Source organism: Pristiophorus japonicus, unplaced genomic scaffold (genome assembly GCF_044704955.1).
Source record: "Pristiophorus japonicus isolate sPriJap1 unplaced genomic scaffold, sPriJap1.hap1 HAP1_SCAFFOLD_33, whole genome shotgun sequence".
NCBI classification, from domain to species: Eukaryota; Metazoa; Chordata; class Chondrichthyes; family Pristiophoridae; genus Pristiophorus; species Pristiophorus japonicus.
Window position 1 is genome coordinate 8,876,981 of NW_027253106.1, and position 288,358 is coordinate 9,165,338.

The 288,358-nt window shown below is 44.8% G+C and overlaps 1 protein-coding gene, 5 non-coding genes and 3 pseudogenes across 6 annotated transcripts; 1 reads left to right on the forward strand and 8 right to left on the reverse strand.

The window, feature by feature from the left end:
* Positions 1 to 80,249: 80,249 nt before the first annotated feature.
* On the reverse strand, positions 80,250 to 80,648 carry LOC139249597 (histone H2B 1.2-like). The gene has a single exon (XM_070872531.1). It carries the CDS (start codon positions 80,646 to 80,648, stop codon positions 80,250 to 80,252), a length of 399 nt encoding a protein of 132 aa, XP_070728632.1.
* Positions 80,649 to 91,506: 10,858 nt separating this feature from the next.
* Positions 91,507 to 98,539, reverse strand: LOC139249598 (histone H2B 1.2-like; annotated as a pseudogene).
* Positions 96,607 to 96,695, reverse strand: trnar-ucg (transfer RNA arginine (anticodon UCG)). Its single transcript is given in 2 exon segments — positions 96,607 to 96,642; positions 96,659 to 96,695. It is a non-coding gene; the product is annotated as a tRNA-Arg (tRNA).
* Positions 98,540 to 99,355: 816 nt separating the features above from the next.
* On the reverse strand, positions 99,356 to 99,437 carry trnas-gcu (transfer RNA serine (anticodon GCU)). The gene has a single exon. It is a non-coding gene; the product is annotated as a tRNA-Ser (tRNA).
* A 111-nt stretch (positions 99,438 to 99,548) lies between these two features.
* On the forward strand, positions 99,549 to 211,571 carry LOC139249599 (zinc finger protein 70-like; annotated as a pseudogene).
* trnas-gcu (transfer RNA serine (anticodon GCU)) lies at positions 102,431 to 102,512 on the reverse strand. Its single transcript has one exon. It is a non-coding gene; the product is annotated as a tRNA-Ser (tRNA).
* On the reverse strand, positions 119,754 to 119,836 carry trnas-cga (transfer RNA serine (anticodon CGA)). Its single transcript has one exon. It is a non-coding gene; the product is annotated as a tRNA-Ser (tRNA).
* On the reverse strand, positions 159,713 to 159,947 carry LOC139249604 (U2 spliceosomal RNA; annotated as a pseudogene).
* Positions 211,572 to 237,517: 25,946 nt separating the features above from the next.
* Positions 237,518 to 237,590, reverse strand: trnak-cuu (transfer RNA lysine (anticodon CUU)). The gene has a single exon. It is a non-coding gene; the product is annotated as a tRNA-Lys (tRNA).
* Positions 237,591 to 288,358: the final 50,768 nt, after the last annotated feature.

The window sequence follows — 288,358 nt, forward strand, 5'->3', positions numbered from 1 at the left end:
CAGGTGAGTGTTGGATAGATACTGCCTCTCTCATTCTCTGACACGATGTTGTAGGTGAGTGTTGGATAGATACTGCCTCTCTCATTCTCTGAGACTATGTGACAGGTGAGTGTTGGATAGATACTGCCTCTCTCATTCTCTGACACGAAGTGACAGGTAAGTTTTGGATAGATACTGCCTCTCTCATTCTCTGACACGAAGTGACAGGTGATTGTTGGATAGTAACTGCCTCCCTCATTCTCTGACACTATGTAACAGGTGAGTGTTGGATAGATACTGTCTCTCTCATTCTCTGACACTATGTAACAGGTGAGTGTTGGATAGATACTGCCTCTTTCATTCTCTGAAACTTTGTGACAGGTGAGTGTTGGACAGTTACTGCCTCCCTCATTCTCCGATACTGTGACACGTGTGTGTTGGATAGATACTGCCTCTTTCATTCTCTGATATTATGAGACAGGTGAGTGTTGGATAGATACTGCCTCTCTCATTCTCTGATATTATGAGACAGGTGAGTGTAGGATAGATACTGCTTCTCTCATTCTCACACTATGTGACAGGTGAGTGTTGGATAGATACTGCCTCTCTCATTCTCTGTGACTATGTGACAGGTGAGTGTTGAATAGATACTGTCTCTCTCATTCTCTGACACTATGTGACAGGTGAGTGTTGGATAGATTAGTGCATCGCTCATTCTCTGACTCTATCTCAAAGGCAAGTGTTGGATGGATACTGCCTCTCACATTCTCTGACACGATTTGACAGGTGAGTGATGGATAGATACTGCCTCTCTCATTCTCTGACACTATGTGACAGGTAAATGTTGGATAGTAACTGCCTCCCTCATTCTCTGATACTGTGACACGTGTGTGTTGGATAGATACTGCCTCTCACGTTCTCTGACACTGTGTGACAGGTGAGTGTTGGATAGATACTGTCTCTCTCATTCTCTGACACTATGTAACAGGTGAGTGTTGGATAGATACTGTCTCTTTCATTCTCTGAAACTTTGTGACAGGTGAGTGTTGGACAGTTACTGCCTCCCTCATTCTCTGATACTGTGACACGTGTGTGTTGGATAGATACTGCCTCTTTCATTCTCTGAAACTATGTGACAGGTGAGTGTTGGATAGATACTGCCTCTCTCATTCTCTGATACAATGTGACAAGTGAGTGTTGGATAGATACTGCCTCACTCATTCTCTGATACTATGTGACAGGTAAGTGTTGGATAGATACTGCTTCTCTCATTCTCTGATACTATGTGACAGGTGAGTGTTGGATAGATACTGCCTCTCTCATTCTCTGACAATATGTGACAGGTGAGTGTTGGATATATACTGCCTTTCTCATTCTCTGACACTTTGTGACAGGTGAGTGTTGGATAGATACTGTCTCTCTCATTCTCTGACACTATGTGACAGGTGACTGTAGGATAGCTACTGACTCTCCCATTCTCTGACATTATGTGACAGGTGAGTGTTGGATAGATACTGTCTCTCTCATTCTCTGACACTATGTGACAGGTGAGTTTTGCATAGATACTGTCTCTGTCATTCTTTCACACTATGTGACAGGTGAGTGTTGGATAGATTAGTGCATCTCTCATTCACTGACACCATCCCACAGGTCAGTGTTGGATAGATACTGCCTCTGTCATTCTTTCACACAATGTGACATGTGAGTGTTGGATAGATTAGTGCATCACTCTTTCTCTGACAATATGTGACAGGTAAGTGTTGGAGAGGTACTGCCTCTCTCATTCTGTTGCACGAAGTGACAGGTGAGTGTTGTATCGATTCTGCCTCTCTCATTTTCTGACACTATGAGACATGTGAGTGTTGGATAGATACTGTCTCTGTCATTCTTTCACACTATGTGACAGGTGAGTGTTGGATAGATTAGTGCATCTCTCATTCTCTGACATCATCGCACAGGTAAGTGTTGGATAGATACTGCCTCTCTCATTCTCTGATACTATGTGACAGGTAAGTGTTGGATAGATACTGCCTCTCTCATTCTCTGATACTATGTGACAGGTGAGTTTTGGATAGATTCTGCCTCTCTCATTCTCTGACACTGTGTGATAGGTGAGTGTTGGATAGATACTGCCTCTCTCATTCTCTGACACTATGTGACAGGTGACTGTAGAATAGATACTGCCTCTCTCATTCTTTCACACTTTGTGACAGCTAAGTTTTGGATAGATACTGCCTCTCTCATTCTCTGAGACAGTGTGACAGGTGAGTGTTGGATAGATACTGCCTCTCTCATTCTCTGATACTATGTGACAGCTGAGTGTTGGATAGATACTGCCTCTCTCATTCTCTGTGACTATGTGACAGGTGAGTGTTGGATAGATACTGTCTCTCTCATTCTCTGAAACTATGTGACAGGTGAGTGTTGGACAGATACTGCCTCTCTCATTCTCTGACACTATGTGACAGGTGAGTGTTGGATAGATACTGCCTCTCTCATTCTCTGACACTATGTGACAGGTGAGTGTTGGAGAGATACTGTCTCTCTCATTCTCTGAAACTATGTGACAGATGAGTGATGGATAGATACTGCCTCTCTCATTCTTTGATACTATGTAACAGGTAAGTGTTGGATAGATACTGCCTCTCTCATTCTCTGTGACTATGTGACAGGTGAGTGTTGGATAGATACTGTCTCTCTCATTCTCTGAAACTATGTGACAGGTGAGTGTTGGCTAGATTAGTGCATCTCTCATTCTCTGACATCATCGCACAGTTAAGTGTTGGATAGATACTGCCTCTCTCAGTCTCTGATACTATGTAATAGGTGAGTGTTGGATAGATACTGCCTCTCTCATTCTCTGACACTATGTGACAGGTGACTGTAGGATAGATACTGCCTCTCTCATTCTCTGATACCATGTGACAGGTGAGTGTTGGATAGATACTGCCTCTCTCATTCTCTGAGACTATGTGACAGGTGAGTGCTGGATAGATACTGCCTCTTTCATTCTCTGACACTATGTGACAGGTGATTGTTGGATAGATACTGCCTCTCTCATTCTCTGATACTATGTAACAGGTAAGTTTTGGATAGATACTGCCTCTCTCATTCTCTGATACTATGTGACAGGTGAGTGTTGGATAGATACTGCCTCTGTGATTCTCTGCCACTTTGTGACAGGTGAGTGTTGGAGAGATACAGCCTCTCTCATTCTCTGACACTCTGTGACAGGTAAGTGTTGGATAGATACTGCTTCTCTCATTCTCTGTGACTATGTGACAAGTGAGTGTTGGATAGATACTGTCTCTCTCATTCTCTGACACTATGTGACAGGTGAGTGTTGGATAGATTAGTGCATCGCTCATTCTCTGACACTATCTCACAGGTATTTTTTGGATAGATACTGCCTCTCTCATTCTCTGATACCATGTGACAGATGAGCGATGGATAGATACTGCCTCTCTCATTCTCTGACAATATGTGACAGGTGAGTGTTGGATATATATTGCCTTTCACATTCTCTGACACTTTGTGACAGGTGAGTGTTGGATAGATACAGCCTCTCTCATTCTCTGACACTATGTGACAGGTGAGTGTTTGACAGATTAGTGCATCGCTCATTCTCTGACACTGTCTCACAGGTAAGTGTTGGATGGATACTGTCTATTTCATTCTCTGACACGAAATGACAGTTCAGTGTGATATAGATACTGTCTTTCTCAATCTCTGACACTATTTGACAGGTGAGTGTTGGATAGATACTATCTCTCTCATTCTCTGACACTATGTGACAGGTGACTGTAGGATAGCTACTGACTATCCCATTCTCTGACACTATGTGACAGGTGAGTGTTGGAGAGATACTGTCTCTCTCATTCTCTGACACTATGTGACAGGTGAGTTTTGCATAGATACTGTCTCTGTCATTCTTTCACACTATGTGACAGGTGAGTGTTGGATAGATTAGTGCATCTCTCATTCACTGACACCAACCCACAGGTCAGTATTGGATAGATACTGCCTCAGTCATTCTTTCACACAATGTGACATGTGAGTGTTGGATAGATTAGTGCATCACTCTTTCTCTGACAATATGTGACAGGTAAGTGTTGGAGAGGTGCTGCCTCTCTCATTCTCTTGCACGAAGTGACAGGTGAGTGTTGTATAGATTCTGCCTCTCTCATTCTCTGACACTATGAGACATGTGAATGTTAGATAGATACTGTCTCTGTCATTCTTTCACACTATGTGACAGGTGAGTGTTGGATAGATTAGTGCATCTCTCATTCACTGACACCATCCCACAGGTCAGTGTTGGATAGATACTGCCTCTGTCATTCTTTCACACAATGTGACATGTGAGTGTTGGATAGATTAGTGCATCACTCATTCTCTGACACTATCTCACAGGTAAGTGTTGGATGGATACTGCCTCTCACATTCTCTGACACTATGTGACAGGTGAGTGATGGATAGATACTGCCTCTCTCATTCTCTGAGACTATGTGACAGGTGAGTGTTCGATAGATACTGCCTCTCTCATTCTCTGACACGAAGTGACAGGTAAGTGTTGGATAGATAGTGCCTCTCTCATTCTCTGAGACTATGTGACAGGTGAGTGCCGAATAGATACTGCCTCTTTCATTCTCTGACACTATGTGACAGGTGAGTGTTGGATAGATACTGCCTCTCTCAATCTCTGATACTCTGTAACAGGTAAGTTTTGGATAGATACTGCCTCTCTCATTCTCTGATACTATGTGACAGGTGAATGTTGGATAGATACTGCCTCTGTCATTCTCTGACACTTTGTGACAGGTGAGTGTTGGATAGATACAGCCTCTCTCATTCTCTGACACTCTGTGACAGGTAAGTGTTGGATAGATACTGCCTCTGTCATTCTCTGATACTATGTGACAGGTGAGTGTTGGATAGATACTGCCTCTCTCATTCTCTGTGACTATGTGACAGGTGAGTGTTGGATAGATACTGTCTCTGTCATTCTTTCACACTATGTGACAGGTGAGTGTTGGATAGATTAGTGCATCTCTCATTCTCTGACATCATCGCACAGGTAAGTGTTGGATAGATACTGCCTCTCTCATTCTCTGATACTATGTGACAGGTAAGTGTTGGATAGATACTGCCTCTCTCATTCTCTGATACTATGTGACAGGTGAGTTTTGGATAGATTCTGCCTCTCTCATTCTCTGACACTGTGTGATAGGTGAGTGTTGGATAGATACTGCCTCTCTCATTCTCTGACACTATGTGACAGGTGACTGTAGAATAGATACTGCCTCTCTCATTCTTTCACACTTTGTGACAGCTAAGTTTTGGATAGATACTGCCTCTCTCATTCTCTGACACAGTGTGACAGGTGAGTGTTGGATAGATACTGCCTCTCTCATTCTCTGATACTATGTGACAGCTGAGTGTTGGATAGATACTGCCTCTCTCATTCTCTGTGACTATGTGACAGGTGAGTGTTGGATAGATACTGTCTCTCTCATTCTCTGAAACTATGTGACAGGTGAGTGTTGGACAGATACTGCCTCTCTCATTCTCTGACACTATGTGACAGGTGAGTTTTGGATAGATACTGCCTCTCTAATTCTCTGACACTATGTGACAGGTGAGTGTTGGAGAGATACTGTCTCTCTCATTCTCTGAAACTATGTGACAGATGAGTGATGGATAGATACTGCCTCTCTCATTCTTTGATACAATGTAACAGGTAAGTGTTGGATAGATACTGCCTCTCTCATTCTCTGTGACTATGTGACAGGTGAGTGTTGGATAGATACTGTCTCTCTCATTCTCTGAAACTATGTGACAGGTGAGTTTTGGCTAGATTAGTGCATCTCTCATTCTCTGACATCATCGCACAGTTAAGTGTTGGATAGATACTGCCTCTCTCAGTCTCTGATACTATGTAATAGGTGAGTGTTGGATAGATACTGCCTCTCTCATTCTCTGACACTATGTGACAGGTGACTGTAGGATAGATACTGCCTCTCTCATTCTCTGATACCATGTGACAGGTGAGTGTTGGATAGATACTGCCTCTCTCATTCTCTGAGACTATGTGACAGGTGAGTGCTGGATAGATACTGCCTCTTTCATTCTCTGACACTATGTGACAGGTGATTGTTGGATAGATACTGCCTCTCTCATTCTCTGATACTATGTAACAGGTAAGTTTTGGATAGATACTGCCTCTCTCATTCTCTGATACTATGTGACAGGTGAGTGTTGGATAGATACTGCCTCTGTGATTCTCTGCCACTTTGTGACAGGTGAGTGTTGGAGAGATACAGCCTCTCTCATTCTCTGACACTCTGTGACAGGTAAGTGTTGGATAGATACTGCTTCTCTCATTCTCTGTGACTATGTGACAGGTGAGTGTTGGATAGATACTGTCTCTCTCATTCTCTGACACTATGTGACAGGTGAGTGTTGGATAGATTAGTGCATCGCTCATTCTCTGACACTATCTCACAGGTATTTTTTGGATAGATACTGCCTCTCTCATTCTCTGATACCATGTGACAGATGAGCGATGGATAGATACTGCCTCTCTCATTCTCTGACAATATGTGACAGGTGAGTGTTGGATATATATTGCCTTTCACATTCTCTGACACTTTGTGACAGGTGAGTGTTTGATAGATACAGCCTCTCTCATTCTCTGACACTATGTGACAGGTGAGTGTTTGACAGATTAGTGCATCGCTCATTCTCTGACACTGTCTCGCAGGTAAGTGTTGGATGGATACTGTCTATTTCATTCTCTGACACGAAATGACAGTTCAGTGTGATATAGATACTGTCTTTCTCAATCTTTGACACTATTTGACAGGTGAGTGTTGGATAGATACTATCTCTCTCATTCTCTGACACTATGTGACAGGTGACTGTAGGATAGCTACTGACTATCCCATTCTCTGACACTATGTGACAGGTGAGTGTTGGAGAGATACTGTCTCTCTCATTCTCTGACACTATGTGACAGGTGAGTTTTGCATCGATACTGTCTCTGTCATTCTTTCACACTATGTGACAGGTGAGTGTTGGATAGATTAGTGCATCTCTCATTCACTGACACCAACCCACAGGTCAGTATTGGATAGATACTGCCTCAGTCATTCTTTCACACAATGTGACATGTGAGTGTTGGATAGATTAGTGCATCACTCTTTCTCTGACAATATGTGACAGGTAAGTGTTGGAGAGGTACTGCCTCTCTCATTCTCTTGCACGAAGTGACAGGTGAGTGTTGTATAGATTCTGCCTCTCTCATTCTCTGACACTATGAGACATGTGAGTGTTGGATAGATACTGTCTCTGTCATTCTTTCACACTATGTGACAGGTGAGTGTTGGATAGATTAGTGCATCTCTCATTCTCTGACTTCATCGCACAGGTAAGTGTTGGATAGATACTGCCTCTCTCATTCTTTGATACTATGTGACAGGTAAGTGTTGGATAGATACTGCCTCTCTCATTCTCTGATACTATGTGACAGGTGAGTGTTGGATAGATTCTGCCTTTCTCATTCTCTGACACGATGTGATAGGTGAGTGTTGGATAGATACTGCCTCTCTCATTGTCTGACACTATGTGACAGGTGACTGTAGGGTAGATACTGCCTCTCTCATTCTTTCACACTTTGTGACAGCTAAGTTTTGGATAGATTCTGCCTATCTCATTCTCTGACACTATGTGATAGGTGAGTGTTGGATAGATACTGCCTCTCTCATTCTCTGATAGAGTGTGACAGGTGAGTGGAGGGTAGATACTGTCTCTCTCATTCTCTGAGACGATGTGACAGGTGAGTGCTGGATAGATACTGCCTCTCTCATTCTCTGACACTATGTGACAGGTGAGTGTTGGAGAGATACTGCCTCTCTCATTTTCTGACACTATGTGACAGGTGACTGTAGGATAGCTACTGCCTCTCCCATTCTCTGACACGATGTGACAGGTTGAATGTTGGATAGATACTGTCTCTCTCATTCTCTGACACTATGTGACAGGTGACTGTAGGATAGCTACTGCCTCTCCCATTCTCTGACACTATGTGACAGGTGAGTGTTGGATAGATATTGTCTCTCTCATTCTCTGACACTATGTGATAGGTGAGTGTTGGATAGATACTGCCTCTCTCATTCTCTGACACTATGAGACATGTGAGTGTTGGATAGATTAGTGCATCACTCTTTTTCTGACAATATGTGACAGGTGAGTGTTGGATAGCTACTGCCTCTCCCATTCTCTGACACTATGTGACAGGTGAGTGTTGGATAGATATTGTCTCTCTCATTCTCTGACACTATGAGACATGTGAGTGTTGTAGATACGGTCTCTGTCATTCTTTCACACTCTGTGACAGGTGAGTGTTGGATAGATTAGTGCATCTCTCATTCTCTGACATCATCGCACAGGTGAGTGTTGGATAGATTCTGCCTCTCTCATTCTCTGACACTATGTGATAGGTGAGTGTTGGATAGATACTGCCTCTCTCATTCTCTGACACTATGTGACAGGTGACTGTCGGATAGATACTGCCTCTCTCATTCTTTCACACTTTGTGACAGCTAAGTTTTGGATAGATACTGCCTCTCTCATTCTCTGATACCATGTGACAGATGAGTGAATGATAGATACTGCCTCTCTCATTCTCTGATACAGTGTGACAGGTGAGTGGAGGGTAGATACTGCCTCTCACATTCTCTGACACTGTGTGACAGGTGAGTGTTGGATAGATACTGCCTCTCTCATTCTCTGAGACTATGTGACAGGTGAGTGCTGGATAGATACTGCCTCTTTCATGCTCTGACACTATGTGACAGGTGAGTGTTGGATAGATACTGCTTCTCTTATTCTCTGATACTACGTAACAGGTAAGTTTTGGATAGATACTGCCTCTCTCATTCTCTGATACTATGTGACAGGTGAGTGTTGGATAGATACTGCCTCTGTCATTCTCTGACATTTTGTGACAGGTGAGTGTTGGATAGATACAGCCTCTCTCATTCTCTGACACTCTGTGACAGGTAAGTGTTGGATAGATACTGCCTCTGTCATTCTCTGATACGATGTGACAGGTGAGTTTTGGATAGATACTGCCTCTCTCATTCTCTGTGACTATGTGACAGGTGAGTGTTGGATAGATACTGTCTCTCTCATTCTCTGACACTATGTGACAGGTGAGTGTTGGATAGATTAGTGCATCTTTCATTCTCTGACACTATCTCACAGGTAAGTGTTGGATGGATACTGCCGCTCACATTCTCTGACACTATGTGACAGGTGAGTGATGGATAGCTACTGCCTCTCTCATTCTCTGACACTATGTGACAGGTGAGTTTTGGATAGATACTGCCTCTCTCATTCTCTGACACTATGTGGTAGGTGAGTGTTGGATAGATACTGCCTCTATCATTCTCTGAGACTATGTGACAGGTGAGTGTTGGATAGATACTGCCTCTCTCATTCTCTGACACGAAGTGACAGGTAAGTGTTGGATAGATACTGCCTCTCTCAATCTCTGACACGAAGTGACAGGTAAGTGTTGGATAGTAACTGCCTTCCTCATTCTCTGATACTGTGACACGTGTGTGTTGAATAAATACTGCCTCTTTCATTCTCTGATACTGTGACACGTGTGTGTTGGATAGATACTGCCTCTTTCATTCTCTGACATTATGAGACAGGTGAGTGTTGGATAGATACTGCCTCTCTCATTCTCTGATATTATGAGACAGGTGAGTGTAGGATAGATACTGCTTCTCTCATTCTCACACTATGTGACAGGTGAGTGTTAGATAGATACTGCCTCCCTCATTCTCTGAGACTATGTGACAGGTGACTGTAGGATAGCTACTGCCTCTCCCATTCTCTGACACTATGTGACAGGTGAGTGTTGGATAGATACTGCCTCTCTCCTTCTCTGACACTATGTGACAGGTGAGTGTTGGATAGATACTGTCTCTCTCATTCTCTGACACTATGTGACAGGTGAGTGTTGGATAGATTAGTGCATCTCTCATTCACTGACACCATCCCACAGGTCAGAGTTGGATAGATACTGCCTCTGTCATTCTTTCACACAATGTGACATGTGAGTGTTGGATAGATTAGTGCATCACTCTTTCTCTGACAATATGTGACAGGTAAGTGTTGGAGAGGTACTGCCTCTCATTCTTTTGCACGAAGGTACAGGTGAGTGTTGTATAGATTCTGCCTCTCTCATTCTCTGACACTATGAGACATGTGTGTGTTGGATAGATACTGTCTCTGTCATTCTTTCACACTATGTGACAGGTGAGTGTTGGATAGATTAGTGCATCTCTCATTCTCTGTCATCATCGCACAGGTAAGTGTTGGATCGATACTGCCTCTCTCATTCTCTGATACTATGTGACAGGTAAGTGTTGGATAGATACTGCCTCTCTCATTCTCTGATACTCTGTGACAGGTGAGTGTTGGATAGATTCTGCCTCTCTCATTCTCTGACACTATGTGATAGGTGAGTGTTGGATAGATACTGCCTCTCTCATTCTCTGACACGATGTGACAGGTGACTGTAGGATAGATACTGCCTCTCTCATTCTTTCACACTTTGTGACAGCTAAGTTTTGGATAGATACGGCCTCTCTCATTCTCTGATACCATGTGACAGATGAGTGATGGATAGATACTGCCCATCTCATTCTCTGATACAGTGTGACAGGTGAGTGGAGGGTAGATACTGCCTCTCACATTCTCTGACACTGTGTGACAGGTGAGTGTTGGATAGATACTGCCTCTCTCAGTCTCTGAGACTATGTGACAGGTGAGTGCTGGATAGATACTGCCTCTTTCATTCTCTGACACTATGTGACAGGTGAGTGTTGGATAGATACTGCCTCTCTCATTCTCTGACACTATGTGACAGGTGAGTTTTGCATCGATACGGCCTCTGTCATTCTTTCACACAATGTGACATGTGAGTGTTGGATAGATTAGTGCATCACTCTTTCTCTGACAATATGTGACAGGTAAGTGTTGGAGAGGTACTGCCTCTCTCATTCTCTTGCACGAAGTGACAGGTGAGTGTTGTATAGATTCTGCCTCTCTCATTCTCTGACACTATGAGACATGTGAGTGTTAGATAGATACTGTCTCTGTCATTCTTTCACACTATGTGACAGGTGAGTGTTGGATAGATTAGTGCATCTCTCATTCACTGACACCATCCCACAGGTCAGTGTTGGATAGATACTGCCTCTGTCATTCTTTCACACAATGTGACATGTGAGTGTTGGATAGATTAGTGCATCACTCATTCTCTGACACTATCTCACAGGTAAGTGTGGGATGGATACTGCCTCTCACATTCTCTGACTCTATGTGACAGGTGAGTGATGGATAGATACTGCCTCTCTCATTCTCTGACACTATGTGACAGGTGAGTGTTCGATAGATACTGCCTCTCTCATTCTCTGACACGAAGTGACAGGTAAGTGTTGGATAGATAGTGCCTCTCTCATTCTCTGAGACTATGTGACAGGTGAGTGTTGGATAGATACTGCCTCTGTGATTCTCTGACACTTTGTGACAGGTGAGTGTTGGATAGATACAGCCTCTCTCATTCTCTGACACTCTGTGACAGGTAAGTGTTGGATAGATAGTGCTTCTCTCATTCTCTGTGACTATGTGACAGGTGAGTGTTGGATAGATACTGTCTCTCTCTTTCTCTGACACTATGTGACAGGTGAGTGTTGGATAGATTAGTGCATCGCTCATTCTCTGAAACTATCTCACAGGTAAGTTTTGGATAGATACTGCCTCTCTCATTCTCTGATACCATGTGACAGATGAGCGATGGATAGATACTGCCTCTCATTCTCTGACAATATGTGACAGGTGAGTGTTGGATATATATTGCCTTTCTCATTCTCTGACACTTTGTGACAGGTGAGTGTTGGATAGATACAGCCTCTCTCATTCTCTAACACTATGTGACAGGTGAGTGTTTGATTGATTAGTGCATCGCTCATTCTCTGACACTATCTCACAGGTAAGTGTTGGATGGATACTGTCTATTTCATTCTCTGACACGAAATGACAGTTCAGTGTGATATAGATACTGTCTTTCTCAATCTCTGACACTATTTGACAGGTGAGTGTTGGATAGATACTGTCTCTCTTATTCTCTGACACTATGTGACAGGTGACTGTAGGATAGCTACTGACTCTCCCATTCTCTGACACTATGTGACAGGTGAGTGTTGGATAGATACTGTCTCTCTCATTCTCTGACACTATGTGACAGGTGAGTGTTGGATAGATACTGCCTCTCTCATTCTCTAAAAATATGTGACAGGTGAGTGTTGGATAGATACTGCCTCTCTCATTCTCTGATACAGTGTGACAGGTGAGTGGAGGGTAGATACTGCCTCTCACATTCTCTGACACTGTGTGACAGGTGAGTGTTGGATAGATACTGCCTCTCTCATTCTCTGATACTATGTGACAGGTGAGTGTTGGATAGATACTGCCTCTCTCATTCTCTAAAAATATGTGACAGGTGAGTGTTGGATAGACTAGTGCATCGCTCATTCTCTGACACTATCTCACAGGTAAGTGTTGGATGGATACTGCCTCTCACATTCTCTGACACTATGTGACAGGTGAGTGATGGATAGATACTGCCTCTCTCATTCTCTGACACTTTGTGACAGGTGAGTGTTGGATAGATACTGCCTCTCTCATTCTCTGACACGATGTTGTAGGTGAGTGTTGGATAGATACTGCCTCTCTCTTTCTCTGAGACTATGTGACAGGTGAGTGTTGGATAGATACTGCCTCTCTCATTCTCTGACACGAAGTGACAGGTAAGTGTTGGATAGATACTGCCTCTCTCATTCTCTGACACGAAGTGACAGGTGAGTGTTGGATAGTAACTGCTTCGCTCATTCTCTGATACTGTGACACGTGTGAGTTGGATAGATACTGCCTCTCACATTCTCTGACACTGTGTGACAGGTGAGTGTTGGATAGATACTGTCTCTCATTCTCTGACACTATGTAACAGGTGAGTGTTGGATAGATACTGTCTCTCTCATTCTCTGACACTATGTAACAGGTGAGTGTTGGATAGATACTGCCTCTTTCATTCTCTGAAACTTTGTGACAGGTGAGTGTTGGACAGTTACTGCCTCCCTCATTCTCCGATACTGTGACACGTGTGTGTTGGATAGATACTGCCTCTTTCATTCTCTGATATTATGAGACAGGTGAGTGTTGGATAGATACTGCCTCTCTCATTCTCTGATATTATGAGACAGGTGAGTGTAGGATAGATACTGCTTCTCTCATTCTCACACTATGTGACAGGTGAGTGTTGGATAGATACTGCCTCTCTCATTCTCTGTGACTATGTGACAGGTGAATGTTGAATAGATACTGCCTCTCACATTCTCTGACACTATGTGACAGGTGAGTGATGGATAGATACTGCCTCTCTCATTCTCTGACACTATGTGACAGGTAAGTGTTGGATAGTAACTGCCTCCCTCATTCTCTGATACTGTGACACATGTGTGTTGGATAGATACTGCCTCTCACATTCTCTGACACTGTGTGACAGGTGAGTGTTGGATAGATACTGTCTCTCTCATTCTCTGACACTATGTAACAGGTGAGTGTTGAATAGATACTGCCTCTTTCATTCTCTGAAACTTTGTGACAGGTGAGTGTTGGACAGTTACTGCCTCCCTCATTCTCTGATACTGTGACACGTGTGTGTTGGATAGATACTGCCTCTTTCATTCTCTGAAACTATGTGACAGGTGAGTGTTGGATAGATACTGCCTCTCTCATTCTCTGAAACTATGTGACAGGTGAGTGTTGGATAGATACTGCCTCTCTCATTCTCTGACAATATGTGACAGGTGAGTGTTGGATATATACTGCCTTTCTCATTCTCTGACACTTTGTGACAGGTGAGTTTTGGATAGATACAGCCTCTCTCATTCTCTGACACTATGTGACAGGTGAGTGTTTGATAGATTAGTGCATCGCTCATTCTCTGACACTATCTCACAGGTAAGTTTTGGATGGATACTGTCTATTTCATTCTCTGACACGAAATGACAGTTCAGTGTGATATAGATGCTGTCTTTGTCAATCTCTGACACTATTTGACAGGTGAGTGTTGGATAGATACTGTCTCTCTCATTCTCTGACACTATGTGACAGGTGACTGTAGGATAGCTACTGACTCTCCCATTCTCTGACACTATGTGACAGGTGAGTGTTGGATAGATACTGTCTCTCTCATTCTCTGACACTATGTGACAGGTGAGTTTTGCATAGATACTGTCTCTGTCATTCTTTCACACTATGTGACAGGTGAGTGTTGGATAGATTAGTGCATCTCTCATTCACTGACACCATCCCACAGGTCAGTGTTGGATAGATACTGCCTCTGACATTCTTTCACACAATGTGACATGTGAGTGTTGGATAGATTAGTGCATCACTCTTTCTCTGACAATATGTGACAGGTAAGTGTTGGAGAGGTACTGCCTCTCTCATTCTCATGCACGAAGTGACAGGTGAGTGTTGTATCGATTCTGCCTCTCTCATTTTCTGACACTATGAGACATGTGAGTGTTGGATAGATACTGTCTCTGTCATTCTTTCACACTATGTGACAGGTGAGTGTTGGATAGATTAGTGCATCTCTCATTCTCTGACACCATCGCACAGGTAAGTGTTGGATAGATACTGCCTCTCTCATTCTCTGATACTATGTGACAGGTAAGTGTTGGATAGATAATGCCTCTCTCATTCTCTGATACTATGTGACAGGTGAGTGTTGGATAGATTCTGCCTCTCTCATTCTCTGAAACTATGTGATAGGTGAGTGTTGGATAGATACTGCCTCTCTCATTCTCTGACACTATGTGACAGGTGACTGTAGAATAGATACTGCCTCTCTCATTCTTTCACACTTTCTGACAGCTAAGTTTTGGATAGATTCTGCCTCTCTCATTCTCTGAAACTATGTGGTAGGTGGGTGTTGGATAGATACTGCCTCTATCATTCTCTGAGACTATGTGACAGGTGAGTGTTGGATAGATACTGCCTCTCTCATTCTCTGACACGAAGTGACAGGTGAGTGTTGGATAGATACTGTCTCTCTCATTCTCTGACACTATGTGACAGGTGAGTGTTGGATAGATTAGTGCATCTCTCATTCACTGACACCATCCCACAGGTCAGAGTTGGATAGATACTGCTTCTGTCATTCTTTCACACAATGTGACATGTGAGTGTTGGATAGATTAGTGCATCACTCTTTCTCTGACAATATGTGACAGGTAAGTGTTGGAGAGGTACTGCCTCTCATTCTCTTGCACGAAGATACAGGTGAGTGTTGTATAGATTCTGCCTCTCTCATTCTCTGACACTATGAGACATGTGAGTGTTGGATAGATACTGTCTCTGTCATTCTTTCACACTATGTGACAGGTGAGTGTTGGATAGATTAGTGCATCTCTCATTCTCTGTCATCATCGCACAGGTAAGTGTTGGATAGATACTGCCTCTCTCATTCTCTGATACTATGTGACAGGTAAGTGTTGGATAGATACTGCCTCTCTCATTCTCTGATACTCTGTGACAGGTGAGTGTTGGATAGATTCTGCCTCTCTCATTCTCTGACACTATGTGATAGGTGAGTGTTGGATAGATACTGCCTCTCTCATTCTCTGACACTATGTGACAGGTGACTGTAGGATAGATACTGCCTCTCTCATTCTTTCACACTTTGTGACAGCTAAGTTTTGGATAGATACTGCCTCTCTCATTCTCTGATACCATGTGACAGATGAGTGATGGATAGATACTGCCTCTCTCATTCTCTGATACAGTGTGACAGGTGAGTGGAGGGTAGATACTGCCTCTCACATTCTCTGACACTGTGTGACAGGTGAGTGTTGGATAGATACTGCCTCTCTCATTCTCTGATACTATGTGACAGGTGAGTGTTGGATAGATACTGCCTCTCTCATTCTCTAAAAATATGTGACAGGTGAGTGTTGGATAGACTAGTGCATCGCTCATTCTCTGACACTATCTCACAGGTAAGTGTTGGATGGATACTGCCTCTCACACTCTCTGACACTATGTGACAGGTGAGTGATGGATAGATACTGCCTCTCTCATTCTCTGACACTTTGTGACAGGTGAGTGTTGGATAGATACTGCCTCTCTCATTCTCTGATATTATGAGACAGGTGAGTGTAGGATAGATACTGCTTCTCTCATTCTCACACTATGTGACAGGTGAGTGTTGGATAGATACTGCCTCCCTCATTCTCTGAGACTATGTGACAGGTGACTGTAGGATAGCTACTGCCTCTCCCATTCTCTGACACTATGTGACAGGTGAGTGTTGGATAGATACTGCCTCTCTCCTTCTCTGACACTATGTGACAGGTGAGTGTTGGATAGATACTGTCTCTCTCATTCTCTGACACTATGTGACAGGTGAGTGTTGGATAGATTAGTGCATCTCTCATTCACTGACACCATCCCACAGGTCAGAGTTGGATAGATACTGCCTCTGTCATTCTTTCACACAATGTGACATGTGAGTGTTGGATAGATTAGTGCATCACTCTTTCTCTGACAATATGTGACAGGTAAGTGTTGGAGAGGTACTGCCTCTCATTCTTTTGCACGAAGGTACAGGTGAGTGTTGTATAGATTCTGCCTCTCTCATTCTCTGAGACTATGAGACATGTGTGTGTTGGATAGATACTGTCTCTGTCATTCTTTCACACTATGTGACAGGTGAGTGTTGGATAGATTAGTGCATCTCTCATTCTCTGTCATCATCGCACAGGTAAGTGTTGGATCGATACTGCCTCTCTCATTCTCTGATACTATGTGACAGGTAAGTGTTGGATAGATAATGCCTCTCTCATTCTCTGATACTATGTGACAGGTGAGTGTTGGATAGATTCTGCCTCTCTCATTCTCTGAAACTATGTGATAGGTGAGTGTTGGATAGATACTGCCTCTCTCATTCTCTGACACTATGTGACAGGTGACTGTAGAATAGATACTGCCTCTCTCATTCTTTCACACTTTGTGACAGCTAAGTTTTGGATAGATACTGCCTCTCTCATTCTCTGAGACAGTGTGACAGGTGAGTGTTGGATAGATACTGCCTCTCTCATTCTCTGATACTATGTGACAGGTGAGTGTTGGATAGATACTGCCTCTCTCATTCTCTGTGACTATGTGACAGGTGAGTGTTGGATAGATACTGTCTCTCTCATTCTCTGAAACTATGTGACAGGTGAGTGTTGGACAGATACTGCCTCTCTCATTCTCTGACACTATGTGACAGGTGAGTGTTGGATAGATACTGCCTCTCTCATTTTCTGACACTATGTGACAGGTGAGTGTTGGAGAGATACTGTCTCTCTCATTCTCTGAAACTATGTGACAGATGAGTGATGGATAGATACTGCCTCTCTCATTCTCTGACACTATGTGACAGGTGAGTGTTGGATAGATACTGCCTCTCTCATTCTCTGACACTATGTGACAGGTGAGTGTTGGAGAGATACTGTCTCTCTCATTCTCTGAAACTATGTGACAGATGAGTGATGGATAGATACTGCCTCTCTCATTCTTTGATACTATGTAACAGGTAAGTGTTGGATAGATACTGCCTCTCTCATTCTCTGTCACTATGTGACAGGTGAGTGTTGGATAGATACTGTCTCTCTCATTCTCTGAAACTATGTGACAGTTGAGTGTTGGATAGATTAGTGCAGCTCTCATTCTCTGACATCATCGCACAGTTAAGTGTTGGATAGATACTGCCTCTCTCATTCTCTGATACTATGTGACAGGTAAGTGTTGGATAGATACTGCCTCTCTCATTCTCTGACACTATGTAATAGGTGAGTGTTGGATAGATACTGCCTCTCTAATTCTCTGACACTATGTGACAGGTGACTGTAGGATAGATACTGCCTCTCTCATTCTCTGATACCATGTGACAGGTGAGTGTTGGATAGATACTGCCTCTCTCATTCTCTGAGACTATGTGACAGGTGAGTGCTGGATAGATACTGCCTCTTTCATTCTCTGACACTATGTGACACGTGTGAGTTGGATAGATACTGCCTCTCACAATCTCTGACACTGTGTGACAGGTGAGTGTTGGATAGATACTGTCTCTCTCATTCTCTGACACTATGTAACAGGTGAGTGTTGGATAGATACTGTCTCTCTCATTCTCTGACACTATGTAACAGGTGAGTGTTGGATAGATACTGCCTCTTTCATTCTCTGAAACTTTGTGACAGGTGAGTGTTGGACAGTTACTGCCTCCCTCATTCTCCGATACTGTGACACGTGTGTGTTGGATAGATACTGCCTCTTTCATTCTCTGATATTATGAGACAGGTGAGTGTTGGATAGATACTGCCTCTCTCATTCTCTGATATTATGAGACAGGTGAGTGTAGGATAGATACTGCTTCTCTCATTCTCACACTATGTGACAGGTGAGTGTTGGATAGATACTGCCTCTCTCATTCTCTGTGACTATGTGACAGGTGAATGTTGAATAGATACTGTCTCTCTCATTCTCTGACACTATGTGACAGGTGAGTGTTGGATAGATTAGTGCATCGCTCATTCTCTGACACTATCTCAAAGGCAAGTGTTGGATGGATACTGCCTCTCACATTCTCTGACACTATGTGACAGGTGAGTGATGGATAGATACTGCCTCTCTCATTCTCTGACACTATGTGACAGGTAAGTGTTGGATAGTAACTGCCTCCCTCATTCTCTGATACTGTGACACGTGTTTTGGATAGATACTGCCTCTCACATTCTCTGACACTGTGTGACAGGTGAGTGTTGGATAGATACTGTCTCTCTCATTCTCTGACACTGTAACAGGTGAGTGTTGAATAGATACTGCCTCTTTCATTCTCTGAAACTTTGTGACAGGTGAGTGTTGGACAGTTACTGCCTCCCTCATTCTCTGATACTGTGACACGTGTGTGTTGGATAGATACTGCCTCTTTCATTCTCTGAAACTATGTGACAGGTGAGTGTTGGATAGATACTGCCTCTCTCATTCTCTGATACAATGTGACAAGTGAGTGTTGGATAGATACTGCCTCTCTCATTCTCTGATACTATGTGACAGATAAGTGTTGGATAGATACTGCTTCTCTCATTCTCTGATACTATGTGACAGGTGAGTGTTGGATAGATACTGCCTCTCTCATTCTCTGACAATATGTGACAGGTGAGTGTTGGATATATACTGCCTTTCTCATTCTCTGACACTTTGTGACAGGTGAGTGTTGGATAGATACAGCCTCTCTCATTCTCTGACACTATGTGACAGGTGAGTGTTTGATAGATTAGTGCATCGCTCATTCTCTGACACTATCTCACAGGTAAGTGTTGGATGGATACTGTCTATTTCATTCTCTGACACGAAATGACAGTTCAGTGTGATATAGATACTGTCTTTGTCAATCTCTGACACTATTTGACAGGTGAGTGTTGGATAGATACTGTCTCTCTCATTCTCTGACACTATGTGACAGGTGACTGTAGGATAGCTACTGACTCTCCCATTCTCTGACACTATGTGACAGGTGAGTGTTGGATAGATACTGTCTCTCTCATTCTCTGACACTATGTGACAGGTGAGTTTTGCATAGATACTGTCTCTGTCATTCTTTCACACTATGTGACAGGTGAGTGTTGGATAGATTAGTGCATCTCTCATTCACTGACACCATCCCACAGGTCAGTGTTGGATAGATACTGCCTCTGACATTCTTTCACACAATGTGACATGTGAGTGTTGGATAGATTAGTGCATCACTCTTTCTCTGACAATATGTGACAGGTAAGTGTTGGAGAGGTACTGCCTCTCTCATTCTCATGCACGAAGTGACAGGTGAGTGTTGTATCGATTCTGCCTCTCTCATTTTCTGACACTATGAGACATGTGAGTGTTGGATAGATACTGTCTCTGTCATTCTTTCACACTATGTGACAGGTGAGTGTTGGATAGATTAGTGCATCTCTCATTCTCTGACACCATCGCACAGGTAAGTGTTGGATAGATACTGCCTCTCTCATTCTCTGATACTATGTGACAGGTAAGTGTTGGATAGATAATGCCTCTCTCATTCTCTGATACTATGTGACAGGTGAGTGTTGGATAGATTCTGCCTCTCTCAATCTCTGAAACTATGTGATAGGTGAGTGTTGGATAGATACTGCCTCTCTCATTCTCTGACACTATGTGACAGGTGACTGTAGAATAGATACTGCCTCTCTCATTCTTTCACACTTTGTGACAGCTAAGTTTTGGATAGATACTGCCTCTCTCATTCTCTGAGACAGTGTGACAGGTGAGTGTTGGATAGATACTGCCTCTCTCATTCTCTGATACTATGTGACAGGTGAGTGTTGGATAGATACTGCCTCTCTCATTCTCTGTGACTATGTGACAGGTGAGTGTTGGATAGATACTGTCTCTCTCATTCTCTGAAACTATGTGACAGGTGAGTGTTGGACAGATACTGCCTCTCTCATTCTCTGACACTATGAGACAGGTGAGTGTTGGATAGATACTGCCTCTCTCATTCTCTGATACTATGTGACAGGTAAGTGTTGGATAGATACTGCCTCTCTCATTCTCTGATCCTATGTGACAGGTGAGTGTTGGATAGATTCTGCCTCTCTCATTCTCTGACACGATGTGATAGGTGAGTGTTGGATAGATACTGCCTCTCTCATTCTTTCACACTTTGTGACAGCTAAGTTTTGGATAGATACTGCCTCTCTCATTCTCTGATACCATGTGACAGATGAGTGATGGATAGATACTGCCTCTCTCATTCTCTGATACTATGTAACAGGTAAGTTTTGGATAGATACTGCCTCTCTCATTCTCTGACACGTTGTGACAGGTGAGTGTTGGATAGATACTGTCTCCCTCATTCTCTGACACGTTGTGACAGGTGAGTGTTGGATAGATAATGCCTCTCTCATTCTCTGACACGTTGTGCGGTGAGTGCTGGATAGATACTGTCTCTCTCATTCTCTGACACGTTGTGACAGGTGAGTGTTGGATAGATACTGCCTCCCTCATTCTCTGAGAATATGTGACAGGTAAGTGTTGGATAGTTACTGCCTCTCATTCTCTGACACTATGTGAAGGTGAGTGTTGGATAGATACTGCCTCTCTCATTCTCAGAAACGATGTGACAGGTAAGTGTGGATAGATACTGCCTCTCTCATTCTCTGACACTATGTGACAGGTGAGTGTTGAATAGATACTGTCTCTCTCATTCTCTGACACTATGTGACAGGTGAGTGATGGATAGATACTGCCTCTCTCATTCTCTGATACTGTGTGACCGGTGAGTGTTGGACAGATACTGCCTCTCTCATTCTCTGACTCGATGTGACAGGTAAGTGTTCGACAGATACTGCCTCTCTCAGTCTCTGACACGATGTGAATGGTGAGTGTTGAATAGATACTGCATCTCTCATTCTCTGCCACGATGTGACAGGTGAGTGTTGAATAGATACTGCATCTCGCATTCTCTGATACTATGTGACAGGTAATTGTTGGATAGATACTGCCTCTCTCATTCTCTGACACTATGTGACAGGTGAGTGATGGAGTGATACTGCCTCTCTCATTCTCTGACACTATGTGACAGGTGAGTGTTGGATAGATACTGCCTCTCTCTTTTTCTGACACGATGTGACAGGTGAGTGTTGGATAGAAACTGTCTCTCTCATTCTCTGATTCTATGTGACAGGTGAGTGTTGGATAGATACTGCCTCTCTCATTCTCTGACAATATGTGACAGGTGAGTGTTGGATAGATACTACCTCTCTCATTCTCTGACACTATGTGACAGGTGAGTGTTGGATAGATACTGCCCCTCTCATTCTCTGACAATATGTGACAGGTGAGTGTTGGAAAGATACTGCCTCTTTCATTCTCTGACACTAGATACTATCTCTGTCATTATTTCACACTATTTGACAGGTGAGTGTTGGTAGATGCTGCCTCTGTCATTCTCTGACATTATGTGACAGGTGAGTTTTGGATAGATACTGCCTTTCTCATTCTCTGACACTATGTGACAGGTGAGTGTTGGATAGATACTGCCTCTCTCATTCTTTGACACGATGTGACAGGTGAGCGTTGGATCGAAACTGCCTCTCTCATTCTCTGACACTATGTGACAGGTGAGCGTTGGATAGATACTACCTCTCACATTGTCTGACACAGTGTGACAAGTGAGTTTTGGATAGATACTGCCTCTCTCATTCTCTGAGACTATGTGACATGTGAGTGTGGGATAGATACTGCCTCACTCATTCTCTGACACTATGTGACAGGTGAGTGTTGGATAGATACTGTCTCTCTCATTCTCTAACACTATGTAACAGGAGAGTGTTGGATAGATACTGCTTCTCATTCTCTGAGATTATGTGACATTTGAGTGTGGGATAGATACTGCCTCACTCATTCTCTGACACTATGTAACAGGAGAGTGTTGGATAGATACTGCCTCTCTCATTCCCTGACAATATGTGACAGGTGAGTGTTGGATAGATACTGCCTCTCTCATTCTCTGATACAATGTGACAAGTGAGTGTTGGATAGATACTGCCTCTATCATTCTCTGACACGAAGTGACAGGTGAGTGTTGGAAAGATACTGCCTCTCTCATTCTCTTAGATTATGTGACATGTGAGTGTGGGATAGATACTGCCTCACTCATTCTCTGACATTATCTAACAGGAGAGTTTTGGATAGATACTGCCTCTCTCGTTCTCTGATACAATGTGACAAGTGAGTGTTGGATAGATACTGCCTCTCTCATTCTCTGGTACTATGTGACAGGTAAGTGTTGGATAGATACTGCCTATCTCATTCTCTGATACTATGTGACAGGTGAGTGTTGGATAGATACTGCCTCTCTCATTCTCTGACAATATGTTGTAGGTGAGTGTTGGATAGATACTGCCTCTCTCATTCTCTGACACTGTGTGACAGGTGAGTGTTGGATAGATACTGTCTCTCTCATTCTCTGACACAATGTAACAGGTGAGTGTTGGATAGATACTGTCTCTCTCATTCTCTGACACTATGTAACAGGTGAGTGTTGGATAGATACTGCCTCTTTCATTCTCTGAATCTTTGTGACATGTGAGTGTTGGACAGTTACTGCCTCCCTCATTCTCCGATACTGTGACACGTGTGTGTTGGATAGATACTGCCTCTTTCATTCTCTGATATTATGAGACAGGTGAGTGTTGGATAGATACTGCCTCTCTCATTCTCTGACACTATGTGACAGTTAAGTGTTGGATAGTAACTGCCTCCCTCATTCTCTGATACTGTGACACGTGTGTGTTGGATAGATACTGTCTCTCCCATTCTCTGAAACTATGTAACAGGTGAGTGTTGGATAGATACTGCCTCTTTCATTCTCTGAAACTTTGTGACAGGTGAGTGTTGGACAGTTACTGCCTCCCTCATTCTCTGATACTGTGACACGTGTGTGTTGGATAGATACTGCCTCTTTCATTCTCTGAAACTATGTGACAGGTGAGTGTTGGATAGATACTGCCTCTCTCATTCTCTGATACAATGTGACAAGTGAGTGTTGGATAGATACTGCCTCTCTCATTCTCTGATACTATGTGACAGGTAAGTGTTGGATAGATACTGCTTCTCTCATTCTCTGATACTATGTGACAGGTGAGTGTTGGATAGATACTGCCTCTCTCATTCTCTGACAATATGTGACAGGTGAGTGTTGGATATATACTGCCTTTCTCATTCTCTGACACTTTGTGACAGGTGAGTGTTGGATAGATACAGCCTCTCTCATTCTCCGACACTATGTGACAGTGAGTGTTTGATAGATTAGTGCATCGCTCATTCTCTGACACTATCTCACAGGTAAGTGTTGGATGGATACTGTCTATTTCATTCTCTGACACGAAATGACAGTTCAGTGTGATATAGATACTGTCTTTGTCAATCTCTGACACTATTTGACAGGTGAGTGTTGGATAGTAACTGCCTCCCTCATTCTCTGATACTGTGACACGTGTTTTGGATAGATACTGCCTCTCACATTCTCTGACACTGTGTGACAGGTGAGTGTTGGATAGATACTGTCTCTCTCATTCTCTGACACTGTGTAACAGGTGAGTGTTGAATAGATACTGCCTCTTTCATTCTCTGAAACTTTGTGACAGGTGAGTGTTGGACAGTTACTGCCTCCCTCATTCTCTGATACTGTGACACGTGTGTGTTGGATAGATACTGCCTCTTTCATTCTCTGAAACTATGTGACAGGTGAGTGTTGGATAGATACTGCCTCTCTCATTCTCTGATACAATGTGACAAGTGAGTGTTGGATAGATACTGCCTCTCTCATTCTCTGATACTATGTGACAGATAAGTGTTGGATAGATACTGCTTCTCTCATTCTCTGATACTATGTGACAGGTGAGTGTTGGATAGATACTGCCTCTCTCATTCTCTGACAATATGTGACAGGTGAGTGTTGGATATATACTGCCTTTCTCATTCTCTGACACTTTGTGACAGGTGAGTGTTGGATAGATACAGCCTCTCTCATTCTCTGACACTATGTGACAGGTGAGTGTTTGATAGATTAGTGCATCGCTCATTCTCTGACACTATCTCACAGGTAAGTGTTGGATGGATACTGTCTATTTCATTCTCTGACACGAAATGACAGTTCAGTGTGATATAGATACTGTCTTTGTCAATCTCTGACACTATTTGACAGGTGAGTGTTGGATAGATACTGTCTCTCTCATTCTCTGACACTATGTGACAGGTGACTGTAGGATAGCTACTGACTCTCCCATTCTCTGACACTATGTGACAGGTGAGTGTTGGATAGATACTGTCTCTCTCATTCTCTGACACTATGTGACAGGTGAGTTTTGCATAGATACTGACTCTGTCATTCTTTCACACTATGTGACAGGTGAGTGTTGGATAGATTAGTGCATCTCTCATTCACTGACACCATCCCACAGGTCAGTGTTGGATAGATACTGCCTCTGACATTCTTTCACACAATGTGACATGTGAGTGTTGGATAGATTAGTGCATCACTCTTTCTCTGACAATATGTGACAGGTAAGTGTTGGAGAGGTACTGCCTCTCTCATTCTCATGCACGAAGTGACAGGTGAGTGTTGTATCGATTCTGCCTCTCTCATTTTCTGACACTATGAGACATGTGAGTGTTGGATAGATACTGTCTCTGTCATTCTTTCACACTATGTGACAGGTGAGTGTTGGATAGATTAGTGCATCTCTCATTCTCTGACACCATCGCACAGGTAAGTGTTGGATAGATACTGCCTCTCTTATTCTCTGATACTATGTGACAGGTAAGTGTTGGATAGATAATGCCTCTCTCATTCTCTGATACTATGTGACAGGTGAGTGTTGGATAGATTCTGCCTCTCTCATTCTCTGAAACTATGTGATAGGTGAGTGTTGGATAGATACTGCCTCTCTCATTCTCTGACACTATGTGACAGGTGACTGTAGAATAGATACTGCCTCTCTCATTCTTTCACACTTTGTGACAGCTAAGTTTTGGATAGATACTGCCTCTCTCATTCTCTGAGACAGTGTGACAGGTGAGTGTTGGATAGATACTGCCTCTCTCATTCTCTGATACTATGTGACAGGTGAGTGTTGGATAGATACTGCCTCTCTCATTCTCTGTGACTATGTGACAGGTGAGTGTTGGATAGATACTGTCTCTCTCATTCTCTGAAACTATGTGACAGGTGAGTGTTGGACAGATACTGCCTCTCTCATTCTCTGACACTATGTGACAGGTGAGTGTTGGATAGATACTGCCTCTCTCATTTTCTGACACTAAGTGACAGGTGAGTGTTGGAGAGATACTGTCTCTCTCATTCTCTGAAACTATGTGACAGATGAGTGATGGATAGATACTGCCTCTCTCATTCTCTGACACTATGTGACAGGTGAGTGTTGGATAGATACTGCCTCTCTCATTCTCTGACACTATGTGACAGGTGAGTGTTGGAGAGATACTGTCTCTCTCATTCTCTGAAACTATGTGACAGATGAGTGATGGATAGATACTGCCTCTCTCATTCTTTGATACTATGTAACAGGTAAGTGTTGGATAGATACTGCCTCTCTCATTCTCTGTCACTATGTGACAGGTGAGTGTTGGATAGATACTGTCTCTCTCATTCTCTGAAACTATGTGACAGTTGAGTGTTGGATAGATTAGTGCATCTCTCATTCTCTGACATCATCGCACAGTTAAGTGTTGGATAGATACTGCCTCTCCCGTTCTCTGATACTATGTGACAGGTAAGTGTTGGATAGATACTGCCTCTCTCATTCTCTGACACTATGTAATAGGTGAGTGTTGGATAGATACTGCCTCTCTAATTCTCTGACACTATGTGACAGGTGACTGTAGGATAGATACTGCCTCTCTCATTCTCTGATACCATGTGACAGGTGAGTGTTGGATAGATACTGCCTCTCTCATTCTCTGAGACTATGTGACAGGTGAGTGCTGGATAGATACTGCCTCTTTCATTCTCTGACACTATGTGACACGGGTGATTTGGATAGATACTGCCTCTCACATTCTCTGACACTGTGTGACAGGTGAGTGTTGGATAGATACTGTCTCTCTCATTCTCTGACACTATGTAACAGGTGAGTGTTGGATAGATACTGTCTCTCTCATTCTCTGACACTATGTAACAGGTGAGTGTTGGATAGATACTGCCTCTTTCATTCTCTGAAACTTTGTGACAGGTGAGTGTTGGACAGTTACTGCCTCCCTCATTCTCCGATACTGTGACACGTGTGTGTTGGATAGATACTGCCTCTTTCATTCTCTGATATTATGAGACAGGTGAGTGTTGGATAGATACTGCCTCTCTCATTCTCTGATATTATGAGACAGGTGAGTGTAGGATAGATACTGCTTCTCTCATTCTCACACTATGTGACAGGTGAGTGTTGGATAGATACTGCCTCTCTCATTCTCTGTGACTATGTGACAGGTGAATGTTGAATAGATACTGTCTCTCTCATTCTCTGACACTATGTGACAGGTGAGTGTTGGATAGATTAGTGCATCGCTCATTCTCTGACACTATCTCAAAGGCAAGTGTTGGATGGATACTGCCTCTACCATTCTCTGACACTATGTGACAGGTGAGTGATGGATAGATACTGCCTCTCTCATTCTCTGACACTATGTGACAGGTAAGTGTTGGATAGTAACTGCCTCCCTCATTCTCTGATACTGTGACACGTGTTTTGGATAGATACTGCCTCTCACATTCTCTGACACTGTGTGACAGGTGAGTGTTGGATAGATACTGTCTCTCTCATTCTCTGACACTGTGTAACAGGTGAGTGTTGAATAGATACTGCCTCTTTCATTCTCTGAAACTTTGTGACAGGTGAGTGTTGGACAGCTACTGCCTCCCTCATTCTCTGATACTGTGACACGTGTGTGTTGGATAGATACTGCCTCTTTCATTCTCTGAAACTATGTGACAGGTGAGTGTTGGATAGATACTGCCTCTCTCATTCTCTGATACAATGTGACAAGTGAGTGTTGGATAGATACTGCCTCTCTCATTCTCTGATACTATGTGACAGATAAGTGTTGGATAGATACTGCTTCTCTCATTCTCTGATACTATGTGACAGGTGAGTGTTGGATAGATACTGCCTCTCTCATTCTCTGACAATATGTGACAGGTGAGTGTTGGATATATACTGCCTTTCTCATTCTCTGACACTTTGTGACAGGTGAGTGTTGGATAGATACAGCCTCTCTCATTCTCTGACACTATGTGACAGGTGAGTGTTTGATAGATTAGTGCATCGCTCATTCTCTGACACTATCTCACAGGTAAGTGTTGGATGGATACTGTCTATTTCATTCTCTGACACGAAATGACAGTTCAGTGTGATATAGATACTGTCTTTGTCAATCTCTGACACTATTTGACAGGTGAGTGTTGGATAGATACTGTCTCTCTCATTCTCTGACACTATGTGACAGGTGACTGTAGGATAGCTACTGACTCTCCCATTCTCTGACACTATGTGACAGGTGAGTGTTGGATAGATACTGTCTCTCTCATTCTCTGACACTATGTGACAGGTGAGTTTTGCATAGATACTGTCTCTGTCATTCTTTCACACTATGTGACAGGTGAGTGTTGGATAGATTAGTGCATCTCTCATTCACTGACACCATCCCACAGGTCAGTGTTGGATAGATACTGCCTCTGACATTCTTTCACACAATGTGACATGTGAGTGTTGGATAGATTAGTGCATCACTCTTTCTCTGACAATATGTGACAGGTAAGTGTTGGAGAGGTACTGCCTCTCTCATTCTCATGCACGAAGTGACAGGTGAGTGTTGTATCGATTCTGCCTCTCTCATTTTCTGACACTATGAGACATGTGAGTGTTGGATAGATACTGTCTCTGTCATTCTTTCACACTATGTGACAGGTGAGTGTTGGATAGATTCTGCCTCTCTCATTCTCTGAAACTATGTGATAGGTGAGTGTTGGAGAGGTACTGCCTCTCTCATTCTCTGACACTATGTGACAGGTGACTGTAGAATAGATACTGCCTCTCTCATTCTTTCACACTTTGTGACAGCTAAGTTTTGGATAGATACTGCCTCTCTCATTCTCTGAGACAGTGTGACAGGTGAGTGTTGGATAGATACTGCCTCTCTCATTCTCTGATACTATGTGACAGGTGAGTGTTGGATAGATACTGCCTCTCTCATTCTCTGTGACTATGTGACAGGTGAGTGTTGGATAGATACTGTCTCTCTCATTCTCTGAAACTATGTGACAGGTGAGTGTTGGACAGATACTGCCTCTCTCATTCTCTGACACTATGAGACAGGTAAGTGTTGGATAGATACTGCCTCTCTCATTCTCTGATCCTATGTGACAGGTGAGTGTTGGATAGATTCTGCCTCTCTCATTCTCTGACACGATGTGATAGGTGAGTGTTGGATAGATACTGCCTCTCTCATTCTTTCACACTTTGTGACAGCTAAGTTTTGGATAGATACTGCCTCTCTCATTCTCTGATACCATGTGACAGATGAGTGATGGATAGATACTGCCTCTCTCATTCTCTGATACTATGTAACAGGTAAGTTTTGGATAGATACTGCCTCTATCATTCTCTGACACGTTGTGACAGGTGAGTGTTGGATAGATACTGTCTCCCTCATTCTCTGACACGTTGTGACAGGTGAGTGTTGGATAGATAATGCCTCTCTCATTCTCTGACACGTTGTGCGGTGAGTGCTGGATAGATACTGTCTCTCTCATTCTCTGACACGTTGTGACAGGTTAGTGTTGGATAGATACTGCCTCCCTCATTCTCTGAGAATATGTGACAGGTAAGTGTTGGATAGTTACTGCCTCTCATTCTCTGACACTATGTGAAGGTGAGTGTTGGATAGATACTGCCTCTCTCATTCTCAGAAACGATGTGACAGGTAAGTGTGGATAGATACTGCCTCTCTCATTCTCTGACACTATGTGACAGGTGAGTGTTGAATAGATACTGTCTCTCTCATTCTCTGACACTATGTGACAGGTGAGTGATGGATAGATACTGCCTCTCTCATTCTCTGATACTGTGTGACCGGTGAGTGTTGGACAGATACTGCCTCTCTCATTCTCTGACTCGATGTGACAGGTAAGTGTTCGACAGATACTGCCTCTCTCAGTCTCTGACACGATGTGAATGGTGAGTGTTGAATAGATACTGCATCTCTCATTCTCTGACACGATGTGACAGGTGAGTGTTGAATAGATACTGCATCTCGCATTCTCTGATACTATGTGACAGGTAATTGTTGGATAGATACTGCCTCTCTCATTCTCTGACACTATGTGACAGGTGAGTGATGGAGTGATACTGCCTCTCTCATTCTCTGACACTATTTGACAGGTGAGTGTTGGATAGATACTGTCTCTCTCATTCTCTGACACTATGTGACAGGTGACTGTAGGATAGCTATTGACTCTCCCATTCTCTGACACTATGTGACAGGTGAGTGTTGGATAGATACTGCCTCTCTCATTCTCTGACAATATGTGACAGGTGAGTGTTGGATAGATACTACCTCTCTCATTCTCTGACACTATGTGACAGGTGAGTGTTGGATAGATACTGCCCCTCTCATTCTCTGACAATATGTGACAGGTGAGTGTTGGAAAGATACTGCCTCTTTCATTCTCTGACACTAGATACTATCTCTGTCATTATTTCACACTATTTGACAGGTGAGTGTTGGTAGATGCTGCCTCTGTCATTCTCTGACATTATGTGACAGGTGAGTTTTGGATAGATACTGCCTTTCTCATTCTCTGACACTATGTGACAGGTGAGTGGATGGTAGATACTGCCTCTCTCATTCTCTGACACTCCGAGACAGGTGAGTGTTGGATAGATACTGCCTCTCTCATTCTTTGACACGATGTGACAGGTGAGCGTTGGATCGAAACTGCCTCTCTCATTCTCTGACACTATGTGACAGGTGAGCGTTGGATAGATACTACCTCTCACATTGTCTGACACTGTGTGACAAGCGAGTTTTGGATAGATACTGCCTCTCTCATTCTCTGAGACTATGTGACATGTGAGTGTGGGATAGATACTGCCTCACTCATTCTCTGACACTATGTGACAGGTGAGTGTTGGATAGATACTGTCTCTCTCATTCTCTAACATTATGTAACAGGAGAGTGTTGGATAGATACTGCGGTTCATTCTCTGAGATTATGTGACATGTGAGTGTGGGATAGATACTGCCTCACTCATTCTCTGACATTATGTAACAGGAGAGTGTTGGATAGATACTGCCTCTCTCATTCTCTGATACAATGTGACAAGTGAGTGTTGGATAGATACTGCCTCTATCATTCTCTGACACGAAGTGACAGGTGATTGTTGGATAGATACTGCCTCTCTCATTCTCTGAGATTATGTGACATGTGAGTGTGGGATAGATACTGCCTCACTCATTCTCTGACATTATCTAACAGGAGAGTGTTGGATAGATATTGCCTCTCTCGTTCTCTGATACAATGTGACAAGTGAGTGTTGGATAGATACTGCCTCTCTCATTCTCTGGTACTATGTGACAGGTAAGTGTTGGATAGATACTGCCTATCTCATTCTCTGATACTATGTGACAGGTGAGTGTTGGATAGATACTGCCTCTCTCATTCTCTGACAATATGTTGTAGGTGAGTGTTGGATAGATACTGCCTCTCTCATTCTCTGAGACTATGTGACAGGTGAGTGTTGGATAGATACTGCCTCTCTCATTCTCTGACACGAAGTGACAGGTAAGTGTTGGATAGATACTGCCTCTCTCATTCTCTGACACGAAGTGACAGGTGAGTGTTGGATCGTAACTGCCTCCCTCATTCTCTGATACTGTGACACGTGTGAGTTGGATAGATACTGCCTCTCACATTCTCTGACACTGTGTGACAGGTGAGTGTTGGATAGATACTGTCTCTCTCATTCTCTGACACAATGTAACAGGTGAGTGTTGGATAGATACTGTCTCTCTCATTCTCTGACACTATGTAACAGGTGAGTGTTGGATAGATACTGCCTCTTTCATTCTCTGAAACTTTGTGACAGGTGAGTGTTGGACAGTTACTGCCTCCCTCATTCTCCGATACTGTGACACGTGTGTGTTGGATAGATACTGCCTCTTTCATTCTCTGATATTATGAGACAGGTGAGTGTTGGATAGATACTGCCTCTCTCATTCTCTGATATTATGAGACAGGTGAGTGTAGGATAGATACTGCTTCTCTCATTCTCACACTATGTGACAGGTGAGTGTTGGATAGATACTGCCTCTCTCATTCTCTGTGACTATGTGACAGGTGAATGTTGAATATATACTGTCTCTCTCATTCTCTGACACTATGTGACAGGTGAGTGTTGGATAGATTAGTGCATCGCTCATTCTCTAACACTATCTCAAAGGCAAGTGTTGGATGGATACTGCCTCTCACATTCTCTGACACGATGTGACAGGTGAGTGATGGATAGATACTGCCTCTCTCATTCTCTGACACTATGTGACAGTTAAGTGTTGGATAGTAACTGCCTCCCTCATTCTCTGATACTGTGACACGTGTGTGTTGGATAGATACTGCCTCTCACATTCTCTGACACTGTGTGACAGGTGAGTGTTGGATAGATACTGTCTCTCTCATTCTCTGACACTATGTAACAGGTGAGTGTTGGATAGATACTGCCTCTTTCATTCTCTGAAACTTTGTGACAGGTGAGTGTTGGACAGTTACTGCCTCCCTCATTCTCTGATACTGTGACACGTGTGTGTTGGATAGATACTGCCTCTTTCATTCTCTGAAACTATTTGACAGGTGAGTGTTGGATAGATACTGCCTCTCTCATTCTCTGATACAATGTGACAAGTGAGTGTTGGATAGATACTGCATCTCTCATTCTCTGATAATATGTGACAGGTAAGTGTTGGATAGTAACTGCCTCCCTCATTCTCTGATACTGTGACACGTGTGTGTTGGATAGATACTGCCTCTCACATTCTCAGACACTGTGTGACAGGTGAGTGTTGGATAGATACTGTCTCTCTCATTCTCTGACACTATGTAACAGGTGAGTGTTGGATAGATACTGCCTCTTTCATTCTCTGAAACTTTGTGGCAGGTGAGTGTTGGACAGTTACTGCCTCCCTCATTCTCTGATACTGTGACACGTGTGTGTTGGATAGATACTGCCTCTCTCATTCTCTGAAACTATGTGACAGGTAAGTGTTGGATAGATACTGCCTCTCTCATTCTCTGATACAATGTGACAGGTGAGTGTTGGATATATACTGCCTTTCTCATTCTCTGACACTTTGTGACAGGTGAGTGTTGGATAGATACAGCCTCTCTCATTCTCTGACACTATGTGACAGGTGAGTGTTTGATAGATTAGTGCATCGCTCATTCTCTGACACTATCTCACAGGTAAGTGTTGGATGGATACTGTCTATTTCATTCTCTTACACGAAATGACAGTTCAGTGTGATATAGATACTGTCTTTGTCAATCTCTGACACTATTTGACAGGTGAGTGTTGGATAGATACTGTCTCTCTCATTCTCTGACACTATGTGACAGGTGACTGTAGGATAGCTACTGACTCTCCCATTCTCTGACACTATGTGACAGGTGAGTGTTGGATAGATACTTTCTCTCTCATTCTCTGACACTATGTGACAGGTGAGTTTTGCATAGATACTGTCTCTGTCATTCTTTCACATTATGTGACAGGTGAGTGTTGGATAGATTAGTGCATCTCTCATTCACTGACACCATCCCACAGGTCAGTGTTGGATAGATACTGCCTCTGTCATTCTTTCACACAATGTGACATGTGAGTGTTGGATAGATTAATGCATCACTCTTTCTCTGACAATATGTGACAGGTAAGTGTTGGAGAGGTACTGCCTCTCTCATTCTCTTGCACGAAGTGACAGGTGAGTGTTGTATCTATTCTGCCTCTCTCATTTTCTGACACTATGTGACAGGTGAGTGTTGGATAGATACTGTCTCTCTCATTCTCTAACACTATGTAACAGGAGAGTGTTGGATAGATACTGCCTCTCATTATTGAGATTATGTGACATTTGAGTGTGGGATAGATACTGCCTCACTCATTCTCTGACACTATGTAACAGGAGAGTGTTGGATAGATACTGCCTCTCTCATTCCCTGACAATATGTGACAGGTGAGTGTTGGATAGATACTGCCTCTCTCATTCTCTGACACGAAGTGACAGGTGAGTGTTGGATAGATACTGCCTCTCTCATTCTCTGAGATTATGTGACATGTGAGTGTGGGATAGATACTGCCTCACTCATTCTCTGACATTATGCAACAGGAGAGTGTTGGATAGATACTGCCTCTCTCATTCTCTGATACAATGTGACAAGTGAGTGTTGGATAGATACTGCCTCTCTCATTCTCTGACACGAAGTGACAGGTGAGTGTTGGATAGATACTGCCTCTCTCATTCTCTGAGATTATGTGACATGTGAGTGTGGGATAGATACTGCCTCACTCATTCTCTGACATTATGTAACAGGAGAGTGTTGGATAGATACTGCCTCTCTCATTCTCTGATACAATGTGACAAGTGAGTGTTGGATAGATACTGCCTCTCTCATTCTCTGGTACTATGTGACAGGTAAGTGTTGGATAGATACTGCCTATCTCATTCTCTGATACTATGTGACAGGTGAGTGTTGGATAGATACTGCCTCTCTCATTCTCTGACAATATGTGACAGGTGAGTGTTGGATAGATACTGCCTCTCTCATTCTCTGACACTTTGTGACAGGTAAGTGTTGGATAGATACTGCCTCTCTCATTCTCTGACACGATGTTGTAGGTGAGTGTTGGATAGATACTGCCTCTCTCATTCTCTGAGACTATGTGACAGGTGAGTGTTGGATAGATACTGCCTCTCTCATTCTCTGACACGAAGTGACAGGTAAGTGTTGGATAGATACTGCCTCTCTCATTCTCTGACACGAAGTGACAGGTGAGTGTTGGATAGTAACTGCCTCCCTCATTCTCTGATACTGTGACACGTGTGAGTTGGATAGATACTGCCTCTCACATTCTCTGACACTGCGTGAAAGGTGAGTGTTGGATAGATACTGTCTCTCTCATTCTCTGACACTATGTAACAGGTGAGTGTTGGATAGATACTGTCTCTCTCATTCTCTGACACTATGTAACAGGTGAGTGTTGGATAGATACTGCCTCTTTCATTCTCTGAAACTTTGTGACAGGTGAGTGTTGGACAGTTACTGCCTCCCTCATTCTCCGATACTGTGACACGTGTGTGTTGGATAGATACTGCTTCTTTCATTCTCTGATATTATGAGACAGGTGAGTGTTGGATAGATACTGCCTCTCTCATTCTCTGATATTATGAGACAGGTGAGTGTAGGATAGATACTGCTTCTCTCATTCTCACACTATGTGACAGGTGAGTGTTGGATAGATACTGCCTCTCTCATTCTCTGTGACTATGTGACAGGTGAGTGTTGAATAGATACTGTCTCTCTCATTCTCTGACACTATGTGACAGGTGAGTGTTGGATAGATTAGTGCATCGCTCAATCTCTGACACTATCTCAAAGGCAAGTGTTGGATGGATACTGCCTCTCACATTCTCTGACACTATGATAGGTGAGTGATGGATAGATACTGCCTCTCTCATTCTCTGACACTATGTGACAGGTAAGTGTTGGATAGTAACTGCCTCCCTCATTCTCTGATACTGTGACACGTGTGTGTTGGATAGATACTGCCTCTCACATTCTCAGACACTGTGTGACAGGTGAGTGTTGGATAGATACTGTCTCTCTCATTCTCTGACACTATGTAACAGGTGAGTGTTGGATAGATACTGCCTCTTTCATTCTCTGACACTTTGTGGCAGGTGAGTGTTGGACAGTTACTGCCTCCCTCATTCTCTGATACTGTGACACGTGTGTGTTGGATAGATACTGCCTCTCTCATTCTCTGATACTATGTGACAGGTAAGTGTTGGATCGATACTGCCTCTCTCATTCTCTGATACAATGTGACAAGTGAGTGTTGGATAGATACTGCCTCTCTCATTCTCTGACAATATGTGACAGGTGAGTGTTGGATATATACTGCCTTTCTCATTCTCTGACACTTTGTGACAGGTGAGTGTTGGATAGATACAGCCTCTCTCATTCTCTGACACTATGTGACAGGTGAGTGTTTGATAGATTAGTGCATCGCTCATTCTCTGACACTATCTCACAGGTAAGTGTTGGATGGATACTGTCTATTTCATTCTCTTACACGAAATGACAGTTCAGTGTGATATAGATACTGTCTTTGTCAATCTCTGACACTATTTAACAGGTGAGTGTTGGATAGATAATGTCTCTCTCATTCTCTGACACTATGTGACAGGTGACTGTAGGATAGCTACTGACTCTCCCATTCTCTGACACTATGTGACAGGTGAGTGTTGGATAGATACTGTCTCTCTCATTCTCTGACACTATGTGACAGGTGAGTTTTGCATAGATACTGTCTCTGTCATTCTTTCACACAATGTGACATGTGAGTGTTGGATAGATTAGTGCATCACTCTTTCTCTGACAATATGTGACAGGTAAGTGTTGGAGAGGTACTGCCTCTCTCATTCTCTTGCACGAAGTGACAGGTGAGTGTTGTATCGATTCTGCCTCTCTCATTTTCTGACACGATGAGACATGTGAGTGTTGGATAGATACTGTCTCTGTCATTCTTTCACACTATGTGACAGGTGAGTGTTGGATAGATTAGTGCATCTCTCATTCTCTGACATCATCGCACAGGTAAGTGTTGGATAGATACTGCCTCTCTCATTCTCTGATACTATGTGACAGGTAAGTGTTGGATAGATACTGCCTCTCTCATTCTCTGATACTATCTGACAGGTGAGTGTTGGATAGATTCTGCCTCTCTCATTCTCTGACACTATGTGATAGGTGAGTGTTGGATAGATACTGCCTCTCTCATTCTCTGACACTATGTGACAGGTGACTGTAGAATAGATACTGCCTCTCTCATTCTTTCACACTTTGTGACAGCTAAGGTTTGGATAGATACTGCCTCTCTCATTCTCTGAGACAGTGTGACAGGTGAGTGTTGAATAGATACTGCCTCTCTCATTCTCTGATACTATGTGACAGGTGAGTGTTGGATAGATACTGCCTCTCTCATTCTCTGTGACTATGTGACAGGTGAGTGTTGGATAGATACTGTCTCTCTCATTCTCTGAAACTATGTGACAGGCGAGTGTTGGACAGATACTGCCTCTCTCATTCTCTGACACTATGTGACAGGTGAGTGTTGGATAGATACTGCCTCTCTCATTCTCTGACACTATGTGACAGGTGAGTGTTGGAGAGATACTGTCTCTCTCATTCTCTGAAACTATGTGACAGATGAGTGATGGATAGATACTGCCTCTCTCATTCTTTGATACTATGTAACAGGTAAGTGTTGGATAGATACTGCCTCTCTCATTCTCTGTGACTATGTGACAGGTGAGTGTTGGATAGATACTGTCTCTCTCATTCTCTGAAACTATGTGACAGGTGAGTGTTGGATAGATTAGTGCATCTCTCATTCTCTGACATCATCGCACAGTTAAGTGTTGGATAGATACTGCCTCTCTCATTCTCTGATACAATGTGACAGGTAAGTGTTGGATAGATACTGCCTCTCTCATTCTCTGACACTATGTAATAGGTGAGTGTTGGATAGATACTGCCTCTCTCATTCTCTGACACTATGTGACAGGTGACTGTAGGATAGATACTGCCTCTCTCATTCTCTGATACCATGTGACAGGTGAGTGTTGGATAGATACTGCCTCTCTCATTCTCTGAGACTATGTGACAGGTGAGTGCTGGATAGATACTGCCTCTTTCATTCTCTGATACTGTGACACGTGTGTGTTGGATAGATACTGCCTCTCACATTCTCAGACACTGTGTGACAGGTGAGTGTTGGATAGATACTGTCTCTCTCATTCTCTGACACTATGTAACAGGTGAGTGTTGGATAGATACTGCCTCTTTCATTCTCTGACACTTTGTGGCAGGTGAGTGTTGGACAGTTACTGCCTCCCTCATTCTCTGATACTGTGACACGTGTGTGTTGGATAGATACTGCCTCTCTCATTCTCTGAGACTATGTGACAGGTGAGTGTTGGATAGATACTGCCTCTCTCATTCTCTGACACGAAGTGACAGGTAAGTGTTGGATAGATACTGCCTCTCTCATTCTCTGACACGAAGTGACAGGTGAGTGTTGGATAGTAACTGCCTCCCTCATTCTCTGATACTGTGACACGTGTGAGTTGGATAGATACTGCCTCTCACATTCTCTGACACTGCGTGAAAGGTGAGTGTTGGATAGATACTGTCTCTCTCATTCTCTGACACTATGTAACAGGTGAGTGTTGGATAGATACTGTCTCTCTCATTCTCTGACACTATGTAACAGGTGAGTGTTGGATAGATACTGCCTCTTTCATTCTCTGAAACTTTGTGACAGGTGAGTGTTGGACAGTTACTGCCTCCCTCATTCTCCGATACTGTGACACGTGTGTGTTGGATAGATACTGCTTCTTTCATTCTCTGATATTATGAGACAGGTGAGTGTTGGATAGATACTGCCTCTCTCATTCTCTGATATTATGAGACAGGTGAGTGTAGGATAGATACTGCTTCTCTCATTCTCACACTATGTGACAGGTGAGTGTTGGATAGATACTGCCTCTCTCATTCTCTGTGACTATGTGACAGGTGAGTGTTGAATAGATACTGTCTCTCTCATTCTCTGACACTATGTGACAGGTGAGTGTTGGATAGATTAGTGCATCGCTCAATCTCTGACACTATCTCAAAGGCAAGTGTTGGATGGATACTGCCTCTCACATTCTCTGACACTATGATAGGTGAGTGATGGATAGATACTGCCTCTCTCATTCTCTGACACTATGTGACAGGTAAGTGTTGGATAGTAACTGCCTCCCTCATTCTCTGATACTGTGACACGTGTGTGTTGGATAGATACTGCCTCTCACATTCTCAGACACTGTGTGACAGGTGAGTGTTGGATAGATACTGTCTCTCTCATTCTCTGACACTATGTAACAGGTGAGTGTTGGATAGATACTGCCTCTTTCATTCTCTGACACTTTGTGGCAGGTGAGTGTTGGACAGTTACTGCCTCCCTCATTCTCTGATACTGTGACACGTGTGTGTTGGATAGATACTGCCTCTCTCATTCTCTGATACTATGTGACAGGTAAGTGTTGGATCGATACTGCCTCTCTCATTCTCTGATACAATGTGACAAGTGAGTGTTGGATAGATACTGCCTCTCTCATTCTCTGACAATATGTGACAGGTGAGTGTTGGATATATACTGCCTTTCTCATTCTCTGACACTTTGTGACAGGTGAGTGTTGGATAGATACAGCCTCTCTCATTCTCTGACACTATGTGACAGGTGAGTGTTTGATAGATTAGTGCATCGCTCATTCTCTGACACTATCTCACAGGTAAGTGTTGGATGGATACTGTCTATTTCATTCTCTTACACGAAATGACAGTTCAGTGTGATATAGATACTGTCTTTGTCAATCTCTGACACTATTTAACAGGTGAGTGTTGGATAGATAATGTCTCTCTCATTCTCTGACACTATGTGACAGGTGACTGTAGGATAGCTACTGACTCTCCCATTCTCTGACACTATGTGACAGGTGAGTGTTGGATAGATACTGTCTCTCTCATTCTCTGACACTATGTGACAGGTGAGTTTTGCATAGATACTGTCTCTGTCATTCTTTCACACAATGTGACATGTGAGTGTTGGATAGATTAGTGCATCACTCTTTCTCTGACAATATGTGACAGGTAAGTGTTGGAGAGGTACTGCCTCTCTCATTCTCTTGCACGAAGTGACAGGTGAGTGTTGTATCGATTCTGCCTCTCTCATTTTCTGACACGATGAGACATGTGAGTGTTGGATAGATACTGTCTCTGTCATTCTTTCACACTATGTGACAGGTGAGTGTTGGATAGATTAGTGCATCTCTCATTCTCTGACATCATCGCACAGGTAAGTGTTGGATAGATACTGCCTCTCTCATTCTCTGATACTATGTGACAGGTAAGTGTTGGATAGATACTGCCTCTCTCATTCTCTGATACTATCTGACAGGTGAGTGTTGGATAGATTCTGCCTCTCTCATTCTCTGACACTATGTGATAGGTGAGTGTTGGATAGATACTGCCTCTCTCATTCTCTGACACTATGTGACAGGTGACTGTAGAATAGATACTGCCTCTCTCATTCTTTCACACTTTGTGACAGCTAAGGTTTGGATAGATACTGCCTCTCTCATTCTCTGAGACAGTGTGACAGGTGAGTGTTGAATAGATACTGCCTCTCTCATTCTCTGATACTATGTGACAGGTGAGTGTTGGATAGATACTGCCTCTCTCATTCTCTGTGACTATGTGACAGGTGAGTGTTGGATAGATACTGTCTCTCTCATTCTCTGAAACTATGTGACAGGCGAGTGTTGGACAGATACTGCCTCTCTCATTCTCTGACACTATGTGACAGGTGAGTGTTGGATAGATACTGCCTCTCTCATTCTCTGACACTATGTGACAGGTGAGTGTTGGAGAGATACTGTCTCTCTCATTCTCTGAAACTATGTGACAGATGAGTGATGGATAGATACTGCCTCTCTCATTCTTTGATACTATGTAACAGGTAAGTGTTGGATAGATACTGCCTCTCTCATTCTCTGTGACTATGTGACAGGTGAGTGTTGGATAGATACTGTCTCTCTCATTCTCTGAAACTATGTGACAGGTGAGTGTTGGATAGATTAGTGCATCTCTCATTCTCTGACATCATCGCACAGTTAAGTGTTGGATAGATACTGCCTCTCTCATTCTCTGATACAATGTGACAGGTAAGTGTTGGATAGATACTGCCTCTCTCATTCTCTGACACTATGTAATAGGTGAGTGTTGGATAGATACTGCCTCTCTCATTCTCTGACACTATGTGACAGGTGACTGTAGGATAGATACTGCCTCTCTCATTCTCTGATACCATGTGACAGGTGAGTGTTGGATAGATACTGCCTCTCTCATTCTCTGAGACTATGTGACAGGTGAGTGCTTGATAGATACTGCCTCTTTCATTCTCTGATACTGTGACACGTGTGTGTTGGATAGATACTGCCTCTCACATTCTCAGACACTGTGTGACAGGTGAGTGTTGGATAGATACTGTCTCTCTCATTCTCTGACACTATGTAACAGGTGAGTGTTGGATAGATACTGCCTCTTTCATTCTCTGACACTTTGTGGCAGGTGAGTGTTGGACAGTTACTGCCTCCCTCATTCTCTGATACTGTGACACGTGTGTGTTGGATAGATACTGCCTCTCTCATTCTCTGATACTATGTGACAGGTAAGTGTTGGATCGATACTGCCTCTCTCATTCTCTGATACAATGTGACAAGTGAGTGTTGGATAGATACTGCCTCTCTCATTCTCTGACAATATGTGACAGGTGAGTGTTGGATATATACTGCCTTTCTCATTCTCTGACACTTTGTGACAGGTGAGTGTTGGATAGATACAGCCTCTCTCATTCTCTGACACTATGTGACAGGTGAGTGTTTGATAGATTAGTGCATCGCTCATTCTCTGACACTATCTCACAGGTAAGTGTTGGATGGATACTGTCTATTTCATTCTCTTACACGAAATGACAGTTCAGTGTGATATAGATACTGTCTTTGTCAATCTCTGACACTATTTAACAGGTGAGTGTTGGATAGATAAATTCTCTCTCATTCTCTGACACTATGTGACAGGTGACTGTAGGATAGCTACTGACTCTCCCATTCTCTGACACTATGTGACAGGTGAGTGTTGGATAGATACTGTCTCTCTCATTCTCTGACACTATGTGACAGGTGAGTTTTGCATAGATACTGTCTCTGTCATTCTTTCACACAATGTGACATGTGAGTGTTGGATAGATTAGTGCATCACTCTTTCTCTGACAATATGTGACAGGTAAGTGTTGGAGAGGTACTGCCTCTCTCATTCTCTTGCACGAAGTGACAGGTGAGTGTTGTATCGATTCTGCCTCTCTCATTTTCTGACACGATGAGACATGTGAGTGTTGGATAGATACTGTCTCTGTCATTCTTTCACACTATGTGACAGGTGAGTGTTGGATAGATTAGTGCATCTCTCATTCTCTGACATCATCGCACAGGTAAGTGTTGGATAGATACTGCCTCTCTCATTCTCTGATACTATGTGACAGGTAAGTGTTGGATAGATACTGCCTCTCTCATTCTCTGATACTATCTGACAGGTGAGTGTTGGATAGATTCTGCCTCTCTCATTCTCTGACACTATGTGATAGGTGAGTGTTGGATAGATACTGCCTCTCTCATTCTCTGACACTATGTGACAGGTGACTGTAGAATAGATACTGCCTCTCTCATTCTTTCACACTTTGTGACAGCTAAGGTTTGGATAGATACTGCCTCTCTCATTCTCTGAGACAGTGTGACAGGTGAGTGTTGAATAGATACTGCCTCTCTCATTCTCTGATACTATGTGACAGGTGAGTGTTGGATAGATACTGCCTCTCTCATTCTCTGTGACTATGTGACAGGTGAGTGTTGGATAGATACTGTCTCTCTCATTCTCTGAAACTATGTGACAGGCGAGTGTTGGACAGATACTGCCTCTCTCATTCTCTGACACTATGTGACAGGTGAGTGTTGGATAGATACTGCCTCTCTCATTCTCTGACACTATGTGACAGGTGAGTGTTGGAGAGATACTGTCTCTCTCATTCTCTGAAACTATGTGACAGATGAGTGATGGATAGATACTGCCTCTCTCATTCTTTGATACTATGTAACAGGTAAGTGTTGGATAGATACTGCCTCTCTCATTCTCTGTGACTATGTGACAGGTGAGTGTTGGATAGATACTGTCTCTCTCATTCTCTGAAACTATGTGACAGGTGAGTGTTGGATAGATTAGTGCATCTCTCATTCTCTGACATCATCGCACAGTTAAGTGTTGGATAGATACTGCCTCTCTCATTCTCTGATACAATGTGACAGGTAAGTGTTGGATAGATACTGCCTCTCTCATTCTCTGACACTATGTAATAGGTGAGTGTTGGATAGATACTGCCTCTCTCATTCTCTGACACTATGTGACAGGTGACTGTAGGATAGATACTGCCTCTCTCATTCTCTGATACCATGTGACAGGTGAGTGTTGGATAGATACTGCCTCTCTCATTCTCTGAGACTATGTGACAGGTGAGTGCTGGATAGATACTGCCTCTTTCATTCTCTGACACTATGTGACAGGTGATTGTTGGATAGATACTGCCTCTCTCATTCTCTGATACTATGTAACAGGTAAGTTTTGGAGAGATACTGCCTCTCTCATTCTCTGATACTATGTGACAGGTGAGTGATGGATAGATACTGCCTCTCTCATTCTCTGACACTATGTGACAGTTAAGTGTTGGATAGTAACTGCCTCCCTCATTCTCTGATACTGTGACACGTGTGTGTTGGATAGATACTGCCTCTCACATTCTCTGACACTGTGTGACAGGTGAGTGTTGGATAGATACTGTCTCTCTCATTCTCTGACACTATGTAACAGGTGAGTGTTGGATAGATACTGCCTCTTTCATTCTCTGAAACTTTGTGACAGGTGAGTGTTGGACAGTTACTGCCTCCCTCATTCTCTGATACTGTGACACGTGTGTGTTGGATAGATACTGCCTCTTTCATTCTCTGAAACTATTTGACAGGTGAGTGTTGGATAGATACTGCCTCTCTCATTCTCTGATACAATGTGACAAGTGAGTGTTGGATAGATACTGCCTCTCTCATTCTCTGATAATATGTGACAGGTAAGTGTTGGATAGTAACTGCCTCCCTCATTCTCTGATACTGTGACACGTGTGTGTTGGATAGATACTGCCTCTCACATTCTCAGACATTGTGTGACAGGTGAGTGTTGGATAGATACTGTCTCTCTCATTCTCTGACACTATGTAACAGGTGAGTGTTGGATAGATACTGCCTCTTTCATTCTCTGAAACTTTGTGGCAGGTGAGTGTTGGACAGTTACTGCCTCCCTCATTCTCTGATACTGTGACACGTGTGTGCTGGATAGATACTGCCTCTCTCATTCTCTGAAACTATGTGACAGGTAAGTGTTGGATAGATACTGCCTCTCTCATTCTCTGATACAATGTGACAGGTGAGTGTTGGATATATACTGCCTTTCTCATTCTCTGACACTTTGTGACAGGTGAGTGTTGGATAGATACAGCCTCTCTCATTCTCTGACACTATGTGACAGGTGAGTGTTTGATAGATTAGTGCATCGCTCATTCTCTGACACTATCTCACAGGTAAGTGTTGGATGGATACTGTCTATTTCATTCTCTTACACGAAATGACAGTTCAGTGTGATATAGATACTGTCTTTGTCAATCTCTGACACTATTTGACAGGTGAGTGTTGGATAGATACTGTCTCTCTCATTCTCTGACACTATGTGACAGGTGACTGTAGGATAGCTACTGACTCTCCCATTCTCTGACACTATGTGACAGGTGAGTGTTGGATAGATACTTTCTCTCTCATTCTCTGACACTATGTTACAGGTGAGTTTTGCATAGATACTGTCTTTGTCATTCTTTCACATTATGTGACAGGTGAGTGTTGGATAGATTAGTGCATCTCTCATTCACTGACACCATCCCACAGGTCAGTGTTGGATAGATACTGCCTCTGTCATTCTTTCACACAATGTGACATGTGAGTGTTGGATAGATTAATGCATCACTCTTTCTCTGACAATATGTGACAGGTAAGTGTTGGAGAGGTACTGCCTCTCTCATTCTCTTGCACGAAGTGACAGGTGATTGTTGTATCTATTCTGCCTCTCTCATTTTCTGACACTATGTGACAGGTGAGTGTTGGATAGATACTGTCTCTCTCATTCTCTAACACTATGTAACAGGAGAGTGTTGGATAGATACTGCCTCTCATTATTGAGATTATGTGACATTTGAGTGTGGGATAGATACTGCCTCACTCATTCTCTGACACTATGTAACAGGAGAGTGTTGGATAGATACTGCCTCTCTCATTCCCTGACAATATGTGACAGGTGAGTGTTGGATAGATACTGCCTCTCTCATTCTCTGACACGAAGTGACAGGTGAGTGTTGGATAGATACTGCCTCTCTCATTCTCTGAGATTATGTGACATGTGAGTGTGGGATAGATACTGCCTCACTCATTCTCTGACATTATGCAACAGGAGAGTGTTGGATAAATACTGCCTCTCTCATTCTCTGATACAATGTGACAAGTGAGTGTTGGATAGATACTGCCTCTCTCATTCTCTGACACGAAGTGACAGGTGAGTGTTGGATAGATACTGCCTCTCTCATTCTCTGAGATTATGTGACATGTGAGTGTGGGATAGATACTGCCTCACTCATTCTCTGACATTATGTAACAGGAGAGTGTTGGATAGATACTGCCTCTCTCATTCTCTGATACAAAGTGACAAGTGAGTGTTGGATAGATACTGCCTCTCTCATTCTCTGGTACTATGTGACAGGTAAGTGTTGGATAGATACTGCCTATCTCATTCTCTGATACTATGTGACAGGTGAGTGTTGGATAGATACTGCCTCTCTCATTCTCTGACAATATGTGACAGGTGAGTGTTGGATAGATACTGCCTCTCTCATTCTCTGACACTTTGTGACAGGTAAGTGTTGGATAGATACTGCCTCTCTCATTCTCTGACACGATGTTGTAGGTGAGTGTTGGATAGATACTGCCTCTCTCATTCTCTGAGACTATGTGACATGTGAGTGTTGGATAGATACTGCCTCTCTCATTCTCTGACACGAAGTGACAGGTAAGTGTTGGATAGATACTGCCTCTCTCATTCTCTGACACGAAGTGACAGGTGAGTGTTGGATAGTAACTGCCTCCCTCATTCTCTGATACTGTGACACGTGTGAGTTGGATAGATACTGCCTCTCACATTCTCTGACACTGCGTGACAGGTGAGTGTTGGATAGATACTGTCTCTCTCATTCTCTGACACTATGTAACAGGTGAGTGTTGGATAGATACTGTCTCTCTCATTCTCTGACACTATGTAACAGGTGAGTGTTGGATAGATACTGCCTCTTTCATTCTCTGAAACTTTGTGACAGGTGAGTGTTGGACAGTTACTGCCTCCCTCATTCTCCGATACTGTGACACGTGTGTGTTGGATAGATACTGCTTCTTTCATTCTCTGATATTATGAGACAGGTGAGTGTTGGATAGATACTGCCTCTCTCATTCTCTGATATTATGAGACAGGTGAGTGTAGGATAGATACTGCTTCTCTCATTCTCACACTATGTGACAGGTGAGTGTTGGATAGATACTGCCTCTCTCATTCTCTGTGACTATGTGACAGGTGAGTGTTGAATAGATACTGTCTCTCTCATTCTCTGACACTATGTGACAGGTGAGTGTTGGATAGATTAGTGCATCGCTCAATCTCTGACACTATCTCAAAGGCAAGTGTTGGATGGATACTGCCTCTCACATTCTCTGACACTATGATAGGTGAGTGATGGATAGATACTGCCTCTCTCATTCTCTGACACTATGTGACAGGTAAGTGTTGGATAGTAACTGCCTCCCTCATTCTCTGATACTGTGACACGTGTGTGTTGGATAGATACTGCCTCTCACATTCGCAGACACTGTGTGACAGGTGAGTGTTGGATAGATACTGTCTCTCTCATTCTCTGACACTATGTAACAGGTGAGTGTTGGATAGATACTGCCTCTTTCATTCTCTGACACTTTGTGGCAGGTGAGTGTTGGACAGTTACTGCCTCCCTCATTCTCTGATACTGTGACACGTGTGTGTTGGATAGATACTGCCTCTCTCATTCTCTGATACTATGTGACAGGTAAGTGTTGGATCGATACTGCCTCTCTCATTCTCTGATACAATGTGACAAGTGAGTGTTGGATAGATACTGCCACTCTCATTCTCTGACACTTTGTGACAGGTGAGTGTTGGATAGATACAGCCTCTTTCATTCTCTGACACTATGTGACAGGTGAGTGTTTGATAGATTAGTGCATCGCTCATTATCTGACACTATCTCACAGGTAAGTGTTGGATGGATACTGTCTATTTCATTCTCTTACACGAAATGACAGTTCAGTGTGATATAGATACTGTCTTTGTCAATCTCTGACACTATTTAACAGGTGAGTGTTGGATAGATAATGTCTATATCATTCTCTGACACTATGTGACAGGTGACTGTAGGATAGCTACTGACTCTCCCATTCTCTGACACTATGTGACAGGTGAGTGTTGGATAGATACTGTCTCTCTCATTCTCTGACACTATGTGACAGGTGAGTTTTGCATAGATACTGTCTCTGTCATTCTTTCACACTATGTGACAGGTGAGTGTTGGATAGATTAGTGCATCTCTCATTCACTGACACCATCCCACAGGTCAGTTTTGGATAGATACTGCCTCTGTCATTCTTTCACACAATGTGACATGTGAGTGTTGGATAGATTAGTGCATCACTCTTTCTCTGACAATATGTGACAGGTAAGTGTTGGAGAGGTACTGCCTCTCTCATTCTCTTGCACGAAGTGACAGGTGAGTGTTGTATCGATTCTGCCTCTCTCATTTTCTGACACTATGAGACATGTGAGTGTTGGATAGATACTGTCTCTGTCATTCTTTCAAACTATGTGACAGGTGAGTGTTGGATAGATTAGTGCATCTCTCATTCTCTGACATCATCGCACAGGTAAGTGTTGGATAGATACTGCCTCTCTCATTCTCTGATACTATGTGACAGGTAAGTGTTGGATAGATACTGCCTCTCTCATTCTCTCATACTATCTGACAGGTGAGTGTTGGATAGATTCTGCCTCTCTCATTCTCTGACACTATGTGATAGGTGAGTGTTGGATAGATACTGCCTCTCTCATTCTCTGACACTATGTGACTGGTGACTGTAGAATAGATACTGCCTCTCTCATTCTTTCACACTTTGTGACAGCTAAGCTTTGGATAGATACTGCCTCTCTCATTCTCTGAGACAGTGTGATAGGTGAGTGTTGAATAGATACTGCCTCTCTCATTCTCTGATACTATGTGACAGGTGAGTGTTGGATAGATACTGCCTCTCTCATTCTCTGTGACTATGTGACAGGTGAGTGTTGGATAGATACTGTCTCTCTCATTCTCTGAAACTATGTGACAGGTGAGTGTTGGACAGATACTGCCTCTCTCATTCTCTGACACTATGTGACAGGTGAGTGTTGGATAGATACTGCCTCTCTCATTCTCTGACACTATGTGACAGGTGAGTGTTGGAGAGATACTGTCTCTCTCATTCTCTGAAACTATGTGACAGGTGAGTGTTGGATAGATTAGTGCATCTCTCATTCTCTGACATCATCGCACAGTTAAGTGTTGGATAGATACTGCCTCTCTCATTCTCTGATACTATGTGACAGGTAAGTGTTGGATAGATACTGCCTCTCTCATTCTCTGACACTATGTGACAGGTGACTGTAGGATAGATACTGCCTCTCTCATTCTCTGATACCATGTGACAGGTGAGTGTTGGATAGATACTGCCTCTCTCATTCTCTGAGACTATGTGACAGGTGAGTGCTGGATAGATACTGCCTCTTTCATTCTCTGACACTATGTGACAGGTGATTGCTGGATAGATACTGCCTCTCTCATTCTCTGATACTATGTAACAGGTAAGTTTTGGAGAGATACTGCCTCTCTCATTCTCTGATACTATGTGACAGGTGAGTGTTGGATAGATACTGCCTCTGTGATTCTCTGACACTTTGTGACAGGTGAGTGTTGGATAGATACAGCCTCTCTCATTCTCTGACACTCTGTGACAGGTAAGTGTTGGATAGATACTGCTTCTCTCATTCTCTGTGACTATGTGACAGGTGAGTGTTGGATAGATACTGTCTCTCTCATTCTCTGACACTATGTGACAGGTGAGTGTTGGATAGATTAGTGCATCGCTCATTCTCTGACACTATCTCACAGGTAAGTTTTGGATAGATACTGCCTCTCTCATTCTCTGATACCATGTGACAGATGAGCGATGGATAGATACTGCCTCTCTCATTCTCTGACAATATGTGACAGGTGAGTGTTGGATATATATTGCCTTTCTCATTCTCTGACACTTTGTGACAGGTGAGTGTTGGATAGATACAGCCTCTCTCATTCTCTGACACTATGTGACAGGTGAGTGTTTGATAGATTAGTGCATCGCTCATTCTCTGACACTATCTCACAGGTAAGTGTTGGATGGATACTGTCTATTTCATTCTCTGACACGAAATGACAGTTCAGTGTGATATAGATACTGTCGTTGTCAATCTCTGACACTATTTGACAGGTGAGTGTTGGATAGATACTGTCTCTCTCCTTCTCTGACACTATGTGACAGGTGAGTTTTGCATAGATACTGTCTCTGTCATTCTTTCACACTATGTGACAGGTGAGTGTTGGATAGATTAGTGCATCTCTCATTCACTGACACCATCCCACAGGTCAGTGTTGGATAGATACTGCCTCTGTCATTCTTTCACACAATGTGACATGTGAGTGTTGGATAGATTAGTGCATCACTCATTCTCTGACACTATCTCACAGGTAAGTGTGGGATGGATACTGCCTCTCACATTCTCTGACACTATGTGACAGGTGAGTGATGGATAGATACTGCCTCTCTCATTCTCTGACACTATGTGACAGGTGAGTGTTCGATAGATACTGCCTCTCTCATTCTCTGACACGAAGTGACAGGTAAGTGTTGGATAGATAGTGCCTCTCTCATTCTCTGAGACTATGTGACAGGTGAGTGCTGGATAGATACTGCCTCTTTCATTCTCTGACACTATGTGACAGGTGAGTGTTGGATAGATACTGCCTCTCTCAATCTCTGATACTATGTAACAGGTAAGTTTTGGATAGATACTGCCTCTCTCATTCTCTGATACTATGTGACAGGTGAGTGTTGGATAGATACTGCCTCTGTCATTCTCTGACACTTTGTGACAGGTGAGTGTTGGATAGATACAGCCTCTCTCATTCTCTGACACTCTGTGACAGGTAAGTGTTGGATAGATACTGCCTCTGTCATTCTCTGATACTATGTGACAGGTGAGTGTTGGATAGATACTGCCTCTCTCATTCTCTGTGACTATGTGACAGGTGAGTGTTGGATAGATACTGTCTCTCTCATTCTCTGACACTATGTGACAGGTGAGTGTTGGATAGATTAGTGCATCGCTCATTCTCTGACACTCTCTCACAGGTAAGTGTTGGATGGATACTGCCTCTCACATTCTCTGACACTATGTGACAGGTGAGTGATGGATAGATACTGCCTCTCTCATTCTCTGAGACTATGTGACAGGTGATTGTTGGATAGATACTGCCTCTCTCATTCTCTGAGACTATGTAACTGGTGAGTGTTGGATAGATACTGTCTCTTTCATTCTCTGAAACTTTGTGACAGGTGAGTGATGGACAGTTACTGCCTCCCTCATTCTCTGATACTGTGACACGTGTGTGTTGGATAGATACTGCCTCTTTCATTCTCTGATATTATGAGACAGGTGAGTGTTGGATAGATACTGCCTCTCTCATTCTCTGAGACTATGTGACAGGTGAGTGCTGGATAGATACTGCCTCTCTCATTCTCTGATACTATGTGACAGGTAAGTGTTGGATAGATACTGCCTCTCTCATTCTCTGATACTATGTGACAGGTGAGTGTTGGATAGATTCTGCCTCTCTCATTCTCTGACACTATGTGACAGGTGACTGTAGAATATATACTGCCTCTCTCATTCTTTCACACTTTGTGACAGCTAAGTTTTGGATAGATACTGCCTCTCTCATTCTCTGATACCATGTGACAGATGAGTGATGGATAGATACTGCCTCTCTCATTCTCTGATACTATGTAACTGGTAAGTTTTGGATAGATACTGCCTCTCTCATTCTCTGACACGTTGTGACAGGTGAGTGTTGGATAGATACTGTCTCTCTCATTCTCTGACACGTTGTGACAGGTGAGTGTTGGATAGATACTGCCTCTCTCATTCTCTGACACGTTGTGACAGGTGAGTGTTGGATAGATACTGTCTCTCTCATTCTCTGACACGTTGTGACAGGTGAGTGTTGGATAGATACTGCCTCCCTCATTCTCTGAGAATATGTGACAGGTGAGTGTTGGATAGATACTGCCTCTCTCACTATGTGACAGGTAAGTGTTGGATAGTTACTGCCTCTCATTCTCTGACACTATGTGAAGGTGAGTGTTGGATAGATACTGCCTCTCTCATTCTCAGAAACGAAGTGACAGGTAAGTGTTGGATAGATACTGCCTCTCTCATTCTCTGACACTATGTGACAGGTGAGTGTTGAATAGATACTGTCTCTCTCATTCTCTGACACTATGTGACAGGTGAGTGATGGATAGATACTGCCTCTCTCATTCTCTGATACAGTGTGACCGGTGAGTGTTGGACAGATACTGCCTCTCTCATTCTCTGACTCGATGTGACAGGTAAGTGTTCGATAGATACGGCCTCTCTCAGTCTCTGACACGATGTGAATTGTGAGTGTTGAATAGATACTGCATCTCTCATTCTCTGACACGATGTGACAGGTTAGTGTTGAATAGATACTGCATCTCGCATTCTCTGATACTATGTGACAGGTAATTGTTGGATAGATACTGCCTCTCTCATTCTCTGACACTATGTGACAGGTGAGTGATGGAGAGATACTGCCTCTCTCATTCTCATTCTCTGACACTATGTGACAGGTGAGTGTTGGATAGATACTGCCTCTCTCTTTTTCTGACACGATGTGACAGGTGAGTGTTGGATAGAAACTGTCTCTCTCATTCTCTGATACTATGTGACAGGTGAGTGTTGGATAGATACTGCCTCTCTCATTCTCTGACAATATGTGACAGGGGAGTGTTGGATAGATACTACCTCTCTCATTCTCTGACACTATGTGACAGGTGAGTTTTGGATAGATACTGCCCCTCTCATTCTCTGACAATATGTGACAGGTGAGTGTTGGATAGATACTGCCTCTTTCATTCTCTGACACTAGATACTATCTCTGTCATTATTTCACACTATTTGACAGGTGAGTGTTGGTAGATGCTGCCTCTGTCATTCTCTGACATTATGTGACAGGTGAGTTTTGGATAGATACTGCCTTTCTCATTCTCTGACACTATGTGACAGGTGAGTGGAGGGTAGATACTGCCTCTCTCATTCTCTGACACTCCGAGACAGGTGAGTGTTGGATAGAGACTGCCTCTCTCATTCTCTGACACTATGTGACAGGTGAGCGTTGGATAGATACTACCTCTCACATTGTCTGACACTGTGTGACAAGTGAGTTTTGGATAGATACTGCCTCTCTCCTTCTCTGAGACTATGTGACATGTGAGTGTGGGATTGATACTGCCTCACTCATTCTCTGACACTATGTGACAGGAGAGTGTTGGATAGATACTGCCTCTCTCATTCCCTGACAATATGTGACAGGTGAGTGTTGGATAGATACTGCCTCTCTCATTCTCTGACACGAAGTGACAGGTGAGTGTTGGATAGATACTGCCTCTCTCATTCTCTGAGATTATGTGACATGTGTGTGTGGGATAGATACTGCCTCACTCATTCTCTGACATTATGTGACAGGAGAGTGTTGGATAGATACTGTCTCTCTCATTCTCTAACACTATGTAACAGGAGAGTGTTGGATAGATACTGCCTCTCATTCTCTGAGATTATGTGACATTTGAGTGTGGGATAGATACTGCCTCACTCATTCTCTGACACTATGTAACAGGAGAGTGTTGGATAGATACTGCCTCTCTCATTCCCTGACAATATGTGACAGGTGAGTGTTGGATAGATACTGCCTCTCTCGTTCTCTGACACGAAGTGACAGGTGAGTGTTGGATAGATACTGCCTCTCTCATTCTCTGAGATTATGTGACATGTGAGTGTGGGATAGATACTGCCTCAATCATTCTCTGACATTATGTAACAGGAGAGTGTTGGATAGGTACTGCCTCTCTCATTCTCTGATACAATGTGACAAGTGAGTGTTGGATAGATACTGCCTCTCTCATTCTCTGACATGAAGTGACAGGTGAGTGTTGGATAGATACTGCCTCTCTCATTCTCTGAGATTATGTGACATGTGAGTTTGGGATAGATACTGCCTCACTCATTCTCTGACATTATGTAACAGGAGAGTGTTGGATAGATACTGCCTCTCTCATTCTCTGATACAATGTGACAAGTGAGTGTTGGATAGATACTGCCTCTCTCATTCTCTGGTACTATGTGACAGGTAAGTGTTGGATAGATACTGCCTATCTCATTCTCTGATACTATGTGACAGGTGAGTGTTGGATAGATACTGCCTCTCTCATTCTCTGACAATATGTGACAGGTGAGTGTTGGATAGATACTGCCTCTCTCATTCTCTGACACTTTGTGACAGGTAAGTGTTGGATAGATACTGCCTCTCTCATTCTTTGACACTATGTGACAGGTGAGTGTTGGATAGATACTGCCTCTCTCATTCTCAGACACGATGTGACAGGTAAGTGTTGAATAGATACTGCATCTCTCTTTTTCTGACACTATGTGACAGTTGAGTTTTGGATAGATACTGCCTCTCGCATTCTCTGATACTATGTGACAGGTGAGTGTTGGATAGATACTGCCTCTCTCATTCTCTGACATGATGTGACAGGTGAGTGTTGGACAGATATTGTCTCTCTCATTCTCTGACACTATGTGACAGGTGAGTATTGGATAGATACTGCCACTCTCATTCACTGACACTCCGAGACAGGTGAGTGTTGGATAGATACTGTCTCTCTCATTCTCAGAGACTATGTGACAGGTGAGTGTTGGATAGATACTGCCTCTCTCATTCTCTGAGATTATGTGACAGGTGAGTGTTGGATAGACACTGCCTCTCTCATTCTCTGACACGAAGTGACAGGTAAGTGTGATATAGATACTGTCAATCTCACTCTCTGACACGATGTGACAGGTAAGTGTTGGATAGATACTGCCTCTCTCATTCTCTGACAATATGCGACAGGTGAGCTTTGCATCGATACAGCCTCTCTCTTTGTCTGACATTGTGTGACAAGTGAGTTTTGGATAGATAATGCCTCTCTCATTCTCTGACACTATGTGACAGGTGAGTGGAGGATAGATACTGTCTCTGTCAATCATTCACACAATGTGACAGGTGAGTGTTGGATTGGTACTGTCTCTCTCATTCTCTAACACTATGTAACAGGACAGTGTTGGATAGATACTGCCTCTCTCATTCTCTGACACTTTGTGACAAGTGAGTTTTGGATAGATACTGCCTCTCTCATTCTCTGAGATTATGTGACATGTGAGTAAGGATAGATACTGCCTCACTCTTTCTCTGACACTATGTGACAGGTGAATGTTGGATAGATACTGCCTCTCTCATTCTCTGAGACTATGTGACAGGTAAGTGTTGGATAGATACTGCCTCTCTCTTTCTCTGACACTATGTGACAGGTGAGTGTTGGATCAATACTGCCTCTCTCATTCCCTGACAATATGCGACAGGTGAGTGTTGGATAGATACTGCCTCTCTCATTCTCTGACACGAAGTGACAGGTGAGTGTTGGATAGATACTACCTCTCTCATTCTCTGAGACTATGTGACAGGTGAGTGTTGGACAGTTACTGCCTCTCTCATTCTCTGATACTGTGACACGTGTGTGTTGGATAGATACTGCCTCTCACATTCTCTGACACTGTGTGGCAGGTGAGTGTTGGATAGATACTGCCTCTCTCATTCTCTGACACTATGTGACAGGTGAGTGTTGGACAGATACTGGCTCTCTCTTTCTCTGACACTATGTAACAGGTGAGTGTTGGATAGATACTGCCTCTCTCATTCTCTGACACTATGTGACAGGTGAATGTTGGATAGATACTGCCTCTGTCATTCTCTGACACTATGTGACAGGTGAGTGGAGGATAGATACTGTCTCTCACAATCTCTGACACTGTGTGACAGGTGAGTGTTGGACAGATACTGGTTCTCTCTTTCTCTGACACTATGTAACAGGTGAGTGTTGGATAGATACTGCCACTCTCATTCTCTGACACTATGTGACAGGTGAGTGTTGGATAGATACTGCCTCTGTAATTCTCTGACACTATGTGACAGGTGAGTGTTGGATAGATTAGTGCATCTCTCATTCTCTGACAGTATCTCACAGGTAAGTGTTGGATGGATACTAAACATAGAAACATAGAAAATAGGTGCAGGAGCAGGCCATTCAGCCCTTCTAGCCTGCACCGCCATTCAATGAGTTCATGGCTGAAGATGAAACTTCCGTACCCCCTTCCTGCTTTCACGCCATACCCCTTGATCCCCCGTGTAGTAAGGACTTCATCTAACTCCCTTTTGAATATATTTAGTGAATTGGCCTCAACTACTTTCTGTGGTAGAGAATTCCACAGGTTCACCACTCGCTGGGTGAAGAAGTTTCTCCTTATCTCGGTTCTAAATGGCTTACCCCTTATCCTTAGACTGTTCCCCCTGGTTCTGGACTGTCCCAACATTGGGAACATTCTTCCTGCATCCAACCTGTCCAAACCCGTCAGAATTTTAAACGTTACTGCCTCTCTTTCTCTGACACGATGTGACAGGTAAGTGTTGGATAGATACTGCCTCTCTTTTTCTCTGACACTATGTGACAGGTGAGTGTTGGATAGATACTGCCTCTCTCATTCTCTGACACTATGTGACAGGTGAGTGTTGGATAGATTCTGCCTTTCTCATTCTCTGAGACAGTGTGACAGGTGAGTGGGGAATAGATACTGCCTCTCGCATTCTCTGACACGATGTGACAGGTGAGTGTTGGAGAGATACTGTCTCTGTCATTTTTTCACACGATGTGACTGGTGAGTGTTGGATAGATACTGTCTCTCTCATTCTCTGAGACTATGTGACAGGTGAGTGTTGGATAGATACTGCCTCTCTCATTCTCTGACACGATGTGACAGGTGAGTGCTGGATAGATACTGCCTCTCACATTGTCTGACAATGTGTGACAAGTGAGTTTTGGATAGATACTGCCTCTCTCATTCTCTGACACTATGTGACAGGTGAGTGTTGAATAGATACTGTCTCTCTCATTCTCTGACACTATGTGACAGGTGAGTGATGGATAGATACTGCCTCCCTCATTCTCTGACACTATGTGACAGGTGAGTGCTGGATAGATACTGCCTCTCTCATTCTCTGACACTATGTGACAGGTGAGTGGAGGATAGATACTGTCTCTATCATTCTTTCAAACAATGTGACAGGTGAGTGTTGGATAGATACTGCCTCTCTCATTCTCTGACACAATCTCACAGGTAAGTGTTGGATGGATACTGCCTCTCATTCTCTGACACTATGTGACAGGTGAGTGTTGGATAGATACTGTCTCTCTCATTCCCTGACACTATGAGACAGATAAGTGTTGGATAGATACTGCCTCTGTCATTCTCTAACATTATGTGACAGATGAGTTTTGGATAGGTACTGCCTCTGTCATTCTCTGACATTATGTGACAGGTGAGTTTTGGATAGGTACTGCATCTCTCTTTCTCTGGCATTATGTGACAGGTGAGTGTTGGAAAGATACTGCCTCTCTCATTCTCTGACACTATGTGACAGGTGACTGGTGAGTGTTGGAAAGTTACTCCCTCCTTCATTCTCTGATACTGTGACACGTGTGTGTTGGATAGATATTGCCTCACTCATTCTCTGACACTATGTGACAGTTGAGTGTTGGATAGATACTGCCTTTCTCATTCTCTGAGACAGTGTGACAGGTGAGTGTTGGAGAGATACTGTCTGTCATTTTTTCACACGATGTGACTGGTGAGTGTTAGTTAGCTACAGCCTCTCTCAATCTCTGACACTATGTGACAGTTGCGAGTTGCATAGATACTGCCTCTCTCATTCACTGAGTCTCCGAGACAGGTGAGTGTTGGATAGATACTGTCTCTCTCATTCTCTGAGACTATGTGACAGGTGAGTGTTGGATAGATACTGCCTCTCTCATTCTCTGAGATTATGTGACAGGTGAGTGTTGGATAGATACTGCCTCTCTCATTCTCTGACACTTTGTGGCAGGTGAGTGTTTGACAGATACTGCCTCCCTCATTCTCTGAAACTATGTGACAGGTGAGTGCTGGATAGATACTGCCTCTCTCATTCTCTGACACTATGTGACAGGTGAGTGGAGGATAGATAATGTCTCTATCATTCTTTCAAACAATGTGACAGGTGAGTGTTGGATAGATACTGCCTCTCTCATTCTCTGACACAATCTCACAGGTAAGTGTTGGATGGATACTGCCTCTCATTCTCTGACACTATGTGACAGGTGAGTGTTGGATAGATAATGTCTCTCTCATTCTCTGACACTATGAGACAGATAAGTGTTGGATGAATACTGCCTCTGTCATTCTCTGACATTATGTGACAGATGAGTTTTGGATAGGTACTGCCTCTGTCATTCTCTGACATTATGTGACAGGTGAGTTTTGGATAGGTACTGGATCTCTCCTTCTCTGGCATTATGTGACAGGTGAGTGTTGGAAAGATACTGCCTCTCTCATTCTCTGACACTATGTGACAGGTGACTGGTGAGTGTTGGAAAGTTACTGCCTCCTTCATTCTCTGATACTGTGACACGTGTGTGTTGGATAGATACTGCCTCTCACATTCTCTGACACTGTGTGACAGGTGAGTGTTGGTACGATACTGTCTCTCTTATTCTCTGACACGATGTGACAGGTGAGTGTTGGATAGATACTGCCTCTTTCATTCTCTGACACTATGTGACAGGTGAGTGTTGGATAGATACTGCCTCTCTCATTCTCTGACACTATGTGACAGGTGAGTGTTGGATAGATACTGCCTCTCATTCTCTGACACTGTGAGACAGGTGAGTGTTGGATAGATACTGCCTCTTTCATTCTCTGACACTATGTGACAGGAGAGTTTTGGATAGATACTGCCTCTCCCATTCTCTGACACTATGTGACAGGTGAGTGTTGGATAGATATTGCCTCTCCCATTCTCTGACACTATGTGACAGGTGAGTGTTGGATAGATATTGCCTCTCTCATTCTCTGACACTGTGTGACAGGTGAGTGTTGGATAGATACTGCCCCTCCCATTCTCTGACACTATGTGACAGGTGAGTGTTGGATAGATACTGCCTCTCTCATTCTCTGACACTATGTGACAGATTCTGATTGACAGATGAGTGTAAGCTGGACACTGCAACTTTCAATCTCCGGTGCAGTGTCAGTGTGGGACTGACCGGTGATTATAGGATAGATACTGACACTTTCACTCTCTGATCCATTGACAGGTAAATACAGAATTAATATTTTGGGTGTCTGCTATGGTGGATTTGAATCTGTATCTGCCCATCTCTGCTATGTGAATGAGTGTTTTACTCTGTATGTCAGTTTCTGATACAAGAGCGTGGGTTTTATCTTGTACCTGTCAATTTCTGGTCATTGACTGTGGGTTTCATTCTGTACCTTTCCATTCCTGGTGAATGAGTGTGTGGTTTGTGCTGTACCTGTCGATCTCTGTTATCTGAATGTGAGCTCGACTCCACACCCATCATTCTCCAGTGTGTTAGTATTATTTTACTGTGTACCACCAATTCCTGATAGAGTATTCATTTTACTTTTTCAATGTCAATTTTTGTTGTGGAGGTGAGTGTTTATGCTGAATCTGTCAGTCTCTGGTAAATGAGTCTGAGTTTTACTCTGTCTCAGGTATGTGAGTGTGGGCCTTTCTCAGTATCTCCATTTCTGTTATGGGAGTCTCGGTTTTATTCTGTACCTGTCAAGTTCTGAGAGGTGATTATGGGCCTTCCTCTATTGCTGCCTTTTTCTGCTTAATTGAGAGTGGGCTTTCATTTGTACCTGTCAGTTTCTGGTATGGAAGAGAGGTCTTTAACCTGTACTGATTACTGGTGAGTGAGTATGGGCATGTCACTGTATCTGTCAATTTATGTTGTGGGATTATGGATTTTAATATGTCAGTCTCTGATATGTGAGTGTGGGTTTTATACTGTATCTCTCAGTCTCTGATATACAAGTGTGTGTATTTTTCAGTAACTGTCAGGTTTTGGTGTATGTTGAGGTTTAATCTGTGCCTCTCAGTTTCTGCTATGTTAGTCTGAGTCTAATCTGTATTTGCCAGTCTCTGGTATGTGACCGTGAGAATCAATTTTACATTTTACCTGTATTTCTCTGATATGTGAGTGAAGATGTTGCCTTCTACCTGTCATTTTTTCTGATGTAGGTGTGGGTTTTACTCTGCCCCTATCAGTTTCTGCGATGCAAGTAACAATTTTACTTACTGCCTTTCAGTTTTCCGATATGTGGCCATGGGATTTACACTTTACCTATCACTCTCTGGTATGCAAGTGGGGATTTTATTCTGTTACTGTCACTTTCATATATGTGGGTGTGTGTTGTATACTGTATCTGTCAGTCTGTGATATGGGAATGTGGGTTTTATTCTGCACCTGTCATCTTCTGCTATGTTCGGGGGTTTAAATACTGAATCTGTCAGATTCTGAAACATGAATATGGCTTTTGCTCTGTACCCATCAGCTTCTGATATGCGAGTGTGGTTTATACTTTCTGTTTGACATGTTTTCCAATAGGCGATTGTGTTTTTTATTCTCTACCTGCCAATTTCTGGCAAGTGAGTGTGGGTGTTTAATGTATCTGTCAGTGTGATCTGTTTCAATGGTGAAACAGCATCTGATTCTACTGCTCCATGTGGCTGTAAGATTCACAATGTAACTCTGTCACTTCGGATCACTGTGGGAGTGACAGCTTCTGCTGTCTGTGACAATAGGATTGAGGCCAGTTCTGTGTCACTGCGCTCTGTGAGTGATAATCGACTTACTGTGTGTGAGAAGGAGCTGCCTGCACTGTTCCTTGTGTTCCGGGTGGAGGAAAGCTCACATTTGTTCAGACTGGATAAAGAATTTTGTTCTGAGAATAATAATACGAGAACATTATTAGTTCTAAGATATGGATGAGGGGAGAATATGATGTATCTGAGGGAGTGACAATGTATCTCTCGATCATCAGCAACATAGTTCTGGAGAACACAGCTCACCGAAACAATATAACCCGTCTTTAAAATACCTTCCCCCACACTCCTCTCCTGGTGCCTGCAATAGATGCACTTTGTGAAACTCCCCACATCCTCACTGTCAGGCTGTGTTTCCACTGCTCACTGCCCAAGAACAACAGACACGGTGAGATTGGAACTGAATCAGGAACATTCACTACTGATTTGGGGAAAGAAAGCAGCAATGATTTGAAAGAGCGACTGGTTTACTTTCTCTGTTACCTTACACTGTCCACACACAGCCCGAGAATGGCCTCTCCCTTCCCCCACTCACATCATGTTCCAGAACTAGTTCCTGCTCCACTCTGCCTCTTAAACACAGCCCCCGAGGGAACTAAACCAGGAATATTCACTATTGGTTTGTAGAGAGAAAGCAACAGATTATAAATAGCGGATTCTGACCATTCTGTCTCCCTTACCCTGGACACTCACTGCCCACACCCAGCACGAGAATGGCCACTCCGTTCCCCCACTCACACCACGCATTGAGATTGGTTCCTGCTCCATTCTGCCCCTTACACACAGCCACCGACTCCCCCTGAACTTTCTCCGGACTCAATGCCGATCTCTGAGCCCATCTGCGGACACACTCCCAAAGCGCTGCGCTGCTGTTAGGAGGCTGCTGCTTGCTGTTTTACCCCGGGGTCACGGTGTCTCCATTCCCGGCTGTTTTAAACCATCTTCTGCTCACTGAGTGAATGGTGATTACAGGCAGTGCTGGGGGAGGGGAGGGCGCATGTGCTATTCTGCTCACTGGGAATCGTCACACGGGGTGGGGCTGAACCGCGAATGCGCAGCTCCCTGCAATAATTCAGCCTGTAAAAATCAAAGTTCACTTTTCCCAATTTACTTTTATCAGAATCTGAGCAAATGAACTGGGCCTGGGGGGAAAGGACAGAGAATGATTAAAGCTGGGAACCTTGTCCCTTGGAGATGCTAAATTTGGGATCATTCCGTGCAGGGTGTTTCTCTCCATGAGCCTGTCTTCACAAAGCAATTCTGCAGAAACATCAGAGGGATTTAGGGAGTGGGAGTTTTTGCTGGGACCGTGCCGGAGTTAATATCTGACAGAAACAATCTGAGATCAGTTTAATTACAGTAAAACACTAGGTCACTGAGAGTAATACCGAAGTGGATAATCAAGGGGCTATAGTGAGGGAGGAACTTAATACAATCACTATTCGTAATAGTACTCAGAAAAATAATGGAAGTAAAGGCAGACAAGTCACCTTGCCCTGATGGCTTACATCGTAGGGTCTTAAGAGAAGTGGCTGCAGAGATAGTGAACACATTGGTTGTAATCTACCAAAATTCCCTGGATTCTGGGGCGGTCCCAACAGATTCGAAAACCTAAAATGTAACGCCTCTATTTAAAAAAGCAGGCAGACAAAAAGCAGGTAAGTATAGACCAGTTAGCCTAACATCTGTCATTGGGAAAGTGCTGGAGACCATTATTAAGGAAGCAGTAGCGGGACATTTTGAAAAGCATGGTTCAATCAAGCAGAGTCAGTATGGCTTCATGAAAGGGAAATCATGTTTGACAAATTTGCTGGAGTTCTTTGAGGATATAATGAGTAGGATGGATCAGGCAGAACCAGTGTATTTGGATTACCAGAAGGCATTTAATAAGGTGGCACATAAGAGGTTACTGCACAAGATAAAAGCTCACTGGGTTGGGGGCAATATATTAGCATGGATAGAGGATAGATTAACGAACAGAAAACAGAGAGTCGGGATGAATGGGTCTTTTTCTGGTTGGCAAATGGTGACTAGTGGGGTGCCGCAGGAATCGGTGCTGGGTCCTCAACTATTTACAATCTATATTGATGACTTGGATAAAAGGACCGAGTGTAATATAGTCAAGTTTGCTGATGATACAAAGATGGTTGGGAAAGCAAATTGAGGACACAAAAAATATGCAAAGGGATATAGACAGCCTCAATGAGTGGGCAAAAATTTGGCAGATGTAGTATAATATGGGAAAATGTGAGGTTATCCACTTTGGCAGAAATAATAGAAAAGAAAATTATAATTCAAGTGGAGAAAAATTGCAAAGTGCTACAGGACAGAGAGACCTGAGGGTGTTTGTGCATAAAACACAAAAAGTTAGCATGCAGGTACAGCAAGTAATCAGGAAGGCAAATGGAATGTTGGCCTTTATTGCAAGGGGGAGAGAGTATAAAAGCAGAGAAGTCCTGCTACAACTGTAAAGGGTATTGGTGAGACCACACCTGGAATACTGCATGCACTTTTGGTCTGTGTATTTAAGGAAGGATATGCTTGCATTGGAGGCTGTTCAGAGGTTGATTCCGGCGATGAGAGGGTTGTCCGATGAGGATATGTTGACAAGGTTGGGCTGATTCTTTTGAACTCCAAAGTGTATGAGAGGTGATCTTATTGAAACATATGATAACGAGGAGACTCGACAACGTGGATCCAGAGAGGATACTGCCACTTATAGGTTAAACTAAAACTAGGGGGCATTGTCTCAGAATAAGGGGTCACCCATTTAAAACTGAGATGAGGAGGAATTTCTTCGCTCAGAGGGTTGTAAATCTGTGGAATTATCTGCCCGAGAGCTGTGGAGGCTGGGTCATTGAATATATTTAAGGCAGAGCGAGACAGATATTTGAGCGATAAGGGATTAAAGGGTTATGGGGAGCGGGCAGAGAAGTGGATCAGATTACATGATCTTATTGAATGGCAGAGCAGGATCCAAGGGCCAAATGACCCACTCCTGCTCCTATTTCTTATGTTATTATGTTCTTATGAGATAATAACCCTGGAACTGCACATGGGGACTCTAACACTGGGACTGTACATGGGGACTCTAACCCTGGGACTGTACATGGGGACTCTAACCCTGGGACTGTACATGGGGACTCTAACCCTGGGACTGTACATGGGAAATCTAACCCTGGGACTGTACATGGGGACTCTAACCCTGGGACTGTGCATGGGGACTCTAACCCTGGGACTGTACATGGGGACTCTAACCCTGGGACTGTACATGGGGACTCTAACCCTGGGACTGTACATGGGGACTCTAACCCTGGGACTGTACATGGGGACTCTAACCCTGGGACTGTACATGGGGACTCTAAACCTGGGACTGTACATGGGGACTATAACCCTGGGACTGTACATGGGGACTCTAACCCTGGGATTGTACATGGGGACTATAACCCTGGGACTGTACATGGGGACTCTAACCCTGGGACTGTACATGGGGACTCTAACCCTGGGACTGTATATGGGGACTCTAACCCTGGGACTGTACATGGGGATTCTAACCCTGGGACTGTACATGGGGACTCTAACCCTGGGACTGTACATGGGGACTCTAACCCTGGGACTGTACATGGGGACTCTAACCCTGGGACTGTACATGGGGACTCTAACCCTGGGACTGTACATGGGGACTCTAACCCTGGGACTGTACATGGGGACTCTAACCCTGGGATTGTACATGGGGACTCTAACCCTGGGACTGTACATGGGGACTATAACCCTGGGACTGTACATGGGGACTCTATCCCTGGGATTGTACATGGGGACTCTAACCCTGGGACTGTACATGGGGACTCTAACCCTGGGAGTGAACATGGGGACTCTAACCCTGGGAGTGAACAGCTCTGGGGCTTTCCTGTTACAATTGTCTGGGATGTAACCAGAAGCTGAGCACTGAACAGCGCCTTTAGGAGATGGTGAGAAATCCGAGGTGTCGAAAATAAGTGAGCTGTTACTTTACCAAGATGGCCGCGCATGCGCTTTGCTGCTCACTGAACCAAGATGGCGGAGGACTGACCCTGCCTTCCTGTACAAAGATGGCCGCCGTTACCCTGGGCCTGTGACCGGGAGAAAGCCTCGAGGCTGCAGCCGCCGATATTCCGGTTGTTATTCCGGGCTTCCGGCGGGCACCGGTTGTTTATGAAGCCTCCCCGGCTCCCCGCTGGTCCTTTACTCCCCTCCGCCCCGCGGACAATGGACTGTTTTGCGGAACAGATGTTCACCATGTCCTTTCCGCCATTACACGCACCGCGCATGCTCCAAACACAGCTCGGTCTCGCACCTGCGCACTGGGCCCCTGTCGTCTGGGCTCGGCACGTCCTCCGTCGCGGGGAATGCTGGGTAAATAGGAATGGAACGTCATGACTGGGACAGGATTTACTGGGCCCCCATTGGACACTGAACATGTTCATTCTGGCCCTCAGTCATTGTTCCTGCTGCTCTGTATAACCCTGTCACTGAGCTGGACAGTAATGTTCTGTCTCAGGATTGTTTCAAACACCCTGTGTCCAATATGGGATTTCTCCATAAAAATAGACTAATTAATGTTCCCGTCCCTTCCATTTTGGGACTTTTCTTACTCTAGATTATTTCACTTCTCACGTAATTCATCTTTTCCCACATCAAATCCCAAACTTGTTTCATTTGAGTATCCGGCTTGTGGATGTCTCAGACTGAACCGGCGTGTCTCACTTTACACTAATTTAACGTTCCTTTCAACCAACCCTTGATAGAACTATCTTTCGTAAGACGGTAAATCTGTTATTTTCTGTATTTAACGATTGTTGAATGCGGTTAATAGATCTTCACACAAACTGCATGTGATCAACTTTGAAATGTTCTGATCTTTGTAATTGCCTTTGCTAATTTTGATGGGTTAGTTGATTACAATTACTTATTACTAACATACCTTGCAGTACTTCTTGCATCAAAATAATTGTTCAAATACTTCCTTTATCAGGTCTTTAGTTTCCCCACTGATCTCTGTTTCTTCTTGTGGGGGAATCGAGAACTAGGTGGCGAAGTCTGAGCATAAGGGGGCGCCCAATTAAAATGGAAATGAAGAGGAATTTCTTCTCTCAGAGGGTCGTGAATCTTTGAAATTCTCTACCACAAAGAACAGTGGAGTCTGGGTCATTGAAAATATTTAAGTTGCAGATAGCGTGCTTGTTAAAGAGAATGGAGTCAAGGTTTATGGGGAGAGGGCAGGGAAGCGGAATTGAGGCCAAGATCAGATCAGCCAAGATCGTATTGAATGGCGGGGTGGGCTGAAGGGGCCTGATGGCTGCTGCTGCCCCTGTTTCTTATGTTTTTAGCGTTGGTTAGGGGCTGGGTTTAGATGTAGGTTTAGTGGTTGTGTTTTGTGGTTATTTGTTAGGATTGGGATTAGTGATTCGAATAGTCAACAGGATATTCGGCTTTGGATATAATGATTAATTAGAAAGCACTATTGGCAATATAAGTGTTACTGGACATGCCCTTTTCCATTTCATGTTTTTAACCTCTCACAGATGCGAGTCACAAAACAGCCTCACAATGTGTTCATTCAAAGAACCTTCTTTCCTGCGCAAGCCTCATTTCTTTCTGTCAAAAACACATCGGAATCTCTACATTTCTCATGGAAAAATAAATTAGTGACATTAGATTTGGTTATTTTGGAACAATATCAAATGGATACAGTTGTTGCACTGGTTACATCTAATCATCAACCTGCCTGAAAAGGACTTCTGACATTAATCTGTCACCAGGCCTCACCAGTCACTGTCTGATTCCTCCATCGTCTCTTCATTCATTATCCACCATTCCCCCTAACTGGAGCTGCTTTCACCGGCATGACCATTCTCCATACTGAGGCTATCTCATTAACAAGCAGACCATGATCACCGGCACGGACTGGTTAGTCCGAGTGGCTCATTTCTGAGTAATCCTGTAATTTTGTAGTCTCATTGTAAGTGGTCCCTGGATTTGATGATTCATTGTAACTGGTCCCTGGATTTGGTGCCTCAGTGTAAGGGGTGCCTGAATTTGATGCCTCAATGTAAGGGGTCCCTGGATTTGGTGCCTCAGTGTAAGGGGTTCCATGGATTTGGTGCCTCAGTGTAAGGGGTCCCTGGATTTGGTGCCTCAGTGTAAGGGGTGCCTGGATTTGATGTCTCAGTGTAAGGGGTCCCCGGATTTGGTGCCTCAATGTAAGGGGTCCCTCGATTTGATGCCTCAGTGTAAGGGGTCCCTGGATTTGATGTCTCAGTGTCAGGGGTTCCTGGATTTGATGCCTCAGTGTAAGGGGTCCCTGGATTTGGTGCCTCAGTGTAAGGGGTTCCTGGATTTGGTTTCTCAGTGTAAGGGGTTCCTGGATTTGATGCCTCAGTGTAAGGGGTCCGTGGATTTGGTGCCTCAGTGTAAGGGGTCCCTGGATTTGATGCCTCAGTGTAAGGAGTCCCTGGATTTGATGTCTCAGTGTAAGGGGTCCCTGGATTTGATGCCTCATTGTAAGTGGTCCATGGATTTGATGCCTCAGTGTAAGGGGTCCCTGGATTTGGTGCCTCAGTGTAAGTGGTCCCTGGATTTGATGCCTCTGTGTAAGGGGTCCCTGGATTTGGTGCCCAATTGTAAGGGGTCCCTGGATTTGGTGCCCCATTGTAAGTGATCCCTGGATATGATGCCTCAGTGTAAATGGTCCCTGCATTTGATGCCTCAGTGTAAGGGGTCCCTGGATTTGGTGCCCCATTGTAAGTGGTCCCTGGATTTGATGCCCTAGGGCAAGTGGTCCCTGGATTTGATGCCCCAGTGCAAGTGGTCCCTGGATTTGGAGTTACCATGCAAGTGGTCCCCGGATTTTGTCATGCATTCAACTGTCATTGTAACCCATGTATAAGCTGACCTAAGTTGTACACCTTGAGGACATTGACCATAAGTGGGTGAACTTGTGGCAGACACTCCTAACCTGGACTTTCAGGTATAAAAGGGGAAGCTCCACCCAACTTCATCGCTTGAGATCTTGGTACTAAATGCAACTGGTCACAGAGTGACCTTCTCTCAAGTATGGGCCTCGTGTCCATTTATACTGGATAGTAAGGACATATCATTGGCGACGAGAAACTGGGATTTAAACCAACCAAGCATGGCCACTAGCAGCACAGAAGAGAGATACTGTGTTGGTGATGATTGGGCCGACTTTATTGAGAGACTACAGCAAAGTTTTGTCACTAAGGAAAGTTTGGGACAGGATTCGGCCGACAAACGCAGGGCTCATCTCGGCGGTTTGTGGATCCAGAATGTAGTTCCTGATGAAGGCCCTTCACCCCCAGAGAAGCCGGGGACAAGACGTTCAAAGAGCTCAGTTTATTGACCGGGGAACACCTTAAACCTGCGAGCAGCATGCACATAGCGAGACACCAGTTTTACATGAACTAGCTGTGAGAAGGGCAAAGCGTTCCTGAGTTCGTGGCAGATCTCCGGCGACTGGCGAGCCGATGTAAGTTCACAGATGCAGGCAGAGCATTGATGATGCGAGACGTTTTTATTGAGGGCATCGGGCATGCTGGGGTTTTCAGGAAACTGATTGAGACCAAAGACTTGACCTTGGAAGTGGCAGCTCTGATAGCCCAGACATTTATCTCGGGGGAGGAAGAGACCAGAATGATGCATGACAAAAATCTTGGCTCAAATGCGGCAAATGACCAGGGAGTCAACATTGTTAACGCGGCACACAGTTCTCTCGGCAGACAAGGGCAATCGGACATGTCCCAGCATGCAGTTGAACCCAAAAGGGGAATTCAACAGAGACAATGGCTAGCTGAACGGTGAATCATGCCATTGCAATGGACAATGCGGCCAGTAATGGGGCAATCAACACCTGTTAATGGCGCATTTAAGGAGAGTTACCGAGACAGTCAGAGACGATCGGCTGGGAATGGAACTTTTGTTTCCAACAACGGGTCCTCCAGCTCATGCTGGAGTTGTGAAGTCAAACACCCAGACAGAGCCTGCAGCTATCAGCAATATACCTGCAGAAACTGCAACATCAGCGGTCATTTTCCAACATTCCATTGACTCTGGATCAGTTCCTATGGAGTGGAGGGTAGCCAATGTAACCCCACTTTTTAAAAAAGGAGGGAGAGAGAAAACAGGGAATTATAGACCGGTCAGCCTGACCTCAGTAGTGGGTAAAATGATGGAATCAATTATTAAGGATGTCATAGCAGTGCATCTGGAAAATGGTGACATGATAGGTCCAAGTCAGCATGGATTTGTGAAAGGGAAATCATGCTTGACAAATCTTCTGGAATTTTTTGAGGATGTTTCCAGTAAAGTGGACAAAGGAGAACCAGTTGATGTGGTATATTTGGACTTTCAGAAGGCTTTCGACAAGATCCCACACAAGAGATTAATGTGCAAAGTTAAAGCACATGGGATTGGGTGTAGTGTGCTGACGTGGATTGAGAATTGGTTGTCAGACAGGAAGCAAAGAGCAGGAGTAAACGGTCCTTTTCAGAATGGCAGGCAGTGACTAGTGGGGTGCCGCAAGGCTCTGTGCTGGGGCCCCAGCTGTTTACATTGTACATTAATGATTTAGACGAGGAGATTAAATGTAGTATCTCCAAATTTGCGGATGACACTAAGTTGGGTGGCAGTGTGAGCTGCGAGGAGGATGCTATTAGGCTGCAGAGTGACTTGGATAGGTTAGGTGAGTGGGCACATGCATGGCAGATGACGTATAATTTGGATAAATGTGAGGTTATCCACTTTGGTGGTAAAAAGAGAGAGACAGACTATTATCTGAATGGTGACAGATTAGGAAAAGGGAAGGTGCAACGAGACCTGGGTGTCATGGTACATCAGTCATTGAAGGTTAGCATGCAGGTACAGCAGGCGGTTAAGAAAGCAAATGGCATGTTGGCCTTCATAGCGAGGGGATTTGAATACAGGGGCAGGGAGGTGTTGCTACAGTTGTACAGGGCCTTGGTGAGGCCACACCTGTAGTATTGTGTACAGTTTTGGTCTCCAAACTTGAGGAAGGACATTCTTGCTATTGAGGGAGTGCAGCGAAGGTTCACCAGACTGATTCGCGGGATGGCGGGACTGACCTATCAAGAAAGATTGGATCAACTGGGCTTGTATTCACTGGAGTTCAGAAGAATGAGAGGGGACCTCATAGAAACGTTTAAAATTCTGACGGGTTTAGACAGGTTAGATGCAGGAAGAATGTTCCCAATGTTGGGGAAGTCCAGAACCAGGGGTCATAGTCTGAGGATAAGGGGTAAGCCATTTAGGACCGAGATGAGGAGAAACTTCTTCACCCAGAGAGTGGTGAACCTGTGGAATTCTCTACCACAGAAAGTAGTTGAGGCCAACTCACTAAATATATTCAAAAGGGAGTTAGATGATGTCCTTACTACTCGGTGGATCAAGGGTTATGGCGAGAAAGCAGGAAGGGGGTACTGAAGTTTCATGTTCAGCCATGAACTCATTGAATGGCGGTGCAGGCTAGAAGGGCTGAATGGCCTGATGCTGCACCTATTTTCTATGTTTCTATGTTTCTATGAAGCCTGCAGCCAGGTTGATGTACGAGGAGGACAGGCCCGACGTAAACCCTACGAGGCCAAATGAATACTGGGGAAAATCACGCGAAACTGAAGTTCAGCGAGTTCATATGGAGCTCATGTCCAGTTCATATACCAGGACGCCACCAATAATGATGAAAGTGCTCCTCAATGGCAGCCCAGTATTAATGGAGCAAGACACGGTGGCCAGCCAGTCCTTGATTAGTATCAATCAGTTTGAAAGGTTGTGGGTGTCCAAGGCCAGGAGGCCAAAATTATTGCCAATTGATGCACAGCTACGGACATATACAAAGGAGATTATTCCGCTGCTAGATTCGGAGAACAGGTTGCCACTCTGGATTGTCCTGTGGGACGGTCCCACACTCCTGGGGAGGAGTTGGCTTGCTGTCATGAACTGGAAATGGGGCGATGTCAATGCATTTCTTTTGTGGAGCGAGTATCATGCTCACAGGTCCGAGACAAATTTGATTCATTATTTCAACCCGGCATCGGCACTTTCATGGGGGCTAATGTAGTGATTCACATAAACCTGGACGCCAGGCCAGTACACCACAAGGCCAGAGCGGTGCCATACGTGATGCGGGAAAAAATACAATGCGAATTCAACCGCCTGCTGAGGGAAGGCTTCATCTTGACAGTTGAATTCAGTGACTGGGCGAGCCCGATCGTGCCGGTTCACAAGGCGGATGGGTCGGTCAGGATATGAGGCGCTTACAAGGCCACCATCAATCAGGTCAAACTCCAAGACCAGTACCTGCTACCGAGAGTGGAGGACCTCTTTTCGACACTATCCGCTGGCAAACTTTTTTCAAAATTGGACCTGACCTCAGCTCCCATGACCCAGGAGTTGGCGAGTGATTCAAAAAGGCTGACCACCATCACGACACACAAGGGGTTGTTTGAGTATAACAGATGTCCGTTCGGGATTCGTACAGCCGCCGTGATCTTTCAGCAAAATACGGAAAGCCTCCTCAAGTCGATTCCAAGGACGGTGGTTTTTCAGGACAACATCATCATCACGGGTCGCGATGCTGAAGAACATCTCCATGACCTGGATGAGGTGCTACGCAGATTGGACCGGGTAGGGCTGCGACTGAAAAAGGCAAAGTGCATCTTCTTAGCTCCAGAGGTCGAATTCCTGGGGAGGAGGGTAGCAGCAGACGGGATCAGACCTACTGTGTCCAAAATGGAAGCGATCCGGAGAGCACCCAGACCCGTAACACGACGGAGCTACATTCATTCCTGAACTTTTTTGGTAACATTCTTCCCAAATTGAGCATGCTGTTAGGGCCGCTACACGTGCTGCCACGCAAAGGTCGCGATTGGGTCTGAGGGAACATCCAGGAAAGGGCTTTTAATAGAGCACGCAACTTGTTATGCTCCAACAAACTGTTAACATTACATGACCCAAGTTCTACCTGCTTCTCTCTGGAAAGAGAGAAGACTGCCTGAAAGGATCCCAGACTAAGGAAATTCAGAATCACGGTCACCTTCACAGCTAGTAGCAGCGCTCTCCTTATCATGGAGTGAGGCTGCAGGTTTGGTTACAAGAGGTGGCAGAGTTTGTGAGCACCTCCTTTGTAAAGAGCAGAAACCTCCCACACTGCTTCTAGCGCAGGCTGAGTTAAAATAATTGCTATTGGAAGGCCCTAGTTTGGCAGGAAATTTGAGTTGGAGACAGATCACAAATCCCTTACGTCCCTTTTGGCCGACAACAAGGCCATGAATGCGAATGTGTCGGCCCGCATACAGAGGTGGGCACTTACGTTAGCCGCCTATGACTACACAATTCAGCACAGATCGGGCACTAAACACTGTGCCGATGAACTCAGCAGGCTCCCACTTGCCACCACTGAGGGGGCAACTGAGCACGATACTGAGATGGTCATGGCTGTTGAAGCTTTCGAAAGCGAAGGTTCACCTGTGACAGCCCGTCAGCTTAAAGTCTGGACAAATAAAGACCCGCTACTGTCTTTAGTAAATAAATGTGTCCTGAATGGGGAGTGGGCAGCCATGTACAGGGCATGCCCTGAGAAAATTAAACCGTTTCATAGGCGCAAGGATGAACTCTCCATTCAGGCCGATTGCCTACTATGGGGAAATCGAGTAGTCATGTCCCAGAGGGACAGAGAGGTGTTTATCAGAGAACTTCACAATGAGCACCTGGGCATTGTCATGATGAAGGCAATTGCCAGGTCACACATTTGGTGGACAGGGATAGATGCAGACCTGGAACTTTGTGGTCGCAGGTGCAACACGTGTGCTCATCTGATCAACGCACCCAGGGAAGACGCCCTTAGCCCTTGGTCCTGGCCCGCCAAGCCATCCATGTGGACTACGCAGGTCCTTTCATGGGAAAACTGTTTTTGGTTGTAGTAGACGCCTACTGAAAATGGATTGACTGTGCCATTTTAAATTCAAGCACATCCTCTGCCACGGTCGAAAGTCTACGGGCAATGTTCACCGCCCATGGTTTACCGGATGTCATGGTCAGCTGCAATGGTCCGAGCTTCACAAGCATTGATTTCCAAGAATTCATGGCAGGCAATGAAATCAACCATGTCAGAACGGCACTGTTCAAGCCGGCCTCAAACGGCCAGGCGGAATGAGCAGTGCAGATAATCAAACAGGGGATGCTCAGAATCGAAGGGGGTTCCCTTTAAAGCTGCTTTATCACGCCTCCTGTAGGCCAATAGATACCGACCACACTCGCTCACACAGATTCCACCCGCAGAGCTTCTAATGAAAAGGACGCTCAAAACCAGGTTATCCATTGTACAACCTGCTATGAAAGAAATTGTTGAGAGCAGGCGCCAGTCACAATGTGACTACCATGACAGGAATGCGAGGGCGCCATTATTGATGTCAATACACTGTTTTTGTCCTTAATTACACTGCAGGGCCCAAATACTTCCAGGCACTCTGATTGCCAAAGAGGGAAATTAGGGTTTTGGTAGTACAACTTACCAATGGACAAATCTGCCTCAAACATATGGATCAAACTAAAAGGAGGTTCAGCAACCCCATAGAAAAAGCAGAGGAAGAACACGACGTAGAGTTTACTCCACCACAGATGACTGAACACCGGAACCAAGTGGAGGAGAGCCCAGTCACTGTGGGCAGTCCAGACAGGCCTGAGGCACCGCAAACAGCAGGCACTCAGGCCAGCGCCCAACAACCGGAGCCCCAACTCAGGCGCTCTACAAGGGGGTGTAAACCACCAGAGAGACTTAGCCTGTGATCTCAATAAGACTTTGCGGGGAATTGATGTCATGTATTAAACTATCATTGTAATCCATGTATAAGCTGACCGAAGTTGTACACCGTGAGAACGTTGAACACAAGGGGGTGAACTTGTGGGAGACACTCGTAACCTGGACTTTCAAGTATAAAAGGGGAAGCTCCACCCACCTTCATCACTTGACGTCTTGGTAATAAAGGTAACTGGTCACAGAGTGACCTTCTCTCAAGTAAGGGCCTCGTGTGCATTTATACGGTGTAGTAAGGACATATCAGATTTGGTGTCACAATGTTTGTGGTCCCTGGATTTGGTGTCACAATGTAAGGGAATCCTGGATTTGTTGTCAGCAGCACCTCGTCATTGGGACTGTGGACAACCCCGCAGCCCAGCAATGCATTCAGCACAGAATGATCCCACTAAAATCTATTCCCAATTAACACTACCCACATTAATTCACCAGAAAAGCCCAGTGCCTGCAAGTAACTGCAGCCCCATGTCTACCTTCGGGGGAACACACAATACAAAATATTTTAAAGGAAAAATAAACCCAACAAAGGCAATTAATGGGCAGTAAATACCCCTCACTCATACACCTCCTTCACCTCTACTCTCCAATTACCCCTCCCCATCTACTCTTTCGCCCCGACCCTCCAAACCCCTCACCCCAACTCCTCTATCACCCCATTTCTTTCAAACCCTCACCCCAACTCCTCTTTCACCCTTCTCTCCAAACCCCTCCCCCAACTCCTCTTTCACCCCGACAATTTCATTTTCAACATCACTTACATAAGTGATCCACACTGGAGGTAAATCTGAGGAGCTTCTGTGTGATGGTGAGGTGATCACTGGACAATAAAGTGCAGAGACTGATGGGAGGCTGCTCATTACCCTCGGTGAGAATTAATCCCCTTACCACTGAATACTGCACACAGATGGTCACCTTGGTAACGGAATGGTCATTGTGACATCACTTTCTAAACAAGGGCACACAGGACAATGGGTCATCAATAAATGGTAAGGGATTAAACACTCTGCAATTACATTGTAAATAATAGGAAATAAATGCTGAAAAATAACTGGCGAAGATAATAGCTTATCTCTGTGGAATTCACGAGCTAACAATAAGAATGATGTGTTTACTTTACACACACACACACTTACACATATATATGTAGCAAAGTCTTTGTGTACACACTTTTCAGTTGTTGTACTTAAGCTGATGCAATATGTTTTATTAGGTCTTGCTGCGTCAGGATATAAAGATACCGCACGCTATTGCTCCTCCCGCTGCCTGGAGGAATGGAGCAGATATTTAAAGGGACAGGGACTCCCTTTTCTCTGCCTAGTTATACTTAAAAGAACAGTCCAGTTTATCTCGCAGTGTCGGAGGACTTCACAAGCCGAGCTCCCATTAACAGTCGCTCCCTTCTGTACTGTGCAGTGATTGTAAAGCTGTTTATTTTCAGTGACTTGAGCCTTTCTATAATGTCTCAATTGTTTTTGATATATTTGATTTGCTTTTCTAATTTGAAAGGATTTCAGAATTGTGCATTGTGACGAAGGTTTTGTATAAAGGTAGATTAAATTTTGTTTGAAAATATTTTTCCTAACACTCCCCCAACCCCACAAATTTTAGAACACTCTTTAATACTGACTGGGAAGTTCCCAAGTTCGGTCCTTGATCTGGGCTGTTAGTTGTTCTCAGTCAAGGCAGCAATTCAGGGGTTCTAATTGTCCTCACTATCACTGGGCTAAATATGAGTAAAAATTATCCAGTGCCCTTGCTCTTGATACCGATCCAGTGACATCAACTGGGAAGTGTGTGGATGTCACTTGAGGGCAGGATTGAACTCGGCTCTGATGCCTATCACAGTGGAAATTTATATCCTTAACTTAAAGTAACAACTTTTGTAACCTCCATTTGCAGGGTATTAGAAGGGGAGGATCTGCAGCTTGGAAACGCAAATCAACCATCACGTCAAGATTTGAGGGAATCAGCGGATTCATCAGGATCACCTTATCATCAGCCTTTGGAAAAACACCAATCACAGCGGGGAGAAACAGGACACATGTTCTGTGTGTGGATGTAGCTTCAACCAGTCGTCTAGCCTGTGAGACTCGTGTGCCCAGCTGACTCAACACTGTAAATGTGGGGACAGTGGGAATGGATGCAGATGCGCCTTGGGTGAAAACACATCAGGGAGAGGCCGTTTACCAGCTGAATGTGGAAAGAGATGCAGTCGCTTATCTCAACAACTGCTGTAGGCACATGCTAAAGTCCTGTCACTGAAAATGATTAACAGACTGGATTTTGTGTTCAGTGATCTCGGGCGTGTTAGCTATCCCTAACCTAGACACCAAGGCAAAGAGAGGCACTCTGGAAGGTGTGGAGAACTGGGACTTGTCCCTGAGAGTAACCAAAGGCATGAGAACTGAAACAATCGAGAGTTAGAAGGAGAAAAGGCCCCAAATGGAGCAGTCGCTAACAGGACATCATAAGTCTCCTCTTATCATAGAGATATCATATATTGACACATTGTGTAATTTGAAATATCAAAATATTAAACTCCAGCCCAGTTTTCAAAATGATTAACATCAGCAGAAACAAATCCCAACTGACAGAACGAACACGATTCAGTCAGAATGTGATTAACAGAAGTAATAACAGTAGAACCCAACCCCTGCAGTCACTTGTGAACTCGCAATTCAGATAACTGAATGAATCTCTTCCCACACTTCCCCAGTGTGAACTCGCTGGAGTTTAGCAGATGATGGAGTGAAACCCTACTCACACACAGAGCAGGTGAACGGCCTCTTCCCGGTGTGACAGTGACAATGAATTTCTAGATCAGACGGGGAGTGAATCCTTCCCCACAGTCTCCACATTCCCACGGTTTCTCCATGATGTGGGTGTCCTTGTGTCTCTCCAGGTTGGACGATCAGTTGAAGATTCGTCCACACACTCTGTCCCTCTTCTCTTTTCACCGAAGGACTCCCAGTTCTGGACTCACTGCCGCCTCTGCGGGTGATCGATCGATAATCAATGAAATCCAACTTTTACAAAATATGAGCTGGAATGTGTTCCGATACAGAATCAGTGGAGATTGATTCCACTCATTGCAGATAGTTTGAAACGGATATCCGAATTTAATCCTGATTGTAACAGCCTGGGATTTACATCTGAAATATGGATTCAGACAAAAGGAAACAAAAAGTGTTTGGAAATATTTGGCTAATGGTGAAGTTACCAACATAATCCGCAATTTTAACAATTTTTGGCGGGATTTTTGAATTTCTAAATCATTAGAGGACCGACTGTTGAAAGTCATTTCCGCCTCGGTTTCATTGGCGGACTAAACAGGCTGCGATTGGTCATCAGAAAAGACCAATGAAATTCACCACAGAGCGACCAATCACAAGTTCGCTCCCTGCATTTATCCTGAAGGTATAAGAAGGGCAGATGCGGGAGGAATTTCTCATTCTTTCTCTGAACGTGTGCATTGTGGAAACGTGTAGAAGATGAAAAACCGGCTGTAAAGCTCGGCCCAAGGCCAAGTCTCGCTCCTCCCGGGCCGGACTGCAGTTCCCTGTGGGCCGTGTTCACAGGCTCCTGCGGAAGAGTAACTACGCTGAGCGTGTGGGTGCCGGAGCCCCGAACTACATGGCTGCTGTGCTCGAGTATCTGACCGCTGGTCGGCCACGCGGCCCGCGACTACAAGAAGACCCGCCTCATCCCCAGACACCTGCATCTGGCCATCCGCAACGACCAGGAGCTCAACAAGCTGCTGGGAAAGGTGACCATCGCTCAGGGCGGCGTGCTGCCTAATATCCAGGCTGTGCTGCTGTCATGAACTGGAAATGGGGCAATGCCAATGCAATTTCTTCTTTGGAGCGAAGATCATGCTCACAGGCCCTGGACAAATTTGACTCATTATTTCAACCAGGATTGGCACTTTCATGTGGACCAAGGTAGTGATTCACATCAACCCGGACGCCAGTCCAGTAGACCACAAGGCCAAAGCGGTGCCGTACGTGATGCAGGAAAAGATAGAAGGCGAACTGGAATGCTTGCTGAGGGAAGATATCATCTCGCCAGTTGAATTCAGTTACTGGGTGAGCCTGATTGTGCCTGTACTCAAGGCGGATGGGTCGGTCATGAGATGTGGTGATCACAAGGCCACCATCAATCGGGTGTCACTCCAAGAGCAGTACCCGCTACCGAGAGCGGAGGACCTCTTTGCGACGCTATCCGGTAGCAATTTCTTTTCAGAATTGGACCTGACCTCAGAATTGGACATGACCCAGGAGCTGGCGAGTGAGTCAAAGAAGCTGACCATCATCACGACACACAAAAGGTTGTTTGAGTACAACATAGCTCCATTTGGAATTTGCTCGGCCGCCGCGATCTTTCAACAAAATATGGAACGCCTCCTCAATTCCAAGGACAGTGGTTTTTCAAGACGACATCCTCATCACGGGTTGTGATACTGAAGAATACCTCCGCAACCTGGAGGAGGTGCTATGCAGTCTGGACCGGGTAGGTCTGCGACTGAAAAAGGCGAAGTGCATCTTCCTAGCTCCAGAGATAGAATTCCTGAAGATGAAGGTAGAAGCAGACGGGAATGGACGTACTGTGTCCAAAACGGAAGTGATCCAGAGAGCACCCAGACCCCGTAACACGACGAAGCTGCATTCATTCCTCGGGCTCCTGAATTATTTTGGTAACTTTCTTCCCAAATTCAGCAGGCTGTTAGAGCCGCTACACATGCTCCTGCGCAAAGGTCGTGAATGGGTCTGGGGGGACAGCCAGGAAAGGGCTTCTGATAGAGCACAAAATTTGTTATGTTCCAACAATCTGTTAATGCTACATGACCCATGTAAGACATTTGTTTTAACGTGCGATGCATCTTCCTTTGGGGTCAGGTGTGTGTTGCAGCATGTTAATGCCAAGGGTCAGTTACAGCCGGTAGCTTATGCCTCCAGAATCTGTCCCAGGCAGAACAGGGCTACGGGATGGTAGAAAAGTAAGCGCTTGCATGGATATATGCTGTAAAAAAATGCACCAGTACCTGTTTGACAGGAACTTTGAGCTGGAGACGTATCACAAACCCCTAATGTCCCTTTCGGCCGACAACAAGGCCATAAATGCAAATGCATTGGCCCGCATACAGAGGTGGGCACTCACGTTAGCCGCCTATGACTATACAATTCAGCACAGACCGGGCACTGAAAACTGCGCCGATACACTCAGCAGGCTCCCACTAGCCACCACCGAGGGGGCAACCGAGCATGCTGCTGAGATGGTCATGGCTGTTGAAGTTTTCGAAAGCGAAGGCTCACCTGTGACAGCCCGTCAGACAAAAATCTATACAAATAGAGATGCGCTACTGTCTTTAGTCAGGAAATATGTCCTGAATGGGGACTGGGCAGCAACGTATGGGGCATTCCCTGAAGAATTCAAACCATTTCACAGGCGCAAGGATGAACTCTCGATTCAGGCCAATTGCCTACTATGGGGAAACCGTGTAGTCATACCCCAGATGGGCAGAGAGATGTTCATCAGAGAACTCCACAATGAGCACCTGGGCATTGTCATGATGAAGGCAATTGCCAGCTCCCACGTTTGGTGGCCAGGGATAGATGCAAACCTGGAACTTTGTGTTCACCGATGCAACACGTGTGCCCAGCTGGGCAATTCACCCAGGAAAGTCCCCCCTTAGCCCCAGATCCTGGCCCGCCAAACCATGGTCATGTATCCATGTGGACTACGCAGGTTCTTTCATGAGAAAAATGTTTTTGGTTGTAGTAGACGCCTACTCCAAATGGATCGAGTGCGACATTCTCAATTGAAGCACATTCTCTGCCACGGTAGAAAGTCTACGGGCAATGTTCGCCGCCCATGGTCTAACAGACGTCTTGCTCAGCGACAATGGCCCGTGCTTTACAAGCATTGAATTCCAGGACTTCATGGCAGGAAACGGTATCAACCATGTCAGAACGGCAACGTTCAAGCCGGCCTCAAATGGTCAGGTGGAACGAGCAGTGCAGATAATCAAACAGGGGATGCTCAGAATCCAAGGGGGTTACCTACAAAGCCACTTATCATGTCTCTTGTTGGCCAATAGATCCCGACCACACTCGCTCACAGGGGTTCCACCAGCAGAGCTGCTGATGAAAAGGACGCTCAAAACCAGATTATCCCTTATACACCCCACCATGAAAGAAATTGTTGAGAGCAGGCGCCAGTCACAATGTAACTACCATGACGGTAATGCGACGGCATGATGTATTGATGTAAATGACCCTGTCTTTGTCCTCAACTACGCTGCAGGGCCCAAATGGCTCGCAGGCACTGTGATTGCCAAAGAGGGGAATAGGATTCTGATAGTTAAACTTACCAATGGACAAATCTGCCGCAAACACGTGGATCAAATAAAAAGGAGGTTCAGCAACCCCATAGAAGAAGCAGAGGAAGAACACGATGTAGAGTTCACTCCACCACAGGTGACCGAACACAAGAACCAAGCGGAGGAGAGCCCAGTCACTGTGGGCAGTCCGGACAGGCCTGAGGCACCGCAAACAGCAGACACTCAGCCAACGCCCAACAACTGGAGCCCCAACTCAGGCGCTCTACAAGGAAGCGTAAACCACCAGAGAGACTTAACCTGTGATCCCAATAAGACTTTGGGGAGAGTTGATGTCATGTATTCAACTGTCATTGTAACCCATGTAAAACTGACCTAAGTTGTACACCGTAAGAACATTGACCACAAGGGGGTGAACTTGTGGGAGACACTCCTAACCTGGACTTTCAGGTATAAAAGGGGAAGCTCCACCCACCTTCATCACTTCAGTGCTGGCTAATAAATGTTACTGGTCACAGTGACTTTCTCTCAAGTATGGGCCTCGTGTGCATTTATACTGTATAGTAAGGACATATTAGACAGAGTGATCAAACTGCCCCGGTTCTGGTCTATGTAAGAACTCCCATTCTGGATTGTTATATTGCGGGGAGTGTCGGGTTAATAAACGGACTGACGCAACAGGAATTCAAAAATAAACTTGATAAGTACTTGCGAGAGAGAATGTGTGACTGAAATCTGAGTCTCAGCCCCTAAACATGCTCTTAATTCGGCAGGCGGTGTAAATGAACAGGTCTGAGAGTGAAGCTGCTTATCAGAGAATTCAAAACTAAATCTACAGCTGGAACTCCAAAGGTCCCCACACAACTGTTCAGGAAATAATTAGTGATTTAAGTTTAAAGGGAGATGCGTTTGTGCAGCTGTTTCAGAGAGGTTGTGGGTGGCTCTTAAAAGAGCCGTTGTGTTTGGGTTTGATCTCTCAGGACAGCGTGCAGTTTTACTTGGAGCTGGTGTACTTGGTCACCACCTTTGTCCCTTCCGACAAGGCGTGCTTGGCCAGCTCCCCGGGCAGCAGCAGGAGTACGGCGGTCTGGATCTCCCGGGAGCTGATGGTGCGGCGCTTGTTGTAATGGGCCAGGCGGGAAGCCTCACCAGCGATACGCTCCAAAATATCGTTCACAACCGAGTTCATGATGTCCATGGCCTTGGAGGAGATGCCGGTGTCGGGGTGAACCTGCTTCATCACTTTGTAGATGTAAATTGAGTAACTCTCCTTCCTCGACTTTCTGCGCTTCTTGCCGCCCTTCGGTGGTGCTTTAGTGAACGTTTTCTTAGCGCCTTTCTTGGCAGTAACTGTTTTCCCCGGTGGTGGAAGCGTGCTCAGCGGCCGCCACATTGGTCAGGGCGGTCTCACGGCGCATGCACGGCCCTTTGTGCAGGGACAAAGGGTGTGCGGGGCTTCAGGATGTCTGTCAGTTTGATTGGCCACATGTTTATGTCCAGCTCAGTGGCCCCTGAAAGGGAGCCTTGTTGTTCTGATAGTTGTCTGTTGACCCTGGGCCAGCACGCCTCACCCTATTGGGCCAGCCGAGCCCAAGCTAACCATATTGGAACAGCCCAGGTTCACCCTATTTGGCCAGCACAGTCTCACCCCATTGGGTCAGCCCGGGCTCACACTATTGGGCCAGACCGGGCTCACCCTATTGGGCCAGCCAGGCTCATCCTATTGGGCCAGCCCTGGTTCACCCTATTGGGCCAGCCCGGGTTGACCCTATTGGGCCAGCACAAAAGACCCAGTGACCAGCAGAGAAAATCAGCAGCTCATTGATTTTATTCTCACTTTGCGTACTTACCCAACCATGTGAGCAAGAAATGATGAATACCATCGGCCTTTGAATGTGGCAGGAGAAACATTTTTCTGTTCTGTCTGTGGGAAAATATTTCAAACATCAATGTGACTGTAAAAGCACCGAGACACACATACCCTATCCGAGTGAGACTTTCCAGTGTACTGACTGTGGAAAGAGCTTCAACCAGTTTCACAGCCTGAAAAACATCGCACCATTCACAGCGGGGATAAACTACACGTGTTCTGTGTGTGGACGAAACTTCAACTGATCCAAGCTGGAGAGACACAAGGACACCTGCTCCATGGAGAAATCATGGAAATGTGGGGACTGTGGGAAGGGATTCAGTTCCCCGTCTGATCTAGAAATCCATCATCGCAGTCACACTGGGGAGAGACCATTCACCTGCTCTGTGTGTGGCCAAGGTTTCACTCAGTCATCTGATCTGCTGAAACTCCAGCGAGTTCACACTGGGGAAGTGTGGGAAGGGATTTACTCAGTCATTTGAATTGCGAGTTCGCAAGTGACTGCAGGGTTTGGGTTCTACTGTTATTACTGCTGTTAATCGCATCCTGACTGAATCGTGTTCATTCTGTGAGTTGGGATTTGTTTCTGCTGATGTTAATCACCCATAAAACTGGGCTGGAGTTTATTTTTTGATATTTCAAATAACACAGTGTGTCGATACTTGAGGTCTCCATGATAAGAGGAGACAAATTGATGTCTTGTTATCGACTGCTACATTTTGCGCCTTTACTGCTTTCTAACTGTAGATTGTTTCAGTTCTCAGATCTTTGGTTACTCTCAGGACAAGTCACAGTTCCCCATACCGTCCAGAGTGCCTTGATGTCCAGGGTAGGGATAGCTAACACGCCCGGGATCACTAAACACAAAATCCAGTTTGTTAATCACTTACACATACTGGAATTTTCGTGTGTCCACAGCATCTCTCTCACCTTCAATGTGTGAGTAGAGTATCACACCTGCAAAGCTGGTTTCAATTTAAATTTGAATCCACTCAGTAAATGTATTTTTTTAAATATCTACAAGTAAACCGATCAATCAACTAATTGGCAAAGGTTTACAGTCAACTAGATGAACAAATAAAAACATCGCGGCCCAATAACACAGCTCTATATTCACAGGAGAAAGTCTGTTAGCTAAGTCCTCGAATGTCAGTTGGTGAGATGAGAGACTGAATCTCTTTCCACACTCAGCTGGTAAATGGCCTCTCCCTGACGTGTTTCCACTGAACGCACATCTGCATCCATTCCCACTGTCCCCACATTTACAGTGTTTGTCAGCTGGGCACACGAGTCTCACAGGTTGATGAATGGTTGAAGTTCTATCCACACACAGATCATGTGTACTGTATGTCACCGCTGTGATTGGTGTTTTTCCAAAGGCTGATGATAAGGTGATCCTGATGAATCCAGTGAATCTCTCAAATCTTGACGTTATGTTTGGTTTGAGTTAACAAGCTGCAGATCTTCCCATTCTAATATCTTGCAAATGTAGATTACAAAAGTTGTTACTTTAAGTACAGGATAGAAATTCAGAACAGACAAGTCTAGTTTCTATCGGACATTCTGTCCCCTCCTGTCCCTCCAAAGCTGTAAAAGCCTTATTCTAGACACTCTCCCTCCATCCTTATTGTCCTAAATCAACTGCGAATTACTTTCTCCAGGAAGTGCTGAATCCGGCTGGGTGCAATTCCACAGAAATGTGTTAACCTCTGGTGCTTCACCATCAGTCGACTCAGTGAGTGTCAGCAGGATTTCCACTGTGGTAGTCATCAGAGCCGAGTCCAATCCTACTCCCAAATGACATCCATACACTTCCCAATTGATGTCACTGGATTAGTATCAAGAGCAAGGGCAGTGGCTAATTTTTACTTATATTTAGCCCAGTGATACTGAGGACAATTATAACCCCTGAACTGCTGCCTTGGCTGAGATCAACTAACAGCCCAGACCAAGGACCGAACTTGGGAACTTCCCAGTCAGTGTTGCAGAGTGTTCTAAAATTTGGGGGATTGAGGGAGGGGTAGAAAGAATATTTTGAAACAAATTGTATTCCACCTTTAAACAAAAAATTCGTCACACTGCACAATTCGGAAATGTTTCCAAATTGGACAAGCAAGTCAAATGGATTATAAAAACAATGTGTCATTTTAGAAAGGCTCAAGTAACTGAAATAGACAGCTTCACAATCACAGCACAGTACAGAAGGGAGCGAATGTTAATGGGAGCTCGGTTCGTGAAGTCCGCCGACAATCTGAGATAAACTGGACTGTTCCTAAAGTATTAATAGGCAGAGAAAAGAGAGTCCCTGTCCCTTTAAATAGCTGCCCCATTCCCCCGGGCAGTGGGAGCAGCAACGGAGCGCTATATCTTGAGATCCTGACACAGCAAACACCGCCGGATGGGTTCCCGCAGGTTCCTAAAGTCCTAAGAAATAAATTGCATCAGGTTAAGTCGAACAACTGAAAAGAATGCACACTGAGTCGTTGCTATGTGTGCGTGTGTGTGTAAACAAAACACATCATTCTTGATCTTTGTAGAGATAAGCTATTAACTGCACCAGTTATTACCCAGCATTTTATTTCCTATTATTTACAATGTAATTACAGAGTGTTTAATTCATTTACCATTTATTGATGACCCATTGCCTTGTGTGCTATTGTTTAGAAAGTGATGACAGAATGACCATTCCGTTACCAAGGTGACCATGTCTGTCCGCAGTATTCAGTGGGAAGGCGATTAAATCTTTGCTCTTGGATTTGGACGCAGTGGGAACATCGGCGCAAAATCACACGTTTTAATGTGAAATATGTCTGTTTCCTCACATGTCGACCGCTGTGAGAAATGGAACTTTGAGTAAAAAATTGCGAGGCTCGTCCGCGATTTGGACTCGGGACCTCTCGCATATCAAATGTGATCATCCCTAAGTGAGAATCATACCCCCGGACCAACGAGCCACCGACAGTGAAAAGCGCAGCTCTCAGATTCTGACAGTAGTGAGAAAAGGTATTCGGCCCATCGTGCTTGTGTTGTCCCTCAGAGACCTATCTAATTAGTCCCCCTCGCCATAGTCCTACAAATGTTATTCATTTGACGAATATATTATTAATTTGAGACATGGTATGAGCAAGCTCCCTTGTCAGTTAAAGGGAAATTTGGCGATGAGGTTAAATGTGAATGACAAAACATCCAGGGAGCTCAAAGCTGTAAGACAATAAGGGCGTGGATGGGATTCGAATCCATGCATGCAGAGAGCAATGAATTAGCAGACTAGCGCTTTAACCTCTCGACCACCTCGTCTCTTATTTAGCTCAGCGTCAGCCCTTCAATTTCCTGCTTTTTATATCCAAATAGAAATAATGTGCTCGAAAATCCACTTCAAAGCTTGCTCTGTCCGTGCAACCAGATGGCAAAACGTGACATTACATTCTTAAAGCAAACTGCCTTTCTTTACTTCAGGTGACTGACTCGAAGAGATGGTTGGTTTTTCGGCAGAATCCCAATAAAAAATATAACATTTCAGGTAGCGAATTAATTGATCGCAGAAGGACTCGAACTTGTAATCTTGGGATAAAGTCGCGGTTAAAATCGAATTCAAACGCCTTAACCATTATGCCAGGCCGTTCCTGCCGACAATGTAAAATTTTTTATTGTGAAAATTGGGAGCAGATTGCTCGATCAAGGAGTGGATTTAAGAAAAGCTGAGCATATTTCGAGTAATTGAACAGATGTACTGCGATCTGTGTGCGCACCGGAGCAGGCAGCCCCAATGTAATTTGGAACACAGCTGTTTAACAATTCGGTCATTGCAGCTGGAATCACACTTCTTCTCAAGCTGCACAACGTGAGGCGAGATTATGAGAAAGTCCGTCTTAAATGGACAGATAATGAATCGAAACTGACCACCATCAGCTTAAACAGACACAGAATGATCCGGGTCTTCAAGCACATCCCTTTTACACAGATGCAGAATGACCCTTGACTGACAGCAGTTCCCTTTTAAAAGAATAAAGTGAGATTTCGATCATCCCTGAAGGCAATTGTGCAGTGGGGCTCAGGACCACGCGGGGCAGAGACGGTTATTGAAGCCACAGGTGATAGACAGGCAGGAAGGAAGGAGGGAGGGACGTAAAACCAGCCCAGACTGAAATATATATATATTTAACATTTTAAGAAAATAAATACATTTAAATTTTACTTAAAAAAAATTGAATTTGATTTGTTTTAAATAAATAAATAATTGATTCATAATCTATATATTTTTTGATTGAACGAAGGCTGTGTGACTGGAAGAATTCCATTAGAAATGAGTGGGTGCAGTCAATAAATTCCCAAAAGCAGTAAGCCCATGGTGGAGGACAAGCCACGAGGGAAGATGTGGGCTACAAAGGCGATCTTTTAAAGTCGCGTGTGTCTTTCTGCTGGATCTGACAGCAGCTGCTTGTGCTGTGAAAGAGGTCAAATGTAATAGAGGCCAGAGCAGGCAGAACAGAAAAAAGCACGTTTTTTTTGGAAGTTACAAAGTTGGGATTGTATATAAATATACATATATATATATATACATGTATAAACAAAGTCAGTCAGTCATATCTTGTCTTGTCTTGATTTGATTTGATTGGAATTTGAAAATAAGGGTGGAGGATGTAATCATGTCACTCAGCCCACACGCAAGCCCTCGATAAATAGCTATATTTCTAACTTGTGTATTTTCCCTTCTTTCAGTTGTGGAATAGAAAAATCCCACAGCAGATTCTTCTACTTTCAGAAAGTCCACGAAGGAGTGTTCAATCAAATCAGCATGGTTTCAGGTTGCATGTAATGCATTTTTCTCACATGACAGTAAGATCGCACAGCACGTTTGCACACACACTGGCTTACACAAACACACAAACAAACTAAAATTCCTGCACCCTCTAAGGCAGTTTTTGAAATTTGAAATGTGAACTCCGGGACAGACAGCACATCGCTTTTAAACAGACACAGAATGATGCGGGTCTGATAGCACACCATTTTAAACAGGCAGAGAATGATCCCGGACAGACGAACACCTACCCTGAAAAGGGCCACGGAAAGAGAATGAATAAAAACAGATAAATAAGTAAAACTCAGCAGGTCGTGCAGATTCTGTGGATGAAGAATCCGGTTTCACGTTCTGTCGGATAATCATTCCGATATTTTAGGAAAACGTTCAAGATTACAGATTATTTCAAAATATATAGCGCCTGGAAAAAATACGCAGCGAGAAAAGTCAAATGGGAACGTCTGTGATACAGTGGAACGCAGGAGTGATTAAATAATAAACAGCACAATGGAGAAAGGCAAAGTGGGTGGTAATCGGGCAATAACGTAACAAAGGATGGTCCCTGGAGGTGTTAGTGGGAACAGCAGAACCATTACCAGGCAATGGGAGCGGTGCTTGTCACCCGATACGTTGAACCTAATGTTGAGGCCAGAAGACGAGAACATGCCTACAATATAGGGTGTCTACGCCTTTTAATCAGACCAGGCAGCTTTGCCAGCCCGGATTGATGTCCTGTCCGCTTTGAATTCGGCAGCCAAGGGACTAATTCAAAAGCCAGCTTCTCTCATCTACTCAGCTCGAGAGAAACAGGACGCAATCATATTCAGGTCAGAGGTGGACATTGACGCTGAATGTTTGCTTATCCCCATTGAGGTGAGCTTATGCGGACAGACAGGAAGATATACTGATCAAGTATTGGCCGGAACCAAACACGGGTTTCGGTTATCCAACGAGTCACAGAGCCGAGTACCTCTGAGATACTTTAACTTTACTCACATTGGCGGGTTTCACTTTGCTCTGGGATCTGGACGCTGTGGGAACATCGGCACAAAATCACACGTTTTAACGTGAAATATATCTGTTTTCCCACATGTCGAGCGGCTGTGAGAAGCGGGACTTTGAGTAAAAAATGGCGGGGCTCGTCCGGGATTTGGCCCGCGACCTCTCGCATTTCAAATGTGATCATCCTTCTCAGCGAGATTCGGACCCCTGGACCAACGAAGCGCCGACAGTGAAGAGTGTAGCTCTCAGATTCTGCCGGGAGTGAGAAAAGGTATTCGGCCCATTGTGCTTGTGTTGTCCCTCAGAGACCTAGCGAATCAGTTCCCCTCTCCATAGTCCTGCAAATGTTATCCTTTTGACGAATATATTATTAATTTGAGACATGACATGAGCAAAGTACAGCATCCTTGTAAGTAAAAGGGGAATTTGGCGATGAGGTTAAATGTGATTGACAATACGACCAGCGGTGTCAATGCTATAAGGCAACGCCGAGAAGGATGGGATTTGAACCCATGCGTGCAGAGTACAATGGATTAGCAGTCCATCGCCTTAACCTCTCTCGCATTCAGCATAGCATCAGCCATTCAACCTCCTGCTTTTTTTTTATCCAAACAGAAATAACGTGCAACAAAGTCCACTTCACAGCTTGCTCTGTCCGTGGATGCAGATCGACAATGATGAAAACGTGCCATTAGATTCTTGAAGCAAACAGCCTTCCTTAACTTCATGTAAGTGACTGGAAGAGATGGTTGGTTTTTCGGCAGAATCACAACAAAGAAAATAAAATTTCAGGTAGCGAGCTAGTTGACCGCCGCAGGGCTCAAACCTGCAATCTTCTGTAACTTCTCAGTTATAATCGAAGTCAGACGCTTTATCCATTAGGCTACGCGGCCACTGCCATCAGTGCCTAATGTGTTGTTGAATATATTGGGAGCAAATTCGGGGCTACTGCAATATCAAGGAGTGGATTTCGGAAAAGATGAGCATTTTTCGAGTAAATGAACAGATGCATTGCGATCTGGGTGCGCACCGGCGCAGGCAACCCCAATATAAATTGGAACACAACAGTTTAACAATTCGGTCATTGCAGCTGAAGTCAAACTCCTCAAACTATACAGGACGACCCAGCTTTAGGAGACAATCCATTTTAAAGGGAAAGTTTATGAACCGGAACTGACAACCAGCCCATTTAACAGACACAGAATGATCCGGAACTGCAAGGACATCCCTTTTACCCAGATGCAGAATGACCCCTGACTGACAGCAGTTCCCTTTTAAAAGAATAAAGTGAGATTGCTATCATCCCAGAAGGCAATTGCGCAGTGGGGCTCAGGACCACGCGGGGCAGAGACGGTTATTGACGCCACAGGTGATACACAGGCAGGAAGGAAGGAGGGACGTAAAACCAGCCCAGACCAAAAGCTAATTGACAAATATATATATATATATTTAACCTTTTAAGAAAATAAATATATTTAAATTTTATTTGATAAAAATTGACCTTGATTTGTTTTAAATAAATAAATAATTGATTCATAATCTAGATATTTTTTGATTGAACGAAGGCTGTGTGACTGGAAGAATTTCATTGGAAATGAGGGATACAGTCAATAAATTCCCAAACACAGTAAGCCCATGGTGGAAGACAAGCCACGAGGGAAGCTGTGGGCTACAAACGCGATCTTTTAAAGTCGCGTGTGTCTTTCTGCTGGATCTGACAGTAGCTCCTTGTGCTGTTAAAGAGGTCAAATGTAATAGAGCCCGGTGCAGGCAGAACAGAAAAAGCATATTCATTTTGGAATTTAAAAAGTTGGGATTGTGTATAAATATACATATATATATATATATATATAAACAAAGTTAAAAGCCAGCTTCTCACATCTTTTCAGCTCTAGAGAAACAGGACGCACTCATATTCAGGGCAGAGGTGGACATTGACGCTGAATGTATGCTTATCCCCATTGAGGTGAGCTTATGCGTACAGACAGGAAGATATACTGATCAAGTATTGGCGAAAACCAAACAAGGGTTTAGGTTATCCAAGAGTCACAGAGCCGAGTACCTCTGAGATACTTTAACTTTACTCAGTTGGGTGACTTTCACTTTGCTGTGGGATTTGGACGCTGTGGGAACATCGGCGCAAAATCACACGTTTTATTGTAAAATATGTCTGTTTTCTCACATGTCAAGCGGGTGTGAGAAGCGGAACTTTGAGTAAAAAATGGCGGGGCTCTTCCGGGATTTGGCCCGAGACCTCTAGCATTTCAAATGTGGTCATCTCTAAGCGAGAATTGTAATCCTAGACCAACGAGCGGCCGACAGTGAAGAGCATAGCTCTCAGATTCTGACGGTAGTGAGAAAAGATATTAAGCCCATCGTGCTTGTGCTGTCTCTCAGGGACCTATCGAATTAGTCCCCCTCGCCATAGTCCTGCAAATATTCTCCTTTTGACGAATATATTATTAATTTGAGACATGACATGAGCAAAGTACAGCATCCTTGTCAGTAAAAGGGGAATTTGGCGATGAGGTTAAATGTGATTACCAACACGACCCGTGATGTCAAAGCTGTTAGACAACAACGACGAAGATGGGATTCGAACCCATGCATGCAAAGTACAATGGATTAGCAGTCCTGTGTCCTGAATGGGAACTGGGCAGCCCTAAGGAATTCAAACCATTTCACAGGCGCAAGGATGAACTCTCGATTCAGGTCGATTGCCGACGATGGGGAAACCGTGTAGTCATACGCCAGATGGGCAGAGAGATGTTCATCAGAGAACTCCACAATGAGTACCTGGGCATTGTCATGATGAAGGCAATTGCCAGGTCACACGTTTGGTGGCCAGGGATAGATGCAGACATGGAACTTTGTGTTCACAGATGCAACACGTGTGCCCAGCTGGGTAATGCGCCCAGTGAAGCCCCCCCCCCCCCTTAGCCTCTGGCCCTGGACCCATGGTCACGCATTCATGTGGACTACGCAGATCCTTTAATGAGAAAATTGTTTTTGGTTGTAGTAGACGCCGATTCCAAATGGATCGAGTGTGACATTCTCAATTCAGGCACATCCTCTGCCACGGTAGAAAGTCTACCTGCAATGTTCGCCACCCATGGTCTACCGGACGTCTTGGTCAGCGACAATGGCCCGTGCTTTCCAAGCATTGAATTCCAGGAATTCATGGCAGGGAATGGTATCAACCATGTCAGAACAGCACCGTTCAAGCCGGCATCAAATGGTCAGGCGGAACGAGCAGTGAAGATAATCAAACAGGGGATGCTCAGAATCCAAGGGGGTTCCCTACAAAGCCGCTTATCATGTCTCCTGTTGGCCAATAGATCCAGACCACAATCGCTCACAGGGGTTCCACCCGCAGAGCTGCTAATGAAAAGGACGCTCAAAACCATGTTATCCCTTATACAACCCACCACGAAAGAAATTGTTGAGAGCAGGCGCCAGTCACAATGTAACTACCATGACGGGAATGTGAGGGCGCGATGTATTGATGTCAATGACCCTGTCTTTGTCCTCAACTATGCTGCAGGGCCCAAATGGCTCACAGGCACTGTGATTGCCAAAGTGGGGAATAGGATTCTGATCGTTAAACTTACCTATGGACAAATCTGCCGCAAACACGTGGATCAAATAAAAAGGATGTTCAGCAACCCCATAGAAGAAGCAGAGGAAGAACATAATATAGAGTTCACTCCTCCACAGGTGACTGAACACCGAAACCAAGCAGAGGAGAGCCCAGTCACTGTGGGCAGTCCGGACAGACCTGAGGCACGCAAGCAGCAGACACTCAGGCCAACGCCCAACAACTGGAGCCCCAACTCAGGCGCTCTACAAGGGAGCGTAAACCACCAGAGAGACTTAACCTGGGATCCCATTAAGACTTTGGGGAGAGGTGATGTCATGTATTCAACTGTCATTGTAACCCATGTAAAACTGACCTAAGTTGTACACCGTGAGAAAATTGACCATAAGGGGGTGAACTTGTGGGAGACATTCCTAACCTGGACTTTCAGGTATAAAAGGGGAAGCTCAACCCACCTTCATCACTTCAGTGCTGGCTAATAAATGTTACTGGCCACAGAGCGACCTTCTCTCAAGTATGGGCCTCGTGTGCATTTATAATCTGTAGTAAGGACATATTAGACAGAGTGTTCAAACTGCCCCGGTTCTTGTCTCTGTAAGAACTCCCATTCTGGATTGTTATATTGCGGGGAGTGTTGGGTTAATAAACGGACTGACGCAACAGGAATTGAAAAATAAAATTGATAAGTACTTGCGAGAGAGAATGTGTGACTGAAATCTGAGTCTCAGCCGCTAAACATGCTTTTAATTCGGCAGGCGGTGTATATGAACAGGTCTGAGAGTGAAGCTGCTTATCAGAGAATTAAAAACTAAATCTACAGCTGGAACTCCAAAGGTTCGCACACTTGTTCAGGAAATAATTAGTGATTTAAGTTTAAAGGGAAATGCGTTTGTGCAGCTGTTTCAGAGAGGTTGTGGGTGGCTCTTAAAAGAGCCGTTGTGTTTGGGTTTGATCTCTCAGGACAGCGTGCAGTTTGACTTGGAGCTGGTGTACTTGGTCACCACCTTTGTCCCTTCCGACACGGCGTGCTTGGCCAGCTCCCCGGGCAGCAGCAGGCGCACGGTGGTCTGGATATCCCCGGAGCTGATGGTGCGGCGCTTGTTGTAATGGGCCAGGCGGGAAGCCTCACCCGCGATGTGCTACAAAATATCCTTCACAACCGAGTTCATGATGTCCATGGCCTTGGAGGAGATGCCGGTGTCGGGGTGAACCTGCTTCATCACTTTGTAGATGTAGATCGAGTAACTCTCCTTCCTCGACTTTCTGCGCTTCTTGCCGCTCTTCGGTGGTGTTTTAGTGACCGTTTTCTTGGTGCCTTTCTTGGCAGAAACTGTTTTCCCCGGTGGTGGGAGCGTGCTCAGCGGCCGCCATATTGGTCAGGGCGATCTCACGGCGCATGCACGGTCCTTTGTGCAGGGAGAAAGAGTGGGCGGGGCTTCAGGATGTCTGTCAGTTTGATTGGCCACATGTTTATGTCCAGCTCCGTGGCCCCTGAAATGGAGCCTTGTTGTTCTGATAGTTGTTTGGTGACCCTGGGCCAGCACGCCTCACCCTATTGGGCCAGCCCAGCCCAAGCTAACCCTATTGAGCCAGCCCAGGCTCATCCTATTGGGCCAACACAGTCTCATCCCATTGGGTCATCCCGGGCTCACATTATTGGGCCAGACCGGGTTCACCCTATTGGGCCAGCTCAAAAGGCCCAGTGATCAGCAGAGAAAATCAGCAGCTCATTGATTTTATTCTCACTTTGCGTACTTACCCAACCATGCTAGCTGGAAATGATGAATACCATCGGCATTTGAATGTGGCAGGAGAAACATTTTTCTGTTCTGTCTGTGGGGAAATATTTCAAACATCAGTGTGACTAGAAAAGCACCGAGACAACCATACCCTATCCATGTGACAATGTTCCAGTTCACTGACTGTGGAAAGAGAACCGACCAGTTACACAGCCTGAAAAACATCGCACCATTCACAGCGGGGATAAACTACACGTGTTCTGTGTGTGGACGAAACTTCAACTGATCGTCCAACCTGGAGAGACACAAGGACACCTGCTCCATGGAGAAATCATGGAAATGTGGAGACTGTGGGAAGGGATTCAGTTCCCAGTCAGATCTAGAAATCCATCATCACAGTCACACTGGGGCGAGACCATTCACCTGCTCTTTGTGTGGCCAAGGTTTCACTCAGTCATCTGATCTGCTGAAACTCCAGCGAGTTCACACTGGGGAAGTGTGGGAGGGATTTACTCAGTCATTTGAATTGGGAGTTCGCAAGTTACTGCAGAGGTTGTATTCTACTGTTATTACTGCTGTTAATCACATCCTGACTGAATCGTGTTCATTCTGTGAGTTGGGATTTATATCTGCTGATGTTAATCACCCATAAAACTGGGCTGGAGTTTACTATTTTGATATTTCAAATAACACAGTGTGTCGATTCTTGAGGTCTCCATGATAAGAGGAAACAAATTGATGTCTTGTTATCGACTGCTACATTTTGCTCCTTTACTGCTTTCTAACTATAGATTGTTTCAGTCCTCAGACCTTTGGTTACTCTCAGGACAAGTCCCAGTTCCCCATACCGTCCAGAGTGCCTTGATGTCCAGGGTCAGGATAGCTAACACGCCCGGGATCACTAAACAGAAAATCCAGTCTGTTAATCACTTACACATACTGGAATTTCCATGTGCCCACAGCATCTCTCTCACCTTTATAGTGTGAATAGAGTATCACACCTGCAAAGCTGGTTTCAATTTAAATTTGATTCCACCCAGTAAATGTATTTTTTAAAATATCTACAAGTAAACCAATCACATCAACTAATTGGCAAAGGTTTCAATCAACTAGATGAACAAGTAAAAACATCATGGCCCAATAACACAGCTCTATATTCACTGGAGAAACTCTGTTATCTAAGTCCTCGAATGTCAGTTGGTGAGATGAGAGACTGAATCTCTTTCCACACTCAGCTGGTAAACGGTCTCTCATTGATGTGTTTCCACCCGACGCACATCTGAATCCATTCCCACAGTCCCCACATTTACTGTGTTTAATCAGCTGGGCACACGAGTCTCAGAGGTTGATGAATGGTTGAAGTTCTATCCACACATAGAACATGTGTACTGTTTCTCACCACTGTGATTGCTGTTTTTCCAAAGGCTGATGAGAAGGTGATCCTGATGAATCTGGTGAATTTCTCAAATCTTGACGTGATGTTTGATTTGAGTTACCAAGCTGCAGAATCTCACATTCTGTTATCCTGGAAATGTAGGTTACAAAAGTTGTTACTTTCAGTACAGGATAGAAATTCAGAACAGTCAAGTCTAGATTCTATTGGACATTCTGTCCACTCCTATCCCTCCAAAGCTGTAAAAGCCTTAATCTAGACAATCTCACTCCATCCTTACTGTCTGAAATCAACTGCGAGTGACTTTCTGCAGGAAGTGTTTAATCTGGCTGGGTGCAATTCCACAGAAATTTGTTAACCTCTGGTGCTTCACCATCAGTCGACTCAGTGAGTGTCAGCAGGATTTCCACTGTGGTAGGCATCAAAGCCGAATCCAATCCTACCCCAAATGACATCCATGCACTTCCCAATTGATGTCACTGGATCAGTATCAAGAGCAAGGGCAGTGGCTAATTTTTACTTATATTTAGCGTATTGGTACTGAGGACAATTATAACCCCTGATCTGCTGCCTTGGCTGAGATCAACTAACAGCCGAGATCAACGACCGAACTTGGGAACTTCCCACTCAGTAATGCAGAGTATTCTAAAATTTGGAGGGTTGAGGGAGGGTTGGAAAGAATATTTTGAAACAAATTTTACTCCACCTTTAAACAAACCCTTCGTCACACTGCACAATTTTGAAATTTTTCCAAATTAAACAAACAAGTTAAATGGATTATAAAAACATTGTGCCATTTTAGAAAGGCTCAAGTCACTGAAATAACAGCTTTACAATCACAGCACAATACAGAAGGAAGTGAATGTGAATGGGAGCTCGGTTCGTGAAGTCCGCCGACACTCTGAGATAAACTGGACTGTACCTTTAGATATAAATAGGCAGAGAAAAGAGAGTCCCTGTCCCTTTAAATAGCTGCCCCAATCCCCCGGGCAGTGGGAGGAGCAACGCCGCGCTATATCTTGAGATACTGACACAGCAAATACCGCCGAATGGCTTCCCGCAGGTTCCTAAAGTCCTGAGAAATAAAATTGCATCAGGTTAAGTAGAACAACTGAAAAGAATGCAAACTGAGTCGTTGCTATGTGCGTGTGTGTGTAAACAAAACACATCATTCTTAATCTTTGCTAGAGATAAGCTATTAACTGCACCAGTTATTACCCAGCATTTTATTTCCTATTATTTACAATGTAATTGCAGAGTGTTTAATTAATTTACCATTTATTGATGACCCATTGCCTTGTGTGCTATTGTTTAGAACTTGATGTCAGAATGACCATTCCGTTACCAAGGTGACCGTCGGCCCGCAGTATTCAGTGTGAGGGGATTAAATCTTTGCTCTGGTATTTGGACACAGTGGGATCATCGGCGCAAACTCACACGTTTAAATACGAAATGTGTCTGTTTTCTCACATGTCGACCGGCTGTGAGAAATGGAACTTTGAGTAAAAAAATGGCTGTGCTCGTCCGCGAACCTCTCACATATCACATGTGATCATTTCTGAGCAAGATTCATGCCCCTGGACCAAAGAGCCGCCGACAGTAAAAAGTGTAGCTCTCAGATTCTGACGGTAGTGAGAAAATATATTAGGCCCATCGTGCTTGTGCTGTCCCTCAGAGAACTATCTAATTAGTCCCCCTCTCTACAGTCCTACATATGTTATCCTTTTGACGAATATATTGTTAATCTGAGACATGATATGAGCAAAGTACAGCATCATTGCAAGTAAAAGGGGAATTTGGTGATGAGGTTAAATGTGAATGACAAACCGACCAGCAAGGTCAAAGTTGTAAGACAACGACGAAGATAAATCGTACCCATGCGTGCAGAGCACAATGGATTAGTAGTCCATCGCCTTAACCTCTCGGCCACCTCGTCTCTGCTTTAACATATCGTCAGCCATTCAATCTCCTGCTTTTTGTATCCAAACAGAAATAATGTGCAAGAAAGTCCACTTCACAGCTTGCTCTGCCTGTGCATGCAGATCGACAATGATGAAAACTTGCCATGAGATTCTTTAAGCAAACAGCCTTCCTTTCCTTCAGGTGAGTGAGTGGAAGAGATGGTTGGTTTCTCGGCAGAATCACAACAAAGAATATAAAATTTCACGTAGCGAGCTAAGTTGACCGCGGCGTAAAATCACACGTTTTAACGTGGAATATGTCTGTTTTCTCACATGTCGAGCGCTGTTAGAAGCGGAAATTTGAGTAAAACATGGCGGGGCTCGTCCGGGATTTGGCCCGTGACCTCTCGCATTTCCAATGTGATCATTCGGAAGCGAGAATCATAACCGTGGACCAACGAGCCGCCGATAGTGAAAAGCGAAGCTCTCAGATTCTGACGGTGGTGAGAAAAGATATTCGGCCCATCGTGCATGTGCTGTCCCTCAGGGACCATTCTAATTAGTTCCCCTCGCCATAGTTCTGCAACTGTTCTCCTTTTGACGAATATATTATTAATTTGAGACATGACATGAGGAAAGTACAGCCTCCCTGTAAGTAAAAGGGGAATTTGGCGATGAACTGAAATGTGAATGTCAAAACATGGTCAAGCTGTAAGCCAACGACGACGAGAAAGGGATTCGAACCCCAACGTGCAGAGCACAATGGATTAACAGTCCATCGCCTTAACCTCTCAGCCAGTTCGTCTCTGTTTTAACACATCGTCAGCCATTCAATCTCCTGCTTTTTGTATCCAATCAGAAATAATGTGCAAGAAAGTCCACTTCAGAGCTTGCTCTGCCCGTGCATGCAGATCGACAATGATGAAAACTTGCCATGAGATTCTTGAAGCAAACAGGCTTCCATTACTTCAGGTGAGTGACTGGAAGAGATGGTTGGTTTCTCGGCAGAATCACAACAAAGAAGATAAACTTTCATGTAGCGAGCTAAGTTGACCGGGGCAGGACTCGAACCTGCAATCTTCTGATAAATTTGCAGTTGTAATCGAAGTCAGACGCCTTATCCATTAGGCCACACGGCCTCTGCAAGCACCAGCTCTTGCGTTGTTGTGTATATTGCGAGCAAATTCAGGGCAACTGCAATATCAAGGAGTGGATTTAGGTAAAGAGGAGCATTTTTCGAGTGAATGAACAGATGCACTGCGATCTTGGTGCGCACCGGCGCAGGCAAGCCCAATGTAAATTGGAACACACAGTTTAACAATTCGGTCATTGCAGCTGAAATCATACTCCTTCTCAAACAATACAGGATGATCCGGGTTTATGAGATAATCCGTTTTAAAGGGAAAGATTATGAACCGGAACTGACAACCAACCCATTTAAACAGACAGAGAATGATCCGGGACTGCAAGGACATCCCTTTTACCCAGATGCAGAATAACCCTTGACTGATAGCAGTTCCCTTTTAAAAGAATAAAGTGAGATTTCGATCATCCCTGAAGGCAATTGTGCAGTGGGGCTCAGGACCACGCGGGGCAGAGAATGTTATTGAAGCCACAGGTGATAAACATTCAGGAAGGAGGGAGGGACGTAAAATCAGCCCAATCTGAAATGTATAAATATTTAACATTTTAAGAAAATAAATGCATTTAAATTGTATTTAAAAAAAATTGAATTTGAGTTGTTTTAAGTAAATACATAATTGATTCATAATCTATGTATTTTTTGATTGAACGAAGGCTGTGTGACTAGAAGAATTCCATTGGAAATGAGGGGTGCAGTCAATAAATACCCAAACACAGTAAGCCCATGGTGGAAGACAAGCCATGAGGGAAGATGTGGGCTACAAGGGCGATCTTTTAAAGTCGCGTGTGTCTTTCTGTTGGATCTGACAGCAGTTCTTTGTGCTGTGAAAGTGGTCAAATGTAATAGAGCCCAGCGCAGGCAGAACAGAAAAAGCATATTTATTTTGGAAGTTAAAAATTTAGGATTATATATCAATATACACATGTATATATATACATGTGTAAACAAAGTCAATCAGTCAGTAATGTCTTGTCATGTCTTGTCTTGGTTTGATTTGATTTGAATGTGAAAATAAGGATGGAGGATGTCATCATATCACACAGCCCACACGCAAGCCCTGCCTAAAATCGCTATATTTCTAACTTGTGTATTTTCCCTTCTTTCAGATGCGGAATAGCAAAATCCCACAGCAGATTCTTCTACCGTCAGAGAGTCCAAGAAAAAATGTTCAATCAAATCAGTACGGTTTCAAGTTGCATGTAATGCATTTTTCTCACATGACAGTAAGATCGCACAGCACGGTTGCACAAACAAACAGACAAACAAACCAAAATTCCTGCACCCTCCAAAGGCAGTTTTTGAAATTTGGAATGTGAACTCCGGGTCAGACAGCACATCACTTTTAAACAGACACAGAATGAAGCGGGTCTGATAGCACACCATTTTAAAGAGACAGATAATGATCTCGGACAGACAGCACATCCCCTTAAAAGGGACACGGAAATAGAATGAATAAAAACAGATAAATATGTAAAACTCGGCAGGTCGTGCAGATTCTGTGGAGGAAGATTCCGGTTTCACGTTCTCGCGGATGATCATTCCGATATTTTAGGAAAAAGTTAAAGATTACAGATTTTTTCAACAAACATAGCGCCTGGAAAAAATACGCAGCGAGAAAGGTCAAATGGGAACGTCTGTGATACAGTGGAACGCAGGAGTGATGAAATAATAAATGGCACAATGGAGAAAGGCAAAGTGGGGGGTAATCGGACAATAATGTAACAAAGGATGGTCCAGAGGAGGTGTTAGTGGGAATAGCAGAACCATTACCAGACAATGGGAGCGGTACTTATCATCCGATACGTTGAACCCAATGTTGAGGCCAGAAGACGAGTACATGCCTATAATATAGGGTGTCACCGCCTTTTCATCAGACCAGGCAGCTTTGCCAGCCCGGATTGATTTCCTGTCCGCTTTGAATTCGGCAGCCAAGGGTCGAATTCAAAAGGCAGCTTCTCTCATCTTTTCAGCTCCAGAGAAACAGGACGCACTCATATTCAGGGCAGGGGTGGAGATTGACACTGAATGTATGCTTATCCCAATTGATGTGAGCTTATGCGTACAGACAGTAAGATATACTGATCAAGTATTGGACGGAACCAAACAAGGGTTTAGGTGATGCAACGAGTCACAGAGCCGAGTACCTCTGAGAAATTTTAACTTTACTCAGTTTGGCGGGTTTCACTTTGCTCTGTGATTTGGATGCTAAGGGAACATCGGCGCAAAATCACACGTTTTAACGAGAAATATGTCTGTTTTCTCACATGTCGAGTGGCTGTGAGAAGCGGAACTTTGAGTAAAACATGGCGGGGCTCGTCAGGGATTTGGCCCGAGACCTCTCGCATTTCAAATGTGATCATTCCTAAGCGAGAATCATATCCTTAGACCAACGAGCTGCCGACAGTGAAAAGCGCAGCTCTCATATTCTGACGGTCGTGAGAAAAGATATTAGGCCCATCGTGCTTGTGCTGTCCCTCAGGGACCTATCTAATTAGTCGACCTCGCCATTGCCCTGCAACTGTTCTCCTTTTGACGATTATATTAATAATTTGAGACATGACATGAGAAAAGTACAGCATCCTTGTAAGAAAAAGGGGAATTTGACGATGACGTTAAATATGAATGTCAAAACTTGGTCATGTTGTAAGCCAACGACGACGAGAATGGGATTCGAACCCATGCGTGCAGAGCACAATAGATTAGCAGTCCATCGCCTTAACCCCTTGGCCACCTCGTTTCTGCTTTAACAATCGTCAGCCATTCAATCTCCTACTTTTTGTATCCAAACAGAAATAATGTCAAGATCGTCCACTTCACAGCTTGCTATGCCCGTGCATGCAGATCGACAATGAAGAATGCTTGCCATGAGAGTCTTGAAGCAAGCAGCCTTCCTTTACTTCAGGTGAGTGACTGGAAGAGATGGTTGGTTTCTCGGCAGAATCACAACAAAGAATAACAAAATTTCACGTAGCGAGCTAAGTTGACCGCGGATAGACTCGAACCCGCAATTTTCTGATACCTTTGCTGTTATAATCGAAGTCAGACGCCTTATCCATTAGGCGACGCGGACGCTGCCAGCACCAGCCATTGTGTTGTTGTGTATATTGCAAGCAAATTCGGGGCAACTGCAATATCATCGAGTGGATTTTGGAAAGGATGAGCACATTTCGAGTGAATGAACAGATGCACTGCGATCTGGGTGCGCACCGGCGCAGGCAAGCCCAATGTAAATGGGAACACAACAGTTTAACAATTCGGTCATTGCAGCTGAAATCATACTCCTTCTCAAACTATACAGGATGACCCGGGTTTATGTGAAAATCCGTTTTAAAGGGAAAGATTATGAAACGGAAATGACAACCAGCTAATTTAAACAGACACAGAATGATCCGGGACTGCAAGGACATCCCTTTTAACCAGATGCAGCATAAACATTGACTGACAGCAGTTCCCTTTTAAAAGAATAAAGTGAGATTTCGATCATCACTGAAGGCAATTGTCCAGTGGGGCTCAGGACCACGCGAGGCAGAGAATGTTATTGAAGCCACAGGTGATAGACAGGCAGGAAGGAGGGAGGGATGTAAAAACAGCCCAGTCTGAAATATATAAATATTTAACATTTTAAGAAAATAAATGCATTCAAATTGTATTTAAAAAAAAATGAATTTGAGTTTTTTAAAATAAATAAATAATTGATTCATAATCTATGTATTTTTTGATTGAACGAAGGCTGTGTGACTAGAAGAATTTCATTGGAAATGAGGGGTGCAGTCAATAAAAACCCAAACACAGTCAGCCCATGGTGGAAGACAAGCCATGAGGGAAGATGTGGGCTGCAAGTGCGATCTTTTATAGTCGCGTGTGTCTTTCTGCTGTATCTGACAGCAGCTGCTTGTGCTGTGAAAGAGGTCAAATGTAATCGAGCCCAGCGCAGGCAGAAAAGAAAAAGCATATTTATTTTGGAAGTTAAAAATTTGGGATTATATATAAATATACACATATATATATATACATGTATAAACAAAGTCAGTCAGTCAGTCATGTCTTGTCTTGGTTTGATTTGATTTGAATTTGAAAATAAGGATGGAGGATGTCATCATGTCACACAGCCCACACGCAAGCCCTGCCTAAAATCGCTATATTTCTAACTTGTGTATTTTCCCTTCTTTCAGATGAGGAATAGCAAAATCCCACAGCAGATTCATCTACCGTCAGAGAGTCCACGAAGGAGTGTTCAATCAAATCAGTACGGTTTCAAGTTGCATGCAATGCATTTTTCTCACATGACAGTAAGGTGGCACAGCACGTTTATACACACTCTAGCTTACACAAACACACAAACAAACTAAAATTCCTTAACCTCCAAAGGCAGGTTTTGAAATTTGAAATTGGAAATCTGGGACAGACAGCACATCCCTTTTAAACAGACACAGAATTATGAGGTTCTGATAGCACACCATTTTAAAGAGATAGAGAATGATCTCGGACAGACAGCACATCCCCTTAAAAGGGACATGGAAATAGAATGAATAAAACAGATAAATATGTAAAACTCGGCAGGTCGTGCAGATATTGTGGAGGAAGAATCCGTTTTCACGTAATGTCGGATATCATTCCGATATTTTAGGAAAAAGTTAAAGATTACAGATTTTTTCAACAAAAATAGCGCCTGGAAAAAATACGCAGCGTGAAAGGTCAAATGGGAACCTCTGTGATACAGTGGAACGCAGGAGTGATGAAATAATAAATGGTACAATGGAGAAAGGCAAAGTGGGTGGTAATCGGGCAATAACGTAACAAAGGTTGGTCCAGAGGAGGTGTTAGTGGGAACAGCAGAACCATTACCAGACAATGGGAGCGGTGCTTATCACCCGATACGTTGAACATAATGTTGAGGTCAGAAGACGAGAACATGCCTACAATATAGGGTGTCACCGCCTTTTAATCAGACCAGGCAGGTTTGCCAGCCCGGATTGATTTCCTGTCCGCTTTGAATTCGGCAGCCAAGGGACGAATTCAAAAGGCAGCTTCTCTCATCTTTTCAGCTCTGGAGAAACAGGACGCACTCATATTCAGGGCAGAGGTGGAGATTGACGCTGAATGTATGCTTATCCCAATTGAGGTGAACTTATGCGTTCAGAAAGGAAGATGTACTGATCAAATGTTGGCCGGAACCTAACAAGGGTTTAGGTTATCCAACGAGTCACAGAGCCGAGTATCTCTGAGATATTTTAACTTTACTCAATTTCGCGGGTTTCACTTTGCTCTGGGATTTGGAAGCTCATGGAACATCGGTGTAAAATCACACGTTTTATCGTGAAATATGTGTGTTTTCTTACATCTCGTGCGGCTGTTAGAAGCGGAAATTTGAGTAAAACATGACGGGGCTCGTCCGGGATTTGGCCGGTGACCTCTCGCATTTCAAACGTGATCATTCCGAAGCGAGAATCATAACCGTGGACCAACGAGCCGCCGACAGTGAAAAGTGCAGTTCTCAGATTCTGACGGTGGTGAGAAAAGATATTATGGCCCATCGTGCATGTGCTGTCTCTCAGATACCTATCTAATTCGTGCCCCTCGCCATTGTTCTGCAACTGTTCTCCTTTTGACGAATATATTATTAATTTGAAACATGACATGAGGAAAGTACAGCATCCCTGCAAGTAAAAGGGAATTTGGCGATTAGGTGAAATGTGAATGTCAAAACGTGGTCAAGCTGTAAGCCAACGACGACGAGGATGGGATTCGAACCCATGTGTGCGGAGCACAATGGATTAGCAGTCCATCGCCTTAACTTCTCGGCCATCTCGTCTCTGCTTTGACACAGCGTCAGCCATTCAATCTCCTGCTTTTTGTATCCAATCAGAAATAACGTGCAAGAAAGTCCACTTCACAGCTTGCTCTGCCCGTGCATGCAGACCGACAATGATGAAAACTTGCCATGAGATTCTTTGAGCAAACAGCCTTCCTTCACTTCAGGTGAGTGACTGGAAGAGACGGTTGGTTTCTCGCCAGAATCAAAACAAACAACGTAACATTTGACGCAGCGAGCTCAGTTGACCGCGGTAAAACTCGAACCTGCAATCGTCTGATAATTTCGCGGTTTTAATCGAAGACAGACGCTTCATCCTTCAGGCCACGCGACCTCTGCCATCAACATACCTTGTGTTGTTGTGTATATTGGGAGAAAATTCGAGGCCACTGCAACATCAAGGAGTGCATTTAGGAAAAGATGAGCATATTTCGAGTGAGTGAACTGATGTACTGCGATCTCGGTGCGCACCGGCGCAGGCAACCCCAATTCAAATTGGAACACAACAGTTTAACAATTCGGTCATTGCAGCTGAAGTCAAACACCTTCTCAAACTATACAGGATGACCCGGGTTTATGAGAAAAAGGGAAAGATTATGAACCGGAACTGACAACCAGCCCGTTGAAACAGACATCGAATGATCCGGGACAGCAAGGATATCGCTTTTACCCAGATGCAGAATGACCCTTGACTGACAGCAGTTCCATTTTAAAAGAATAAAGTGAGATTTCTATCAACCCTGAAGGCAAATGTGCAGTGGGGCTCAGGACCCCGCGGGCCAGAGACGGTTATTGAAGCCACAGGAAATCGACTGGCAGGAAGGAGGGAGGGAGGGACGTAAAACCAGCCCACACTGGAACATATATATATTTGACATTTTAAGAAAATAAATACATTTAAATTTTATTTTAAACTAATTGAATTTGATTTGTTTGAAATAAATAAATAATTGAATCGTTAGCTGGATATCTTTTTTGATGGAACGAAGGCTGTGTGAGCAGAAGAATTTCATTGGAAATGAGGGGTGCAGTCAATAAATTCCCAAACACAGTAAGCCCATGGTGGAAGACAAGCCATGATGAAAGATGTGGGCTACAAAGGCGATCATTTAAAGTCGCGTGTGTCTTTCAGCTGGACCTAACAGCAGCTGCTTGTGCGGTTGAAAGAGGTCAAATGTAATAGAGCCAATGTCGACAGAACAGAAAAAGCACATTTATTGTGAAAGTTAAAAAGTTCAGCTTGAATTCATGTATACATATATATATACACATGTATAAACACAGTCTGTCAGTGAGTTATGTCTTGTCTTGTCTTGATTTGATTTGATTTGAATTTCAAAATACGGGTGGAGGATGTCATCATGTAACACAGCCCACACGCAAGCCCTGGCTAAAATCGCTATATTTATAACTTATGTATTTTCCCTTCTTTCAGATGTGGAATAGCAAAATTCCACAGCAGATTCTTCTACCGTCAGAAAGTCCACGAAGGAGTGTTCAATCAAATCAGTATGGCTTCAAGTTGCAAGTAATGCATTTTTCTCACAAGACATGAAATGCACAGTAAGATCGCACACACGTTTGAACACACTCTGGCTTACACAAACACACAAACAAACTAAAATTCCTGCACCCTCCAAAGGCAGTTTTTGAAATTTGAAATTTGAAATCCGGGACAGACAGAACATCGCTTTTAAACAGACACAGAATGATGCGGGACTGATAGCACACCATTTTAAACAGATAGAGAATGATGTCGGACAGACAGCACATCCCCTTAAAAGGGACACGGAAACAGAATGAATAAAAACAGATCAACATGTAAAACTCAGCAGGTCGTGCAGATTCTGCGGATGAAGAACCCCGTTTCACGTTCTGTCGGATAATAATTCCTATATTTTAGGAAAAAGTTCAAGAATACAGATTTTTTCAACAAAAATAGCGCCTGGAAAAAAATACGCAGCGACAAAGGTCAAATGGAAACGTCTGTGATACAGTGGAAAGCAGGAGCGATTAAATAATAAATGGCACAATGGAGTAAGGCAAAGTGGGTGGTAATCGGGCAATAACATAACAAAGGATGGTCCAGAGGAGGTGTTAGTGGGAATAGCAGAACCATTACCAGACAATGGGAGCGGTGCTTATCATCCGATACGTTGAACCTAATGTTGAGATCAGAAGACTATAACATGCCTACAATATAATGTGTCCCCGCCTTTTAATCAGACCAGGCAGCTTGGACACCCCGGATTGATATCCTCTCCGCTTGGAATTCGGTAGCCAATGGACTAATTGAAAAGCCAGCTTCTCACATCTTGTCAGCTCTAGAGAAACAGGACGCACTCATATTCAGGGCAGAGGTGGAGATTGACGCTGAATGTATGCTTATCCCCTGTGAGGTGAGCTTATGCGTACAGACAGGAAGACATTCAGGTCAAGTATTGGCCGGAACCAAACACGGGTTTAGTTTATCCAACCAGTCACAGAGCCGAGTACGTCTGAGATACTTTAACTTGACTCAGTTGGTGAGTATCACTTTGCTTTGGGTTTTGGACGCTGTGGGAACATCCGCGCAAAATCACACGTTTTAACATGAAATATGTCTGTTTTCTCACATGTCGAGTTAAAAATGGCGGGGCTCGTCCGGGATTTGGCCTGAGAACTGTCGCATTTCAAATGTGATCATCTCTAAGCGAGAATCAAGCGCCTCGACCAACGAGCCGCCAAAGTGAAGAGCGTAGCACTCAGATTCTGATGGTTGTGAGAAAAGATATTAGGCCCCTCGTGCTTGTGCTGCCCCTCAGAGACCTATCTAATTAGTCCACCTCCCCATAGTCCTGCAAATGTTATCCTTTTGACGAATTTATTATTAATTTGAGACATGACATGAGCAAATACAGCATCCATTTCAGTAAAAGGGGAATTTGGTGATGAGGATAAATATGAATGACAATCGGAGCAGGGGTGGGTCAAAGTTGTAATACAACACCGTCGAGGATGGGATTCGAAAAAATCCGTGTCAGAGTACAGTGCAGTAGCAGTATACCGCTTTAACCTCTCGGCCATTTCATCTCTCACTCAGCGCAGCCTCAGCCGTTCAATCTCCTGCTTTTTGTATCCAAACATAAATGATGTGCAAGAAAGTCCACTTCACAGCTTGCTCTACCCGTGCATGCAGATCGACAATGAAGAAAACGTGCCATTGGATTGTTGAAGCAAGCAGCCTTCCTTCACTTCAGCTGAGTGACTGGAAGTGATGGTTGGTGTTTTGGCAGAATCACAACAAAGAATATAAAATTTTTGGCAGCCAGCTAATTGACCGAGGCAGGATTCGAAGCCGAAATCTTCTGATAACTTCGTGATTATAATGAAAGTCAGACGCCTTAAGCATTAGGCCAAGCGGCCTCTGCCATCAGCGTGCATTGTGTTGTTGGGTATATTGGGAGCAAATTCGGGGCAACTGCATTATCAAGCAGTGGACTCCGGAAAAGATTAGCATATTTCGAGTAAATGAACAGATGCCCTGCGATCTGGGTGTGCACCGGCGCAGGCAACCCCAATGTAAGTGGGAACGCAACAGTTTAACAATTCGGTCATTGTAGCTGAAATCATACTCCTTCTCAAACTATACAGGGAGACCCTGGTTTATGAGACAATCCGTTTTAAAGGGAAAGATTATGAACGGGAACTGAAAACCAGCCCGTTTAAACAGACAAAGAATGATCCGGGACTGCAAGGACATCCCTTTTACCCAGATGCAGAATGAGCCTGGACTGATAGCAGTTCCCTTTTAAAAGAATAAAGTGAGATTTCTATCATCCCTGAAAGCAATTGTGCAGTGCGGCTCAGGACTACGCGGGGCAGAGACTGTTATTGAAGCCACAGGTGATAAACAGGCAGGAAGGAGGGAGGGACGTAAAACCAGCCCAGACTGAAAGCCAATTTTTAAATATAAATATATTTAATATTTTAAGAAAATAAATACATTTAATTTTTTTTTTGAATTGAATTTGATTTGTTTTAAATAAATAAATTATTGATTCATAATCCATATATTTTTGATTGAACGAAGGCTGTGTGACTGGAAGAATTCCATTGGAAATGAGGAGGTGCAGTCAATAAATACCCAAACACAGGAAGCTCATGGTGGAAGACAAGACACGAGGGAATCTGTGGGCTACAGAGGCGATTTTTAAAGTCGCGTGTGTCTTTCTGCTGGATCTGACAGCAGCTGCTTGTGCTGTGAAAGACGTCATATGTAATGGAGCCCCGTGCAGTCAGAACAGAAAAAGTAAATTTATTTTGTAAGTTAAAAAGTTGGGATTGGATATAAATATACATATATATATATATGTATATATATAAAGTCACTCAGTCAGTAATGTCTTGTCTTGTCTTGTCTCGTCTTGCCTTGATTTTATTTTATTTGATTTGAATTTGAAAATAAGGGTGGAGGATATCATCACATCACACAGCCCACACGCAAGCCCTCGATAAAATCGCTATATTTCTAACTTGTGTATTTTCCCTTCATTCAGATGTGGAATAGAAAATCCCACAGCAGATTCTTCTACCGTCCGAGAGTCCAGGAAAGAGTGTTCAATGAAATCAGAACGGTTTCAAGATGCATGTAATGCATTTTTCTCACATAACAGTAAGATCGCACAGCACGTTTGCACACACACTGGCTTACACAAACACACAAACAAACTAAAATTCCTGCACCCTCTCAAGGCAGGTTTTGAAATTTGAAATTTGAACTCCGGGACAGACAGCACATCGCATTTAAACAGACACAGAATGATGCAGAGCTGATAGCACACCATTTTAAATAGACAGAGAATGATCCCAGACAGACAGCACATCCCATTAAAAGAGACACGGAAACAGGATGAATAAAAACAGATAAATATATAAAACACAGCAGGTCGTGCAGATTCTGTGGATGAAGAGCCCGGTTTCACGTTCTGTCGGATAATCATTCCGATATTTTAGGAAAAAGTTCAAGATTACAGATTTCTCAACAAAAATAGCGCCTGGAAATAATACGCAGCGAGAAAGGTCAAATGGGAACGTCTGTGATACAGTGGAACGCAGCAGTGATTACATAATAAATGGCACAATGGAGAAATGCAAAGTGGGTGGTAATCGGGCAAGAACGTATCAAAGGATGGTCCAGAGGAGGTGTTAGTGGTAACAGCAGAACCATTACCAGACAATGGGAGTGGTGCTTATCACCCGATACGTTGAACCTAATGTTGAGGCCAGAAGACTATAATATGCCTACAATGTAAGGTGCCACGGCCTTTAAATCAGACCAGGAAGCTTGGCCAGCCCGGATTGATTTCCTGTCCGCTCTGAATTCGGCAAACAAGGGACTAATTCAAAATCTAGCTTCTCTCATCTTTTCAGCTCTAGAGAAACAAGACGCTCTCATATTCAGGGCAGAGGTGGAGATTGACGCTGAATGTATGCTTATCCCAATTGAGGTGAGCTGATGCGCAGAGACAGGAAGATATACTGATCAATTATTGGCCGGAACTAAACACGGGTTTAGGTTATCCAACGAGTCACAGAGCCGAGTACCTCTGAGATACTTTAACTTTACTCAGTTGTGTGAGTTTCACTTTGCTCTGGGATTTGGATGCTGTGGGAACAATCGCCGCAAAATCACATGTTTTAATGTGAAATATGTCTGTTTTCTCACATGTCAAGCGGCTGTGAGGAGCGGAACTTTGAAAAAAAAATTGCGGGGCTCGTTCAGGATTTGGCCCGAGACCTGTCGCATTTCAAATGTGATCATTCCTAAGCGAGAATCATATCCCGAGACCAACGAGCCGCCGACAGTGCAGAGCGCAGCTCTCAGATTCTGACGGTAGTGAGAAAATATGTTCGGTCCATCTTGCTTGTGCTGTCACTCAGAGACCTATCGAATAAGTCCCGCTCTCCGTCGTCTTACAAACGTTATCCATTTGACGAATATATTATTAATTTGAGACATGACATGATCAAAGTGCAGCATCCTTGTCAGTGAAAGGGAAATTCGGCGATGAGGTTAATGTGATTGACAAAGTGACCAGGGGAGTCAAAGCTGAGCACAAACACGATGAGGATGAGATTCGAACCCCTGGGTGCAGAACAGAATTGATTAGTCGTCCATCGCCTTAGTTCTCGGCCACCTCGTCTCTTATTCAACCAAGCGTTAGCCTTTCAATCTCCTGCTTTTTGTAACCCAACAGAATTAAGGTGCAAGAAAGTCCACTTCACAACTTGCTCTGCCCGTGCATGCAGATCGTCAATGATGAACACGTGCCATTAGATTCTTAAAGCAAACAACCTTCCTTTACTTCAGGTGAGTGACTCGAAAAGACGGTTGTTTTTTCGGCAGAATTGCAACAAATATAAAATTTCACGCAGCGAGTTAATTGACCGCGGCAAGACACGAATCTGCAATGTTTTGATAAGTTCGCGGTTATAATCGAAGTCAGACGTCGTATCCATTAGACCACGCGGCCGCTGCCACCATCATACAATGTGTTGTTGTGTATATTGCGTGCAAAATCAAGGAGTGAATTTAGGAAAAGATGAGCATATTTCGAGTAAATGAACTGATGTACTGCGATCTCGGTGCGCACAGGCGCAGGCAACCCCAATGTAAATTGAAACACAACAGTTTAACAATTCGGTCATTGCAGCTGAAATCATACTCCTTCTCAAACTATACAGGATGACCTGGGTTTATGAGTAAATCCGTTTTAAAGGGAAAGATTATGAACCGGAACTGACAACCAGCCCTTTTAAACAGATACAGAATGATCGGGGACTGCAAGGACATCCCTTTTACCCAGATGCAGAATGACCCTTGACTGACCGCAGTTCCCTTTTAAAAGAATAAAGTGAGATCTCTATCATCCCTGAAGGCAATTGTGGTGTGGAGCTCAGGGCCACGCGGGACAGAGACGGTTAATTAAGTCACAGGTGATAGACAGGCAGGTAGGAGGGAGGGACGGAAAACCAGCCCAGACTGACAGCCAATTTACAAATATATATATATTAAACTACTTAAGAAAATAAATACATTTAATTTTTAATTAAAAAAAATTTAATTTGATTTGTTTTAAATAAATAAATAATTGATTCATAATCTCAATATTTTTTGATTGAACGAAGGCTGTGTGACTGGAAGAATTTCCTTTGGAAATGAGGGGGTGCCTCTTATCAACAAAGGCAGACATTGATGTGGAGATTCAGCATCGCCACCAGTGATCCAGTGCAGCCTTCGGCCGCCTGCGAAAAAGACTGTTTGAAGACCAGGCCCTCAAATCTACCACCAAACTCATGGTCTACAGGGCTGTAATAATACCCGCCCTCCTGTATGGGTCTGAGGCATGGACGATGTGCAGAAGGAACCTCAGGTCGCTGGAGATATATCACCAACGATGTCTCCGCAAGATCCTGCAAATCTCTTGGGAGGACAGGCGCATCAACATCAGTGTCCTCGACCAGGGTAACATCCCAGTATTGAAGCACTGACCACACTCGATCAGCTTCGCTGGGCAGGCCACATAGTACGCACGCCAGATGTGAGACTCACTGAGCAATGCTTTATGCGGAGCTTCTTCATGGTAAACGAGCCAAAGGAGGACAGCGTAAACGTTATAAGGACACCCTCAAAGCCTCGCTGGTAAAGTGCGACATCACCACTGACACCTGTGAGACTCTGGCCGCAGATCGCCCGAGGTGGAGAAAATCCATCAGGGAGGGCTTTGAGCTCTTTGAGGCTCGATGCAAGGAGCATGAAGAGCCCAGGCGCACGCAGCAGAAGGAGCGTGGGGCAAACCAGCCCTACCGACCCCTTCCCCTGACGAATGTCTGTCCCACCTGTGAAAGGGTCTGTAGCACTCGTATCGGACTGCTCAGCCATGAATGAATTCACTTTGGGAGTGGAAGCAATCCTCCATAGGACCCCTGGACCTGATGGCTTATATCGTGTGGATACAACCAATGCATCCATAGGATATAAGCCATCAGGTCCAGCGGACTTGTCCGCCTTTAGTCCCATTATTTTACCTCATACTACTTCATTAGTGATAATGATAGTATTAAGTTCCTCCCTCCATATAGCCCTTGGATTATCCGCTATTTGGATGTTTTTACTGACTTCTACCGTGAGAACTGAAACAAAATATTTGTTCAAAGTCTCTGCCATTTCCCTGTTCTCCATTATTAATTCCCCAGTCTCATCCTCCAGGAGACGAACATTTACTTTAGCCACACTTTTCATTTTTACATACCTGTAGAAACTCTTACTATCTGTTTTTATATTTCGTTCAAGTTAACATTCATAATCTACCCTCTTTTAATCATATTTTTAGTCGTTCTTTGCTGGATTGTAAAAATGTCCCAATCCTCTGGACTCGCACGAGTGGATGATTGGCTGAGCGTGACGGAACAGGTGGCCTAAAATTTGCTGCAAATTAATTCAGAACACTTGCACCTCAAATGACCTACAAACAGAGCGGATTACGTGCCAATGCCTACAGCTACTGATTCATTGTGAACAGGGCTCGAACTTACTCAGAAGCAATTCGATTACATTCCTAATCCAATGATTTAACCACCCAGCCAAGGCAGCTAGCAGGTCGCATTTTTTGAAATACACACTGAATGAAGCAGCACTGAGAGCGCAACCCTTTTAAACAGATAAAGACTTATCCTAGACTGAGAGTGCAACAACTTGATGTCGCTGTATTGCACAATAGAGAGCGGGAATGGATGAATCGCTTTCGGCGGGAATTAAATGATGTACTCCCTGCTTGTCTCAGCTAACCAGCTCGTTGTTCAAGGGGTATGATTGTCACTTATATAGGGAAAATAATGGAACCCTTACTAATGGAGAAAATAGAAGAACATCTCGAAACCAAAAGTATACAAATGAATAATCAGCATGGATTTCAACAGGGAAAGTCCTGTGGACCAAACTCATAATTTTTGAAGAGGTTATAGAGAGGGTAGACATTGATCATGCAATAAGTGTAATGTATCTAGATTTTGAAAAGACCCTCGCTATGAAACCCAATAATAGGCTGCTAAGCAACGTCAGGGTATAAGCAGCAGAATGCATAGCGAGCTATCTTCAACACTGAAATCAAGATTGGAGGTAAAAGGCAGATATTCATATTGGCAGAAGATGGGTAGTGGTGTTCCAAAAGGATCAATGCCGGAACCACTATTTCACAATTTATATTAACGATTTAGAATTTGGAACTAAATACAGAATTTCCAAATTTGGCAATGATACCAAATTGGCGGAAATTTATACTGAGGAGGACTGCAACAAATTAAGGACAACATTAATAAACAAGCAGAATGGGCATATAATTTTCAATTAAGTTCCACACACATACATGTGAGGTATTACATTTTGGTGGGAAGAATATTGAGGTCACTTATTACTTGGCGCCAACGACTCTAGGTGTGGTAGAGGAACAATAGGATCGCTGAGTACAATTACACAAATCACAAAAATTGTGACAGAGTTTAGCAAGGCAAGATAAAGGTAACTAAGCAGTGGACTTTATTTCAAGTGGTATAGAATTGCAAAATAGGAAGGTTATGCTAAACCTGTATTGAACCGCGGTTAGACCACACTAAGAGTACTGCATGCAGTTCTGGTCATCCGATTATAAAGATGATATAGAGGCACTTGGGAGGGTGCAGAGAAGAATTACACGGATGCTACCAGAAATGGAAGGTTATTCATAAGTGGAAATAATAAACAAGCTGGGTCTCTTTTCTCTTGAAGATTGATCTATAGGGGTGACCTAATAGATTTATATAACATTATGAAAGATTTTGATAGAGTGTTTACAGAGAGAATGTTTTCACATGTGGGGAAGAGCATAACTGGAGTCCTCCAATATAAGATAGTCATCTAGAAATCCAGAAATCAAATAGAGAATTCTGAAGCAACTTCTTTCTGGAAAGAGTAATGAGAATGTGGAACTGAAAACGTAGGAGTGGTTCAAGCGACTAGTATAGATACATTTAAGGAGAGGCTATACAAGCATATGAGGTAGAAAGGAATAGATACCTATGCTGATAGATTTAAATCAAGAAAGTCTCCAGAATATTCGAGTGGAACATAAACGCTAGCATGGTCAGAATAGCCAGAATGGCAGTATACGCTATGCTGTCCGCTGTAAGCCTACTTAATTCAGTTATCTGCAGGATTATGCATTGGATTCAATGATAAGCTCTCTGAGTATAGGTAGGAGTGTCTGGGTCACTGTAAGAGCTTTCTGTTTCTGTGTAATAGTTTCTGGGTCTCTTTAGGTGCTGTCTGGGTCTGTGTTGCAGCTGCCTGTGTCAGATTTTGAGCTGACTGTATCTGTTTAAGTGTTGTCCGGGTTTGTGTAGGAGCGTCGGGGTTTGTGTTGCAGCTCCATGTGTCAGGTTTGGAGCTGACTGGGTCTGTGCAAGAGTTGTTTCTGTTTGTGCCGGAGAGTCTGCGTCTGTGTTGGAGTGTGTCTGTCTGTGGTTGATCTCCCTCGGTCAGTGTGGTTCTGCATTGAGCTTTTTATTCAGTACCGGTGCTGTCTTGATCTTTAAATGAGGTGTCTGCATCTCCGAAGCGAGCTGTGTGGCTCGGTGAAAGAGCAGTCTGGTCCTTTCTCGCAACAGTCTGCGCCCGTGTAAGGACTGCTTATATCTGTGTCGGAGCTCTTGGATCTGTGTTGGTGATGCCTTGGCCAGGGTAGAGCTGTCTATGTCTGTGTAGGAGGGAATTATTCTGTCTCGGAGATCCCTATGTCTCTGAACGGAGCTGTATGGGTTTGTGTAGGAAAGTTTGTGCCTGTGCTGTTAATCCGTGCTTCCATGTAGCACCTGCCTGGTTCTGCACAGGAGCTGCCTGCTTTCGCGAAGGAAATGACAGTGTCTCTGTCGAAGCTCTCTGGAAATGTGTTGGTATTGTCTGCGGCTGATGAGGACATGTTTGCTCCTGTGTAGGTGATGCGGGGTCTCTGAAAGGAACTGTCTGAGTCTGTACACAAGCATTTTGATGCTGTGTATGCGATTTGCCTGTCTGCACAGGAGTGTATGGATCTGTGCAGTAATGTCTGACTCGGTGTAGGATCAGTACTCCTCTGTACGGGAGCTGCCTGGGTCTGTTTCGCCGCTGTCTGGGTCGGTGCAGGAAAAGTTTGGATCTGTAAAGGTAGATTGTGGTACTGTGTCGGAAGATTGTGAATCTGTGAAGGTCGAGTCTGGGACTGTGAAAGAGCCGTCTGAATATGTGTTGCAGCTGTCTGGCTCTGTGAAGGAATATTCTGGGGCTGTGAAAGTACAGAGAAATCTAGAAATCCACAGCGCTGAAGGTGGCCACTTCGGCCCATAGTATACATGCCAGCTGACGAAGAGCCATAAGGCCCTTTGATCAACAACCCTGAAGGCTATATATGAACCTGTGAAGTATGAAAATGGCGGAAAGATAAAGAACGCCCAACCCAATAAGTCCGCCCCACACAACTTCTACACCCCTTGCACCGAAAAAATATACACACCACTCAACCCGAGCCATGCGAACGCATGGGAGAAGCAAAAAAGCAGAAAAAAAACAGGCTAATTGTGGGAAAAAAATCTGTTAAAATTCCTCTCCATCTACGCGATCAAAATTAGTCCAAGAGATCAACTTGGTCGTGTTGGAATCCCGGCAGTACTTACCATCGTATCTGCGTCAGCCAACAAAAGTTTATCCAACCTAATCCCACTAACCAGCTCTCGGTCCGTAACTCTGCTGGTGACAGCAAGGACATTGGTTGGTTAGGCCGCTGCTGGACTACTGTGTGCAGTTCTGGTCACCACATTTAAAAAAAAAAGATGTGATTGCGCTGGAAAGGGTACTGACGAGATTTACAAAAGAAGTTGCCTGGACTGGAGAATTTTGGTGCTGAGGAAAGATTGGAAATGCTGAATCTGTTTTCTTTGGACCAGAGGAGGCTGAGGGGAGACTATATTGAGGTGCATAACTTTATGAGAGCCTTAGATAGAGTTGGTAGGAAGGTCCTGTTTCCCTTTGCAGAGTGGTCAACAACCAGGGGGAATCGATTTAAACTAATATCGGGGTGGACCAATTCCCCTATCTCGGGCGCCTCCTATCAACAAGAGCAGGCATTGATGATGAGATCCAACACCGCCTCCAGTGTGCCAGTGCAGCCTTCGGCCTCCTGAGGAAAAGAGTGTTTGAAGATGGGTCCCTCAAAGCTTTCACCAAGCTCGTGGTCTACAAGGCTGTAGTAATACCCGCCTCCTGTGTGGCTCAGGGATGTGGACTATGTACAGAAAACACCTCATGTCGCTGGAGAAATGCCACCAGCGATGTCTCCTCAAGATCCTGCATATCCCCTGGCAGGACAGATGCGCAAACATTCGCGTCCTCGTCCAGGACATCATCCCCAGCATTGCAGCACTTTCCACACTTGGTCAGCTCCGCTGGGCAGGCCATATGCCACACACGAGACTGCCAGAGCAAGCGCTCTTCTCAGATCTCGTCCACGGCAAGTGAGCCAAAGGCGGACAGAGGAAACGTAACAAAGAGACCCTCAAAGCCTCCCTGATAAAGTGTGACATCCCCACTGTGACCTGGGAGTCCTTGGCCATGGATCGCCCGAAATGAAGGAAGTGCCTGCGGGAGTGTGCTGAGCTCATCGAGTATCGTCGCCGAGAGCATGCAGAAATCAGGTGCAGGCAGCGGAAGGAGCTGCGGCAAACCAGGCTCCCTGCCAATCCTTTCCCTCAACGACAGTCTGTCTGACCTGTGACAGAGACTGTGGTTCCCGTATTGAACTGTACAGCCATCTAAGAACAAATGCGAAGAGTGGAAGCAAGTCCACCTCGATTCCGAAGGACTGCCTATGATGATGATTTAGGGGGAGGGTTAGACGAGCTGTGAGGATAAATGTCTTTACCCAGGGCGTCATGGTAGTCGGAAACTCAAAGCCTCAATGCGGCAGAAATCCTCACACATTTTAAAAATACTTGGATGCCACTTAAATTGCTTTAACCCATAGGACGCACTTAGAGCTGGGAAGTGGAAATTAGGTTGGAAAGCTCTTGATCAACCTCCTCGGGAACTATTGGCTGAAATGGCCTCCTTCCAGGCTGTACATTTTTGCTTTTCCTACACAATAAAGTGATCACATTTTAAAAGTAATTAATTTGCTCTGAACTGCTTTGGGAAGTGCTGTGGTGAAAGTCGCTATAGGAATGCTATAATTTTAATGTAAAAGTGCCATAAGAAAGTACATGGCATGAAGACCAGTTGTCTCACTCGGTTAGTGCTTGGCGTTACTAACGCCAAATTGGCGAGTTCGAACCCATTACGTGCCATTTATTTTATTTTTGGTGGTGCGGTTGGGCTGCAAGTATTTTAGAGCAGCTTTAACATTCAGGGACGAAACTCACACCAAACCTGTAATACTTTGAAGCAATGCTGCAAAACATTAGTTCTGCCGAGGGCTGGTGGCCCTGCCGAGTGTTTCCAGCATTAAATGAACAATTCCACATCCTCCGGGGATTTGTGACTTCTCGGATTTCAATCAGTGAAAGGCTCACTGCCGCTGATTGGTTTGTAGTGCAAAGTATGGAACTGATCTAAATAGAATTCCACTGCGTAATCCCTCATTATAAGAACATAAGAATTAGGAACAAGAGTAGGCCATCTCGCCCCTCGAGCCTGATCCGCCACACAACAAGATCATGGCTGATCTGGCAGTGGACTCAGCTCCACTGACCCGCCCGCTCCCCGTAACCCTTAATTTCCTTATTGGTTAAACATGTAACTATCTGTGATTTGAATACATTCAATGAGCTAGCCTCAACTGCTTGCTTGGGCAGAGAATTCCACAGATTCACAACTCTCTGGGAGCGGAAATTCCTTCTCAACTCGGTTTAAAATTGGCTCCCCCTTATTTTGAGGCTGTGCCCCCTAGTTCTAGTCTCCCCACCCAATGGAAACAACCCCCCTGCCTCTATCTTGTCTATCCCTTTCATTATTTTAAACGTTGCTTTCAGATCACCCCTCATCCTTCTGAACTCCAACGAGTAAAGACCCAGTCTACGCAATCTATCATAATACGGTAACCCCCTCATCTCCGGAATCAGCCTAGTGAATCTACTCTGTACCCCCTTCAAAGCTAATATATACTTCCTAAAGAAAGGTGATCAAAACTGCACGCAGTACTCCAGGTGCGTCCTCAACAATACCCTGTACAGTTGCAGAAGGACCTCCCTGTTTTATACTCCATCCCTCTCGCAATGAATGCCAACATTCCATTCGCCTTCCTGATTACTTGCTGCACCTGCAAACTAACAAGGACCCCCAGGTCCCTCTGCATGTTGTAATTTCTCCCTATTCAAATAATATTCCCTTTTACTGTTTTTTTTCCCCAAGGTGGATGACCACACACTTTCCGACATTGTATTCCATCTGCCAAACCTTAGCCCATTCGCTTAACCTATCTAAATCTCTGTGCAGCCTCTCTGTGTCCTCTACACAATCCGCTTTCCCACTAATCTTTGTGTCATCTGCAAATTTTGTTCCACGACACTCTGTCCCCTCTTCCAGGTCATCTATGTATATTTTAAACAGTTGTGGTACCAGCACCGATCCCTGTGGCACACCACTAACCACCGATTTCCAACCCGAAAAGGACCCACTTATCCCGACTCTCTGCTTTCTGTTAGCCAGCCAAATTTCTAACCATGCTAATCCATTTCCTATGACTCCACGTACCTTTATCTTCTGCAGTAACCTTTTGTGTGGCACCTTATCGAAAGCCTTTTGGAAATCTAAATACACCACATCCATCGGTATACCTCTATCCACCATGCTCGTTATATCCTCAAAGAATTCCAGTAAATTATTTAAACATGCTTTCCCCTTCCTGAATCCATGTTGCGTCTGCTTGATTGTACTATTCCTATCTAGATGTCCCACTATTTCTTCCTTAATGATAGTCTCAAGCATTTTCCCCACAACAGATGTTAAACTAACAGGCCTATAGTTACCTGCCTTTTGTCTGCCCCCTTTTTTAAACAGAGGCGTTAGATTTGCAGCTTTTTAATTCGCTGGTACCTCCCCAGAGTCCAGAGACTTTTGGTAGATTACAACGAATGAATTTGCTCGAACGTCTGCCATCTCTTTTAAAACCCTGTGATGCATTTCATCAGGACCAGAGGACTTCTCTATCTTGAGTGCTCTGAGCCTGTCCAGCACTACCCCCCGAGTGATAGTGATTATCCTAAGCTCCTTCCTTCCCATATTCCCGTGACCAGCAATTTTTGGCATGGTTTCTGTGTGTTCCACTGTGAAGACCGAAGCAAAATAATTGTTTGAGGTCTCAGCCATTTCCACATTTCCCATTATTAAATCCCCCTTCTCATCTTCTGAGGGACCAACATTTACTTTAGTCACTATTTTCCGTTTTATATATCAGTAAAAGATTTTACTAACTATTTTTATGTTTTGTGCAAGTTTACCTCCGTAATAAATCTTTCCTTTCTTTATTGCTTTATTCGTCATTCCCAATCTGCTACTTTCCCACTAACGTTGGCCACCTTATACGCATTGGTTTTTATTTTGATACTCTCCTTTATTTCCTTGGTTATCCATGGCTGGTTATCCCTTCTCTTACCGCCCTTCTTTTTCACTGGAATATATTTTTGTTGAGCACTATGAAAGAGCTCCATAAAAGTCCTCCACTGTTCTTCAATTGTGTCACCGTTTAGTCTGTGTTTCCAGTCTATTTTAGCCAACTCTGCCATCATCCTACTATAGTCACCTTCGGTTAATCATAGTACGCTCGTTTGAGACACTACTTCCTCACCCTCAATCTGGATTACAAATTCAACGATACTGTGATCACTCATTCTGAGAGGATCTATTACTGAGAGATCGTTTATTATTCCTGTCTCATTACACAAGACCATATCTAAGATAGCTTGCTCCCTTGCATGTTCTGTAACATACTGTTCTAAGAAACAATCCCGTATGCATTCTATGAATTCCTCCTCAAGGCTACCCAGTGCGATTTGATTTGACCAATCGATATGTAGGTTAAAATCCCCCATGATTACTGCCGTTCCTTTTTCCCATGCCTCCATTATTCCCTTGGTTATTGCCCGCCCCACCATTAAGCTTTTATTTGCGGGCCTATAAACTACGCCCACCAGTGACTTTCTCCCCTTACTATCTCTAATCTCCACCCACAATGATTCAACATTTTGTTCATTAGAGCCAATATCGTCTCTCACAACTGCCCTGATATCATCCTTTATTAACAGAGCTACCCCACCTCCTTTCCCTTCTTGTCTATCTTTCCGAATTGTCAGATACCGCTGTATGTTTAATTCCCTGCCATGGCCAACCTGCAACGTTTCTGTAATGGCCACCAAATCATACCCATTTATGATTATTTGTGCCGTCAACTCATTTACTTTATTTCGAATGCTGCGTGCGGTTAGGTAGAGTGTTTTAATACTAGTTTTTAAATCATGATTTTTAGTTTTGACCCCTCCTGCAGCCCCTTCATATTCATACATATTGTCCCTCCCTATCACCTTGTCGTTTACACTTACCCCAGTGCTAGTCCACTCTGTTGCCTCCTGCTTTTTGCATTTTTTCTTGGGGTCCTGTGATTTGAGCTCTCACCCACTCAAACTAGCTCAGAGCCCTCTCCTGTGTTCCGAATACTCCTCGCATTGCGGCACCGAGATGTCATGCTTGCCTTTCCATTACACTTTGACGCATTAGAATGTTGCTGTCCATTAGTCTGCTGCAAACTGCAGGGGCCACGTCGCTTAATGGATAAGGCATCTACTTTGATGGAAACACTGATGTGATCAGAAAATTGCAACGTCAAACGCTGCCGTGGTCATTTTGGCAAAACTTATTCATCTTTATAAAACCAAACTACGTTCGCACTCATTAACTAAAGATGAGTTCCTCCCAAACAATGCACTGATCTTTATTAAAAGGCACTTTTTCATTCTGTGTATATTGCTCACTGATTTTTGGAGGTAGTGTCCAACAAACCAACAATTAATACCGATAAACTATTAACGTTTCCAGTTCGAACAACAGCTTCGCGTCAATCAGTGTAATAAAGGGCCGTGGAGGGAATTGTGGTCAGATTCCAATGAGATCCCCGTGAGTCGATAAAAAAAGAGCATTTGTAGAATCGCTGCGAGCAGGGTTCGAACTTGCGCAGGGAAAGCCCCATTGGATTTCGAGTCCAACGCCTTAACCACTCGGCCATCGCAGCTACACAGTAGGGGTGCTTTAATAGTCGAATCGTTGGTGCAATTTATCAGTGAGACCGCCTGCCTGCTTGCCCGATTGGATCTCCCAGACGATGTGAAAATTAAATCGTAGAATCACAGAATCTTACAGCAAAGAAGGAAAAATTTCGGTCAGAACTGAAATAATTTACATTTCACGAAAAACTGAAAAGTCTGGAGAGCTTCTTTCTCGAAAAACAAGTGAGATAAATTTTCAAATTATGAAGGTATTTGATCGAGTTGATGTGGAGAAAATGTTTGCTATTGTGCAGGAGTTCAGAACGGGAGGTCACTGATAAACTCAGTAGACAATTCAAGAGCAACTTATTTACCAAAGAGTGGTTAGAATGTGGAAGATGCTACACGAGCAGTAGTTGAGGCGAATAGCACAGATTCATTTTAAAGGGATTACCTCAGCACATGACTGAGAAAGCAATAGAACAATATGCTGATAGGATCAAGTGAAGTAGGGTAGTGTGCAGCATTAACTCTAGCAACACCAGTTAGGTGCAATTGGCTCTTTCTGTGATGCAATCTCTACATAACGTTATGTAACACACATGTTAAACAACAACAACTTATACATAATTAGCACCTTGAAATTAGCGAAACGTCCAAGGCGCTTCACAAGAGTCTTATGCGATACAAATTTGACACCGAGCCACTAAATACAAATTAGCGCAGGTGATAAAAGATTGGTCAACCAGGTATGCTTGATAATGAGGAAGAAAGCTGTAGATTGCAGGAAGATATCAAAGAACTGGTCAGGGGTTTAATGGAATTCAACCCGGAGAAGTGTTAGATAAAGCATTTGGGGAGTACTTATAGGGAAAGCGAATAAACATTAAATAAGTGTAGAGGTGCAAATGACCTTGGAGTGCATGTGCACAGAATCCTTGACGGTAGCAGAGCAGGTAGATAAGATGCTTGTGAAGGATAGACAGAAAGGAAAAGGAGGCGGGGTGACATTACTGGTTAAAGAGGAAATTAATGCAATGATAAGGAGGGACATTAGCTTGGATGGTTTGGAAGCGGTATGGGGGGAGCTGCAGTACACCAAATGGCAGAAAACGCTAGTGGGAATTGTGCACAGACCTCCAAACAATAGTAGTGATGTTGGGGACAGCATCAAACAAGAAATAAGGGATGTGTGCAATAAAGGTACAGCAGTTACCATGGGCGACTTTAATCTATATATTGATTGGGCTAACCTAACTGGAGGACGATTTCCTGGAGTATATTAGGGATGGTTTTCCAGACCAATATGTCGAGGAACCACCGAGAGAGATGGCCATCGTAGACTAGGTGATGTGTAATGAGAAGGGACTAATTCGCAATCTTGTTGTGCGATGCCCCTTGGTGAAGAGTGACTATAACATGGTAGAATTCTTTCGAAGATGGAGAGTGACACATTTAATTCATAAACTAGGGACCTGAACTTTAGGAAAGGTAATTTCATGGTATGAGGCGTGAATTGGCTAGAATAGACTCGCAAATGATACTTAAAAGGTCGACGGTGGATAGGCAATGGCAAACATTTAAAGACCACATGGATGAACTTCAACAATTGTACATCCCTGTCTGGATTCAAAATACAATAGGGAAGATGGCTCAACCGTGGCTAACAAGGGAGATTAAGGATAGTATTAATCCAAAGAAGAGTTATATAAATTGGCCAGAAAAATCAGGAAACCTGAGGACTGGGAGAAATTTAGAATTCAGCCAAGGAGGACTAAGGGTTTCGTTTAGAGGGGGAAAAAAAAGTACGAGACGAAGCGTGCCCGAAGCTTAAAAAATGACTGCCAAAGCTTCTATATATATGTGAAGAGAAAAAGATGAGTGAAGTCAAACGTAGGTCCCTTGCAGTCGGATTCAGGTGAATTCATAATGGGGAACAAAGGAAAGGCAGACGAATTGAACAAATACTTTGGTTCTGTCTTCACGACGGAAGACACAAATAACCTTCTGGATGTACTAGGGGACCGAGGGTCGAGTGCGAAGGAGGAACTGAAGGATATGCTGATTAGGTGGGAAATTGTGTTGGGGAAATTGATGGGATTGAAGGCCGATAAATCCCCGGGGCCTGATAGTCTGCATTCCAGAGTACTAAAGGAAGTGTCCCGAGAAATAGTGGATGCATTCGTGATCATTTTCCAACAGTCAATCGACTCTGGATCAGTTCCCATGGACTGGAGGGTTGGTAATGTAACAGCACTTTTTAAAAACGGAGGGAGAGAGAAAATGGGTAATTATAGATCGGTTAGCCTGACATCAGTCATGGGGAAAATGTTGGAATCAATTATTAAAGATGAAATCGCAGCGCATTTGGAAAGCAGTGACAGGGTCAGTCCAAGACTGCATGGATTTATGAAGGGAAAATAAAGCTTGACGAATCTTCCAGAATTTTCTGAATATGTAACTTGCAGAGTGGACAAGGGAGAACCAATGGATATGGTGTATTTGGACTTTCAAAAGGCTTTAGATAAGTTCCCACACAAGAGATTTGTGTGCAAAATCAAAGCACATAATATTGGGGGTAATCTACTTACGTGGATAGAAACATAGAAACAAAGAAAATAGGTGCAGGAGTAGGCCATTCGGCCATTCGAGCCTACACCGGCATTCAGTCAGATCATGGCTGACCATTCCTTTAGTACCGATATCCTGCTGTCTCTCCATACCCCTTGAGCCCCTTAACCGTAAGGGCCATATCTAACTCCCTCTTTAATATATCCAATGAACTGGCATCAACAACTCTCTGCGGCAGGGAACTCCACAGGTTAAAATCTCTCTGAGTGAAGAAGTTTCTTCTCATCTCAGTCCTCAATGGCCTTCTCCTTATCCTAAGACTGTGTCCCCTGGTTCTGGACATCCCCAATATCGAGAACATTCTTCCCACATCTAACCTGTCCAGTCCCCTCAGAATCTTATATGTTTCTATGAGATCCTCTCTCATCCTTCTAAACACCAGTGAATAAAGGCCCAATTGATCTAACCTCTCCTCATATGACAGCCCAGCCATCCCTGGAATCAGTCTGGTGAACCTTCGCTGCACTCCCTCAATAGCAAGAACGTCCTTCCTCAGACTAGGAGACCAAAACTGAACACAATATTCCAGGTGAGGCCTCATTAAGGCCCTGTACAACTGCAGTAAGACTTCCCTGCTCCTATATTCAAATCCCCTAGCTACGAAGGCCAACATGCCATTTGTCTTCTTCACCACCTGCTGTACCTGCATGCCAACTTTCAATGACTGATGAACCATGACACCCAGGTCTCGCTGCACCTCCCCTTTTTCTAGTCTGCCAACATTCAGATAATATTCTGCCTTCGTGTTTTTACCTCCAAAATGGATAACCTCACATTTATCCACATTATACTGCATCTGACATGTATTTGCCCACTCACCTAATCTGTCCACGTCACCCTGCAACCTCTTAGCGTCTTCCGCAAAGCTCACACCTCCACCGAGTTTAGTGTCATCCACAATATTACACTCTATCCTTTTATCCAAAGCGTTAATGTATATTGTAAAGTGCTGGGGACCCAGCACTGAGCCCTGCGGCACTCCACTAATTACTGCCTGCCATTCTGAAAAGGACCCGTTTATCCCGACTCTCTGCTTCCTGTCTGCCAACCAGATCTGTATCCACGTCAGTACCATGCGCTTTGATTTTGTATAACAATCTCTTGTGCGGGACCTCGTCAAAAGCCTTTTGAAAGCCCAAGAACACCACATCAATTAGTTCTCCTTGTGCACTCCACTAGTTACATCCTCAAAAAATTCCAAAAGATTCGTCAAGCACGATTTCCCTTTCATAAATCTATGCTGACTCGGTCTGATCCTGTCACTGCTTTCCAAATGGGCGCCTCAATAATTGATTCCAACATTTTCCCCATTACGGATGTCAGGCTAACCGGTCTATAATTACCCGCTTTATTTCTCCCTCCATTTTTAAAAAGTGGCGTTATATTAGCTACCCTCCAGTCCATAGGAACTGATCCAGAGTCGATAGATTGTTGGAAAATGATCACCAATGCATCGACTATTTCTCGGGCCACTTCCTTAAGTACTCTGACATGCAGACTATCAGGACCCGGGAATTTATCGGCCTTTAATTCCATCAACTTCCCTAACACAATTTCCCACCTAATAAGGATATCTTTCAGTTCCTCATTCTCACTAGACCCACTTTTCCCTAGTACATTCGGAAGGTGATCGGTATCTTCCTTTGTGAAGACAGAACCGAAGTGTCGAGAACTGGTTGGCAGACCGGAAGCAGCGAGTCAGGATAAACGGGTCCATTTCAGAATGGCCGGCAGTGACTAGTGGAGTGCCTCAGGGCTCAGTGCTGGGACCCCAGCCCTTCACAGAATACATTAATGATTCAGATGAAGGAATTGAGTGTAATATCTCCAGATTTGCAGATGAAACTAAATTAGCTGGCGGTGTGAGCCGTGAGGAGGACGCTAAGTGGCTGCAGGTTGACTTGGAAAGGTTGGGTGAGTGGGCAAATACATGGCAGATGCAGTATAATGTTGATAAATGTGCGGTTATCCACTTTGATGGCAAAATAACGCAGGCAGAATATTATATGAATGGCGGCAGATTAGGAAAAGGTGAGGTGTAATGAGACCTGGGTGTCATGGTTCATCAGTCATTGAAAGTTGGCATGCAGGTACAGCAGGCTGTGAAGAAGGCAAATGGTATGTTGGCCTTCATAGCTAGGAGATTTGAGTATAGGTGCAGGGTCATCTTACTGCAGTTGTCAAGGGCATTGGTGAGACCTCACCTGGAATATTGTGTTCAGTTTTGGTCTCCTAATCTGAGGAAGGAAGTTCTTGCTATTGAGAGAGTGCAGCGAAGGTTCACCAGACTGATTCCAGGGACGGCTACACTGACATATGAAAAGAGACTGGATCAACTGGGCCTTTATACACTGGAGTTTAGAAGAATGAGAGGGGATCTCGTAGAAATATGTAAGATTTCGACGGGACTGGACAGGTTAGATGCGGGAACAATGTTCAAAATGTTGGGAAAGTCCAGCAAAGGGGATCACAGTCTTAGGATAAGGGGTAGGCCATTTAGAACGAAGATGAGGAGAAACTTCTTCACTCAGAGAGTTGTTCACCTGTGGAATTCCCAGCCGCAAAGAGTTGTTGATGCCAGTTCATTGGATATATTCAACAGGGAGTTCTTGTGGCCCTTATGGCTAAAAGGATCAAGAGGTAGGGAGGAAACAGGAAAGCGGTACTGAGGGAATGATCAGCCATGATCTTATTGAGTGGTGGTGCAGGCTCGAAGTGTCGAATGGCGTATTGCTGAATCTATTTTCGAAGTTTCGATGTTGAGAAGCAACACGCAATACTTGCCTTCATTCGATGAGCCATAGAATATAAGATCGGGGAAGTTATGATTCAAATGTGTAAAACTCTAGTTGGGCCACCGCTAGATTATTGCATGTTTCTCTGGTCACCGCATTACACGAATGATCAGACAGCACACGTGAGCATACAGGTTAGATTTAGGCGGATGGTGAATTTAGCTCTGAGTAAATATTGCATCGGCTGGGTTTGTTTTCGTTGTAACAGAGGATGCTAAGGGGGTCCTGATTGAAGTGAATAAAATTATGAGTGGTCTAGATCGAGTGCATAGAAAGGATCTATTTCCCTTAGCAGAGTGGCCAACAACCAGGCGTCATAGATTTAAAGTAATTGGTAGGAGGTTTTTCGGAATTTGAGGTACACTGTTTTCACCCAGGGGTGGTGAGAGTCTGGAACCCACTCCTGAAAGTGATTTAGAGGCAGAAGTCCTCAGCACTTTTAAAAGTCCTTGAATGTGCACATCAATTCCAGTAACCTAAAAGGCTATGGACCAAGAGCTGGAAAGTGGCATTAATCTGGATAGGTCGGATTTTAGTAGTAATTTAGATCATGATCTGGTGTCTCTTCGGCAGCTCAGTGCATTTTGCTGCAAATCAATACATCAGAGAAGGGAAACTGCGTTCCCTGCAATTCCTCCTACACAGGTGGCTCCAATCCTATCCACTTTTCCATTGAGATCTCTTAGAACCTGAGTCTATTGCACAGGAACAAGAGTAAGCCATCGAACCTGTTACAAAATGACAGCAGAATTCCATTAGCCCCTCGAGCCAGTTGCAAAGGACAAGAGGAAGTAATTCAGATCCTTGGGCTTTTTACACAAGAATAGTAGAACGCCTTCGGCCGCTCGTACCTGCTGCATAGATGACGAGGAGGCACACTTTCCTGTTACAAAGAATTAGCTGGAGGCCATTCAGCCGCACTGCACTGTTGCACAGGGAAAGGAGGAGGCCATTAACGCCTCAAATCTGAGCCTCAGGAGAGGCAGAAGCCGATCAGTTCCTTGAGCTTGCTCTACAAGAAGAGTATAAGTCCATTTAGATCCTGGAACATAGAAACATAGAAATCGGGAGCAGTAATAGTCCCTTCGGCCCTTCTAGTCTGCACCGCCATTTAATATGATCATTGTTAATGCTCTATCTCAACAACATATTCACGCTTTCCCGCCATATCACTTGATGTCTTTTTTGTCTAGAAATCTATCTCCCTCTTAAATATATTCAGTGACTCGGCATTCGCAGCCATCTGTGGTAGGGAATTCCACAGCTGCACCACTCTCTGAATGAAAAACAAATCTCACCTTCTCCTTCCAAAATTTCCTACCCCGTATCCTGAGACTGTGACCCCTGTTATAACCTTCCCAATCAGGTGAATCATCTTCCCCGCATCCAGTCTAATCAACCCTTTCAAAATGGTATACGTTTCAATGAGATCCTCTCTCATTCTTCTAAACTGTACAGGATACAGACCGAGTCGACCCAATCTGTGCTCAAACGACAGTCCTGCCATCCCAATAATCCATCTGGTGAACCTTAGCTGCACTCGCTCTATGGCAAGTATATCCTTTCTTGGGTAACGAAACCAAAACTGCACACAATACTCCAGGTGCGGTCTCACCAAGGCCCTGTAGAACTGTAGTAACACATCTTTACTCATTTACTCACATCCTGTTGGAATGAAGGCCAACATACCATCTGCCTTCCTAAGTGCTTGCTGCACCTGCATGTATGCTTTCAATAGACTATTTTACAAGGACACCAGGTCCCTCTGCCCATCGATCCTGTTTCCTGTCCATTAACCAATTTTCAATCCATGCTAGTATATTACCGCCAATCATATATGCTTTAATTTTGCACACTACATCTTACGTGGGACTTTATCAGAGGCCTTCTGAAAATCCAAATACGCTATATCCACTGGTTCTCCCTTAACTTTTCTATCAGTTACATCCTCAAAAACTCGAGTAGGTTTGTCAAACATGATTTTCTTTTCATGAATTCATGTTGACTTTGTCTAATCCCTTTGGTATTATTTAAGTGTTCCGTTATAATATCCTTTACTATAGATTCTCGCATTTTCCCTACAACTGGTGTTCGGCTAACCGGTCTGTCGTTCCTTGTTTTCTTTCTCACTCCATTTTTAAACAGTGGGGTTACATTTGCCTCTGTGCAAACTGCAGGAACTGTTCCATAATCTAAAGATGTTTGGAAGTTGTCAACCAATGCATGCACTATTTCCATTGCAACCTCTTTTAGTACTCTGGGATGCAGATCATCAGGCCCTGGGGATTTATCGGCCTTCATTCCCACTAGTTTCCTCAGCACTATTTTCTTATAAATAATCATGTCCGTTAATTCCTCTTGCTCACTAGACCTTTGGTTCACAAGCATATTTGGGATGTTATTTACGTCCTCCCTGAAGACAGAATCGAAGTATTTATTTAATTGTCCTGCCATTTCCTTGTTGCACGTTATAAATTCCCCCGTTTCTGTCTGTAAAGGGCCTACATTTGTCTTCACTAATCTTTTCCTTTTTACGAACATGTAGAATCTACTGCAGCCGGTTTTTATGTTCCTTGCAAGTTCTCTCTTATACTCTATTTCTCGCCTCTCAATCAATCTCTTGGCACATTTTTGCTGAATTCTAAATTATTCCCCATCCTCAGGCTTGTACTTTTTCTGGCAACTTTGTATAACTCTTCTTTGAATCTAATACTATCCTTAGTTTATTTTGTTAGCCATGGTTGGGCCAGCATCCTTTTTTTTTACTCCAGAAAGGAAAGTATAACTGCCGCAATTGATACATTCGTTCCTGAAATGTAAGTCCTTGCCCATCCACCAACATGACGTTTATTGACTCTTCCAAATCTATCATACCCCATGCAATTCATTCCCCATGCATTCGTAGTTTTCTTTGCTTAGATTTAGGACCATAGATTCGGATTGAGCTACTTCACTTTCCATCTTAATAACGAGTTTGATCGAGTTATTGCCACTCTTCGCTAAAGGACCCCAGACAACTTGACTTTTAATTAACCCCTTCTCATTACACAAGACCCAATCACGGATATTCTGTTCCCTAGTAGGCTCCGCAAAATACTGGGCTAAAAAAACAACTGGTACAAACGCCAGGAATTCATCAGCCACATTATTATCACTTTAATTTATATGTAGTTTAAAGTCACCTTCGATGATGGTAGTACACTTGTTACATGCAGCTCTAATTTCCTGTTAATGTTATCCTCTACAATACCACAACTGTTTGGATGCCGATGGACAACTCACACCAATCTTTTCTGGTCCTTCGTTCTCCTTAGCGCCATCCAACTGAATCTTATCTTGTCTTTATGAGCCGAATATCTTTCTCATTATTGCGCTGTTATCATCCTTTACCAACAACGCAACACAATCCACTCTTCCTTTTTGCCTGTCCTTTCTAAATACGGAATATCATTTGATATTCAGTTCCCAACCCTGATCACCGTGCAAACATGTAATTGCACCGATATTGTATCTGTTTACATCTGTTTGCGCTGTTAATTCTTCTACCTTATTACAGATGCTTCATCCATTCAGATACAATGCTTTTGGATTTGTCTTTTTAACATGATTAGAGATCATAACATTTTTTTGCACTATAGCTCGATTTAGCTTATCGCTTTTTTTGTTATCAGGATCCTATTTTTTAGTGCACTCTTTTGTTTGTATACTCTGTTCCTTCTTGACATAATGTGGTTACATTACAACAATCACTTTCCGGCATTGCTTCATTTTCATTTCTCTTTAGCATTCTAGATTTATCTGCACCACGACCTCCGCCCAGCCCCCCCCGCGGCCCAACATCCCGAACGCCACTCCGCTCTCCCCTTAATAGAACACGTTGTATAAGATTAGGACGAGGCATTTCAGACCAACCGACCTGTTATACAGGAACAGTTTGAGATTAATCAATCCCTAGAACCTGTTATCTAGGACGCGGGGGATGACATTCCTCCCCTAAAACTATTGCACAGGAACAGTCTGAGTCATTCATCCCCTCTAGCACATTACACAGCCGGAGGCCTGTGGCTCTGGACTAGTAATCCAGTGAGAGAAAATCACAGTCCAACAAGAGAGTAGGACAATTTAAATTCAATGAAATACATCTAGAAATTTAAAAGTATTAATAATGTTGACCAATAACGCAACACACCCATCTCGTTCAATAATCTCCTTGAGTGAAGGAAATCTGCAGTCCTTACTGGTCTGGGCCCAAATGTGGCTCCAGATCCATAGCAACGTGGTTGGCTCTTTACGGCCCTCTGAAAAGGCCCAGCGAGAAACTGATTTGCATAAGGTGGCTAACCATCACCTTTACAAGGGCAATTAGGGAAGTGCAACAAAAGCTGCCCTTGCTAGCATTGTCCACATGCTAGAATGAATAAAAGAAACAATGGGATCTCTAGCTTGTTACACAGGAAAAAGAAGAACCGCAAGAGAGGTCAGAGAATGTGGAGTCTGGAGACAACTAGATAAATGCACAGCTAGCTGGCTTTAAGACAGAAAGCAGAGAGTAGGGGCAAAAGTTAGCTTTTTAGAGAGGCAGAAGGTGGGTCGTGCTGTTCCACAAGGATCAGTGCTGGGACCACTGTTGTTTTCAATTTATATTAATGACTTCTACCTGGGAATCAAAAACACAATTTCTCAATTTGCGGATGATGCCAAATTAGTTGGATATTCAATACGGAGGATGACTGCAACAAATTCGGTCGCGCAAACCTGTTGCATAGATGACGCGAAGGCAATGCCAAACCAACGAACCTGTTGCACAGAAAAAGTAGGAGGCAATTGAGCCTCTCCAGTCTGTTAGACAAGAACAGGAGAAGGCCATTAACCGCTTGCTAGCGATGTCAACATGCTTGAATGAATAAAATAAAAAAATAGATTGTTACATGGTTACAACAAGAGTTGGAAAGTGGGATTAGGCGGTATCGCAATTTTTGGATGGTGCGGACACGCTGGGCCGAAGTAGCCTCCTTCCGTGCTGAAAGGTTCTACGAGTCCATGATAAAACACCCCTTTCAAACAGAAACATAATGATTCGGGTCTGACAGGGCATCCGTTTTAGACGGCGGAGGTTGATCCAGTGGCTATGCAAGTTCATCGACCTCAAACGTTCACTCCGTTTCTATCTCTGCAGATTCTGCCTCATCTGCTGAGTGTTTCCAGATTTTTTTTTAGCTCAGATTACGCATCAACACTATTTTACTTTTGTATTGATGCACAATTTGGCGACACTGTGGTGCAATGGATAGCACGTTAGATTTTTAATTCTTGGCATATTAAACATTCAAGGTTTTTGGGTTCTACTCCCACCAGAGTCAGAATTTGAGCCTTGGCCGCACAGTTAACTTTGCATCAAAGCAACACTTCAGAGAAGGCTAATTGTGGCCCCTGCACTTTCTGTTGCACAAGTGGCTCCAGTCCTTCCCAAGTATCATCTGAATATTTTGCACAGTAACAGATGCAAGCAATCGAGCCTGTTACACAGCGACAGGTGGAGGCCAATGAGTCACTTAACCCCTCAAACCAATTGCAAAGGGCAGGAGGAAGCCATTCAGCTGTGTGCGCCTGTTTTATAAGAAATGTCGAACTCCATTCGGTCGCTCGAAACTTTTGCATAGTTGACCAGAAGGAAATGCCAAACCAATGATACTGTTGAGCAGAAATAGGAGGATGTAATTGAGCCTCTCCAGTCTGTTGCACAAGGACAGGGGAAGGCCATTAACCCCTCGAGCCTGAGTCATAGGACTGGCGGAAGCCATTCAGCTCCTTGAGACTGATCTATATTAAGAGTAGAAGTCAATGTAGCAATTCGAAAGGCTGAGGATGAGGCATTTGCGACTCACGAACCTGTTATACAGGAACAGGAGGAGGCTAATCAATCTCGCGATACTGTTGCGTACGAACAGGGCACACCATTCCTTCCCTCAACCTGTTGCAAAGGAATAGGAGGTGTCATTCAGACCCTTGAGCGCATTAAACAGATGGAGGTCAATCATAGTAGCATGATGGTTATGTCACTGGACTAATAATCCAGAGAGAAGAAATCATAGCCCACCACGAGAGTGGGGAAATTTAAATTCAATTAAGTAAATCTGGAATTTTAAAAGTATCAATAATGATGACCATTGTAACAATCTCCTCATCTGGTTCACTTGTCTCCTTTCGGGAAAGAATTCTGCCGTCCTTACCGGTCTGGGCCTATATGTGACTCCAAACCCACAGCAATGTCGTTGGCTCTTAACTGACCTCTGAAATGGCCTGGCGAGCCAGTCGGTTGCGTAAAGTGACTCACCAAAAATTTCACAAAGGCAGAAGGAGATGGGCAACAAATCCGGCCCTTGCTAGCGATGTCGACATGCTTGAATGAATAAAATAAAAAAATAGATTGTTACATTGGTACAACAAGAGTTGGAAAGTGGGATTAGGCGGTATCGCAATTTTCGGACGGTGCGGACACGCTGGGCCGAAGTAGCCTCCTTCCGCGCTGAAATGTTCTACGAGTCCATGACAAAACATCCCTTTCAAACATAATGATTCGGGTCTGACACGGCATCCGTTTTAGACGGCGGAGGTTGATCCAGTGGGTATGCAAGTTCATCGACCTCAAACGTTCACTCTGTTTCTATCTCTGCAGATTCTGCCTCATCTGATGAGTGTTTCCAGATTTTTTTTTAGCTCAGATTACGCATAAACACTATTTTACTTTTATATCGTTGCACAATTTGGCGACACAATGGATAGCACGTTAGATTTTTAATTCTTGACATATTAAACATTCAAGGTTTTTGGGCTCTGCTCCCACCAGAGTCAGAATTTGAACCTGGGCCGCACAGTTAACTTTGCATCAAAGCAACACTTCAGAGAAGGCTAACTGTGGTCCCTGCACTTTCTGTTGCACAATGGCTCCAGTCCTTCCCAAGTCTCATCTGAATATTTTGCACAGTAACAGATGAAAGCAATCGAGCCTGTTACACAGGGACAGATGGAGGCCAATGAGTCACTTAACCCCTCAAACCAATTGAAAAGGTCAGGAGGAAGCCATTCAGCTGTGTGCGCCTGTTTTATAAGAAATGTCGAACTCCATTCGGTCGCTCGAACCTTTCGCATAGTTGACCAGAAGGCAATGCCAAACCAATGAAACCGTTGAGCATAAATTGGAGGATGTAATTGAGCCTCTACAGTCTGTTGCACAAGGACAGGGGAAGGCCATTAACCCCTCGAGCCTGAGGCATAGGACTGGCGGAAGCCATTCAGCTCCTTGAGACTTATCTATAATAAGAGTAGAAGTCAATGTAGCCATTCGAAAGGCTGAGGATGAGGCATTTGCGACTCACGAACCTGTTATACAGGAACAGGAGGAGGCTAATCAATCTTCCGATACTGTTGCGTAGGAACAGGGCACACCATTCCTTCCCTCAACCTGTTGCAAAGGAATAGGAGGTGTCATTCAGACCCTTCAGCGCATTACGCAGATGGAGGTCAATCATAGTAGCATGATGGTTATGTCACTGGACTAATAATCTAGAGAGAAGAAATCATAGCCCACCACGAGAGTGGGGAAATTTAAATTCAATAAAGTAAATCTGGAATTTTAAAAGTATCAATAATGATGACCATTGTAACAAACTCCTCATCTGGTTCACTTGTCTCCTTTCGGGAAATAATTCTGCCGTCCTTACCGGTCTGGGCCTATATGTGTCTCCAGACCCACAGCAATGTCGTTGGCTCTTAACTGACCTCTCAAATGGCCTGGCGAGCCAGTCGGTTGCAGAAAGTGACTCACCAAAAATTTCACAAAGGCAGAAGGAGATGGGCAACAAATCCGGTCCTTGCTAGCGATGTCGACATGCTTGAATGAATAAAATAAAAAAATAGATTGTTACATCGGAACAAGAAGAGCTTCAAGCCAGGTCAGAGAATGCGGAGTCAGGTGACAACTAGTAGAATGGATAGCTAGCTGGCTTCAAGACAGAAATCAAAGAGTAGCTGTAAAAGTTAGCGTTTCTTAGACGCAGAAGGCGGGTAGTGGCGTTCCACAAGGATCGGTGCTGGGACCACTGTTGTTCACAATTAATATTAAAGATTTAGAACTCGGAATCAAAAACAACTTTTATAAATGTGCGGGTGACACCAAATTAGGAGGGATAGTCAATAAGGAGGAAGACTGCAACAACTTACAAGAGGACATTAATAAACTTGCAGAATGTGCATATAATTGGCAAATAAATTTCAAACTATATAAATGTGAGGTGTTACATTTAAGTAGGAGACTTAGTGAGGTCACTTATTATTGGAAGGTACCAGTCTGGGTGGTGTGCAGGAAAAAAGGGATATCGGAGTACAAATACAAAAACTCTAAAAAATAACGGCATAAGTTAGCAAGGCCATAAAAAAGCAAACCAAACACGCTGATTCATTTCTAGACATACAGCATTGAAATGTAGCGACATTATGCTAAACCTGTATTTAACCTTCATTAGATCACGCTTAGAGTACTACGTAGAGTTCTGGTCGCCATATTATAAAAAGTACATAGAGGCATTTCAGAGGATGCAGAGAAGATTTTCAAGGATGATAACAGAACACTCAGCGTACACAAATCAGGAAAGGATGAACAGGCAGTGTCTCTTTTCTCTTGAAAAAGGAAGGTTGAGGCGTGACCTGATACAGACATTTAAAATTATGAAAATTTTGATGGAGTGGATACCGTTAGAATGTTTCAACTTGTGGGGAACAGAATAACTAGACGCTATCAATATAAGATAGTCACCATGAAATCAAAATAGGGAATTCAGAAGAAACTTATTTACCCAAAGAGTGGTGAGATTGTGGAACTCGGTACCACAGGGAGTGGTTGAAGAGAATAGTATGGAAGTATTTATGGAGGGGATAGTCAGGCATATGTGAGAGAAGGAAATAGAGCATTAGGCTGTTGAGGAATGTTGAGTGGAGGCTCCAGTGGAGCATAAAAGACGGGCTGAGGGGAATGGCCTGTTTCAGTGCTGTATATCCGATATAATCCAATGCTTGACATGAGTCTACTTGACTCCATTCCGCAGAATGCTAGCCGCCACCACCTCAATGAGACCCCAACACTGCACGAGGTAGAAAACGCCATAAGACAGCTAAAAAATAACAAGGCTACTGGGGCTGATGGAATCATTGCTGAGGCACTAAAGTATGGCGGTGAGGCACTGCTGGCGCGAATACCTGACCTTCTTTCTCTCATCTGGAGGGAGGAAAACATGTCGGGAGATCTTAGTAATTCAGTGATCGTGAACATCTTCAATAAGGCAATAAGTCCGACTGCAGTAACTAAAGGGGAATCTCCCTGCTATCAGCCACTTGGAAAGTCGTCGCTAGCCTCCTCCTCAACTGACTTCTCCCTGTGACCGAGGAGCTCCTCACGGAGTTGCAGAGCGGATTTCGTCCCTTCCGGGGAAAAACGGACATGATTTTTTGCAGCACGACAGCTGCAGGAAAAATGCAGGTAACATGGCCTTCATCGACCTAACAAATGCCTTTCCCACTCTCAACCACGAGAGCCTAAAGAGCGTCCTCCTCAGTTTCGGACGCGACCAAACGTACGTCACCATCCTCCGCCTGCTCCACGCTGACATGCAGTCCGTGATCCTTACCAACGGATCCATCACAGACGCAATGCACTTCCGACCGGGGTCAAGCAGTCTGCGTCAACGCTCCAAGCCTCTTCTCATTCTTCCTCGCTGCCATGTTCCACTTACAATCCACAAGCTCCTCGCTGGAGTGGAACTAAACTACAGAACCAGGGGAAACCTGTTCATCCTTCGCCATCCCTCGGGAAAGTCCAAGACCATCCCAACCTCTGTCGTGAGCTACAGTACGCGAATGATGCCTGCGTCTGTGCTCACACAGAGGCTGAACTCCAGGACACAGTCGAGGTATTTACTGAGGCACACGAAAGCATGGCGCTTGCGCTAAACATCAGTAAGACAAAAGTCCTCCACCAAACTGTCCTCGCTGCACAGCACTGCCCCCAGTCATCAACATCCATGGTACGGCCCTGGACAACGTGGACCAATTCATTATTTCGGGCGCATCCTATCAACAATAGCTGGCATTGACGACAAGATACAACAACGTCTCCAGTGCGCCAGTGCAGCCTTCGGCCGCCTGTCTAAAAATGTGTTTGAAGACCAGAACTTCAATACTTTCACCAAGCTCATGGTCGACAGGCCGTAGTAATACCCGCCCTCCTGTACTGCTCAGAGATGTGGAAGATGTAAAGTAGACACCGCAAGTCGCTGGAGAAATTCCACCAACGATTTGTCCGAAAGATCCTACAAATCCCCTGGGAGGACAGACGCACCAAATTTAATATCCTCGTCCAGGCCAACATACCCAGCATTGTAGCACTGACTACACATGATCAGCTCCGTTGGGCAGGTCACATAGTTCGCATGCCAGACACGAGACATCCAAAGTAAGCGCTCTACTCGCAACTCGTCCACGGCCAACGAGCCAAAGGTGGGCAGTGGAAACGTTACAAGGACACATTCAAAGCGTCCCTGATAAAGTGTGACATTCCCACTGACACTTGGGAGTCACTGGCCGATGACCGCCCTAAAAAGAAGAGGAAGTGCATCCGGGAGGGCACTGAGCTGCTCGAGTCTCATCCCCGAGAGCATGCAGACATCAAGCGCAGGCAGCGGAAAGAGCGTGCAACAAACCAGACTCCACGCCCACCCTTTACTTCAAACAGTGTCTGTCCCACTTGTGACAGAGACTGTGGTTCCCGTATTAGACTGTACAGCCACCTACCAACTCATGCGAAGAGTGGAAGCAAGTCTTCCTCGATTCCGAGGTACTGTCTATAATGATGATGATGATGATGTGAGGAGATTGCACAGGAAGAAGCCTTTCAATACCTTGAACGTTTTACGCAGGAGCAGGCTATTCATCCCCTCATACATGTTAAATACTAACAGGTGGCCACCATTCAAATTTTCAAGCCTTTTTAATAAGAACAGGAGGTGGGTCATTCAGCACTTTCCAGACAGTTTTATAGTTATAGGAAAAGGCAATTCTGCCCCTCGAATCCGTTGCATAGGAACAGGAGGTTGTCATTAAACCCATAGATGCTCATGCTCTAGAAAAAGAGGAGGACATTCAATCTTCCGAACTGGTTACATAGGAACAGAAGAAGAATATTCAACCCACAGAGGCTGGTTAATCAGGAACAGGAGGAGTTCATTCACTCCCTCAAGCTTGTTAGACAAGAAAGCAGGAGGGCATTCAGCCACTCGAACTTGTTACACAAGAATAGGAGGAGGCCATTCAGCCACTTGAGCCTGTTACGCTGGAACGGGTAGAGGCGATTCAGTACTTAGAGCCTGTGGCAATGGAAAAAGAGGACGTCATTCAGCCCCCATAAATTGTTACACAGAAGCACACTTGTCGGCCCCTCAAAACACTTACATGGAAGAGAGGGGATGATTAAACGCTGTTCAACCTATTAGACATCAACAGGATACATAGAAACATACAAACCTAGAAAATGGATGCAGGAGAAGGCCATTCGGCCCTTTGAGCCTGCACCACCATTCATATGATGATGGCTAATCATGCAAAATCAGTACACAATTCCTGCTTTCTCTCCATACCACTTGATCCCGTTAGCAGTAAGTGGCACATCTTACTCCCTTTTGAATACATCTAACGAACTGGTAACAACAACTTTCTGTGATAGAGAATTCCACAGGTTCACAATTCTGTGAGTGAAGAAGTTTCACCTCATCTCAGTCCTTAATGGCTTCTCCCTTATCCTTAGATTCTGATCCCTAGTTCTGTATTTCCACATCGGGAACATTCTTACTTCATGTAACCTGTCCAATCCCGTTAGAACTGTATCTGTTTCTATGCAATCCCCTTTATTCTTCTAAATTCCAGTTAATATAAGCCAGTCGATACAGGAGGAGGCGATTCAAGTCCTCGACCCTTGTACTTAGGAAGCGGAGCAGGTCATTCAGCCACTCAAGCCTGTTACATAAGGGCTGAAGGAGGCTATTCATCCCCTTGACCCATTTGCATGGGTAAAGGATGAAGTTAAGAGTACGGTTGCACAGTGGTTATGTTATTGGTTTAGTAATTCAGAGGCATGTGTACACATTCAACCATGGCAGCTATGGAATTGAAATTGAATTAATTAAATACATCTGGAATTAAAATGACGTTATTCTGTCCTTCCTCGTCAACTCTATCAGCCTAATGTTCTATTCCCTTCTCCCTCATATACGTATCTCAATTTTCCTCGCCGCCATGCTCCACCTCACAATCAACAAGCTCCCCATTTAAACTCAGGACCAGTCGGAAGCTGTTTAAACAACGCCGCCTCCAGGGCAGGTACAAGATCACCCCTACCTCTGTCATTGAGCTGCACTGTGCGGACGCCGCCTGCGTCTGTGCACATTCAGTGGCTGAACTCCAGGGTATAATCATTGTATTCCCTGAGGCATATGAAAGCATGGGCCTTACGCTGAACATCCGTAAGACAACATTCCTTCACCAGCCTGCCATCGCCGCACAGCACTGCCCTCCAATCATCAAGGCCCAAGGCACGGCCCTGGATAACGTGGACCATTTCACATATCTCGGCAGCCTCTTCTAAATAAAGGCATATGTGAATGCAGAGATTCAGCATCGCCTCCAGTGCGCCAGAACAGCCTTCGACCGCCTGCGGAAAGAAGTGTTTTAAGATCAGATCTTAACAAATCTACTACCAAACTCGTGGTTCATAGGGCTGTAGAAATACCCGCCCTCCTGTATGGGTCTGAGGCATGCACGATGTACAGAAGGCACCTCAAGTTGCTGGAGATATATCACCAACGATGTCTCCGCTAGATCGTGAAAATCTCCGGGGACGACAGGCACACCAACATCAGTGCCCTCGACCAGGCTGAAATCCCCAGTTTTGAAGCACTGCCCACACTCGATCAGCTTCGCTGTGCAGACCACATAGTATGCATGCCAGATAGGAGCTCACGAAGCAAATGCTTTAGGCGGAGCTCCTTCATGGTTACCAAGCCAAAGGAGGACAACATAAACGTTATAAGGACATCCTCAAAGCCTCCCTGGTAAACTGTGACATCACCACTGACAACTGGGAGATCCTGACCGCAGATCGCCCGAGGTGGAGAAAGCCCATCCGGGAGGGCGTTGAGCTCTTTAAGGCTTGACGCAAGGCGCATGAAGAGCCCAGGCGCACGCAGCGGAAGGAGCGTGCGACAAACCAGCCCAACCGACCCCTTCCCCCGTCGAATGTCTGTCCCACCTGTGACAGAGTCTGTGGCTCTCGTATCGGAATGTTCAGCCATGAAAGAACTCACTTTGGGAGTGGAAGCAACTCCTCCTCAATTTCGAGGGACTGCCTATGATGATGGGGGAATTTTAGGATTTAGCAAAGTAGACTAATATATGATTAAATATGTCAGTCCTAGATCATTCTGTGTCTCTTTAAATGGATATGCTGTCAGTTCAGTTCATTCTTTGTCAGTATAAAAGGGATGCGCTGTCTGTCCAGGATCATTCTGTGCGTGTGTCTGCTTAATATTAGTCTGATTACAGCTGTGAAGACCGAATTTCTAAGGTGATATATTTGAAAGCGAAATGGGTTTCCTTGCGTAGGAGTGAACCTAGTTGACAGCGCATCTGTTGAATAATTCAAAATGTTTTTATATTTGAGTAAAACCCTTTCTCTAATCATAGCTGAAGCCCTGAAAAAGCTCCCAATTCTCTCCACAACAAAGTGACCAGCTGTGGACACATTGCCGAATGGATAAGGCATCCGCGTTCAGTTTTAATCGTGATGTTGTCAGAAGATTGCAGGTTCGGGTTGTGCTCCGGTTGTTCAACTGACCGGGCAAAACTTATGCTTCTGTGTTCCGAATCTCCCCAAAAAGCGACCAATTCTGACAGTTACTCAACTGAAGTTATGGAAACGCCTGCTTACAGAGACTGATTCTGCGTTTTCCACATTGTCGATCTGGGGGCACCCGCAAGGCATGCGTCGAATTAAGGAATTAAGCATTAGTAGAAAGGGTCGGCCATTCTGTCCTTCGAGCCTGCTCCGCAATGAAATCACCTCCTATTCTTCTAAACTCTGTAGAATATAGGCCGAGTATTCACAACCTCTCCTCATGGAACATAACATTGCGGTTTCGTGTCTGTTGAGGTCGGTTTGCCCAGTGACTTCCAACGTGGAAAGGAACTGTTTTTACCCGAAAATTTCCAACAGTCTCTGACCTTACATAACGAATTTAGCGAAATTAATTTTGCTCATAGAACCTGACTGTCAGTTTTTCACATTGTTGATCGGAGTGCACGGGCAGGTCTTGTGGTAAAGTGAAATGTCGTGCACGTTTTCTCTTTAAATGTCATTTGTTTAAAAATCTTTGTCAGTTCACTCCAGACGAATGATCTGAAGGAAGAAGTGAGGAAAAGTTCCACCTCCGATCCGGATCCCTGTTCCACCTTCATTCAAGAAGTGAAGAATTCCAATAGTCAGTGTTCATTTTAACAAGACGTGAACAATGCTGGGACAGAGACCAGTGGTTTTAAGGAGATGTGGATTCAATGCCTATTGTATGTAAGTTTCAGTCAAATTCTAGGATGATTCATCAGCATCAAAAGTTTACCACAATAAATGAGCACAACGATTTAGGCGCCAATCGCCTTCACGTCCCGTCTACTGTCTAAGACAACTCAGCCATTCAACCTGGTGCTGTTAGCCTTCGTTCAATCAAAAATATATAGATTAAGAAACAATTATTTATTAATTTAAATCATATCAATTTCAACTTTTTGCAATAAAATTGTAAATGTATTTCTTTTCTTATTATGATAAATATTTATATGTTTTAAATTGTCTTTTTGTCTAGGTTGATTTTAATTCCCTCCCTCCTTCCTGCCTGTCTATCACCTGTGGCTTCAACAACCGTCCCAGCCCCGCGTGGTCCTGAGACCCACGCTCACTCACGCACAGCAAAATTGCCTTCAGGAATGATAGAAATCCCACGTTATTCTTTTAAAAGGCAACTGCTGTCCGTCAAGGGCTTTTATACAGCTGTGTAAGAGGGATGTGCTTCCTGTTCAGGATCATTGGGTGTCTGTTTAAACGAGATGGTTGTCAATTCAGGTTCATCAATTGCCCCTTGAATATGTATTTTCTCATAATCCGAATCATCCTGTATATTTTAAAAGGAGTGTGATTTCAGCTGTGATAACTGAATTGTTAAAGTGTTGTGTTTCAAGCTACATTGACGTTGCATGAGTCCGTGGGCATCCATATCGCAGCGCATCGATTCATTACTCGAAATATGCTCATGTTTTCCGAAATCCACTCCTTGACATCACCCATGTCCCAAATTTGCTCCCAATATAAAAAACAACAAATTTTCCTCCGATGGCAGCGGCCGCGTGGCATAATGGATAAGGAGTGTGACTTCGATGGTAACTGTGATATTATCAGAAGATTGCAGGTTTGAGTCCTGCTGCGGTCAACCAACTCGCCGCGTGAAATGTTATATTCTTTTTTTGATTCTGCCTCAAAACCAACCATCTCGGACAGTCACTCACCTGAAGTAAAGGAAGGCTGTTTGCTTTAAGAAGTTAATGGCACATATTCATCACTGTCGATCTGGTTGCACGGGCAGAACAAGCGGTGAAGTAGACTTTCGTGCACATTATTTCTATTTGAATGCAAAAAGTAGGGGTTGGATGTCTGACTTTGCAGTAAGTAGGAGACGAGGTGACTGAGAGGATCAGGCGATGGACTGCTGATCCAGTCTGCCCTCAGCTTCGTCGTTATTGTGTTAAACATTTGACCCCTCGTTTTCTTTCGTCAATCACATTTAACCTCATTGCCAAATTCAACTTTTACTGACAAGGACGCATCTCGTTGGTAAAGTAATGGCTCAAAAAATAATCTATTCATCAAAGGGAAAACATTAGCAGGACTATGGAGAGGGGGACTCATTAGATAGATCTATGAGATTCAGCAAATGCACGATGGGCCAAATAGCAAACTAAAGTCAGAATATGAGAGCTACGTCCTTCATTGTCGACGGCTCGTTGGTCTAGAGGTATGATTCTTGCTTAGGGATTTAAATAATTGAAATGCAAGAGATCCCGGACGAGCCCTGCCAACTTTTAGTCAAAAAAATACTTCTCAGCTGGTTTACATGTGAGAAAACTGACATGTTTCAAATTAAAACGTTTGATTTCGCTCCGTTGTTCCCACAGCGTCCAAACTCCTGGAGATTCCCAGGAGCAAAGTGAAATTCACCGAACTGAGTAACGTTAAAGTATCTCAGATGTACTCGGCTATGTGTCTCATTGGACAACCTAAACCCGTGTTTGGTTCCGGCCAATACTTGATCAGTATATCTTCCTTTCTGCACGCATGAGCTCACCTCCATTGGGATAAGCATACATTCGGCGTCAATCTCCACTTCAAAGTGAAACAGACTCTGCCCTGAATATGGGTGCGTCCTGTTTCTCTGGCGCTACAAAGATGTGAGAAGCTGGCTTTGGAATTTAAACCGTACAGGAAATCAATCCGGGGTGGCCAAGCTGCCTGGTCTGATTAAAAGTCGTTCAAACCCTACATTTCAGGCATGTTATAGTGTTCTGGCCTCACCATTCGGTTCAACGTATCGGATCATAAGCACCGCTCCCATTGTCTGCTAATGGTTCTGCTGTTCCCACTAACACCTCCTCTGGTCCATCCTTTGTTACTTTATTGCCCGCTTACCACCCACTATGCCTTTTGTCATTGTGCCATTTATTATTCAATGCCTCCTGCGCTCCACTGTATCAGAGACATTCCCTTTTGTCCTTCCTCGCTGCCTATTTTTTTCCAGGCGCTTTTTTCGTGGAAAACATCTGTAAACTTTAGATTTTTCTTAAAATATCGGAATGATCATCTGACTGAACGTGAGCCCTGGATCTTCATCCACAGAATGTTCACGGCCTGCTGAGTTTTACAGATTTATTTGTTTTTGTTCATTGTGTTTCTGTATCCCTTTTAAGATGATGTGCTGGTCTGTCCGGGGTCATTTTCTGTCTCTCCAAAATGGTATGCTATCAGTACCGGATCATTATGTATGTGTTTAAATGGGATTTACTGTCTGTCCCGGATTTCAAATTTCAATTTTCAAAACTGCCTTTGGAGGGTGCAGGATTTTCAGTTTGTTGGTGTGTTTGTGTAAGTGAGGGAGTGCGTGCAAACGTTCTGTGCGACCTTACTGTGCATTCCATGTAATGAGAGAAAAAATGCATTAAATGCAACTTGAAGCCACACTGATTTGATTCAACACGCATTCGATGACTGCCTGACAGGAGAAGAATCTGCTGTGGGATTTTGCTATTCGACATCTGAAAGAAGGCAAATCACATAAGTTAGAAACATAGCGATTTTAGCGAGAGCTTGCGGATGGGCTGTGTGACATGATGACCTCCTTCCTCCTTATGTTCAAATACAAATCAAATCAAGACAAGACAAGACATGACTGACTGACTGACTTTGTTTATATATATATATTTATGTATGAATATTTATATATGCGTATATTTATATACATTCCCTACTTTTTAACTTTCACAATAAATGTGCTTTTTCTGCTCTGCCTGCATTGGCACTATTACATTTGACCTCTTTCACAGCACACGCAGCTGCTGTCAGGTCCAGCAGAAAGGCACTCGCGACTTTAAAAGATCGCCTTTGTTGCCCACATCTTCCATCGTGGCTTGTCTTCCACCATGGGCTTACTGTGTTTGGGTATTTACTGACTGCACGCCCGGATTTCCAATGGAGTTCATGCTGACACACAGCCTTCTTTCAATCAAAAATATATAGATTAAGAAACAATTATTTATTTATTTAAATCAAATCAAATTCAATTTTTTGCAATAAAATTTTCAATTTATTTAATTTCTGATTATGATATATATATATATGTTTTAAATTTTCTTTTTGTCTGGGGTGGTTTTACTTCCCTCCCTCCTTCCTGCCTGTCTAGGAATGATAGAAATCCCACTTTATTCTTTTAAAAGGGAACTGCTGTCCATGAAGGGCCATTCGACCGCTGTGTAGGAGGGATGTGCTTCCCGTCCAGGATCATTCGGTGTCTGTTCAAACTGGATGGTTGTCATTTCCGTTTCATCAATTTCCCCTATAAGACGTCTTTTCTCATTATCCGGATCATCCTGTATATTTTAAAAGGAGTGTGATTTCAGCTGCGATAACCGAATTGTTAAACTGTTGAGTTTCAAGCTACATTGACATTGCCTATGTCCGTGCGCATCCATATCGCAGCTCATCTATTCATTACTCGAAATATGCTCATGTTTTCCTAAATCCACTCCTTGACATCACCCTTGTCCCAAATTTGCTCTCAATATAAAAAACAACAAATTTTGTGCCGACGGTAGCGGCCGTGTGCCTAATGCATAAGGTGTCTGACTTCGATTGTCTCCGCGATGTTATCAGAAGATCGCAACTGTTTACAATCTATATTAGCGACAGGGAAGAATGAACTGAGTGTAATGTAGCCAAGTTTGCTGACGATACAACGATGGGAGGAAAAGCAATGTGTGAGGAGGACACAAAAAACCTGCAAAAGGACAAAGGCAGGCTAAGTGAGTGGGCAAATATTTGGCAGATAGAGTATAATGTTAGAAAGTGTGAGATCATGCACTTTTGCAGAAAATGCAAGAGCAAATTATTATTTAATTGGAGAAAGATTGCAAAGTGATGCAATACAGCAGGACCCGAGGGTTCTTGCATGAAACACAAAAGGATAGTATGCAAGTACAGCAAGTGATCAGGTAGGCCAATGGTATCTTGGCCTTTATTGCAAAGGGGATGGAGTATAAAAGCAGGGAAGTCTTGCGATAGCTATGTAAGTTATTGGTGAGGCCACACTAGGAATACTGCGTGCAGTTTTGTTTTCCTTATTAATGAAAGGATATACTTGCTTTGGAGGCAGTTCAGAGAAACATCACTGGATTGATTCCGGAGATGAGGGGGTTGACTTATGAGGAAAGTTTGAGCTGGCCGGGCCTTAACTCTTTGGAATTCAGAAAGAATGAGAGGTGATCATATTGAAGAGTATAAGACATGAGGGAGCTTGACAAAGTGAATGCAGAGAGGATCTTTCCACTGATGGGAGAGACTAGAATTAGAGGGCATGATCTTCGAATAAGTGGCCACCCATTTAAAACAGAGATGAGCAAAGTTCGGATATAATTCCAGCCTCTTTTCTCTTTGAATGTCATTTCTTAAAAAATCTTTGTCAGTTCACTCCAGAAGAATGATCTGAAGGAAGAAGTGAGGAAAAGTTCCATCTCCCATCCGGATCCCTGTTCCACCTTCATTCAAGAAGTGAAGAGTTCCAATAGTCAGTGTACATTTTAACAAGACGTGAACAATGCTGGGGCAGAGACCAGTGGTTTTAAGGAGATTTGGATCCAATGCCTATTGTATGTAAGTTTCAGTCAAATTCTGAGATGATTCATCAGCATCAAAAGTTTACCACAATAAATGAGCACAACGGTTTAGGCGGCCATCGCCTGAACATCCCGTCTACTGTCTAAGACAACTCAGCTCTTCAATCTGGTACTGTTAATCTCCGACCAGAAATACTCTGCTAGAATGTCCCGCTCACTTTAAAAGTCCTGCCCCTGCACCCAGATTCACAAAGTTCAAAATGTAGAATCAGATTCTGCAAGCAAAATGCCTTCCTGAATGCTATAAACTACCTCATCGAATGAAGCCTTTTACTCTGATCAGACAGGCTGGCGACGCCGGTTTGATTCCCAGTCATTACAGAATCCTCTACAGATAGACCATATTTGGCGTACTGTGTGCAAATCTGGTCGCCATATTATTTACAAAATTGATATAATGGAACTGAAGAGGATAAAGAGAGGATTTACAAGGAGTATACATGAAATGCGAGGATATATATCAGCAAAGGATGAACAGGCCGCTTCTCTTTTCGCTTGAAAAGAGAAGTCTGAGGGTGTCCTAATAGAGGTCTGCTCGACATGAAAGGGTTTGATAGGTTAAATGCACAGAAAGAGAGTTTCCACATGTGGGGAGAACCATCACTGGAGGGTATCAATATAAGATCGTTACCAACAAATCCAATAAAGAATTCACAAGAAACTTATTTATCAGAGATTGAGAATGTGGAACTCACTATCACAGGGATTTGTTGAAGTAAGTAGGATATAATCATTTAAGGGACAGTTAGATAAGTATATGTGCGTAAAAAGAATATAGTGTTATTCTGATGAGAGAATGTCCAGTGGACCATAAAGGTGGGAATCGACTGGTTGGGTCGAATGGCTTGCTCCTGCTCTATATATCCTATATAATTGTATGCATTCGGCACACATAATACGAATTCAAAGGCCAGCTCCTTACTACCTTCAGCATTAGAGAATGGGCACTGACTAAAATATAGTGCAGAGGATTTTTCAAGATTATGTTGAGATTGACGCTGAATTTAAATATATCCAAATTCATGCGAGTTCCTGCGTGCTGAATGGAACACGGGTGTCAGATGTCAAGTCGACACAGCGCCGCATACACCGGGAAACATTTAACTTTACTCAGTTGATTAGTTTTCACGTTGCTCACGTGAAGCTCTGAGATTTCGGAAAATGTGGGGAAAATGGAGCAAATTCATAAGTTTATATTTACATTTATCTAAAAGCCATCGAGACTCGGTTATTAAATTGAGAAATTTCATGAGTTGAGTGCAACATGCTTGGTAGAAAAAGATGAATTTGGACATGAGCTTCATGGTAAAAGTACAATGAAAAAAACAGAGGCATGAAACATTCCACAAAAAAACTACGAGAATGGGATCAGAACCAACACGTGCAGAGTATAAGGGTTTAGTAGTACATCGACTTAACCACACGGCCACCTCGTCTGAAGCCAAAATTTGATCTGCCCTTCGGTTTCCTTTTTTTTGCATCCAAACATATATACCCTGCGACAAAGTCCAGTTCACCACTTGTATGGCCCGAGCATCCAGGTCGACAAAGTTCAAAGTCTACAATCAGCTTCTGTAAGCAAAAGCCCTTCCAATACTTCAGGTGAGGGAGTATCAGAAATGGCCAGTTTTGGGACAGTTTCACAGCAGAATAGAAAAGGTACTACCCGGTGAGTTATACGGCCCCGACAGGATATTGGTTAGCACCAAAGTCAGACGCCTTATCCATTGAGCCATATCCCACTGCCGTTGCCAGAAGATGTGTTGTGTTTGGAACATAAGAACATAAGAAAAATGAGCAGGAGTAGGCTATTTGGCCCTGCTCGGCTCTTCAATAAGATGATGGCTGATCTGATAATAGAATCAGCTCCACTTCCCTGTCCGCATTCCATAACCCTTTACCCAATTATTGCTCAAAAAGCTTTCTATTTCCGCTTTAAATATATTCAGACCAAGCCTCCACAGCGCTCTGGGGCATTGTTTAACAAAACTCTGAGACATGAAATGTTTCCTCATCTCAGTTTTAAATCGGCGGCACATTATTTTAAGACTATATCCCCTTGTTTTATTTTCTCCTATGAGTGGAAATATCCTCTCTGCATCCACGTAGTCGAGCTCCCTAACGATCTTATACGTTTCAATCAGATCACCTCGCATTCTTCAGAACTCCAATGTGTATAGGGCCAACCTACCAAACCTATCCGCAAATCAACGCCCTCATCTCCGGAATGAACCTCGTGAACCTTCTCTGAGCAGCCTCCAATGCAAGTATTACCTTCCTTAAATACGGAGAACAAAACTATACGCAGTACTCCACGTGGTGGCCTGTACAGTTCTAGCAGGACTTCATTGTTTTTATACTCTATCTCCCTTGCAATCAATACCAACAAGCTATATGCCTTCCTGATTACTTACTGTAACTGAATAATAACGTTTTTGTGTTTAATGCATAAGGACCCCCAGGTCTCCCTTTATTGCATCACGTTGCAACGTTTCTCCAGTTAATTTGTGGGCCATGAAATGCCGTTTTGGCCTTCCCATGGAATTTTAGAGAAAAAATACGCATCTACATTAAGCTGTTGACCACGTTCGACTTTCTTGAGGACTCCTTCGACTGTGCTTCGCAGCGTGTGCACTGCCTCGAGCTGGAGTCACATGGCTTTGGGCAGCCAATCAGGTGAGATATCATAGTAATAGGAGTTCCGCAGGATCCTATGCTCCTGTTACTATGATTGTGATAGAGCCTGAAACAATAAAAACACTGCCCCAAACGGCTTAAACACTTATTTAAAAAATAATTACAATACTTCCATTTAAATTAAAGTTAATAATGTCTTTAAAAAATTCACGTTTTTTTACATTTTCTTTAACAAACTTACCGTTGTGGGGAGGGCTTTTAATTCTAAAATGTTTTAATAACTTTATTTTTATATGTTTTTGTGTTTTTTTAAAACACTTGCACCTGTAAAAGTCGGCTATGCGCCTGCTTTTTCAGGCGCAAGCTTTTTGAGGACATTAGTAAGAATACATTTCGGAAATTTCCACTTGCAAGTGTCCTTGCTCCAGAGATACGGCCATCCAGCAAGTCAGAAACTTGCAGACTGAAAACCGACATTTCCGTACAGACGCGGGGAAGCCAGAATTTCAGGGCCAATATTTGCTTTTCTATTATTTCTGCCAAAGTTGATAACCTCACATGTTCCCACATTATAATCAATCTGCCTAATTATTGCCCAGTCACTTAGCCTGTCTATATCCCTTTGAAGATTTTATTTGTGCTGCTCACGATTTGCTTTCCCACCCATCTTTGTTTCATCAGCAAACTTGGCTACATTACACTCGGTCCCTTCATCCAAGTAATTAATATAGATTTTAAATAGTTGAGGGCCCAGCACAAATCTCTGCGGCACCTCATTAGTCACTGTTTCCCATCCGGAAAATGACCCGTTTATCCTGACTCTCTGATTTCTGTTCGTAAGCCAATCCTCTATCCATGCTAATATAAGGTTGGCATGCAGGTACAGCAGGCGGTTAAGAAAGCAAATGGCATGTTGGCCTTCATAGCGAGGGGATTTGAATACAGGGGCAGGGAGGTGTTGCTACAGTTGTACAGGGCCTTGGTGAGGCCACACCTGGAGTATTGTGTACAGTTTTGGTCTCCTAACTTGAGGAAGGACATTCTTGCTATTGAGGGAGTGCAGCGAAGGTTCACCAGACTGATTCCCGGGATGGCGGGACTGACCTATCAAGAAAGATTGGATCAATTGGGCTTGTATTCACTGGAGTTCAGAAGAATGAGAGGGGACCTCATAGAAACGTTTAAAATTCTGACGGGTTTAGACAGGTTAGATGCAGAAAGAATGTTCCCAATGTTGGGGAAGTCCAGAACCAGGGGTCACAGTCTGAGGATAAGGGGTAAGCCATTTAGGACCGAGATGAGGAGAAACTTCTTCACCCAGAGAGTGGTGAACCTGTGGAATTCTCTACCACAGAAAGTAGTTGAGGCCAATTCACTAAATATATTCAAAAGGGAGTTAGATGAAGTCCTTACTACTCGGGGAATCAAGGGTCATGGCGAGAAAGCAGGAAGGGGGTACTGAAGTTTCATGTTCAGCCATGAACTCATTGAATGGCGGTGCAGGCTAGAAGGGCTGAATGGCCTGCTCCTGCACCTATTTTCTATGTTTCTATGTTTCTATTACCGCCAACCCCATGAGCGTTTATCTTGTGCAGTAATCCGTTATGTGGCATTTTATCGAATGCCTTATGGAAATCCAAATGCACCACATCCACTTGTTCCCCCTTACCCACTCTGCTCGATATATCGTCAAAGATTCGCAGGATATTTGTCAAACATGACTTCCCTTTCATAAAATCATGTTGACTCTGCTTGATTCAATCATGTTTTATCAAATGTCCTGCTACTGCTTCCTTAATAATGGACTTCAGCTTTTTCCCAACGACAGATGTTAGTCTAACTGGTTTATAGTTTCCTGCTTTGCGTCTGCCTCTTTAATTAAATAGGGGCTTTACTTTTGTGGTATTCCAATCCGCTGGGACGAACCCAGAATCGAGGGAATTTTGGTAGATTACAACCAAACCATCCAGTATCTCTGCTGCCTTTTCTCTTAAGACCCTAGGATATAAGCCATCAGATTCAGGGGACTTGTCCGCTTTTAGTCCCATTATTTTACCTCTCATTACTTCATTCGTGATAATGATAGTATTAAGTGCCTCCCTCCCTATAGCCCATGGATAATCCACTCTTGGGATGTTTTTTGTCACTTCTACCGTGAGAACCGATACAAAATATTTGTTCAAAGTCTCTGCCATTTCCCTGTTCTCCATTATTAAATCCCCATTCTCATCCTCCAGGAGACCAACATTTACTTTAGCCACTCTTTTCCTTTTTATACATCTGTAGAAACTCTTACTATCTAATTTTATATTTCGTGTAAGTTAACATTCATAATCTATCCACTTTTAATCATATTTTTAGTAGTTCTTGGTTGGATTTTAAAAATGTCCCAATCCTCTGGACTCACACGAGTGGATGATTGGGGGAGTGAGACGTAACAGGTGGCCTAAAAGTTACAGCAAAATAATTCAGAAGAATTTCAGCTCAAATGAACTCCAATCAGAGCGGATTACGAGCAAATGCCTACACCTACTGATACACTACGAGTAGGGCTCTAACCTACTCGGGAACAATTCCATTAAATTCCACATCCAAAGATTTAAGCACATTACCACTGCAGATAGCACGGTGCATTTTTAAACACACACCGAGTGAAGCAGTACTGACAGCACAACCATTTTAAACAGACAAAGACCAATCCGAGAAAGACAGTACAATTTTATGTCACTGTATTACGCAGTAGAAAGCGGGATAGGCTGAATCACTTTAGGCGGTAAATAAATTGCACTCCCTGCTTGTCTCACTAATCAGCTCGGTGGTCAAGGGGTATAATTAGATAGAAAAATAATGGAACCCTTTCTAATGGATGTTGGAGCGTATTTTTGGACATATACTTGACTAGTATATGGGACCAAACGTTTGTTTTATTTTCCCCTTTAATGAATTTTGTAAGGGACAATACTGATGCAATATGCTTTATATAAAAAACACAGTTAGACATTAAGGTATGCTGGCCTTGAGTTATGGAGATAGGAAAGTGTGATAATGAATGACTGGAGAGATAATAAAGTGGGATGTTTGTCTATACCGGTGCCAAATAGTCTGCCCTTGTTTATAATGCTCTGTCACAATGCAGGCTGATTTATATCAAAAAACCTCAGCCTGGGAGGAAAAGCTTTGTAAACCTTGTAATGCGATGATAGGGCATGTGATGTTAAGTGACGTAATTTGTAAGATAAAAGAACCTCACTGGAGATACCAAATTGAGAAGCTGGTTCAAAGAGAGGTCTTTAACACTTCTCCCAAAGCTTTGTCACCGATTTAATAAACCTCTCTTTATATATTATACAGTCTCGGAAATATTTTTCCACAAAAAAATGGCGTCACGACAGGATACTGTCCGATCAGACGTGATCACTTAAGACAGTATCTGGAATCTGGTGTTAGAGACTGAAAAGAGAGGTGTACAGGCACGACGGGATAGTGTATAAGATACGAGTAAGTAGACAGCGGGAAGAGGCTGACTAACAGTTTGATTTTTCCCTTTGGTAAATAAGGTTGGTGCGGAAGGGAACTGATCACTCCAACCTACAGCCGAAAAACTCTGGTGAAAGGAAACACGCTAGCTTTGTTGTGAAGACAAAGAGTCCCCACAGAGTAGTCGTGGGCGTGAGTATTACAGGAACAAAGGGAAACGTCCTAGACTGGCAAAGATGGAAGGTATGGAAGGGAATGTAAAACACGGGCCGCCCGGGTCGTTAACTAATTCCTATAAGACCGATCGACAGGTCTTAATCAATAAAATGCAAAAGTACGGTTGGGATGTATCCCAGACGTTAGACCAACAGCGAAGTTGGACAGTTAAACAAAAGAAAGATAAAACTAAAAAAGCCGGAGTATTATTGTTGCATCTGTTAGGTGGACTAATTGAACAGGTTAAGGGGGTTAAAGAGAAAATGGATGAAAAAAGTAAACAATTAAACCAGGCAAAAAGGAAAAATTTAGAGTGGGAAAAGAAATGCCTGGCGCTGGAACAACAGATCCAGGATCGATCTCAATGGGGGGGATCGCTGCCCCCTTACGAGAATTATCAATGCGAAGCAACCGCCCAGGGTCAGGAAGATTTAGAAACCCTCCCGGTGGCGCCGGTAACGAGAGGGGGGACGGCCGTAAATCCCACTGCGACCTATAAGCCCTTTACCCCCGGCGAAAGACAGCAGATAATGGCTTCCATGGGTAAATTACAGCCCCGATGTGCGAATATTAAATTTTGGGCAGAGCTGGATACAGTTTGGGTGGGCCACCAACTACACCTCAGAGATATCCACCAACTAGTCCGAGCGGCTTGCCCGGCAGATCAGTGGTGAGTAGTGGCCGGAGGAGCCGCGGTAGCAGCCAATGTCGACTTTTCAGGGGTCGTTGGACACACGCGGTACCTTTAACCACCGAAGTAGATGGTCAACAGGCAGCCTTTGGCCCTTTTAAAACCGAGATCCAACGAGTTTTAGGCAATGCCCCTACTAATTGGGGTAAAATTACTACAACCAAACAGCAAAATGGGGAAGGAGCCTCAGAGTATGGGGAACGATTGTTCCACATATATCAAGAATGCTCTGGACAGGGAAACCCAGGCCGCGGTGACCGAACATTTATTCAGGCATTCAAGGATGGACTATCCGCTGCACACCAGACCATTATAAAAATGGGAGTAATTGTAACCCAGGATTATGATGAACTGGTCGAGTGGGCTAGTGGCGTCCAGGGATGGGGGGGATGAAAAATCTCAGACAAAGATAAAGCAGGAAAAGATCTCTGCCACGGGAACAGGAGGAGGGCAGAAAAGGGGGACTTGCCATAATTGTGGAAAACCGCACCATTTTACCAGGGAATGCAAAGAGAAAGGCAGTGAAAAGCAATGTACGTATTGTGGTAAGAAAGGACACCTGGAAGCGACATGCTATGGTAAAAATGACTATCCTAATAAGGCAAGGACCCTTCAGCACAAGAATACCAGAAGTGGCAGGCGTACAAAGCCACCCGGTGATGTCCGGCAGCCCCTGTACAAAGTGAAAAGGAGGGAAGGAAATATGTGTCTGCACCAGTAGGGGGCCGACAGTGTGAAAGGCTAGTGGACACGGGAGCCTCAATATCCATTACCAATATGCCCCTTCCCGTCACCGACAAGAAGGCTCTGATAAACTGAATAGATGGACGGCCCACACTGGCCTACCTGAGCACCACCCAATTGGTGGAAATTGATAACTTATATATACCCATGAGATTTTACGTATGCAAGATTCGTGAGGGAACACTATTGGGGAATGATGTAATGAGGGAATTTAAGCCCCTGATTGATTGCGGCAAGGGGAAACTGACATGGCCAAAGGCGGATGGCAGTAAGGGAGGTTTAGGACAGATAGCCCACCATGTGGAAAGTATAGGTGTAGCTACAGCCACAAAAACTGACTGGCTTTTCGGGACTGGAGGGTATGGAGGCATATGTGCCTATGTGCCCGGGGTCTGGGCACAGACAGAATTAGACACTGGAAGGCGAAGATGGACCCTATTAAATTCCCTGGACCATCTCATAAAGCACACCGACAATACCCTATTAGACCTGAAGCTAGAACAGCGGTTGTAGAAATAGTAAAAGGGCTAGTGGAAAAGGGTATCGTAAAAGAAACAGTTAGCACCACTAACTCCCCAACATGGCCGGTAGGGAAACCAGATGGGAGTTATAGACTCACAATCGACTACACTGCCCTTAACAAGGTCACCCCCAAATTACACCCGATAGTGGCCAGCCCCTCCACAATCCTTAATGGATTATCCCCTGAAAATAAGATCTTTTCAGTCCTAGACATAGCCAATGGTTTTCGGGCCCTTCCCCTCGACCTAGAATCACAAGAAAAATTTCCCTTCACGGTGGAGGATAAACAATATACTTGGACCCGATTACTGCAAGGATTCCATAACAGTCCTGCCATATTCCATCGAGTCATAAGGGATATACTAAAACAAATAGAAGTACCGGCAAGAAATATTATTTTACAATATGTCGACTGCGTATTAATAGCCTCAGAAACCAAGGAAAGACATCAGGCAAACCTATACTTAGTATAAAGGGCTCTGTAAACGGCGGGCCTTAAGGTTAACCCCAAAAAGGCCCGGGTAGGGAAATCCCAGGCCCTGTACTTAGGGTACTGCCTTTCAAAGGGGCTGAAAGAAATGCCCTCGGATAGGAAAAAGGCTGACAAGGACATGCCTAGACCACTAACGGGAAGGCGGGTGAGGATTGTACTGGGCCTCTTTAATTCCAGCCGAAACTTTATCCTTGATTTTGCAAAAATTGCTGATCCAATACAAAGATCAGTGAAAGAGGGGAAACCGGCCCTTGATCTCATAGAGTGGGGTCTTGAACAAGAACAGGCGTATAGTAAACTCAAATCAGAACTCGTCACCGCACCTGGATTGGGACTGCCTGACATGGGTAAGGATTTCCACATCCACTGTAACAATGTCGGTGGGTTCTATATGGCCGTGCTCACCCAAGATCACGGGGATAAAAGGAGAGCTATAGCCTATTACTCTACCACCAAAAGCTCGGTGCTACTGGGTTATCCAGATGTATAGCCGCGCTAGATTGCGCAGCTTGGGCGGTAAAAATTAAGCGAGACTGTGGTGATGACTGGAAACATCATTCTCCACACTAAACACACATTGGTAGAAATGTTAAACACAGGAAAACTGAGAAGCGTATCTAATTTGAGACGGGCAAAGTGGGAAGCAGTCCTCTTCACACCCAACAAAGCGGTACCATAATTAGCGATGTCGGAAACAACCCCGCAGAAGGAATGATGAGTAAAGGGGAACCCCACTTTTGTGAAGAGGTATGTGAGGATATGGAAGAGGATAGAATAAATGACGCCCCCCTTCAAACCGCATAACAAACCTTGTTTGTGGACGGCTCACGAAAATACGTAGAGGGACTACCTCATACCGGATAGGCCGTAGTTAACCAGGATCTAGAGACAGTTAAATCATGGAGAATTAATGGGGCGTCGTCAGCTCAAGTGGCGGAACTGGTAGCCCACACCCGGGCACTGGAATTATCGGAAAATAAGATTGTTAATATCTATACGGACAGTAGATATGCATTCAGGGTAGTACACGATTATATGACAGCATGAGGGAGAAGGGGTTTTATCACAACTAGCGGACATCCCATAAAGCATCAGCTGAGAATAGAAGCTCATTTAGCAGCCAGTAATAAACCAAAACAGGTAGCGGTTATTAAAATTAAAGCCCATAGGAGGGAACCGGACCGAAACAATCCAGATTGGCTGAGTCACCAGGGAAATAAGGCTGCAGACGTAGCTGCACAGAAGGCATTCGAGCAGGAAGAGTGTGAGGAAGCCCCAGTCAGTGCCGCTGGGACCCGGGACGAACAGATCAGTATTGAGAAACTACACCAGGACACTTCTGAGGAGGAAATAGGTATGTGGACAAAGCAAGGCGCAACGCAAGGGAATGATAACGTTTGGAGACGAAACGACAAGGTAATGGCGCCTGAATGCATACAGAATACCTTACTGGAGTTGTATCATGGCTTGTCTCATTCAGGACGAGAGGCCATGTCCGGGTGTCTTGGAAGAGATTGGTAGAGGAAAGGGATCGGGAGAGATATCGCCAAATATTGCCATCGATGTGTTACGTGCGCACAATATAATCCAGGCAGGCCCATTAAAATTAAAATGGGATACCAGCCCCGTCCACGAGGGCCATGGGAACACGTACAAATTGATTACACAGGTCCTTTGCCCCCATCCCATGGAAAAAGTTATTGCCTAGTGATTATAGATCAATTTACCCGGTGGGTGGAATCATTCCCCACACGTGATTGCACTGCCTCAACACTGGCAAGGATATTCTGAACAAGGCACCCACTTCACCGGAAAAAAAAAATTGAAAAAACAATATGACAGCTGATGGGCATAAAACAAAAATTCTACATCCCCTACCACCCGCAGAGTTCTGGGATGGTACATCGCATGAACCATAACCTTAAGAACTCCCTGGCAAAGGCCATGAAAACGTCAGCAAAAACGTGGACAGAAGTATTACCCGTTATATTGATGAAGTTAAGAACCACGACAAACCGGACAACCGGATTAACCCCTTATGAACTAATGACAGGATGCAATTACCAGAGAACATCATAACAGGGGGGGCCGATGTCGGCCCATTAAAAGACAAAATAAAACGGTATGGCTTGGAAATAAGTACTCAATTAAAAGGGATGTGTAAATTAGTTAGGATCAATCAGGAAGAAAGATACGCGGAAGCAGAGCTTACAAAGCTCCCTGAAGTCCCGGTGGCGGGAAGTCGCGTTATGGTAAGGGTCCTCCCGGGAAAACCGGAGTTTGCCCCAAAAATGAATAGGACCGTATGAGGTTATAATCAGCAGAGAAACTTGTGCCTGCATCGATGTTAAAGGGAACGACAATGGAAACATCGGACCCAGCTTAAGGTTTTTGAACCAGCCGTTTATCACACGTATTAGTTGTTGTTGTTTGTCGATTTACAGATTGACAGCGAGAGATTCTTCAAAGCCATACGGCCATTTTGCCTTTGACTATTTGTTAATTATAGAGTAATAAGATGAAACTATATATTGCGATCCGGCCTGCTAGCTCGACCGAAACGAGAGTTAGCCGTGAATAACTTTTTGTACATGTCTTATGTTTATGCGCAAAATGAGAACTTTTCCAGTTTCTGGGTATGTTCACACTTCCCCATACATAGCAAAGGAGGCATCCCTTTGAGGTCAATCTCACTTAACATCTCGGAATGGAGTGGGTAATGCGACAAAACGATACAGGGGAAGTAAATTACACCTTGGAACCAGAGAAGGGATAAAGAAACGTGGAGATCGGGGTGTTACCTTTTCGATGCATTGACGGATGGTACCAGCCGGAATACAATAGGTCGGTACGTCCACCATTCCTGGTTTTGACCAACACCTCAGGAGTTGGAAGGCCCACTGCTGTCATTTGTTTCACTAGTACCCTGACTGGTGAGGAAACAGGTTTTGTAGCAGGATACTTTAACCTCACCATGTGGAACATAACAGCCAGCGAAACAACAAACCAGGGGTTCTTGGAAATAGAGGATTTGACGAATCAGACAAGTGGTCAGAACTGGGACCCTAAGTGTAGGTGGTGACGGGGCTGAGAGAGAGATTGGGATCGAATCTAACAGCATACAATGGCATTTATTTGTGTGCGGGCATAAGGCCTACCCCTGGTTGCCACAGGACTGAAGGGGGTGCTGTTATTTGGGATCGGTGGTCCCCTTTTGTCAGACGGGTACGTACTTTAGCAGAAGTACAGACACCAGGTCGACTAAGACGAGCTCTTAACCCGGTAGAGAGGTTATTTGGGGGCATGATGCTCACATTCGGGATAGGGCGCACCATAGATGAATTATGTAACCTAGAGAGGGTACTGGAACATATAGTTAACAACCCTGCTGAAGCAATGGAGGGCATAACGGCTGAAATGGTAGCCATACGCACAATGGTACTCCAGAATCGAATGGCCCTAGATTATATACGAGCACAAAGTGGGGGCACATGTGCCTTAATTGGAGCTGAATGTTGCACTTACATTCCCGATAATTCAGAAAACATAACGAACCTCGCTGATCACATAAGAAGGGACGTAAAGACGTTATCCACGACAGCAGGAGGATCTGGCTGGTTTGACTGGCTGTTAGGGGAATCCTGTGGGTCCTATCTTATGCATGGAGTAATTATTCTGGTTGTAATAATAATTACTTGCTGTCTGATTATAGAGTGTTTTAATATCTGCTGTAAAGTTATGATGGCATGAATGATGCCAGTATCCAGTGTAATCGCCGAAGAAGAAGCACACCTGATGGAAATACTTGAAGACACCAAGGATGAAGAAACAGACGACGATGACACCGACCACTATCTTTGAAGGGTAGCCTGGAGCTACAGGCAAGGTGGACATACGGAACATCAGGGAAGTAACATACCTCAAAGGACGAATATATGACACCATGCTACTATCATTGTGGTCATCTGGATTTCGTTAACATCCTTTGGACGAAAAGGGGGAATATTGTTGGAGCGGATTTTTGGACATATAATTGACTAGTATACGGGACCAAACATTTATTTTTATTTTCCCCTTTGATGAATTTTGTAAGGGACAATACTGATGCATTATCCTTTATATAAAAAAAAACAGTTAGACTTCAAGGTATGCTGGCCTTGCGTTATGGAGATAGGAAAGTTAGATAATCAACGACTGGAGAGATAATTGGCGGTATGTTTGTCTATACCGTTGCTAAAAATCCTGCACTTGTTTATAATGCCCTGTCACAATGCGAGGATGGATTATATCAAGAGCCCAGCCTTGGACAGTAATTGTATGAAAAGCTTTGTAAACCTTGTAATGCGATGATTAGACTTAAGGACTAGTTCCAAAACATGTGATGTAAAGTGACGTAATTTGTAAGATAAAAGAACCTCACTGGAGATAACAAATTGAGAAGCTGGTTAGAGACAGGGGTCTCTAACACTTCTCAAAAAGCTTTGTCTCCGATTTAATAAACCTCTCTTTATATATTATACAGTCTCGCAAATATTTTTCCACAACATGTCTATGGGAAAATATTTCAGACATCAGTGTGACTGGTGAAGCACACACACATCCGAGTGAGAGTGTTCCAGTGCACTGACTGTGGAAAGAGCTTCAATCAGATACACAGCTGAAAAAATATTGCACCATTCACTGCAGGGAGATACTACACGTGTTCTGTGTGTGGCCAAAACTTCAACTGATCATCCAACCTGGGAGACACAAGGGCACCTGCATCATGGATAAACCGTGGGAATGTGGAGACTGTGAGAAGGGATTCAGTTCCCCGTCTGATCTAGAGATTTATTGTCACAGTCACACCGACGAGAGGCGGTTCACCTGCTCTCTGTGTGGGCAGGGGTTCACTCAGTCATCCAACCTGCTGAAACTCCAGCGAGTTCACACTGGGGAAGTGTGGAAAGGGATTCACTCAGTCATCTGAATTGCGTGTTCACAAGTGACTGCAGAAGTAATGTTCTACTGTTATTACTGCTGTTAAACGCATCCTGACTGAATCGTGTTCGTTCTGTCAGTTGGGATTTGTTTCTGCTGATATTACTAACCCCGAAAACTGGGATGGAGTTTAATACTTTGATATTTCAAGTAATACAATGTTTCGATATTTGAAATATCCATGATAAGAGGAGACTAATTGATGTCCTGTTATATGTTGGTCCTTTTCTCCTTTCTATCTCGAGATTGTTTCAGTTCTCATGCCTTTGGTTACTCTCAGGGAGAAGTCTCAGTTCCTTATACCTTCCAGAGTGCCGCTCTTTGCCTTGGTGTCCAGAGTAGAGACAGCTATCACGCATGGGATCACTAAACACAAAACACAGTCTGTAAATCCGTTTCTGCTCCAGGACTTAGCGCGTTCCTGACAGCATCTCTCTCACCTTCGATGTGTGAATAGAGAATCGTGCAAATATGGTTTCAATTTAAATTTGAATCCACTCAGTAAATGTATTTAAAGAAAAATGTACAAGTAAACCCTTCACATCAAGTAATTGGCAAAGGTTTACAGTCAAGAAGATGAACAAGTAAAAATATCACGGCCCAGTAACCCAGCTCTATATTCACAGGAGAAAGTCTGTTATCTAAGTCCTCAAATGTCAGTTGGTGAGATGAAAGACTGAATCACTTTCCACATTCAGCTGGTAAACGGTCTCTCCCTGATGTCTTTCCACCCAACGAGCATCTGCATCCATTCCCACTGTCCCTACATTCACAGTGTTGAGTCAGGTGGCCACACGAGTCTCAAAGGCGAGACGATTGGTTGAAGGTGCATCCACACATAGAACATGTGTCCCGTTTCTCACCGCTGTGATTGGTGTTTTTCCAAAGGCTGATGACAGGTTGATCCTGATCAATCAGGCGAATCTCTCAAATCTTGCCGTGATGTTTGGTTTCAGTTTCCCAGCTGTCGACCCTCACCTTCTAATAACCTGCAAATTGAAGTTCCAAACGTTTTTTTTTTAAATTCGTAGCCAATCGTTCCAATTCTTTGTCAAATCACAAACGCCAGAGCTCACCTTGCACATGCCAAGGATCACTCTGCGCCAATGCTCTTAGCCAAAAGGCCTAGAGCCACTGCACCGTTCCTGGAAGTACTGCAATACCAGGTTCGTGCCATGGAGGTGGATGGGTCAGGTCCCCCACACACCTCCGTGGAGGTGGATGGGTCAAACCTCCCCACCCACCTCCTGTTTCCGAAAATGCAAGCATCTACCTTCCTGACCAGGGAGGAACCACCCTGGGGTCATGGTGGCTGGTCAGAAACGGTACTACACTTGATCTTAGCCAAAAGGCCGAGAAGCGTTGTTACTTTAATTACAGGATTCACATTACCACTGTATTAGGAATCAGAGTCGAGTCCAGTCCTGCCCTCAAATTACAACCACACACTTCCTAGTTGAGGTGATTACCCAGTTGAGGTCATTGGATCGGTATCAAGAGCAGGGGCACTGGCTAATTTTTAATCATATTTAGCCCACTGGTACCGAGGACAATTATAACCCCTGAACTGCTGCCGTGGCAGAGATCAACTAACAGCACAGATCAAGGAACGAACTTGGGAACTTCCCAGTCAATATTGCAGAGTGTTCTAAAATTTGGGGGATGGGGGTAGGGTTAGAAATAGTATTTTGAAACACATTTTACTCGAGCTTCAAACGAAACTTTCGTCACACTGCACAATTCTGAAGTCTTTCCAAATTCAAGTCAAATGGATCATCAAAATGAGTGTGACATTTTGGAAAGGCGCAAGTCACTGAAATCGGCAGCTTTTCAATCACTGCACAGTACAGAAGGGAACAACTGTTAATGGGAGGTCGGTTCGTGAAGTCCCCCGAAACTCCGAGATAAACTGCACTGTTCCTTTAAGTATAAACAGGCAGTGAAAGGGAGTCCGGGTCCCTTTACATATCTGCTCCATTCCCCCAGGTTTGGGAGGAGCAAACGCGCGCTGTCTCCTTGTATCCTCACACAGCAAGCACCGCCGGTAGGCTCCCGCAAGGTCCTAAAGGCCGAAGTAAAATTAAGCTTCTGGTTAAGCACAACAACTGAAACGTGCACACAAAAAAGTATTTTCCCTATATGCGTGTGTGTGAGCGTGTGTGTAAACATAACACATCATTCTTAATTTTTGACAATGAATTCGACAGAGATAAGCTATTGTTTTCGCCAGTTATTTTCCAGCATTTTATTTGCTCTTATTTACAATGTAATTGCAGAGTGTTTAATCCCTTTACCATTTATTGATGACACATTGTCTTTTGTGCTCTTGATTCGAAAGTGATGTCACACTGACCATTCCTTTACCAAGGTGACCACTTGTCCGCAGTATACTGTGGGAAAGGGGAGTAAATCTCACCGAGGGTAATAAGCAGCCTCCCACCAGTCTCTGCATTTTATTGCCCAGTGATCACCTCACCATCACAGAAGTTCCTGAGATTTACCTCCAGTGTGGATGACTTGTGTAAGTGATGTTAAGAATTAAATTGTAGGTTAAAAGAGGAGTTGGGTGAGGAGGGTTTGGAGAGTAGGCGTAAAAGAGGTGTTGGGTTGAGGGTTTGAGAGAAATGCGATGATAGAGGAGTTGGGGTGAGGGGTTGGGGAGTTGGGTTGAAAGCGTAGTTGCGAAGGGGGAGGTGTAGAGAAGGGGTGAAGAAGGTGTATGAGTGAATGGGATTTACAGCCCTTTAAGTGCCTTTGTTGAACTATGATGGGGTTTATTTTTCCTTTCAAATGTTTTATATTGTGTGTTTCACTGAAGTTAGACGTGGGGTTGCAGTTCCTTGCAGGCACTGGACTGTTCCTGGTGAATTAATGTTGGCAGTGTTAATTGGGAATAGATTTGAGTGGGATCATTCTGTGCTGAATGCGTCGCTGGGCGGCGGGTTTGCCCTCAGTCCCAGTGATGAGGTGTTATTGACACCAAATCCAGGGACCACATACATTGTGACTCCAAATCCAGGGACAACTTACATTGAGGCATCAAATCCAGGGAACCCTTACACTGAGGCACCAAATCCAGGGACTAGTTACAATGAGACATCAAATCCATGATGAATTACATCGTGACACCTAATTGAGGGATTACTGATACCGTGACAACAAATCCAGGGACCAATAACACTGAGGCACCAAATCCTTGGACCACTTACACTGAGACTATAGAATTACATCAGATATATGGGCAGAAATGGGCCATTCGGGCTAACCAGTCTGTGCCGGTGTTCATGCTCTGCTCGGTAATTAGAGAGCCTCAGTATGGGGAATGGCCATGCCACTGAAAACAGTTCTAGTTAGGGGGAAAGGTGGGTAATGAATGAAGATATGATGGTGGAATCAGACGGTGACTGTGAGGCCTGGTGACAGATTATTGTCAGAAGCCCTTTTCAAGCAGGCTGATGATTAATTGTAACCAGCACAACAACTGTATCCATCTGTTATTGTCGCAAAATCCCCAAATCTAATGTCACTAATTGATTCTTCTGTGAGAAATGTAGAGTTGTAAAATAAGGGAGGAAATGAGGCTTGCGCAGAAACGAAGGTTCCTTGAATTAACACATTGTGATGCTGTTTTGTGACTCGTCTGTGAGAGATTAAAAACATGAAATGGAAAAGGGCAAGTTCAGTGACACTTATATTGCCAATAGTGCTTTCTACGTTAATCAATGTATCCTAAGCCCAATATCATATTGACTATCCCAATCACTAATCCCAATACTAACACATAGCCACAAACCACACCCACTAACCACTAAACCTACATCTGAACCCAGCCCCTAATCAATGTTAAGAACATAAGAAATAGGTGCAGAAGTAGGGCATCTGAATCGTTGAGCTCGCTCTGTCATTCAATAATATCGTGGCTGATATGATCTTGGCCTCAATTCCACTTCCCTGCTCTCTCCGCATAACGCTTGACTTCCCCATCTTTCAAAAATCAGTCCATCTGCAACTTAAATATATTCAATGATCCAGCGTCCGTTGCTCTCTGGGGTAGAGAATTTCAAAGATTCACGATTCTCTGAGAAAAGAAATTCATCTTCATTTGCGTTTTAAATGGGCGACCCCTTATGCTCAGACTTCGCCACCTAGTTCTCGATTCCCCCCACAAGAGGAAACAGTGATCAGTGGGGAAGCTAAAGACCCGATAAAGGAAGTGTTTAAACAATTATTTTGATGCAAAAAATTTCTGCAACGTATGTTCGTGAGAAGTAATTATAATCAACTAACCCATCAAAATTAGCAAATGCAATTACAAAGACCAGGTATTTCAAATCAATCACATGCAGTATGTGTGGAGATCTGTTAACCGCATTCAAAAATCGTTAAACAATATAGAAAATATGAGAGTTCCATTCTTAAGCAAGATATGTCTTTCAAAGAACGTCAAATGTCTGTAAAGTGAGACACGCCGGTTCAGTGTGTGCCATCCACAAGCTGTATGCTCAAACAAAACAAGCTTGGGATTTGATGTGGCAAAAGATGAACTGCGTGAGAAGTGAAATAATCTAGAGTAAGAAAAGGCCCAAAATGGAAGGGAAGGGAACATGAATTGGTCTCCCGTGCAACGGCATGGTCCCGGCCTGCATGACCATCAGCAGGACGGGGCAATCAGAGGGAGCAGTGTGCGGCGGTGGCATTCCATTGTAGGATGGTGACGGCTGCAAAGTCACGTCGCTAACTGCAGTGCGGGCAGGCACAGCAGGAGGGGCGAAGCAGCGTCAAGAGATTATAGAAGGACGTGATTGGGGCCCAGGAGAGGCATGAGTCTGGGGCCCAGAAGGGGCAAGGGGCTAGGCGCAGCGTGGCCCAGCCCAGATTGCTTTACATGTGTGCGCCCAGTCCGTGCAGCAGAGCTGGTCTCCAGGCGTCTGGGGTAATCCTTGCCACTGGAGCAAGACCGAGCTCTGTCAAGCCAGTGTGGTGGCTGGTGTGCAACGGCCACCACACGTTAAAAAAATCCAAACACAGCCAGCTTCAACCGTTCAAAATGTAGCTCGGGATTTGCAATATTAGGTCCTTCATTAAAACACCTGTGAACTCATTCTTTTTTGGCGTGGAAGCAAGTCATCCTCGCTTCCAGGGACTGCCTATGATGATGATGATGGTTATGGAGAAATCAAATATTGGACAAACGATGTTTGAAACAATATTGAGACAGAACATTAATCTCCAGCTCAGGTACAGGGTTATTCAGAACAGCAAAAACAAAGTCGAAGTTCCAGAATGAACATGGTTCAGTGGCCAATGGGGGCCCAGTAAATCCTGTCCCATTCACTGATTGGCTGTTCCTATTTACCCAGCATTACTGCCGACCACAGACTTCAGGGACCGAGTGCGCAGGCGCCGAAACTGGTTGTATTCGGAGCATGCGCAGTGTGTGTAATGGCGGAGCAGGGATGGTGAAATGAGCTCCGCAAAACAGCTCAATTTCAGCAGGGTGGAGGTGAGTAAAGGACCAGCGGGTGGGCGGGGAGACTTCATAAACAACTGGAGCCCGCCGGAACCCCGGAATAATAAACGGAATATCGGCGGCTGCAGCCTCGAGGCTTTGTCCCGGTCAAAGGCCCAGGCTAACGGCGGCCATTTTTGTACAGGAAGGCAGGGCCAGTCCTCCGCCATCTTGGTTCAGTGAGCAGGAAAGCGCATGCGTGGCCATCTTGGTAAAGTAACAGCTCAGTTATTTAATCTCGACACCTCGGATTTCTCACCATCTTCTAAAGGCGCTGCTCAGTGCTAAGCTTCTGGTTACATCCCAGACAATTGTAACAGGTAAGCCTCAGAGCTGTTCACTCCCAAGGTTAGAGTCCCCATGTACAGTCCCAGGGTTAGAGTCCCCATGTACAGTCCCAGGGTTAGAGTCCCCATAAACAGTCCCAGGATTAGAGTCCCCATGTACAGTCCCAGGGTTAGAGTCCCCATGTACACTCCCAGGGTTAGAGTCCCCATGTACAGTCCCAGGGTTAGTGTCCCCATGTACAGTCCCAGGGTTAGAGTCCCCATGTACAGTCCCAGGTTATTATCTCATAATAACATAATAATATAAGAAATAGGAGCATGAGTGGATCATTTGGCCCTTGGATCCTGCTCTGCCATTCAATAAGATCACAGCTGATCTGATCATGGACTCACCTTCACTTCTCTGCCCGCTCCCCATAACCCTTTAATCCCTTATCGCTCAAATATCTGTCTATCTCTGCCTTAAATACATTCAATGACCCAGCCTCCACAGCTCTGGGACAGAGAATTCCACAGATTTACCCTCTGAGAGAAGAAATTCCTCCTCATCTCAGTTTTAAATGGGTGACACCCTATTCTGAGACGATGCACCCTAGTTTTAGTTTACTCAATGAGTGGCAATATCCTCTCTGGATCCACCTTGTCAAGTCCCCTCGTTATCATATGTTTCAATCAGATCACCTCTTATTCTGTTGAATTCCAATGTGTATCAGCCCAACCTTCTCAACATATCCTCATAAGACAACCCGCTCATCGCCAGAATTAACCTCTGAACAGCCTCCAATGCAAGTATATCCTTCCTTAAATATGCAGACCAAAATTGAATGTAGTATTCCAGGTGTGGTCTCAACAATACCCTGTACAGTTATAGCAGGAATTCTCTGCATTTATATTCTATTCCCCTTGCAATAAAGGCCAACATTCCACTTGCCTTGCTGATTACTTGCTGTACCTGCATACTAACTTTTTGTGTTTAATGCACAAACAGCCTCAGGTCAATCTGTCCTGTAGCACTTGCAATTTTTCTCCATTTAAATGATAACTTTCTTTTTATTATGTTTGCCAAAGTGGATAACCTCACATTTTCCCATATAATACTACATCTGACAAATTTTTGCCCACTCATTGAGCCTGTCTATATCCCATTGCAGATTATTTGTGTCCTCAATTTGCTTCTCACTCACCTTTGTATCATCAGCAAACTTGGCTATATTACACTCGGTCCTTTTCTCCAAGTCATGAATATAGATTGGAAATAGGTGAGGACCTAGCACCGATTCCTGCAGCACCCAACTAGTCACCATTTGCCAACCAGAAAAAGACCAATTTATCCCGACTCTCGATTTTCTTTTAGTTAACCTATCCTCTATCCATGCTAATATACTGTTCCCAACCCAGTGTGCTTTTATCTTGTGCAGTAACCTCTTATGTGCCATCTTATCAAAAGCCTTCTGGAAATCCAAACACACCACATACACTGCTTCCGACTTATCCATCCTACTCATTATATCCTCAAAAAACTCCAGCAAATTTGTCAAACATGAGTTCCCTTTCATGAAGCCATACTGACTCTGCTTGATTGAATCATGCTTTTCCAAATGTCCCACGACTGCTTCCTTAATAATGGTCTCCAGCACTTTCCCAATGACAGATGTTAGGCTAACTGGTCTATAGTTTCCTGCTTATTGTCTGCCTCCTTTTTTTAAATAGAAGCGTTACATTTTCGGTTTTCCAATCTGTTGGGACCGCCCCAGAATCCAGGGAATTTTGGTAGATTACAACCAATGTGTCCACTGTCGCGACAGCCACTTCTTTTAAGACGCTACGATGTAAGCCATCAGGGCAAGGTGACTTGTCTGCCTTTCGTCCCATTATTTTTCTGAGTACTATCTTGAATAGTGATTGTATTAAGTTACTCCCTCACTATAGCCCCTTGATTATCCACTTCAGTATTACTCTCAGTGACCGAGTGTTTTACTGTAATTAAACTAATCTCTGATTTTTTCTGTCGGATATTAAGTCCTGCACGGTCCCAGCAAACACCCCACTCCCTCGTCCCTCTGATGTTTCTGCAGAATTGCTTTGTGAAGACGGGCTCATGGAGAGAAACACCCTGCACGGAATAATCCCAAATTGAGAATCTCCAAGGGACAAGGCTCCTAGCTTTAATCATTTTCTGTCCTTTCCCGCCAGGCCCAGTTCTTTTGCTCAGATTCTGATAAAAGTAAATTGGGAAAAGTGCACTTTGATTTTTAAAGGCAGAATTATTGAAGAGAGCTTCGCATGCGCAGTTCAGCCCAGCCTCCTGTGTCCATTTCAAGTGAACAGAATTGCACATGCGCCCTCCCCTCCCCCAGCCCTGCCTGTAATCACCATTCACTCAGTGAGTGGAAAAAGATGGTTTAAAACAGCCGGGAATGGAGACACTGTGACCCCGGGGTAAGGCAGTGAGCAGCAGCCTCCTTACCACAGCGCAGCGCTTTGGAAGCGTGTCCGCAGATGGGCTCAGAGATCGGCATTGAGTCCGGGTGCAGTTTAGGGGGAGTCGGGGAATGTGTGTATGGGGCAGAGTGCACCAAGAACCAGTGTCAGTGCATGGTGTGAGTCAGGGAAGGGAGAGGCCATTCTCGTGCTGTGTGTGGACAGTGTGTGTCCAGGGTAAGAGAGACAGAATGGTCAGAATCACCTATTTACAATCTGCTGCTTTCTCTCTCCAAACCAGTAGTGAACGTTCCTGGTTGAGTTCCATTGGGGGCTGTGTGTAAGAGGAAGAGTGGAGCAGTGTCTAGTTCCGGGACATGATGTGAGTGGAGGATGGAAGAGGCCATTCTCGGGCTGTGCGAGGACAGTGTAAGGTAACAGATAAAGTAAATCACCTCGCTGTTTCAAATCATTGCTGCTTTCTTTCCCCAAATCAGTCGTGAATGTTCCTGATTCAGTTCCAATCTCAACGTGTCTTTTGTTCTTGGGCAGTGAGCAGTGGAAACACAGCCCAACAGTGAGGATGTGAGGAGTTTCACAAAGTGCATCTATTGAAGGCATCAGGAAAGGAGTGTGGGGGAAGATATTTTAAAGACGGGTTCTGTTGTTTCGGTGAGCTGAGTTCTCCAGAACCGTGTTGCTGATCATTGAGAGATACATTGTCACTCCCTCAGATACATCATATTCTCCGCGCATCCATATCTTAGAACTAATAATGTTCTCGTATTATTAATCTCAGAGCAAAATTCTTCAGTCAGAACAATAGTGATCTTTCCTCCACCCAGAATACAAGGAACAGTGCAGGCAGCTCCTTCTCACACAAACAGTAAGTAGATTATCACTCACAGAGCACAGAGACACAGAACTGGCCTCAATCCTATTTTCACAGGGTGCAGAAGCTGTCAGTCCCACAATGATCCGAAGTGGCAGAGTTAAATTGTGAATCTTACCGCCAAATTGAGCAGTAGAATCAGATGCTGTTTCACCATTGAAACAGATCACACTGACAGGTACATTAAACACCCACACTCACTTGCCAGAAACTGGTAGGTAGGGAATAAAAGACAATCATCTATCAGAAAAAATGTCAAACAGATAGTATAAACTACACTCGCATATCAGAAGCTGATGGGTACAGAGCAAAAGCCATATTCGTGATTCAGAATCTGACAGATTTAGTATTTAAACCCCCGAACATACCAGAGGATGACAGGTGCAGAATAAATCCCACATTCCCGTACCATAGATTGACAGATACAGTATACAACACGCACCCACATACATGAAAGTGACAGTAACAGAATAAAATCCCCACTTGCATACCAGAGAGTGACAGGTAAAGTGTAAATCCCATGTGCACATATCGGAAAACTGAAAGGCAGTAAGTAAAATTGTTACTTGCATCGCAGAAACTGATCGGGGCAGAGTAAAACCCACACCCGCACATCTGAAAAATGACACAGAAGGCATAATCTTCACTCACACATCAGAGAAATACACGTAAAAAGTAACATTGATTCTCACGTTCACATACCAGAGAGTGACAAATACAGATTAAACCCAAACTACCGCAGCAGAAACTGAGACGCACAGATTAAATCTCAACACACACCAAAACCTGACAGTTGCAGAAAAAACACACACTTGCATATCAGAGACTGAGTGATACAGGATAAAACCCACACTCACATATCAGAGACTAAGAGATACAGTATAAAACCCACACTCACATATCAGAGACTGAGTGATACAGTATAAAACCCACACTCACATATCAGAGACTAAGAGATACAGTATAAAACCCACACTCACATATCAGAGACTGAGTGATACAGTATAAAACCCACACTCACATATCAGAGGCTGAGAGATACAGTATAAAACCCATACTCACATATCAGAGGTTGAAAAATTAAAATCCATATTCCCATAACATAAATTGACATACACTGACATGCCCATACTCACGAACCAGGAATTGACAGGTACAGGGTAAAGATCTCTCTTTCATTCCAGAAACTGACAGGTACAAAGGAAAGCCAACTCACAATTAAGCAGAAACTGGCAGGTATAGAGTAAGGCCCGCAATCACATATCAGAACTTGCCGGGTACAGAATAAAACCCAGGCTCTCATAACAGAAATGGAGAGATACAGATAAAGGCCCACACTCAGAGCAGAGACAGATAGATACAGAGTAAAACTCAGATTCATTTACCAGAGACCGACAGATTCAGCATAAAACTCACCTCCAGAACACAAATTGATTGTTAGAAAGTAAAACCAATACTCTATCATGAATTGCTGGTACACAGTAAAACAATACTTACATACTGGAGAATGACAGGTATGGAGTGGAGCTGACATTCACATAACAGAGATGGACAGATACAGCACAGAACACACTCACACACCAAGAATGGAAAGAAACATAGAAAATAGGTGCAGGAGCAGGCCATTCGGCCTTCGAGCCTCCACCACCATTCAATATGATCATGGCTGATCATGCAACTTCAGTACCTCAGTCCCGCTTTCTCTCTATACCCCCTGATCCCCTTAGCCGTAAGGGCCACATCTAACTCCCTGTTGAATATATCCAACGAACTGGACTCCACAACTTTCTGTGGTAGAGAACTGCACAGGTTTACCACTCTCTGGGTGAAAAGGTTTCTCCTCATTTCTATCCGATATGGCTTAACCCTTATCCTTAGACTGTGACCATGATTCTGGACTTCCCCAACATCAGGAACATTCTTCCTGCCTCTAACCTGTCCAGTCCCGTCATAATATTAAATGTTTCTATGAGATCCCCTCTCATTCTTCTAAATTCCAGTGAGTGTAAGCCTAGCTAATCCAGTCTTTCTTCATATCTCAGTCCTGCCATCCCGGGAATTAGTCTGGTGAACCTTCGCTGCACTCCCTCAATAGCAAGCACGTCCTTGCTCAGATTAATAGACCAAGACTGCACACAATACTCAAGGTGTGGTCTCACCAAGGCCCTGTACAACTGCAGTAAGACTTCCCTGCTCAAATCCCCTCGCTATGAAGGCCAGCATGCCAGTTGCTTTCTTTACTGCCTGCTGGACCTGCATGCCTACCTTCAGTGACTGATGTACCATGACATCCAGGACTCTTTGCACCTTCCATTTTACTAATCTGTCAGCATTCAGATAATCTGCCTTCCTGTTTTTGCCACCAAAGTGGATAACCTCACATTTATCCACATTAAACTGCATCTGCCACGAAATTGCCCATTCACCTAACCTGTCCAAGTCACCCTGCAGCCTCTTAGCATCCTACTCACAGCTCACACTGCCATCCAGCTTAGTGTCATCTGCAAACTTGGATGTATTACCTTCAATTCCATCGTCTAAATCATTAACATATATTTTAATTAGTTGGGTTCAATGAACTGAACCTTGCAGCACCCCACTAGTCACTGCCTGCCATTCTGAAAAAGACCCGTTTATTCCTACTCTTTGCTTCCTGTCTGCCAACCGGTTCTCTATCCACGTCAATACATTACCCCCAATACCATGTGCTTTAATTTTGCACACTAATCTCTTGTGTGGGACCTTGTCAAAAGTCTTTTGAAATTCCAAATACACCACATCCCCACTGGTTCTCCCTTATCCACTCCACTCGTTACATCCTCAAAAAACTCTCGAAGATTTGTCAAGCATGAATTCCCTTTCATAAATCCATGCTGACTTGGACCAATCCTGTCACTGCTGTCCAAATGATCTGTTATTGCATCTTTAATAATTGATTCCAGCATTTTACCCACCACCGATGTCATGCAAACCGGTCTATAATTCCCTGTTTTCTCTCCCCCTCATTTTTTTTAAAAGTGGGGTTACATTAGCTACCCTCCAATCCATAGGTACTGATCCATTGTCCATGAAATTCCGGAAAATGACCACCAATGCATCTACTATTTCTAGGGCCACTTCTTTAACTACTCTGGGATGCAGACTATCAGGCCCTGGGGATTTATCGGCCTTCAGTCCCATCAGTTTCCCTACAACCATTTCTTGACTAATAAGGATTTCCCTCAGTTCCTCCTTCCCTTAGATCCTCGGTCCCTTAGTAATTTCGGGAGGTTATTCGTGTCTTCCTCAGTGAAGACAGAACCAAAGTATTTGTTCAATTGGTCTGTCATTTCCTTGTTCCCCATTATGAATTCACCTTTTTCTCTTCACATATCTATAGAAGCTTTTGCAGTCAGTTTTTAATGTTCCCTGCAAGCTTATTCTCATACTCTATTTTCCCCCTCCTAATTAGACCCTTTGTCCTCCTCTGCTGAATTCAAAATTTCTCCCAGTCCTCAGGTTTGCAGCTTTTTCTGGCAAATTTATATGCCTCTTCCTTGGATTTAACACTGTCCCTAATTTCCCTTGTTAGCCATGGTTGAGCCACCTTTCCGGTTTTATTTTTATGCCAGACAGGGATGTACAATAGTTGTAATTCATCCATGTGATCTTTAAATGTCTGCCATCGCCTATCCACCGTCAACCCTTTAAGTATCATTCGCCAATTTATCCTAGCAAAATCACGTCTCATACCATTGAAGTTTCCTTTAAGTTCAGGACCCTCGTCTCTGAGTTAACCGTGTCGCTCTCCAGCTTAATGAAGAATTCTAACATATTATGGTCACTTTTCCCCAAGGGGCCACGCACGGCCAGATTGCTAATCATTCCTCTCTCGTTACAGAAGACCCAGTCTAGGGTGACCTGCTCTCCAGTTGGTTCCTCGAAATATTGATCTAGAAAATCATATCTTATACACTCCAGGAAATCCTCCTCCACAGTATTGTGACAAGTTTGGTGAGCCCAATCAATATCTAGGTTAAGGTAACCCATGAAAACTGCTGTACCCTTATTGCACGCATCCCTAATTTCCTGTTTGAAGCCATCCCCAACCTCCCTACTACTGTTTGGTGGTTTGTACAAACTCCAACGAACGTTTTCTGCTCTTTTGTGTTTCGCAGCTCTACCCATATAGGTTCCATATTATCCCAGCCAATGTCCTTCCTTACTGTTGCATTAACCTCCTCTTTAACCATTAACACTACCCCAGCTCCTTTTCCTTTCTGGCTATTCTTCCTGAATATTGATTACCCCTGGATGTTATGTTCCCAGCTGTGGTTACTCTGGAGCCATGTCTCTGTAATCCCGCTATATCCGCTAACAGCTATCTGTGCAGTTAATTTGTCCACCTTGTTACGAATGCTTCTCGCTTTGAGACTCAGAGCTTTCAGGCTTGTTTTTAAAAACACTCTTTGTCCTTTTAGAATTATGTTGTAATGTGGCCGTTTTTGATAGAGAATGAAACCCACAGGCAATTACCAGTAATTGACAGGTACAGGATAAAATCCATGCTCTCGTATCAGAAACTAACATGCAGAGTAAAACCCTCATTCACATACCAGAGATGGACAGATACAGAATCAAATCCACACTCCCATACCAGACATCCACGATATAAGAAAATAAGAACATAAGAAATAGGAGCAGGAGTAGGGCATACGGCCCCTCGAGCCTGCTCCACCATTTAATATGATCATGACTGATCCGATCATGGACTCAGGTCCACTTCTCTGCCCGCTCCCCATAACCCCTTATTCCCTTATCAGTTAAGACAATGTCTATCTCTGTCTTAAATATATTCGATGTCCCAGCTTATACAGCTCTCTGAGGCAGCGAATTCCACAGGTTTTTAACCCTCTGAGAGAAGAAATTCCGCCTCATCTCAGTTTTAAATGGGCGGCCCGTTATTCTAAGATTATGCGCCCAAGTTCTAGTCTCCCCAATCAGTGAAACCATCCTCTCTGCATCCAGCTTGTCAAGCCCCCTCATATCTTAAAGTTTCGATAAATCACCTCTCATTCGTTCTTCTCAATTCAATGAGTGGAGGCCCAACCTCCTCAATCTTTTCTCATAAGTCAACCCCTCATCTCCGGTATCAATCTAGTGAAACTTCTCTCAACTTCCTCCAAAGCAAGTATATCCTTTCATAAATATGGAAACCAAAACTACACGCAGTATTCCAGGTGTGGCCTCACCAATAACTTGTATAACTGCAGCAAGATCTCCCTGCTTTTATACTCCAGCCCCTTTGCAATAAAGGCCAAGATTCAGTTGGCCTTCCTGATCACTTGCTGTACCTGCATATTAACCTTTTGTGTTTCGTGCACAAGTACCTCCAAGTCCCGCTGTACTGCAGCACATTGAATCTTTCTCCATTTAAATAATTTCTTGCTCTTTGATTTTTTTTCTGCCATAATGCATGACCTCACATTTTCCAACATTATACTCTATCTGCCAAATTTTTGCCCACTCACTTCGCCTTTTACAGATTATTTGTGTCCTCCCCACACATTGCTTTTCCTCCCATCTTTATATCGCCAGCAAACATGGCTACGTTACAGTCGGTCCCTTCTTCCAAGTCGTTAATATAGATTGTAAATAGTTGGGATCACAGCACTGATCCCTGCGGCACTTCACTAGTTACTGATTGCCAACCCAAGAATGAACCATTTACCCCAACTCTCTGTTTTCTGTTAGTTAGCCAATCCTCTATCCATGCTAATATATTAGCCCCAGCACCGTGAACTTTTATCTTGTGCAGTAATCTTTTATGTGACACCTTGTCAAATGGCTCCTGGGATTCCAATTACACCACACCCACTTTATCCAACGTGTTCGTTACATGCTCAAAGAATTCCAGCAAATTTATCAAACTGAACTTCTCCTTCATAAATCCATGCTGACTTGCTGACCGAATTATGCTTTTCCAAATGTCGTGCTACTGCTTCTTTAAGAATGAACTCTTCAACATTTTCCCAACCACAGATGTTAGGCGAACTGGTCTATAGTTTCCTGCTTTTTGTCTGCCTCATTTTTAACCGAGTGCAGCTCTCAGTCACCGAGCACCACCGAGTGTGCCTCTCAGTCCTCGGGCAACACCGAGTGCGGCGCTCAGACCCCGGGCAACAGCGAGTACGGCTCTCAGTCCCCGGGCAACAGCGAGTGTGGCTCCCAGGCCCCGGGCAACACCGAGTGTGGCTCTCAATCCCCGGGCAGCACCGAGTGTGCCTCTCAGTCCCCGGGCAACACCGAGTTTGCCTCTCGGTCCCCGGACAACACCGAGTGTAGCTCTCAGTCCCCGGGCAACACCGAGTGCGGCTCTCAATCCCCGGGCAACACCGAGTGCAGCTCTCAGTCACCGAGCACCACCGAGTGTGCCTCTCAGTCCTCGGGCAACACCGAGTGCGGCGCTCAGACCCCGGGCAACAGCGAGTACGGCTCTCAGTCCCCGGGCAACAGCGAGTGTGGCTCCCAGGCCCCGGGCAACACCGAGTGTGGCTCTCAATCCCCGGACAGCACCGAGTGTGCCTCTCAGTCCCCGGGCAACACCGAGTTTGCCTCTCGGTCCCCGGACAACACCGAGTGTAGCTCTCAGTCCCCGGGCAACACCGAGTGCGGCTCTCAATCCCCGGGCAACACCGAGTGTGGCTCTCAGTCACCGGGTAACATCGAGTGCGGCTCTCGGGGCCTGAGTCTGAGCCACCGGGCCCAGCACCAGCAACCCCCGGGGGCACCACCTCCCCCACACCAGGAAAACAACAACTTACATTTATATAGCAGGCCCAGCAAATCCCAGCCGCTCTATCAGGTGGGCGCTGGATGTGGAAGGCACTCACAGGCCACCTGTGAGGGTCTGTTTGTTGCATCAATTTGAGCTGGATGGAGAGGAGGGAGAAGCTGCTGGGTTTCACCCCCAGTAATTCTGGGTCCAGTGGGACCAACAATTTCCAATGTGGGCCTGTCGAGGGAGGTGGGTTCCATTCCCTGAAGGACAGTATTGGCCCAGATGTGTTTTTACGTTAATCTGGCAGCTATCTTGGTCACTTTTCTCTTGTGCCGGACCCACAAATGACCAGATTCATTAAGCTCAATTTGACAATCTGCCTTTGTGTATTTCTAGGTTCTCTCTCACACTCCCTTTTCCTGTTTGAAATTCACTTGACAGGATGTTGAAAGGGCAGGATTTGTAGACTGGAAGCTCAAACCAAACATCACCTCAAGATCTGACAGTCACTCGCTACATCGGGACTGGAATATCATCAGCTTTTGACCATGTAAGCAGAAGGCACCGTTCACAGTGGGGAGAAACGGTGTGTGGACAAGGCTTCAGCCAATCATCGAAACTGTACAGACACAAGTGCAGTCACACTGGGGAGAAACCGTGTAAATGTGGGGACTGTGGGAAACGATTCAACTCCCCGTCCCAGCTGGAAATACATCGGCGAGTTCACACCGGGGAGAGACCGTTCACCTGGTCCAACTGTGGCAATGGATTCACTCAGTTATCCAACCTGGAGAGACACAAGTGCAGTCACACTGGGGAGACACCATTCACCTGCTCCGACTGTGGGAAGGAATTCACTACATCATCCGACCTGCTGAGACACCAGCGAGTTCACACTGGTGAGAGGCCATTCACCTGCTCCGACTGTGGGAAGGGATTCACTACATCATCCAACCTGCTGACACACCAGCGAGTTCATAATGAGGAGAGACCTTGTAAATCTTCTGATTGTGAGAAGAGTTTTAAAAGCAAAGAGCAACTGATGAGACACCAGCGAGTTCACACTGCGGAGAAGCCATTCAGCTGCTCTGAATGTGGGAAGGGATTCACTACATCATCCAACCTGCTGACACACTAGCGAGTTCCCACTGGGGTGAGGCCGTTCACCTGCTCTGAATGTGGGAAGGGAGTCACTACATCATCCAACCTGCTGAGATACCAGCGAGTTCACACTGGGGAGAGGCCGTTCACCTGCTCCGAGTGTGGAAAGGCATTCACTACATCATCCTACCTGCACACACACCAGCGAGTTCACACTGGGGAGAGGCCATTCACCTGCTATGAGTGTGGCAACCTGCTGAGACATCAGCGAGTTGACAAGTGACTGCAGGGGTTGGAACTTGCTGTTATTCACATCCCGGACTGAATCGTGTTCATTCTGACAGTTGGGGTTATAACTCCTGTAAGACTGATGGTAATAACTCCTGAAATCGACGTGAGTTTAATATTTGGGATATCGACACATAAATTAGTGCTGCTTTGAACATATTGCTGTGGATTTTTGTCTTTCCCACCTGAGTGTTTAGCATCACCTGGCTGGAGCTGAGAAAGGACATTCTGTGGGGAGGATCTTCCAGGGGGAACAGAACTTCAGCCTGGACACTGACCTTCTGGGCCACACAGAGATCACCACATTCTTCTGAACTCCAATATGTTTCGTCCAACCTACTCAACCATAAGTCAATCCCCTCATCTCTGGAATCAACTCTGGGATCTGCAGCAGACATGAGCAAGGACCCGAGGCTAATTATATGACACATATTTCATTACAGACAAGGTTACACTGGGATAAATGTTCAGTTCGAACGTAATAAATAGGAGCCGGAGTAGGTCATTTGAACACTCAGGCCTGCTCCGCCATTCAATAAGATAATGGCTGATCTGATCATGGACTCAGTTCCACTTCCCTGCCCGCTCCCCATAATCCTTTACTCACTTATCGCTCAAAGATCTGTCTATTTCCGCCTTATCTATATTCAAAGACCCAGCCTCCTGGGCAGAGAATGCCACAGATTTACAACCCTCAGAGAAGAAATTCCTCGTCTCAGTTTTAATTGGGTGGCCGCTTATTCTAAGACTCTGTCCCCTAGTTTTAGTTTCCCGTGTAAGTGGAAATATCCTCTCTGCATCCACCTTGTCGAACCCGCTCATATCTTATATTTCGATAAAATCACCTCTCATTATTCTGAACTCCAATGTGTTTCGGCCCAGCCTACTCAAGCTATCTTCATAAGTAAATCCCCTCATCTCCGGAATCAATCTAGTGAACCTTCTCTGAACTGCCTCCAATGCAAGTATATCCTTCCTTAAATACGAATACCAAAATACGGAGTACATTACAGGCAAAATGCCAATTAAACCAGCAGCACACTGGCAACTTAACAGTGTGTCATTGGCCTACAGGCTTTTCTTAAGTAGATGTGCTGAGTGGATATAAATTTAACCAGACTTACAGATGTGATGCTCTATTCACATATTGAGGGTAGAAGAGATGCTGTGGGGTACATGCTAAGTCCAGTAGCTGAAAGTGATTAACAGACTGGGTTTTGTGTTTAGTGATCCGAGGCGTGTTACCAATTCCAGCAAAATCGAAGCCCATGGAATAACAGGGACAGTGGAAGCATGGATATGAAAGTGGCTAAGTGATACACACAGAGTAGTGGTGAACGGTTGTTTTTCAGACTGGAGGAAGTGGTGTTCCCCACGTGTCGGTACTCGGGCCACTGCTTTTTTTGATCTATATTAATGACCTAGACTTGGGTTTACAGGGCACAATTTCCAAATCTGCAGCTCACACAAAACTTGGAAGTGCAGTGAACAGTGAGGAGGTAGTGATAGACTTCAGAAAGACATAGACAGGCTGGTGGAATGGGTGGACATGTGGCAGATGAAATTTAACGTAGAAAAGTTCAAAAGTGATACATTTTGGTTAGAAGAAAGAGGAGAGGAAATATAAACTAAGGGGTACAATTGTAAATGGGTGCATGAACAGAGAGACCCAGGAGTATGTACGCACCAATCACTGAAGGTGGCAGCACAGGTTGAGAAAGTAGTTACAAAGACTTACGGGATCCTAGACTTCATGAGTAGAGGTATAGAGTACAGAAGTGTTGATATTATGTTGACCCACATAAAACTCTGGTTCGGCCTCAACTGGCGTATTGTGTCCAATTCTGGGTCATCATCATCATCATAGGCAGTCCCTCGGAATCGAGGAAGACATGCTTCCAGTCTAAAAATGAGTCCTTGGGCGGCTGAACAATACAATACGAGAGCCACAGTCCCTGTCACAGGTGGGACAGATAGGCGTTGAGGGAAGGGGTGGGTGGGACAGGTTTGCCGCATGCTCTTTCCGCTGCCTGTGCTTGATTTCTGCATGCTCTGCACGATTAGACGATAGGTGCTCAGCGCCCTTCTCGATGCTCTTCCTCCACTTCGGGCGGTCTTTAGCCAGGGACTCCCAGGTGTCATTTGGAATGTTGCACTTTATCAGGGAGACTTTGCGGGTGTCCTTGTAACGTTTCCTCTGCCAAACCTTTGGCTCATTTGCTGTGAAGGAGTTCTGAGTAGAGTTCTTGCTTTGGGAATCTTGTGTCTGTCATGCGAACAATGTGGTCTGCCCAGCGGAGCTGATCAAATGTGGTCAGTGCTTCAATGCTGGGGATGTGGGCCTGGTCAGGACGCTAACGTTGGTGCGTCTGTCCTCCCAGGGGATTTGCAGGATCTTACGGAGACATCGTTGGTGGTATTTCTCCAGCGACCTGAGGTGTCTGCTATACATAGTCCATGTCTCTGAGCCATACAGGAGGGTGGGCATTACTACAGCCTTGGAGACCATGAGCTTAGTGGTAGATTTGAGGGCGTGGTCTTCAAACACTATTTTCCTCAAGCGGCCGAAGGCTGCACTGGAGGTGGTGTTGAATCTTGTCGTCAATGTCTGCTCTTGTTGATAAGACGTTCACGAGGTATGGGAAATGGTCCACGTTGTACAGGGCCGTGCCGTGGATCTTGATGACTGAGTGGGGTGGGTGGAGGGAGTGCTGTGCGGCGAGGACAGGCTGGTGGAGGACCTCGGACTTACAGATGTTTAATGTGAGGCCCATGCTTTGATACGCCTCAGTAAATATGTCGACTATGACTTGGAGTTCAGCCTCTGTGTGTTCGCAGACGCAGGTATTGTCCGCGTATGGTAGCTCAACGACAGAGATTGGGGTGGTCTTGGACCTGGCCTGGAGACTTCGATGGTTGAATAGGTTCCCACTGGTTCTGTAGTTTAGTTCCACTCCAGCAGGGAGCTTGTTCACTGAGCTGGAGCAATTCTGGCTACTGCATTTTTGTAAGTAGACAAAGTCCTTTTGAGAGCGTGCAGAAAAGTTTTACAAGAATGATTCCAGGGATGAGGGACTTTAGTTACGTGGATAGTCTGGAGAAGTTGGGGTTGTTCTCAGAACAGAGCAGATTGAGAGGAGATTTGACAGAGGTGTTCAAAATCATGAGTGGTCTGGACAGAGGAGCTAGAGTGGGATTAGTAGAAGCTCTTGCAGATAGCCGGCATGGGCTCGATGGGCCAAATGGCCTCCTTCCATGTTGTAACCGGTCTCTGATTCTAAGATGATGAAAAGTGTGTTGCCCAGGATGCGCCATCTCCCGGGCCCTGGGACCCAGTGGGGAACAGAGATTCTGAAGCCCCACCCACTCTCTGTTCCCAAACCAAGAAGGCGCCCTGATCCCGCCCTGTGCAAGATGGCGGCCAGTGACCCCGCTCACCCGGGCCTGTCAGTGCGGGGCCTGTGGGCTCTAATTCGGGGCCTGAGATTTATTATGTATCAAATCAGTGCTGTACCTGCTCTGGTAGTGTTCGATGGGACAGTGTAGAGGAAGCATTTTAATACATACTAAAAATGACGGAAAGGTAAAGACCATCTGGTCCATCAAGCCTGTCCCACAAAATTGCAATAAATCACAGGGTATACACTCCACTCCACCCGAATCCATGTGATGATCTGGGAGAGGCAAAAATACACATTAAAAAAAAAACCTAGGACAATTTTGGAAAATAAAATCTGGGAAATTCCTCTCCAACCCATCGAAGTGATCGAAACTAATCCAGGAGACCACTCTGGCCATTAAACTCCCTGCAGTACCTACATTCTGTAAGTGTTAATCTCCGCCGCAGCCAGAAACTAATCCAGCTTTTACTTGAAGGAATTCAGTGAGTCTGCATCCACCACATGAGAGGGCAGCTTGTTCCAGAGGTCTTTTGTTCTCTGGGAAAAGAACCACCTCCTGATGTCTAACCTCGATCTATCGTTATAAAACTGAAATTTGTGTCCCCTGGTGCTGCCTCACCTATTTAATTGAAACAGACAGTCAGCTAGAACACTCTCTTTCACTTTCATTATCTTATAAACCGCAATCATTTCGCCCTAAGTCTACGCTGCTCTCAGGTAAAGAGTCCCAACTCTTTTCACCTATCTTGGTAACTAAGATGCTTTAGACTTGGAATTAGTCTAGTGACCCTTTCCAGAACCTGTATCACCCACCATGTGAGGAGACCAACATTGGACACAGTATTCCAAGTGTGGCCTGATTTATGTCTTGTATAAGGACAAAACTGTACTCGTGGTCATACACTCAATTGTCCTATGGATACACCCCAACACCCTATTTGCTTTAGCTGTCGCTACACTGCATTGCTCATGTACCTTTAAGGATGTATTCACTAGAATGTCTAAATCTCTTTCTATCTCCACCATCTTTAATGCCTTTCCCTGGAGGGTGTATAAATGTTGAGCATTTGCCCTGCCCACATACGTAACACTGAACTTATCTAAGTTATACATCATTTGCCAGTCATGCGGCCAGTCTCCCAACACTTCAAGATCTGCCTGAATCAGATCAGCCTCTTCTACAGTTCGAGCACTCGCACAGATCTTGGTATCATTTCAAAATTGTGCCCCAACCCCAAAATCCAGATCTATAATGAAAATAGTGAAAAGCAATGGTCCCAACATTGATCCCTGCTGGACATCACTGGTGACCGATCTCCAAACAGATCCAAATCCATCTTTCACTGCTCTTTACCTACATCCTGCCAGCCAGTTCTGTATTTGGCAAAATATATTATCAGTACTAGAGGCTCCGATCTTATCGAGAAGCCTCTTGTGTGGTACCTTGTCAAAAGGTTTTTGGAAATCTAAGTCGACAATGCCTACAGGGCTTCCCTCATCCACCAACTTTGTAACTTCTTCAAGAAATTTAATTAGATTTGTGAGAAATAAACTCTTTATAATGGGTTGTGGTGTCCCTATTATGTCCCTCCCGATCCAAGAATTCATATATTGCATCCCTTATGATCCTTTCAATCATATTACCTATTACTGATATTAATATGATGGGCCTCTGTTTACCCGGGTCTGCCTTGTCACATTTTTATTAAAATGGGGACTTCATTAGCATCCTTCCAATCTGTAGGAAACTATTTCAGAGTGAGTTATTAAACATACATGCCACGGGCTCACACAACACAAGTCCCATCGCCCAGAGGACCCTCACACAGCACATGTCCCATCGTCCAGAGGACCATCACACAGCACACGTCCCATGTCCCGAAGGGGCTCACACAGCACATGTCACATGTCCCGGAGGGGCTCACACAGCACATGCCCCACCTCCCGGAGGGGCTCGCACAGCACATGTCTCATCTCCCGGAGGACCCTCACACAGCTCATGTCGCATCTCCCGGAGGGTCTCGCACAACACAAGTCCCATCGACCAGAGGACCCGCACACAGCACATGTCCCATCTCCTGGAGGGGCTCACACAGCACATGTGCCATCTCCCGGAGGACCCTCACCCAGCACATATCCCACCTCCTGGAGGGGCTCACACAGCACATGTCCCACCTCCCAGTAAACCCTCACAAAGCACATGTACCATCTCCCGGAGGGGCTCACACAGCACATATCCCATCTCCCGGAGGACACTCACACAGCACATGTCCCATCTCCCGGAGGACACTCACACAGCACATGTCCCATCTCCCGGAGGAACCTCAACCAGCACATGACCCATCTCCCGGAGGACCCTCACACAGCACATTTCCCATCTCCCGGAGGACCCTCACACAGCACATGTCCCATCTCCCGGAGGATCCTCACACAGCACATGTCCCATCTCCCGGAGGGTCTCACACAGCACATGTCCCATCTCCCGGAGGACCCTCAGACAGCACATGTCCCAACTCCCGGAGTACCCTCATACAGCACATGACCCATTCATCGGAGGACCCTCACACAGCTCATGTCCCATATCCCGGAGGGGCACACACAGCACATGTCCCATCTCCCGGAGGGGCTCACACAGCACAAGTCCCATCTCCCGGAGGACACTCACAAAGCATATGTCCCATCTCCCGGAGGGGCTCACACCGCACATGTCCCATCTCCCGCAGGGGCTCACACAGCACATGTCCCATCTCCCAGAGAGGCTCACACAGCACATGTCACATCTCCCGGAGGACCCTCACCCAGCACATGTCCTATCTCCCGGTGGACCCTCACACAGCACATGTCCCATCTCCCGGAGAATCCTCACACAGCACATGTCCCATCTCCCGGAGGACCCTTGGATGGATATCCTCCAGTCCGGCTGCTCTATCTATTTTTAAGTTCTGAATGTTTTCTAAAACAAGATACTTATCTATGTTAATGTTACTGATAAAAGTATTGTTATTAAGTTCTAACATTTGGGCATGATGTTAAATGGTGAAGACTGATGGAAAGTTCTCACTAATATTCCCGCCATACTCAGTGTGTCCTGTGTAACCTGTCCTTGAACACCCTTCAGTGGCCCAATACAGACTTTGATAGTTCTCGGACTCTCCACATAACTGAAAAAGCTCTGCCCATGAAGGCCAGTTGTCTACAATCCTTTTATTCCGAGATACTTTTTCCTGATTGAATAGCAGCCTTCGTTTTCATTAGTTGTTCCTTGTATTCACACTATTTATTTAAGTGTTAAAATTATTTAATTTCTGTAAAACTTTCTGTTTACATATTTGTACAGCTCCAGTCGGCCACCTTGGTTTTTTTTACCATATTTCTGTCTTTTAATTTTGACTACGTTTGTTTACCACATTTTTAAAATTGTTCTTAAAACCTTTCCATTTATATTCAACATCGGTCACATCACCACCGAGGAGGGTTGGCCAATTTACCTGTTATAAGTCCTCTGCCAGTTTGGAGAAGTTTGCACTGAAATGCGGTCCGTGTCGCAGGTTCTCAGTCCCTTTGGTTCTCCCGGCCAATCGGGATGGTATAATGTGATCAGTGTTGCCCAGATGTTCCCCACACGGAGGGCTGATCCTGTTGATTTCTGGATCATTTTCCGTCAATCTGCTTCAGTGAAATCACTGAGTCGAATACCGATTGTGCTTCAAACAAAGCAAGCTTTTATTTAAAAAACAAATCCCTATCGGGGACCTTATCAGACCGAAGGAATGCAACTCTGATAGATCGCACTCACTTCCTATGGACAAAGTGACGTTACATTGTAAAGGGACGACAGTTATACATTTTCGGTAAAAGATAACAAGGTAGGGCTTGAGTGACTTCCTAGATCAGCCTATCCTCTTTGATCCCTCTTTCCCTTTGTCAACTCATAATCCGACCTAACGATGGTCTGATTTTAAACAAAGACCTTCTGTTAATGTTTCAGGTTAGTAACTTAAGACCTTGAGGTTTTTTGCAAGCTGTGGGTTTTTTTCAAGCTGTGTTAGTAATGTAACATTTTGCAGTCTCGAGTCTGAGATTTTAATGGCTATTCATCCATGAATTCTTTGTTAGCTTATACTGTCCATATATAATTCCCACGTTCTCAACTTCTCGACTTTAATGTCTGTATACATTTAATATCCATGTTCAGTATGCATTCTCATTCCCCCCTTTTATCATTCCATGATAACCCTTAGGATATTTTGCTGATTAAAATAGTTTGGTTTTCTCGTCTCTCTTCACAGGTCACCGTCGGTGTAGCTGGTTGTCTATCACTACGGGTCGAAGTTCAAACTGGTCTCCTCGGGACCCATGTTCCAATTAGGATGCCAATGGTCCTGTTCAGCTATGGAGAAGAGGAAATCTGGAACAGAAACAGGAATTAGAATAACGAGTAAAATAGGTTCGTTAGAGGGTGGTGAGCTTGCAGTGGTGCAGGTGAACCCAGGCACTTTCCCCCTCAAACTTGGCTGCAGTGGGGGTAGTGAGTAACACCTGAAAAGGCCCCTCCCATCGTGGCTCTAATCCCTTCCGAATCCATTTCTTATTCAGGACATACTTCCCAGGTACCACGAGGGACGATTCGGGTAAAACTGGGAGGTTGAGGTGAGCCTCTCGAATCTGGTTGTGAGCTAGTCGCAGAGCCTGAGTCAGTGAAAGAACATAAATGGTCATCAGTCGAGCTGAGATACCATATCTAGGAGCAATTTCCCTCATTCACACCTTAACAACAGTTTGAGCCTTATTGTTCAGGGTAGGGTAGGCTTCAATCCATCTGCTAAACACATCTAGTATTACTAACACACATTTGTAACACTGAACTTTTTGCAAATCAATGTAGTCCAACTGAAATGTCTCAAAGGGACCATCGGGGAGGGGCGTTTTACCCCAATCACAGGGGACTCCCTTCCCTGGATTATGTTGCTGGAAAACCAGGCAACGACTACTGATGTTCTGGGCGAGCGTCTGGAGTCTAGGGTGCCACCAAGTATCCAAAAGTGTGTCACTCGTGGTCCTTGCTCCACAATAAGTAGCAAAATGCATACATTCGATAACCCATAGAGCCAATTTCTCAGACATGCAAGTCTGTTCCGCGGGAGTGGTTCAGAGTTTAGAAACATTGTCATAAGTACAGCCATAATTTTTCCACAACAGTTTTTCTTTTCAGGAGTGGCCTCCTGTGCTTTAATAACATCTTGGATGTTTGGCATTGGTTTTTCCGAGGCTAACTTAACCTTCGCAGGATTTTTACTCTGACTCATCATTTTGGGCACTACCATCTGTTGGTCACGAGAGGCCTGTTTGGCCTCTTTCGTCAGCCCAATGGTTATCTATATAAACCGGGGATTTTCCGGTGGTGTGGGCGGTACATTTAACAATGGCAATGCGCTTGGGGAGCATGAGGGCTTGCATCAAATCAGATTCTAGTTGCTTATGGGATATCTCATTCCCCTGTGAGGTTAAGAATCCCCTATTTTTCCATAATTGTCCGAAATCATGGGCTACCCCAAAGGCATAACTAGAGTCGGTAAAGATATTGACTTTGAGGTCTTTGGACAAGATTAGGCTCGGGTGAGGGCGAATAGTTCAGCTTGTTGGGCAGAATAGGCGGTTTCAAAGGCGGCAGATTCCAAGACCTGATTCTCCTGTTTTACTATGGCATATCCTGAGATTCGTGTACCTTCTGGATTAATAGAAGAACTTCCGTCAACATACATAATACAGTCTGGATCTTCCATTGGTACATCAACTAAATCTTCCCTGACTGATGAGGCCTCTTGAATTAAAGGTAAACAATCATGACTGGGTCCTTCCTCATCTTGGGTGGCTCAGTGAGAAAACAGGCCGGATTAATTGCAGCACAGTTCCAAAATGTCAGCTTGTTTAGTAAGTAGATCTCATATCTGCTTTGCCTAGACATGGTAAGGTGTTGAGTCTGCAGTTGGCCCAGGAGGGCAGCTACGGAGTGAGAGGTGTACACAACAATATCCTGCTGGAGGTGATGTTGACAGCGGATTGAAGGCTATTGTAGATGCCGTTTAATATTTTGGTTTGACTCGGCTAGCCTCCAAACCTCGGTGGATACTCGGTATTGCCTGTGATTTCAGTGGGTACTTCGGATAGAGGGCCAGTCCACATTGCCCTGCACTGGGATGTCATTCGGATCAATGGGAGTATATTCCACTTGGGAGGGGTCCTCTGCCCACACATGAGGCTCCACATAGTCAGGTATGTCCGAGCCAGTATGATGCTGCAGAGTTGTTAAGACCTTCTCGGGGTCCCCGTGGAATTGGACTGTTCGGCCATGTTTTACAATTTGCACATTCTGGTTGGTAGAGTCAGCCTCGTCCATAGCCTAGCGCACCATAACTCCCAAATCTTTAGCGTGGTGGGGAGGTAATACTTCACGAGTAATATGTGGTGCCACCGTTGGGGGCTGTCCATCTGTCTTACCTTCCAGTCCAGTAACTCTAGCCCTTAATAGAATTTCCATCACTTCCCCTTCGTGACCCTGATAAAAGTTCTGCAGGTCCTGATTCCTTCCACTGGGATCGTATGCTAGGGTCACGTGATAGGGCGCCTGCGGCAGGTCCAAAGGCCACCACTGAGGGGTTCTAGTCGTATAATACTGCCGCTTAAGGGTTCCCTGATTTACAATAATCGCATCATCTCCACACTCCAAATGCAACTGGAATTTGCAGAGGAGGTCTCTAGCCATCAAGTTACAGACCAGATTGGTTGTGATAACAAATCGATGTTCCACCGATTATTCCTGGTAAACAATTTTAACCGGTTCTGACACCAGGAATATGGAGACTTGTCCCAGGAATCCTGACAGTCCCTGTGTTTCAGTGAAGGCGGGGAGTTTAAGCTTTGATTGTCCAGAAGACATGAAGGCTCAAGTATCGATCAAGAAGGGTTGCCACTCATTCCGAATTTTTAACAATATCATCGGTTCGTCATCCGGGCAGGGTCCCTGCACAATCAATAGTCAATACGAATCGGGGGACGGTTGGCCAAAGGGGTTGTTCTGGGAGAAGTTTGTGTAAGATCCCCGTCCTCTCCCCTCTTGCCCACCTCCTCTTCCTCCTTTGTGCCGACGGGAGGGACAATTTCTATTCCAATGTTCTTCTTGCCCACAATAAAAGCATCCATCTCGTCTTTCCCAGCCCCGAACTCTTCCCATACCAGGCCGGGGACAATAGGGCGGTCCGTAATTAGCATGGCCCGGCCATTTAGGAGGTTGGTATAACCATATCCCTGTTTATCCACCCAACCCTGCACACAACACTGCGGTTCCATGTGGTATCCCCTTGGTTCGGGTTTTGGTCCTTCCACCCGAGGCGGCTCTTCCTTTCTAGTCATGTATTCAGTCTTGACCCGGGTTGGGGGTGCACCTCCCCCCTCTCCTTTCTTCTCCTGCCAATAATATTTAACCGCCCTTTCCATCTGCGCTTTATTGTTATCTGCCCAATTCATATTATTTGTCCGGATAGCGTGAGCAATCAAATAGGGCAGGCACTGAAGTAGGATAGCGCAGAATTGAGGAGAATCCTCTCCTGCCCTGAAGGCATTATCTCCTGATTGACTTCCGTATATTTCAATAAATCTTTCCATGAATTCATCGGCAGTTTATTCCCGTTTGGGTTTAGTTTCTCATAATGCGGCCATACTGATGGGCTTCTGAAGGATCGTGGTGAGAGCATTAAAGATAGCGTTTCGGCGATCCTGGACATCGTTCGGGTGAGCAACCACCAATGCATCATGAGTAGCACGTCTTTGGTGAGTTAGAAATCCGGCATGCTCAGTTGGGCTCAGGGTTTGCTTTACCAGGGCCCACAGGTCCCTTGATTCTGCATTATATCCATGCATGTCGAAATCGGAGGTCAGGGTTAAGTTGGGCTTGTGGATCTCTTTCAGCTTATTTATCTTAGCCTTTTAACTCTTCAATTTGTTTGGTTTGAGTATCTATTTCTTTATTGCGTCAGGCAAGTATTATTACATAAGTTGGTTCTGTTTTTATTTTTATTCTGCCTATCGCACCATTCTTCTGTTCGGTGAGTTTTTTTCTATTAAGAAATCCAAATTAATAATGTTTAGTATGAAACGGCTGTCAATGGAAAGGGTTAACTCATTTACAGGCTTGTAAGAAGACCTGATTTCATTACGTGACCTCACGTAACCATCTGAAAAAAAATATTTTCATCAGGAAAGGCAGCATTTGATTAAACTGCAATATTTTTTAACTTCTTATTCAAGTACTTGCCAAAGATATTTTTTTAATTGATTTAAAACGAGACCACACATTTTTAATAGCTATTTGTTTACTGAAATTCAATTTCGTCATCAGCCTCGGTCAATGCAAAGCCAACCATTTTAACTACGTAGTCTATCGATACATTTCTCAGAGGTTCCAGTGGTTTCTTTAAGACATCTACGGTTTTTAATATGTCCTCCTTCTGTCAATGAAAGCCCTAATTTAATGGAACTTTACTGCCAACTCGACAGGAGTGATGCATTTTTTTCCAGACTGCAGTGGAACTTTCCTCATAATTTAAAATCTCAGAACATTTTTTTTTTCAGCACCTATTTTGTACGTTACGTGTTTTTTTTCGTCTTTTCCATAACTAGAGGGATGTCTGGCACGTAGGCTGTGGACTGCTTTTCGTTATCTCAATTGTTCCAGCCTCAAGGTCATGTTATACTATTTCTTCTAATCTGCAGATTTAACATAATATTTTTTTTGAATCCTTTTGAATCCATCTCAGTTGTTTTGCTGTGCCTTCTCTGAATATTTCAAAATCCCGATTCAAGCTTTGTAATGTAATCAATCATTGCATCTTTTCTTTCGACAAGTAAGTGAGCATGTCAAATCCTTTTTAAACCACTGGGACCATGTGTTTCTTTTTTTTTACTCAACAAACATATCCTTTGTCCGTTTCTTGGCTCCGTAACTTATCATCCGAATATACGGAATTCAATAAGGTTCACACTCTTAAACTTCCCACATACAGGATAACAGTACGAAGGGTTAAAAAAAACTTTCATTCTGTTTGAAAAAGTGGGTGGAGCTAAAACAAACCACAACTCCCTGGCTTTCTTTTCCACAGTAAAAATCTCACAAGCATTTCTCATTTAAAATAGACGTTCACAAGAGTCCTCTTCTTTCCAATTAATTTTTGGATCCATGACCTTTCAGGGAATACGTAGTTTTATCTAAATTACCCATCCTGCACGTTGGATCAGGGTCCTAATTAGTCCTGATTGTCTCCACGTCGCCCCGTGGTGGTTTCACTTATCTTACCCAGAGCCGAGGTGGAACAAGTGACAGACAAAATCGACACCGTACGTGGCGTGAGTACAATTTAAACTTTACACAGTCCCGTGTAGTCCCGCGGCTTAATTTTACGTAATTCCCTAACCTCCGCATTTCCCTACGCGGTTCGCGCGATTCTCTCTCTCTCTCCGTGTTGCCCCGCGGTTTTACTTGGGCCTCGAACCCACACAGACACTGGGCCTCGAACCCAGGCAGGCTCTGGGCCTCGAAACCAGGCAGACTTACCTATTCTAACCTATCTTTCCAAGTCGCCGCTCGGTTTGAGTCATCGCGCAATTTTCCGATCTGTATCCCTGTTCTAAGTTTGAAAGGTATTCACCAGATTGTCCTGGATCTCGTTCAGACACTACCTGAGAACCAGCGAGTGGCTAAACTTTCCTCAGACTTTACAAACCGGGGGAAACTGTAGCAGTATTGTAAGTATACTTATTCCAGTGATCACTTTCCCCTCGTCTCGTCCAACGCTAGTCTGGCTCTTAATTCGCAAGTTTTCGGCAGTCGTCCGTTGAGATCGCACTTCTGACACCAAATGTTGATTTCTGGATTCTTTTCCTTCAATCTGTTTCAGTGAAATCACTGAGTCGAATAACCATTGTACTTTAAACAAAGCAAGCTTTTATTTAAAAAGCAAATCCTGATCGGTGACCTTCTCAGACAGAAGGAATGCAACTCTGCTAGATCGCACCCACTTCCTACGTACAAAGTGACGTTACATTGTAAAGGGACGACGGTTATACATTTTCGGTAAAAGATAACAAGATTCAATTAGAGTGACATTCTAGTTCAGCCTATCCCCTTTGATCCCTCTTTCCCTTTGCCAACTCATAAGCCGAACTTAGTATGGTCTGATTTTAAACAAAGACCTTCTGTTAATGTTTCATGTTTATAACATAAGACCTTGAGGTTTTTTGCAAGCTGTGGGATTTTTTTCAAGCTGTGTTAGTGTTGTAACATTTTGCAGTCTCGAGTCTAAGATTTTCATGGCTATTTTCCATGAATTCTTTGTTAGCTTATACTGTCCATATATTATTCCCACGTTCTCAACATCTCGACTTTAATGTCTGTATACATTTAATAGCGATGTTCAGTATGCATTCTCAATCCGAGGTCAGGCTCACTACTTAACACCAGATCCAATCTCTGGTTTTCCCCAGTTATTGCATTAACATGTTGTGTCAGGAAACAGTGCTGTATATTGTCACTCAATCATTCAGCTGCACTGCTCCCAGCAGCTGGTAAAGCCCCGTGCCCCTGAATGTCAGGCCAATGACAATGATATTCCCTCAGCTCCATTCTCTCTCTCTCCCCCCACACACACTGCCTGAGCTCTCAGGCTGACTGTTCCTAGCACCTTCTCTCTTTATTCTCTCACATTGCAGCATTCCCGCTGCTGGGCTCAGGGGCTGTGTGGGCGGGGCCCTGATCTCACACACGGTGGGCGGGGCCCTGACATAAGACACGGTGGGCGGGGCCATGTCCTGACCACTTCCGTTCTGAGCGCGACAGTTCAACTGCCGCAGGTTCAATTCAGGAGCCACGTGACCGCTCCCCCCACCCCGCGCGCTTCCTGCTGCAGTCCTCTGGGCGGGGCGCTGTGGGAAAGCGGCACGGTGATTGGTGCAAGGAGCTGTCCCTCTCCCGTGTGCAGCCAGTGGGACGGGAAGACTCAGCCAGTGTCATTAATTTATAAGAACATAAGAACATAAGAATTCGGAACAGAAGTAGGCTACCTAGCCGCTCGAGCCTGCTCCGCCATTCAACAAGATCATGGCTGATCTGGTCGTGGATTCAGCTCCACTTACCCGCCCTCCCACCGTAACCCTTAATTCACATATTGGTTAAAAATCTATCTATCTGTGACTTGAACACATTCAATGAGCTAGCCTCAACTGCTTCCTGAGGCAGAGAATTACACAGATTCACAACCCTCTGGGAGAAGAAATTCCTTCTCAACTCGGTTTAAAATTGACTCCCCCGTATTTTCAGGCTGTACCCCCTAGTTCTAGTCTCCCCGACCAGTGGAAACAACCTCTCTGTCTGTAACTTGTCTATCCCTTTCATTATTTTAAATGTTTCTATAAGATCACCCATCATCCTTCTGAACTCCAACGAGTAAAGAGCCAGTCTACTCAATCTATCATCATAAGGTAACCACCTCTTCTCCGGAATCAGCCTAGTTAATCGTCGCTGTATCCCCTCCAAAGCCAGTATATCCATCCTTAACTAAGGTGACCAAAACTGCACGCAGTACTCCAGGTGCGGCCTCACCAATACGCTATACAGTTGCAGCAGGACCTCCCTGCTTTTGTACTCCATCCCTCTCGCAATGAAGGCCAACATTCCATTCGCCTTCCTGATTACCTGCTGCACCTGCAAACTAACATTTGGGATTCATGCACAAGGATCCCCAGGTTCCTCTGCACCGCAGCATGTTGTAATTTCTCCCCATTCAAATAATATTCCATTTTACTGTGTTTTTTTTCCCAAGGTGGATGACCTCACATTTTGCGACATTGTATTCCACTGCCAAACCTCAGCCCATTCGCTGAACCTATCCAAATCTCCTTGCAGCCTCTCTGAATCCTCTACACAACGCGCTCTCCCACTAATCTTAGTGTCAATGGCAAATTTTGTTATACTACACTCTGTCCCCTCTTCTAGGTCATCTATGTATATTGTAAACAGTTGTCGTCCCAGCACTGATCGCTGTGGCACTCCACTAACCACTGATTTCCAACCGGAAAATGACCCATTTATCCCGACTCTCTGCTTTCTGTTCGCCAACCAATTTTCTATCCATGCTAATACATTTCCTCTGACTCCGCATACCTTTATCTTCTGCAGTAACCTTTTGTGTGGCACCTTATCGACAGCCTTTTGGAAATCCAAATACACCACATCCATCGGTACACAGCTATCCACCACGCTCGTTATATCCTCAAAGAATTCCAATAAGTTTGTTAAAAATTATTTCCCTTTCATGAATCCATGCTGCGTTTGCTTGATTGCACTATTCCTGTCTAGATGTGCCGCTATTTCTTCCTTAATGATAGTTTCAAGCATTTTCCCCACTACAGATGTTAAACTAACCGGCCTATAATTACCTGCCTTTTGCCTGCCCTTTTTTAAACAGAGGCGTTACATGAGCTGCTTTCCAATCCGCTGCTACCTCCCCAGAGTCCAGAGAATGTTGACAGTTTATAACGAATGCATCTGCTATAACTTCCGACATCTCTTTTAATACCCTGGGATGCATTTCATCAGGACCAGGGGACTTCTCTACCTTCAGTCCCCATTAGCCTGTCAACCACTACCCGTCTAGTTATAGTGATTGTCTCAAGGTCCTCCCTTCCCACATTCCTGTGGTCTGCAAATTTTGGCATAGTTTTTGTGTCTTCCAGTGTGAAGACGGAAGCAAAATAATTGTTTAAGGTCTCAGCCATTTCCACATTTCCCATCACTAAATCCCCCTTTTGATCTTCCAAGGGACCAACATTTACTTTAGTCACTCTTTTCCGTTTTATATATCTCTAAAAGCTTTTACGATCTGTTTTTATGTTTTGCGCAAGTTTACCTTCGTAATCTATATTTCCTTTGTTTATTGCATTTTTATTCATTCTTTGCTGTCAATCCCACTACCCCGCTCTCACCCCATAGCCCTGTATCAATCCCTAAATTAATCCCACTGCCAGATCTCTCCCCATCGCCCTGTATCACTGCCCAAACTAATCCCACTGCCCCGCTCTCTCCCCATAGCCCTGTATCAATCCCAAACTAATCTCACTGCCCCGCTCTCTCCCCATAGTCCTGTATCGATCCCCAAACTAATCCCACTGCCCCGCTCTCTCCCCATAGTCCTGTATCAATCCCGAAACTAATCCCACTGCCCCGCTCTCTCCCGATAGTCCTGTATCAATCCCCACACTGATCCCATTGCCCCGCTCTCTCCCCATCGCTGTGTATCAATCCCAAACTAATCGCACTGCTCGGCTCTCTCCCCATAGCCCTGTTCCAATCCCAAACTAATCCCACTGCACCGCTCTCTCCCCATAGCCCTGTATCAATTTCAATCTAATCTCAAAGCCCCGCTCTCTCAACATAGCCCTGTATCAATCCCAAAACTAATCCCACTTCCCCGCTCTCTCCCCATAGCCCTATATCAAACCCCAAATTAATCCCACTGGCCCGCTCTCTCTCCATAGCCCTGTATCAATCCCCAAACTAATCCCACTGCCCTGCTCTCTCCCCATAGTCCGACATCAATCCCAAACTAGCTCTCTCTCTGTCTCTCTTGGTCTCTTTCTCTCTGTATCTCTTTCCCTCTCTATATATCTCTATGTTATTATCTGTTTCTAGCTCTCTCTCTCTCCTCTCTCTCTCGCTCGCTCTGTCTTTCTCTCTTCCTCTCTCTCTATCTATGTCTTTCTCTCTATCTCTCTGTCTTTCTCTGTCTTCCCCTCTGTCTCGCTCTCTCTCTGTCTCTGTTTTTCTCTCTCTCTCTCTATCTTTCCCTCTCTGTCTCTCTCTCTCTATCTGTCTCTCTCTCTCTCTATCTCTGTATCTCTTTCCCTCTCTCTATACCTCTACTTATATCCATCGGTTTCTTGCGCTCTCTCTCTCTCTCTCTCTCTCTATGTCTATCTCTCTGTCTCTCTCCCCCTCTCTCTCTCCCCCTCTCTCTCTCTCTCTCGGTCTCTCGCTCTCTCACTCTCGCTTTCTCTGTCTCTGTCTCTCTCTCTGTGTCTCTCTCTGTCTCTCTCTGTCTCTCTGTCTCTGTCTCTCGCTCTCTCTCTCTCTGTCTCTCGCTTTGTCTGTCTGATTATCTCTCATTCTCTCTCTCTGTCTGCCGATCTCTCTCTTTCACTCTCTCTCTCTCTCTCTCTCTCTCTCCCTGTCTCTCTCTCTCTCTCTCTCTCTCTCTCTCTCTTTCTGCCTCTCTCTCTATCTCTCTGTCTCGCTCTCTCACTCTCTGGCTCTCTCTATCTCTCTCTATCTCTCTCGCTTTGTCTGTCTGATTATCTCTGTCACTCTCTCTCTCTTTCTCCCTCTCTCTCTCTGTCTCTTGTTATCTGTCTCTCTCGCTCTCTCGTTCTATGGCTCTCTTTGTCTGTATCTCTTTCCCTCTCGATATATCTCCATCTCTATCGATCTGTTTCTAGCTCTCCCTCTCTCTCTCTCTCTGTGCCTGCCTCTCGCTCCCTCCCTCTGTCTCTCTCTCTCTGTCTTTCTGTCTTTCTCTGTCGTTCTCTGTCTTTCTCCCTATCGCTCTCTCCCTCCGTCTCTTTTTCTCTCTCGTTATATATTTCCCTCTCTCTCTGTCTCCCTCTTGCTCAGTCATTCGCTCTCTGTATCTCTCCCTGCCTTTATCTCTCTCTTTCCCTCTCTCTATCAATCTCTGTCTCTCTGACTATCTCTGTCAGTCTGTTTTTCTCTCTCTCTGTCTTTATTTCTGTGTTTCTCTCTCTCTCTGTGTATTTCTGTCTCTCTATCTCTCTGTCTTTCTCTCTCTGTCTCTCATTCTCTGTCTCTCTCCGGCTCTCTCATTCTCTCTCTCTATCTCTCTCTCTGTGTCTCGCTCTCTGTCTCTCTCTCTGTCTCTCTCTCACCATCTCTCTGTCTGTCTGCCTGTCTCCCTCTCTCTTTCTCTCTATCTCTGCCTTTCCCTCTCTCTGTGTCTCTGAGTTTCTTTCTCTGTCTCTTTGTCCTTCTCTGCTCTCTCTTTTCATTTCTATCTCTCTCTCTGTCCCTCCTCTGTGCCCCTCTCTCTCTCTCTGTATCTCTCTCTCACTAACTCGATCTCTCTCTCTGTTTCTCTCTCTCTCTGTATCTCTCTATCATTCTCTTTCTCCCTATCTCGCTCTATCCCTCTCTCTCTTTGACTGTCTCTCCCTCTCTCTGACACTCTCTGCCACTCTCGCTCTCTGTCACACAAACTCTCTCTGTCCCTCTCTCTCTCCTTGTCTCGTTCACTCGCTCTGTCTATCTCTGTCTCATTAAACCTGCCTCTCTCTCTCTCTGTCCCTCTGTATCTCTCTCAGTCTCTCTGTCTCTCTGTCTCTGTGTGCCTCTCGCTCTGTCTCTCTCTGTCTCGCTCTCTCTCCCTCTCTCTCTGACTCACTCTGCCCAAGTTTCTCTCTCCCTGTCTCTCTCCCTGTCTCTCTCCCACTGTCTCTCTCTCTCTCTGTCTCTCTCTCCCTGACTCTCTATCTCTCACTCTCTATCTCTCACTATCTATCTCTCTCTCTCTCTCTCTGTCTATCTCTCTGTCTATCTCTCTCTCTCTGACTCTCTGTCCCTCTCTCTCTCTCTGACTCTCTGTCTCTGTCTGTAAATCTCTGTCAATCTCTCCCTCTCTGTCTCTCTCTCCCTGTCTCTGGGTCTCTCACTCTCTGTCTCTCTCTCTTTTTCTCTCCTTCTCTCTCCTTCTGTCTCTATGAAGCTCACCCAGAACCACAGTGAAAATGCACACACCCATCTTCAGTCATCCATTTTATATCTGTTAATGGTCGCCATTTTATATTAACACTGGGAGATTGATTACAGAGACCGACTACTCTCTAATTTAACGTTAGCTGCTTAAAGATGTACCTGCCCTGGGAGTGTTGGATGGGACAGTGTAGAGGGAGCTTTACTCTCTACCTAACCCCCTGTACCTTCGCTGGGAGTGTTTGATGGGACAGTATGGAGGGAGCTTTACTCTGTACCTGACCCCCTGTACCTGCCCTGGGAGTGTTTGATGGGACTGTGCAGAGGGAGCTTTACTCTGTATATAACCCCGTGCTGTCCCTGCCCTGGGAGTGTTTGATGGGACAGTGTAGAGGGACTTTTACTCTGTATCTAACCCCCTGTACCTGCCCTGCGAGTGTTTGATGGGACAGTGTCGAGGGAGCTTTACTCTGTATCTAATCCGTGCTGCCTGTGCCCTGGGAGTGTTTGATGGGACAGTGTAGAGGGAGGTTTATTCTGTCATCTAATCCGTGCTGTAGCTGCCCTGGGAGTGTTTGATGGGGCAGTGTAGAGTGAGCTTTACTCTGTGTCTAACCCCATACTGTACCTGTCCTGGGAGTGTTTGATGGGACAGAGCAGAGGGAGCTGTACTCTATATCTAACCCCCTGTACCTGCCCAGGGAGTATTTGATGGGCGGATATCTTCGCAGGGCAGGAAATGGGGAAGTATGTTTTTTTGGTTTGAATAAGGTGTAAATTCGATTGTGTCGCCCCCTCACAGATACACAGGATTGAAGCTGTTTACCATCAATGCCCTGAAAGAATGAAATGATATGACCAACTTCAAACTGTTCAAACACATGAAGGAGCAAGAGACTGGGACCAATACACAAAGCCCCGAGCCCAGGCAGGCAAACCAGGTTTGTTCACAGATCACCCAGACATGTGTCCTGGTGTAAAATGGTCACCATACATCTCATGTAAAATGGGTGCTCAATTTCACCCAAACTCATCCCACTGCCCCGCTCTCTCCCCATAGTCCTGTATGAATCCACAAACTAATCCCACTGCCCCGCTCTCTCCCCGTCGTCCTGTATCAGTCCCCAAACTAATCCCACGCCCCGCTCTCTCCCCATAGCCCTGTATCAATCCCCAAACTAATCCCACTGTCCCACCCTCTCCACATTGCCCTGTATCAATCCCCAAACTAATCCCACTGCCCCGCTCTCTACTCATTGCTCTGTATCAATCCCCAAAGTAACCACACTGCCCCGGTCTCTCCGCATAGCCCTGTATCAATCTCCAAACTAATCCCACAGCCCCGTTCTCTCCCCATTGCCCTGTATCAAACCCCAAAGTAATCTCACTGCCCCGCTCTCTTCCCATAGCCCTGAATCAATCCCCAATCTAATCCCACTGCCCCGCTCTCTCCCCATAGTCCTGTATGAATCCCCAATCTAATCCCACTGTCCCGCCCTCTCCACATTGCCATGTATCAATCCCCAAACTAATCCCACTGCCCGCTCTCTCCCCATTGCTCTGTATCAATCCCCAAACTAATCACACTGCCCCGCTCTCTTCCCATAGCCCTGTATCAATCCCTAAACTAATCTCACTGCCCCGCTCTCTTCCCATAGCCCTGTATCAATCCCCAATCTAATCGCACAGCCCCGCTCTCTCCCCATAGCCATGTATCAATCCCCAAACTAGCTGTCTCTCTGTCTCTCTGTCTGTCTCTCTCTCTCTCTGTCTCTCCGTCTCTCTCTCATTCGCCCTCTCTTCCTCTCACTCTGTCTCTCTCTCTCTCTGTCTCTGTCTCCCTCTCTCTCTCTGTCACTCTCTCTGACTCTCATTCTGTCACTCTCTGTCTTTCTCCCCCACTCTCTCTCCGTCTCTGTTTCTCTCCCTCTCCGTTTCTGTTTCTCTCTCTCTATCTTTCATTCTCTGTCTCTCTCTCGCTCTCTCTCTCTTTCTCCCTGTCTCTCTCATTCTCTCTCTCTCTCTGTTTCTTTCCCTCTATCTGTGTGTCTCTATCTCTGTCTTTCTCTGTTTTCCCCTCTCTCTCACTCTGTCTCACTCTGTCTCCCTCTCTCTCTCTCTCGCTCTCGCTCTGTCTTGCTCTGTCTCTGTCTCGCTCTCTCGCTCTGTCTCTCTCTCACTCTCGCTCTGCATCTCTCTCTCTGTATCTCTCCGTGTCTTTTTCTCCGTCTTTGCCTCTCTCCTATCAATATCCCTCTGTGTCTCTCTCTGTCTCTCTCTCTGTCTCTCTATCTGTCTTTCCCTCTCTCTCTCTGTCTGTCTTTCTCTCGATTTTTTCTCTCGCTCTCTTTCTCTCTCTCTGTCTTTCTCTCTGTCTTTCTCTCTGTCTCTCTCTCTCTGTCTCTCTCTCTCTGTTGCTCTCTCACCTTCTCTCTCTGAGTCTCTCTCTATCTCGTTCCGTCTCTCCCTCACTCTCTGTCTCTCTCTCTCTGTATCTCTCTATAATTCTGTCTCCCTGTCTCTCTCTCTATCTGTCTGCCTATCTCTGTCTTTCTCTCTATCTGTCTCTCGATCTCTCTCTTTCACTCTCTCTCTCTGTCTCTGTCTACCTCTCTCTCTCCGACTGCCTCTCTCTGCCTCTCTCTCCGACTGTCTCTCTCTTTCTGTCTGTCTCTCTCTGTCTCTGACTCTCTTTTTCTCTCTCTATCTGTCTCTTTCTCTGTCTTTCTGTCTCTCTCCGTCACTCTCTATCTGTCGCGTTCTCTATGTCTCTCTCTCTCTCTGTGTGCCTCGCTGCCTCTCTATATATCTATATTTCTCTTTATCTGTGTCTATCTCTATCTTTCTCCCTCTCTCGCTCTCTGTCTCTCTCGGTATCTTTGTCTGTGTCTCTTTCCCTCTGTAAATATCTCTGTCTCTATCTCTCTCTATCTGTTTCTAGCTCTCTCTCTGTCTCTCCCTCTCTCTCTCTCTCTCTCTCTCCCTCCCTCTCTCGCTCTCTGTCTCTATCGGTCTCTCTGTCTCTCTGTCTTTTTCTGTCATCCCCACTGACTCCGTGCTTCTCTCTGTCTCTGTCTCTGTCTCTCTCTCTCAATCTGTCTCTATCTCTGTCTCTCTCTCTCTGTCTTGCGCTGCCTCTCTCTCTCTCCCTCTCTATCTCTCTGCCCCGCCCTGTCTTTCTCTGTCTTCTCCCCCCCTCTCTCTCTCTCTTTCTCTCCGTCTCTGTTTCTCTCTCTCTGTGTCTTTCCCTCTCTCTCTGTCTCTGTGACTCTCTCTCTCTGTCTCACTCTCTCTGTATGTCTGTCTATCTCTCTGTATATCTATCAATCTCTCTCTCTCTCTCTGTCTCATTGAAGCTCTCCCAGAACCACAGTGACAATGCACACACCGATATTCAGTCATCCATTTTACATTTGTTAATGTCGGCATTTTATGTTAACACTGGGAGATTGATTACAGAGACCGACTACTCTCTAATTTAACGTTAGCTGCTTAAAGGTGTACCGGCCCTGGGAGTGCTTGATGGGGCAGTGCAGAGGGAGCTTTACTCTGTATCTAACCCCTGTACCTGCGCTGGGAGTGTTTGATGGGGCAGTGTAGAGGGAGCTTTACTCTGTATCTAATCCTTGTACCTGCCCTGGGATTGTGTGATGGGACAGTGTAGAGGGAGCTTTACTCTGTATCTAACCCTCTGTACCTGCCCTGGGAGTGTTTGATGGGGCAGTGTCGAGGGAGCTTTACTCTGTATCTAACCACCTGTACCTGCCCTGGGAGTGTTTGATGGGACAGTGTAGAGGGAGCTTTACTCTGTATTTAACCCCCTGTACCTGCCCTGGGAGTGTTTGATGGAACAGTGTAAGTGTATAGGGAGCTTTACACTGTACCTAACCCCCTGTACCTACCCTGGGAGTGTTTGACGGGACAGTGTAGAGGGAGCTTTACTCTGTATCTGACACACTGTAACTGTCCTGGGCGTATTTGATGGGACAGTGTAGAGGAAGCTTTCCTCTGTATCTAACCCCGTGCTGTATTCCCTGGGATTGTTTGATGGGACAGTCTAGAGGGAGCTTTACTCTGTATGTCACCCCCTGTACCTGCCCTGGGAGTGTTTGATGGAACAGTGTAAGTGTAGAGAGAGCTTTATTCTATATCTAACCCCCTGCACCTGCCCTGGGATTGTTTGATGGGACAGAGTAGAGGGAGCTTTAATCTTGTTCTAACCTCGTGCTATACCTGCCCTGGGAGTGTCTTATGGGACAGTTTAGAGGGAGGTTTATTCTGTATCTAATCCGTGCTGTACCTGCCCTGGGAGTGTTTGATGGGACAGTGTAGAGGGAGCTTTAGTCTGTAACTAATCCGTGCTTTACCTGCCCTGGGACGTTTGATGGGACAGTTCTGAGGGAGGTTTATTCTGTATCTAACCCCGTGCTGTACCTGCCCTGGGAGAGTTTGATGGGAGGATATCTTCGCACGGCAGGAAATGGAGAAGCAAGTTTTCTTGGTTTGAATAAGGTGTAAATTCGATAGTGTCGCCCCCTCACAGATACACAGGATTGAAGCTGTTTACCATCAATGCCCTGAAAGAATGAAATGGTTAAACAAGGTGTGACTGACTTCAAACTCTTCAAACACACGAAGGACCCAGAGACAAGGAACAATACACAAAGCCCCGAGCCCAGACAGGCAAACCAGGTTTGTTCACAGATCACCCAGACACGTGTTCTGGTGTAAAATGGTCACCACGCATCTCATGTAAAATGGGTGCTCAATTTCACCCAAACTAATCCCACTTCCCCGCACTCTCCCCATAGCCCTGTATCAATCCCCAAACTAATCCCACTGCCCCGCTCTCTCCCCATAGCCCTGTACCAATCCCCAAACTAATCCCACTGCCCTGCTCTCTCCCCATCGTCCTGTATCAATCCCCAAACTAATCCCACTGCCCCGTTCTCTCCCCATAGCCCTGTATCAATCCCCAAACTAATCCCACTGCCCCGCTCGCTCCCCATAGCCCTGTATCGATCCCCAAACTAATCCAACTGCCCCGCTCTCTCCCCATAGCCCTGTATCAATCCCCAAACTATCTCTCTCTCTGTCTCTCTCTCTGTCTGTCTCGCTCGCTCTGTCTCTCTCTCTGTCTCTCTCTCATTCGCCCTCTCTCCCTCTCTCTCTGTATCTCTCTCTCTCTGTCTCTGTCTCCCCCACTCTCTCTCTCTGTCTCTCATTCTGTCTCTCTCTGTCTTTCGCCCCCACTCTCTCTCCGACTCTGTTTCTCTCCCTCTCCTTCTCTGTTTCTCTCTCTCTATATCTTTCCCTCTCTGTCTCTCTCTCGCTCACTCTCTTTTTCTCCCTGTCTCTCTCGATCTCTCTCTCTCTCTGTTTCTTTCCCTCGATCTGTGTCCATTCATCTCTGTCGATCTCTGTTTTCCCCTCTGTCACACTCTGTCTCACTCTGTCTCTCTCTCTCTCTCTCGCTCTGTCTCGCTCTGTCTCTGTCTCTCTCTCTCTCTGTCTCTCTCTCTCTCTGTCGCTGTCTCTCTCTGTCTCACTGCCTTTATCTTTCCCTCTCTCTCTTTCCGTCTCTATTTCTCTCTCCATCTTTCCTTCGCTCTCTCTCTCTCTCTCTCGCTCTGCCTCTCCCTCTCTGTATCTCTCTATCTTCCCCACCCATCTCTATCTCCCTCTCCCTCTCTCGCTCTCCGTTTCTGTTTCTCTCCCTCTCTATCTTTCCTCACTCTCGATCTATCTGTCTCTCTCTCTCTTGCTCTCTCTCTTTCTATCTCTCTCTCTGTATCTCTCCATGTCTTTATCTTTGCCTTTCCCTCACTCTCTTTATCAATCTCTCTCTCTCACTCTGTATCTCTCTCTCTCTCTCTCTCTCTCTCTCTCTCTCTCTCTCTCTCTCTCTCTCTCTCTCTCTCTCTCTCTCTCTCTCTCTCTCTCTCTCTCTCTCTCTCTCTCTCTCTCTCTCTCTCTCTCTCTCTCTCTCTCTCTTTCAGTCTCTCTGTACATCTCTCCCTCTCTGTCTCTCTGTCTCTCTGAAGCTCTACCAGCACCACAGTGACAATGCACACACCGATCTTCATTCATCCATTTTACATTTGTTATTGGTCGCCATTTTATGTTAACACTGGGAGATTGTTTACAGAGACCGACGACTCTCTAATTGAACGTTAGCTTCTTAAAGGTGTACCTGCCCTGGGAGTGTTTGATGGCACAGTGTAGACGGAGCTTTACTCTGTATCTAACCCCCTGTACCTACCCTGAGTGTGTTTGATGGGACAGTGTAGAGGGAGCTTTATTCTGTATCTAACCCCGTGCTGTACCTGCCCAGGGACTGTTTAATGGGACAGTGCAGAGGGAGCTTTACTCAGTATCTAATAACCTGTACCTGCCCTGGGAGTGTATGATGGGATAGTGTAGAGAGCGAGAGTGAGAGAGGGACAGACAGAGAGAGAGACTGACAGAGAGACAGGGAGACTGAAAGATAGAGCGAGAGAGAGGGACTCTGTATCTAACCCCGTGCTTTACCAGCCTGGGGAGGTGTGATGAGACAGTGTGGAGGGAGATTAAATGCCCAACTCTCTCTGTCCCTCTCTCTTTCTCTCTGTCAGTCTCTCTCTCTGTCTGTTCCTCTCTCTCGCTCTCTCTTCCAGTCTATATGTCTCTCTCCATCTGTGTATCTCTGTCCCTCTCTCTCCATCTCTCGTTCAGTCCCCCTGTCTCTCTCGCTCTCTGTATCTATGTCCCTCTCTCTCTCGCTTTCTCTTTCAGTCTCCCTGCCTCTCTCTCTCGCTCTCTCTCTCTCTCTCTCTCTCTCTCTCTCTCTCTCTCTCTCTCTCTCTCTCTCTCTCTCTCTCTCTCTCTCTCTGTCTCTCTCTCGGTCTCTCTCTCTCTGTCTCTGTTTCTGTTTCACTTTCCCTGTCTCTCTGCCTCTGTCACTCGGTCTCACTCTGTCTCTCTCTCTCTCTCTCGCTCTGTATTTATCTTTGTGTCTCACTCTGTCTCTCTCTCCCTGTCTCCCTCTCTCTATCTCCCTCTGTCTGCCTATCTCTGTCTGCGTATCCCTGTCACTCTGTCTCTCTTTCTGTCTCGCTGTGTCGCTCTCTGTCTGTCTCTCTCTCTCTCTCTATCTCTCTCTGTCACTGACTCTGTCTTCCTCTCTCTCTCTGTCTCCATCTCTTTCTCTCTCTCTCTATCTCTCTATATCTCTTTCTCTCTCTCCATCTCTCTCTCTCTCTGTCTTTCTGTCTTTCTCTCTCTCTCTCTCTCTCTCTCTCTCTCTGTCGCTCTCTCTATGTCTCTCTCTCTCTGTGCGTCTGTGCCTCTCTATATATCTGTGTCTCTATATCTCTCTCTGTGTCTATCTTTATCTTTCTCCCTCTCTCGATCTCTGTCTCTCCCGGTCTCTCTCTCTGTCTGTATCTCTTTCCCTCTCGATATATCGCTGTCTCTCTCTATCTCTTTCGATCTGTTTCTAGCTCTCTCTCTCTCACTCTCTCTCCCGCTCTCTCTCTCTTTCTGTCTCTCTCCCACTCTATATCTCCGTCTCTCTGTCTTTCTCTGTCTTCCCCTCTGTCTCCCTGTCTCTCTCACTCTGCCGCTACCTCTGTCTCTCTCTCTCTCTGTCTTGCTCTGCCTCGCGCTCTCTCTCTCTGTCTCTCTCTCTCTCTGCCCCTCCCTGTCATTCTCTGTCTTTCCCCCACTCTCTCTCTCCCTCTCCCTCTCTATCTCTCGCTTCCCATCTCTGTTTCTCTCTCTCTGTATCTTTCCCTGTCTATCTGTCTCTCTCTTCCTCTTGCTCTCTCTCTCTTTCTCTCTCTGTATCTCTCCTTGTCTTTATCTTTCCATTTCGCTCTCTCTCTCGATCAATCTCTCTCTCTCTCTCTGTCTCTCTCCCACTCTGTCACTCTGTCTTTTTCAGTCTCTCTGTATATCTCTCCATCTCTCTTTCTCTCTCGCTGTCTCTCTGCAGATCTTCCAGAACCATAGTGACAATGCACACACCGATCTTCAGCCATCCATTTTACATTTGTTCATGGTCGTCATTTTATGCTAACACTGGAGATTGATTACAGACACCGACTACTCCCTAATTTAAAGCTAGCTGCTTAAAGCTGTACCTGCCCTGGGAGTGTTTGATAGGACAGTTTAGAGGTATCTTAACTCTGTATCTAACCCCCTGTACCTGCACTGGCAGTGTTAGACGGGATAGTGTAGAGAGCGAGAGAGAGAGAGGGACTCTGTATCTAACTCCGTGCTTTACCTGCCCGCGGAGGTTTGATGGGACAGTGTGGAGGGAGATTAAATGCCCAACTCTCTCTGTCCCTCTCGCTTTCTCTCTGTCTGTCTCTCTCTCTGTCTGTTGCTCTCTCTCTCTCACTCTCTCTTTCAGTCTCCCTGTCTCTCTCCCTCTTTGTATCTCTGTCCCTCTCTCTCTCCTTGTCTCGTTCACTCGCTCTGTCTATCTCTGTCTCATTCTCCCTGTCTCTCTCTCTCTCTCTCTCTCTCTCTCTGTCCCTCTGTATCTCTCTTAGTATTTCTGTCTCTCTGTCTCTGTGTGTGTTTCTCTCTGTCTCTCTCTGTCTCTCTCTCTCAGTCTCTCTCTCTCTATGTCTCTTTCTCTGTCTCTCACTGTCTGTCTTTCCCTCTCTCCCTCTGTCTCCCTTTGTCTCCCTCTGTCTCCCTATGCCTCCCTCTGTCTCCCGCTGTCTCTCTCTGTCTCGCTCTCTCTCTCTCTCTCTGTCTCTCTGACTTTCTCTGTCCAGGTCTCTCTCTCCCTATCTCACTCCCTGTCTCTCTCTCCCTGTCTCTCGCTCCCTGTCTCTCTCTCCCTGACTCTCTCTGTCTCTCTCTGTCAATCTCTCTCTCTCCCTCTCTGTCTCTCTCTCCCTGTCTCTGGGTCTCTCATTCTCTGTCTCTCACTGATTTTCTCTCCTTCTCTCTCCATCTGTCTCTTTGAAACTCTCCCAGAACCACAGTGACAATGCATACACCGATCTTCAGTCATCCATTTTACATTTGTTAATGGTCGCCATTTTATGTTAACACTGGGAGATTGATTACAGAGACTGACTATTCCCTAATTTAACGTTAGATGATTAAAGGTGTACCGGCCCTGCGAATGTTTTATGGGGCAGTGTAGAGGGAGCTTTACTCTGTATCTAACCCCTGTTCCTGCCCTGGGAGTGTTTGATGGGACAGTATAGAGGGAGTTTTACACTGTATCTAATCCCCTGTACCTAACCTGGGAGTGTTTGATCAGACAGTGTAGAGGGAGCTGTACTCTGTATCTAACCCCGTGCTGTGCCTGTCCTGGGATAGTTTGATGGGACAATGTAGAGGAAGCTTTATGCTGTGTCTAACACGTACTGTCCCTGCCCTGGGAGGCTTTGATGTGACTGTAGTGGTAGCTTTACTCTGTGTTTAATATTATTGTCCTTGTCAATCCACTTGTTTCACACCAAAACAAATGGTAACAGTGATGTGAATTTAACGCCACGTGAATCTTTGAAATCATCTTTAAATGATTGGGTAAAACCGCTCCTTATGCCACCGAAAAACAGCTGTGATTCCAGGTCTCGGCGATAACTTTTGTAACACCATTTTTAAATTCAAAACCTGATAAAATTGACGACATGTAGCCAACGTGCAAAAGTAAGAATTCTTTTCGTCACCGTTAATTAGCCGATAACCTTCTTCAGAATGAAATAAATAAGAATATAATGAGTGAGGAACAGTGGTATCTTCAATCGTTCATTTTCTCTTTACATTGATGAAGTTTTTTCCCTATCTCATTTACACGCTGTATGAGAATGGTTTAAAATTGTAAGTTTTTATGACTCAGTTGTAAAACCATTGATTGTGCGTGTGCCGATTCTTTATAGGAGGAGCACTCTAGACCGAAGTTCCAGTTAGATATATGTATCAATAGAATCAATTTCCACCAGTTTCTTTAAACCCAATAACATAATTTATTTCTAGTGGGCTGGACGGAGGAACATGATCCATGTAAAATTTTTTTAACGTTTTACTTGATTTGAATGCTCATAAAATATTGGAGTCGGAACTAACTGGATAATAGCACAGATGCCAACATTTGAGGAATAGATTCGTGCAGCCAAAACGCACAATGACAACCTGGGACTTTGCGGCACTGAATATCCGGGGAGAAACAGTTAAAGATTTCGACTTTGGGCGGGGTCGAATCACCAACCTTTCAGTTAACAGCCGAACGCGCTAACCCATTGCGCCACAGAGACTGATGGAAACATACGGTGCAAGACATCCAAAACCAGGGTGTCAGTCAGTTAAAGCTTCAGATTGCTCCGACCGTTATGGAACTTGTCCACTCTCAGTTGTACTTTTCCCAAATAAATGGAGCGAAATGCATAGTGGATGCGTGGAAGCAATCTGATCCCGCATACTGCAGACACTTCCATGTCACCACCAACCAGCTCTCTCGCAACCGGTGTGATCTACCTTCCAGCCTTCCGGTGCCTTTTCTGTGACAAAGTATTCTGATTGTCCTGAAGCCGGTATTAGGTTTTAATTCCTTTTCATCTCCTGACTGCGGACATTCCTGTGATTAAACGGGGACTAAATGCTTATAGGGACAGTTGGATTCACCGTTTCTTTGCTTGGTGAAATTTCAAAGATTGAAAGCGACGAACATCAACCCCAAACCTCCCGTGAGATTGAAGCCCAGTTGCTGTTTCAAGCTTGAATGCCGGAACAAGCAGAACTTATTCAGAGAAAGTCCAAATCCCTGAGACGCCTGATTATTTGCACCAAACTCCTTTGCAAAGAGTTGAGGTTCATGTTTGGTGATCTGGACACATGTTTCCCCAAATTACAACATTTGGAACATAACTCAACGGCTGTAAAGCACTTTGGGCGTCATGAGTTCCTGAAAGGCACTGCAGAAATGCAAGTCTTTCTTTGCAAAAGTTTGATGCAATTTCAAAATTTGTGAGCAATACAAGGGCTCCTCTGGGACCCCTCGTTAATTACAATTCACATCTCCGAACGGAGAATAAGAGCCCTAGACCAATGAGCCAACTGTTTGACAAACGTTAAGATAAGGTGTAACCATGAAAAAATCATTTTTTAGTGTGCCGCTATTCAGGACATAAGAACTTAAGAACTAGGAGCAGGGGTAGGCCTTATGGCCCCTCGAGCCTGCTCCGCCATTTAATATGATCATGGCTGATCCGATCATGGATCCCAGTCCACCTCCCTGCCCTTTCCCCATAAGCCTTATTCCCTTATCAGTTCAGAAGCTATCTCTTTCTTAAATTTATTTAACGTTGTGGCTTTCTCAGCTCTCTGAGGCAGTGACTTCAACAGATTTATAACCCTCTGAGAGAAGAAATTCCTCCTCAACACAGATTTAAATGGGCGGCCTCTTATTCTGAGATTATGCCCCCTAGTTCTCGTCTCCCCGATCAGTGGAACCATCCTTCCTGCATCCACCTGGTCAAGCTCCCTCATTACCTTATACATTTCGTTAATATCACCTCTCATTCTTCTGAATTCCAATGAGTAGAGGCCCCACCTACTCAACCTTTCCTCATAAGTCAACCCCCTCATCTCCAGAGTCAACCCAGTGAACCTTCCCTGAACTGCCTCCAAAGCAAGTATATCCTTTGGTAAATATTGTAAGTGTTTGTGATCCTCGCCCAATTGCCAGACGGACGGTTTAATCGCCCCCACGTTACGAAAGTTCGAGATCCGGGAATTATTAATCAGAGTGTAAATTAAATGAGTCACGGAAAGAATGCTTCGGTGATAAATCATTGTATATTTTTTTGTTCTAGCATACACTGGCTAAAACATGCTCGACAAAACGAAATCATTGTCTCTGTGGAGAATAAAATCCAGGTTACAAACAACATACATACAGTACAGAAATGAGACCGAGTAACACGCAGTAATTCCCTGATGGATTCTAACCCCACCCCTACCAATTAATTACCATACCCCAGAATAGCCCAGAAAAGCATCACTTCTGAGTAAACCCTGAGCCCTTACCCAGCAGGCCTGGGATATCTGGTTACTGGCTTGGGACACTCGCGAACATGTTCACCACCACACGCAGCCCGTTTCCTTGCTCAGCTCAGCTGTGGGAAGTCACTGCCTGGTCTTGAGTCTCGGTGGCTTCTTCTGCAGTACTGCAGCCCCTTCCGCTGGTACATCGATCGGTGGAGCGAGAGCGAGAGCGAGAGAGAGCTCTCTCTGGACACAAGCTGCAAGCTGCAAGCTCCAAGCTTCACACCAAGCTCGAAGCAAAAAATAAAGTGGAAAGGACCCTGTCTTTCTGGGAGTCTTGCTACCCCTATCTTTCACGCCAATCTTTAAAACCCCTTTGTTTCTAAGCATGGGTATTTAGTCAGTGATGGGCCATCCCACCCATGCATTGGGCTGATAGCCCTTAGTCTGGGCATCTCTCTGAGCCTTTGTGTTGGGAAAGAGACAGCTCCTCCTTGGCTGGCCAGGCTGGTGGGTTCATTGTTCTGTGTCTACTTCTGAGATGGAGGTGAGAAGTGCTTTTCCAAATTAGAGTGGCTTTGTTAGTGGCCCCCCTTCCTGGCTGACAGCTCTTTTGTCAATGGATGACTGAGTGCTCTTTTGTCCCAGCTCACTGCCATGCTGTCTCTGTAGTTTTAACAAAACCAGCTTTTTCACATATCTGCGCAGGATGACCCCAGCATAGGGAAAATAGTCTCTGAAAAATAAAATTCACAAAATATTCTCGACTGTGTCCATTCCTAAAACAGAAACTTTGCGATCTCTTTATTACGCTCTGCTAATTATCGATCTTACACGTAAAAAGTGCGTTGGCATTGCAATGCATTAATTTAAAATTAATGAAAAGAAAATGCAACTTTTTGACGAGTGCAAAACATGCAGTGCCTGCATTTCAAAATGCATTGCTTTTATTCATCCTACGGAATGCATGTTGCACAGATAATCTCAGCACACATTGTGCAGGCAAAGGCAGCATTCGACAACGAAGTGATTTCTCCTCCGCTGATTTGTATCAGATAACTGAAGGCTGAGCACACAATTTGACAACTCGACTTGTCGATCAAGCATCAGTGACAAAGTCAAGAAAACTGACCACCAGCACCAGGTGCATTTCACTTGTTTGTCCCAAATTTTCAGCAGCTGGCACAACATGAACTTGAATTACACTGAAATTTGAACTCAGGTCACTGGATTCAAAGTCCAGAATGCTCACCATTACACCATGGAACCAAGCATGCCAAAACATTTGAAACATTATTCGTCACAGACAAGGCAACAAAAGGCTGGATGGTAGATTACACCGGTTGCGGGAGAGCTGTTTGGCGGTGACATGGGAGTGTCTGCAGAGTGCGGGACCAGACTGCTTCCACACATCCACAATAAATGTCCCATACTTTACTTGGGAAATGTAGAACTGAGAGCGGACAAGTTCCATGCCGGTCGGAGCAATCTGAAGCTTTAACTGACTGACACCTTGGTTTTGGATGTCTTGCAGTGAGTATCTGTGGCGCAATGGTTTGGAGCATTTGGTTGGTAACTAAACGGTGGGTGGTTCAACCCGACATACGGGCGAAGCCTTCAACAGTTTTCTCCCGAGGTTTCAGTGTCGCACAGTTCTCGGTTGTCATTGTGCATTTTGGCTGCACGAATATATTCCACAAACATTGCCAGCTGTGCTGTTATCCAGTGAGGTCCCACTCCAATATTTGTATGAGCATTCAGCTCAAGTAAAGCGATAACAATTTTTTTACATAGATCATGTTCCTCCATCCAGCCCACTCAATATAAATTAATTTATTGGGTTTAAAGAAACTGGGGAAAATTTATTCTAATGATACATAAAAAGAACTGGAACTTCGGACTCAAGTGCACCTCCTCTCAAGAATAGACTCACACAAAATCAATGCTTTTACAACTGAGTCATGAGCACTTACAATTTTAAACCTTTCTCATATAGCGTGTAAATGAGATAGGGATAACAATTCATCACATCAAGCATTACGATGCAGCGATGCAGCAATGCAGCGTTCCATGGTGGTCCAGTGATTAGTTTTCGGCGCTCTCACCACCGCGGCACTGCGTCGATTTCCGGCCAGGGAAATTGCACTTCCATCAAAATTAAAAACTTATAAGAAAGGGTTGCATGCATCTCATGTGGAAAAAGAAGATTCATTGATTTAAACATCATTAATTAATCCATTGTAGAACTTCAATCATTTATTTAGCCCTGAGTACGTTAGGAAATTTTATCCCTATCCCATTGTATTTTAGGAACAAGGTCCAGCCCCGGTATCTCCACCTGTTAAAGTAGGAAATTGCTGGAAATACACAACAGGACGGGACGCCTTTGACATAAAATTAACCCGAGGTTACAGAATCTCTTCCTTCCCCTACCTTTTGCGGGACACTTGTTCCCCTTTAATTTTACAGACTGACTGAGTTCACTAACCGCGGGGAGAGAGTAGGTGCCTCCGCGGCCCAACTGTGCTAACATGGAAGACAACACGATGGGGATGTCGGGTGGTGGGTGTGGATCAGTGACATGTTTGTGTAAAGGCAGTGGAGGAGAAGGATTGACCGCTGTCAATGAGGGACAGAAGTTGTTTAAGGCGAGGCAACACATTCCCGATCAGCACAGAAGGCAATCACTGGTCAGCTGCCCTCTGCTGTACTTCTGGTCAGAGCGGTTTCCGCAGTGCAGCCATTATCACGTTTGCTTTCCACGCGAAAGTTCCCATGCAGGAAGATTATGTTTAAACTTGCTGTGGATGAACAACCATGGGCGAATTTATTCTCCTGTCAAAAGGGCGACAGTGGCTTCTCCCTTATTTTTTAATTGCTCTTTATTTCACTTCACTAAATAGATATATTTGGGTTAGAGAAATTGTTCCAGAATGTCACCCACTTCATCTTTTGTTCCCTTTTAAACACATAAAATAAGGCCTGTGAATAACTACAGAAAACAAAGCAGAGGGATACAGACAAGAGGAAGAGAGAACGTGACATACTATCCCCACCCAGAACTAATGCAGAAATCCCTCTGCTGCGCTCAGGGTGGCCACACGCAGCCTGGATACACTGACGTCCCAACAGTTCATTGACTGTCGGAGTGGGACCGTGCGGCGCTTCAGAAGACAGGTCGAAAAAGCAAAGACACTGATTCGGTCTAATGTGCTCCTTCTGCCAAGTATAGCTACACACAAAATATGCTTTTATAAAAGTTACAACTTATCTCCAGGTTTGTCAAAAAATGAGCTATTTGGTCAAGGGGTGTGATTCTCGTTTCTGGATTGTTAATTGAAATTTGCGAGAGATCCCGGTCGAGCCCATTATTCTGCCGCAAATTTTGAAAATACATAGAACTTTTGCAATGTAGGACCTGCTTTTCTGCAGCGCCTCTCAGGATCTCATGACGCCCCAAAGCGCTTTATAGCCGTTGAGTCATGTTTAAAATGTTGTAGTGTGGGGAAAAATGTGCCCAAATGACCCCACACGAACATCAACTCTTTGCGAAGGAGTTCGGCACAAATAATCAGGTGCCTCAGGGACTTGGACTGTCTTTGAATGAGTTCTCCTTGTACCTGCATTCAAGCTTGAAACAGCAACTGGGCTTCCATCGCACAGGAGCAGCGTGTTGTGGTGAGCGAGTAGGTGACGAGGTTTGGGGTTGATGTGTGTCGCTTTCAATCTTTGAAATTTCACCACAGAAGATATGATGAATCCAACTGTCCCTGTAAGCTATTTGTTGGGTTTAATCACAGGAATATCTGCAGTCAGGAGATGAAAAGGAATTAAAACATAAGACCGTCTTCGAGACAATCAGTATACATTGTCACAGACAAGGCACTGGAAGGCTTGAAGGTAGATCACACCGGTTGCAGGAGCGCTGGTTGGTTGTGACATGGAAGTGTCTGCAGTGTGCGGGACATGACTGCCTCCACACATCCACAATGAATGTCCCTCCATTTATTTGGGGAAAGTACAACTGAGAGTGGACAAGTTCCATCCTGGTCGGAGGAATGTGAAGCTTCAACTGAGTGACACCGTGGTTTGGGATGTCTTGCCATGTACGTTAATGTTAAATCTCTGTGGTGCAATGGGTTCGTGTGTTCGGCTGTTAAACGAAAAGTTGGTGCTTTCAGTCCAACCAGGGACGAAGCTTTTAATTATTTTTTTCCCCGCGGATTCGGTGCCGCACAGTTGAGGTTGTTATTGTGCGTTTTGGTTGCACAAATATATTCCGTAAACATTGCCAGCTGTGCTGTTATCAAGTGAGTTCCCACTCCAATACTTTTATGAACATTCAGTTCATGTAAAAACAATTTTTTACATGGATCATGTCCTCCATCCAGTTCACCAGAAATAAATTATGTTATTGGGTTTAAAGGAACTGGTGGAAATTGTATGACCCATCGTTATGGCTTTGCTCAGATACTGAGTTTCAACAGTCAACAGTTTGCGAAGGATTACATCATGGCCAATGCCAAGTAAAAAAGTCTTTCAGTATTCGTTTTGGAATCCGTCAAATTTGCAATGTCCTGCGAGGCGCCTTAATTAAGCGACATATCTCGCCACTTCCTGGCCCTCCGACCGTTGGCACGTGTAGAACCGAGACCTCGCCATCAGAACGCTTTCTTTAGGATTTAGATGCTCCCGGACCAGCGAACACAATTCTTCATCGGATTTAGTTGTTGGTTTCACCAGAGCTCGAAGATTCTTCATGCGGCCATAGGTTGCTGTCCCACAGACGGTAAGGAGAATCGCCCTTCATTTGGCAGCGTTCACGTTCCCTTTCAGCTCGTTGGCCACGAAGTATGGATCGAGTCTCTCCACGAAGGCTTCGCAATCGTACACTTCTGAGAACTTCTCCAGGATATCAACTGTTCCATGCATTTTTGAGTGGTTGTTCATTGTCTCGCCGCCAATTGATATGCTCATAATAAAGGATGAAACTGAGTACTTTGAACAATGAATAAGTGTGACCTTAGCTCCTTTAATAAGACTCCAGAGCGCAAGTACTACATGGGTGGCCTGCTTCTAAACCGTGCTCGCAAGGAATGCTGGGATCACTTGGAACCCCAACAGGTAGGCCCTCTGGTGGTTGTTTGATACAGGTTGCCAAGGGTTAATACTTAACACAAGGTGTCTGCAGAAATCAACCATCAAAAGCCCTGTCATTAACCACACGGGTTTCCGGCAATTTTCTGATCGCAAAGAGTTTTCAGTCTTGTTCTTAAAATTGCAGACGTGGAAATTGGGGAGTTTAATGATTTTAAAAAGAGAACATTGTTGTTTTGTGCAGTTCCGGTCAGACAAATGTTTGTGAAAGGAACTTTTTGCAGAGTGCCGGATTGAACATTTCAGCTTATTTCTGAACACTTCTCTCTGGGCACTGAGCTAAGCAGCATTTTCGGCAGTGCAGTGGTTATCACATTTCCCTCACACGTGAAAAGTTCCTGGTTCAAGCATGGGCAGGAACATTATTTCTCAAGCAAAACCTGTCTGCAATAAAATTGAAGAAAAGTTGTTTTGGATACCTTGTTGCATGAGCAATTAACATTTAAAACCAATCTCCTCAAATACAGAGTGTGTAAAATCAGATAGGAGAGAAAACTTCATCTAGGATTAAAGTTTCATTAATTATTGAATATTCAACTCTCAATATTCGCATTTCTTTCATTCAGTTCAACAACACGATCGGTTTATATCAGCAGCTCTAAGCTGCATTTGAAACACGCAAACAACTTATTAATTATTCGCTCTTCCCCAGTTCCAGAGCTCAGAGGGTTATTTTCCATCCCTGGGTTAGTAACTACCTCGGACCCGGGCCAAGCTCCCCTTGCACCGAGCACAGGCTCAGGAAAACCCCGGGGGAGAGGAAATCCCGGTCACTGGGCCTTCCAGCAACACTGAACAAGCACCCGGTCTGAAACTTTACAGAATAATAACTTGCAAATTCAGCATCGAACAGTAAGGATGGTCGAGTGATGTCAGGCGCTGTTTTCATTATTTGATTAAATTATCAACTGTCCCTCAGTTCGCATTTTTATCATCGTGCAAAAGAAGATCATGGGTACATTAATGATGTTTTCCTGATAAAGCAACATAAAATTTTCAGGAAAAGTAATCGCCCAACGTTGGGGCTCTATCCCACGACCCTGCAAGTAAAACACTCATGCTCTACCGACTGAGGTAGCCTGGCTTCGCAAGATCGAACCTGTCAATCCCCTACAGAATATTGTCCGTTTCAATGAGATCAACTCTCATTCTTCTAAACTCCAGAGAGTATCGGCATATTCTGCATAATCTCTCACCATAGCACAGTCCTCTCATCCAAGGATTCAATCTGGTGAACCTCTGTTGTACCACCTCCAAGGCAAGTGTATCCTTCCTCAGATAAGGAGATCAAAACTGTTTGCAGTACTCCAGGTGTGGTTTCACCAGGGCCCTATTCAATTGTATCAAGACTTCCTTACTCTTGTACTGTGGGCTATATATTAGGTACAATGTGCCGAATATCCTGTTTCACTGTTGATTATACGGTTGTATAAAAAGTTATTAAAATTTGAGAGTCGCTCAGCAAACGTATTTTTACTTGCTTCAGTGTGCAATACATGTGGATGGATTAATGATGATTGAAACAATTATTCAGTATTTCACAGACTTGAAATATTTTTGTCGACTTGTTCTCTTAAAATGCTTTTCCTAACGAGGAATCGAGCCCAGGTCACAGCAGTGAAAGCACCAAATCCTAACCAACAGACAACTAGGGAATACTGTTTGCATTCTCTGCGATCGCTTTTAATATAGTCAGCTTACAATCACAGCTGAGAATTGTGCGATAACACGGCGTGTATCTGGATTTGCTGCACGCAACTGGACTGCAACGTGGAGGCCCCGATCTGCCTGAGAACACCAGCGGCACGTCGGCGCCATAAAAGGAGCGGTGAGCGGCGGCCTGGGAGCAGCGTGGTGTTGTACCACGGCAAGGTACAGCGCGAGCTGGTGCAGGAGAGCGACGGTAGCGAGGAGTGACGTCATCAAAGTCCACGTCGGTGATTGGAGCGTGGGCAGGTACAGCAGGAGTAGCGAGAGACTGTGGAGGGATATGATCGGGGCCCAGGGTTGGCGTGAGCTCAGGGCCAGGGGCCCAGCGGCAGCATGGGCCAGCCAACACTGCGATATGTGTGCACTGGGTCCGTGCAGCAGCGCTGCTCTCCAGTCGTCTTGGATGGCTCTTGGTACAGGACCACGAACTCGCTCTGTCAAGCCCGTGTGATGGCTGGGGTGCAATGGCCACCACACTTTAAAACAATCCACGCACAGGCATCTTCCACACTTCAACATGCATTTCGGGACATGGAATATTAGGTCCATCATTGAAACACCTGTCAACTCATTGTTTTTTGGCGAAGATGCAAGTCATCCTCGCTTCGAGGGACTGCCTGTGATGATGATGAACTGGATTTGCTGCAGTCCGCGGGCAGCAGGTGATGAAAACGGGAGTGAGAGGGTGAGTGACAGGTGGGCACTGATTCTGAAGCTGTCTGACACACGGTTGGAGTGGCCGGGGATTTTAAAGCCCTTTCATTGCACCAATGCAGGGTAAATTAAACTGTGTTTCAGGAACCTTCATGTACACAAACATGGAAACTCTGCACTCTCGACCTCACAATGCAACGGTAGTGTGTCTGACTCCATATCCGAAGGCTGCGTGTTTATAACACGTCGGGGTCACTGTACATTTCCATATTGCTCTCCCGGAATTGAGATTTACTTTGCTGTATCACAATTTGCTTTCCAACCCATCTTTGTATCATCAGCAAACTTGGATCCATTACACTCGGTCCCTGTGTCCCTGGGATAGGTGAGGGAAGATTCACCGGAGAAGTGTGAACTTGTGGACCGGAGAAGTTGCAGCTGCTGGAGCTGTGCACTTTAACGGGGAGGGACGGGGGGAGAGCCCGCCGAGCGACTGGAGAAGCTGAGAAGCTGCTGTGCTTTTCATCGGGTTTCACACTGTTGAAAAATGGCCGAGTGACATGTTTTCTCTCCCTACTGCGCATGCGCGAAGGTGTCGGCAGTGTTTTCGGCGCAGGCATTTGGCTCCGCCCCCCACTTCACCATCGATGCCACGCCAGGCCTCCGGGGACTGCACACAGCGGCCAGGATAGGGCGAATTTTTCCCCGAGCCGTTTCCACCGCACAATGTCAGTGTGCTTGAAGTCAGCGTGCCGACAAAGCTGCTTGAGGAAAATCTAGCCCTCGAAGAGCAAGGAGTACACTGAAGGAAATACAAATATGTTTGCCGAGCAACTGTCAAAATTTAATAACTTTTTACACAGCTGTAGTATCAGCAAAAAACAGGGCACTCGCCCGATATACCTGATATATAGCCCATAGTACAACTGTAAGGAAGTCTTGCTACAATTGTACAGGGCACTGGTCAGATCACACCTGGAGTACTGCGCACAGTTTTGGCCTCCTTATGTAAGGAAGGATATATTTTCCTGGGAGGAGGTACAACGGAGGTTCACCAGATTAATTCCTGGGATGAGAGGACTGTCTTATGTTGAGAGATTGTGTAGAATGGGCCAATACTCTCCGGAGTTTGGAAGAATGAGTGGCGATCTCATTGAAACACACAATATTCTGAAGGGTATTGACAGGGCACATGCTGAGAGGTTGTTTCCCACGGGCTGGAGTGTCTGGAACCAGGGGGCACAGTCTCAGGTTAAGGGGTCGGACATTTAAGACAGAGATTAGGAAGAATTTCTTCACTCAGAGGGTTATGCATCTGTGGAATTCTCTGCCCACAGGCCTGTGGATGCTGAGACTCTGAATATATTCAAGGCTGCGTTAGATAGATTTTTAGATTCTCGGGGAACTAAGGGATCGAGAGATCACTGGAGTTGAGAAGAATGAGAGGGGATCTCATAGAAACATATAAAATTCTGACGGGACTGGACAGGTCCCGATGTTGGGGAAGTCCAGAACCAGGGGTCAGAGTCTAAGGGATAAGGGGTAAGCCATTTAGGACTCTGATGGGGTGAAACTTTTTCACTCAGAGAGTTGTTAACCTATGGAATTCTCTGCCTCAGAGAGTTGTTGATGCCACTTCGTTAAATATATTCAAGAGGGAGTTAGATGTGGCCCTTATGGCTAAAGGGATCAAGGGGTATGGAGAGAAAGCAGTAAAGGGGTACTGAGCTGAATGATCAGCCATGATCTTATTGAATGGTGATGCGGCTCGAAGGGCCGAATGGCCTACGCCTGCACCTATTTTCCATGTTTCTATATTTCTATGTCCTGCTACTTATTCTTTCATATTGGATTCCAACATTTTCCCAACCACAGATGTTAGGCTAACTAGTCTGTAGATCCCTGCTTTTTGTCTGCCTCCTTTATAAATAGGGGCATTGCATTTGCAGTTTTCCAATCTGCTGGGTCCTCCCCAGAATCTAGCGAGTGCATGTCCACAGATCCCAAAAAGGTCGCTGGCCAGATAGATAAGGTGGTTAAGAAGGTATATGGAATGCTTGCCTTTATTAGCCGAGGCACCGAATACAAGAGATGGGGTCTGTGGGGCAGGTTAGGTCACAGCTGGAGTACTGCGTGCAGTTCTGGTCGCCATATTACAGGAAGGACATGATTGCACTGAAGATGGTGCAGAGGAGATTTAGGTGGATGTTGCCGGGATTGGAGAATCTTCGCCATGAGGACAGATTAGATAGGCTGGATTTGCTTTCCATGGAACAGAGCCTGAAGGGAGACCTCATTGAGGTGTATAAAATTATGAGTGGATAGACATTGCCTATTTCTCTTAGCAGAGGGATCAACATCAAGGAGGCATACATTTAAAGTAATGGGCAGAAAGTTTCGAGGGGAAATTTCTTCACGCAGACGGAGGGTTCTGGAACTCACTGCCTGAAAGTGTGGTAGAGGCAGAAACCCTCAACACATTTAACACATGCTAGGATGTGCAGCTGAAGTGCTGAAACCTGCAGGGTTATGGACCTAGAGCTGGAAAGTGCGATTCGGCTGGATAGCCTGTTGTTGGCCGGTGCGGACACGATGTGCCAAAATGGCTTCCTTCTGTTCTGTAAACTTCTTTGATTCTATGAACTCCTTTGCAAAGAGTTTCGGTGCGTGTGAGGTGATTTGTGCACATCTTTCCTCATGTGACAACATTTCAAAGGCAAATCAGCGGCTGCAAAGCGCTTTAGGGCATCAGGAGTTCCTGACAGACGCTGCAGAAATGCAAGTCCTTATTTCAAAAGTTTTATGCAAATTCAAGGCTCATCTGGGATTTAAAACCAGGATCTCGTGCAAATTACAAATAACAACCCTAAAGCAACAATCAAACCCGTAGACCAACGAGCCAACTGCTTAGCAAATGTGGAGATGAGATTTTACCATTATTGAAGCATTTTTCGTGTGTGTTGCTGTTCTTGATCGGAGGAGCACATGAGACGGAATCAGTGACTTTTCCTTTTCGACGTGTCTTCTGAAGCGCCGCACGGTCCCACTCCTGCAGTCAATGAGCTGTCGGGACGTAAATATATCCATCATCATCATCATCACAGGCGGTCCCTCGAAATGAGGATGACTTGGTTCCACGCCGAAAAATGATGAGATCAGAGGTGTTTCAATGAAGGACCCGACCTGCATTCCGAACGGTGGAATATGCCTGTGCGTGGATTTTTTTAACTTGTGGTGGCCGTTGCACACCAGCCGTCACACGGGCTTGACAGAGCTAGGTCTTGTTCCAATGGCAAGTGTTAACCAAGACGACTGCAGACCAGCTGTGCTGCATGGACCTAATGCACACACATATCGTAGTTTGGGCTGGCCCGAGCTAACCCTGGGCCTCTGGCCCCAAACTCACGCCTCCCCTGGGCCCTGATCACATCCCTCTACAGTCTCTCTTCGCTCCTTCGCCCCGATCTCACCGCTCCTGTTGTATCTGCCCACGGTCCATTCACCGACCTGGACCTTGATGAGGTCACTCTTCGCTGCCGCCGCCTTCCTGCACCACCTCGCGCTGCTCCCTACAGTAGTCTCCCGTGGCCTGCAATCTGCGCCCAGGGCCGCTCGCCGTTCCATTTATGGCCCCGACCTGTCGCTGGTGTTCTCCCGCTAGTGTATCCAGGCTGCGATTGGCCACCAAGAGCGCAGCAGAGGGGTTTCTGAATTTGTTAAGGGGGATGACTCATCAGTGGAGAGCAGCAGCAGCCAAATTCTTGTACCGTGGGTTGCTCTGCTGCACAGGACGGCAGGAAAAAGAGTGGGAGAGCTACAGTGATAGGGGATTCGATTGTAAGGGAATAGATAAAAGCTTCTGCGGTTGCAACCGAGACTCCACGATAGTATGTTGCCTCCCTGGTGCAAGGCTCAAGGATGTCTTGGAGCGGGTGCAGGACATTCTGAAAAGGAAGGGTGAACAGACAGTTGTCGTTCGGCATATAGGTAACAACCATAAAGGTAAAACATGGGATGAGGTGCTACGAGATGAAATTAGGGAGCGAGGACTGAAATTAAAATGTTGGAGCAGAAAAGTAGTATTCTCGGGATTGCTACCAGTGCCACATGCTAGACAGAGTAAGTATCGCAGCATGGCTCAGATGCATACGTAGCTTGAGAATTGATGCAAAAGGGAGGGATTCAAATTCCTGGGATATTGGAACCGGTTCTGGGAACGTGGGACCAGTAAAAATCGGAAGGTCTGCACCTGGGCAGGACCGGAAACAATGTCGAGGGGAGTTTTTGCTAGTGCTGATGGGGTGGGGTTAAACTGACACGGCAGGGTGAAGGGTACCTAGGCAGGTAGACAGAGAGTAGTAAAATGGAGGCAGAAGCAAAAGATAGAAAGGAGAATAGTAAAAGTGGAGGGCAGAGAATCCAAAGGCAAAAAACAAAAAGTGCCACTTTACAGAAAAATTCTGAAGTGGCAATGTGTGTTAAAAAGACAAGCCTGAAGGCTCTGTGCCTCAAAACGAGGAGTATTCGGAATAAGGTGAATGAATTAACTGTGCAGATAGCAGTTAACGGGGTCGATGTAAATGGCATCACGGAGACTTGGCTCCAGGATGACCAAGGCTGGGAACTCAACATCCAGGGATATTCAACATTTAAGAAGGATAAGCAGAGAGGAAAAGGAGGTGGGGTAGTGTTGGTGGTTAAAGAGGAATTTAATGCAATAGTAAGGAGGGACATGAGACTGGATGATGTGGATTCGGCATAGGTGGTGCTGCGGAATTACAAAGCGCACAAAACGTTAGCGGAAGTTGTGTGCAGAGCACCAGACAGCAGTAGTGAGGTTGGGGCCAGCATTAAATATGAAATAAGGGATGTGTGCAATAAAGGTACATCAGTTATCATGGGTGACTTGAATCTACATATTGATGTGATAACCTAACTGGTAGCAATGCGGTGGAGGAGGATTTCCTAGAGTGTATTGAGGATGATTTTCTCGACCAATATGTCGAGGAAGCAACTACAGAGCTGGCCATCCTAGACTGGGTGATGTGTAATGAGAAGGGACTAATTTGCAATCTTCTTGTGCGAGGCCCGTTGGGGAAGAATGACCATCATATGTTCTAATTCCTTATTATGCTGGAGAATGACACAGTTCATTCGGAAACTAGGGTCCTGAATTGAAGGAAAGGTAACTTTGACGGTATGAGATGTGAATTGGCTAGAATAGGCAAAGGATCCTTAAAGTGTTGACGGTGGATAAGCAGTAGCAAACTTTTAAAGATCACATGGATGAACTTCAGCAATTGTACATCCCTGTCTGGAGTAAAAATAAAACGGGGAAGGTGGCTCAACCATGGTTAACAAGGGAAATTAAGGATTGTATTAAAGCCAAGGAAGAGGCATATAAATTGGCCACAAAAAGCAACAAACCTGAGGACTGGGAGAACTTTAGAATTCAAAGGAGAAGGAGTAAGGCTTTAATTAAGAGGGGGAAAATAGAATATGAGAGGAAGCTTGCAGGGAACATAAAAACTGACTGCAAAAGCTTCTCTAAATATGAGAAGAGAAAAAGACTGGTGAAAAAGATCAGTCGGATTCAAATGAATTTATAATGGAAACAAAGAAATGGCAGACCAATTGAACAAATACTTCGGTTCTGTCCACAAGAAGGAAGACACAAATAACGTTCCGAATGTACTAGGAGACAGTGGTTTTAGTGAGAAGGAGGAACTGAAGGATATCCTTATTAGGCAGGAAATTATGTTGGGGACATTGATGGGATTGAAGGCTGATAAATCCCCGCGCCTGATAGTCGGCATCCCAGAGTAATTCAGGAAGTGGGTCCAGAAATAGTAGATGCATTGGTGATCATTTTCCAATAGTCTATCAAATCTGGATAATTTCCTATGGACTGGAGGGTAGCTGATGCAACACCACTTTTTAAAAAAGGAGGGAGAGAGAAAACGGGTAATTATAGACCGGTTAGCCTGACATCAGTAGTGGGGAAAATGTTGGAATCAAACATTAAGGATGAAACACCAGCACATTTGGAAAGCAGTGACAGGATCGGTCCAAGTCACCATGGATTTATGAAAGGGAAATCATGCTTAACGAATTTTCTGGAATATTTTGAAGATGTAACCAGCAGAGTGGACAAGGGACAACCAGTGGATGTGGTTTATTTGAATGTCAATAGGCATTTGACGAGGTCCTACACAGGGGATTGGTGTGCAAAATCAAAGTGCATGCTATTGGGGGTAATGTACTGAAGTGGTTAGAGAACTGGTTGGCAGACAGGAAGCAAAGATTCGGGATAAAAAGGTCCTTTTCAGAATGGCAAGTAGTGACTAGTGGAGTGCCGCAGGGCTCAATGCTGGGATCCCAGTTCTTTACAATATACATTGATGATTAAGATGAAGGAATTGAGTGTAATATCTCCAAGTTTGCGGATTACACTAAACTGGGTGGCGGCGTGAGTTGTGAGGAGGACACTAATAGGCTGCAGTGTGAATTGGACAGGTTAGTTGAGTGGGCAAATGCATGGCAGATACAGTATAATGTGGATAAATGTGAGATTATACATTTTATGGGAAAAAACACAAAGGCTTAGAATATTATCAAATGGCGACAGATTTGGAAAAGGGGAGGTGAAACGAGACTTGTGTCGTGATTCATCAGTCACTGAAAGTTGGCATGCAGGCACAGCAGGAGATGAGAAGTCAAATGTCATGCTGGCCTTCATAGCTAGGGGATTTGATTATTGGAGCAGGGAGGTCTTACTGCAGTTGTGCAGGGCCTTAGTGAGGCCTCACCTGGAATATTGTGTTCAGTTTTGTTGTCCTAATCTAAGGAAGGACATTCTAGCTATTGAGAGAGTGCATTGAAGGTTCACCAGACTGATTGCAGGGATGGCTGGACTGTCATATGTGGGCAGAGTGAATCAACTGGGCCTTTATTCACCGGAGTTTAGAAGGATGAGAGGGGTTCTCATAGAAACGTATAAGATTCTGACGGGACTGCACAAGTTAGATGCTGGAAGAATGTTCCCGATGTTGGGGAAGTCCAGAACCAGGGGATATAGTCTTCGGATAAAGGGCAGGCCATTTAGGACTGAGAAGAGGAGAAACTTATTCACTCAGAGAGTTGTTAACCTGTGGAATTCCCTGCCACAGAAAGTTGTTGATGCCAGTTCATTTGAATATATTCAGGAGGGAGTTAGATATGGCCCTGAGTGCTAAGGGGATCAAGGGGTATGTCGAGAAAGCCGGAAAGGGGTACTGAGGGAATGATCAGTCATGATCAGCCATGATCTTATTGAATGGCGCTGAAGGCTCGAGGCGCCTGCTCTTGCAACTATTTTCTTTGTTTATATGTTTCTATATTACACTCAATTCCTTCATCTCAATCGATAAACTATATTTAACGCCCTGGGGTCCCAGCACTGAGCCCAGCAGCACTCCACAAGTCACTGCCTGCCATTCTGAAAAGGATCCATTTATCCCGACTCTCTGCTTGCTCTCTTCTAACCAGTTCTCTATCCACGTCCGTACATAACCCCCAATACAAGACGTTTTGATTTTGCACACCAATTTCTTGTGCGGGACCTTGTCAAAAGTCAAAATACACCACATCCACTGGTTCTCCCTTGTCCACTCTGCTGGTTACATCCTCAAGAAATTCCAGAAGATTTGTCAAGCTTGATTTTCGTTTCATAAATCCATGCTGACTTGGACCGATCCTTTCACGGCTTTGCAAATGCGCTGCTATATCATCTTTAATAATTGATTCCAACATTTTCCCCATTACTGATGTCAGGCTAACCGATCCATAATTATCCGTTTTCTCTCTCCCTCCTTTTTAAAAACGTGGTGTTACATTAGCTGCCCTCCAGTCCATAAGAACTGATTCAGATTCGATAGACTGTTCGAAAATTATCACCAATGCATCCAATATTTCTGGGGCTACTTCCTTAAGGAATCTGGGATGCAGACTATCAGAGCCCGGGGATTTATCGGCCATCAATCCCATCTCTTTCACTAATAAGTATATCATTAAGTTCGTCCTTCTTACTAGACCCTCGGTCCCAATAAATTCGGACGGTTATTTGTGTCTTCCTTCGTGAAGACACAACCGATGTATTTGATCAATTGGTCTGCCATTTCTTTGTTTCCAATTCGAAATTCACATAAATCGACTGCAAATGTCTTCACTAATCTTTTTCTCTTCACATATTTACAGAAGCTTTTGCAGTCAGTTTTTATATTCCCTGCAAGCTTCCTCTCCTACCCTATTTTCCCCCGCTTAATTAAACCCTTAGTCTTCCTCTGTTGAATTCTAAATTTCTCCCAGTCCTCAGGTATGTGCTTTTTTATGCCAATTTATATGCCTCTTCTTGGTTTTAACACCATCCTTAATTTCCCATATTAGCTACGATTGATCCACCTTCCCCGTTTTATTTTTACTCCAAAAAGTTGTGCACAGTTGCTAAAGATCATCCATGTCATCTTTAAATATTTGCCATTGCCTATCCACTGTCAACCCGTTAAGTATCCTTTGCCAGTCTATTCCAACTAATTCACGCCTCATACCGTCGAAGTTACCTTTCTTTACATGAAGGACAATTTTTCCGAATTTACTGTGTCACTCTCCATCTTAATCAAGTATTCGACCATATTATGGTCACTCTTCCTCAAGTGGCCTCGCACAACAAGATTGCTAATTAGTCCCTTCTCACTACACATCACACAGTCTCGGATGGCCAGCTCTCGAGTTGCTTCCTCCACATATTGGTCGAGAAAACCATCCGTAATACTCTCCAGGAAATCCTCCTCCACTGCATTGCTACCAGTTTGGTTAGCCCAATCATTTTGTAGATTACAGTCGCACATGATAACTGCTGTACCTTTCTTGCACACATCCCTTATTTCTTATTTGATGCTTTCCCCAACCTCACTACAGCTGTTTGGTGGTCTGTACACAACTCCCACTAGCGTTTTCTGCCCTTTGGTATTCCGTAGCTCCACCCATACCGATTCCACATCATGCAGGCTAATGACTCTCCTTACTGTTGCATTAATTTTCTCTTTCACCAGCAACACCACCCCGCCTCCTATTCCTCTCTGCCTATCCTTGCTAAATGTTGAATACTCCTGGATGTTGAGTTCCCAGCCTTGATCACCCTGGAGCCATGTCTCCGTGATGCCAATTACATCGTAGCCGTTAACTGCTGTCTGCACGGTTAATTCGTCCAAATTATTCCGAATGGTCCTCGCATTGAGGCACAGAGCCTTCAGGCTTGTCTTTTTAGGATTTTGCTGTCATGTGGCCTTTTTTGTTTTGTGCCTTGAGTTTCTCTGCACTCCAATTTACTATTCTCCTTTCCATATTTTGCTTCTGCCCCGATTTTAGTTCCCTCTGTCTCCCTGCATAGGTTCCCATCCCCCTACCATGTTAGTTTAACTCCTCCCAAACAGCGCTAGAAAACACTCCCCCTCGGACATTGGTTCCGGTGCTGCCCAGATGCAGACCGTCATGTTTGGACTGGTCCCACATCCCCCAGAACCGGTTCTAATGTCCCAGGAATTTGAATCCCTCCCTTGTGCACCACTGCTCAAGCCATGTATTGATCTGAGCTAGCCTGCGATTCCTACTCTGACTAGCACGTGGCACTGGTCGCAATCCTGAGATTACTTCTTTTGAGGTCCTACTTTTTAATTTAGCTCCGAGCTCCCTAAATTTCTCTCGTAGGAACTCATCCCGTTTTTTAACCATATCGTTGGTACCTCTATGCACCATGACAACTGGCTGTTCACCCGCCCTTTTCAGAATGTCCTGCACCAGCTCCAAGACGTCCTTGACCCTTGCACCAGGGAGGCAATATACTATCCTGGAGTCTCAGTTGCGGCCGCAGAAACGCGTATCTATTTCCCTCACAATTGAATCCCCTATCACTATCGCTGTCCTTCCATTTTCCTGCCCTCCTGTGCAGCAGAGCAACTCATGGTGCCATGAACTTGGCTGCTGCTGCTCTCCCCTGATGAGTCATCCCCCTTAACAGTACCGAAAGCGGTGTATCTGTCTTGCAGGGGGATGAACGCAGGCGACCCCTGCACTACCTTCCTTGCACTGCTCTTCCTGTTGGTCACCCATTTACTATCTGGCTGGGCTGTGTACCCTTTACCTGCGCTGAGACCATCTCACTAAACGTGCTATTCACGTCATTCTCATAATTGTGGATGCTCCAGAGTGAATCCACCTGCAACTCCAACGCCGCCATGCGGTCCATCAGGAGCTGAAGGCGGATACACTTCCCGCATACGTAGTCGTCAGGGCACCGGAAGCGTCCCTGTTTTCCCAGATAGTACAGGAGAAGCATCACACGTGTCCGAGCTCTCCTGCGATGAATTAACCCCGAGATAAACTTAATTTGGCAACAACAATGCTAAAATTACTGACTGACAGAGAAAAGAAAAAAGAAAAGCGATTCACCAATCACCCCCTTGGCTGTCAAGTCACCTTTCGATTTCTTTCTACTTATTTTTTGCCTTCTCACCCAGCTGCAGCTGCAGCGGCTGGGCCGTTATCGGCCTCTCGCCTCACAAACTCCCACATCCCAACTCTCTCCTCGAACTATTGGGCCGTTGTAGGCCTCTCGCCTCACGAACTCCCCACTCCTGACGGCCACCTCTCTCCTCGAACTGTCGGGCTTTTTTCGGCCTCTCGCCTCACAAACTCCCACCTCCCGTCGAATCAGAACTACACGAGGACCAGGCTATGATTGTCCATTTCAAAGAAATAGTGGCTGAGCTGGAAAAACATGTACAGACATCGAAAGCATTGATACGGGAGGACAGGAATGCATCTGACCAGGCTGCACAGAACGAGGTGTGTGTGATGTACGGGGCATGTTTGTTGGGCGAATGCCGCAACAACCTGGACGAATTAAAACAAGGTTTATCCCCCCCTGAATCATTAACAAGCACCTCGCAGCCCTCCACCTACACAGTAATTCACGAAGCCCATGCCAGCTCTGCCGAGCTTCTGAAGCCTACAATGTCCCAGTAGATTGCGGGCGTTTTAATCACACCATCATGGGGAAAGTACTAAGGATGCCGGTCATGGGTGTGACAGCTCGACCCGCACCGGTATACAGAGTGGGGAATATTGGAGTCATTCAAGGAGATGCACACTATGTCCTAAAGTGGGAGCACGCGATGATGGGTACTGACCTCTCCGGGTGACGGAGCAGGGGTGCACACATAATACTGTATCCCCAGCACTTGAACGTCGATTTGGAACCACACTGCGGGTTTAAAGCTGCAGCCTATCAACTGTACAATGGAGGTAATTGCACAAGACCATGTCCCTCCACAAGTAGCATACATAGGGGCTGCGAACTACTATATCACCACCAGTACGCCCCACTATAACATGGACACTTCTGGTGTCCGGTACGTGACAGCAGTTTCTGCTTCAAACGTGAGGCATCGGTTCAAGTGCCCCAGGAATGTTTGTCCCCATTGCTGAACCCTCCACTGTCCACCTCACTGTGAAGGGAAATATTACTAACCTGCCGGATTTTGTTGTACATTTGGATATGCAATTCCAGCTCTACCCGAAAATCTTACCGCTCTTCTAAAAATTGTAATTGTCTCACAAAAACACTTCTACACTCTAGAACAGAAAACCATTGAGATAGGGAAAAGGATTCTAGAGATCACCATTCCGCCTTGGTGGGACATTTTCAGAAATATAGAAGTCCCAGTCTGGATCCAAATCGCTTCCCACATGTTAGTTATTTGTCAACTCGCGATTATTCTTGACTTGGTCTCACTTGCTGAGTGAAATGCAGAGGTCGTCAGGTCAGGCAGCAAAGTGTGGTGTACTCTCCTTGGCCGAACTTGGGAATCGCGCAGGGAGGGGTGACATCATACTGCCATGTTTAATTTGTGTTTGGTTTTACCTGCTGTAAACTGCAACATCGCGACTGTTATAAGAATGTTACTTAAAATGTTTTGACTATGTACCTTTATTTTTACTGAACTTAAGAATGTGTTTGACTATGTGCTTTTATATTATTCTTCTTAAATTGTGTTTGACTGTATACCGTTATTATACTGAGAAAACCGATTGAAGGAGGGGCATTCCCTCTATACTATAACCGAATTGTAATAATTGTATTCACCTGCATATTGCATTGCATTTAAATGGGGGATGCAGGGTAATGTTTAACTAGTGTAAATGCAGGGAGCGTTGACACTCGGGAGCAGGAATTTTGCTTACATTCATTGACACTCAAGTGTGTAGTGTCAACAGGGGGGACTGAAGAGGGTGCAAAATTCACAAGAACTGCCACTCCCCTGTGTTTGGGCTGATTCGAAAGGAAATTTAATTTGGAACTACCTCCCAAAAAGTTTGGAACCCTAAAGTGATTATGGAAGAAACTAGTAACTTTAATAGAATTTTGAACTCATACAAGACAAATTCAAGGCTGTGGGCAGTACGAAAAGGACTGACAGAAGACATACTGCTTAGTGAGACTACCTGGGTGAGGGGACTAAATTAACCGGTCTGGAGAAATGGCTATTCGAGAATCCTTCTCCACAAGAGACATATACATTACAAAATGGCCCAAAGATAGCTAACCATGAACTTGAAACTGGAAAATCATTTCAGCATATATGTCACAAAGATGCCCAACCCAGCGTGTATGCGAAAAATTAAACATAAAAGGACATTGCAATTAACAAGCTAATATTTCCATCAGGAAACAGTTTTTGATCATCAACCCGCCCAAAACATATCAACTTTTAACAGGCCTACCAAAATATTACAGTGAAGAGTCAAGCCTACCAAATTTAAACAAAGAATTCTGAACTGATTTGGCGCCAAGATTAGAACCACTCAAACCGTATAACTGGCCCCCTCTTTCAATAGAGGATATGACACACTTTGCCATACAACGCGTAGCACCTTACTACGCTTGTGTCATCAAGACAAGGAGAGAAACCAACGCGACAGCTGTAAACTAACTTCTCCAGCCTCGAAGTCCTGAAGTCCTGGAGGAAGGAAGAATATCACCATCGCGCCAGCAACCGACCACAGCCAACGTGGTATCAACGAAAAACCAACCGATCGACCTAACTCAAAACAAAACTCCAAAAGGGAAAAACCGAAGAATTGATAAGTTTCCACTCTACAATCTAATCCCGAACTACCAATGGGTAAAACATTCCCTAAAATACTGTACAAATCTTTTTTAACAAAAGGAAACCTGATACTTACCCCTTAGATCCAAAACGCGCATTACCAGATCAGCGGACTCAACCCAACTGAAGATTGTGCAGCAAGCAGTTTTCTCCGACATTTGGGGTACGGCAAGCAGACCCTGCCGCAACCAGCGAACCCCGAAACCGCGATCCACCTCTAGCTGTCAAAAGAACTGGGAAGCATAGTCCCTGCCTGCCTTGGAGTCTAACCAAGCTAGATTTAGGTATTGGGCGGTGCGAGGTGTAATTCTACTGTAATCCCCTTTTAATGTAATGTGTCGTTCTCTATTATCGTCATTATAAGCGATTCTAACCCCCTCTGAGTGTGTAAGGTATTGTTCATTAATAAGTTTAAATAGGTTATGACATTGTACTTTCTTATTAGAGTAATTATAAGTTGGTAATTTCTTGACTGTAATAAAAACAAAGTTCTTTTGCATCAAACCAGTGTGCTTTGCACTTTGTCACACCCCCCAAATAAATCCAGAGTCTAGAACCCAAGGGAGCGGGAGCAATTCGAACTGCTCAAGTTGATCAGAAGGGAACCTGACCCCCTCATAGAGACCACCCCCTTACAGTAATGAGGCAGGATTAATAAATTACCTTGTGGTAAAAGATCGTCCAGGAATGAGTGACCATAATATGGGTACATTTCACATTCAGTTGGAGGGTGAGAAAGTTGGTTCTCACACCAGGCTTAAAAAGAGGAGAGTACAAACGTATGAGGGCAGAGTTGGCTAAAGACGACTTTACAAATAGATTAAAATAGGGGACGATTAATTCGCAGTGACAGACATTTAAGGACATACTTCATAACTCGCAACAAAGATATATCCCAATGAGAAGGAAAGACTGAAAGAGAAGGTTTCTCATCCGTGGCTAACTATGGAAATAAGAGATGGTATCAAATTGAAAACAAGGGCATTCAATGTGGCCAAGGCTCGTGGGAGGTCAGAGAATTGGGATATTTTGGGACAAACAAGTGAAAGATACCTGGTGCTGTTGGGCAGTTTTGATGCCTTTGTCATTGATGCTTGATCTCTAAGTCGAGTTGTCAAATCGTGTGTTCAACCAGCAATTACCTGTTTCAAATCAGCAGATCAGATAACAGTTTGGTGTCTAATGCTGCATTTGCCTGCACAATGTGTGCTGAGATTATCTGTGCAATATGCGTTCCGCAGGATGAATTAAAGTAACGTTTTTTGAAATACAGGCACTGTAGGGGGTGGTCTCGGGGTCAGGTTCACCTCTGACCTTCTGAGTGGTTACAATCGCTCCCACTCCCGGGGTTCTAGACTTTGGATTGATTTGGGGATGTGACAAAATGCAAGAGATAACTGGTTTTGGTGCAAGAAACTTTGAATTTATTCAGGAACGATAAGTACAATGTCCAAACTTACAATATCTAGAATAAGGAACACTTTTTTGCACCTACAAAAGGTGTTCCAGAAAATAAGATACCTCCCACCTCCCAATAACTAAACCTGACTAGGTTAAACTCTAGGGCAACAGGGATAATGGTCACCAATCCTCTTATTGACAGTTAGTGCTGTTTCGCGGTTTTGGGGTTCGCTGGACTCTGTAGATTCTGCTTGCCATAACCCGAACGTCGTGGAAGACTTCTTACTGTGTTGTCTTCAGTTGGGTGGTGTCCGCTGATGCGGTAGGGTGCATATTGGAATTATAGGTGAGTAAATACTTTCTTCATTCAGCAGTAGGTTTCAAAGTTCTTTTAGGTAATGTTTTACCCGTTGGTAGCTCAGGGAGAGCTTGAAGAGTGCAAACAGCTTGCGAATCTGCGGGTTTTCGTCGAGTTGACTTCGGCTTGGAAATCGTTGGTCGTGGTGGATCAATATTACCAATTTGGCTGCTGGTAATATCTTGGTGGTTGATTCATGAGCTCCTTGCTGCCGCGGCTTGCTTGGTGTGCAGGTTGTTTGCGATGCTGTTTTGGTCGATGTTCTGAAGAACCAGGTTAACGAAAGCTGGTGTGCTGATCTCAAAGTCTGCCATTTCTGAAGTACACGGAGCTGGTGCAGAAGCAAAGTCTGATCTTTGGCTGTAAAACGGGGCCTCAATTATACCTTGAGAGTCTTTCTAATCTGTGCGCCAAATCAAACTCGATTCTTTGTCTTAGTTTTAGCGGGCTTGATAATTCTTTGTTAAATTTTAACGGGCTCGTTAACGATAACTTTTTCAGGATGTGTCGATCTGTTGGATTCCAGTTGCCATATACGAATTATTTTTGGTGCTTACGTTGTCTGCCAAGGCCTGGGTTTTCCATGCAGGCCGGATAGGTGATTAACATTATGCATGTGCTGAATGGGTTTCATGCTTCGAGTTGCAGCGGGCAATCTCTAGTTCAATTGTTGCTCTGTTAATGTCTCCTCGGGAGCTGAGTTTTGGAGTTTACACAGTTCCCCAGACAATTTGTTTAGCTCCAATATCCCAGTCAGCTCCAATAACCAAAGACTGGCTTTTTAAGAGGTTCGTGGTCCCCTGGTTTGCAGCTCCATTTCGCCTGAAGACCCATGCATATTTTCAAATCCCAAAGTTCATTTTAAGCGCGTCCAAAATGATCCTTCATTAGGGTTTCTTCACACAGAGGGGATATGTTTGAATTTTGAGAAAAGTTCGAGTTTTACAGAATAAATAGCAAATGCTGGAAATCTCAGCAGGTCAGGCAGCATTTGCCAGCAGACAAAACTCGCCTCTGATTGTTCATCCATAGCAAGTTTAAACATAATGCTCCTGGCTGGGATCGAACCAGGGACTTTTCACGTATAAAACAAACGACGGAAACCTCTGTCACAGCTGGCACAACAGAGGGGAGCTGACCAGTGCACTCCCTCTGTGCTGATTACCACTGATTTTTAATGTGGAAGCAAGACACCCTCGACTCCGGGGATTACCGAAGAAGAGAGGAGGATCAGGAATGTGTTGGCTCAACTGAAACAACTTCTGTCCCACACTGAAAGCTCTCAATCCTTCTCCTCCGCTGCCCTTTACAGAAATGTCACGGATCACCCAGCCACCGTGTTCACTTTCACATCCTCACAGTGTGGCCACAGAGGCTGCTACCGTCACCCCAAGATCAGCGAACTCACACAGTTTTTAAAATTAAACCCCGAACAAGTGTCCCACAAAGCGCAGGAGAAACATGAAAATATATCAGCTCGATGCGTCACAGAAGCAATGGGGATATTCATGGTGATTCCAGCAATTTCTCTTCGTCACACTGAACTCAATTATTTTTATTTGATGAATTGACCAAGAATCGTTATCAGGTTAGTGCACTGGACTTAACCCCTCGACCACCAGGGAACAGTTATCATAAATTTAGATACATTTATATATATTCAGATATGAACCTGAATATCAATGGCTAGCTGCCGAGGATTCATGGTGCGACGGTCGTGTATCTAACTTTGAGTGAGCGAAATTGTTCCACAGTGCCGCCCATTTCATATTTTGTTCCCTTTTAAAAACTAGAAGCTGAGGCAAGGGGTATAAATAGAGAAACCAAAACACAGGGATACAGTCAAGAGGAAGAGAGAAGGGAAAACACTCTCCCCAGCCAGAACTAATGCAGAAACTCCTCTGCTGCGCTCGGTGTGGCCACTCTCAGCCTGGATACACTAACGTCCCAACAGATCATTGACTGTCGGAGTTGTACCGTGCGGCGCTTCAGAAGACAGGTCGAAAAAGCAAAGTCACTGATTCGGTTTCATGTGCTTCTCTGATCAAGAATAACAACACACAAAAAATGCTATTAAAATGGATACATATTATCTGCACATTTGTCACGCAGTCTGCTCGTTGGTCGAGGGCGAAGATTCTCACTTCGGGGTTGTTGATTTAAATATGGGAGAGGTACCGGGTTAAAATCCCGGACGAGGCCTTGAATCTGCATGGAACTTTTGCAAAGAAGGACTTGCATTCCTGCAGCGGCTGGTTAGAGAGTGCGGGGTCGGAATGTTGCTGCTTGTCCCGGCCGAACTCACTCTGGAGCTGGGGACGAGCGATTAGTCGATGGGTTGTTTGCGGCCTTGATCTGCTGTTGTGAAGTGAGGCGGCGCTGCAGGATCCTTTAATAATCTCTCACAACTCAACTGAAAGCAGCTGGTATGTGCAGCTTTGAGACGGGCTTTCTGCACCGTCAGGACTGGAAACGGGAGGGAGTGAGAGACACTGTGGAGAGTTTGTGTGTGTACAGAACTGTACAGAGAAACAGCAAATGTAACAGGGCTGTGGGACACTGCACTTTGTTAACATTGAACAACTAATGTGAATTATTCCGTTTTTTCTAATATTTAGTTGAACAAGTTTTCAAAATGTTAGCACTGAGTTTCAAATCAGGAATTTTTCGCGCATTGGCCAAATGTGATAACCACTACACTACGGAAACACTGCAGTTGAAGTACTGGTGGGAACATAACCAGAGCTTTTCCAACACAGCTGGCCGATACTTCAAGGAGATGGTTTTATGAGAATAGAATTATGGTGCTATATTTAGGAAAGCTGTGAGTGTGGCAGGAATTGATCTCGTGTTTCCCAGACATTACAGAAAGGAACAGGATGTGGCCATTTAGCAGTGAGTGGTTAGGTTCTGGAAAGCACTGCTTGAAAGTGCGGTGGAGGCAGACTCAATATTCTCTTTCAAACGGGAGTTGGATAAGTGTCTGAAGGAAAAACAATTGCAGGGCTACGGGGAAAGCGGGGGGGAGTGCGACTCGCTGAGTCTGGCCTTCCGTGCTGTCACCATTCCATGATTCTATAAGGTAGTGGCACATTTCATAGTGTGGATGGAAGCAGAACATTGCAAAGGGACATGGATTGAATCGGCAAAACTAGAGGCATCTGTTTCAGGAGATTCGGGGGGCGCGGAAATTCGGGAGTTTAATGACTTTGAAAGGAACATTTTTGTTTTGTGCAGTTTCGGTCAGAGAAATGTTTGTGAAAGGAATTTTTTGCACAGAGGAATGTAGCATTTAATCTTCTGCCTTAACATTTCTTTCTGGGTGTAGGGGTCACATTTCTTTTCTATGTCATTCTTCTCGAATTTATAATTCTTTTGGTGTTTCACAATAACCAGTCTCTTGCTCTAAAGTTAGTCTCACTTTTTCCCCATTCTCCTGTAGATGTTACTCGCAATGAATATTTTGAACCACACCCCGAAAGCACAGTGTGTAAAATAGTTTATGGTTGAAGAGTTCACTTGCAGAGCACAGAAGAAACGATTTAATTATGGACTCTCCTTCAGCTAGTATTTCTTTCATTGTGCAAAAGAAGATCATGGATTAATTAATTATGTTTTTCCGTGAAAGTAATATAAAATTTAATGAAAAGTTATCACCCAACGTGGGACTTGAATCACAAATGCTCAAAACTAAGAGTCTCATGCTCTACCAACTGACCAGACTGCACTGCACCTGACATTTGTGAGCTCATCCTTTATATTCAGGTTTCTCGCCCTTTGATGTGCTGAGGTGCAGCGGATATCAAGTTGGCCTCACACGCGAATGGTCCCCGGTTGATCCGTTTTCTCTCACTGAAAGTTATCTAGTTATTCAAGTGAAATAAACTGCAATTAAGGAATCAGGTAGCCCTTTTGCCAGGAGAATAAATAGCAAATAAAAACAGCAAATGCTGGAAATCTCAGCAGGTCAGCCAGCATTTGCCAGAGCACTAGACTCACCTCTGATTGTTCATCCACAGCACGTTTAAAGATAATGGTTCTGGCCAGAATCAAATCGGTGACATTTCACGGATAAAGCAAACGTAATAATCACTACACTAAGGAAACCTCTGGCTCAGCTGGCACAACAGAGGGGAGCTGACTTGTGAGCTCCCACTGTGCTGATCACCACTGATTTTTAATGCAGAAGCAAGTCATCCTGGACTCCGGGGATTACCTAAGAAGAGAGAAGGATCAGGAATGTGTTGGCTCACCTGAAAAAACTTCTGTATCATAGTGAAACTTCTCAATCCTTCTCCTCCGCTGCCCTTCACAGAAATGTCACGGATCACCCAGCCACCGTGTTCACTTCCACATCCTCACAGTGGGTCCACAGAGGCTCAAACCGTCTCCCCGCGATCATTGAACTTGCCAAGTTTGTAAAATTTAACCCCGAACACATGTCCAGCAACGGGCAGGAGAAACAAGAAAATCTGTGAGCTCGGTCCGTAACAGAAAGTAATGGGGTTATTTTTGGTGATTACAGCAATTAATATTCGTGTCACAGATGTCAATTATATTTATTTGACGAATTGACCGAGAATCGTTACCAGGTTAGTGCGCCGGAATTAACCCCTCGACCACCAGGAAACAGGTACGATACTTGTCGATATATTTATATATATTTATATATGAACCTGAATATCAACGGCTAGCTGTCTAGACCTCATGGAGCAACAGTAGTGCATTTACCTTTGAGTGAGAGAAATTGTTCCATCGTGGCAGTCATTTCATCTTTTGTTCCCATTGAAAACTAGAAAATGAGACAGGGGGAATAAATAGAGACACCAAAGCACAGGTATACAGACAAAAGGAAGAGAGAACGGGAAATCCTGTCCCATCGAGAACGAATGCAGAATCCCCTCTGCTGCGCTCGGGGTGGCGACCCGCAGCCTGGATACACTAACGTCCCACAGATCATTGACTGTCGGAGTGGGACCGTGCTGCGCTTCAGAAGACAGGACGAAAAAGCAAAGTCATTGATTCGGTCTCATGTGCTTCTCTGATCAAGAATAGCGACACACAAAAAAATACTCTTGTAATGGTTATCTCCATATTGTCAAACAGTTGGCTTGTTGGTCCCGGGGTATGATTCTCCCTTCACATTTGTTGTGAGAAGTTTTGGGTTCAAATCCTGGATGAGCCCATTATGTTGCTGATAATTTTGAAATTGCATAGAAATTTTGCAAAGAAGGACTTACATTTCTGCAGTCAGGAACTCATGACGACAAAGCGCTTTACAGCCGTTGAGTTTTGTTTGACGTGTTGTAGTGTGGGGGAAGATGTGCCCATATCATCCCACACGAACCTCAACACTTTGTGAAGGAGTTTGGTGCAAATAATCAGGTGCCTCAGGGACTTGGACTTTCTTTGAATGAGTTCTGCTTGTACCTGCATTCAAGCTTGAAACAGCAACTGGGCTTCCATCTCACGGGAGCAGCTTGTTGTCGTTAGCAAGTCGGTTGACGAGGTTTGGGGTTGAAGTGCATCCCTTTCAATCTTTGAAATTTCACCAAGCAAAGATTTGATGTATCCAACTGTCCCTGTAAGCATTTAGTTCACGTGTCATCACAGGAATATCTGCAGTCAGGAGCTGAAAAGGAATTAATACCTAATACCGGCTTCGGGACAATCAGAATACTTTGTCGCAGACAAGGCACCGGAAGGCTGGAAGGTAGATCACACCGGTTCTGGGAGAGCTGGTTGGCCGTAAAATGGAAGTGTCTGCAGTGTGCGGGACCAGACTGCTTCCACACATCGACAATGAATGTTCTACACTTTATTTGGGAAAAGCACAACTGAGAGTGGACAAGTTGCATCCCGGTCAGAGTAAAGTGAAGCATTAAATGACTGACACCCTGGTTTGGGATGTCTTGCAACACATGTTTAAGTTAGTTTCTGTGGGGCAATGGGATAGTGCGTTCAGCTGTTGATCAACTAGTTGGTGGTTCGAGCTCACCCAGGGACGAAGCCTTTAACTGTTTTTTCCCCGAGGATTCGGTGCCGCACAGTTCCAGGTTGCCATTGTGCATTTTGGCTGCATCAATATATTCCGCAAAGATTGCCAGCTGTGCTGTTATGCAGTGAGTTTCAACTCCAAAACTTTTATGAACATCTGGTTCATGTAAAATGATAACAATTTTTTACATGGATCATGTTCCTCCATCCAGTGCACTCGAAATAAATTCTGTGATTGGGTTTAAAGGAGCTGTTTGAAATTGCCTGACCTATCGTTATGGCTTTGCTCAGAATCTGAGTTTCAACAGTCAACAGTTTGCAAAGGATTACCTCATGGCCAATGACAAGCATAAAAAAGTCTCTCAGCAATTGTTTTGGAACCCTTCATAATTTGCAATGTCCTGCGAGACGCCTTCGTTCTGAGACATCACTCGCCACGACCTGGCCCTCTTACCATTGGCACGTGCAGAACCGATACCTCGCCATCAGAACGCTTTCTTTAGGATTTAGATGCTCCCAGACCAGCGTACACAATTCTTCATAGGATTTAGTTGCTGGTTTTACCTGAGCTGGAAGATTGTTCATGAGGCCATAGGTTGTAGCCCCACAGACTGTAAAGAGGATCGCCCTTCATTTGGCAGCGTTCTCGTCCCCTTCCAGCTCGTTGGCCACAAATTTTTGGTCGAGTCTCTCCACGAAGGCTTCGCAGTTCTCCCCTTCTGAGAACTTCTCCAGGATACCAACTGTTCCTTGCATTTTTGCGCGGTTGTTACTTGTCTCATCGGCAATTGATACGGTCAAAATAAAGGATGAAACTGAGTACTGTGAACAATGAGTAAGCGTGACATTAGCTCCTTTCAGAAGACTCCAGAGTGCAGGTACCTCATGGGTGGCCTGCTTATATACCGTGCTCCCAAGGGATGCTGGGATCACTTGTGACTCCAACAGATAGGCCCTCTGGTGGCTGTGTGATACAGGTTGCCAAGAATTAAATAAATAACACAAGGTGTGCACAGAAGTCAACAATCAAAAGCCCTTTCATTAAACACCGGAGGTTCCTGCAATTTTCTGACCGAAAAAGCTTTTAGCCTTTGTCCTTAAAATTGCAAATATGGAAATTGGGGAGTTTAATGAATTTGAAAGGAGAACATTATTGTTTGTTGTTGTTCTGGGCAGAGAAATGTTTGTGAAAGGAACTTTTTGCAGAGAGAGGCATTGAGCATTTCAGCTTGTTGCTGAACACCTCTCTCTGAGCACTGAGCTAAGTAACAGTGTCTGTCGTGTCGTGGTTATCACATTTCCGTCACACGTGAAAGGTTTCCGGTTCAAGCCTGCGCAGAAACATTATATCTCAAACAAAAACTTTTCTGCAATAACATTGAATACAAGCTGTTTTGGATACCTTGTTCCATGAGCAACGAACATTTAAAACCAGGCTCCTCAAATACAGATTGCGTAAAATCAGATCGGGGATCAAACTTCATCAAGGATTAAAGTTTCAAGAATTATTAAAGTTCAGTGATTGAAGTTTTGAATGTCTCTGTTAGCGTTGTTTCTCAGAATGAAAGAAATGCTATCGGTTTATACCAGCAGATCTAAGCTGCATTTGAAACCGACAAACAACTTGTTAATTATTCGCTCTTCCCCAGTTCCAGAGCACAGAGGTTTATTGTCCATCCCAGGGATGCAAGCAATCTCAGAGCTGTGCCAAAGCTCGCCGTGCTCCGAGCAGAGCTCAAGAAAACCCCGGGGGAGAGGATACCCCGGACACTGGGCCTTCCATCAACCCTGAACAAGCGCCCAGTCTAAAATTTTCCAGAGCAATAACTTTTAACTGGAGCATCTAACAGTACGGGCGGCCGAGCGGTCTGAGGCGCTGCTTTCATTATTTGATTAAATTATCAACATCCCTGAGTTCGCATTTTTATCATTGTGCAAAAGAAGATCATGGGTTCATTAATGATATTTACCCGCGAAAGCAACATAAAAGTAATCGCCCAACGTGGGGCTCGAACCCACGACCCTGAGATTAAGAGTCTCATGCTCTACCGACTGAGCTAGCCGGGCTTTTCAGCATCCATCCTGTCGATCCCCTTCAGAATATTGTCCGTTTCAATGAGATCACGTCTCTCTCTTCTAAACTCCAGAGAGTATCGGCCCATTCGACACAATCTCTCACCAGAGGACAGTCCTCTCATCCCAGGAATCAATCTGGTGAACCTCCGTTGTACCACCTCCAAGGCAAGTGTATACCTTCCTCAGATAAGGAGACCAAAACTGTGCGCAGTACTCCAGGTGTGGTCTCACCAGGGCCCTGTACAATTGTAGCAAGACTTACTTCCTCTTGTACTCGGGGCTATCTATGAAATGCTATTGGAAGAATATCCTCTTTATCTGCTGATTCTTCGGTTGTATAAAAAGTTATTAAAATTCGACTGTCGCTCGGCAAACATATTTGAATTTCCTTCAGTGTGCTACACATGTGGATGGATTAATGATGAGTGAAACAATTATTCAGTCTCTCACAGACTTAAATTATTTTTGTCAACTTGCTCTGTAAATATTATTTCCAAACCGGGAATCAAACCCATACCATGGTAGTGAGAGCACCAAATCCTAACCACTAGACTACCAGGGAATACTGCTCGCAGTTTCTGCGACAGCTTTAAATATAGTCAGCTTACCAGCACAGCTGAGAATTGTGCGGTGAAACGGCTTGTAACTGGATTTACTCGGAGCATCGTGGAGGTCCCGACCTGCGTGCGAACACCAGTGGCAGTTCGGGGCCATAAAACGAGCGTTGACCGGCGGCCTGGGTGCAGCGTGGTGGTGTACCACGGCAAGGTACAGTGCGAGCTGGTGCAGGAGGGCGACGGTATAGAAGAGTGACGTCATCAAAGTCCCGGTCTGTGATTGGAGCTTGGGCAGGTACAGCAGGAGCTGAGAAAGACTGTCGAGGGATGTGATCGGGGATCAGTGGCGGCGTAAGTTCTGGGCCAGGGGCCCAGGGGCAGTACGGGCCAGCTCACACTGCGATATGTGTGCACACTGGGTCCGTACAGCAGAGATGGTCTCCAGTCGTCTTGGATAACCATTGACTCTGGACCAAGACCTCACTCTGTCAATCCCTTGTGATGGCGAGGGTGGAAGGGCCACCACACGTTAAAACAATCCACACACAGACATCTTCCACCCTTCAACATGCAGTTCCGGACCTGGAATATTAGGTCCATCATTGAAACACCTGTGAACTCATCCGTTTTTGGCGCGGAAGCAAGTCATCCTCGCTTCGAGGGACTGCCTATGATGATGATGAACTGGATTTTCTGCAGTCCGCGGGCAGCAAGTGATGAAAGCGGGCGTGAGAGGGTAAGTGACAGGTGGGCACTGCTTCTGATGCTGTCTGACTCACTGTGCGAGTGGCCGGGGATTTTGAAGCCCTTTCATTGCACCAATGCAGGGTAAATGAAACTGTGTTTCAGGAACCTTCATGAATACAAACATGAGCACTCTATACTGTAGACCTCGTGGAGCAACGGTAGTGTGTCTGACTCCCGATCAAAAAGCTGCCTATTCAAATCATGTTGGGGTCATTGTTCTTCCAGAGTTGAGAATTTCTTTGCTGTTTGGCAATAACCCGACCCTTGCTCCAAGGTTTGTCTCACTGTTTCCCCGATGTCAGACACAGAAATGCCAGATATCATCATTTAATGCATATTACAAGACACAAATGTTCAAAATTTAATTTAACTTACAGTCCGGATGGCCGAGCTTTCGAAGGTGCTCTGTTCACTTTTCAATCTGCTCTTAAAGAGTGGTTTCAAATCCCTTTTCTTCTTTTTAGTATTTAAGCCAAAGTCATTTGCTTGGTACCACGAATAGCTCCTTAAAAGTGGGATTCAGCAGTTCACCTGCGCGCTTAACATTTCCATCTGACCGGGTGCTGGAAGTGAAGATGTTTCCGCAGTGCAGTGGTTAACACGTTCGCTTCACACGCGAAAGCTCACCAGTTGGGAATATTTTCTGGAGCTTTTTCCTCATACATGCTCAGAGGTGAGTTTGTTGCCCTGTGAATGGTCTTAAGATGATAAGCATGTAAGGATCAGGGGCCAGAGCAGGCCATTCAAGAAGATCCTGGCAGTTCCTCGAAAGCAAGTTTAAACATCTGGGGTGGAGCCAACAGGCGCCTGGTTGGAATCAGTGACAAAAATGTGAGCTTTAGCAGAAGCCCGACTAACACAGTTGATAGAGCATGAGAATTTTAATCTCAGGTTCTCGGGTTAGAACACCAAGTTTGTTGATTATTTTTTAATTACATTTTATGTTGCTTTCACGGGAATACATCGTTAATTAACCAATGATCTTCTTTTGCCCAAATAAAGAAATGCTAACTGAAGGAGAGTCCATAATATGATAATTTATCGATGCTCAGCAAGTTAACTCTTAAACCATAAACCATTTTACACACTGCTTTCGGGGTCGGGTTCAAAATGTTCATTGCTGGTAACATCCACAGGAGACTGGGGAAACAGTAAGACAGACTTTAGAGCAAGGGTCTGGTTATTGTGAAACAGCAAAGGAAATATATATTCTAGAAGAATAAATTAGAAACGAAATGTGACCCTGAAACCCAGAAAGATGTGTTGAGGCAGAAGATTAAATGCTGGATCCCTTTCTGCAAAGAATTCCTTTCACAATCATTTCTCTGACCGAAACTGCAGAAAACAAAAATATTCCTTTCAAAGTCATTAAACTCCCGAATTTCCGCGCCCCCCCAATCTCCTCAATCAGGTGCCTGCAGATATGCCGATTCACTCTATGTCCCTATGCAATGTTCTGCTCCACCCACAGTATGAAATGTGCCACTACCTTATAGAATCATGGAATGGTTATAGCACGGAAGGCCATTCGGCCCGTCGAGCCTGTGCCGACTCTCAGCGAGTTCCACTCGCCCGCCCTTTCCCGTCGCCCTGCAATTGCTTTTCTTTCAGACACTTATCCAACTCCCCTTTGATAGATAAGATTGAGCCTGCCTCCACCGCACTTTCAAACAGTGCATTCCAGAACCTAACCACTCGCTGCTAAATGGCCACCTCCTGTTCCTGTGTGTAAAGTCTGGGAAACACTTGATCAATTCCTGCCACACTCATAGCCTTCCTAAATATAGCACCGTCTTTCTATTCTCATAAAACCAGTTCTTGCAGTGCAGGACAGCTGTGTAGGTTATGGCTCTGGTTATGTTTTTAACAGTATATAACCTCAGCATTTTCATAGTTCAGTGGTTATTTCGTTTGCCTAATATGCGAATGTGGTTCGAAACTGTGCGAAATCATTTAAAAAATGTGTTTCTTTCAATATTAGTAAAAATGTAATAATTCACAGTAGTGGTCCAATCTTAACAAAGTGCAATCTTTCACAGCCCTTTTACATTTGCTGTTTCTCTCATACAGTTCTGTACACTCTCAAACTCTCCCCAGTGCCTCTCACTCCCTCCCGTTTCCAGCCCTGACGGTGCAGAAACCCCTCTCAAAGCTGCACATTCCGGCTACTTTCAGTTGAGTTGTGAGAGATTATTAAAAGATCCTGCATTGCCGCCTCGCTTCTCAACAGCAGATCAAAGCCGCAAACAACCCATCGACTAATCGCTCGTCCCCAGCTCCGAATCACTGGACCACGAGGGAACGCTGCATTGCTGCATCGCTGCAGCGTAATGACTGATGTCATTATTGTCCTTTTCAATCCACTTGTTTCACATTGTAACCGTGATCTGAATGTAACGCCACGTGATTCTTTGAAATCACCTTTAAATGATTGGGTAAAACCAGTCCTCATGCCAACGAAAAAAGCTTCGATTCCAGGTCAGGGCAGTAACTTTTGAAGCACAGTTTCTAAATTCAAAGCCTTATAAAATTGACGACATGCAGTTGATGTGAAAAAATCAGAATTGATTTCATCACCGTTAATTAACCGACAACCTTATGCAGTATGAAAGAAATAATACTATACTTACTGAGGGACAGTGGTATCTCCTATCATTCATTTTCTCTTTAAATGTGATGAACTTTTATGCCTATCTCATTAACATACTGTATTTTATGAGAATAGTTTAAAATTGTAATTGTTTATGACTCAGTTATAAAACCATTGATTGTCTGTGTGCCTATTCTTGATAGGAGGAGCACTTGAGACCGAAGTTCCAGTTCTATATATGTATCAATAGTATCACTTTCCACCAGTTTCTTTAATCTCAATAAATTAATTTATTTCTATTGGGCTGGATGGAGGAACATGATCCATGTAAAAATTGTTATCCTTTTACATACACTGAATGCTCATAAAAGTATTGGAGTGGGAACTCACTGGAAGACAGAACAGCTGGCAATGTTTGCGGAATATATTCATGCAGCCAAAACTCTCAATGACAACCTGGAACTGTGCGGCACTGAATCATCAGGGGAAAAAAGTTGGAGGCTTCATCCGTGGGTGGGCCCGACACACCAAACTTTCAGTTAACAGCCGAACGCGCTAACCCATTGCGCCACAGAGACTGATGCCATTGCATGTTGCAAGACATCCAAAACCAAGGTGTCAGTCAGTTAAAGCTTCAGATAGCTCCGACCGGGATGGAACTTGTCCACTCTCAGTTGTACTTTTCCCAAATAAATGGAGGGACATTCATTGTGGATGCGTGGAGGCAGTCTGGACCCGCACACAGCAGACACTTCCAAGTCACCGCCAACCAGCTCTCCCATAACCGGTGTGATCTACATTCCAACCTTCAGGTGCCATGTCTGTGACGAAGTATTCTGACTGTCCCGAAGCCGGTATTAGGTTTTAATTCGTTTCAGCTCCTGACTGCGGATATTCCTATGATTAAACGTGTACAAAATGCTTACAGGGACAGTTGGTTTCACCGTTTTTTTGCTTGGTGAAATTTCAAAGATTGAAAGCGACGCACATCAACCCCAAACCTCGTCACCTACTCCCTAACTTGACAAAATGTTGAATTCTGTTATCATGGCAAGCATTTTGGATTAATGCATTAAAATGCCAACGTACTTTTTACCTGGCAAGACTGAAGTACAAGCTGTGATCAACAGAGTGATATAGTGGAGGGGTTAGTGTGTGGGGTCAGTTTGCCTTCCTGACCAAAACGGTTGTGGGTCACTCCCACTCCCTGGTTCTCGAGGCTGGATTTATGAATCAGGGTGTGATAAAGTACAGCAAACAACTGTTTTGTACAAAGAAGGTTTGGGTTTTATACAAGATAGCAAATAACACAAAGACACACCAATAACAATGTAAAATCTTACAAAAGCTTCTGAACAATGGGGAATACTTTGTTTCAGGTGATAAACACAACAGAAATACCTCCGACCTCCCACTTAATCTCGAACTAAAGTAGTTTCGAGGGCAACAGGAATAATGCTCACCAATCCTTCCTTTCACAGTTAGGGCTGTTTTGTGGTTTCCGGGTTCTTTGGTTACAGCCGGTTTACCTTGCCATAACCCAGACGTGGCAGAAGACCTCTGCTGCGTATTGAAGCCATTGGGGCAAGTTCTTTTCTCGGATAAAGCGATGTTTCTTCCTGCGTATTCTTGCCATGTTCTCTCGATCTTGTTGTTCCGAAGTTCTTGGTCAGAAAAGTTATTCCTGTGATGGTCAGAATAGAGATAGCTCTCTTGGTACGATAGGCCATTAATTATACTCGGAGAGCCTGTTTAATCTTCGCGCCAAATCTAACATTTTTTTTGTTGAAGTTTTGCTGCCCAGCTAATTGAAACTTGATTAAGTTTTAACCTGGCGTTGATAGACTTTTCTGAATTGATGAGCTCTTGTCCATTGTGATAGCACTGCTTTTTGCTTCGGGAAGTCTGGCCCGAGCCAGATATTTCTATGCCTGTTGATAAGGTGTTGAAATATGTATGTGACATTTGGGTCCTCTGGGTGGGGTGGATAATGTTTCTTCAGTGGTCGATACTTTAAATGCTATTGTTTTCTGGGGGCAGGATTCGAGTGTAAACAGTTCCCAGACAATTCGATTTACTCCAATGTCCAAACTGGCCTTTGAGAGATTGACCCCACACCTTTCCTTGCAGACCAAACATTCAGCATTTAAAAGTCCCAAACTTGGTTAAAAACTCGTTGATTTCTTCCATAAGCATTTTAGGATCTCAAACTTTCTGGTTGATATTCCCAAATTAAATTTCCTTTCCAATGAATCCAAACACTGATTGATTTTCCCAAGAATTTTGCAACGCTGCAGTCCCCCCTTTGACACTCTACATACTTGAGTGTCATGTTAGGTGACCAAAATTCCTGACACCCAAGAGTGAACCTTCCCCTGTAATTACCGAGCTGAACCCAAACATACATTCGCCCTTGAATTGTATCACTGTTTACAGGTAAATACAGTCATAAGTTACATTACAGCATAGAGTGGGTCCAACACACGTCCATTACCCCAGTTTCACAAAAATACACAGTAAAACACACACAGTAAAACCCTTTTACCATTTGACCTCTGTGTTTTTACAGCAGCTGGAATCTAAACCGGACGTCACCGGGTGACTGCGATTTTACTGCGGTGTTATATCATATTTTGTGTTTCCCTCCCTGATACAATCCTTAAGTACTGCTCGGGCTGGTCCAGCTGAGACCGAAGACCTCGGCCCCTCACCCTGCAGGTAGTACACCATCAATAAAAAATCATCACGAGCTGGCGGAGCACTAAATCGTGGGAAGCTATTCTGATCCAGGAAGGGAACTCTATATTTCTGAAAATATACCACGAGGGTGGAACTATGATCTCTGAAATTTCGCCCCCTATCTGATTCTATTTTTGTTCGAGAGTATGGAAATGTTTCTGTGATACTTCTGTAACTTTTAGTAGGGCGGTAAGATATTAGTTAGAGGGCTGATTTGTTAACCAAAATGTATGACATAATCCTGCAGGTTGGTGCTGTTTTCACTTTCAGTGAGGTGAACAGTGGGGTGTTCGTGAATGGGAACAATACATTCCTGGGCCACTTGCAATTCTGCCTCAGGTTTGAAGCAAAAACTGCTTTCATGCATCCGACACCAGATGTGCTGTCCATGCTGGTAGTGGGGCGCACTGGTGGTGAAACAATATGTCCCAACTGTGGAGGAACATGGTCTTGTGCAATTACCTCTATGTTACAGTTGATAGGCTGTGCGCCAGCAGCTTTGAACCCGCACTGTGGTTTAGAATAGGTGTCCGGGTGCTGGGGACACAATACTATTTGTGCACACAGGCTCCAGCACCCAGAGAGGTCAGTACCCATCATAGCTTGCTCCCACTTTATGACCTGCAGCGGGACCGATGTGAAATGAACGTGTGCACACCCTTGAATGATCCCAATGTTCTCCACTCTGTATACCGGTGCGGGTCGGGCTATCCCACCCATGAACGACTTCCTCACTACTATTCCCATGATTGTGTAATTGGAACAGCCGCAAACAACTGGGACAGGGTAGGCTTCAGAAGCTAGGTGGTGCTGGCAGGAGGTTCGTGAATTACTAAATGTGTGGAGTGCTGTGAGGTGCTTGTTGCTGATCCAGGGGGTGTAGGCAGACTAACCATATTTCTTTCTCCACAGAGCGCTTTTGGTTCTTACTCTCAGTCCATTTGACTGCAGCGTCCACAGGACGCACAGCGCGAAATAGGTTCAGTACCCATTTCTTTGTTATATTGCCTTTCTTGAATATGTAAAAGGAAATCCTCTCTTCCATTTTGCTTCTTTCCTCAAAAACAGTGCTGACTGCATCACACCCTTTTGTCCAAGGTCCTGCCGCGGTCGCCATTCTGTCGGGGGGGTGGTGGGTTGTTAGCTTGCCTTCCTGACCAGAGCGGTTGTGTGTCGTTCCCACTCCCTGGTTCTCGACCTTGGATTTATTAATCAGGGGTGTGATAAAGTACAGCAGACAACTGTTTTGCACAAAGAAGGGATGGACTTTATTCAAGAAAGCAAATAACACAAATATACTCCAATAAAACTGTAAAATCTTACAAAATGGGGAATACTTTATTGCAGGTAATAAACACAACAGAAATACCTCCTAACTCCCACTTACTCTCTAACTAGGTCACACTCTAGGGCTCCAAGGATTCATACTTGGGGAAGAGTGACCATAATATGGTAGAATTCTTTATTAAGATGGAGAGTGACACAGTTAATTCAGAGACGAGGGTTCTAAACTTCAACGGGATGAGGCGTAAATTGGCTAGAATAGATTGGCAAATTATACTTAAAGGGTTGACAGTGGATAGGCAACGGGAAACATTTGTTGATAACAATGATGAACTTCAACAGTTGTACATCCCTGTCAGGAGTAAAAATAATACAGGAAAGGTGGCTCAACCGTGGCTAACAAGGGAAATTAAGGATTGTATTAGATCCAAGGAAGAGGCATATATATTGCGCAGAAAAAGCAGCAAACTTGAGGACTGGGAGAAATTTAGAATTCAACAGAGGAGGACAAAGGGTTTAATAAGGAGGGGGAAAATAGAGTACGAGGGGAAGCTTGCCGGGAACATAAAAACTGATTGCAAACGCTTCTATAGTTATGTGAAGAGAAAAAGATTAGTGAAGAAAAACGTAGGTCCCTTGCAGTCGGAATTAGGTGAATTAACAATGGGGAACAAAGAAATGTCAGACCAATTGAACAAATACTTTGGTTCTGTCTTCACGAAGCAAGACACAAATGACCTTCCAGATGCACGAGGCGACCGAGGGTCTCGTGAGAAGAGGAAATGAAGGATATCCTTATTAGGCGGGAAATTGTTTTGGGTAAATTGATGGGATTGAAGGCCGACAAATCCCCGGGGTATGATTGACTGCATCCCAGTGTACTTAAGAATGTGGCCCTCGAAATAGTGGATGCATTGGAGATCACTTTCCAACAGTCTATCGATTCTGGACTGGAGAGTAGCGAATGTAACACCACTTTTTAAAAAAGGAGGGAGATAAAAAATTGGAAATTATAGAGCGGTTAGCCTGATATCAGTCGTGGGGAAAATGTTGGAATCAATTATTAAGGATTAAATAGCAACGCTTTTGGAAAGCCGTGACAGGTTCGGCCCAAGTCAGCATGGATTTGTGAAAGGGAAGTCATGCTTGACAAATCTTCTGGAAATTTTTGAGGTTGTAACTTGTCGAGTGGTCAAGGAGAGTCAGTGGATGTGGTGTTTTTGGACTTTCAAAAGGCCTTTGACAAGGTTCCACATAAGAGATTGGTGTACAAAATCAAAGCACATGGTATTGGTGGTAATGTACTGACGTGGATAGAGAATTGGTTGGCAGACAGGAAGCAGAGAGTCGGGATAAACGGTTCCTTTTCGGAATGGGAGTCAGTGAACAGTCGTGTGCCGCAGGGGTCAGTGCTGGAATCCCAATAAACATTAACGATTTGGATGAAGGAATTTGAGTGTAATATCTCAAAGTTTGCAGATGACAGAAAACTTGGTGGCGGTATGAGCTGTGATAAGAATGCTAAGATGCTGCAGGATGATTTGGACAGGTTCAGTGAGTTGGAAACTGCATGGAAGATGCAGTATCATGTGGATAAGTGTTAGGTTATCCACTTTGCTGGCAAAAACACGAAGGCAGAATATTATCTGAATGGTGGCAGATTAAGAAAAGGTGAGGTGGAACAAGACCTGGGTGTCATGGTTCAACAGTAATTGAAAGTTGGCATGCAGGTAGAGCAGGCGGTGAAGAAGGCAAATGGCATGTTGGCCTTCACAGCTAGGGGATTTGAGCACAGGAGCAGGGAGGTCTTACTACAAAAGTACAGGGCCTTGGTGAGGCCCCACCAGGAATATTGTGTTCAGTATTTGTCTCCTAATCTGAGGAAGGATGTTGTTGCTGTTGACGGAGTGCAGCGAAGGTTCACCAGACTGATTCCAGGGATGACTGGACTGACAGATGAGGAAGACTGGATCAGCTGGGCCTTTCTACACTGGGGTTGAGAAGGATGAGAGGGGGTTTCAAAGAAATGTATAAGATTCTGACGGGACGGAACAGGTTAGATGTCGGAAGAATGTTCCCGATGTTGGGGAAGTCCAGAATAGTCTTAGGATAAGGGGTAGGCCATTTAGGACTGAGTTGAGGAGAAACTTCTTCACTCAGAGATTTGTTAACCTGTGGAATTCCCTGCCGCAGAGAGTCGTTGATGGCAGTTCATTGGATAGATTCAAGAGGGAGTGTGGTATGGCCCTTACGGCTAAAGCGATCAAGGGGTATGGAGAGAAAGTGGGAAAGGGGTGCTGAGGTAATGATCAGTCATGATCATATTGAATGGTGGTGCAGGCTCTAAGGGCCGAATGGCCGACTCTTGCATCTATTTTCTATGTTTCTATGTTAACTGGCTAAAAATCCAGTGCTCCAGGGATTCATGCTCACCAGATCCTTCCTTTGACAGCTCGGGTTGTTTCACGATTTTGTGGTTCTTTGATTTTTGCCGGTTTGCCTTGCCGTACCCCGGATGTGGAGGAGGGCCTTTGCTGTGTGTTGAAGCCAGTTCGGGTGAGCTCGCTGATGTGGTGAGACATATTTTGGATTAATCTCTGGTGAGTACCCAATTTCCTTTGTAATCAATAGGGTTTAAAGTTGTTTAGCTAATTTTTACCTGCTGGACAGTCTAGGCACAAATTGTAGAGTGGGAAACTTGCATGGACCCCGGTTTTCTTGGTGGTTGATTTTCCTGGTTAGTTTCATCAGTCACGGTGGTCCGGTTGATGGCTGTTACCTAGTCAGTTGGAATTGGTGTTCCAGTGATTGTTCTTTGCATTTCTTTTCATCGATGTCGTGATGTCTCTTCCTGTGTTTTCTCGCCATTTGCTCTCAATCTTGATATTGTTGTTCCAAAATAATGGTCAGAAAAATAGCCTGCTCTTGGTACGATAGGCACCCAGTTATACTCTGAGAGGCTGCTTAATCTTCGTGCCAAATTTAACGTTTATTTTGTTTGAGTTTTGCTGCCCATTGCTTTTAAGTGGTCTTCTTTCTGTAAGTTTTGGTGGGCTAGCTAACTGACACTTGATTAAATGTTTTATTCCTGTGTTGGTAGACTTTGGGATGGCGATTCTTCTTATTTATGAACCAATGAATTCTTGTGCTTTGTAATAGCACTGCTTTGGCTTCGGGAAGTCTGGACTGAGCCAGATATTTCTATACATGTTGAAAATCTGTTGGAATATGTATGTGATATTTGGGTCCTGTGGGTGGGGTGGATAATGTTTCTTCCATGGTCGATTGTTTAAATGCTAATGTTTTCTGGGCGCCTGACTATGGTTAAAGAGCTCCCCCAGACAAAGTGATCAGCTACAATACACAGATTCTAAATCCCACCCCACTGTCACTGCAGCTTTCCCAACAGGCCCAAACTTGCCTTTTAAAATCCCAAACTTGGTTAAGACTAGTAGATTTCTTCCATCTGCTTTTTAGGATCCCAAACGTTATGTTTAATAGGCCCACATCGAATTTCCTTTTCAGTAAGTCCAAACACTCGGGGGTTTCCACGAATGCTGTAATCCACATGGGCAGTCCCTCGGAATCGGAGAAGACTTGCTTCCACTCATAAAGTGTGTTCTTTGGTGGCTGAACATTCCAATACGGGAGCCACACACCCTATCACAGGTGGGACAGATAGTCGTTGAGGGAAGGGATGGGTGGGACAGGTTTGCCGAACGCTCTTTCTGCTGTCTGCACTTGATTTCTGCATGCACTCGGCGTTGAGACTCGAGTTGCTCAGCGCCCTCTCGGATGCACTTCCTCCACTGAGGGTGGTCTTGGGCCAGGGACTCCTGGATGTCAATGGGGATGTAGCACTTAATCAGGGAGGCTTTGAGGGTGTCTTGTAGAGTTTCTGCTGCCCACCTTTGGCTCGTTTGCCATGAAGGAGCTCCGAGTAGAGCACTTGTTTAGGAATCTCGTGTCTGGCATGCGGACTATGTGGCCTGCCCAGCGGAGCTGATCGAGTGTGGTCAGTGCTTCAAAGCTGGGGACGTTAGCATGAATAAGGTCGTTGATGTTGGTGCGTCTGTTCTCCAAGGGGATTTGTAGGATCTTGTGGAGTCATCGTTGGTGATATTTCTTCAGCAACTTGAGGTGTCTCCTGTACATGGTCCATGTCTCTGAGCCTTGCAGGAGGGCAGGTATTATTACTACAGCCCTGTAGACCATAAGCCTGGTGGCAGTTTTGAGGGCCTGGACTTTAAACACTACTTTCCTCAGGTGGCCGAAGCCTGCACTGGCGCATGGAGGCCGTGTTGATCTCGTCGTCGATGCCTGCTCTTTTTGATAGGAGGCTCCCGAGATATGGGAAGTGGTCCACGTTGTCCAGGGCCGCGCCGTGGATCTTGATGACTGGGGGTCAGTGCTGTGTAGTTAGGACAGGCTGGTGGAGGACCTTTGTCTTATGGATGTTTAATGTAAGGCCCATGCTTTCATACGCCTCAGTAAATACGTCGACTCTGTCCTGGAGTTCAGCCTCTGTATGTGCGCAGACGCAGGCCTTGGTGAGGCCTCACCTGGAATATTGTGTTCACTTTTGGTCTCCTAATCTGAGCAAGGACGTTCTTGCTACTGACGGAGTGCAGCGAAGATTCACCAGACTGATTCCCAGGATGGCAGGACTGACATGTAAAGAAAGACTGAATCAACTGGACTTATATTCACTGAAATTTAGAAGAATTAGAAGGGATCGCAAAGAAACATGTACAGGTCTGACGGGATTGGACAGGTTAGAGGCAGGAAGAATGGTCCCGATTTTGGGGAAGGTCAGAACCAGGGGACACAGACTAAGGACAAGGGGTAAGTCATTTAGGACCGAGATGAGGAGAAACTTCGTCACTCAGAGAATTCTGAACCTGTAGAATTCTCTGCCACAGAAAGTTGTTGAGGCCAGTTCGTTAGCTATATTCAAAATGGAGTTAAATGTGGCCAATACGGCTAAAGGTATCAAGGGGATGCAGAGAAAGCAGGAAAGGGGTACTGAGGTGAATGATCAGCCATAAACATATTGAATGGTGGTGCAGGCTCGAAGGGCCGAATGGCCTACTCCTGCACCTGTTTTCTATGTTTCTATGTTTCTATGTTTCTATGCAAAGCACTGAAAAAAATGGTTGAAGTATCGACTCTGCCTCAGTTAGCATTTCATTCATTGTGCAAAAGAAGGTGAGGGGTTAATTAATGATGCTTTCCCATCAAAGCAACACAAACGTTTAACAAAAAAACATACGGTGACTGGCAGGTGAGCGCTGCTTCTGACAGCCGGTGAGAATGGGCGGGGATTTTAAAGCCCCTTGTATTGTGAAACCTTCATGTCGCCAAACATTTCCTATGTGCTGTATTGACCTCGTGGCGCAACGTTAGCACGTCTGACCCCAGATCATGTCGAAGTCTCTGTTCTTCAGGATAATTCGGGAATTAATAGTTTCTTTGCTGTCTCTGAATAACCATATCCTTGCTCCAAGCTCTGTCTCACTTTTTCCCCGGAATCAGGCAAAGATACGCCTGCTGCCCTAATTTATTTCATGTGACACGACACAAAACTTCAACATAAAGCTGCAGTTGGTCACATATATCCCTAAATAGTCAGGTTAGCAGAGTGGTATAAGGTTGTATATTTCGATTGCAGTCTCCACTGGAGGTGTGGGTTCAAATCACACTTCTGACACTTCCACTTTTTAAACATTAAGTGTATTTAATTGTTTGTTTGACACCACGACCAATTGCTTGAAAGTGGATTCAGCAGTTCACATGCTCGCTTGACACTTCCGTCTGACCGGGTGCTGAAAGTGGAGATGTTTCTGCAGTGTACCGGTTAACACGTCCGCCTCACACGCGAAAGCTCATCGGGCGGGAATATTTTCTGGAGCTTTCTCCTCATGAATGCTCAGGGGCGAATTTGTTCTCCCGTGAAAGGTCTTAAGATCATAAACATGTAAGAATTAGGGGTCGGAGTAGGCCATTCGGCCCCTCGAGCCTGGTCCACTATTCAAGAACATCCTGGCTGTTCCTCGACAGCAATTTTAAACATCTGGGGTGGAGCCAACAGGCGCCTGAAACAACTTCTGTCCCACACTGAAAGTTCTCAATCCTTCTCCTCCGCTGCCCTTTCTAGAAATGTCACAGATCAACCAGCCACCGTGTTCACTTCCACATTCTCAGAGTAGGGCCACAGAGGCTCCTACCTTCTCCCCACGATCAGCGAACTCGCCCAGTTTAAAAAATTAAACCCGGCACACGTGCCCGTCGAAAGGCAGGAGAAGTCAGATAGTCTGTAAGCTCGGTCTGTCACAGAAAGAATCGGTATTCATGGTGATTACCGCAATTATTAATCGTCTCACAGACCTCAATTATTTTTATGCGATGAATTGATCAACGATTGAAACCAGGTTAGTGCGCCGGATCTTAACCCATTGACCACCAGGGAACAGTTATGATACATGTCGATATATTTATATATATTTATATGTGAACCTGAATATCAGCGGCTAGCTCCCTGGACCTCATGGTGCAACGGTAGTGGATCTAACTTTGAGTGAGATAAATTGTTCCCAGTGACATCCATTTCATTTTTGTCCCCATTTAAACATGAGAAACTGAGACAGGGGGAATAAACAGAGAAATAAAAACCCAGGGATATAGATAAGAGGAAGAAAGAAGGGGAAAGATACTGTGTCCACCCGGAACTAATGCAGAAACCACTCTGCTGTGCTAGGGGTGGTCACGCGCAGCCTGCATACACGAACGGGAGTAAACCAGCGGCAGGACGGGGCCATAAAAGGAACGGCGAGCGGCCCTGGGAGCAGCTTGGAGGTCCCGGCAGACTTTCCACGGGAGCAGCGCGAGCTGGTGCAGGAGGGCGGTGGCTGCGAAGAGTGACATCATCAAGGTCCAGGCCGGTGATTGGAGCGTGGGCAGATACAGCAGGAGCGGCGAGATCGGGGCGAAGGAGCGGCGAGAGACTGTGGAGGGACGTGATCGGGGCGAGGGAGGCATGAGCTCAGGGCCAGTGTCCCAGGGGCAGCACGGGCCAGCCGACTAGCTCCGTGCAGCAGAGCTAGTCTCCAGTCATCTTGGTTAATCCTTGCCTGTGGACCAAGACCCCGCCCTGTCAAGCACGTGTCATTGCTGCGGTGCAATGGCCCCCACACGTTAATAAAATCCACGCACAGGCATCTTCCACCCTACAGGCTGTAGTGCGGATCCTTCATTGAAACAACTTTGAACTCATCCTTTTTCGGCGTGGAAGCAAGTCATCTTCGTTTCGAGGGATCGCCTATGATGACGATGATGGATACATTAATGTCCCAACAGCTCATTTACTGAAGGAGTGGGACCATGCAGCGCTTCTGAAAACATTTCGAAAATGCAAAGTCACCGATTTCGTCTCATGTGCTCCTCCGATCAAGAATAGTAACACATACTAAAAATGCTTCAATAATGATTACATGTTATCTCCACATTTGCTAAGCACTTTGGTCTCGGGGAATGATTGTTGCTTTGAGGTTGTTACTGGAAATTTGCGAGAGATCCTGGTTTCAAATCCCAGAGCAGCCTTGAATTTGCATCAAACATTTGCAAATAAGGACTTGCATTTCTGCAGCGTTTGTCAGGAACTTATGACGCCCCAAAGTGCTTTGCAGTCGTTGAGTTGCATTTGAAATGTTGTCACGTGAGGAAAGATGTGCGCAAATCACATCACACGCACCTCAACTCTTTGCAAAGGAGTTCATTGAATCAAAGAAGTTTACAGCACGGAAGGAGATCATTTCGGCTCATCGTGTCCACGCCGACCAACAAGAGGCTCTCCAGCCTAATCCCACTTTCCAGCTGTTCGTCCATAACCCTGCAGGTTACGGCACTTCAGGTGCACATCCAAGCACTTTTTAAATGTGGTGTGAGTTCCAGACCCCCACCACCCTCTGGGTGAAGACATTTCCCCTCTAATCTTTCTACCAATTACTTTAAATTTATGCCTCCATGTTGTTGACCCCTCTGCTCAGGGAAATAAGCCCTTTCTATCCACTATATCTGGGCCCCTCATAAATTTATACACCTCAATAAGGTCTCCTCTCAGATTCTGTTCATTGGAAAACAAATCCAGACGATCTAATCAGTCCTCATGGCTAGGATTCTCCACTCCCGGCAACAGACTTGTAAATCTCCTCTGTACCATCTTCAGTGCAAGCACGTCTTCCTGTAATATGGCGACCACAACTGCACGCAGCACTCCAGCTGTGACATGACCTGCTCCATCGACTCCATCTCTTGTATTCTATGCCTCGGCTAATAAAGGCAAGCATTCCATATTCCTTCTTAACCACCTTAGCTACCTGGCCTTCTACTTTCAGGGATCTGTGGACATGCACTCGCTGGATTCTGTGGAAGACTCAGTAGATTGGAAGAATGCAAATGTAATGCCCCTATTTAAAAAAGGAGGCAGAAAACATCAGGAAACTATAGACCAGTTAGACTAACATCTGTGGTTCGGAAAATGTTGGAATCCATTATGAAAGAAGCAGTAGCAGACAATAGAATCATCGAAACATAGAAAATAGGTGAAGGCGTAGGCCATTCGGCCCTTCGAGCCGCACCACCATTCAATAAGATCATGGCTGATCATTCAGCTAAGTACGCCTTTCCTGCTTTCTCTCCATACCCCTTGATCCCTTTGGCCATAAGGGCCACATCGAACTGCGTCTTGAATATATCTAACGAACTGGCATCAATAACTCTCTGCACCAGAGAATTCCACAGGTTAACAACTCTCTGAGTGAAGAGGTTTCTTCTCATCTCAGTCCTAAATGGCTTACCCCTTATCCCTTAGACTCTGACATCTGGTCCTGGACTTCCCCAACATCGGAACTTGTCCAGTCCCGTCATAATTTTATATGTTTCTATGAGTCCCCTCTCATTCTTCGAAACTCCAGTGATCTCTCGATCCCTTGATTCCCCGATACTCCAAAAATCTATCTCACGCAGCCTTGAATATATTCAGAGACTCAGCATCCACAGGCCTGTGGGTCAGAGAATTCGAAAGATTCATAACCCTCTGAGTGAAGAAATTCCTCCTCATCTATGTCTTAAATTGCAGAACCCTTAATCTGAGTCTGTGCCCCATGGTTTCAGAAACTCCAGCCCGGGGGAAACAACCTTTCAGCGTCTACTCTGTCAATCCCCTTTAGAATATTGTGTGTTTCAATGAGATCACCTATCATACTTCTAAACTCCGGAGAATATCGGCCCATTCTACACAATCTCTCAACTTAAGACAGTCCTCTCATCCCAGGAATCAATCTGGTGAACCTCCGTTGTACGACTTCCCAGGCAAGTATAACCTTCCTTAAATAAGAAGACCAAAACTGCGTGCAGTACTCCAGGTGTGGTCTCACCAGGGCCCTGTGCAATTGCAGCAACTCTTCCTTACTCTTGTACTGTGGTCTATATATTAGGTACTATGGGCCGAGTGCCCTGTTTTTTTGCTGATATGACGGTTGTATAAAAAGTTATTAAAATTTGACAGGTCCTCGGCAAACATATTTGTATTTCCTTCAGTGTACTACTGACTTTCAAGGGCTAGATTTTCCCCAAGAAGTTTTGTCGGCGCACTGACCTCAAGTGAACCGACTGTGCGCTGGAAATGGCGCGGGGAAAACCTTGCCCCATCCTGGCCGCTGTGTACAGTCCCCGGAGTCCTGGCGTGGGTCGATGGTAAAGTGGAGGGCGGAGCCAAATGCCTGCGCCGAAAACACTGCCGGCACCTTCGTGCATGCGCAGTAGGGAGAGAAAATGTGGCACTCTGCCATTGTCAAACAGTGTCAAACGCGATGAAAAGCATAGCAGCTTCTCAGCTTCTCCACCTGCTCGGCCGGCTCTTCCCCCGTCCCACCCCGATAAAACGCATAGCTGCAGCAGCTGCAACGTCTCCGGTCCACAAGCTCACACTTATCCGGTGTGTCTTCCCTCCCCTATCCCAGGGATACAGGGACCGATTGTAATGGAGCCAAGTTTGCTGATGATACAAAGATGGGTGGGAAAGTAAATTGTAATACAGCAAAGAAAATTTCAATTATGGGAGAGCAATATGGAAAAGTGCAGTGACGCCGACGTGATATAAACACGCAGCCTTCTGATGTGCAGTCAGACACACGACTTTTTCACCACGAGGTCTATAGAGCAGAGTGTCCATGTTTGTGTCCATGAAGATTCCTGAAACACAGTTTAATTTACCCTGCATTGGTGCAATTAAAGGGCTTTAAAATCATCGGCCTCTCCCAACGTGTGTCAGACAGCATCAGAAACAGTAATTACCTGTCACTCGCCCTCTCACACCCGCTTTCTCTACCTGCTGCCCGCGGACTGCAGAAAATCAAGTTCATCATCATCATCGGCAGTCCCTCGAAGCGAGGATGACTTGCTTCCACGCCGAAAAAGGATGAGTTCACAGGTGTTTCAATGATGGACATAATATTCCATGTCCCAAACTGCATGTTGAAGGCTGGAAGATGCCTGTGCGTGGATTTTTTTAAAGTGTGGTGGCCGTTTCACCCCAGCTATCACACGTGCTTGACAGAGCGAAGTCTTGGACCAGTGTCAAGGGTTATCCAAGACGACTGGACACCAGCTCTGCTGCATGGACCCAGTGCCCACACATATCGCAGTGTGGGCTGGCCCGTGCTGCCCCTGGGCCACTGGCCCTGAGCTCACGCCGCCCCTGGGCCACGATCACATCCCTCGACAGTCTCTCGCTGCTCCGGCTGTACCTGCCCAAGCTCCAATCACCGACCTGGTCTTTGATGACTTCACTCTTCGCTGCCGTCGCCCTCCTGCACCAGCTCGCGCTGTACATTGCCGTGGTACACCACCACGCTGCACCCAGGCCACCGCTCATCGCACCTTTTATGGCCCCGACCTGCCGCTGGTGTTCTCACGCAGTTCGGGGCCTCCACGCTGCTCCCAGCAAATCCAGTTACACGCCGTTTCACCGCACAATTCTTAGCTGTGATGGTAAGCTGACTAGATTTAAAGCTATCGCAGAGACTGCCCGCAGTGTTCCCTGGTAGTCTAGTGGTTAGGATTTGCTGCTCTTACTGCCATGGTCTGCGTTTGATTCCCGGTTTGGAAAAGAATTTTTACAGAGCAAGTTGACAAAAATAATTCAAGTCTGTGAGAGACCGAATAATTGTTTCACTCATCATTAATCCATCCACATGTGTAGCACATGAAGTAAATTCAAATATTTTTGCCGAGCAACTGTCGAATTTTAGTAACTTTTTATACAACCGTAGAATCAGCAGAGAAACAGGATATTAGTCCAATAGCATTTCATATATAGCCCATAGTACAAGAGTAAGAAAGTCTTCCTACAATTGTACAGGGCCCTGGTGAGACCACACCTGGTGTACTGCGCACAGTTTTGGTCTCCTCATCTGAGGAATGATACACTTGCCTTGGAGGTGGTACAACGGATGTTCACCAGATTGATTCCTGGGATGAGAGGACAGTCCTCCGGTGAGAGATTATGTCGAATGGGCCGATACTCTCTGGAGTTTGGAAGAAAGAGACGTGATCTCATTGAAATGGGCAATATTCTGAAGGCGATTGGCAGGGTAGGTGTTGAGAAGCCCGGCTATCTCAGTCAGTAAAGTATGAGACTCTGAATGTCAGGGTCGTCGCCTCGAGCCCCACATTGGTTGATTACTTTTATGTTGCTTTCGCGGGTAAATATCATTATGAACCCATGATCTTCTTTTGCACAATGATAAAACTGCAAACTCAGGGCTGTTGATAATTTCATCAAATAATGAGAGCAGCGCGTCAGACCGCTCGGCCGTCCGTACTGTTAGATGCTCCAGTTAAAAGTTATTTCTCTGGAAAATCTTAGACTGGGCACTTGTTCAGGGTTGCTGGAAGGCCCAGTGACCGGGATATCCTCACCCCCGGGGTTTCCTGAGCCTCTGCTCGGTGCACGGCGAGCTTTGGCACGGGTCTGAGGTTGCTTCCATCTCAGGGATGGACAATAACCCTCTGAGCTCTGGAACTGGGGAAGAGCGAATAATTACCGAATTTTTTGTCGCTTTCAAATGCAGCTTAGATCTGCTGGGAAAAACCGATAGCATTTCTTTCAGTCTGTGAAACAACGCAAACTGGGGCAGTCAAAACTTCAATAACTGAACTTTAATAATTCATGAAACTTTAATCCTTGATGAAGTTTTATCCCCGATCTGATTTTACACAACCTGTATTTGAGGAGACTGGTTTTCAATGTTCATTGCTCATGCAACAAGGTATTCAAAAAAGGTTTTGTTCAATTTTATTGCAGACAAGTTTTTGCTTGAGATGTAATGATTCTGCGCAGGCTTGAACCGGGTACTTTTCACGTGTGAGGGAAATGTGATAACCACGATACGACAGAAACTGCTACTGAGCTCAGTGCCCAGAGAGAAATGTTAAGCATCAAGCTGAAATGCTCAAACCCTCTCTCTGCAAAACGTTCCTTTCACAATCATTTCTCTGACCAGAACTGCACCAAACAACAATGTTCTCCTTTCAAAGTCATTAAACTCCCCAATTGCCACATCTGCAACTTTAAGGACAAGGACTGAAAGCTTTTTCGATCAGTAAATTGCCGGAAAACTCTATGGTTAATGACAGGGCTTTTGATGGTTGATTTCTGAAAACACCTTGTGATATATATTTAACCCTTGGCAACCTGTATCACACGACCATCAGAGGGTCCACCTGTTGGAATTCCAAGTGATCCCATCATCCCTTGGGAGCACGATATATAAGCAGGCCACCCATGATGTACCTGCACTCTGGAGTCTTATTAAAGGAGCTAATGTCACAATTACTCATTGCTCACAGTATTCAATTTCATCCTTTATTTTGAGCATATCAATTGGCGATGAGACACCGAACAACCACGGGAAAATGCAAGGAACATTTGGTATCCTGGAGAAGTTCTCAGAAGGGGACGACTGGGAAGCCTTCGTGGAGAGATTCGACCAATACTTCGTGTCCAACGAGCTGGAAAGGGACGAGAACGCTGCCAAATGAAGGGCGATCCTCCTTACCGTCTGAGGGGCAACAACCTATGGCCTCATGAAGAATCTTCTCGCTCTGGTGAAACCAACAACTAATTCCTATGAATAATTGTTTACGCTGGTCGAGGAGCATCTAAATCCTAAAGACAGCGTTCTGATGTCGAGGTATCGGTTCTGCACGTGCCAATGGTCGGAGTGCCAGGGAGTGGCGAGCTGTGTCGCCGAACTGAGGCGCCTCGCAGGACATTGCAAATTTGACGGATTCCAAAATGAATGCTGAGAGACTTTTTGTGCTTGGCATTGGCCATGACGTAATCCTTCGCAAACTGTTGACTGTTGAAACTCAGAATCTGAGCAAAGCCATAACGATAGGTCAGGCAATTTCCACCAGTTCCTTTAAACCCAATAACAGAATTTATTTCGAGTAGACCGGATGGAGGAACATGATCCATGTAAAAAATTGTTATCATTTTACATGAACTGAATGTTCATAAAAGTATTGGAGTGGAAAGTCACTGGATAACAGCACTGCTGGCAATGTTTGCGGAATATATTCGTGCAGCCAAAACGCACAATGACAACCTGGAACTGTGCGGCACCGAATTCTCGGGGAAAAAACATTCAAAGGCTTCGTTTTTGGGTGGGCTCGAACCAACAACTATTTGATAAACGGCTGAATGCAATAACCCATTGCCCAACAGCAACTAACTTAAACATACGTTGCAAGACATCCCAAACCAGGGTGTCAGTCAGTTAAAGCTTCAGATTGCTCTGGCCGGGATGCAACATGTCCACTCTCAGTTGTACTTTTCCCAATTAAAGTGTGGGGCATTCATTGTGGATGTGTGGAAACAGTCTGGTCCCGCACACTGCAGACACTTGCATGTCACCGCCAACCAGCTCTCCCACAACCGGTATGATCTACCTTCCAGCCTTCCAGCCTTGTCTGCGACGAAGTATTCTGATTGTCCCGAAGCCGGTATTAGGTTTTAATTCCTTTTTAGCTCCTGACTGCAGATATTCCTGTGATTAAACGTGAACTAAATGCTTACAGGGCCAATTGGATTCATCATAACTTTACTTGGTGAAATTTCAAAGATTGAAAGTGATGCACATCAACCCCATAACCTCGTCACCTGCTCGCTAACCACAACACGCTGCTCCCGTGAGATGGAAGCCCAGTTGCTGTTTCAAGCTTGAATGCAGGTGCAAGCAGAACTCATTCAAAGAAAGTCCAATTCACTGAGGCACCTGATTATTTGCACCAACCTCCTTCGCAAAGTGTTGAGGTTCGTGTGGGGTGATTGGGGCCCATCTATCCCCACACTACAACACTTCAAACATAACTCAACGGCTGTAAAGCGCTTTGGGCGTCATGAGTTCCTGAATGCAGAAATAGAAGTCCTTCTTTGCAAAGTTTCTATGCAATTTCAAAATTATCAGCAAAATAATGGGCTCATCCAGGGTTTGAATCCAAAGCTTCTCACAACAAAGCTGAAGGGAGAATCATGCCCCGAGACCAACAAGCCAACTGTTTGACAAAAATGGAGGTAACGATTTTAAAAGTATTATTTTGTGTGTCGCTATTCTTGATTAGAGGAGCACATGAGACCGAATCAGTGACGTTACTTTTTCGTCCTGTCTTCTGAAGTGCCGCATTGTCACACTCCGACAGTCAATGAGCTGTTGGGACGTTCGTGTATCCAGGCTGCGGGTGGCCACCCCGAGCGCAGCAGAGTGGTTTCTGCATTAGTTCTGGGTGGAGCAGTATTTCCCCTTCTCTCTTCCTCTTGTCTGTATCCCTGTGCTTTGGTTTCTCTATTTATTCCCCCTGTCTCAGTTTCTAGTGTTTAAAGGGAACAAAATATGAAATGAGTTTCACTGTGGAACAATTTCTCTCACTCAAAGTTAGATGCACTACTGTTGCACCATGAGGTCTCGGCAGCTAGCCGTTGATATTCAGGTTCATATATAATTATATATAAATATATCGACAAGTATCGTAGCTGTTCCCTGGTGGTCGAGGGGTTCAGTCCGGCGCAATAACCTGGTAACGATTCTCGGTCAATTCGTCAAATAAATATAATTGAGGTCTGTGAGACGATTAGCAATTGTCAAATCAACATGAATAACCCCATTATTTTCTGTTACGGACTGAACTCACAGATTCTCGTGTTTCTCCTGCCCGTTGCCGGACATGCATTCGGGGTTTAAATTTACAAACTGTGCAAGTTCGCTGATCGCGGGGAGACAGTTGGAGACCCTGTGGCCCCACTGTGAGGATGTGGAAGTGAACACGGTGGGTGGGTGATCCGTGACATTTCTGTAAAGGGCAGCCGAGGAGAAGGATTGAGAACTTTCAGTGTGCGACAGAAGTTGTTTAAGGTGAGCCAACACATTCCTGATACTCCTCTCTTCTTAGGTAATCGCCGGAGTCGAGGATTACTTGCTTCCACATTAAAAATCAGTGGTGATCAGCACAGAGGCAGCTCACTGGTCAGCTCCCCTCTGTTTTGCCAGCTGTGCCATGGCTTTCCTTAGTGTAGTGATTATTACATTTGCTTTATCCGCGAAAGGTCACCGATTTGATCCTGGCCAGAAGCATTATGTTTAAACGTGCTGTGGATGAACAATCAGAGGTAAGACTAGTCTTCTGGCAAATGCTGCCTGACCTGCTGAGATTTCCAGCATTTGCTGTTTTTATTTGCTATTTATTCTCCTGGCAAAAGGGCACCCTTATTCCTTAATTGCTCTTTATTTAACTTCAATAAATAGATACATATTAGTGAAAGAAAACGGATCCACCGGGGACCCTTCGCGTGTGAGGCCAACGTGATATCCGCTACACTTCAGCCCTTCAAAGGGCGAGAAACCAGTGAATATAAAGGATAAGTTCACAAATATGATGGGCAGTGCAGTCTGCTCAGTTGGTAGAGCATGAGACTCTTCATCTGTGATTCGAGTCCCACGTTGGGTGATAACTTTTCATTAATTTTTATATTACTTTCACGGAAAAACATCATTAATTAATCCATGATCTTCTTTTGCACAATTAAAGAAAGGCTAACTGAAGGAGAGTCCATAATTGAATCGTTTCTTCTCTGCTCTGCAAGTGAACTCTTCAACCATAAACCATTTTACACACTGTGCTTTCGGGGTCTACTTCAAAATATTCCTTCCTGGTAAAATCAAAAGGAGACTGGGGAAACAGTGAGACTGACTTCAGAGCAAGAGACTGGTTATTGTGAAACAGCAAAGGAAATATAAATTCGAGAAGAATGACATAGAAAACAAATGTGACCCCGACACCCAGAAAGCAATGTTAAGGCAGAAGATTAAATGCTGCATTCCTCTGAGCAAAAAATTCCTTTCACAAACATTTCTTTGACCGAAACTGCACAAAACAAAAATGTTCCTTTCAAAATCATTAAACTCCCGAATTTCCTCGCCCCCCGAATCTCCTGAATCAGATGCCTCTAGTTTTGTCGATTCAATCCATGGCCATTTGCAATGTTCTGCTTCCACCCACACGATGAAATGTGCCACTAACTTACAGAAGCATGGAATGGTTACAGCACGGAAGGCCATTCGGCCCGTCGAGCCCGTGCCGACTCTCAGCGAGTCCCACTCCCCCGCCCTTTCCCCGTAGCCCTGCAATTGTTTTTCCTTCAGACACTTATCCAACTCCCATTTGAAAGAGAAGATTGAGTCTGCCTCCACCGCACTTTCAAGCAGTGCATTCCAGATCCTAACCACTCGCTGCTAAATGGGCACCTCCTGTTCCTATATGTAATGTCTGGGAAACACGAGATCAAAACCTGCGACACTCACAGCCTTCCTAATTATAGCACCATTATTCTATTCTCATAAAACCAGCCCCTTGAAGTCTCGGCCAGCTGTGTTGGGTAAAGCTCTGTTTATGTTCCTACCAGTACTTCAACTGCAGTGTTTCCGTAGTGTAGTGGTTATCACATTTGCCCAATGTGTGAACAATTCCTGGTTTGAAACTGAGTGGCAACATTTAGAAAACTTGTTCAACTAAATTAAAAAAAACTTAATAATTCACATTAGTTGTTCAATGTTAATAAATTGCAGTGAGCCACAGCCCTGTTACATTTGCGGTTTCTCTGTACAGTTCTGTACACACACAACATCTCCACAGTGTCTCTCACTCGCTCCCGTTTCCAGCCCTGACGGTGCAGAAAGCCCCTCTCAAAGCTGCACATTCCGGCTGCTTTCAGTTGAGTTGTGAGAGATTATTAAATGATCCTGCAGCGCCGCCTCGCTTCACAAAAGCAGATGAAAGCCGCAAACAACCCATCGACAAATCGCTCGTCCCCAGCTCCAGAGTGAGTTAGGCCGGGACAAGCAGCAACATTCCGGCCCCGCACTCTCCATTCAGCCGCTGCAGGAATGCAAGTCCTTCTTTGCAAAAGTTCTATGCAGATTCAAGGCCTCGTCCGGGATTTTAACCCGGGACCTCTCCCAAATTTCAATCAACAACTCCGAAGTGAGAATCATCGCCCGAGACCAACGAGCCGACTGCTTGACAAATGTGCAGATAATGTGTATCCTTTATAAAAGCATTTATATTGTGTTGTTATTCTTGATAAGAGAAGCACATGAGACCGAATCAGTGAATTTGCTTTTTCGACCTGTCTTCTGAAGCGCCGCACAGTCCCACTCCGACAGTCAATGAGCTGTTGTGACGTTAGTGTATCCAGGGTGCGAGTGGCCACCCCGAGCGCAGCAGAGCGGTTTCTGCATTCGTTCTGGGTGGGGACAGTATTTCCCCTTTTCACTTCCTCTTGACTGTATCCCTGTGTTTTGGTTTCTCTATTTATTCCCCCTGCCTCAGCCTCTGGTGTTTAAAATGGAACAAAAGATGAAATGGGCGTCACTGTGGAGCAATTTCTCTCACTCAAAGATCGATACACCACCGTCGCACCATGAGGCCTAGGCAGCTAGCCGTTGATATTCAGGTTCAGATATAAAGATATCTAAATATATCTACATGTATCATAATTGTTCCCTGGTGGTCGAGGGGTTAAGTCCGGCGCACTAACCTGATAACGATTCTTGGTCAAATCGTCAAATAAAAATAATTGAGGTCTGTGAGTTGAGTAGTATTTGCTGTAATCACCATGAATAACCCCATTACATCTGTCACGTACCGAGCTTACAGATTCTCTTGTTTCTCCTGCCCTTTATGGGACACATGTTCGGGGTTTAATTTTAAAAACTGGGTGAGTTTGCTGATCGCGTGGAGATGGTAGGCGCTTCTGTGGCCCCACTGTGAGGTTGTGGAAGTGAACACGGAGGCTGGGTGATCCGTGACATTTCTGTAAAGGGCGGCGGAGGAGAAGGATTGAGAGCTTTCAGTGTGGGACAGAAGTGGTTTAAGTTGAGCCAACACATTCCTGATCCTCCGTTCTTCTTAGCGAATCCCTGGAGTCGATGATGACTTGCTTCCACATTAAAAATCAGTGGTGATGAGCACAGAGGGAGCGCACTGGTCAGCTCCCCTCTGTTGTGGCAGCTGTGACAGAGGTTTCTGTCGTGTAGTGGTTATCACGTTTGTTTTTTCGTTAAAAATCCCTGGTTCGATCCCAGCCAGCAGCATTATGTTTAAACATGCTGTGGATGATCAATCAGAGGCGAGTTTATTCTCCTGGCAAATGCTGCCTGACCTGCTGAGATTACCAGCATTTGCTATTTATTCTGTAAAACTCGAACTTTTCTCAAAATTCAAAGATTCCCCCTCTGTGTGAAGAAACCCTAAGGAAGGATCATTTTGGACTCGCTTAAAATGAACTTTGGGATTTGAAAAGATGCATGGGTCTGCAGGGGAAAAGGAACTGCAAACCAGGGGACCACGAACCTCTGAAAAAGCCAGTCTTTGGGTATTGGAGCTAACTGCGATATTGGAGCTAAACAAATTGTCTGGGGAACTGTGTAAACTCCAAAACTCTTCTCCCGAGGAGACATTAACATAACAACAATTGACCCAGAGATTGCCTGCTATAACTCTAAGCATGAAACCCATCCAGCACATGCACAATGTTAATCACCTATGCGGCCTGCATGGAAAACCCAGGCCTTGGCAGACAATGTAAACACCAAAAATAATTCGTATATCGCAACTGGAATCCAACAGATCGACACATCCTGAACAAGTTATCGTTAACGAGCCCACCGAAATTTAACAAAGAATTATCAAGCCCGCTAAAACTAAGACAAAGAATCGTGTTTGATTTGGTGAACAGATTAGAAAGGCTCTCAAGGTATAATTAAGGCCCTGTTTTACAGCCAAAGATCAGACTTCGCTTCATCACCAGCTCCGTATAATTCGACGTGGCAGACTTTGAGATCAGCACACCAGATTTCGTTAACCTGGTTCTTCAGAACATCAACGAAGACAGCAGCGCAAACAACCTGGACACCAAGCACGCCGCGGCAGCAAGGAGATCATGAATCAACCACCAAGATATTACCAGCAACCAAATTGGTAATATTGAGCCTCCACGAGCAACGATTTCCAAACCGAAATCAACTCGACGAAAACCCGAAGATTCGCAAGCTGTTTGCACTATACAAGCTCTCCCTGAGCTACCAACGGGCAAAACATTACCTGAAAGAACTTTAAAACCTACTGCAGAAGGAAGAAAATGGTTACTCACCCCATAAATCCAATATGCACCCTACCGCATCAGCGGACACCACCCAACTGGAGGCTACAAAGTATGAGGTCTTCCACGACGTTCGTAGTACGGCACGCAGAATCTACAGAATCTACAAAACCATGAAACTGACTGTTAATAAGTGGATTGGTGAGCATTATCCCTGTTGCCCTAGGGTTTAACCTAGTCAGGTTTAGGTATTGGGAGGTGAGAGGTATGTTATTTTCTGTAACCCATTTTGCAGGTGTAATAATGTGTTCCTTATTCTAGAGATTGTAAGTTTGGATATTGTACTTATCTTTCCTGAATAAATTCAAAGTTTCTTGCACCAAAACAAGTTGTCTCTTGCAATTTGTCACATCCCCAAATAAATCCAAAGTCTAGAACCCAGGGAGTAGGAGCGATTCGAACCACTCAGAAGGTCAGAGGTGAACCTAACCACGAGACCACCCGCTACAGTGCCTGTATTTCAAAAAACGTTACTTTTATTCATCCTGCGAAATGCATATTGCAAAGATAATCTCAGCACACATTGTGCAGGCAAAGGCAGCATTAGACAACAAACTGGTTTCTGCTCCGCTGATTTGAAACAGGTAATTGATGGTTGAACTCACGATTTGACAACTAGACTTTGGAGATCAAACATCAATGACAAAGGCAACAAAACTGCCCAACTACTTGTGTCTTTCACTTGTTTGTCCCAAAATATCTCAGTCCTCTGACCTCCCACTAGCCTTGGCCACATTGTATGCCCTTGTTTTCAATTTGATACCATCCCTTATTTCCTTAGTTAGCCACGGATGAGAATCCCTTCTCTTACAGTCTTTCCTTCTCATTGGGATATATGTTTGTTGCGAGTTATGAACTATGTCCTTAAATGTCTGTCACTGCGAATTAATCGTCCCATACTGCAATCTATTTTTATAGTCCTCTTCAGCCAACTCTGCCCTCATACCTTTGTAGTCTCCTCTATATAAGCCTGGTGTGAGAACCAACTTTCTCACCCTCCAACAGAATTTGAAATGTACCCATATTATGGTCACTCATTCCTGGACGATCTTTTACCACAAGATAATTTATTAATCCTGCCTCATTACTGTAAGGGGGTGGTCTCTATGAGGAGGGCAGGTTCCCTTCTCATCAGCTTGAGCAGTTCGAATTGCTCCCATTCCCTTGAGTTCTAGACTCTGGATTTATTTGGGGGGTGTGACAAATTGCAAAGCACACTGGTTTGATGCAAAAGAACTTTGTTTTTATTACAGTCAAGAAATTACAAACTGATAATTACTCTAATAACAAAGTACTGTGTCAAAACTTATTCAAACTTATAAATGAACAATACCTTACAGACTCAGAGTGGGTTACAATAGCTTATAATGACTCTAATAGAGAACAACCCATTACATTCAAAGGGGGTTTCAGTAGAATTACACATCCCACCTCCCAGTACCGAATGCTAGCTAGGTGAGACTCCAGGGCAGGCAGGGCCTATGCTTACCAATCGTTTTGACAGTTAGCGGTAGATCGCGGTTTCAGGGTTCGCTGGACGCGGTAGGGTCTGCTTGCCGTACCCCAAATGTCGGAGAAAACTGCTTGCTGCACAATATTCAGTTGGGTTGAGTCCGCTGATGCGGTAAGGCGCGTTTTGGATCTTTGGGGTAAGTACCCGGTTTTCTTTGTTAAAAATAGGTTTCTTCAGTCTTTTAGGGAATGTTTTTCCATTAATAGTTCCGGATTAGATTGTAGAGTGGAAACTTTTCAATTCTTCGGTTTTTCCCTGTTGGAGTTTTGTTTTGAGTTTGGTCGATCGCGGTGGTTTTTCATTGATACCACGTTGGCTGTGGTCGGTTGCTGCCGCAATGCTGATGTTCTTCCTTCATCCAGGACTTCAGGACTTCGAGGTTGGAGAAGTTAGTTCATAACTGTCGCGTTGGTTTCTCTCCTTGTCTTGATGACACAAGCGCAGCATGGTGCTAGACGTAGTTGAAAGTGTGTCATAGTCTGTATTGAAACAGGGGGCCAGTTATATGGTTTGATTATTTCGAATCTTGGCAACAATTCAGTTCAGAATACTTTGTTTAAATTTGGCAGGCTTGAATCTTCTCTGTAATATTTTGGCAGGCCCGTTAAAAGTTGATATGTTTTGGGTGGTTTGATGTTCGAAAATGTTTCCTGATGGAAATATTAGCTTGCTCATTGCAATGTCCGTTTATGCTTAAATTTTCGCATACAGGCTGGCTTGGGCCTCTTTGTGACGTATATGCTGAAATGATTTCCAGTTTCAAGTTGATGGTTAGCTATCTTTGGGCCATTTTGTAATGTTAATGTCTCTTGTGGAGAAAGATTCTCGAATACCCATTTCCCCACACGCAGGTAGTCTCACTAATCAGTTTGTCTTCTGTCAGATCTTTTCGTCCTGCCCACAGCCTTGAATTTGTCTTGTATAAGTTCAAAATTCTATTAATATTCATAGTTCATTCCATAAGCACTTTAGGGTTCCAAATTTTTTGGTAGGTAGTCCCAGATAAAATTTCCTTTCGAATCAGCCAAAAAACAGGGTGGGGTGGGCACTTCTTGTGAATTTTGCAACCTCTTCATTCCCCCCTGTTGACACTACACACATATGTGTTATGAAGAAAAGCACAATTCCTGCTCCAGAGTGTCAACCTTCCCTGCATTTACACTTGCTAAGCATTACCCTGCATTCCCATTTTAATGCAATGCAATATGCAGGTGAATACAATTATTTAAATTCGATTATAGTATAGAGGGGATGCCCCTCCTTACTCGGTTTTCTCAGTATAATAACGGTATACAGTCAAACACAATTTAAGTAGATTAAAATAAAAGCACAGAGTCAAACACATTCTTATGTTCAGTAAAAAAAAGGTACATAGTCAAAACATTTTAAGTAACGTTCTTATAACACTCGCGATGTTGCAGTTTACAGCAGGTAAAACCAAACACAAATTAAACATGGCAGGATGGTGTCACCCCTCCCTGCGCGATTCCCTAGTTCGGCCAAGGAGAGTACACCACCCTTTGCTGCCTGACCTGACGACCTCTGCATTTCACTCAGCAAGTTAGACCAAGTCAAGGATAACCGCGAGTTGACAAATAACTAACATGTGGGAAGCGATTTGGATCAAGACTGGGACTTCTATATTTTTGAAAAAGTCCCACCAAAGCGGAATGGTGATCTCCAGAATCCTTTTCTCTATCTCAATGGTTTTCTGTTCCAGAGTGTAGAAGTGTTTTTGTGAGACAATTACAGTTTTTGCAGAGCGGTAAGATGTTCGGGTAGAGGAGGAATTGCATAGTCAAATGTACAACATAATCTTGCAGGTTTTTAATGTTTTCCTTCACAGTGAAGTGGACAGTGGAGGTTTCAGGAATGGGGACACACATTCCTGGGCCACTTGCACTGATGCCTCAGGTTTTAACCAGAAGTGTCCATGTTGGTAGTGGGGCGCACTGGTGGTGACACAGTATGTATGATACCTGTGGAGGGACATGGTTTAATGCCATTACCTCCACGTTACAGTTGATAGGCTGCAGCTTTAAACCCACAGTGTGGTTTCGAATACGCGTTCAAGTGCTGGGGACATAATATTACGTGTGCACCCTGCTCCATCTCCCGGAGAGGTCAGTACCCATCATAGCGTGCTCCCACTTTATGACATAGGGTGGGACCGCTGTGAAATGAACGTGTGCATCTCATTGAATGAATCCAATGTTCCACACTCTGTATACCGTTGCGGGTCGGGCTGTCACACCCATGACCGGCATCCTAAGTACTATCCCCATGATGATGTGATTAGAACGCCCGCAAACTACTGGGACAGGGTAGGCTTCAGAAGCTAGGCCGAGCTGGCACGCGCTTAGTGAATTATTGTTTGGGTGGAGGGCTGCGAGTTGCTTGTTACTAATCCAGGAGGGGACTAAACCTTGTTTTAAATCCTCGAGGATGTTGCGGCCCTCGCCCAACCATCATGCCCCATACAGCACACACACCTCGTTCTGTGCAGCCTGGTCAGAAGCATTCCTACCCTCCCGTATCAGTGCATTTGCTCTCTGTGCAAGTTTTTCCAGCTCAGCCACTATTTCTTTTAAATGGACAGTCATAGCCTGGTCCTCGTGCAGTTCTGATTATACGGGAATGGGGTGTTCGTGAGGCGAGAGGCCTATAAAGGCCTAACAGTTCGAGGAGTTCGGTGGCAGTCAGGAGCAGGGAGTTCGTGAGGCGAGAGGCCTATTAAGGCCCAACAGTTCGAAGAGAGAGGCAGCAGTCGGGAGGTGGGAGTTCGTGAGGCGAGCGGCCGACAACGGTCCAGCAGTCCGAAGAGAAAAGCAGCAGTTGGGAGGCGGGAATTGGTGAGGCGAGAGGCCTTCAAGGCCCAATAGTTCGAGGAGAGAGTCGGAATGTGGGAGTTCGTGGGGCGAGACGCCTATAACGGCCCAACAGTTCGAGGAGAGAGGCAGCAGTCGGGAGGGAGGAGTTTGTGAGGCGAGAGGCCTATGAAGGCCCAACAGTTCGAGGAGAGAGTCGGGATGTTGCAGTTTGTGACGCGAGACGCCTATAAAGGCCCAGCCGGTGCAGCTGCAGCTGGGTGAGAAGGCAAAAAAGAAGTAGAAAAAAATCGAAGGGTGACGTCACAGCCACGGGGGTAAGTGATTGGCTGGTGATTGGTGAATCGCTTTTCTTTTTTCTTTTCTCAATCAGTAAGTAATTTTAGCATTGTTGTTGGCAAATTAAGTTTATCCCGGGGTTAATTCATGGCAGGAGATATCGGAGAAATGTTATGCTTCTTCTGTACTTTGTGACAAATCAGGGACGCTTCCGGTGCCCTGACGATTACTTGTGCGGGAAGTATATCCGCCTCCAGCTCCTGATGGACCGCATGGCGGCACTGGAGCTGCGGGTGGATTCACTCTGGAGCATCCACAATGGTGAGAAGGACGTGAATAGTGCGTTTAGTGAGTTGGTCTCACCGCAGGTAAAGGGTACACAGCCCATCCAGATAGTAAATGGGTGACCAACAGGAAGAGCATTGCAAGGAAGGTAGTGCAGGGATCCCTGCGGTCATCCCCCTGCAAAACAGATACACCGCTTTGGTTTCTGTTAAGGGGGATGATTCATCAGGGGAGAGCAGCAGCAGCCAAGTTCATGGCACCGTGGGTGGCTCTGATGCACAGGATGGCAGGAAAAGAGCAGGATTGCAGCCGCAACTGAGACTCCAGAATGGGATGTTGCATCCCTGGTGCAAGGGTCAAGCATGTCTTGGAGCGGGTGCAGGACATTCTGAAAAGGGAGGGTGAACAGCCAGTTGTCGTGGTGCATATAGGTACCAACGATATAGGTAATAAAAACGGGATGAGGTCCTACGAGACGAATTTAGGGAGCTAGGAGCTCAATTAAAATGTAGGACCTCAAAAGTAGTAATCTCACGTTTTCGACCAGTGCCAAGTGCTAGTCAGAGTAGGAATCGTAGGATAGCACAGATGAATACATGGCTTGAGCAGTGGTGCACAAGGGAGGGATTCAAATTCCTTGGACATTAGAATCGGTTCTGGGGGATGTGCGACCAACACAAACAGATGGTCTGCAAATGGGCAGGACCGGAACCAATCTCCTAGGGGGAGTGTTTGCTAGCGCTGTTGGGGAATAATTAAACTGACATGGCAGGGGGATGGGAACCTATACAGGGAGACAGAGGGAAAGAAAATGTGGGCAGAAGCAAAATATAGAAAGGAGAATAGTAAAAGTGGAGGGCTGAGAAACCCAAGGCAAAAAACAAAAAGGACTACATGAGAGAACAATTCTAAAAAGACAAGCCTGAACGCTCTGTGCCTCAATGCGAGGAGCATTCGGAATAAGGTGGACGAATTAACTGCGCAGACAGCAGTTAAGCGGTATGATGTAATTGGCATCACTGAGATATGGCTCCAGGGTGACCAAGGCTGGGAACTCAACATCCATGGGTATTCAACATTTAGGAAGGATAGGCAGAGAGGAAAAGGAGACGGCGTGGTGTTGCTGGTTAAAGAGGAAATTAATGCGACAGTCAGGAGAGTCATTAGCCTGGATGATGTGGAATCGGTATGGGTGGAGCTACGGAATACCAAAGTGCAGAAAACGCGAGTGGGAGTTGTATACAGACCACCAAACCGCAGTAGTGAGGTTGGGGACAGCATCAAATAAGAAATAAGGGATGTCTGCAATAAAGGTACATCAGTTATCATGGCGACGTTAATCTACATATTGATTGGGCGTACCAAACTGGTAGCAATGCAGTGGAGGAGCATTTCCTGGAGTGTATTACGGATGGCTTTCGAGACCAATATATGGAGGAACCAACTGGAGAGCTGGCCATCCGAGACTGGGTGATGTGTAGTGAGATGAGACTAATTAGCAATCTTGTTGTGCGAGGCCCCTTGGGGAAGAGTGACCATAATATGGTAGAATACCTGATTAAGATGGATAGTGACACAGCTAATTCGGAAACTAGGTCCTGAATTTAAAGAAAGGTAACTTCGACGGGATGAGGTGTGAATTAATTGGTATAGACTGGCAAAGGATACTGAAAGGGTTTACAGTGGATATGCAATGCAAACATTTAAAGATCACATGGATGAACTTTAGCAACTGTACAGCCCTGTTTGCAGTAAAAATAAAACGGGGAAGGTGGCTCAACCGTGGCTAACATGGGAAATTAAGGATGGTGATAAAACCAAGGAAGAGGCATATAAATTGGCATCAAAAAGCAACAAGCCTGAGGTTTGGGAGAAATTTAGAATTCAACAGAGGAAGACTATGGGTTTCATTAAGAGGGGGAAAATAGTGTAGGAGAGGAAGCTTGCAGGGAATATAAAAACTGACTGCAAAAGCTTCTGTAAAAAAGTGAATAGAAAAAGATTAGTGAAGACAAACGTAAGTCCTTTGCAGTCGATTTATGTGAATTTCTAATGGGAAACAAAGAAATGGCAGACCAATTGATCAAATACATCGGTTGTGTCTTCACGAAGGAAGACACAAATAACCGTCCGAATTTATTGGGGACCGAGGGTCTAGTGAGAAGGATGAACTGAATGATATCCTTATTAGTGAACTAGATGGGATTGATGGCCAATAAATCCCCGTGGCCTGATAGTCTGCATCCCAGTGTCCTTAAGGAAGTGGCCCAGAAATAGTGGATGCATTGGTGATCATTTTCCAACAGTCTTTCGAAACAGGATCAGTTCTTATGGACTGGAGGGCAGCTAATGTAACACCACTTTTTAAAAAAGGAGGGAGAGAGAAACCGGATAATTATGGAGCGGTTAGCCTGACATCAGTAAAGGGAAAAATGTTGGAATCAATTATTAAAGATGAAATAGCAGCGCATTTGGAAAGCAGTGACAGAATCGGTCCAAGTCAGCATGGATTTATGAAAGGAAAATCATGCTTGACAAATCTTCTGAAATTTCTTGAGGATGTAACCAGCAGAGTTGACAGCAGAGTTTCAAAAGGCTTTGGCAAGGTGCTGCACAAGAGATCGGTGTGCAAAATCAAAAAGAATTGTATTGGGGGTAATGTACGGACGTGGATAGAGAACTGGTTGGCAGAGAGGAAGCAGAGATTCGGGATAAATGGATCCTTTTCAGAATGGCAGGCAGTGACTTGTGGAGTGCTGCAGGGCTCAGTGCTGTGGCCCCAGGGATTTACAATATAGTTTATCGATTTAGATGAAGGAATTGAATGTAATATAGAAACATAGAAACATAGAAAATAGTTGCAGGAGTAGGCGCCTCGAGCCATCACCGCCATTCAATAAGATCATGGCTGATCATCCCTCAGTCCCCCTTTCTGGCTTTCTCTGCATACCCCTTGATCCCCTTAGCCGTAAGTGCCATATCTAACTCCCTCTTGAATATATCCAATGAACTGGCATCAACAACGTTCTGCAGCAGGGAAGTCCACAGGGTTAACAACTCTCTGACTGAAGAAGTTGTTCCTCTTCTCAGTCCTAAATGGCCTGCCCTTTATTCTAAGACTATGTCGCCTGCTTCTGGACTGCCCCAACATCGGGAACATTATTCCAGCAACGAACCTGTCCAGTTCCGTCAGAATATGACACGTTTATATGAGATCCCCTCTCATCCTTCTAATCTCCAGTGAATAAAGGCCCAATTGATCCAGTCTGCCCATATATGACAGTCCAGCCATCCCTGGAATCAGTCTGGTGAACCTTCACTGCACTCTCGCAATAGCAAGAATGTCCTTCCTCAGAATAGGACAACAAAACTGAACACAATATTCCATGTGAGGCCTCACTAAGGCCCTGAACAACTGAAGTAAGACCTCCCTGCTCCTACATTCAAATCCCCGAGCAATGAAGGCCAACATGCCATTTGCCTTCTTCACCGCCTGCTGTACCTAAATGCTAACTTTCAGTGACTGGTGAACCGTGACCCAAGTCTCGTTGCACGTCCCCTTTTCCAAATCTGTCGCCATTCAGATAATATTCTGCCTTTGTGTTTTTTCCGACGAAATGTATAACCTCACATTTATCCACATTATGCTGCATCTGCCATGCATTTGCTCACTCAACTAACCTGTCCAATTCACCCTGCAGCGTTTAGCGTCATCCTCACAACTCACGCCGCCACCCAGTTTAGTGTCATCCACAAACTTGGAGATATTACACTCAATCCATCATCTAAATCGTTAATGTATATTGTAAAATCTGGGGTCCCAGCATTGAGCCCTGCGGCACTCCACTAGTCACTGCCTGCCAATCTGAAAAGGACCCTTTTATCCCGACTCTCTGCTTCCTGTCTGCCTACCAGATTTCGATCCACGTCAGTACATTACCCCCAATACCATGCGCTTTGATTTTGCACACCAATCCCTTGTGCTGGACCTTGTCAAATGCCTTTTGAAATCCAAATACACCACATCCACTAGTTCTCCCTTGTCCACTCTGCTGGTTACATCTTCAAAATATTCCAGAAGATTCGTTAAGCATGATTTCCCTTTCATAAATCCATGGTGACTTCGACCGATGCTGTCACTGCTTACCAAATGTGCTGCTATTTCATGCTTAATGTTTGATTCTAACATTTTCCCCACTACTGATGTCAGGTGGCTAATCGGTCTATAATTACCCCTTTTCTCTCTCCCTCCTTTTTTAAAAAGTGGTGTTACATTAACTACCCTCCAGTCCATTGGAAATGATACAGATTTGATAGACTATTGGAAAATGATCACCAATGCATCCACTATTTCTGAGGCCACTTCCTTAAGTACTCTGCGATGCAGACTAGCAGGCCCGGGGATTTATCAGCCTTCAATCACATCAATTTCCCCAACTCAATTTCCTGCCTAATAAGCATATCCTTCAGTTCCTCCTTCTCACTAGAACCACTTTCTCCTTGTACATTCGGAACGTTATTTGTGTCTTCCTTCGAGAGGACAGAATCGAAGTATTTGTTCAATTGGTCTGCTATTTCTTTGCTCCCCATTATAAATTCACTTGTATCCGATTGCAAGGGACCTACAATTGTCTTCACTAATCTTTTTCTCTTCACTTATTTAGAGAATCTTCTGCAGTCAGCTTTGATGTTCCCTGCAAGCATCCTCTCGTACTCTATTTTCCCCCTCTTAATTAAAGCCTTAGTCCTTCTCTGATGAATACTACATTTCTCCCGTCCTCAGGTTTGTTGCTTTTTGTGGCCAATTTATATGCCTCTTCCTTGGCTTAATACTATGCTTAATTTCTCTTGTTAACCATGGTTGAGCCACCTTCCCCGTTTTATTTTTAATCCAGACAGAGATGTACAATTGCTAAAGTTCATCCATGTGATCTTTAAATGTTTTGCATTGCTTATCCACCGTCAACCCTTTAAGTATCACGCCTCATACCGTCAAAGTCACCTTTCCTTAAGTACAGGACCCTAGTTTTCGAATTAACTGTGTCACTCTCCAGCTTAATAAGGAATCCGACCATATTATGGTCACTCTTCCCCAACGGGCCGGGCACAACAAGATTGCTATTTCGTCCCTTCTCATTACACATCACCCAGTCGAGGATGGCCAGCTCTCTAGTTGGTTCCTCGACATATTGGTCGAGAAAACCATCCTCAATACACTGCAGGAAATCTTCCTCCACGCATTGCTACCAGTTAGGTCATCCCATCAACATGTAAATTAAAGTCACGCATGATAACTGAAGTACCTTTCTTGCACAAACCCCTTATTTCTTATTTAATGCTGTACCCAAACTCACGACTGCTGTTTGGTGGTCTGTACACAACTTCCACGAACGTTTTATGCCCGTTGGAAATCCGCAGCTCCACCCATACCGAATCCACATCATCCAGGCTAATGTCCCTCCTACGAATGCATTAAATTCCTCTTTAACCAGCAACACTACCCCATCTCCATTTCCTCTCTGCTTATCCTTCCTATATGTTAAATACCCCTGGATGTTGAGTTCCCAGCCTTGGTCACCCTGGAGCCATGTCTTCTTGATGCCAATTACACCCTACCCGTTAACTGCTTTCTGCGCAGTTAATTCATCCACCTTATTCCGAATACTCCTCGCATTGAGGCACAGAGCCTTCAGGCTTGTCTTTTTAACACACATTTCCACTTCAGTATTTTGCTGTAATGAGGCCCTTTTTGTTTTTTGTCTTGGATTTCTCTGCCCTCCACTTTTACTATTCTGCTTTCTATCTTTTGCTTCTGCCTCCATTTTAATTCACTCTATCTCCCTGCATAGGTTTCCTTCCCCCTTTCGTGTTTGTTTAACAGCACTAGAAAACACTCCCCTAGACATTGGTTCCGGTCCTGCCCAGATGCAGACATTCCGGTTTTTACTGGTCCCACCTTCCCAGGACTGGTTCCAATGTCCCAGGAATTTGAATCCCTCACTTTTGCACAACTCCTCAAGCGACGTATTGATCTGAGCCATCCTGCGATACCTACTCTGTCAAGCAGGTGGGACTGTTAGCAACCCGAGATTACTAGATTTCAGCTCCAATTTTTGAATGTAACTCCTAGCTCCTTAAATTCAACTCTTAGCACCTCATACCATTTTTTACCGATATCGTTGGAACATATATGCACCACGACAACTGGCTGTTCACCCTCCATTTTCAGAATATACTGCACCCGCTCCAAGAAATCTTTAACCCTTGCACCAGGGAGGCAACATATCTTCCTGGAGTCTCGGTTGCGGCCGCAGAAACATCCATCCGCTTACAATCGAATCTCCTATCATTTCAGCTCTCCCACACGTTTTACAGCCCTCCTGTGCAGCAGAGCCATCCACAGTGCCATGAACTTGGCTGCTGCTGATCTCCCCTGATGAGTCATGCCCCTTTTCTAATGCAGAAACTCCTCTGCTGCACTCGTGGTGGCCACCCGCAGCCTGGATACACTTTTGGGAGAACACCAGCGGCAGGGCGGGGCCATAAAAGGAACGGCGAGAGGCCCTGGGAGCAGCTTCGAGATCCCGGAAGACTGCTCCAGGGAGCAGCGCGAGCTGGTGCAGGATGGCGGCGGCAGCATAGAATGACGTCGTCAAGGTCAAGATCGATGATTGGAGCTTGGGCAGATACAGCTGGAGCGGTGAGACTGGGGCGAAGGAGCGACGAGAGACTGTAGAGGGTTGTGATCAGAGCCCAGGGGAGGCTTGAGTTCTGGGCCAGGGGCCCAGGGTTAGCACGGGCCAGCCCACACTGCGATATGTGTGTGCACTAATTCCGTGCAGCACAGCTGGTCTCCAGTCGTCTTGGTTAACCCTTGCCATTGGACCAAGACGTAGCTCTATCAAGCCCGTGTGATGGCTGGGGTGCAATGGCCACCACACGTTAAAAACATCCACGCACAGGCAACTTCCACCCTTCTGGATGCAGTTTGGTTCCTTCATTGAAACACCTATGAACTCATCCTTTTTCGGCGTGGAACGAAGACATCCTCATTTCGAGGGAACGCTGCGATGATGATGATGATGGATACATTAACGTCCCGACAGCTCATTGAATGCAGGAGTGGGATAGTGCGGCGCTTCAGGAGAAATGTCGAAAAGGCAAAGTCACTGATTCCGTCTCATGAGCTGCTCCGATCAAGAACAGCAACACGCACTAAAAATGCTTCAATAATGGTTAAAATCTCATCTCCACGTTTGCTAAGCAGTTGGTTCGTTGGTCTAAGGGTATGATTGTTGCTTTAAGGTTGTTATTTGAAATTTGTTCGCGATCTTGGTTTCAAATCCCAAATGAGCATTGCATTTGCATCAAACTTTTGCAAATAAGGACTTGCATTTCTGCAGCGTCTGTCAGGAACTCATGATGCCCCAAAGCGCTTTGCAGCTTTTGAGTTGCCTTTGAAATGTTGTCACATGAGGAAAGATGTGCCCAATTCACCTCGCACGCACATCAACTATTTGCAAAGGACGTCATAGAATCAAAGAAGTTTACACCACAGAAGGAGGCCATATCGGCCCATCGTTTCCGCGCCGGCCACCAACAGGCTATCCAGCCTAATCCCACTTTCCATCTCTAGGTCCATAACTCTGCAGTTTTCAGCACTTCAACTGCACATTCAAGCACTTGTTAAATGTGGTGAGGGTTTCTGCTTTTACCACCCTTTCAGGCAGTGAGTCCCAAAACCCCATCACCTTCTGCGTGAAGAAATTTCCCCTCTAAACTTCCTGCCCATTACTTTAAATTTATGCCTCCTTGTTATTGACCCCACTTCTATCCACTATATCTCGGCCCATTATAATTTTATACACCTCAATGAGGTCTCCCCTCAGGTTCTGTTGCATGGAAAGCAAATCCAGACTATCTAATCTGTCCTCATGGCGATGATTCTCCACTCCCGGCAACATCCTCCTAAATCTCCTTTGTACCATCTTCAGTGCAATCATGTCCTTCCTGTAATATGGCTACCAGAACTGCACGCAGTACTCCAGCTGTGACCTAACCTGCACCACCGACCCCATCTCTTGTATTCTGTGCCTCGGCTACGAAAGGCAAGCATTCCATATTCCATCTTAACCACCATTATCAATCTGGCCTGCGACTTTCATGGATCTGTGGACATGCACTCGCTGGATTCAGGGGAGGAACCAGCAGATTGGAAAATTGCAAATGTAATTCCCCTATTGAAAAAAGGAGGCAAACAAAAAACAGGAAACTATAGACCAGTTAGCCAAACATCTGTGGTTGGGAAAATGTTGGAATCCTTTATAAAAATGCAGTAGCAGGACATCGAAACATAGAAACAAAATATGTGCAGGAGTAGGCCATTCGGCCCTTCGAGCCGCACCACCATTCAATAAGTTCATGGCTGATCATTCAGCTCAGTACCCCTTTCCTGCTTTCTCTCCATACCCCTTGATTTCTTAAGCCATCAGGGCCACATCTAACTCCCACTTGAATATATCTAACGAACTGGCATCAACAACTCTCTGCGGCAGAGAATTCCACAGGTTAACAACTCTCTGAGTGAAGAAATTTCTCCTCATCACAGTACTAAATGGCTTACCCCTTATCCCTCAGACTCTGATCAGTGGTTCTGGACTTCCCCAACATCGGGACCTGTCCAGTCACGTCAGAAATTTATATATTTCTATGAGATTCCCTCTCATTCTTCTCAACTCCAGTGATCTCTCGATCCCTTGATTCCCCGAGACTCCAAAAATCTATCTAACGCAGCTTTGAATATATTCAGAGATTCAGCATCTAGAGGCATGTGGGGCAGAGAATAACACAGATGCATTACCCTCTGAGTGAAGAAATTCCTCCTCATCTCTGTCTTAAATGGACGACCCCTTAACCTGAGACTGTGCCCTCTCGTTCTAGCCACTCCAGCCCGGGGGAATCAATCTCTCAGCATCTACACTGTCAATCCCCTTCAGAATATTGATTGTTTCATTGAGATCACCTCTCATTCTTCTAAACTCCGGAGAGTATCGGCCCATTCTACACAATCTCTCAACTTAAGGCAGTCCTCAGATCCCAGGAATGAATCTGGTGAACCTCCGTTGTACCTCCTCACAGGCAAATATTTCCTTCCTTCCATAAGGAGACCAAAACTGTGCGCAGTGCTCCAGGTGTGGTCTGACCAGTGCCGTGTACAATTGTAGCAAGACTTCCTTACTCTTGTACTACGGGCTACATATTAGGTAATATCGTGCGAGTGCCCTGTTTTTTGTTGATTCTACAGTTGCATAAAAAGTTATTAAAATTTGACAGTAGCTCGGCAAACATATTTGTATTTCCTTCAGTGTACACCTTGCTCTTCGAGGCCTAGATTTTCCCCAAGCAGTTTTTTCGGCATGATGACCTCAAGCGCACCAACATTGTGCGCTGGAAACGGCTCGGGGGAAAACTCGCCCCATCCTGGCCACTGTGTACAGTCCCCGGAGTCCTGGCGTGGCGTCGATGGTGAAGTGGGGGGCGGAGCCAAATGCCTGCGCCGAAAACACAGCTTCACCTTCGTGCATGCGCAGTATGGAGAGAAAAGTTGCATTCTGCCATTTTTAAACAGTGTGAAACCCGATGAATAGCACAGCAGCTTCTTATCTTCACCGGTTCATCGGCGGGCTCTCCCCCGCGTCCGTCCCCGATAAAAGGCACAGCTCCAGCAGCGCAAACTTCTCCGGTCCACAAGCTCACACTTCTCCAGTTTGTCTTCCCTCCCCTATCCCAGGGATACAGGGACCAAGTGTAATGGATCGAAGTTTGCTGATGATACAAAGATGGGTGGGAAAGCTAATTGTGATACAGCAAAGTAAATCTCAATTCAGGGAGAGCAATATGGAAAAGTACAGTGACCCCGACGTGATATAAACACGCAGCCTTCTGATGTGGAGTCAAACACACTACCGTTGCATTGTGAGGTCTACAGTGCAGAGTGTGCATGTTTGTATACATGAAGGTTCCTGAAAAACAGTTTCATTTACCCTGCATTGGTGCAATGAAAGTGCTTTAAAATTTTAGGTCACTCCCACCGTAGGTCAGACAGCATCAGAATCAGTGCCCACCTGTCACTCACCCTCTCACACCCGCTTTCATCACTGCTGCACGCGGACTGCAGCAAATTCAGTTCATCATCATCATTGGCAGTCCCTCGAAGCGAGGATGACTTGCTTCCTCGCCAAAAAACAATGAATTGACAGGTGTTTCAATGATGGACCTAATATTCCATGTCCCTAACTGCATGTTGAAGTGTGGAAGATGCCTGTGCGTGGACTTGTTTAACTTGTGGTGGCCGTTGCATCCCAGCCATCACATAGGCTTGACAGAGCGAGGTCGTGTTCCAGTGGCAAGGGCTATCCAAGACGACTGGAGACCAGCTCTGCTGCACGGACCCAGTGCACACATATCGCAGTGTGGGCTGGCCCGTGCTGCCCCTGGACCCCTGGCCCTGAACTCACGCCGCCTCTGGGCCCCGATCACATCCCTCCACAGTCTTGCGCTGCTCCTGCAGTGCCTGCCCACGCTCCAATCACCGACCTGGACTTTGATGACGTAACTCTTCGTTGCCGTCGCCCTCCTGCACCAGCTCACGCTGTACTTTGCCGTGGTACACCACCACGCTGCTCCCAGGCCGCCGCTCAGCGCTCCGTTTATGGCCCCGACGTGCCGCTGGTGTTCTCACGCAGATCGGGGCCTCTACGCTGCTCCCAGCAAATCCAGTTACACGCCATGACACCGCACAATTCTCAGCTGTGATTGTAAGCTGACTATATTCAAAGCTATCGCAGCGGCTGCAAACAGTATTCCCCGGTCGTCTGTTGGTTCGGATTTGGTGCTTTCACTGCTTTGACCTGGGTTCGATTCCTCATCAGGAAAAGCATTTTTACAGAGCAAGTTGACACAAATAATTCAAGTCTGTGAAATACTGAATAATTGTTTCAATCATCATTAATCCATCCACATGTGTTGCACACTGAAGCAAATACAAATGCGTTTGCTGAGCGACTGTCAAATTTCAAAAACTTTTTATACAACCGAAGAATCACCAGTAAAACAGGATATTCGGCACATAGTACGTAATATGTAGCCCACAGAACAAGAGTAAGGAAGTCTTGTTCCAATTGAACAGGGCCCTGGTGAGACCACACCTGGAGTACTGCACACAGTTTTGGTCTCCTTATCTGAGGAAGGATACACTTGCCTTGGAGGTGGTACAACAGAGGTTCACCAGATTGATTACTGGGATGAGAGGACTGTCCTATGGTGAGAGATTGTGCAGAATATGCCGATACTCTCTGGAGTTTAGAAGCATGAGAGGTGATATCATTGAAACGGACAATATTCTGAAGGGGATTGACAGGTTAGATCTTGCGAAGCCCGGCTACCTCAGTTGTTAGAGCATGAGTGTTTTACTTGCAGTGTCGTAAACGTTGGGCGATTACTTTTACTGAAAATTTGATGTTGCTTTATCAGGAAAACATCATTAATGTACCCATGATCTTCTTTTGCACTATGATAAAAATGCGAACTGAGGAAGAGTTGATAATTTAATCAAATAATGAAAGCAGTGCCTGAGATCGCTCGACCATCGTTATTGTTCGATGCTGAAGTTGCAAGTTATTATTCTGGAATGTTTCAGACCGGGCACTTGTCCATTGTTGCTGGAAGGCACAGTGACCGGGATATCCTCTCCCCCAGGGTTTTCCTGAGACTGTGCTCGGTGCAAGGGGAGCTTTGGCCCGGGTCCGAGGTAGTTTCTATCACAGGGATGGAAAATAACCCTCTGAGCTCTGGAACTGGGGAAGAGCGAATAATTAATGAGTTGTTTGCGGGTTTCAAATGCAGCTTAGAGCTGCTGGTATAAACCGATCATGTTGTTTCACAGAATGAAAGAAATGCGAATAGAGACAGTTGAAAATTCAATAATTAATGAAACTTTAATCTTTGATGAAGTTTTATCTCCTATCTAATTTTTCACACTCTGTATTTGAGGAGACTGGTTTTAAATGTTCATTGCTCATGCAACAAGGTGTCTATAACAACTTTTCTTCAATTTTATTGCAGCCAAGTTTTTGCTTGAGGAATAATGTTTCTGCCCAGGCTTGAACCAGGAACTCTTCACGTGTGAGAGAAATGTGATAACCACTGCACTACAGAAACTGCTACTTAGCTCAGTGCCCAGAGAGAAGTGTTCAGCAATAAGTTGAAATGTTCAATCACTCTCTCTGCAAAAAGTTCCTTGCACAAACATTTCTCTGACCGGAACTGCACCAAACAACAATGTTCTCTTTTTAAAATCATTAAACTCCCCAATTTACATGTCTACAATTTTAAGAACAAGACTGAAAGCGCTTTACGATCAGAAAATTGCCGGAAACACCTGTGGTTAATGACAGGGCTTTTGATGGTTGATTTCTGCATACACCTTGTGTTATGTATTTTACCCTTGACAACCTGTATCACACCACCACCAGAGGGCCTACCTGGTGGAGTCCCAAGTGATCACAGCATCCCTTGGAGCACGGTATATAGGCAGGCCACCCATGTGGTACCTGCGCTCTGAAGTCTTATTAAAGGAGCTAAGGTCACACTTAGTCATTCTTCAAAGTACTCAGTATCATCCTTTATAATGAGCGTATCCATTGGCGGCGAGACAATAAACAACCACGCAAAACTGCATGCAACAGTTGGTATCCTGGAGACGTTCTCAGAAGTGTACGATTGCGAAACCTTCGTGGAGAGACTCGATCCATACTTCGTGGCCAACGAGCTGGAAGGGCACGTCACCGCTGCCAAAAGAAGGGTGATTCTCCTGACCGTCTGTGGGACAACAAACTATGGCCGCATGAAGAATCTTCTAGCTCTGATGCAACCAACAACTAAATCCGATGAAGAATTGTGTACGCTGGTCCAGGAGCATCTAAATTCTAAAGGAAGCGTTCTGATGGCGAGGTATCGGTTCCACACGTGCAAACGGTCGGAGGTACAGGAAGTGGCGAGAAATGTCGCTGATTAAGGGGCCTCGCAGGATATTGCAAATTTGACGGATTCCAAAACGAATGCTGAGAGACTTTTTGTGCTTGGCATTGGCCATGAGGTAATCCTTCGCAAACTGTTGACTGTTGAAACTCAGTTTCTGAGCAAAGCCATAATGATAGGTCACACAATTTCCACCAGTTCCTTTAAACCCAATAACGTAATTTATTTCTGGTGGACTGGATGGAGGAACATGATCTATGTAAAAAATTGTTTTTACTTGAACTGAATGTTCATAAAAGTATTGGAGTGGGACCTCACTTGATAACAGCACAGCTAGCAATGTTTCCGGAATATATTTGTGCAACGCGCAATAACAACCTGGAACTGTGCAGCAACGAATCCGCAGGGAAACAATAGTTAAATGTTTTGTCCTAGGTTGGGTTCGAACAAACAACTTTTCTGTTAAGAGCCGAACACACGAACCCATTGCGCCACAGATACTAACTTGAAAGCACAATTCAAGACATCCCAAACCACGGTGTCAGTCAGTTAAAGCTTCAGATTGCTCCGACCGGGATGGAACTTGTCCACACTCATTTGTACTATCCCCAAATAAATGAAGGGACATTCATTGTGGATGCGTGGAAGCAGTCATGTCCCGCACACTGCAGACACTTCCAAGTCACCACCAACCAGCTCTCCCGAAACCGGTGTGATCTACCTTCAAGCCTTCCACTGCCTTGTCTGTGACAAAGTATATTGATTGTTCCGAAGCCGGTCTTATGTTTTAATTCCTTTTCAGCTCCTGACTGCAGATATTCCTGTGATTAAACCCGAATAAATTGCTTGCAGGGACAGTTGGATTCATCATATCTTCGCTTGGTGAAATTTCAAACATTGAAAGTGACACATATCAACCCCAAACCTCGTCAAATACTCGCTAACCACAACACGCTGCTCCCGTGAGATGGAAGCCTAGTTGCTGTTTCAAGCTTGCATGCAGGTAAAAGCAGAAATCATTCAAAGAAAGTCCAAGTCCCTGAGGCACCTGATTATTGCACCAAACTCCTTCGCAAAGAGTTGACGTTCGTGTTGGGGTGATTTGGACACATCTTTCCCCACACTACAACACTTCAAACATAACTCAACGGCTGTAAAGCGCTTTGGGGCGTCATGAGTTTCTGAAAGGCGCTGCAGAAAAGCAAGTCCTTCTTTGCAAAAGTTCCATGCAATTTCAAAATTCGCGGCAGAATAATGGGCTCGACCGGGATCTCTCGCAACTTTCAATTAACAAGCCAGAAACGAGAATCATACCCCTTGAACAACGAGCTCACTTTTTGACAAACCTGGAGATAAGTTGTAACTTTTATAAAAGCATTTTATGTGTAGCTATTCTTGGCAGAAGGAGCACATGAGACCGAATCAGTGACTTTGCTTTTTCGAACTGTCTTCTGAAGCGCCGCACGGTCCCACTCCGACAGTCAATAAGCTGCGGGTGGCCACCCTGAGCGCAGCAGAGGGATTTCTGCATTAGTTCTGGGTCGGGACAGTGTTTCCACTTCTCTCTTCCTCTTGTCTGTATCCCCCTGCTTTGTTTTCTGTAGTTATTCCCCGGCCTTATTTTATATGTTTAAAAGGGAACAAAAGATGAAGTGGGCGACATTCTGGAACAATTTCTCTCACCCAAATATATCTATTAATGAAGTGAAATAAAGAGCAATTAAAGAATAAGGGAGAAGCCACTGTCGCCCTTTTGACAGGAGAATAAACTCGCCCATGGCTGTTCATCAACAGCAAGTTTAAACATAATCTTCATGCATGGGAACTTTCGCGTGGAAAGCAAACGTGATAATGGCTCCACTGCGGAAACCGCTCTGACCAGAAGTACAGCAGAGGGCAACTGACTAGTGAATGCCTTCTGTGCTGATCGGGAATGTGTTGCCTCGCCTTAAACAACTTCTGTCCCTCACTGACAGCTGTCAATCCTTCTCCTCCACTGCCTTTACACAAACATGTCACTGATCCACACCCACCACCCGACAGACGCATCGTGCTATCTTCCATGTTAGCACAGTTGGGCCGCGGAGGCACCTTCTCTCTCCCCGCGGTTAGTGAACTCAGTCAGTCTGTAAAATTAAAGGGGAACAAGTGTCCCGCAAAAGGTAGGGGAAGGAAGAGAACCTGTAAACAAGGGTTAATTTTTTGTCAAAGGCGTCCCGTCCTGTTGTGTATTTCCAGCTGTTTCCTACTTACATAGGTGGAGATACCGGGGCTGGACCTTGTTCCTAAAACACAGTGAGTTAGGGATAAACGTTCCTCACATACTCAGGGCAAAATAAATTAATCTACAATGGATTAATTAATGATGTTTAATTCAATGAATCATTTTTTCCACATGAGATGCATGCAACTCTTTATTATAAGGTTTTAATTTTGATGGAAGTGCAATTTCCCTGGCCGGAAATCGACTCTGGGCCGCGGTGGTGAGAGCGCTGAATCCTAATCACTGGACCGCCAGGGAACGCTGCATTGCTGCATCGCTACATGGTAATGCTTGATGTGATGAATTTTTATCGCTATCTCATTTACACGCTGTATGAGAAAGGTTTAAAATTGTAAGTGCTATTGACTCAGTTGTCAAACCATTGATTATGTGTGAGTCTATTCTTGATAGGAGGTGCACTTGAGTCCGAAGTTTCAGTTCTATATATGCATCAAGAGAATCAATTTTCACCAGTTTCTTTAAACCCAATAAAATAATTTATATTGAGTGGGCTGGATGGAGGAACATGATCCATGTAAGAAATTGTTATCGTTTTACTTGAGCTGAATGCTCATAAAAGTATTGGAGTGGGAACTCACTGGATAACAGCACAGCTGGCAATGTTTGCGGAATATATTCGTGCAGCCAAAATGCACAATGACAACCTGGAACTGTGCGGCACTGAATACTCGGGTGAAAGCAGTTGAAGGCTTCGCCCGTTTGTGGTGTTGAACCACCAACCTTTTAGCTACCAACCAAATGCTCTAAACCATTGCGGCACAGATACACACTGCAAGACATCCAAAACCAGGGTGTCAGTCAGTTAAAGCTTCAGATTGCTCCGACCGGGATGGAACCTGTCCGCTCTCAGTTCTACTTTTCCCAAGTCAAGTGTGGGACTTTTATTGTGGATGTGTGGAAGCAGTCCGGTCCCGCACACTGCAGACACTTCCATGTCACCGCCAACCAGCTCTCTTGCAACCGGTGTAATCTGCCATCCAGCCTTCCGGTGCCTTGTCTGTGACGAAGTATGTTTCAAAAGTTTTGGCATGGTTGGTTCCATGGTGCAATGGTGAGCACTCTGGAATTTAAATCCAGTGATCTGAATTCAAAACTCAGTGTAACTCAAGTTTTTGTTATCCCAGCTGCTGAAAATTTGGGACAAACAAGTGAAAAGCACCTGGTGCTGGTGAGCAGTTTTCTTGCCTTTGTCATTGATGCTTCATCGACAAATAACGTTGTCAAATTGTATGCTCAACCTTCAGTTATCTGCTTCAAATCAGCGGAGGAGAAATCACTTCGTTGTCTAATGCAGCTTTTGTCTGCACAATGTGTGCTGAGATTATCTGTGCAACATGCATTCCGCAGGATGAATAAAAGCAATGCTTTTTGAAATGCAGGCACTGCAGGTTTTGCACTCGACAACACGTTGCATTTTCTTTTCATTAATTTTACATTAATTCATTGCAATGCCATCGCATTTTTTACTTGGCAAGATCGATAATTAGCAGAGCATAATGAAGAGATCGCAAAGTTTCTGTTTAAGGAATGGACTCAGTCGAGAATATGTTGTGGATTTTATTTTTCAGAGGCTATTTTCCCTGTGCTGGGGTCTTCCTGCGCAAATATGTGAAAAAGCTGGTTTTGTTAAAACTCCAGAGACCGAATGGCAGTGAGCTGGGACAAAATACCTCTCAGTCATCCATTGACAAAAGAGCTGTCAGCCAGGAAGGGGGGCCACTGACAAAGCCACTCTAATTTGTAAAAGCACTTCTCACCTCCATCTCAGAAGGCGACACAGAACAATGAACCTACCAGCCTGGCCAGCCAAGGAGGAGCTGGGTTTTCCCAACACAAAGGCTCAGAGAGATGCCCAGACTAAGGGCCATCAGCCCAATGCATGGGTGGGATGGCTCATCACTGACTAAATACCCATGCTTAGAAACAAAGGGGTTTTAAAGATTGGCGGGAAAGATAGGGGTAGCAAGACTCCCAGAAAGACAGGGTCCTTTCCACTTTATTTTTTGCTTGGAGCTTGGTGTGAAGCTTGGAGCTTGCAGGTTGCAGCTTGTGTCTAGAGAGAGCTCTCTCTCGCTCTCGCTCTCGCTCCACCGATCGATGTCCGAGAGGAAGGGGTCGCAGTACTGCAGAAGATGCCACCGAGACTGAAGACCAGGCAGTGAGTTCCCACAGCTGAGCTGAGCAAGGAAACGGGCTGCGTGTGGTGGTGAACATGTTCGCAAGTATCCGAAGCCAGTAACCAGATATCCCAGCCAGCTGTGTAAGGGCTCAGTGTTTTCTCACTAGTGATGCTTTTCTGAGCTATTCTGGGTAATTCATTGGTACGGATCGGGTTAGAATCCACCATGGAATTACTGCGTGTTACAAGGTCGCATTTCTGTACTGTATGTATGTTGTTTGTAACCTTGATTTTATTCTCCACAGAGACAGTGATTTCGTTTAGTAGAGCATGTTTTAGCCAGTGTACGCGAGAACAAAAAAATATACTACGATTTACCACCGAAGCATTCCATTCCGTGACTCATTTAATTTACACTCTGAATAATAATTCCCGGATCTAGAACTTTGGTAAGGTGGGGGCGTTTCAAACCGTCCGTCTGGCAATTGGGCGAGGATCACAAACAGTTTACCAAAGGATATACTTGCTTTGGAGGCAGTTCAGTGAAGGTTCACTCGGTTGACTCCGGAGATGAGGGGGTTGTCTTATGATGAACGGTTGAGTAGGTAGGGCCTCTACTCATTGGAATTCAGAAGAATGAGAGGTGATATTATCGAAATGTATAAGGTAATGAGCGAGCTTGACCAGGTGGATGCAGAGAGGATGGTTCCACTGATCGG

Coding starts and splice junctions, on each gene's coding strand:
- LOC139249597 (XM_070872531.1), bottom strand. CDS start 80,648: ATGTGGCGGCCGCTGAGCACGCTTCCACCACCGGGGAAAACAGTTACT.